This window comes from Symphodus melops, assembly GCF_947650265.1.
Source record: "Symphodus melops genome assembly, chromosome: 1".
Lineage (NCBI taxonomy): Eukaryota > Metazoa > Chordata > Actinopteri > Labriformes > Labridae > Symphodus > Symphodus melops.
The window spans coordinates 33,113,023-33,378,963 of record NC_136691.1 but is presented as its reverse complement, the minus strand read 5'-3'; the positions used below and the strand labels follow the sequence as shown (position 1 = coordinate 33,378,963).

At 41.6% G+C, this 265,941-nt stretch overlaps 7 protein-coding genes and 1 long non-coding RNA gene across 12 annotated transcripts in view; 3 read left to right on the top strand and 5 right to left on the bottom strand.

The window, feature by feature from the left end:
• Positions 1–9,713, top strand: part of stxbp1b (syntaxin binding protein 1b) — a 23,335-nt gene extending 13,622 nt beyond the window's left edge. The window contains exons 9-20 of the mRNA XM_079352216.1: positions 1–114; positions 391–498; positions 648–708; positions 1,851–1,916; positions 2,302–2,382; positions 2,910–3,048; positions 3,280–3,389; positions 4,325–4,426; positions 5,218–5,303; positions 5,430–5,587; positions 6,544–6,668; positions 8,866–9,713. The exon at positions 1–114 is cut by the window's left edge and continues 17 nt beyond it. Of these exons, the coding sequence (XP_079208342.1) occupies positions 1–114; positions 391–498; positions 648–708; positions 1,851–1,916; positions 2,302–2,382; positions 2,910–3,048; positions 3,280–3,389; positions 4,325–4,426; positions 5,218–5,303; positions 5,430–5,587; positions 6,544–6,653 (1,135 nt within the window). The 3' untranslated portion in view covers positions 6,654–6,668; positions 8,866–9,713. The remainder of the gene's footprint in view (positions 115–390; positions 499–647; positions 709–1,850; positions 1,917–2,301; positions 2,383–2,909; positions 3,049–3,279; positions 3,390–4,324; positions 4,427–5,217; positions 5,304–5,429; positions 5,588–6,543; positions 6,669–8,865) is intronic.
• Positions 9,714–22,355: 12,642 nt separating this feature from the next.
• Positions 22,356–113,873, bottom strand: whrnb (whirlin b). Of its 2 annotated transcripts, none has more exons than XM_079367996.1 (12): positions 112,695–113,873; positions 71,429–71,605; positions 65,831–65,956; positions 52,080–52,348; positions 49,033–49,069; positions 43,276–43,461; positions 41,714–41,905; positions 37,345–37,419; positions 33,080–33,773; positions 31,832–32,007; positions 29,118–29,240; positions 22,356–24,309 (listed from the first exon to the last, which is right to left on the bottom strand). In XM_079367996.1, exons 1-12 carry the CDS (start codon positions 113,406–113,408, stop codon positions 24,133–24,135), a joined length of 2,946 nt encoding a protein of 981 aa, XP_079224122.1. In that variant the 5' UTR covers positions 113,409–113,873; the 3' UTR covers positions 22,356–24,132. The 2 variants fall into 2 exon arrangements, with proteins under 2 accessions (XP_079224122.1, XP_079224123.1); XM_079367997.1 differs by having other exon boundaries at positions 29,118–29,237.
• Positions 113,874–126,825: 12,952 nt separating this feature from the next.
• On the bottom strand, positions 126,826–146,565 carry noxa1 (NADPH oxidase activator 1). Its single transcript, XM_079341839.1, has 16 exons — positions 146,411–146,565; positions 145,034–145,208; positions 144,268–144,350; positions 142,282–142,390; positions 140,159–140,293; positions 138,790–138,897; positions 137,576–137,635; positions 137,444–137,481; positions 137,225–137,363; positions 136,709–136,777; positions 136,276–136,369; positions 133,358–133,449; positions 129,304–129,464; positions 128,736–128,844; positions 127,473–127,596; positions 126,826–127,319 (listed from the first exon to the last, which is right to left on the bottom strand). Exons 2-16 carry the CDS (start codon positions 145,205–145,207, stop codon positions 127,210–127,212), a joined length of 1,605 nt encoding a protein of 534 aa, XP_079197965.1. The 5' UTR covers position 145,208; positions 146,411–146,565; the 3' UTR covers positions 126,826–127,209.
• Positions 146,566–148,089: 1,524 nt separating this feature from the next.
• Positions 148,090–156,426, top strand: dpp7 (dipeptidyl-peptidase 7). Its single transcript, XM_079368050.1, has 13 exons — positions 148,090–148,273; positions 148,471–148,597; positions 148,687–148,826; positions 149,502–149,665; positions 151,579–151,714; positions 152,055–152,136; positions 152,330–152,496; positions 153,203–153,263; positions 154,325–154,443; positions 154,688–154,844; positions 155,457–155,521; positions 155,607–155,677; positions 155,760–156,426. The coding sequence occupies exons 1-13, from the start codon at positions 148,121–148,123 to the stop codon at positions 155,869–155,871; spliced, it is 1,554 nt and encodes a 517-aa protein (XP_079224176.1). The 5' UTR covers positions 148,090–148,120; the 3' UTR covers positions 155,872–156,426.
• A 1,380-nt stretch (positions 156,427–157,806) lies between these two features.
• man1b1b (mannosidase, alpha, class 1B, member 1b) lies at positions 157,807–175,210 on the bottom strand. 2 transcript variants are annotated; one of them, XM_079368030.1, is made up of 14 exons: positions 175,052–175,210; positions 173,066–173,185; positions 171,712–171,820; positions 171,499–171,617; positions 169,088–169,212; positions 168,904–169,010; positions 168,565–168,744; positions 167,835–167,983; positions 167,016–167,204; positions 165,946–166,136; positions 164,085–164,205; positions 162,349–162,543; positions 161,992–162,123; positions 157,807–160,791 (listed from the first exon to the last, which is right to left on the bottom strand). In XM_079368030.1, exons 2-14 carry the CDS (start codon positions 173,168–173,170, stop codon positions 160,585–160,587), a joined length of 1,929 nt encoding a protein of 642 aa, XP_079224156.1. In that variant the 5' UTR covers positions 173,171–173,185; positions 175,052–175,210; the 3' UTR covers positions 157,807–160,584. The 2 variants fall into 2 exon arrangements, with proteins under 2 accessions (XP_079224156.1, XP_079224157.1); XM_079368031.1 differs by having other exon boundaries at positions 169,088–169,209.
• Positions 167,144–167,918, top strand: LOC306839400. The gene is made up of 3 exons (XR_013781187.1): positions 167,144–167,230; positions 167,641–167,696; positions 167,828–167,918. It is a non-coding gene; the product is annotated as an uncharacterized lncRNA (long non-coding RNA).
• Positions 175,211–178,898: 3,688 nt separating the features above from the next.
• Positions 178,899–244,417, bottom strand: LOC306822637 (uncharacterized protein). 3 transcript variants are annotated; one of them, XM_079341766.1, is made up of 67 exons: positions 244,138–244,417; positions 230,882–231,029; positions 228,253–228,411; positions 227,972–228,164; positions 226,047–226,154; positions 212,586–213,053; positions 210,253–210,297; positions 208,834–208,953; positions 205,875–205,913; positions 205,741–205,794; positions 205,555–205,608; positions 205,359–205,466; positions 205,220–205,273; positions 203,750–203,803; positions 203,372–203,416; positions 203,048–203,101; positions 202,910–202,954; positions 202,756–202,809; positions 202,628–202,672; positions 202,499–202,552; positions 201,396–201,440; positions 201,271–201,324; positions 199,846–199,890; positions 198,592–198,645; positions 198,210–198,317; positions 197,354–197,407; positions 197,144–197,197; positions 196,998–197,042; positions 196,850–196,903; positions 196,673–196,717; positions 195,040–195,093; positions 194,902–194,955; positions 194,605–194,658; positions 193,943–193,996; positions 193,303–193,356; positions 193,149–193,193; positions 193,015–193,059; positions 192,140–192,247; positions 191,947–192,000; positions 191,763–191,816; positions 191,114–191,167; positions 189,996–190,103; positions 189,639–189,692; positions 189,306–189,413; positions 188,755–188,808; positions 188,150–188,203; positions 187,411–187,464; positions 187,279–187,332; positions 186,206–186,313; positions 185,990–186,043; positions 185,700–185,753; positions 185,563–185,616; positions 184,775–184,828; positions 184,637–184,690; positions 184,386–184,439; positions 183,605–183,658; positions 183,386–183,439; positions 183,245–183,298; positions 183,007–183,060; positions 182,886–182,903; positions 182,748–182,801; positions 182,209–182,271; positions 181,695–181,860; positions 181,391–181,497; positions 180,432–180,512; positions 180,147–180,332; positions 178,899–179,601 (listed from the first exon to the last, which is right to left on the bottom strand). In XM_079341766.1, the coding sequence occupies exons 1-67, from the start codon at positions 244,241–244,243 to the stop codon at positions 179,443–179,445; spliced, it is 5,163 nt and encodes a 1,720-aa protein (XP_079197892.1). In that variant the 5' UTR covers positions 244,244–244,417; the 3' UTR covers positions 178,899–179,442. The 3 variants fall into 3 exon arrangements, with proteins under 3 accessions (XP_079197892.1, XP_079197893.1, XP_079197894.1); XM_079341767.1 differs by having other exon boundaries at positions 178,899–179,598; XM_079341768.1 differs by lacking the exon at positions 178,899–179,601 and adding an exon at positions 179,625–179,748.
• A 3,092-nt stretch (positions 244,418–247,509) lies between these two features.
• The window catches only part of cacna1ba (calcium channel, voltage-dependent, N type, alpha 1B subunit, a), a 139,856-nt gene continuing 121,424 nt past the window's right edge, over positions 247,510–265,941 (bottom strand). The window contains exons 40-49 of the mRNA XM_079368069.1: positions 263,316–263,421; positions 261,925–262,032; positions 261,170–261,285; positions 259,759–259,940; positions 257,408–257,519; positions 256,770–256,889; positions 254,878–254,916; positions 254,332–254,572; positions 252,399–252,616; positions 247,510–251,065 (exon numbers count right to left, since the gene is read on the bottom strand). Of these exons, the coding sequence (XP_079224195.1) occupies positions 250,508–251,065; positions 252,399–252,616; positions 254,332–254,572; positions 254,878–254,916; positions 256,770–256,889; positions 257,408–257,519; positions 259,759–259,940; positions 261,170–261,285; positions 261,925–262,032; positions 263,316–263,421 (1,800 nt within the window). The 3' untranslated portion in view covers positions 247,510–250,507. The remainder of the gene's footprint in view (positions 251,066–252,398; positions 252,617–254,331; positions 254,573–254,877; positions 254,917–256,769; positions 256,890–257,407; positions 257,520–259,758; positions 259,941–261,169; positions 261,286–261,924; positions 262,033–263,315; positions 263,422–265,941) is intronic.

Genomic DNA, 265,941 nt, shown 5'->3' with positions numbered 1-265,941 from the left:
TACTCAGCTGCTCATTCTGGATCGAGGCTTCGATTGTGTCTCCCCGGTCCTGCACGAGCTCACGCTGCAGGCGATGGCCTATGACCTACTGGGCGTCGAGAACGATGTCTACAGGTAAAGATGCTCCTGAAGCAGCTCGGACAGCTGTGGCTTCAACAAATCCTCACCTTCTCTGCTACAATCCAAAAGTCGTCTCATTAAAATGTTTTATTAAGACTTTAAACCATCTGGTTGTCAGGAAAAATGGAAAATCAAAGATGTGGATTTCCTCTTTTGTTTTCTCTCTCTCTCTCTCTCTTTCTTTCTCTCTCCCTCTCTCGCCCTCTCTCTCTCGCTCTCTCTCTCTTTGATACACACGTAGTCTTTGAATGTCTATCTTCCTCTCTGCAGTTTTGAGACCAGCGGGATGGGAGAGGTGAGGACAAAGGAGGTGGTGCTGGACGAGGATGATGACCTGTGGCTGACCCTGAGACACAAACACATCGCTGAGGTGTCAACGTGAGTGCCTTTGACTTTCCACACACACACACACACACACACACACACACACACACACACACACACGCACACACACACACAGCATAGAGAATGTCCCAGGTTCCTCTTTTTTATTTTGTTTCTTTCTAACCCTGTCTCGTTCCACACAGGGCTGTCACTCGCTCTCTGAAAGATTTCTCTGCCAGCAAAAAGATGAACACAGGAGAAAAGGTAGAGGACAAACTGTCACTGTTTCTGCTTTAGTCCTCACATCTGTTACTGTGTTTCTGCCCCAGGCTGCTCTTCACACACAAGTCCTGAACTTTTTACTGAATCTCCTGACTTTGAACATGTGCAACAATTAATCTAAGTGAGGACTACTTTAATTAAAAACACATTTTAAGGACTTATTAGATAATATTAGATGGACTTAAGGTCTTATTTTGTGGCTCTTCATGTCTTTATTTAGAGATAGGACTGATCTGAGTCAGAGGGGGAGGTCGGAGTGCTTAGACTAAAGCTACACAGTAACGTAGATACAGATATCTCAGCACCATGTCTCATATTCAAAGTTGAGGAGGACAAAACATCAACATTTCACGACTTCATTTGGCTCACATCGAGATCAATAAAATCCCGATCAAGTCGAACATCAATACATTGAAAGACCTGAAATGTTGTCCGCTCTGTCAGTCGTTAAAGACATCTGACATGAAGGGAGCAGAGTGAGGTGTTCTTGATGCTTTCTGAGCCTCCTTACGTCGCGTACCTGAGGAATAAACTCTCTACTTCATGTCCTGTCGTCGTGTCTGAACTTTGAGTACTGTGACGTGTTTTGTTTTGTTTTGGGTTTTTTTGTATTATTTCATCTGATTGTTATTTCTTCTCTTTCCCTTCCTGTCTGTGTCCTGCTTTTGCCATGTTGTCACATTTACTGTTTTCAAACGGAATGTTTCTCAAAATCGATCGCAATCATAAATATATCCAAACATCTACAGCCGCCTCCAAGTCATTTAACGTCCTCTGAAATCGTCCAATGAGAGCAGCTCGTTTAGTTCCAAGTGTTTCTGTGATTTTAAGTAACGGGAGAAGTGAATTTTAATACCTTTTCCCTAAATTCTGTTTTGATCTTTGGAAAAACTTGTGGATAAATAAACGTCTTAGGACTGATGATTGTAATTTGCTGTAGTCTTTTTTAGTAAAAAAAAGGATCGATAAAGGATCATGTTTTAAAGGATCGAGAGGAAACATTTCTAGATTAAACACATACTTTTATCTGCTTATACAAAAATACGATTACAACTCAAGATTGGAAATTGAAGCAAATAGGAATAACTCTGTTCATCAGTAAACTCTCACTGTGTGTATCTCAGACCACCATGAAGGAGCTGTCTCAGATGCTGAAGAAGATGCCTCAGTACCAGAAAGAGCTCAGCAAGGTACCGGCTGAATCTCACTGTTCTCTGGATGTTAACAGGATGAAATGGTCCTGTGTTCAATAAATAAAAGAATTGAATATTTGTCCAAAGCACCACAAGGCTCTGCCTCACTTCAACGGGATGCAGATGTATTTCTTCTATCTGTCATTAAGTTAGAAGAGTCCTGTGAAACTCAGTATTGTTTTCTTGCAAAGTGTTTTTATTTATTCATTCATGAGTCAAGTTATCTTTTGCATAAAAAGACAATCCCACTGTACAAAAATACTACACAGAAATACTCTTGATACTGTTTATTTCCCATGAAAGATCAAACATTATTTGTAAAATATCCCAAAGTTTGCAGCTGATTGTTCTCTGTGACATCATCTCTCGTCTCTGCCTTCAGTATTCAACCCACCTCCACCTGGCTGAGGACTGTATGAACCGCTACCAGGGCACTGTGGACAAACTGTGTCGTGTAGAACAGGTGAATATCACACACACACACACACACACACACACACACACGTCTCCAGGCTGAGTGTTCTTCTCTCTTTTCATCCAAACACTCGTGTGATTGATATTTCTCCGCAGCACATGGAAGAAGGTTTCTTTCATCTGATGTATTACGACCTCGAGGCCATCAATGATGGATAAGCTGACAACCTGACATTCCTGTGTTTGTTCTAAAATGGCATAAGATAATTCTTTATTCATCCCATGTGGGGAAATTGAAGTTTGTCTGCAGAGGGTGAAAAGCCTACTGACTAACATACAGTAAAAAACACAGACAGAGGTTTGGTTGTGTGTCCCTCCTGTAAATCAATGTGGACGGCAGGAAGTCTCGTTTTTCAATTCAGGCCTTTAAAATGCTGTTATTTTGCTCTCTTATTTTTAGATTCACAACGACAGTGAAGGATTTTTCTCTCGACTTCGATCAGATGTTTGAATAAAATGACATTTGTGAAGAACTTGTCCTAAACGTTGTCCTCTCCTGTCCTCCGTTGTTTTCAGGATCTGGCGATGGGCATGGATGCAGAGGGAGAGAAGATCAAAGATCCCATGAGGCTCATTGTTCCCATCCTGCTGGACGCCAACGTCAACGTGTCTGACAAGATCCGAATCATCCTGCTCTACATCTTCCTGAAGAACGGTCAGATATTCACTCTCTTCTGTCTGATATCACAAGACCAGCCTGTCTGCATTCATATTTCTTTATTGCTTTTAGTGTGTTTTAGTTTGTATTGTGTCAGCATGCATCATCACCGCTGTTAACGCGCACGCTCTTATGCATGTGTGTAAATCTACGCTGCATGTGTTTGTGTCTGTCTGTGTGTGTGTGTGTGTGTGTGTGTGTGTGTGTGTGTGTGTGTGTGTGTGTCAGGTGTGACTGAGGAAAACCTGTGTAAGCTCCTTCAGCATGCAAACATCCCACCAGAGGACAGTGACATCATTTCCAACATGGCTCACCTGGGCGTCCCCGTTATCTCCGAGGTGAGCTGTCCTGAGCCGGGCCCTCAGTGTTTCCCTAAGTACAGAGCAGGCCGTCCTGTAGGACATGAACATGTCTGAGCATGAGAAGCAGCATGGAACTTCATGTTGCTTTTTAAAATGGAAATCTTTGGAAAAGATTCCAGTCTCCAGTTTTCTTAAATGAAACCCCCGACTGACAGACAGACCGGCTGCTGCAGTCCTGCTGCACTGCGTGATGTTGAAGACTTTCAGAGTCCTGAAGATAAAGAACACAAATGTAACTGATAGAACAAAATCATATTAGTCTGAGTGAAAGGTAGAGTTACACTTCATAAAGAAGTGTCATTGGTTTCTTTAAATCGCTGCTCAGGGTGATTATTAGCACTCTCCAATCAGGAGAAGTTGATGCATTTATTGAAGACTATTTGAAGCAGCGGATTGGTCCTCAGTGGGGCCTGAATTGAGCATTTAGGACAGTAGAAAAGTAGGCAGACCAAATAAACTCATACAGGGCCTTAATCTATAAAGATATCGAACTTCAGATTAAGAGTTTCTCATTTTCTCTTTTCTTCCAACCTCCAGAGCTGCTTACTCAAGTCACTTTAGATTCTATCTGAGTTTCACCTGCTGACTGTATGACAAGCTGCAGTGAGATTTCTGAGGGCAGAAACAGTCATTGACAACCTGGACAAAATGGTGGGAACAGTTAGTCAGTATATGTGTGAAATGCATGTGGAGATTTGTTCAGAAAAAAAAATGAAAAAACCAAACTAACCAAGCACTAAAATTGTGCTTGAGATAACCATGTGGAAACCTGAAGGCAGTGGATTCATTTAAGATGATATCTGCCTATATCTCAATATATCTCTCCATCAGTTTGGATGCCTAATCGACAAAATGACACGAGCGTTGAGTGAACTGATTGAATTTATGAAATCAGTTTCTTGTCTTCACAGGGAACCGTCAAGAAAGCCAAGAAGCCCGATCGTAAGGAGCGAATCAGCGAGCAGACCTACCAGCTGTCCAGGTGGACTCCTCTCGTTAAGGATCTCATCGAGGTACTTCTCATGTCCACAGAAATACAAACATAAGCCAGAAGAATATTACTAAAGGATAGTTGACTGAACCCAGCCAGGGGCAGACGCCTGTCTCAGTAGCAACTAAAGCCGTACCTGTCCTCTAGTGATGGACAGATTCATACAACGTCTTATTACTATAGAAACTTCTTTTGTCTTTGATCATGGATTCTCATATAAATAGTCAACACCTGAGTTCTGTTGTATTGAACCATGTTTCATGAAGGAGCTAGGGGGCGCCCCGTGTATGGAGGCTCCCTCTCTCCTGATTCACTGTTCTGTCTCTCAAATGAAGGCAAACTAAAAAAAAACCTTCGAGCTGACATCACATTAAAGGGAATGTAATTGCTTCTCTGCTGTTGTTGTCATCATGTGAGCAATCAAACAGACTACTCTATTGTGACTGTCTACTTTGTTGTATTTGCTTACTGTATGGCACATGCATGGCTTGTGCATTTAACTTGTGAAATAATAATCACTGCATTAAAATAATGATTAAAAAAGTTATTATTATTTAAGTTATCTATATCATGCAGTTCTGGCCCTGTAACTACATTCATGAGTTCACCTGCTGTATTTTCTGAACTGACGATTATTTGTTTAGAAAGAAGTTAAAAGTCCCACTACAGAAATGTAATGTGAAGACATCAGGAGAGTAGGGCCTTTCTGTTTCCTGTTTCCTGTTTCCTGTTTACAGAGTATTGTGTGTTAAAGTTGTGATTTTACTGGTTCTGTTTCTGCTGCATTGCCTAACATGAAGTGTGTTCCCTCAGGACTCCATCGAGGACAAACTTGACCCCAAACTGTACCCGTACATTTCACAGCGACAAGTTTCTGCAAAAGCCAGCGCTCCATCAAGGTGTGTGGTCTTCTATTACACGTGTGTTAATGTCATGAATGTTAAATGTAAAAAACACATTTTATCAATCGTTAAGATGGTTATCCTTATTTACAACGATTACCTGTCGATATTTGTTGTTTTTAGCAGTGCACGTTACGGTAACTGGCACAAGAACCGGGGCCCCACAGAGATCAAGACGGGGCCCCGGATCATCGTCTTCATCATCGGAGGGATGACCTACAGCGAGATGCGTTGCGTGTACGAGGTCACACAGGCCAACGGGAAGTGGGAGGCCCTGATTGGTGAGTTCCCGATCACTAAAGGGACAATACCAAAGTGTTTGATCCTCTTTGTATCACATCATGCATGTCGCTGCTTAAAACACTGTCTTGTAGCTGAAGTGCATTTTCAGTTTGAATTGTAAAGAAGAGTTTCACAAAAAGAGATTTTGACGTTAGTGCTGAACAGTTGATTGCTGTGACCGTGATATGAGATATTAGAGACAAGCATTTGCAATAAACACATCGCAAAAGTCTGAATGTGTTGTGATAAATAGACAGAACTTTTTTTCAGTAAACAAGAAATGCTTTCTCACTCAGCATGTTTACATTTGATCTGCTGGATGAGTCAGATGAAGCCTGTCCACGACCCTCAGATTGATTGAAGCTTATTAAACAGAGAATAATAAAGGCAGGTTGAACAATGTATTTTGTGAACACAAAGAATTGCAGATAGATATAAAAAAAAAAACCTGTGAGCTGAAGCTGAATCCATGCTTTCATTTTTTTGTTTATCAAAATAATAGAGTTAATGCAATGTTGAACGTTGTTTGTCTCACATCTCATCTCACCTATTCAACATGTAGTTTCTGTTTTGAGCCTAATCTCTGCATTGGGTTGAACAGGTGAATCTGTGATCAGGTTATTTTTTTAATCAGAGGGGTTGACGTTAATGTTTGACCGCGCATGACTGTACTGATGTCAGTACCTGAAAGCTTGATAAACAGTCCTGAGTGTTTGTAACCTGCTGATGGGATCTGATCAGCACAGTCTGCAGACAGCTGATTTTTTTTTTTTGAAGGATTTTAGAGAATGGATGAACAAGGAGAAGAGAAGAAATGTAAAATATGAATATCACGAATATCATCTGTTAAACTGACCGCTCAGATTTTTTTACAGCTGTTTTGAAGCATTTCCTTTGTTAACGTTTATCCAGGTTGCAGTTTGTTGGTGATCTTAAAGCTTTTTGTCCCCTGCAGGTTCCACCCACATTCTCACCCCCCCTAAATACCTAAAAGAACTCCAGCACCCAGAATTCCTGGATCCCAACGCCCTACCAGAGGGTACCGAGGAGCCGCCTGCAGAGTGAAAAACATGTCTGGAGGTAAAAAGACAAGTCGTGTTATGAATCTGCTCAGTGTGCTTCTGTGATACCTGCAATATTTTAAATCACGATCAAATGCTGCCTCACTGTTGTTAGGACACCCACGCTGTTCCTCATTTTTCAAACCTATCATCTGAAAGAAGTTTATGAAAACCTGGGAGCGAGTGTGCAATTGATTCATACATGCTTTTAATAAATCTACGGTTCGACTGTTTATTTTAAATACTCAGAATGTTATGTGAAGATATTAACCTACAGATCAGAATGCAAAAAGTCACATGCGGCAATGGTTCCACTAAAGACGGTTTTGTGTGTTAAATCTTTGTATTAGATTTTTATGAAAAAAATGATTTAAAAAAAAAATCCTTCTACGAGGTCACTTTGTAGTACAGGCATCTTCTTTGTTGACTTTATAGTCCCTTACCTTTTATAGTGGTGAGTTTGGTGTCTCCTTGTCTCCAAACCAATAAATGTGTCTTTGTTGTATATGTATATATATATATATATATATATATATATATATATATATATATATATACACACACACCTACACACACACACACACACACACACACACACACACACACACACACACATTTTGAGCAAGTTAAAAGAGTTCACATTTACTACACAGACAACACTAAGACACAAAGTGTAGGGCAGCTTAGCTTAACATCAGCGTAACTGGTCACTGACCCCACGGTGACCTTCAGAAGGGACAACATGTGACTGTCTCTGGTTTTATTGGATGTCAGCTTTAAACAAGAAAGCAAACCCTTTTTAAGTGTGAGATCTCTGCACATTTTTCCCACGAAGGATGTGAAGATGTTGTCGTGTTGTTTCTCTCTCTCTTCTGTTATTACCTCCAGGGCATCTCTGTGATTTCTCTCCCCCTCACCGTCGCTGTTCTTTGTCTTTCTTTTTGGAACCATTGTAGCAGATCTTGTTCAACACAAATCCTTTAGGCATTTTCCTTCACACAGTCACATCTGTACAGAGGGAAATGTCACTTGAGTTTACCTTCTAATTGTCACGTAAGGTGAGGGAAATGTTTGTTGTGAAAGGGCTAAATGTGTCACCGAGATTTTCAGTAACTATATGAAATAAAGCAAAATGTTTGTACTCTCACTGTTTAAGCAGGTAAGGGAAGCCAAAAGGGTCAATTTCTGGTTTTACATGCAAACATTTACATGTAAAACAACAAGTTTCAGATTACATAATTTACATATTAAACAATACTACAGTTCTGTTAGGCAGTTTGCCCATCAGAGAATAAACCTTCATAGAGCTAAATAAGGTGGTGAACAAACACACCTGCTTACTCATATCCCTGATCACATGATAAATGATGTAAGTTCATGCAGGAGGACCCTTTTCATTCTCTCACACATTCATGATTTTGACTTCATTCAATTCCTCCCTCCGTCTCTCTGCTCTGGTGATCAGTTGGTTATGGGCGTTCACTCTTTAAGTCATGAACCGGCCAGCTTGTACCTCAACCGATCATCCTGCAGCTGTTCAATTTTAAAATCCTCTCTCTCTCTTCCTCAGGCAGTCCATCATTTCAGAGTGATCGTTGTAACTGCATATTATTTGTTCAGTTGCTTTGACGTTGTTGTTTTTTTAAACAGAAACCAAGACAACTTTTGAAATGTGTAAAAATCCTCACCATTGTTTCTTATTACGGGCTTAGTTTCTATCTGATTCTCAGCAATGGGAGGAGAGAGCAAATATTAAGTCTGTCTCTGCTGCTATAGGGAGCGATGGGTAAAGAGATGTAGCTGTAACTCGTGAAACAGGGTCCGCCATCTTTGTTTTGCTGAGTCGTAACCTTGGGCAGGTAGTTGACAGTGGCTGGGGTGAGGTGTGTACATGCCACTGTGTCCCATTTTCTTTGGGACTTTTCTAGGGCTCAAAATTGGTTTTCTCAAAAAATCTGGATAAGAGCTCGTCCTTCATTCTTAAATCAGGATATGATGTTTACATGCACAATCACAAAAACTGTATATATAAAAAAACCTGAGAGTCTTTAGTCCACATGAACTATTTTAATGATCTAGAAATTAGAATCTGTAAAAAAAGATTTGGCCGTCAGAAATCTGAGTAGAGGGAAGGTTTTTGTTTCCAAAATAAAAGCATGGTAAAACACACTGATTATTTTTGATATTAAAATTGACATCTTCTTTCTGTCTTTTAGTATCAGCGGATGTCTTCGCCCCCCTCTCGCCTTCAAACAGCCCTCCTGGAGAAAGAAGATCAGACGTACCCTCACCTTATCCCACTTACCTCCTCCAGCATCACACCTCAAATATACACTCTATGTTTTATATGATTCAGTCATTTTGAACTTGTAAACCAGAATTTAAATATCAACATTGTGACATTTATCAGAGATCACTGGAAGAGAGTGGGTGTGTTAAATATTGTTTACTGTATATTGTGAGATGTTTATCGGGGAGAAATCAAGTGTGTGGATTAGTTTAGACGACTGGATGAGATTCAGAGAGTTTTGGGGATCAATGAAGCCGATGAAAGAGTTTCTTGGGACAAATATTCCACCGTGGTTCACAGTTCTCTCAGAACAAAATGATGATTTTCATTGATAACTCATGGATTTCACTTTATCTTTGCAGTGACTCCTGTAATTGTCTTCTAACCAGTACACAATGTCCTCTTCCTTTATGTTATCTTGCAGGCTAGTTTTAATGTAGCGCTTTCCATTCAGTAGCAATGATGCCATACCGTACAAATCTCTAGATTTACAGTGATGTGTCTGACCCTGGACATACATGCCAACATAAAGCCACTCTGAGTTCATTTGTAGCTGTAGATCAAACATCTGAGCAGAACATGATACGGTTTAGTGGGATCGTCTCTCGTGCATCGTCCTATTTGTTTTTGACATTTCTTTCCTCCTCTAGAGATTCAGTTTACCCCTGTTTGACCATGATATCGTCATTTCTTTTGGTTGTTTTGTGATTCTGTATAACTAGTTGTCTTCTGTGTATGAAGAAATATCCGTATAAAGACAAGTCTGTGCTTTTATGTCCACATGAACATTACTCGCTGCAGGATGTTAAGTTAATAAAGTGGCTTCATTTCAAACAGTCGAGCGTTTTTTGTTAGACAGTGAAAATATTTGGCTGGTTTTAAGGACAAGATCAGAGCAAACAGAATACTGCTGAGATGAACGTTTAGAGGTTTGAATGTGCAACATTTTACTCATACATTCAGCATAAATGCAGCACATGGTGGAGTCGCGCTGGCTGTGATGTTGTCAGGCTCATCCTCTTTCTTATATAAGCTGTTTACAGTAGGTGAGGGACAATGGAAAGACCAGTAACATTCTGTACTCATAGTTTATTTTGATGTCCCGTAAGCGTCTTAAGATCATGGTCATGATATGTGAACTAAAATGCCATGTGAAGCTACAAGCAAACTGAAGAGCGCTAACATTAGCCTGCTAACACAAAAACACAGCTGGAGAAAAGGACTAACGGATAACGTCTATGTGTAGATGATAAGGGAGAGGGGTTGGAGGTGTGTTGCTGTATGAAAGCTGAGAATTCAGTGTGGTGGAGCAGCTCAATTAAAGACAACTTTTGAGTTTTATTTTAGTATATTTAAAATGTTTTATTTCAAAGATGAAACAGATTTAAACCAATAAAGAATATAAACTATGAATAGACAGCAGGGAAAAAGGAAAACATGGAGAAGAAGAATTATCTTTATTCTTCAGTCTGGCAGCAGCAACAAAAAGAAGCTGCGATTCTCCGAAAGAATCTACCAATGCTCTTCAGCACTTTTCTGCTGCGTCCTGACGAGGGTGAGGCTGTGCTATCACCTGCTCGAAGAGATCCAGGAAGTGGGGCTTCTTCAAAGGAGCCTCTGACACAATCAGAAGACAAAGACGCAGAATCAGCATCATCTGAGGAGCCTGAAGACCGGGTACTGGACTGAGAGCACAGTCCTTCATCAGGAGGCTGGGTACTGGACTGAGAGCACAGTCCTTCATCAGGAGACTGGGTACTGGACTGAGAGCTCAGTCCTCCATCAGGAGACCGGGTACTGGACTGAGAGCACAGTCCTTCATCAGGAGACTGGGTACTGGACTGAGGGCACAGTCCTTCATCAGGAGACCGGGTACTGGACTGAGAGCACAGTCCTTCATCAGGAGACTGGGTACTGGACTGAGAGCACAGTCCTTCATCAGGAGACTGGGTACTGGACTGAGAGCACAGTCCTTCATCAGGAGACTGGGTACTGGACTGAGAGCACAGTCCTTCATCAGGAGACCGGGTACTGGACTGAGAGCACAGTCCTTCATCAGGAGACTGGGTACTGGACTGAGAGCTCAGTCCTTCATCAGGAGACTAGGTACTGGACTGAGAGCACAGTCCTCCATCAGGAGACCGGGTACTGGACTGAGGGCACAGTCCTCCATCAGGAGACCGGGTACTGGACTGAGGGCACAGTCCTCCATCAGGAGACCGGGTACTGGACTGAGAGCTCAGTCCTTCATCAGGAGACTGGGTACTGGACTGAGAGCTCAGTCCTTCATCAGGAGGCTGGGTACTGGACTGAGAGCACAGTCCTTCATCAGGAGACCGGGTACTGGACTGAGGGCACAGTCCTCCATCAGGAGACCAGGTACTGGACTGAGGGCACAGTCCTCCATCAGGAGACCGGGTACTGGACTGAGAGCTCAGTCCTTCATCAGGAGACTGGGTACTGGACTGAGAGCTCAGTCCTTCATCAGGAGGCTGGGTACTGGACTGAGAGCACAGTCCTCCATCAGGAGACTGGGTACTGGACTGAGAGCTCAGTCCTCCATCAGGAGACCAGGTACTGGACTGAGAGCTCAGTCCTTCATCAGGAGACTGGGTACTGGACTGAGAGCACAGTCCTCCATCAGGAGACTGGGTATTGGACTGAGAGCACAGTCCTTCATCAGGAGACTGGGTACTGGACTGAGAGCACAGTCCTCCATCAGGAGACTGGGTACTGGACTGAGAGCTCAGTCCTTCATCAGGAGACCGGGTACTGGACTGAGAGCATCTTCTGATTCTGTTCTCTCCATGTGAATCAAAAAAGAAATCATGAAGTTATCATTTCAAAGATTCATTTAAATTCTCATCTCAGATCACTTTGTGTCTGATATGATGATAGCCAATTAATTCCCAGGATGCTGTAATCCTTCAGAAAAAAAGATAAACATGAAATCAAAAAAAATATTCATCATCACTTTTTCTTTGCAGTTTTTCCACAGATCTAAGTGTCAACATCGAGGCCAAAAAGTAACATTGATTTCATTATTTAAGGACATTTCTTTAAATAATCTCACTTCACTTCTAACACCAGGATGTCACACTGATTCAGGAAAAATGTACAGTTTGCATCAGACCGGTCTACCTTGCGTACTGTTTCCCACACTGCAAAGTGCCAGATCAGAGATCGAAATGCCAAAGTGCAAATATTTGAAATCTGCTTTTTTTAGGCTACTTCTGCATTCCAGGACTGGTAACCAGTTTAACCGGGAGAAGCATACTGCAAAATAACCAATGAATGGAAGTCACACAACATACGACTGCTGAACGCTGCATACAACTGATTTCAATAGTAATATGAAGTACGTGGTTTTAAAAACAGTGGGTGCATCCAAATTGAAAAGTGCCAACACAGTCTGTCAGTAGACAGTATGCAGTAGAGAGTACCTACCATCCATGCTGTACTTCTACTGTTCAGTAGAGATGCACAGCAGGCAGACTTGTGTTCCTACTTAGTTTGATTCATTCAGTTTGGTGGCATTATTTGCGTTACCCGAACTGGCCACCTCCATCCTGGGTTTTTGTTTAGTTTTATTTAAGAAGATTATTGCACATATAGGCTACAGTCAGGTAAACAAAAACAAAATCACAATGTAAATGAAGTAAAAAAAACAAAACAAAAACGAATAAATAATGCAATTATATACAGTAGCCTACATACAGGAATTAAAGGACAGTAATATAGGCCTATAGAATATAAATTCCAATAAACCAAGAAAGACAAATACATAAGGAAATGAGCCTATTTAAATTTGTTGCATTTTTGTTGTTATTAAAAGGAGGGATTTCAGATAGGACTTTAATTCAAGGTTAAAAATTGAGACAATGAATCCATGCTCATTTGTTTTAAAGTTGGAGGCACATGTGAAGTGATGTTTTATCATTAATTAAAATTAAAATAAACTTGCCTTAATTTCGCACAGCATTCAGCATTGCTAAAACACAAACAATAATAATATATTTGTATAAAATTAAACTGTCATTAATGACTTAAAGACTCAATTTCAATGTTCTGTTATTCATTTTAAGAGATGAACAATTTATAAAGAAATGCAACATTTCTGCTCTTTCCATTAAATAGTCTTCATCCCACGAGAGCCACAAACATCAGTCTTTATTTTGACCTGTGAACTCTTCAGCTTTGTCTAATTTACAACCTTTGTGTGTTTGATAGTTTTTCTGTGTGTTTACAGCTGGAGCTCTGAGGTTGAAATGACGAATAGGCCAATAAGAATTTAGCCCTGAGCAACAACAGACATCACTAGTAACTTGTTCAAACAGGTGGAGTGAAAGTGAACGTAATATCAGATTGTTTTTCAGCCCATGACAGAACATTGAGAGACACACAGGATTTTATTTATTGATCATGGTAGTGCTAAACCTTCAGTTTATCAGATTATTTTGTTGGCTAATGTGAAGTTTTAAGAGCAGATGTAGACACTGTAGAGTTCAAAGCTCACATACAGGTATAATCTGTAAGGATGTAGTAGAGTCTTATTGTGCTTTTGTTCTGTATGGCTGCTCTTGTATTTAAAATAAAAATGTTGTTAGACCCAGTTTTATCAGACAGGTTAAATGATCCTGAACTATAGTTTGGATCTTTGCACTCTCAAAACTAAACAGAAATGTGACACCTTTGTTGATGCTGTGTTTCGATTTGCTCTGCTTTGAGTGTTGAGTGAACTGTGCTTCAGTCCTCACTAAGGGTTTGGGAAGATCTTTATCACTAGCTTTATAAGAGTTTTGTTATTGAAATACAACTTTTACCTTTTTTAAAACATTTTCACAAAGAAGAGTAAGTAAATCAGGCTGGCTCAAGTTGTTCCTTTAGGAACCCCAATCTTACCTCCCAGCATATCTGAGGGTAACTTTTCAGCACAGGTGAGATCACTTTTGTTACGCTAGTAAACTATGCTCAGACCTTCCTTGGATTTCAACACAGAGCAGTCGTTCCTCGTGGAGCCACTGGAGGGAGCCTTTGCCAAACAAAGATGAGGGCAGTTGAAAGCGTGGGACAAACGAAACGAGGCTCTGTCAGCATAAGAGCTCAGAAGCATTTGAACACAGCTGAGCTCGAGAGACTATTTTTAGAATGACTTCCTACGAAAGCTGCATATTTTTTTGATCAGCAGGATTTTTCAGGTTAATGAATAAGTACGTTTTATAGAAAGAAGCAAAGAGTCTGTGAGCATGCTGCATGTGAAGTAGAACAGTGGAGAGGAGAAGTCAACGTCAAATCTGACCTTTACATTACACCTGCAGGGGAACACTTGTGCTTCAAGATGGAGCAGCAGAATCATTGCATATCCTTGCAGAGGTCTTGTGGGAATATGTTTCTGCTGTAAAAGCTCTCTTTAGGCAAAACTACCATCCGTTCAAGGCTGCAGGCAGAACGGTGCATAACAATGTGAGTCATATCAAAGCTATGGAAACTAGTATTTTCTGAAGACAAAAGCTCAGAACAGTCAAACACATGTTTGATCACAAAGTGTGGGATAACATACACTTATATAACAGGAACATTTTTTCAGCTATATAGACTGTATATAGACAGTATCCCCCCTCCTCCCCTCTGAGGTGTGCGCTCTCTGGTGCATTAACAAATGAGTCTATTCAAGTGAGTGCTGTTAAGATACTGAGCTTTCACAGTCTGCTGCTTTTCCACTCTGGGATTTCAAAAGAGTGTTCAGTTCATGTAGGGTTGCAGCAGGCCTTAAAAAGCGAGTGAGATATGATTGTTTTCTGTCGTATTCAAGACGATAAAATGTTGAGAATTAACTCTAAATGTCAATAATAAAGTCTAACTTTGTGTATGAGAAAAAAAACAAAGCAAATATTGATTTTCATCTTTTTCATTTTGTTTAAAATGTCATAAATAAACTCATGTCAAAAAGGCAGAATGTCAGCGATAAGGTCAAAAAGTTGAAATATTGAGCTTAAACCTAAAAGAAAAGCATTGAAATGTCAAATAAAGATGAGGTCCAATTCCCCAGAATAAACATAAACAGCATTATGGTGGAATTCAGTTTGGTCCAAAGGCTTGTTTGTACTACTGCACTGTTGTTGAACACAAATTGTGCGTCTTGCAGAAAACTCCTGATATTTGTGTCAGTGCCAACAGCAGAATATTTCACTCGGACTTCAGTTTTCAATATCATCAATCATTCAAACATTATTTGTATAGCGCCAATTCATAATATGCAGGAAGGATTTCTGCTTTTTATTCCTTGTGTTCCTTTCCCCCACACTTCCTTGCTGCGTAGGTCGAGGTTGGAGCAGGCCGTGCATTAACCCCCATCCTCCTCTGTCTCTTTGCCTCAGACTTCGTATTAAACAGCACAGAGATGGGCTCACTAGCTGCTTGGTGCCATAAAGCCACTCGTGAGAGAACCTCGGCCTGCAGCTTAAATTAATTTATGGGCTGAAGCAGGCAACCAGGGAGCTCTATAAAATGGGTTTGACACTGTTCCCTGTTGAAAGTTATTGTACTTTAGGATTGACTTTGAAACTACTGTTTTGAAGTGTAAAATGCTACATATTGTTGCTTTAACTGTTGAATAAATTAAAATACAGTGAAGATTTAAAGTAGAACCAGTTACAGACCAAAAGTTCAGTTATACAATTAGTGGTCTAGTTAAGACGTTCCCCATGTACAGAGGCTGCAGTCCTTGTCACAGCAGCTGTGGGTTTGAATCAGACCTCTGACCCTCGCTGCACGTCTGTAAACGCTCTCTTCCCAATATTTGTATGTGTGTACTCCTAAAGCTTGCAGGAGTTAGTGAAGGACAGATGGTGGGGTTCAGGGCTGGGGAGTTGGGCAGTGATCTATTGGGGAGGCAGCTATCTGGCAAGACTTTGTATGTGGTGCGAGGTGAGCAGGAAGATTGAAGTTGGCACAACAATCTGGCAGGGACTGAATATTGCAGGGTTCTTCAAGGAACAGATGATTGCTTGATGCCTGGCAGGTGTGTTGATTGTAGATTCAGCCAGTTGAGAAGAATGAAGGCGGGGGGGAACACCAGCACTATACACTCACACTAAGGCCCTGTTCACACGGAGATGCTGTGGGAGAAACGCATCGAAATGACTCCACTCCAGATTCGAAGTACAGACCGTCTACACGGCAGGTCTTGCCTGAGTGAAAACGATGTAGTTCTCACGGCCGGCCAGTAGTGGGCAGTGGAACTTTACAATGTGACGCACGCGACACTCACCAGTGCAACCACGTCCTACACAACGTCCTCCTCAGCGGCTAGTTCTCCCAAGTCTGACCTAAATGCTGCGTATGGTCGCCCTGTGCTTGGGTAAAGGTTGAACTTGTGCCGGAAGTGTTACTATATAACGCGAATAGCTGCTGAAGCACATAGCACAAACGAATCCGCCGCCATTGTTGTTTATGTTTGTTCTCGACTACTGCGCATGTCCAAATGTATGGGGGGAGGTGTGGTGAGGTCATCGCAGCCAGAGAGTTCGCTCCGTTTCGTTCACATGGCTGCGATACTCCCCCCGCATCAGTTTCACTCCACCCTGGAGGTCGAATTGGAAAGCTTGCGTTTTCACCCCCGTGAAACACTGACGCCGTGTGAACGAAAGGCCAATCTGATACTCAACTGTTTCGTTTTACTGTCACAGCTTCTCCGTGTAAACGGGGCCTAAGAGTTCATTCACACCTCAGCTCTTTGGTTCGTTTGAAACTGACTCAATGTGTTAATTAGTTTGTTTGGTCTGAATGCTCAAACTAATTCTGGCGGGCCCCAAAGAACCGAACTCTGGAAAATAAAAACGTGGGTCCTTGTTCGCTTCCAAATGCATCAGAGTTCATTCAGCTAGCTGTAGGTGAGCATGCAATCTGAACCATACAGGAAAGGTGAACTTAAAAGCAGTTTAAAGTGGGTGGATTTTGAACACCTGTAAATTATTACTCTCCTGTTGTTTACTTTCGGGTCATAGTGCAGCATTCGGCTGAAGCTACAGCCCCATCTAGTGTATGATGGTGACGTTTGAAAGGCTGCGGTGCACTTCAGAGAGTGCAGTGTAAAAACAAACTGAACCAAATGAATAATGCAACAATGTTGTAACTTCCACTTCATCTGAGCTCAACCTAAAACTCTTGAGAGCCTGCAAGATCTGCAAAATCTTAAAATCTGAACAACACAAACTTGTCTTAAGAAATGGTTTGCAACACTGTAGCATTCTAAAGTCTTACAGGCTCATTTTGAAGTCTTTCGTTATAATAAAGATCAAACATATGAGAACAGAGTCATAAATCGAACCCTTTTTGCTTCAGGAATAAGGACGTAGAGCTGATTCAACAGAGTCTGATACAGAGCAGCATACAGCTGCAGTCGTCTCTTCCAGATTCAGTCCTTTGGGTTCTGCAGCATTTGGTGAACTCAGCAAGCTGCTAATGGAAGAAGGGAGGTTAGCCAAATCAATATAAATTAGACTGTAGTGCTTCTTTAAAACTGTGTATGTGCAGCATTTTAAAGCAGTGATGGAGCAGGAACACCACTGATACTCCTCACTGCTGTACAGAGAAATGCATGTTTCCCATTAGTTTCACAGGCAAATACACTTGTTTAAAAAAGAAAATGTGTACTACTGGAATAAGTAACCTTTTCACTTTATTTACAACAGAAAGTGAGGTCACAGTTTTGAAGTCCAGAACCAAGGCATCCTAGTCGGGTATGACACAAGGTGTTGCTGAAGTTGCTTTCCTCCTTATAAATATCTTATTAGTAGTATAACGCAGTCATAAGCACAGCTGTATTACATGTTTAGGACTCCTGGAATAAAAAAAAAAGTTTTATAAAGTGACAAATCGAAATTTGATTTCTATTTTGACGAGAGATTAAAGGAAGAGTTCGTAATTTCTCCAGACAAACACTTTTCCAGATTTTGTATGAAATTGTGTTCAGATCCTGGCAGACATTAAATACGCATGTTCTCTGAAAAAGGAACAAAGAAAATCTGTCATCTGTAGCAGTTGTAAGCCTGTAAAAACTTTGACCAATGTCTGCCATGAGGTGCCAATCTGATGGACCAATCACAAGCCTGCCTGTCTCTCTCTGCTCTCTGCATGCACGAGGCCACACTCAAAGCATGAGCTGAAATCAGCTTCATGTTTTTTTTTAAACTTTAGAATAGAGCATCTTTTATTGATTTACAGTCATATTTTTTAATACTTCAATACTTTTTAATCCTTCAATACTTTTTCTCTGTGCGCTCTTTGTCTACTCATGGATTTATTCTGTGCTCTTGGCAATTTGATGAATCAACTAATAGAAAACTGTTACATAGAACAAAAGTGATAGGCCAAGTGTAGGCCAACCCGGAAGTAGCGTCGCGATGGATTCGAACGAGATTTCACCCATTGGATTTTTGCATTGGATTTTGAATCATTGCATAAAATAAGCTTTGTGACAAATGCATTTCTGATGCGTAGGCGTTTTGTTCAGCATGATAATCTTTACAAATAAACAATGCTTATATGAAGTTTGAAGAGTTAAGGTAGCCAAGAGAAGTCAAAAGCTAACGTTATGCTGCAAGCGAACTAAACTGTGGACTCAATCTAACAATCTGTCAACGGACAGGTTACTAGGAGGAGCTGAGGCAGGATATGCCCCTCGACAAACCGTTACTTCACTCCTGCATATCAATTAGTTTACACTCGAGCCTTATTGAGAATAACACTTATCCTTAATGAAATTAAAATGCATGAGTTATAAAGAAAAACTCACCCTCGTACAGAGTGTGCTGATACAGTAAGAGTTCTTTTTTGTGTTTCAAGCTGTAAAGATTTTTAATTCCTGCTGGGTGTGTAAACCTGAAGAACTGCACTTTTTTTGTACCTCTGCATTTGCTTCATTTTTCTACACCAGAGGTTGCTGCTTGGGCATTGCTCGTGGATTATTTGGTCCTGCTCAGTGTAAATAGATTTCTCTTTAGATTATTTTCCAGGTTTCTATGATTTCTATGAAAAGCAACATATACAGATCCTAAACATCTAAAAAGTATTCCAGGACATGAGAATAAAAAAAAAACACTTGTCAGCTCATTTCTGACCCCAAGATGTGCAGCATGAAAGGTACATTATACTTTTGTTTTATCAGACTTTTTTTTATTTGCATCTTCGGGAAATCTGCTTTGGGGATATGTTGAAGTACCTCAGTCTTTTGGCCAGTTAAAAAACAAATAGATTGCAAGAACCAATGAGAGCAAAGTGACTGGTTCTGAAGGGTGTTCTGTGGTGCGACAGCTGTGAGACGACACGAGCGAAGAGAAACACACGAGAGATGTTAGCAGTTACATCAGCCACAAAGGGGTTACATAATTGTATTGAACAAAATCCTCTAACATCTTACCATTTAATATATATATATATATATACATCTCTATAAATCTAAGTGCCTTTGCTGTACAAGATATATAATATTTGCACAGTTTTCCTCCATAAGAAAACAAAAATCATCTCATGTATATACATCGTTTAAACAGCACAGTATTCGCTTCACGCTTTAATCCACTCTTCAGTGTTTCATTACTCACACATCTTATCACCAAACTCCTACATTTCTCTCGTAATCATTATTACATCACTGCAGTACCATTATATCATTGTATTAAAAAAATAGAATATAACCAATAGAAATAGAAATCAGTCTAAAATACACTTTTTGAATTTCTTAATTCAGATTACTTGGCTCTACGGTGTAACTTTGGATCATGTTACAGAATAAATATTAAAATATGTATCAGCTCTATATGGGACAGAAGAAATATATTAAAGGGAGAACCAAATAAAATCAACACAAACCTTACTGTTTGGCTCTTTTCTCTCGAGCAGAGGTTAAATAATAAAGCACCCCCTGCACTTCCTGTCAGTCCAATCAGAGCTGTTTTTGGCACTTTCGTGTTTTCCCTCCAGTCTTAATCCTCGCCTTTGATGTACATTTGGTTAAAAAAAAAAGTGTCAGTTAAATTAAATGATTACGTTTTATCCCCCTGCTGTATTTAATACTTGACTCTGATTGACAAATTACCATAGCAACAGTTTCTCTCTCAAGTTATCCCTCTGTATGCCAGAGTTATGAAGGAAAACAAACCACTTAGGCAGAAGGCCTAACACGCTCCATGTACAGAGGTTCGAGTCCTTCAAGAGGGGGGACGGGGTTCAGGTCTGGGGAATCTTTCCAGGATTTCTTTCCCCACTCTCTCTCTCTCTCCTGGATGTTCTTCACTGTCCTATCTAGTAAAGGCAAAAGCCCCAAAATACAAATGGAATAAAAGGAAAAAGAACAAATCATTACAAAGAAAAGCATGTAGTTGCTAATGATGTGGCTCTTATCACAGATTCTGGAGGACTAACTGTAACTATATCAATCTCTGAAATAATCCGGTTGGGGGAAAAGGAGAAGGAGAGGATGACTGGGTGAAAAACTTGTTGAAGATTGATAAAAGTCGTACAAAACGTAAACTATGACAGAGAACAATACATGACTAAAGATGGCCCACGATGTCAACACCTAACGAACGAGTTATAAGACATGATGGTGTTTAAAGGTGATTAGGCGGGGCACTGATTTATGAGGATGTGTTCCCCTTGTTTCACGCAGTCTCACTTAATCGTCAGTGGAAATGTTCAGTTCAATGTGAGTCATCACAGCTCGGTCCGCTCATTTTATGAGCCATACAGAGTCAACTGTGGACTCAGCTCTGACTCTAGATTCCCATGGATGCTGAGCGGAATAATTAGTTTTTGTAATTCAAGAATAATTTGGTTTGAAATGATTGGTTTTCTAACGAAGTCGATGTGAGAAAACCTGGTTACCAAGGCTACCATTAAAAGAGGTGCACAGATCCAGCTGTATTGGAGAAGAAAATCCACATGTAGAAAGTGTTTTTTAAACTGACCATTAAAAAAATCATTTTAACTGATTCTCTTGTGAGTAGAACTTAATTTTAATTTCGCCTCAACTTGTCTGACGTTATTTTTTCCACTACACTCTTGGTTTTACCTCAGTATTTGATCATCCACCTGTGTTTATTTTGTCATGTTTGTAAAGCAACACATGTTGGAAAAACCACCTCTCTCACGAGTCAAACTATTGAAACATGTTCCTGTCAAATGGTCTATTAAAGCCTGCAGATAAACAGTAAACTTGTTTCAAGCTTTGGATGTGTAGCCATGATTACATTATGATTACTTTACCAAACGGTCACAGTTTGATTTAGGCACAACGTGTACTCAGGTTTAGGAGAAAGCTGAAGTCCAGGTTATGAGTTTAGAGGTTCCTGAATCCCTGTCGGCCGAGCCTCTTTGAGTGTGGAGTTGACGTTATCTCTCTCCCACAGTCCAACATGCTCATTATGATGATTGGTGAGTCTAAATTACCCGTAGGTGTGAATATGAATATGATTGGCCGTCTATATATGTCAGCTCTGTGATTGATTGGCGACCAGTCCAAGTTATGACCCCGCCTTTCGCCCAATGACAGCTGGGATCAGCTCCAGCCCCCCTAGTAACCCTGAACCCTGAATATCAGGAGGCAAAACACATGTATAGATAATGGATAGATGGGATGGATGAGTTCAAACAATAACTTATGCACAGTATGTATTATATAGACAATTAACATACATTTGTAAACCTTAATACCTTTTTACTGTAGACATTTATTTTATGCCTTCATTTTGACAGGACAGCAGGTAGAGTAGGGAATATAGGAAATCTAGAGACCGAGTGGGGCATGACACAAGCTGAGAGTTTAAGTCAAACCTGGGCCGCTCGCTCAAAGGACTATAGCCTCTATACATGGTTCATGTAAACTAACTGCTGAAAACAAGCAGCGGCATGAACCAGCATTCGCTTCAAAATAACATTTCTGAATAGACGTCAACTCTGTTTGTTAAACCTTTTGTCTGTGTCAGACAGCCAACCCAAGAATTTTACATGTCAACTGACTTTAACAGCGCATGAGTATGACAGCGTGCCACTATTCATTTATTTGGCCCATAAAAACAAATGTGAAGTAGCAATGTTGTCTTGGACCCTGATTCGAATTGAAGATTTCAACATTCAATTAAATTCAAATTTACTTTATGTGTAAGGGATCATGTGCAATTGAAATTGGAAACGTTTGATGCATTGCACCAGAATTAGCCTTAGGCTAATTTATGTCTGCAGTCCCTTAGCAGGTAAGATAAGCATTGGGTATTGCCTTTTCACAGGTGTACAAACAGCAGCTTAATTTAGCTGATGTGTGCTACTGTATGTGAATAAATGCAAGCGATGTGATAGAAGTAGCTTTTGGCCATTTTAATTTTTTTTCAAAGTAGCTCTAATGAAGAAAGGTTGGACCACAGTTAGACAGCGTTCTTGGTCTGAGTCAGTATGGCTTTCCTTTTTAATACAAACCTGAATAACCTCCTGACTTTCTATCTCTGCCTCTCACAGTTTGTGAACGCCTCAGTAAGCAGTCGGATGACTGTTTGTGTGCAGTGCATTAACAGCTCTCTGATCCATCACTGAGCCCAGACCATGCAGGACATGGTGCTATAACTCATAAGAGACCCTCATTGATGTGTAGAGCTACGCACATGCTGCACTTAAAGTTATTGGGAAGAGACCAGATCAAATATGTTTGATGTGCAGTATTATATTCTAAAAAATATTATATGTTCCTCTAAAGTATTTCATATTATAAAAAGTTATAATCATTTCATGTTGTGTCTATCAGTATTCTACAATATATACATACTGTTAATGTGTGTGGGATAGTGTTTTATTACATGTAGCAATCCTCTTTAAATACTGAAGAGACTTTGCAAAATGCACATATAGAAAATGACTGTGATGAAACATATATGCTCTGAGAATAAAGCATCCTTTGGTTAAAATGAAGGAGCTGTTAATGTATAAACCTCGCTAAGGAATTCAAAGTTGAATCATTTTAATGTCCATTAGTGATTGACGATATGTTTGAAGTTGATTAAAAAAAAGTCAAAGTTAAATTCTCCAGATCTTTTATCAATAAACTTTAAATCACAGGACACTTGGTCATCTGTTTAGACGTGATGTGATGCATCAACACAAATGGAAGATCTTCACGATGGCAAACACGGTTAAATTGCTTTTTTGTTTGTCATAGGCGCTCTGTGACTCATTATGTCACTCAGGTGTCATGATGTAACGCTTCAGTTTTTACTGTACACTGTCATCATCTGAACAGAAGTTACCTTATTTAGACGAAAGGTTGCGAATGCAAAATTTATGCTAGAAATAGTTAATAGATGGGATGCACTGATTCACTTTTCCACAGGGACACAACCCCTCGGTCGGACTAAACATCCAACATAGCTGCCTTCAGAAGGGAGGAGAACAAAAACAGAGTCAAACAGACAAATACTTGCTTCAATAAGGAGAAGTTGGACTCGACGGAGATCCCCAAAGACGCAGAGGTCCATGGACATGATCATGAGGCCAGAAATCAGACATTGAAATACAGCCTCAAAGCCGGGGAAGTACACAAAGAAAAACCTTTCTCGTAGTTTAGACGTTTTTTTGTGGAGCATTCAGACTGAATGTTGATGCTACCCCTCATCATGTGTTTTCTGTCACTCAGTGGATGTAGCCGCCATCATGGCGTCACATGCATGGCCTCTGTTATGCACCATGCATCAGTCATTTCTTGCGATTTGGAAATCTGTGTCTGCCTCCAGAGCAGCTCTATCTCTGTCCTTTGATTTTGTGAGATAAAAAAACTACAATACAAGTGGCTGTTTTCATATTATTTGGTGTGGGAAGCAGACTATCGTTACTCTTTGTGAAACATGCAAAATATTCTGGGTGTGAAATCCTAAGAGCTTTACTGATTAGTCAAAAGAGATGCAAGTAACATTAGACGCAGGTATGATCTTCATGGCAAATCATAGTAACCAACACATTTGTTTCAAGGTTAAAATTGTGCAAATCTTTGTGGAGTGCAATCAGCAAAAGCTTGTGTCCATTTTCCACTAATTTCTTAGCCTGCGATCAGAGGAACAGCCATGATTATGACACATCATCATGTGGAGTTCAAACACAGTTTCCTTAGAGCAGTTAGACACTGAGCTGCATAAAGTGCAAAGTCTTTCTACTAGAGTCCCGGTTCAACCACCAGGAAGTCAATGTGATCCTTCTCTTTGGTCTTGAAGGCCTCGGCGATGATCCGGGCGGCTTCTTTATGCTCTCGACCTCTCAGGGATATGCCGTTGACCTCCAGGATGACCTGACCGACCTTCATCTGGCCACAGTTGTGAGCCGAGCCTCCTTTCTGTCAAGACAAGGAAGGGAGATAGAAAAATGTGGGACAAATATGTACAAGTTAATAATACTCAAAATACACTGCTAAAAAAATGTAAGGGAACACCTAAATCAGTTATTCACCAACCATTTACTGCTGTACATTGTATAATTTGTTGACAACAAAATGTTGAAACGGTCAATGGACAACAAAATCTTCAACCCAATGAGGCCTGGATTTGATAGCTCAGAGTAAATCAACATAAACACATAAGGAAACACTGTATCAACATTGTCTGGTTATGCCGTCTGCTGACTGATGACTCAGCGGATTATATCCTGGAGGCTCTCCTCCCAGACCTTGATCAGGGCATCATTGAGCTCCTGGACCGTCTGAGATGGTATTTGGCAGTGTTGGATGCACCCATACATGATGTCCCATACAGTATAGGTGCTCAATTGAAATTTCGGGAGGACGAGAGGACCAGGGACTGGTCATCACCCGGGGACTGCCTACACACTCTGGCCACGAGACGATTATAAAGTGGATAAGTGGTTTTAGGCTGTAACAGTGTTTTCATACACAAGCATCACAGAGGTTTGTATAGTTTCCAATGTTAACACATATGCTTACATAGTGGAACCGCTGTGTTCCTACACGTGTTTCAAGATCATTTGCGGTCGACTTTTGTTGAGAATTTACAGGAAATGTGGATAGTTATTTTTTTTTGCAAACAAATTCAAACAGAAACTTTACAGGTGGGTTCTGTGTTTCAGGCAGGTGTCACTGTTTCTAAATGGCCAAGAGGTTTGCTTTAAATCCTCTACTTTAACCTGGCCAGTCAGCTGAAGCAGTGAGCTTTGATTTAGTCTGCCATTAAAGAAAAGTGACCGATCTGATAATCACACAACAGAGATATAAAACAACTCCAAACCATAAAAAAACCCTGATCACTGCCTTAGCACCATTTCAGAAAAGTGTAAACGAGGCATGCTGGTAAAAACAAAGAGAACGAGCACAGGATGTCTGCATGAATCTTTTAAGACTCACATCCCCAACAACTGAAAAGCCTTCTCCCCTCAAACCACATTAATGATAGAGACCTCTGCAAAACTGTTAACAAAATAAACTGTAAGAACCAACAAAGCCAATTATACCTCGTTGTGTTCATCAATGTTTCATCCATGTACATCATATATTTAAAACATTTTCCTCAGGCCAACAGAAGCAGTTTACACATCACTGGGCGTCACGATGTGTGCTTAGAAAACACAGCTTACACTGCTCACATGGTGACGAGAACACGGATTTAAAATGTCCTTTTTTAGTTAGAGAAAACTTTTCATTGAACTGTATCAAAAATGTATAACAGGAAGAGTATAAATAGAGTTATGTGGTAATTTAAGGTTCACTGGCAAACGTTTGGCTGTAAGGGGAAAATCCTCTGTTTTCACTGCAGAGTATTTGGTTGTGATACCTTGATTAGCTCCTGAGAAAACTCAGAGGTGCAGTCTTTGTTTCACAGAATTGTTTCAGCGAGTCTGACTTTTAATAACTTTGTGTAACTTGATCTAAGTCTTCGTTGCAGTTTGAGTCATTACTGCTCGATCTAAGGTGTTTTTTTATTGCCCTGCATAGTTCATTTAACTCCTTAATATTCAAGTTATATAAACCTTCTAATAATTTGTTATTATTTAGCTTATCTATTCTGTTTTGTTTTTGATTTTGTTCCTGCTACATGTTGCTAGTCTTTGTGCTGCTGTAACGCCCAAACTTCCCCTCTGGAAATCAATAACATCTTATCTTGTCATCAGTACAAATCCTTAAACCACCGCTGCACATAATAATCTCTGTGGTTATTCTCATTTAGGCCAGCAGGATACATCTTCCCAGTGTATCGTATTCATCATTTTTTGATGTTTTGGTGTCAGCATGGCTCCATTTTAGGTCCTTGCGTCATGTCGGTTGAGTTATTTGTGTTGTTCAGTCGTCTCTTGTGTTATCTGTTCAAAATTCAACAAAACACAAACAAAACCAACAATGGAAGACATCCAGCAGTTCATCCACTCTGTCACTGTCATGTGACTCTTTGTTATAAAAACTCAATCAAGCTTTGTTTCAGAGAAGGCCGTGAGCGGCGAGGAGAAATACAGACATAAACAATCACCTGTGTGTTACAGTCAGTGGTTTAAACAGGGCGGAGTTTTGTTTGCCGGAAATAACGATCCCAAAAAACGGTCCCAAAAAATGGTACGGTACGGATCGGTTATTTGGGAATCATTCCCGGGATTAGTCGATGGAAACGCCGCAAAATGCACGCCGTACCAGGACAAACCGATCCGAACCGCTCGGTGTAAACGGGGCTTATCTTCACTTGCCCTCTCCATGCACGTTCAATAAGCCCATCTGGTTATAAAGGGAATTACAATATATGTTTTCTCATCGTTTTAAATCGTTCCTGATTTGTATCGCCAATCATAAAGGATCGTAAAGGATCACGTGACAGAGACAAATCAGGGACTAATATGACTCAGCTAAGTAAAACGGATGTCTATTTCTTCTTTTCCAAATGCTTGTCTAAAGAAGTGAAACGAAACCACACAGATAAGAACTCAAACAGGTCGAGCAGCTTTGTTGCTTTACTGCACTCTAAGACACCTGAGCACCTTTTAACACTTGGAAATGTTACAAAACAAAAAACGTATTAGTGTGAACTTCAGCTGATAACTGAGATGAGTCATTTGTCATTAGAGTCTGTGGTTTCCTGTGAGTTGGTTTGTTTGTGTGTTTGTGTGTGTCTGCGTGTGTGTGTGTGTGTGTGTGTGTGTGTGTGTGTCTGCGTGTGTGTGTGCTTGCGCAGTGTAACATGACCTTTTCTCATCTTCTCCTGGGCAGTCTAACAGAGCCACGGGGTTAATCCATCCATCCATCCATCCATCCATTCATTGATTCCTCCATCACTCAGGACAAACAGGACAAATTGCCTGATTCAATTTAATCCTGAGAGCTAAACATGTTTATTAGCTGTGACATTCAATTACAGCGCGGCAGCTGAAAACATCACTGCAGGCCGTACAGGCCAAATTTAATGAATTCTCTTATTCTGCAGACTGGCCAACAGACTCTGAGCAGGGTAATGAATCAGACACTCTCTCCGTTGCTTCCACAGCCATTACTAATGTGCCCATGAGCAGGGCATCAACCCCAGCATGACCACCATAGCTGCTTCCACAGCCAGAGGACTCGGCTGAGCTTATTATTAGCAGATCGCTCTTCAAATCTGAAATGCATCAAAGTGTTTCAAGCATCCCACAAGCAACTTGAGAGTCCCCTGTTCAATAATGCAAGCGCTTGACATTATGACATTTTCAAGAGGAATGAAATAAAAAAGAAAGGTTTATCAGCTGTTTTTGAGAGTGACGGATCTGAGATATGGATGACAAGCACCATGTGTCAGAATAATCTGTACTGCACGGTTTTTGTCAGGCAAGACTTTATGCCAAACAAATATCATTACCACACACAGCCATTTGTCTCTGCTGGCACGATGCGCTGACAGTTTTTGGTCAAACATCCAAACACCTGTTGATCTCAGGGATGTTTTTTCAAGATGAATAAGAGAGCTTATTTTCTCCTCTGTATTTGTCTTTCTTAATGTTTATCAAACAAAACAGACAGAATAAGTTGAGTCTTTTTACACATAAGCCCTGCTTTATATACCGCATCCAACCTGCACATGTCACATTAGGAGCAGAGCACCCCTAAAGGTCTGATAACCATCAACACCAAACACTGATTCCACTGTCCGTGTTCAACAATTCAGAACTGAGCAACTTCAGCATCATTTGATTAACCCCTTGACGCCTGAATTTGTTTCGAAGTATTAAAACGTTTTTGTGTTTCTGCTTTCACGTAGCTGCTAAATTAAGTTGAGAACGTTTATTTGAAAACAGCACATAAATAGATATTACATAAAGATAGCACATTAATAGCACATCAAACGGAGGTTGTTCTGTCTCCGACTGGTCCTATGACAAACTAATGCTTGCAAAAGGTTCCTAGGTTTGTATTGAAAGTGCATCAACCAGCAGTGGAGGAATACAGAGGCTGTTTTGGCTGCATTTGGAGCGGAAGCGGTTTGATGCAAATTTGTGACAATAGGTGTTAAGGGGTTAAAACCCTTTGACATGATAGGAACATAAATAGACAAATGTGCATGTTTTCATATTGCATTGGCCTCCTGGTTGTAGGGGACGCTGTGTTTGTGAGCGACCTAATGACTGTGATGGTCATCAGCATACAGACTGACATTCACTGTCACCCAGCGTCCTGAGACTCACAGAGACAGGAGAGAGGAGTCATTGTTATGGAAATCACTGCACAGTCACAAAAAAGCCTCCAAGCATGCCCTTGTGTGTGTGTGTGTGTGTGTGTGTGTGTGTGTGTGTGTGTGTGTGTGTGTGTGTGTGTGTCATGTCAGACTCCTGAGGCGTCCGAGGCTTTAACTCAGTCAGTGATTAGCTGATGTTAATGCCTCCAGCCCTCCGCTTGAATGTAACACTTATAGAAATGTACTGCTCTGCTTCCTTGTGCCTCGTTGGACCTAATGGATTGTGAAAGACGTTGGAGACAAATATCAAACACAGGACTTGCGGTTGTCTGACTGATTGCTTCAGAGAGCTGTCCGTGCAAAACAAATGGTAGCTGATAATCAGATGCTGAAAGATGGAAAAGGCACAGAAGTGAATTTTCAATGTGCATACTTTTCAATTTAAGATTGTGGGATCTTCTGAGTGCAGGAACTTCTGAAGGAAAAACCATAAGACCTGCCGTCTTACCTGAATGGTGACGATGCGTGGAAGAGGTTGACGTGTGTTGGCTCCGCCCTCTATAGCGATGCCAAGCGTGCTGGCGTTCTTCATCACTCGTACCAGGGTCGCTGGGATCGGCGAGGCAGTCTGCTGCAACACAAAGAGAAGAGGAGTCAGGAGACAGAGCACTGATGAGCAAGATTTCAACGACATTTATTCCACATTATGACACTGTGTAGATTCAGATCAGACCTGCACATATGTCCCCTTTTAGACTTGTTTTACCATCATTAAATTGTATTTCATTGAGACAAGCAGGGCTGTGTATTTTATGACAAGGAAAGCTTTTTAAAGTGCATACAGGCAGTCAAACTAATTTCCTGTTTTATTTTGTAGTTTTTGACTCATCCTCATGATCCTGCCCTGATTACCCCCGTGTCTCGTTGTCCCCTGATTGTCTGTGTATATAATCCCAGTATGTGCTCCATGATGCCAGTTCATAGTGTTTCCCTAGTGTACCTCATCGATATTAGCCTTACAGCGTCTATGATCTTTTTGACTCATAGCCTTTTATGCCCTGATGTGAACTGAACCGTGGACCGTGGATTTTGAACGCTCCCTCTGAGTCTGAATCCATAGTGTTCTTATCTTTGTGTTCCTGCTCAGCCGTTTCACTCTGACAGGAATGACTGTATGAAAACAGTTTTGAGGTTTTTCAGTTTCAGGTTTGAATGTTTTGCTAAATAAATACCTCCCTGTGTTGTCGTCTGTGCCTTTAAATGTTTCCTGTTTGTCGGAGCTCCACGCATCGTTTTTATAATCTGCTTGAATGATTTTGAGTTTGTACCAATTTCTCCTCTTAATTTCTCATTGTCCTGTGCTCCAATTAGAAGATTAACCCAAATAACTCATGGACACTGATCTGTATTATCTTGTATTTTGTTTAATAGTCTTACTTATTGCTATAATGTTTGTGATGTTTCTGCCACAAAAACGGTTTGTTGACTAAAAAGACAATCACTTTCAAAAGAACACACCCTTATCTTTAAATGAGATATTTTAGCAAAACAAATTGAATGTGTGGTCTTCATATTTTATTCTTTGTTGGTGATTAATTATGCACAACACTCTTTTCTCTTCTAATACAAATGAGACAGATCATACTTCATTTCTGTATTATAATTATTTGTTTTAATCTGTGCGTTTGATTGGACTGCAGTCATACAGAGGCGTGCTTATAGCCCTCAGCATTGTGAGGCCGAACCTAATCTGATGTCGTATAATTAATCCCATTGTCACATGAGCAGTGCTTTTGTGTGTCACTAATGAACTGTGGTGTGAGTTATGCTGGCTGATTTAATTCCATAAAGTTAATAAGAAACTGAAAAAGATGAGACGATTCAACAAACTGATTCTCTGCTGTGTCTGGGGTCTAGCGATCATTAAACTCGGACCAAAGCTGTTTCTTTAGAACATTCTGATGATATTCGGGGCGATCACATTTAGACCGATCTTCATCAATTCATTCAATAGAGGCTGAGGCGACTGCCGCTCTCACAGTCGAGGACAAGAGTCACTCCATTCCAGCTATATGGGGGTGTTTAATGTCTAGTGGGACATAGATTTGTTTGTTTTCTCTGAATAATTCATGACTCAAAGCTTATCTGTAAATATCACCTTATTTATATACGTTTAACCCCTCTTTCTTTATACCAGTTTCCTTAGTGTGCGCATAAAGAAATCACTCCAAAGTATTGACGGAAGCAGCATAGCCATGTTTAGAGAATTTCATTGGCGACAAGAAACATCAGTCATTGATAAAGGCGTGTAATTGGCTGACAGAACAGGGACAGGCACGTCCCTCAAAAAGGCTCTCATTGGCTGTTATACGCGTTATGAGGTGTCATTTAAAGCGATATAGCATTTGATCTTTCTGGATCTAGTGTGTTTGTATTGAATCCTTTACTGGATTTAAAATGTGGGGACTCATTTCTGGTGAATTATTTAGTCAGGAGAGTACAGTAAATCTTCAAACGGTAAGTTAAAAGACATTCGTTAGCCGGTGGTCTGACAGATGCGTAGATTGTGTTTGCTGCGATGGTTGAATCCCTTGAATGTCTGCTTTAGTTGAAATGTGCAATAAGGTTATAAGATCACCTTGATGCAGACTTGATGTAACTAAAGCTATTCAAAGTTGAGAAGACAAATAGTTTAATGAGGTGGTTAATCGCTTATGTTGCAAATAAGTGGATTAAAAACCTAACAAAGACACGTGTTACTATCGCTCGATGATGGGCAAATGTGAAAAATCAGGTTTTATATAAATCTGTAGTTTGGAAAAGGCTTTGAATGTGTTTAATAATGGCAGGAATTATAATGATGACGTGGTGTTAGCTTGGCTGTAGCTAGTAAACGTGAAATGTTTAAGCTGGGAAAAAATGCAGCATGGAACTTGCTACGGGGACTATTTGCAGACACACACACGCACACACACACGCACAAATTAGCAACTGATTTTAGTTACTTGTAAATGTTTATCGGACTATGATTGGAAACCAGTCTTGACAAGGATGATGTTTTTTCTGTAAATCATGACCCTCTGTGATATTTTAGACAGTGACTTAGTTGTATCACACTTTTAAGTGTTTAAGTCCAAAGTAGTGAAGTAAGAATGGGTGACCTTCGGGCAAACTGTGTTGGACTTGAAGTGATTTTGTCGTTATAAGATATAAGGTCCTTACCTGTCTGCATGCTCCTGCGGGAGGTGCGTGGGCCCCTGGCTGCTCCTGGTGGCCCTGCTGGTTCTTACTGGGCCGGGGGCTGCCGTCCTTACTGAGGCCCCCTGCCTCGGCTATATCCACCCCACTGTCCTCACTCAGAGTCTGCCCGCTGTCTGACAGCTGGGACAGGGTGGCTCCTGGATGGATTAACATGATGTTAATGTACAGACACAAGTTGCGAAATATACACGAAGGAGTGGTGCTGTGTGTGTGTGTGTGTGTGTGTGTGTGTATGCTTGTTTATTTAAACTGCACGGACAACTGTTCTTTTAGACTGGCTACACATTGAACCCACTTTAAATCTGGTCTCGTTATAATTCTATACAAAAAACACCAAAACAAATGACAAGTGAGTTTGTTGCAAATAGAGCATGATGAAGGTGATTTTTCCTCGGGTTTTGTTCTTGACTTTTATCTATGATGACATTGATGCAGTGTAAGCACTGGGCAGTGACCTTTTACACACGCTCTGTACAAAGGTCATGAATGTGGCGGTGACTGCCTGACCAGTTCATCGCTGGGGGTACATTAGCTTCATCGCTGACCTTTATCAAACCTCTTTAGAAAACACACTTTTTAACATGATTTTCACCTAATTGTGTCATGTGTATGTTCTAATTATCCCTGGAGATCATACAATTATAATCATGATTATAATCTCATTACATACCCTGTTGAGGTCTTAGGAAATAAATGTCATCACCCTCTCATCGCTCGCAGTAAATATTTCCTGCTTTGTTTTAAAAGCAGCTCAATCCTGACTTCAGTAAACTGACATGAGGGCTAGAAGGAAAAGTTCCATCTAAAGTCAGGGTGAAAAATGGGACTTTTTGCGTTCACACGTGCGTTTCATCCCAAACATTTAGGGGAATTTCCAGGAGTTTTTGGCATACGTGTAAAATGACCAATATTTACTAATGCAGTTGCACCTCAAGCTTGTAAAAATGTAGACAACCACTAATTTATCTACATGTTTGCTTCCAAACATGAGGAAGACTTTAGTCTGTTCAGTATTAGTGATCAATCAGTGATGATAAAATGTCAAATGTGTCCCACCTGCAGCTGGTTTAAAAGTTTTCTGGAAAGTTTAAATTTAAAAAAATCAACAGGAAATGTCGAAATAATGAAAAAAAAGTTTTTTTGCCAAAGGTGGTGAATTACGTTCATCGAGAAACTCTTTCACAAACACCTAAAGAAAGACTTGTGTACCTCTCTGTTGGGGTCTGGAGTCTGCAGACAGTCGATTCATGTCCGTTATGATGATTTTTTGGGTCAGAGCAGGTGAGCAGGGCCGGTCTGGACTACAGGGCGGGGCAGCAGATGTGATGAGGGAGGGGCAGGGGGAGGGACAAGGTGAGGGACGGGGAGATGGATGAGGGGACCCCATGGGAGAGGCTGCTTTGGAAGAGGACGCAGACTTTGATAAGACTCCAGACTTCTCATACGAGCTGGATCTGGAGGCCAGCCTGACGGACAACTCTGGTTTAGCAGAGTCCCGATGGTGCAGGAAGCCCGGGCAGGTGTGGTGTCCTGAGCTGGGCCGGCTGAGGGGGGTGGCATGTTGGTGGAAGTGATGGGAGAAGTGGGAGTGGTTGAGTTGTTCAGAGTCGGAAAGCTGCTGACAGGTGTGGTGTAGATGATTGGGAAGAGAAGTGTGGTGGCAGGCACCAACACAGGTGTGGTGGGCGGGGGCTGGGGAGGGCTGGTTGAGGGATTTAAGCGACTTGTGGAGGCACTCCTGGAGGAGTCGTGTGGGGCCGCTGAAGAGCAGGTTAGATCCTGGCTGAACCAGCCGGGCTGAAGGCTTCCCTCTAAGCTCCCTCTCCCTGGATGGGCGGCTCTGAGCCTGTAGGGGGGCTGCTCTGAAGGGGGGAGGAGACTCACCTGAAACCTGCCTGTCATCCTGTCAAGGAAAAGAAAACAGTGAATGTTCACTGTACTTTTTTTAAGAAATAACTGAGATTTAAAGCTCACATATTATCCTCCTTTTTAAAGGTTTAAATAAGTCTCAAATCTCCCAAAAACACGTCTGTGAAGTGTCTTGTTGTAAATCGACTCTGATCCTGTTTGTGATGCTGTCTATAAACCCCTCTATATCAGCCCTGCTCAGAACAGGCAGTTTCTGTATCTGTAGCTTTAAATGCAAATGAACTGTGTCTGACCGCGCCCCTCTTTGGAAGGTCTTGTGACTCTGGCTTTCTCACTCTATGCCTTATGAAGGGAGAAGAAGGGAGACTCAGGGCACAGATAGAAAACCCTAATTATGGCAGTTTCACCCACCATGGTAACTGGACAAACAAATTTCTTTCCACAAGGGTCTCTGTACATTTGTCTTAAAAGCAAAAGCAGTGTTGATTTAGGCTAGCTTAGCATTAAGGCTGGAAGTAAAGAGAAACAGCTAGACTGTTGAATAATCAACCTGCCCAGAAATCTGAGGTAAAATTCACACAACTGAACAGACCCAAAACATTTTCAACAGGAAACAGGATCCGGAGCTTATCAAAAAGTCTCAGTTTTAGGGGCACTAAAAGGCAGGAGCTTGGCCTAAAACAATAAAAGTTAATGTTACATTGGCACCTTTCCTCGGAGCACAGATGAGTTCTCATGCTGACAGAGCAGTTTTTTCTACATAAAGATGATGAGGTAGGAAGGGACAGGAAATGTTCATGGTTTATTTTGATGGCTGATAGTACGAATTTCTGTGAATACGTTCAGTTTGGTTACACTTTGTAGAGGTGACTTTGCTGGGAGCAGACTACGATCTATTTGGGGAAGCTATGACCATATTTGAAGAGAAGAATGTCTTTCAAGGTTTTCTAAAAGTATAAATGTATGGCCTCAGTTGACAATGGAATGAGGAATTGTTCTTCTAATAGAGGTTTGACATTGTAAGGGTAAAGGTGATGTGATTCTCCTGACCATGTACAGAAGTATCTAAAGTGGGAAGGAATTTGTGACATCTGTTGAACAGTATATAAGGGCTCTGCAACGACTAATAAAGTGTCTATTTCTCAGCCTACACAGCGTCTCAGTGTATCTGTCAGAATAGAACCACGGCCGTGACATGCTGCATGAGTACAATCCAGTCTGTTGATAGATTCAGCTTTAGGGACAATTATATTATTCAACCCATCAATGGCAAACTTCAAAAACGTAAAATGAGCTTGACTTTTAGAACAAGGCCTTCTCTCTGCATGGATCAAGCATGAGCAACTCGGAAAAAAAGAACAAGCTAAAAACTAAACGGCATTCTTGTACGTAACTGTTCCAAACCTCTCCACAGATGTGGATAAGTCACTGACAGCCCGGACTAATTCAATCCCTGGTTTTAAAATTAAAATTGATGTGTTATCAACAAACCTAACATCATCATACAGAGGTGGAATTGTTTTCCTGACCGCTGGAAGTTTGCATGTGGCATAGAATAACAATTACAATACTACATTAAATTGAGCAAGAAGAAAGAGAGAGTGAGAGAGACATTGTGCCTTATTAATGGCGATCAATGGCGCTCAAAAGCACCACTGTAACGTTGTTCTTTGGGAATTAGATGCAGCAAGGCTTATCTGCACAGGAAGGGGGCGATTTGTGCCAGGTTTTCTGATATTCTCAAACCTACACCATGCAAAATGTTTTCCTGTCATTTGCATTTAAGGTGCAGCAAAATCAATACAATAGTTTTTGTATCAAGTCTTTTCCAATTGCTTTTATTTTGTGTGTTAAGAAAACCTGATACTGTACAGAGTTGTAAGTAGTGAGAGTTGTGAAAGGAGGCGATTTTCTACTTTACACAGAACAAGACCACCTCTTAACCCTGCCTTCATGTCCTGAATACTGATTAAACCCTTTATATGAGGTAAAGACTTCCACTTGAACTCTTGATCTATTGTTGAGCTAATGAGTCAGAGGTTAATGTAAGATGTGCACCAATTCTTACTCTGCTTCCAGCTTTAAAGGTAGGACATTTCTGCCTGCCAGGACATTTCTGCCTGCCTGCCTGCCTGCCTGCCTGTCTGCCTGCCTGCCTGCCTGCCTGCCTGCCTGCCTGCCTGCCTGCCTGCCTGCCTGTCTGTCTGTCTGTCTGTCTGTCTGTCTGTCTGCCTGCCTGCCTGCCTGTCTGCCTGCCTGCCTGCCTGCCTGCCTGCCTGCCTGCCTGCCTGTCTGTCTGTCTGTCTGTCTGTCTGTCTGTCTGTCTGTCTGTCTGTCTGTCTGCCTGTCTTTCCCATTCATATCTCAAGAACCTCTCATCCAATTGACTTTGCACTTGCTGGGTGTATTGATAAGGATCATACGGGAATTGAGGTTGCAGAAATTGGCAGTTCTTGAGAATGCTGTAAGCAGCCATACTGCATACTACTGGCATCAAGAAATTGTCCACTCAGAGAGGGTCCTCAGCAACTGTATATATTATATATATATATATATATATATATAATATTTACAACTCACTGCAGGCAGCAAAACTGGGAGTCAAGCAATCTGCACATCCTCTGAACAACCGGGTCACAAACAGGAACTGCAATTCTGACAGCATTTCACACCTATCCATTCACCCACTGATGGCAGCAGTCAGACCTATGTAGTAAGACCATCAGAAGAAGCTAATCCCATTCATACGCAGCTGACGAAGCAGTTCAGCAATTGCAGAGAGGGTGGCAGTAGCTCAGTCCGTAGGGTCTTGGGTTGGGAAGCGAAGGGTCGTCGGTTCAAAATATGTCTGGTCTGGTAGCTGGAGAAGTGCCAGACCAGTTCTCGGGCACTGCTGAGGTGCCCTTGAGCAAGCCAGCTCAGGGGATGCTTCCCGTGGGGGCTGTTGACATTAATGCATGCCCACAGGTCCTGCTTGTGCATGTGTTTTAGAAGCATGTCTTTAAAATAACAGAGTGTGAATGAAGTATATAAAAAAATACAAGCAATTCCAGGTTAAGTGACTTGCCCAAGGACACATTGGACATATTGCTGCAGCAGCTGGGAATTGAACCCCCAACCTTCTAGCTGACAGACAACAGGTCTACCACTGAGCCACAGCCACGCCAACATATCACTCCAAAAAAGGAATTCACTAACAACGCTAACGAGGCTCTCTTGACTGTAACAACCTTTTCATCTCGGTGCCTTTAAAATTTGCATCCTCACAGTAAGAATGTGCAGATTTACAGAATAAAACAAATGTACTGTATGCTCTCTTTGGACACGCCTCATTCGCCCCTCAGCTCCTGCTTCCTGATTTCCCTCCCTTCCTGTTTCACTAGCAGGTGTCTGTCAGATGGAGAGCGGCAGACATGCTCCTACACGCTCTTGTTGTGTGATATGATGAACATCAGAGCTTTACTGGAAGTCACTGAAGCTCAAATTTGTTGTGATAAGCCGATTGGCCAACTCATAATAATGTGAAAGTACTGTGTGTGCACAACATCTCCACTTCTAAACCAGCCCATTGACAAACTGAGACGTTACAAACAACACAGACGTACCAGTACAATGTTCTGTAAGGCATTCATGTTCTCCTCCTCGCCTTTCTCCGTCCAGCTGCCAGCAGAGCCGTCACTCTGAAAGACAGTGTGAGGCGTTTTTTTTTTTTTTTTTTTTTATCACCGCAGGGCTCAATCTGTAACAAAAACTGAGCATGGCTTACTTCAGCATACTCAATGCAGATAACAGATGGATGGCATTTGTCCCAAAGGACAACATAATGAGTGCAGGAAAGTTAGGACAGTCAGAACAGTGGTTGAGAGACAACATTTTATGCAACAGCGGAAACATTTGAGCGCTCTTGTTTCATCTGGCAGAGGTTTCAGAGCGGCCTTTGGGAAGAGCTTAAAAGAGTCTAGGTCTTCTTAGAGCAAGAAGAGCCACTCCAAACACTTAAACCGGGTAAAGAGAGTGCACCAAACAATCTTCAGTTGCTAAGAAACCTGTGGTGTTTTTCAATCTTTGGGCTTGAATTCACCTCTGAATGCTGTGACTGTCTGTTGGGAGCCTTGAGCAGTGATTTCTTTGAGCCCTTTTCTGAACTTGTGGTTTGCACTGGACGCAGAGCATTGTCTTTGGCTCACATTCCTCTTGGCAGTTTTTGGATGTGCGAGCAAAACTGTAACCTTTCAGTTTTCTGTGAATCCAGTCTTTGTCTTAACCCCCAAATCCCAGCGAGTGGAGAGTTTAGCCTGAATGTAGCTCCACACTGAGATGAGTTTGTGTTTGTTAGTGACCATCTATTTATACAGATGCTCTCACATTTGTAATCCTTGTAACTTTTCTGCAGGTACTGCAGCCAAAAGATTAGACCTTCATGCAGATTTTCACAATACTTTTCACCAAATCATTGTCCCTGAACTATCAGAACATTATAATTGAACATATTTGCAAATCAAATGTCCGATGTACAGTGTGATTTGGATGGCATTAACCATAAAAAGAAGAACACACTCATATTATTATGTCATTATTATCGGGAAGGTGGTTTTAATCACGTAAGCTCACATACTTAGTCAAATCGCAAAAAGTTTAATGATCACAATGTTTTGACCAAATGGACTTCGTCAGGTGATAGTGTTGCTGTCCCTGAGAGGTTGTATCTTAATGCCTGTGAAGCTAGAGAGGGGACTGGCCTTCCTTGTCCCACAGCCAGTGGCTGATGAGAACAGGAGGCTGTCACCTCTAAAGGCAGACGGTTAGCAGAAGAACAGCAGTGCTGTGAGCTGCCTTGCGAGGAATTGTTTTGGAGTTCACTCAAGAACAGTGACGTGTCGGTCATGTACGACTAACAGGCAGGCAAGACTTCCTACTGCTGCACATTACAGACACGTTTTTCGTCTTACTTGTCACCTTGGTCTTTGAACCAGTTTTATATTTTAAACAACAGACAGTTGTCTTGTTTTTGGTTTTCATATTGCCCTCTGACAAATTAGTATGCAAACAATAGCCTGGCTGTATGCCCATCTCCAAACACTCCCACCCTCTCTTGGCACACTCCTACATTTTATGTTAATTACAGCTATTGGCCGCTCTCGACGACTGTCTTGCAGCCAACCTGCATGGGAAAAATCCATCTAACGAGACAACAACGTGTCACAACATGGCTATGCGAAAATAAATCTCACTGTCTCTCGCTGAGTAACTAACTGCCTGTAAATTAAACTCAATTAGCTGTTTCATTCAGGGGTTGTAATTTCACCAGCACGGTAATGAGTGTGTCAGCGTGGGCAATTACAGAGACACATGGTGAGATGCTGCAAACAGCAAGATTTTAATGACAACGCCAAACAGCCGACCACGCTGAGACAGATGCACCAAAAAGAAGTGAAGTCAGACAGACGGCCAGATTGTGACAAACTTACTGCAAACAATGCTCTTTAGGGTTTATTTTTCTTTATCGATCTTTTTATCATTTAACCATCACATATCTTTTTTTTATTCTTTTGCTTAGACTGATGATTTTATTGTGATTCTTAAAGTCTGTTTGCTAATCATGATCCGTATTCATTTCAGATCCTGCTTCAAATTATTAGCTGACATTTATTTGTTGTTGTTGTGTGAACGTCACTGTGTTCAACTTGTGTCTTCATGTACGAGCTGCTGCAAATCAATTGCCCCTGGAGGGATTCGTAAAGCTGTTTGAACGGACTCGTTGGAAGAATCCTGCAGGGGGACATATTCTTTGCTTTGACTGAAGTCCCAGACTTTTGCAGGATAAAGTTGCTCTGGAGGAAGTGGATCATAGGCAGCCTGTGACCTGGCAGAATGAGGCCTCAGTGGATGGATGTGAGCCTCAGAGAAACATCGATACTACAGAAACTCTGACCTGCCACAAAGACGAGCTGCTCCGTGTCAAAGATGGATGCAAGTGTCTGACACTGAGGGAGGGGCTGACATGCACACACACACACACACACACACACACACACACACGCACGCACACACACACACGCACGCACGCACGCACGCACGTACGCACGCACGCACGCACACACACAAACTCCAAGTGATGTATTTGGATCCTGAATAATAAGAGAGAACTGACAAGAGTCTCTCTGTCCTCTTAAGTGAACTTTATTAACAACTTGTGGCCCTCTAGATAGATAGATAGATAGATAGATACTTTATTGATCCCGAGGGAAATTCAAGTTTATTGGCTGTTTGGACTGAAGTAGTCAACATTTTAGATACCGTCATACATTTTGTCACCACACTTTTTAAAGCGACACAACATGGATAATTATCAAAGCTTTAAAAAGAAAAAACATCAGACCTTCATATTTCTAGCTGAAAGCTACCGCAAGAAAAGAGAGAGTATGCAGTTAAAAAAAAAAGTTTAAAAAAAATCATTAAATATTCTGTGACTGGACCATGCTGGTCTTGAAAAATGAAGCCAATGCAGAATTGCAAAATCCTGTCTGCTTGAGTATCCGTTTGAGTACAGCTCCAGGAACACCTGAAGTCACACACACACACACACACACACACACACACACACACACACACACACACACACACACACACACACACACACACACACACACACACACACACACACAACGGCCAAAAAAGCTGTTTTTACAGCATAAACAAACATGTTTACAGCCTGGTCCATTAAACTAAATAGGTCTGATTAGTTATCGGCACACACTAGCCTCCATTAGTGTAGAGTCAATTTTTTTTTTAATATCTTAATCTTTGATTTTGAATGATAAGTGTTATCAATAGTTAGATGCGTAACTGATCTGGGGGACAGGTGGGCGATGTAATGGTTCCCCAAGAGACTTAAAACCCACCTCAGCCTTAAGTTAGGTTGACTGAAAGTTAGGCTGACTCAGCATTTCCAGCATGTCGATGGGCTCCCAGAGTCGCCTGTTGTAACAGATGGATGAAGAGACTGCTTTAATATTTCTAGCCTCGGCCTTATATTTTAGTTGCCATGGTATCAAAACAGGTATTAGGTTAATTTCATTTTTTTTAAAAATAGTGTCAAAGTCTGAACATCTAGTGTTGTAAAATCACTAGTTGGCACCCCTCATGTGTGTTTTCTGAAACATTTCTTTGTGTGTAAGATTCATGGGTTCTGTTGATGTGCTGCAATATAGAGGGGCAACAGTCAACATAACATGGGAAAGGCTTCACAGCAGGATTTTTTCTTGAACAGTGCTTTTCTATTATTGTTAACATGCATTGCTTTCTTAACTGTTGAGCAGTGGATGATTGCACCTGATGCATTTTTGATTCTTGACCAAGCTGTATTTGATGACTCATTTAGTAGCCATTTGAGGCTTCACCTACAGGCCGTTAAATTAAGTGCAGGTTTAGGGACATGTACAGTCGTTCACTTATTTAAACCCACAGACAACATCCATCCATCCATTTTTTAGTCTTTGCCTTAAAGTAAGAAGTCAGCTCCCAAAACGTCTCCGTTAAAATGCGTGGGTGATTTGGACTAAATGTGACATTTGAATTCAACAGCCTTGACTGGTTTGGTTTACAAAAACAAAGACGGACAATTAAGAGCTGCTGTCTATTTTAGTGAAATGTTAAATGAACAAGAAGCACATTGTTAGCGGAGTTAGCTCGTAGCTAATCATTTTAAAATAACCATATTTAGTTGAATGATTAGTTTAGCAACCACGTAAAAAGATGCCGTGACATGGAGGACATTAGTGCAAAATAACCTTGAAAAGTTTAAGACCCAAGCTTGAGTTTTGTCCCTGTCAGGGCTTATCTTACCTCCATTATGACTTCATTATTTGATACACATCTTTGAATGAGGTCACATTAAAGTGGAACCAGTTCAGAACAATTACACCCCACTACACTAGCTGAGACATTTTTAGTTGGAGTAGATAAGGGATCTACCGTAGCAGGGGCGGTGTGTCCTGCATCATGGACCGCAGGGGCGGAGTGGGTGCAGTGAGCCTGCGGTTGCATGACTCCGATCCCTCCGTGCCAGGCCTGGTGGGTCTCCCTCTCACGGTGCAGCACCATCCGGTCATACAGCTCCAGATCCTGGGGGGCTACCATGCTCCTCACCTCGGACAACATAGACAGCTGCAGAGAGGGAGGACAGAAAACATGACTCAGTGATATGCACACTTGAATTATGCTGGAGCATGATTAGAATCTGGACTCAAGTTGAAAAAAAACAATGATTATTTTACAAGAAAAATAAAAAAAATAATCTGTCACACACTGAAAACACTTTACAATAATTTTACAGTGAGCTGACAAAACGTCTTGTTGACTAAAAATGCACCTAGCACTTTAAGCTTACCTATATTTGATGTTGTTTAGCAGTCTGGCACTAGAATTTACTTTGGGATTGTGGTTCCATTCAACCATTTTTTGTGTTTAAAAATAAAAGTTAAGATAGATTCATACAAATGATGTCACTGCATATTATTCATCTTTAAGAGTGAGGAGGAAACCAAATCCCTGATCCACACAAAGAGACACGGTTTCTCTATTTTAATGGCTAACAATTGAAGAATTAATTCAACCTTGAATTTACTCAACAGAGCTTCGATCTTAAGTTTCAGATTCTTTACTGGAATAAATTTGTCAGTTAAGTTTTGTGCACCTTGACAATAAAAGTTGACTTGAGCTTTGCATAGCACTTTCTTCTGACTACTCAAAGCTCGCCCCATTCACACACTGATGGCAGAGGCTGCTGAGCAAGTGTCCGTCAGTATTAATTAATCCCATTCATACACATTTTCACACCGCAATTGTAGCCGCGGGAGCGAGCTGAGATTCTGTGCCTTGCTCAACAACACTTAAACATGTGAATGCAGAATCAGGGGATCAAACCCTCGACCTTCTAGTTGAGAGACTTAACCACTAAGCCAACGTCGCTCCACATACTGTATTAAACATAGTTAATCATTTTTATAAAAGTTACATTTGTACCACGACTGAAGTGAAGGTCACAATTTAACCCCTCGATGCCTATTGTCACGAATTTGCATCAAACCACTTCCGCTTCAAATGCAGCCAAAACAGCGTCTGTATTCTTCTACTGCCGGTTGATGCACTTTCAATACAAACTTAGGAACTGTTTGCATGCATTAGTTTATCATAGGACCAGTCAAAGACAGAACTTAATTTAGCATGTACTTAAAAAGCAGAAACACATGTTTTAATACTTGGAAACAAATTCAGGCGTCAAAGGATTATAGAGCTGTGATTTTAATGTTTACTATATCAGGTCAATCTATCCTACACTAAAAAACGTATCGATTAATGAATTGGAAGTTTAGCCTTACAGGGGTCAAGACTACGCTGTACATAGAGATTAGGTGGATTTAGCATTCTAAGATTTCTGCTGTCAAACAAAGCTTTCACCAGCCAGGTCGCCCTAATATGGAAAGCCAAAACTTACTGAAAATTAAAGAAGGTGTACTGACCCCCCCTGCAGCTACCTTTGCGTGTGTGTTGAAGAGCTCAAACAGAGCCATGGTCAGCGGCTCCACTCCGATGTGTCCCTCCTGGTACTCTTGCAGGTAGTAAGCCATGGTCTGCCTCTCCGGCTCCGTCAGCAGCATGTACGCCTGCTGCTCCAGGGACACCTGAGCACCTGGGGGGCCCACACCTCTGTACCCGGCTGGCTGTAGGACGGAGAGGAGAAATACATACAGCTTAAGAAGATTTATTTTACGTTAGATGAAGAAGAGCATGCAGATTGGAAGTCTTCTGATGTATGCAGACTTTTACCCCCTCCCACCCAGTCATGTATACACATAACAGAAGCTGAGCTTATCTCTCTCAGGAAAAAGCCAGCACTTCAAAGCTGTGGGGCGATTCTCTGTCAGAACTTATTTGCCTTTAAGGCTCCATCATTGTTATCTTCCCGAGCAGCTCTCCTTCTGGAAACAGCTCCTCACTGTTTGGAGGCTGACTGAGTTTCAGCGAGGTCCTGTGGCTTTATTCCCACTGCTAAAACCTTTGTATTAAATAAGGAGAGTAAATGAGACCCTGCAAGCTGCTGGAAGTAGTTTTCCCTGCCACAATGATTTGCTCATGTAGGAGCAAAACAAATAAATTGTTCATATTAACATGTTGACAATGGAAATTGAGGAGCCTCTGCATGAACGCGCTTCAGATGACAACACACAACTCGAACATGACACAATAAATGAGAATGCAAAAACCATTAATGAGACGCTTTTTCTCTGTTTTAAAATACAGAACTGAAGGCTTTGAAGCAGTACAAAGACAATACAGTGATGAGGTGGAGTTCATGCTGTAATGTGTTGAATTGGTCAATCAATAGTTAAATATTGAATCTGAGCTTGAGTCTCCTTCTGTCATGTTAAAGGATTGACTGTTCATTGACATAATAAAAAAGGAACCTTTAAAGCTCAGGGTCAAAGTGAATAAACACTTAAATCTCTCCAACAGAAATCCACTCCGAGCTCTGATTGTTTTGGCTGTGAGAAGCCTGTAACTGCAGCCAAATGAAATATAGCTAGGTCTATTGTGTGGAGTGATGTCTTAAAAAAAAGAAAGAAAGAAAAGAAACATCTGTGCATATCAGGGAGAAAATAAATCATTTAATGGACTTTGGGTAACATCTGGTGAACAATATAAAAAACATTTCTAGTATCAATTATTTGAAAATGTTAAAGTGCACTGCCTCCAACCAGTGTGACCAGTACACCAGTATAACGTGCTGGGACACGCTACTCGATAAAGTGCCAACAGCAGCCAACGTCATGACACGATTGAAAATTCCACCAGCTCTTCGTGTATTTGAAGCAGCTGCTTTGCTGTGCAAAGTGTGATGGGTTATTACCTACAAGCTACACGGACCAGTTTGGCTGTTCCACTTTTTTAACCACTTCAGGTGATAGTAATACATTAAAAGAAAATGGTGTTGTACTGTTCAGTATATCAACCCTGAGGTGTGCTGGTTTGATTAAAAACACTCCTCAATTAAAGAGCAGCTCGAGCTGAAATCGAAGGCTGAGAGCTTAGCTACTATTCCAGTAGCTAGCATGGTTGTAAACTCCATCTGGGGAAAACAAAGAAGAGCAAGAAAGAGCCAAACAGCTACACAGAAACTTCCCTTTGTGGACCGAATGCAATGAGAGACTCCCAAAAAACAGACTGCACACTTTTTACCAGGAAGCTGTTACGAAGGTTACTGTACTACAAAAGATCACATTTATGTGCTGCTTGCTGATGCAATGAACCGTAGCCATAACAACGTTTTATAATTGAGAACCTAAAACATTGCAAAATAGGTCAAGCTAAAGATAACAGAGGTGTACGCTGTGCAGTGTAGTTAAGATAAATCCCCCATCAAGCTAATTCTGTAAGTGCTCCTTGAGAGCCTTTAACGGGCTCCTGAGGGCTTTATGGGAATTTGCAGTTGACATGTGTCATACATAAACAACCCACAAAACATAGGTCGGTCAATAGGTGCCAATAAAACAGCTTAATTTGTCCTTTAGGACATTTTCCCAATTATCCCATCCATGGTTGTGATCCTTGTTTTGTGTTTTCAAAACGGCTGGTTAGTATTTTCATAGTGCAGAGTGAATGAATGGTACATGTATTTGGAAAAGGAGGATGTTTTTTGTTTAAGAGTCAGAAAGAAAGAGAAATGTCAGATGACCTGAATGTTGTCCTGTCAGCAATTGTGTACAAACCAATCACGTCACTGAAGCTGCAGCTTTGATTCAAACCCAGCATTCTGCCTGCACTAACCAGCTGCTGCATGACAAGCCCTTTTTTGAAGTCACTATAAAACAAGCGCCGGATACCACACCTGTCCCCCAGAACCCATTCAGCTTTCAGAGCAGTCTCCTTACTGTCTTCTATATTCATTAATGGTTACCCAGCGGCTGCTCCAATGCTTGTTGGACATGCATTTATTCTACATGGCCACCCATTCGATCTGAAATTACAGAACTCATTAGGCCTGAGCTGCCTGGGGAACAGAAGCATTTCTCAGGAGTAGCTGGCTCATCATAGCAGAGCCTTTGATGCTCAGCTGTTTACAGTGTCAGTGGGGGCCGATTAACAAAAGGGACAACAGGAGAGAGGAAGGTACAGGAGTAACAAGATATAATAGAGAGTGTGAATATTACCATAACAGTTACATCAGAGTGTTTAAAATTCAGAGCCAAGCGTCACTGTCACAAGATTGTGTCTATCCACTTTTATCTCTGATATAATAATGCAGCTTTTTGTAGCTCTGCAATTATCCCACAAGAACCTCATCTATATTGTTTTCTCAGTGGAATCCGTAGTGCACAGATGAACAGCCAATGAGATGAAGATTGAAGGTACTGCAGCCAAACATTCAGTTCCTCTAGGGTCCACTTGAGGCCGTCTCCAAAAATGAGTCAATCATCATAGAGCCCCATGTTAAAATATACAACATACTTTACAGCAGAAGAAAAACAGTGTTGGCCTCTAAACCAGTGCTTCTCAGCTGGTCTAGTCTGAAGACTCATCACCTACTCCTTCGTGAAAATTGTGACCCGAATTTCTGATATTTTATCATTTGAATGTTTGGACCTCAGGTGGTATGACAAGTGAGCAAAATAATTGATGAGAAATATGTCAATCAATCTGTAACTGCAACTGTTCCTACTCCTGCCTCCCAAACTCCTAATGGGAGCCTGGTCTGCAGACACCAATTTAATTAGTTTAGTTAATTTAGTTAGTCTCAGAGAGCAAACAAATGGGATGTGAGGATACGTTTATGATGCATTAATTGTATATGAAGCTGCAAAATGCCTGCATGTTGACTCCTGCATATAACAATGCTGACACTTAGCACACTTATGTTGTAAGAGGCGATTTGCATAGTGTTTTTATGTGTGCTATGTTGGAACAGAGGGCCAGCATAATTGCTTTTTCATCTACAGCGACACGTGTTTGACCTGATTCTGTCTCTTTAGTTCATCAACTCATATCAACTGCACCGAGGATGGATTTTTTATGAAGCACATCTACTCCTTTAATATGTATAGCTTTAAAGGCAGGTTAGGTAATTTCCTCTAAATACACTTTCAAGATTTTTGGTAGAAATCGTCTTTTGGTCCTGTAATTAATCATTTATGTGTTCTGAAAAAGAAATGAAAAAAAACAACAACCCAATGTCGTCAGCCGTTTCGAGTTTTATAAACCTATCATGCCTCTCTACCCCATGCATGAGTCCACACTCAAAGCATGACCTGAAACCCGCAATCAGATTGGAAATCTCGTAAAACCTCTCGAGATCAAACGTGATTCCAGAGTCAACAAACGAGAAACAAAAAACAAAAGAGGATGCAATAGGGATCGTTTGTGCTTGGAGCATGAACTGTACTTGCTACATGTTGATATGGAGGTGAGTCGTTGTTGTTTTGCAGTGTTTTCGCTACTACGTCACCTCGCTTTCTGATTGGCCAAAACAATCCAACATGTTGAATATCCCCGATTTGAGATCGGAGCGGTCCCGACATTCTTCCGACCAGACGAGAGCAGTCTGAACACACCACACACGGCAGGATGATCTTATAAGATTATCTTATGATGATCTTATAATGATTATCGGAAGGGGAGAATCGGGGCCAAAATCGGCCTAATTATCCTGCCGTGTGAACCAGGATGACACATCAGCTTATTCAGTCTCTGAATTGAACCTGTTTGTGTTGTCCGTGCTTTTACATTTCTGTCCAACAGTTCTCTGATTAAATCCAGACACACAGAGAGGTTCACCGTTTTGTGACACTACTTTAATGGGAGAAAAGATTAAATGCTGTCTGCTTTAGTTTGTTCATTTTTATATCACAAGCCATCAAAACATCATTGATCTACATCAGCGTTTTAATGATGCAAAGCCAAATATATATAAAGTGACTGGCGTAATGTGGATGGGAACCGTTTGGTTTCAATAAACCGGTCTGTTTGTTTACTGTAAACAGAATAGAAATTAATTTTAAAAGAACTCGGCTTGCAATCCCAAAAGCCCACATGCAAATATTATCTCGCTGGAAAGTTTGGAGTGCACAAACAGATTTATGTCCGGCTCCAAACAATACAAAAGCATAAACCCAACAACAAACAACCAGAGCAGAATAAGCTCAGACAACAATGTGAGATAAATTCACAGCAAAAATGTAAATTTCTGCACATGGCAAATATCTGACTGACAACATCATATTTACAAAACAAGCATCAACCACACACAGGGAAGTTATATTCAACCATACATTGATCTTCTGTGCAGAGGTGATGCAATTCAGGTGTCAGAGTGCTTAAACACGCATTATGTCTGTGTGCAAAGTATGTAAGTCGTAAACCAGTCAGAGCTCAGTTTGTCACTGAATGCTGGGTAAACAGCAAACTGCACCTTCTCAAACATGTAGTCAGACCCTTTATTTAAAGCAGCCATATGTACCTAGCTTCTTAAACGACTACTGCGGTCCAAATCCAAAACATTAGCGATCGCTGTCCCCCCGCCCCCTCCTCCCTAGAATCGATGTGCATGAGGGTGCTATGTAGCAGACACCGAAGCTTCAGTGTTTAGCTAGCTCTGCATCGGCCTTGAAATCATTTTGCAATCTAACAAATCGCCATTTAAAAAATAAATCTCAAATATTTATACGAGTTTGACCACGCTTCTGCTCGTGAAGCTTATTAGAAAGATGCAGAAGTTTTTAGGTCGAGTAGAATCAGTTACACATGAACCAGTTCACTTGCATCCATCGCTGCAACACCTGTTCATGGGGCGTGGGGGTGCCTTAAAACCATCTACCGTCTCTGGTCCAAACAAATACAGACCATTTAGCACCAAATTCTGAACTTAGAAGGAGGACATACTGGCTGCTGTGTTGTTGTCAAAGAAGCCAGTACATCAACATGTTTCCAAACAATAACTGACGATAAAGTAACGTAATTTATGATTGAAATAAGTAGATATCTACATGTTACTGCTTTAAATAACAATCATGTTATAGCTTGCAGATTCACTTATTACACAAAGTGAAGACGCTTTGGTAGTGATCACCTGAGGTTTTAAAATCATGTCCCTGAGCTGAGGGATAAAAAAAAGAGAGAGAGAGAGAGGTTTTCAGAATGACATGTTTTTAACACACATTTTTGACCTGCTGGTGTTGACATATGTTGTTATTGGTGAGCAGAGTGGGAGTCTGTTTGGTGTATTTGCAGAGAGCTCTTACCTTTCCTAAAACAGGTGTAGCTCTGGCTGACGAGGGTCTGCAACAAAAAATAAAAGGAGGCCTGTCATATTAAAGAGACAACTGAGAGCAACACTGACAATTAAACACCATAAATACATGTTCGCTTCACCGGCTTTGAAGTTACCAGCAGTTAAAAACCCAAACACATTTAAGGCTGGCCCACTCTGAGGCAGGATGCAGGAAACCCAAGTTTAATGAATTATCTATCTATCTATCTATCTATCTATCTATCTATCTATCTATCTATCTATCTATCTGGAAGAGAGTACATGTCAGGTACCTCCTGCATAGACCAACCCTCATTAATGGGGCTTCATTGTGAGATTTTGATCACAATACGACCATATGGCAACAGCTCTGCTATTACTGATTCAGTTTTAAATAAACAGAATTAGTGAAGTGACCCGCTGTGTTCCTCTTGCTTTAAACATTGAATCATCTGTTTTTCTTGGTGTTGTTTTTCTGCCATGGGTCTCACTGACAAACCATAATAACCATGATGAAGACACTGGGGCTGCCCGCTAACATTTAAGAGTCAAAACATCAAATTACATTCTGTAAGTCCAGTGTTTTAAGCTGTCATTGTTAACAGAGCTGCAAGAGAAACAACACTTTAAAACTCAACTTTAAGCTAGTACATTTAAACTTGAAGAAATGGGAATCCAAATGACCTTTAAGTCCTCACGAGAGAGCTGTCACATCCCCGGGTTAACGGTTTAGTTTATTTCTGTTTTCCTCTCGTATCACGTCTTGTGTTTGTGTTTTACTTGTTCTTGTCCACGGTTTCTGGTCTTGTGCTCTTTGTTCCTTGTTTCCCTCCTGTCTGATTACCTGATGAGTCTCACCTGTGTCTTGTTAACTCCACCCCCTGTTCAGTATATAATGTCTGCCCCCCCCTCATTCTGGGCCAGTTCGTCTTGTATTTTTGTCTCTATGTCTCTTGTCTCTTCGTAGTGTTACCAGTATTCAACTGTCTTGTTTCGGATCCGACCCACTTGTTCTTTTTTTACTTTTGATTCCTGCCTGCCGTTTTTGTACCTCTGCCTGGATTGACTGACTTCCGTGTACCGAACCCTGCTTGCAATAAATGGATTTTTGAAACTGCATTTTGCCCTAGGAGTCGTACGTTTGGGTCTCTTCCTCTGTCCGTGACAAGAGCGGCACAAACAAACACAGAGTGAACTGACTAAACATGGATAAAGCTAGAGTGACATCACTGCTTTAGCTTTTTTTGTCAGACGCTTCCTAAAGCTTCTGTCTCTCTTGTTCACGGTTACTCATATCCAGAGTACCTGGGCCTGTGGCTCTCAGGGCCTTAAAGCCTAACCCTCGTCTGGCTTTTGGCTCCTAACCCTAACCACACTTCCTTTCACCACACATCCACATTCAAACTACCAACTTTACTGACAGACACACTCCATGTCTCTGAATTTAATAAATGATTGTCATCTGCAGTCAACTATGATGTCCTTACCATATTTGTGCTGTCTCAACCTAACTTTAAGTCAAAGAACACCAGGGTTAGAGCTACACCAGGCCTGCACATCAGACAGGTCAGCCACACGCCTTATCAATAACCCTTTTCAATAACCCTTATGGAATCTAAACCTGTGAGTTATAATATCAGTCACCCCCTTACAGTGTGCGTCGATAAAGACATGAGCTATCATGCCTCTCTACCCCATGCTAAAAGACATGAGAAAGGCTGCTTCAGTACCAGATTTAAACATGTTACAAACTACAGCTTGGGTCCAAATCACACACAAAGGAGGTGACGCCTCCTTTCCTTTCATCACCTGACAACACCTCATACTAATTGTTGGTCTATTTAAGCTGCTTCTGGTCTCTCCATCTGCTCTTTCATTGCCAGCTCCAACCTGCACCAGTACTGCTCTCTTGCTAAGCTCCACCACAGCATCCACCTGAAGGCTCCGACTTGGGTTTTACAATATCATCCCATCACTCCTCAAATTTCTGCATGCAAAATAAAAGTGTAAGGAGTGATGAGGTCGGGGCCTATAGACGCCAAACAGATATTTCAACAAAGGCAAACACGAGTTTTCTGACTGAACTCACTTTGTCATCCACTATAGGGCTTACACCTTTAAATAGTACTGTCCAAATTATGAGTAAGGGTCCTTGTACCATATAAAGTGGACCCATTTTTGGTGTACAACCAATGGTCACTAACCCAGCAATAGAGTATATACCATCGTGCATGGTGGTGCAAAGCTTTACAATGAGCAATGACTTTTGAAAGCTCTTGATCATGGCCGACGGACGAGACAGTGAATAAAGCATGAATACAGAAAGACAAGTAAAGGAACTACAATGGAGTAACATGAGTTTAATTAGAGAAACGTTCAATGTTTCTTCGGCAGAAAAAAATTCTGGAAAGCAATCAGTTGGTAGATCCAGCACTGGGTTGCACCCACTATGAATATTAAAGGTGTTACACCAGCTGAGATAGTTCCAACATAAATCTGACAACAAACTGCTAGTAAGTGTAAAGTCCTATACAAAATATTGTTGTCATGGTGATTGTTGTGGAAGGTAGGTTCTTGGATGGTTTTTGGGGAGGAGAGGGTTTCACTGTCGTGATGGCTTACGTTCCTTAAAAAATGATTTAAGGCTTTTGTTTTCCATGAGCACAGATGCAAAGGATCCTTGACCAGTTGGCAGCAGATTTACAACAACAAAACGTCACCTTTATTCATTCACTATTGTCTGGTTTCAACATATTTTGCAAATCTAACAAAAAAGGAAAGAAAGTTGAAGCTTTTCATTGAACAGCTAAACGTTCTTGTTAGATACATTCAAAAATGTTATTTTACTAAATTAACCTAGCGAACTTTAAAACTCAATTGTGTTTGGGTTTTTTTTTTCACAAGCACAATCACACAAAAATCTCAACATTATGCAACAAAAAAACCAAACAGGAGCAATAAATAACAATAACATGTTAAGGCAGGAAAACACGATCATGTCAGTGCTGCGTAAACAAAGTTCTCCTCAGGTCCACTCACCTTGAACTGCAGGTACTGACGCTGGTCTGGACTCCAGCGTTGACACTGGGGTTGGTGACAGAGCCCTGGTTGACTGTTGCGTTGGTCTCTGCGATGACCTGACTGCAGATCCACTTTGTCTCATCAACTACTGTGCGAGCGTGCGGCAGACGCCCCACATCCCTAACCTTCACCAACAGGTTACGTCCTGTCTTCAGGATGTGGACCGCCTCATCATGGGAAATGGTGACAAAGCTCTGACTGTTTACTTCCAGTATCTGGTCGCCCACCTGTACATGAACAATGAATACAAAAAACATATTAAAAAAGCAGCTCTACATGTTCATGTTCCTCTCTGTAGTCACACAGGAAATGTAACTTATTTTAAAAGAGTACTGGAGGACAACTTGAAGCACAAAGCATAAACAACCATCGTCCATCCATCATAACACATGTAGCCGTTTGGGTCTTACAAGCTCCAGTATGAATGCAGTATGGCCAACTGTTTTAGCATTCACTCTTTATCCTTTAAAGGCGTTCTGTGCATGCTCCAAAGTTCCCACGTCGGGCTTTGACCTGGAAAACGAATTGTATAAATGTGTCGAAGAAAGCAAGCAAAAAAACAAAACGATGGTGTCAACATTGCAAGTGTGAGAGCATAAAACAAACTATAGTGGACAGATGAGTAAACACAATAAACGTGTCAGCTGAAGGAATACAATTGTTGAGTAACGATTGTTTCGATGTAAGTTAACACGTCAACTGGAAGAAGGTCCATTAGCTTAAACAGGGCATAACACAACCTATAGCAAGTCCACATATTTCCATGCACCGATTGCTTCTCCCTGAGTGCATGGACACTGGAACCAGGACAATAGTCCAGTTACAAAGAATCCCCTTTTTTGGCGTAGATGGCCTGGGCTGTATCAGACCGTCCATGCTGGCTGCCCGGGTTCATGTCCAACCTGTGGCACCTGTCAGTCCCAACTCTGCCTCATGATTTCTTATTCTATCCACTGTCCTGTCCAAATAAAGGCAAAGGCCCAAAAATAAATAAATAATTTCATAACACTTTTTGGAAACTAAATAAGACTGAATCTGGATAAATATGTTGCTGTTATTTTTTGCTTTGTGCTACTTTACAATTGGTGCCCTGTGTGTTATGAAGCTTGGCTCTTGCTTAAACCACAAATCAGTCCTTAAATCAGTATTACTCTACAGACTCCACTCTCAGGAGGTTATAACAGACTGCTGGTAGCAGGTTTACCTTCAGAAAACAAATAGATCCCTAAATTAAATCTGTGAAGCTGAAGGTAATAAATAACTGCAGCGTGGTTTCTTTTGTTGTCAAGTCAAAGAAGTTTATCGAGATTCACCACTATCGCAGCCGAACAGAGAAGATCACATATACTCACTGAATATTTGTTTTCTCCCTGAGGATTTGAATGCACCACCATGCGTGCCTTGATTCCCAATCTAAGACTTGGCCATGTGTTTTGTTTTTTCTCACAGCCTCAGGACACAGATGTATAACCAAACAAAGAGTGTGAAACCCAAGGTCATTCTAACTTTCCCCAACGTGTTGAGGTGGGAGCAGGGTGCCACACACATCCACAAACACACACACACACACACACACACACAGAGACGCACGCACACACACACACACACACACACACACACACACACACACACACACACACACAGAGACGCACGCACACACACACACACACACACACACACATACACACACACACACACACACACACACACACACACACAGAGACGCACACACACACACACACAGAGACGCACACACACACACAGTACTCAAACTCAAATAAATTGATGCTGAGCTGAAACTAATTATCCTCCTTTGGACAGCAACACAATAGGTGACATTTTGGCTTTTCTCAACAGTGTTCCAGAGATGAGAAAATGAGATCACAGACTGATAAGCAAACGAATCAGTGGTCACTTACTTGACAAAACATTCTCAACTTTTTCATTATAAAGGTCCCTCTGTTATTTATGCCACCGATCTTTATAAAAACTAGCATTAGTCTACAGGCCTATAAAGACTGTTGAGGACTGCCACAAACCAAGTCTCAAGTTGAGCTATTCCACTGATCCAGAGGCTTCATATTTGGACAAGAGGCTGGATATGTTCTAAGGTGACTCATGTGTACAGAATCACAGGTACACAGGTCTTTAAAAACACAAATTGCTCATTTATTTTGACTCAAAAAGGGATCAGAATTTATGAAGTAAGCACCATACTGTGTTGAAGATGACTGAACCCAAAAAACTCATCTGTCATCAAGTAGCATCTGTTTCTCATAGGCTTTTATAAAACAGGGAGGGGTAACCTGAAACTGATGTTTTTGGTCATTACAAAGACTTTGGTGAAGCTCATGGCGCTATTTGCATTCAATGTTAACAACGTATCTTATGTAATTTTGTCTTCGTTCACCTTAATTATCTTTTTGAAAACATTAAAGGATAATTACATAGTGTTAATACAGATCTCACAAAAGAGAGATGTGCACTCATGATACCTCGCAGCAGAAAAACATTGAGTGGCTCATTATGGACAAGAGTGATCACATGATTTACAATTTTATTTGATCGTTCGTCTACAAGTCCTGTGGCTCATCAGTGAAATGTGCTGCAGACTCGAGTCTCTTTCCAATAAAAAAATAAAACAGACAGGATCAGCAAACTTAACACACAGATTTGTCTGTCACATCACGGTGCTGTCAAAAACTGGTGGCTTACGTGGAGTCATCCACAGCATGAGGAGACATATGGCTCATGCATTATAATGGCTCAGTCTGACTTCAAATCGTTCCCTTTAGAAGAGTGAATTCAATAAATGTTAAAATTAGGCCTATTTGTAAAGACTGACGTGGACAAGGATGCAGATAGATGCGGGAAAACACAAGGGAGTGCTGAAAGCAGCAGAAAAACAGCTCCCACTATATCACAGCAGGAGGAGTCGAGGCAGAAATTAGTTATTGACTTCTCTACTTCTCACCTCCCTGCACTCCCATGATTATGTAAAGCAGATGCAGCATGAGCCCGCTGAGGATAAGAGAAACCGTGATTTACATATCCTTCAAATAAAAACTGCCTATCAGGGCTCGAAACATTTACCCTCTGTGGCTAAAATAACCCTCCGTGCAAACACAATTATTAGAAACTATTACAATTGAAATAAAATAAGATACATGCTGTGGTTGCTGCTCAGCTTTAGAGGTTGGTCGTCTTTCAACTGGAAGGTCGGGGGTTTGATGTATCCTCGGCCAAGACACTTAACCCCAAGTTGCCACAACTGCTTTGTCAGCGATTTATGAATGTCTGTGAGTGGGATTAGTTACTTCTGATGGTCACTTTACATATCTGCCTCTCCAAACAGTGTGTGAATTGTTTGTGAATGTGTCGGTGTGAAAACAAGAAATCAGGATACTCGTCCAGGTCCATTTAACATATGCCAAGAAACCTCTCTTTTAACACCTTGCCACTTTCATTTGACATCTGTGACCCGGTCAGTACAACACCGCCTCCAAGAACTGCAGGTTTTCTCCTCTAACTTATCACTACAACTATTTAAAGTTTGAGTTGTATCGATCATTCATAATGAAGTGTGAAATTAAATGTGTTTGCGCAGTGTGCTGGAGACACATGGTATTTGTCCTCTTCACAAAAAGAGGACAAACTGCTTATTTCAGCAACAGGAACCGTTTGTAAGACTGCAGACGGTTACAGAGAGAGGAGAGTGGTTCTTAATGACACAGAGATAGTCCACGATGAGGTGTTAAAGAAATATCCCATGGTCAGAGCTCAATTTTCTCACTATTTCACACATACTCTACCTGACTTTTCTAATTCTAACCAGTGATTTTTGGACTTCAAAGCATCTCCAAATGCTTTCTTCCCATGCAGGGAAAAACATCAGCGCTTGTTGTTTGTTCCAACATTTTCTGAAAAGAGACCTCTTGTGATTGTGCAATTATGACTGTCCTCTCAAACACCTACACAGGAGGTGTAGTGAGTAGCATGTAAGAGCAGCAGCAGCTTCACTCCTCCTTTGTGTCTATACAATATGAATCCAGTCCATGAGCTATAACAGAAGTGGACACACACATCAGTATAAATAAAAGACTGTTTTGCCATGTGTCTACTGGATGTGCAAAAGAATATCTTCATAAAAGGTAGGAGATGATTAAAGGTATAAATACTTTATTGCAGTTCTTCAGGTATCAGTACTGCAGCATTTTTTTTTACAGCTTATAAAAGGAATCTGACAGCTGACTTATGGGCACTGCTATAACTGAGGAGGCAAATCCACACCTGCTGCTGCCTGTGACAGCAGCATAGTTAGTTGGTTAAAAACGAAAAAGGCCACCAATCCTTGGGAAACCATAAAATAATTTATTTATTTTCTTAAACCAGCTATGTGGTATATTTACGGTTGTAATTTACTATATATATTAGGGTGCATCAAAAAACACAATTCTTGAATCTTGATATGGCTGGGTGCTAAAAGTGTTCCAATATATGTAGAAACAACACATGCAAAATATTTTTCCAGTACATGATGATTTAGGGGTGCCACCGCACATCTGTTTTTGTTGGATAAAGTGGTTAACAGTGCTCAATGGTCGCCATGGAGATCTGAGGTAAACAGTACTACAGCTCAAGAAAACTGAGGAGATCTTTCTGTTTCAAGTGATCTTTCTGTGCTGGGTATGTATTATTACACATTAATATCATATCTGTAGTGGTGTGTTTGTATACTTATTTATCATAAGTCATATTAATAGGCATTTGGTGCTCATTACATCTAGCTAACGTTAGTTAGCAACAGTTTGCTAACCTCAGTTAGCTATCTATGTTTGCTAAGCTATTAAGCTTAATATCAATGTCATATTCAGAGTATATATGTCTCATGTTTATTGAGAGTAGCATTGTAGTTGGTACAGTAAATGAACATTTTAAATACAAGTATATTTGCAAGCACAGCTAGCTACTCTGGTAGTGATGTAACGACAAGTTATGATGAAGTTAGACTATGTACAGCTAAAAGTTGAGGCTTATGCAAGAATGGTTTATCAATTTAAGTGTTGTTAAATATGGTAAGATATGATAGTTATAACATTTGACTCTATTTATATGAGCGTGACTCTATTTAACTGTTCTGCCGCCTGTTTTGGCCAGGACTCTTGTAAAAAAGATTTTTAATCTCAATTAGACTTCTCCTGGTTAAACAAAGGTTAAATAAAATAAAACATAAAGGTAACACATTACAATAACGGTACATTAATTTACTGCTAGTTAATGGCTTAATAAGCATTACCTAACTGTTAATAAACAGTTAGTAAATGCTTAATAAACATAAACTAAGCATTAACTAACTGTCATGCTTAGTTTGTGCTTAACTAAGCATTAACTAACCGTAAATAATTAAGCATTAACACTTACTTAATGCTAAATAGGCATTTACTATGCATTAACTATCCATTAATAGCATTATCTTAGCATTAACTCAGTTAATTGATGTACCATTATTTTAAAGTGCTACCAAAATAAAATTATTTTAAACACTGTCCTTGAGCTTGTATCCTTTTCATTCTCAGGCACTGCACAACACAACCCACCCCAGGATCCAGCTCTCCTAAGATGCTGCCTTCACCGACTGTTCCCTGCCAGACTAGCAGTCGCAGGCTGGTCTTTGGTCTGGGCCCCAGCATCACCAGTGAGGATGGCATCATCACCGGTGCCAAACTTCCAACTGGTCGTCAGATCTTACGCTGCATGCTTTCCAAGAAACCTGGTGCAAATGGAGCGTTATCGCAGTTTGAGGCAGCCAGGGTTGTCCTGGAGCAGGTGCGGCCATTTTACAAAAAAGCCAACATCCCAATGCTGAGCGACAAGCGTGCGTGCCACAAAATGGTAGACTTAGTCAACGCTAACAACAAGCTGCGGAAGATCTCCCAGGCCAAGCGCTCCAGTGAGACTACATCAGAACAATTGGAGAAAATGGAGTCCAGACTTGATGCCACATTTCCGCTGTGGCCCCCAAATGTTGAAAAGCTGATTGATAACCCAGAAGACCTGGCTTTCTTGGCCAGCATGAAGACCGACAGAGTGGCCATATTTTGACTTTGTCGCAGTGGCAAGGAAGGAGCAGCACCTGCAGAATGTGCTGCAGGCAGTTGAACATGACCGCAACCAACAGCCAAACCTTCGGCGCTGCAAACGCAAGCTAATCCCTGAATAGTACGGTTACTCTTTGGTGGCTGGTGGGGGGTCATATCTGGGGGAAGACGCAATGGCTAGGTTCAGAGTTCAGGTTCCATTTCCTCTCTCCTTCTCCCTGGTGATGTTGCTCCATGGAGCAGACCCTGGCACAGACTGACAATAACTAAACTTCAAACTTAATTGCTCAGTCTTACCATTAGGCCCTGTTAGTTGCCAGTGAGTTAGCCACTATATAAGGTTTGTTATTTTAAGTGTGTCAGTATCTCCCCTTGTGTCTAACATTAAAGTCAATTAAACTGTGTATGTGTGTCCGAAATCCATCACTGCTGTACAAAATTCAGGGTAAGGTGACATAAACATGTCCCATTGACCTCCATTCATTTTATCCATAGGAAAAATGAAGGAGAATCTTGAAAGTTGAATTCTGAGAAATGCCCAAGTTGCCCAAAGGGCAAACAAACAACTTTGATGTTGATAACCCTATAGAACATGTTACTGTATAAAAGTTCACTGTCCTCAACATTTCCAGGTCAACCATTTGGCAATTAGACTAAAAATTGCAAATTTTTCGAAAATTCACCAAAGTTCATGTGTGAGGTGGCACCCCTAAAGCTCAATGGAATTCCTCAAAACAAAGGTCAAATGCAAAGGTCATTTTTATGTTAATTGGAACAACATGCAATGCCAGCCAAATTGATATTTTGAAATTAAAATTTAACATTGAAATTTGATGCACCCTAATATATATATATATATATATATATAGAGAGAGAGAGAGAGAGAGAGAGCGAGAGAGAGAGAGAGAGAGAGAGCAAGGGAAGACAAAAGATGACAAAACGAGACAAAAGATGATGACCTTCTCGAGGTCTAAGAGAACGGTTACAGATGATTTCTTTTAAACTGAAGATTTTCGTATAGGCAACTTAATCAGTAAATTATGTTGATGATGTTCTTTTTATGCATACCACCTCATTATCACTAAAAATGTTGGACTTCATGCTGCACTGTGATTTCTCTGTGGTATGGCTTCATTGTGTCTTGTATGAGAGAGTAAAGGTAGGTTCAACATGTCTTATGGGTTCTAGATGAAAGGGGCAGAAGCCAAATGTAATTGAAAGGAAGTTGATTAAATCTAGTATCAATGAGTTGTAGCACAAGCTTGTATCTATTAGTGTTAATAATATGCTAACAGTGAACAGGCTAGCCTTATAACTGTAATCACCAACACTTATCCTTTTGTGCATAAAGGCATAGGTGATAATGAATACAATCAGCGACACAGGAGACCCTGGCATGTAGAACGATACAGATGAATCCCGAATTTCCTCATTGGGGATCAATAAAGTTATATCCTATCCTATGAAACAGTTTGACCTGATAACGTTTGTTCTGATGCTACAGGCTAATAATAAAGTGCCTTTATTCCGTAATAACTGTTCAACAACCATATTTGGGAAATGCATAAAATCAATATTTCTATATCCCACTCAATCAAAGGCTTTCTCTGCACCCAGTGAGTCAGAGAAACGCCTGCCCTTGACACATCATGCAATAACCTTCAAATTTTATGTGAGGCTACTGTACAAAGCCAGAGTGATTAGCATGAATAAAGGACTCTATTACCTTTTTCTACTGCCTGGCATGAAACTGCTCAACCTGGCAATTGACTTGTAATCGCTGTTTATGTTGTTCAAAGGCTTAAATTTGCATCTGGTCCTTCCCTGGTTTTGCATTAGGTGAGTTTGACACTCGCTGCATGGTTCGAGGCATTTATTGATTAGTTACTATATTCATTAAAAAAGCAGTTTAAACGGTAGAAGAGTGTCTTGGAAACATTTGAATAATTCACTCATTGTCACCTGCTGATCTCCAACATAGGAGAGTACAGCATTTCCCTCTCTCCTTCAAATAATGTTGGGAGGTTTATGTCTTTGAAGAATATTTACATTTCATCTTACATACAAAATTCTGATTTGTGTGCTATAGAAGTTAGTTAGCACATGACTGATTACATCTTGGTAAAATCACTTTCAAATCCCATGATAGCGACTTGAAATGTGTAATACTGTAATATCGTATTTGTTTTGTTTCGAGATGTCCTTCACTTTCCATTTGGACCAATTTGTTTCATTGTGCAACTGTATGGCTTCCTCCCTGGACACATCGGCAAAACCACAAATAAAGAAACAAGAAAGACAAAAACGAGCATGTTCAAAACCCCATCGTACGCCACAAAGGATTGATCATTTCTGGTGTTTCAGGTAGTCAGAGAATCTAAACGCTGATTGATTGGCTCTCAACAGGTTGTCAAGCTAATTTATAGCTTGAAGTGCGGAAGTTTGATCTGGGATGTGAGAGGACATTCAAACAGGCTTTCTCTTTGTGAATCGACTGATTGCAAGACGCTATAATTTTCTAGTCTCAGTCAAAAATCGACAAAACAATACCGTGGCTACAATCATGAATGTGCTCCTGTCAGAGTCTGATGTTCTAACTGGCTGTAAGCCAGGGATGAAGACAGGCCCAATATTGACTAAAATCTGTCTAATCTCACTCCAGTCTTTTCCATTCCTGCTGCTCTGATGATCTCTTTATGGAGCGAGAAGCTCACTGCTCTGTACGCTGTACACACAGTTCCAGAGCATCTGACTGGACACACAAAACGGTCTCCACCTCGGGCAAGAGAGAGGCTGACACTAATGAAAGATCAAGACCTGGCATGACAGACGCAATGAATTACACACGTGTAAAAACACACAACTATACTGCAAACACACAGACTTAAAAACGGTAGAGCAATGATTAGAGGACATCCATCCCGAGAGGTGGATTTGAAAAATGTAACAATACACTACTCCAGCATATTAAAGTATTATTAAAATAAAATAGCATTTCTGTCAAAAAGAAAATAAAAATGTTTGCCTTCATACATCTGATGCAGTGTGCCTCTCCAAGGTTAGAAAGCAGCCTCTAATTGAATGGATCTGGAGCAGATTTATATAACTTTCTAATGGCTATGGCTGAGCGTTTCACTCTCTTTAAGTAATGAATGGGCAGCAGCACGTGTCACCGTGTTGAACAAATACAAATGAGAAATATGACTTTCAAGCGGGCCTGTTCACATAGTGCAGATGATGGATATAGTACTTTACCAGTGATGCTGAGTTCAGGGAAATTTTAAATTACAGTTTCAAACTATGTAAGAAGCTCCTGCTGCTTTAAGCTTTATAACAGCTGAACTATAAATCATACCGTACACTCATGTTACCTGGAAGTCTGCTCAACATGGAAGAAAGTGGAAAAATATCTCCAAGAAGGCAGGATGCTACATTGCACTCAAAACACAAATTTAATTGTTCCACTGTTGTGTTCTATGAACAAGTCTATGTGTAGTCTTTTTTGTATGTCTCTGCCTATAAGTGATGTTTCAATTGTTAAGAAACACATGAATCCAAGTACTTTAAAACAGGATTGAGTAGTCATTGAATTTCAAGCAGTATGCAGGACTTCAAAAAAGACATGTTTCTTTAGGAACTATATTTTTATAGTTTCAAATTAACTGCATAATAATAACAAACAAACAACAATCCAGTGTAAAGTTATTAAAATGAGCAGAATGATGACCTGTTGTCATTGTGTGTGATCAGATAGCCGTGGCTATGAAGACTTTCAATTATTTGTGAATCATTTTGGACCATGATAAAAAATGACAATGAATAACTCATTAGCATTGTAGGCTCTCGCCGTGCTCACCTTGTGCTTGTGTTTCTCAAGGTCAATGTCAAAGGAAGCATCATGGGAAACATGGAGGGATAAACATCAGCCATGACAACACAGACGAGCCAGATCCACTCTGCTAAACCTCATCTTACAAAAAGTTAAACATGGTGCAATCACGTTAAAATAGATGTACCATTATTGATGCCTAGTACCATTTCAGGAGTCAAATGTGTGAGAAAGGTCCTCTTTGCTTGACATATAGGAGCTTCAATATTCTTTGTTTCTCAAAACTTGAGTGTTCAGGAGTTCCTTTACACCAAATGATTTTTTTTTCTGTGCAAAAACACTGACAGAGCAGATGAAAAACAGACAACAGTCCTTGGCTCACAGACATTGTCCTGATGCTGCTTTCAGTCTGGAGTTTAGGGCCCTGAAAGCCCACTTCAAGATTCAAGCAGCCAAAATAAGTTTCTCTTCTTAGGTTGATGGGCTCAGATTACCTGCAGAGTCCACAACATTCAATGTGTGAAATATTCTGTCTCTGCCTTGGTCGGTGCTGAACTCACTGGGTTTATTTTTGAAGCACAAGGCAGCAGATCACAGCCATGAGTTGCTGGTCACAGAATAACATGTGAAAAAGAAAACAACAGGTTACTTTGCCTTTCTGAGACGGATTTGTTGTTAATTTGGTGCCTATTTTGAAGTGATGGGATATATATAGTCTGTACATTTAGCTTTAAATTAACCAGGTGCTCTTAGCATTCCCTTATCTGACTTCCTGTGAGGGCCAATTTGCACTATTCAGCTTGATGCATGCTAGCAGCGCGGTCCATCAAAAGTACACTTGGCCCAAGAAGAGCTGAGTGGACGTGCGTTTCTGGTGCCCACTGGTTGCAGTGGAAACAGGAGCATTGAAAAGAGAAGGCTTGATCAGCTCAGGAGTGCGCGGCGCAGGCAGAACGTGAGGCACAAGGATAAAGCGGAATCTGCATGTGAGTTTACGTCAACTCAGACATACAGAGCTCAAATCATTTGAGTCAAAAAGAGCACGCTTCGACAGATCAGGCAACTGCTTCAGTTGACTTTAGTTCCAGGCATGTCCAAGGGACCCCTGGGTATGTCCAAAATTGATAAAAGAGTCATTATTCATTTTGATCTTGATGGGTACTTGGGATCCCTGAGGAGGGGCTGAAACATGCTGCTGGTCCGAGGCCACGTCCATATAAGGATATTTCTAAAAACCTGTTTTTTCCCAGGTTTTTTTTCTTCAGTCGCAAAAAAAATCCTGTCTACTCCAACCGTTTAAAAAAAACTCTCAGTCACATTGCAACGCAAAAACGAGGGAGCGTGGATAGCTGTGTCATTAACATCAAACACCATAAAAGAACACTGCGAGCATGCCAATGAGCGTCGTTTTTACAGAGGCAATCTGGAAAAATGGCGAAACAAGTAAACAAGCACAAATCTGATTTGTTTGTTTGGACGGACGAGGAAGTGGAGTTTCTGCTTAAGGTTACACTTGAATATAAAGTTAAAATGTGCCAGGAGAATTGTGACTGGGAGTCATGACAGTATCACGTCATTTTAGCTGCATAAAATACCGGTAGCCCGCCATCTTGGTTATAGCGCATGACCCATGCTAAGAAAGAAAGTCGATGTAATTAGGTCCCTATTACAAAAAGCTTTGTTTTAGTGTTTTAACACGAATACAAGTAAACATTTTTAAAATCTCCATGTTGGAATGCGTTTTTCAAAGACTTTGTTTACAGTGACCAAAACTCAGTTTTCCACTGTTTTCATGTGGATGGGAGGCCAAAAGGAAGAGAAAACACAATGTTTTCAAAACAATCCATATACATGTGGATGGGACCTTACTGTATATACCCTGCTCAGCATAGTACCACCACAACCAAAGCCCAGACAAGAGGAAGATAATAGATCAATTTGATCTCTATGCATGTTTTCATGAGTGTTTTCATACGTCAGCTGAAGCTCTCGACCTTCACTTTGACCACATAAAACCTTTAGGGAATGGATTGATATAACTTTAAATAGTGGGCTGACATATTTGACTGAAAAATACCTTACATGTGCTTTGTGACATCACCAGTGTCTAGCCAATCCTCAATCTTACTTAAGGCCATGACACAGGCAGACAAGGAGGGAGGAAGGGGAGTAAACAGGAGAAGAGGGATGGTCTTCCTGGAAACTATAAACAGCTTCTCTCCCCCCCCCCCCCCCCCCCCCCCCCCCTTCTCTGATGACAAGATCACTCAATCTAATGCATCCAGGCTATAACACACATGCACACACCCACCCTGTAAAGGTGGACAGCAGCTCTGGTCTGCAGTTATAAATGGAAGCACATGTTTTTTTTTTCCATCACCTCGTCTGCTCTCTCACCTTATTTCCTTGCTTAAACATTTTCTGTCGCAGCATGTCCTCTTCAGTTTTGCAGCATGAAAGGCCGATTCTCCATGTAAAAAAATGAAACCTCTTCATCTGTCTAAGAAAACGAATAAATGAGTATTGCGTCTTCTTTTAAAGGAGAACATTTACATTTTAAGGATTTCAAGCTCTCTCTGCTCTTAATCTCCTTCACCTCAGTGTAAGGCGAGTTTCTGATGTACCCAGTATGGGTCCTGATTGTTAAGAAATTAAACTATAATAAACTAATTAAATGAGTGTTTTATTTTTATCCCCAAGTAGGACACAGTGTGATATCATTAAAACCAGATTGAGATATGAGCCACATTGTTTACAGGTAGGAAACACTGGCTTGTGTTCTTCTTGCCTCAGGCAGGTTGAAAAATAGCACAGTGAGAGTGGCCTGCTTGTTGATGCAGAAAGCTGACCTGAAAGCACACAGCACAGATTTAGAGGACTAATAAAGCATCTTTGCAGGCCTGTCACTGCAGTGAAGTCGGCTGGCTGACTGAGGCTGTTAGGCAGGTAGCAGATGTTAGCAACGCTAACAGGTTTAGCAGTCTAATCGGGAGCAGGTGGCAGGAATGCTAACAGGTTCATCAGAATCAGGTAGCAGATGTTGATGATGACAGCTGGCACAGAGCCTGACAATCTTTGCATCAACAACTAATTTAATCCATGAATAAGACTTTAAACACCACCGTGGAGTTTTTTAGTGTTTCAAGGTGTTTCAGCAAAAATTAAATGTAGCTTGTAGACGTTTTTATTTTTACATACATACATACATACATACATACATACATACATACATACATAAAGATGTAATAAGGTAAATAAATCAATAGAATAATAAAACAAAATTAGCTTCAATGCCGTTTTTGGAAATGCAGTGTTTTGAAAAGAGTCTTCAGTGTTTAGCCTCGTGGTTAGAGCGTGTGTCCCATGTACAGGAGCTGTATAGTCCTCCAAGCGGGCGGCTCAGATTCAAATTTAACATGTGGCTCCCTTCCTGTACAGCACTTCACTCCCCACTCTTTTTTGAAGTCCCTGATTTGTGACTCTGTCCGCTGTCCTATCTCTAAAATAGAGGCATGAAAAGCCTACAAATATTTTTTGGAAAACATATGAAAAAAATAAAATTCATTGGAGGGTAACATAGTATTTACACAGTTTTGGGAGAAACTAAAGGCCTGATTCCGTAAGAATAAAATACGACCACTAAATGCCATTCTGCATAATTTGCTTCCTCTACTTTCTCTATCTCAATGTCATGTTCACAAATGATATAGCACTCATCATATTCAGGCCCAAACACACCCCAAAAAAGTCTTATTGTCACAGTGATATCATCACAGGTTTACCTTTAGTGCTCCAGCATCTGCAGCAGATCCAGGGTCCACTCCAGTGATGTAGATCCCCAGTCCATACTCAGCACCACCCCGGATCATCAGGCCCAGAGAGCGACCATCGTCCATATTCAGGTTCACCTACAGGGAGGCAGGAAATACAGATATAAACCCAGATAAACAGAGATTACAAGTATGTAAAGATTACTTTTAACATTGTAATGAATCAATAAATGAAGGTGTTAATATTCACATCGGTACTTGTAAAAATGAATCTCAATAACATGGTGAGCGTCAGCAGCTGCAGAGAAAGATTTTGAGATTGAGGATGCACCACTGTCTTTTAAATTGGAGATGTGGAAGCATTTTGGCTTCCCTGAGACAGAAAATTAAAAAGGTGAGAAGAAAACAGATGTGACTAAAACTGAGTGTAAATATTTCAAGAAGACGGGAAACGACACAAACAGCCCGACCAACATGATGCAGCATTTAATCGACACCTCGACCAGAAGCTCCTATCACCTCCCCTTGATGAGAGAAAATCAAAAGGCTAAACCCCACTGACAAGCGAGTTAGCAGCCCCTAAAGGAATCTGTTTCACTCATAATTTGATCATGGTTATTGCTTTTTTACAACTAGCTAATAGAATTTGTATTAAGTACCTACCTAGGAATTCCCTACTAAATATACTCAACAAAAATATAAACGCAACACTTTTGTTTTTGCTCCCATTTGTCATGAGATGGACTCAAAGATCTAAAATTCATTCCAGATACACAATATTACCATTTCTCTCAAACATTGTTCATAAATCTGTCTAAATGTGTGATAGTGAGCACTTTTGCTTTGCTGAGACAATCCATCCCACCTCACAGGTGTGCCACATCAAGATGCTCATCAGACACCATGATTAGTGCATAGGTGTACCTTAGACTGTCCACAATAAAAGGCCACTCTGAAATGTGCAGTTTTGTCTCACAGCAAAATGCCACAGATGGCGCAAGCATTGAGGGAGCGTGCAATTGGCATGCTGACAGCAGGAATGTCAACCAGATCTGTTGCTCGGGCATTGAATGTTCATTTCTCCACCATAAGCCGTCTCCAAAGGCGTTTCAGAGAATATGGCAGTACATCCAACCGGCCTCACAACCGCAGACCACGTGTAACCACACCAGCCCAGGACCTCCACATCCAGCAGGTTCACCTCCAAGATCGTCTGAGACCAGCTACTCAGACAGCTGCTGAAACAATTGGTTTGCATAACCAAAGAATTTCTGCACAAACTGTCAGAAACCGTCTCAGGGAAGCTCAACTGCATGCTCGTCGTCCTCATCGGGGTCTTAACCTGACTCCAGATCGTCGCCGTAACAGACTTGAGTGGGCAAATGCTCACATTCGATGGCGTCTGGCACGTTGGAGAGGTGTTCTCTTCACGGATGAATCTCAGTTTACATTGTTCAGGGCAGATGGCAGACAGCGTGTGTGGCGTCGTGTGGGTGAGCGCTTTGCTGATGTCAATGTTGTGGATCGAGTGGCCCATGGTGGTGGTGGGGTTATGGTATGGGCAGGCATCTGTTATGGACGAAGAACACAGGTGCATTTTATTGATGGCATTTTGAATGCACAGAGATACCGTGATGAGATCCTGAGGCCCATTGTTGTGCCATACATCCATGAACATCACCTCATGTTTCAGCAAGATAATGCACGGCCCCATGTTGCAAGGATCTGTACACAATTCTTGGAAGCTGAAAATGTCCCAGTTCTTGCATGGCCAGCATACTCACCGGACATGTCACCCATTGAGCATGTTTGGGATGTGCTTGACCGGCGTATACGACAGCGCGTACCAGTTCCCACTAATATCCAGCAACTTCGCACAGCCATTGAAGAGGAGTGGACCAACATTCCACAGGCCACAATTGACAATCTGATAAACTCTATGCGAAGAAGATGTGTTGCACTGCATGAGGCAAATGGTGGTCACACCAGATACTGACTGGTTCTGAGTCCCCAGACCCTCAATAAAGCAAAAACTGCACATTTCAGGGTGGCCTTTTATTGTGGACAGTCTAAGGTACACCTATGCACTAATCATGGTGTCTGATGAGCATCTTGATGTGGCACACCTGTGAGGTGGGATGGATTGTCTCAGCAAAGCAAAAGTGCTCACTATCACACATTTAGACAGATTTATGAACAATGTTTGAGAGAAATGGTAATATTGTGTATCTGGAATGAATTTTAGATCTTTGAGTCCATCTCATGACAAATGGGAGCAAAAACAAAAGTGTTGCGTTTATATTTTTGTTGAGTGTACATAAGACTGAAAGAGCAGTCTATATCTTTTAACACATTTCCCTAATCAGTGAATGTGCAGACGTATTGCCACACATCCTCCAACCACGACTAAGCTCAGGTCTGTTTGTCTGGGACCCATTGATCTTTGGAGCGCATAAACCAAATATAAGGATATTTTTTCCATGCAAACTCTCTCTACAGACCCGAGCTTCCCTTTCCCATCTTGTCTTAACATATGTTGTGGAGTGACCGCTCCACAACACGTGATGTGTACATTTTGGAGATCAAGGATTACCTTTATGTGCTTCCATAAATATTTAAATCACATTTAATCCTCTCTCTGTTGTCCACTCATAGTAATGTCTAAATTGGCAGTATCTGAAGAACTCTTTTCTCTCTAGGTTAAAGGTGTTTCTAAGTTGTTCAAAGGTTATTAATCCTTTATTTGTTATGATTGAGAATGAAGTAATTCCTGAGTTTCTTCAATCTTCTGTCTAGTTCAGCAGGTATGAATTCAGAGTCATGTACTATCCAGCGTTTTGTTCAACTTCTCTGTCCTTGAGCGTTTTCGTCCAGATGATCAGTGGAACTGTTACCCAGGAAGGTACCGTAAATTCCGGACTATAAGCCGCTACTTTTTTCTCACACTTCGAGCACTGCGGCTTCTACTCCGGTGCGGCTAATGCATGGATTTTTTATGGGGGACAATGAGCTTCTGCCGCAAAAACATTTGACTTCGTCACGTCGGATCTTAATATCAGTCATTTTGCGCTTCATGCACGCACCCTCATGATGGAAAACACACGGAGAAATACATATGATGCAGCTTTCAAGTTAAAGGTGATCGACCTGGCTGTCAAAGAAGCTAACAGAGCTGCTGCACGTTAAGATGACACTGACAGCGACAACAGAGACTGAGGAAGTGAGTAATGAAGTCATTCTGAGGCAGTGAATGGATGGACTTTTTCTTGTGAAATATATTACGGTCATCTTTTTCATCAGCCGTGTTACAGACACCGTCGGCTAGGCTTCGTATTGTAACGGTTCATGTTGTAAAGTCAGTAGTTGATAATGTGTTCATAATTCCGATTATGTGGAGAGTCAGTGAATGCACCAGCGAGAACGTGTTGAGTGGCTGTATGAGAGAACGCTGGGGGAGAGAGTTGGATTGTTACGGCAAGTTATGTGTTGCTCTCTGCTGTAAACGGCGTGGTCACGGCCGACAGTGATCGGGTTATTAAAAGTTATTATTTGAACGCTCTCGTCGTCCTTTAACGTCCGTACGGACGCTACAGTTTTTGCGGATGTTACCGGTAGCCTACGTCTGTGTAAATAGCTCTTGTTATAGCGTGGACACCTGCGGCTTATAATCAAGTGCGGCTTATATATGTACAAATACATTTATTTACTTATTTTTAGCCGGTGCGGCTTATATCCAGGTGCGCTCAATAGTACGGAATTTACGGTAGTTTGTTCAGATAATTATTTAGAAGGTTTACTTCTCCAATTAATGAAGGGAGGGCTGTTTTTATTAGGTTCTGTTGTGTGGTCTTTCATTTGGCATCATAGGAGGGCTCACACCAACAGATTAAGTAACACATTTGCACTGCTCTATAATAATCCTCCAGACACGACAGACCCATCCCACCTCTGTCTTTCAGGAGTTGTAAGGAGTGAAATGTTATCCTTGGTTTATTTCTTCCCCAAATAAAGGATGAGATCATTCTATTCCATTGGATTTTGTTCAGAGTTTGTTGTTGTTTGTTTCTGCTGGAAATTAAAGCAGACACAACAAAAGTCCGGGCAGACACATCCTTACAAGCAGGCCTCAACATTCTTAAAACTAAAGTCCTCAAGGCCAAAACCACCACTGAAGGCCCAGTGAGCGTGGAGGGCACAGCAGTCTTTTAGATAGATAGATTAGATAGATTTTTTTTTTTTTTAACAATTGAGAAAATGTGAGCAACACCTCACATTACAACAATCATTATTGATTCACATTTCTCACATTATATTTAAGGATTCAACAATGGAGAGGACCCAGGTGCAGACTAACTACTTCAACAAAAGATAACAAAAAACAAAACAAAGCAAATACTGCATATGAAAAAAAAGTTTAAATCAAAAGTCTCACCAAAAGGGTGAAAACACACATAATGTTAAAAATCAAAAATGAAACATGGTCAGGTGACGAACAGACACAGAAGGGAAGAACACATAGTAATTACACACTGGGCTGATCAAACACACTGAACAGGATCGTACGCTGTATCAGATGATGCCAGCTGATGGGTTGTGAGAATTATGCCAAATCAATACTCATTTTCTTCTCTCTCAGAACGCTCAATTTTGGTGTGTGTGTGTGTGTGTGTGTGTGGACCCCCCTGATTTTTCCCAGCAGGCATCACTCCTTTGCTCGCGAGAATAAAAATGATGGGCCTGCACTAAAGTTTCGCTGTAGTCTGGTTATGGAGTCGTGGGTGGAGATACCTGGGGAGGTGTTTTTTTTTTTTTACCAGAATCCCACTGTGATGTCATGAGGAGAACTAATTAGAAACAGAGCATTTTTCTGTGTGTTGTAAGACTTCTGCAGACCACAAACAAAGAACTGGATGGGTTTATTTCAGATTGTGTGGGTCGGTAAACATGAAACCCAAATATGTGTTCAAAAAAGTGGATTTTTCTTTAAGGGATCTAATTTAAAGATATTATATGTATTCACAAACAGAATCACAAAAAGAATCACACCTGATTGAATCAGTCACAGTTTAAATATCATCTGGAGGACATTGGACTTCTGACTCAAGCACATGCATCACTTTGTTTTGGATGCTTATTCAGTGTTTGTTTTCTATTTCTTTTTTAAGACGCTTCTTTATTTGCGAGCTCGCCAACAGGTGTTTTTGTTCTTCCAGATGACGCAGGTTGAGTAACTCTTCCGTTGTAGCACAAATATAGTCACAGGCCTTCGGGGGGGGGAAGGGGGCTTTGTTGTAGGATGAGTCTGTCTGCCAAAATGTCACAGCACAAAAGGTCATGATGACTGTCCTCAGATGGCCATTTTACTCCTGACCTTACTGCTGATGGAAACGAGCAGGAGGATGATTACAGAAATCTCAGTCGTCAACGTCTCAAAACCTGCAGAAGCATCTTTTCCTTAAGTAAAAAGCACTCACTTTAGGTCAGCTGAAAGCTGCACTTGAGTGTCTTTTTTTATTTTATTTTACAATGCTTCATTCATAATTTATTATGCTCTTACCAGCGCACACACACACACTAAGAAACCAACATGAACACACAAATTGTTCTTACCGTCCTCTCCTCCATGCCAGGCCCCTGCGTCTGGTTCACTTCATGGTTGTCAGGCGGGGGGGAGACACTGCGGCCCTGAGGGTCCACCCAGCTGTACACGTGGTTGGTGATGTATCCTCCGGGGATCCGACCCATTGAACACACAGACATGGCCAGCTTTTTGCACCCCTTCAGCACCTGCAGGAGGAGAGGAGGTGGAGATGGTGAAGGAGCTACAGACCTGGACCCCACACATCATCGCTCTCACTTTCATGTGAAGACTGAAAATATCCGACAAAAGCAACAAATGCAGTGTTTAAAAGTGGTGATGTCATTTCTTGTGCTGTGGATCGCCTGGCGTGCAGACGAAATGTTATCTATTTAACCTGGGTGAAGGCTCATAGCAAACAGTTAAGTGTCCAGAATTTTAAAGAAGTATTGCCTCTGACTTTTTCATGCAGAAGAGTTTTTCAGACACCTTGACACAGTTTTTATGAAGCACAATCTTCTGGGAATTTAAGGCACAACACTGAAAAGCTTTTTGGTTTCGACTCAAAACGCTACTATTGCTTGTACTCTGAGTAAACAATTAAAATTTGAGGCCTTCAGGGCCACTGCAAGAGAGAATCACAGTTAAAAATTTATCAGAACCCCCAGACATTTTCATGGACAATAGCTTACATTGTGTCTGTGCCAAGTGTGAAACGCAACTAAGCTGTTTCACAAAGTCAAATTCAAGAATTTCCAAAGGGCTACCCCTGAAGTCCTCTCGATCTTGTTGTTCACAGATGTTAAAGTTAATCTAAAATAAAGAAAAGGACCCACACGCAGATAAGAAAATATATTTTTATTAACAAGAAGTCCAAAACCAATCGTCAGCACCAATCTAAACAAACATAACGCAAGAAAACAGAAATTCTATCAGCAGCAAACACGTGAACATGAACTGAGACTAAGGGTGCATTTGGATTGTCCCTCCTATCTACTTTCACAATGTACTTTACCTTAACCCTGTGACGTCACAAGGCTAAGGAAAGGTGTTGGGAGAATTCATAAAGGACTTAGTGAGAGGCGTTGTTTTGACAATCCGACCGCATTTCCACTCGGCAACGTAATAATGATGCAACAGCGGTGGAGGTTGGTGATGTGAGTTTGCCGTAGTGAAACTACAATAATGTTCAGAAAATAGACCACAAAAAGTTCATCTAAAAATCGTTCTCCTGTGCCTCCTTACCGGTGAAATAATCCTAAAAACCACGAGGTGTAAATGAAAATATAAAGTAGGCTATATAAGATACCAGGATGCTTCACTTTGACGGTTTTATAACATCAGCATCACGTTCAGAGCTCTGGGTTTAATGTTTGATACAAGAATGTATAAAAGTAAAGTTCACCTTCACACAAATACAAGTCAAATCAATATAGAAACCAAAGGCAGACTGTCTCCACATTTCTCCTCCAACAGATCGTTAATTTTCTTGATATGCGAGTCGCTGGAAAAGTTGTGGCCGCAAGGAATTGCGGGACAGTACTTTGTCATCTCCTTTCATAAATGATGGTGCAGTGTTTCCTGTGCTAAAGAAGGAAGCATTGACTCACCTAAGCTTCATTTTTAGAGAATGTGAACCTCTCTTATCATGTATCACTTAACTGCTTCCAGGGTTCACATAAAAAGAACAGTGAAAGGAGATAGGAGGGACAATCCGAACGCACCCTACACACACACAGGTGAGACTAACCACACAGGTGAAGACAATGAGGGAAATCAAAATAAAGGGAGGAAGTAAGACAAGACAAGAAACACTGGGGACAAGAACTACAAAATAAAACGTGGAAACACCAAAGATTAAACTAGTAATAATAATAATAATAATAATAAAAATGAAAACACATCAGGTAAACAATCAACAGTAGGATAGAAAATGACCAAATAACCAAAATGAAAACAAAACAACAACAAACAAAAGAGTAAAGCATGACAACATGAAGCTCACAGAGGGAAACTGTCCCTGAGTACAGAGGGACTTCTGAGGTCAGACTTTAAAGAAAATAATGTGAAAGTGGAGGATGAAACAAGAGTCCACTATAAGACGCTGTGATGTGAATAATTTACCTTTATTTCAATGTTATATGTAGTTTGACAGAACAGGAAGAATAACCCTTCACATTGTTAGAGATCAAATTTCCATGATTATGCCCTACTGCAGTTCACTTACACTTTCTGCAGAAAAAAATACTTGGTGGCTGGCAGCAAAAACTCCTGCAACTATCTGCCGTTTTTCAGGAGACTGCAGGTGTAAAAGTAATTGCTCACAAAATGTAGAAAGCCTCAGTTAGGGGAAAAGGACATGCTCTCTGTTTACTTTGTATTTTGTAAAGTTTCCTCCTCTGAACTTTTACTTGCAGCTATCAACAGCAAAAAAAACAACAACAAAAAAAACATAGCAAACCCAAACATCTTGGCCAGACTGCAGGACGATTTGAAGAAGCAGTCGATATAAAGTCAAAACAAGAGGATGACAAAAGAAAGACACACGGAGCGGAGACGGGGAAAGAAAGAGACATAACAAAAGACAATGAATGGCTCATTCATGGCATCAGTATTTATCCACTATTAGAGCCAGGTCAAGATGAGATTTAAAACTGCAAGTAGTAAAAACAAACAAGAGCAAATAAAGAGAAGCAGAGAAAAAGAAAGTAGCTGAGCTGCTGCATTCTGACCTAGTTTGAGACATGAGAGTATGTTTCTGTTTACTGCAGAAAGTAGGGAGTTTGAGACTTTAGGAGATGATTTATTAAAAGGCTTTATAAAAGCCAATGCATAAGAGATACTTGGTTTTATTCTGGGGATGTTTTTCATTGATTTCAAGAAGCCTTAAAGTGACCCTCAATCTCCACATACCCCGCCGAACGCCCCGCTGGATTCGTTTCTGGAACGGAAGTGCAGCGGAGCGGAGCAATGAGCAGCTGTGCTCACATCACGGGAGATCTACAAGATCACGCGGGAATAAAGAGAAGAAGGTGCAAACAATGTTTTCATTTGTCTTTTTGGGGATGATTTGTCATTCTTTGTTTTGATGTAATGTTCATAAAGAACAATCACGAGTCCGTATTGTTTGTGTGTTGAAACACAATAACTGACTAAAGTGGAAGCAAACTACTGACGAACTGTGGCGTGCACAGAGTATTTGAAAATTTGGGTTGCGAGTCAAACAGTGTTTTTTCTGTGCTTTTTTGCAGTTGACTTCATGTTAGTAAAAAGTGGACCAAAGCTGTTGAGTTAGCCGAATTCAGTTATTGAACACTTCTATTTCTAATATTAATTACTTAAATGGCAAATGTGACATCCAACGGTTGACATCACTGATTCATATATAAGATGTGAGGCAAAACTTGAATGAATGAAAAGAGACAATATGTTGGCTTTTGTGGTTGAGCAGAAGCATTTAGTAAAAAGAACCGGGACCAGAAAATGAACCTTGTAGGACACCACATCCAGTTCACTTTAATTACCTGAGAACCCAGACATTAAGTTTTTATGAACGTTCAAACTAAAGATTATAGACGAAATCCAGTCAGGAAGACGCGTGATCTCAGAGGGAAGAATATATAAACTGTTGGATCCTGACCAACTGTAGAGAGCAACTTTTACCACATACATGATAGTGCTGAAATCGAATGTTTTAAACTAGCTAGCTACCTTTGCTGCATGTGGGCCTACTTCTTGGTTGAAGTTCTCAGGTAACCACAACCACGACCTCTGTGTTTAAAACAATAATAATTTTGATTTGTGTTTAATAAGTTTGCATAACTTTTAGTTGGTGATTTATTTCTCATCTATGTATGAACGTATGAAGAACCACATGCTTCTATGTTAGTGAGACCGAGAAGCTCTTCTGCTTCTGGATTATCTTGAGGACATTTTGAGCTCACTGGACGTAATTCTACATTTCTGTTTCAGAGAGAATAACCCAGAATTCACCACATAGTGACGTTGAACATAGGGAAACTCAGGAGATCCAGACATGTAAAAATAAATAAAGGCAGGCTAAAACTGCCGCCTTGCGTGTTTATGCAAAACAGTCCAGTGTCAGTTTACATCCGTCAGTGTTTCTCACAGCAGCACAGTGTGAGTGTGGCTGGGGCGGAGGATATATTTGTGAAACTTGAAAGAACACAAAGACAACAGCATATATAATAAGTAGGCCAACAATAAAAAGGAGAGATACACAATTCAAAATAACCACATGCGATAAAAACAAATAGGTGTTTTATAGAGACTGAGCATGAAAGTTATATTAGGTCTTTGACTTCGACCTTTGGTCATGATTTAGTCATAAAATCCTTCACTCCCTGTTGATTGTACAAACTTTGGAGACATTTTCTCCAAGCCTTTTTGAGCATTCAATGAGTCATGTGACTCATGCATGTAAAGATAATGCATCAGACCATGACTGATGCTGGTGCAACAGCATCAGGATATAATTTGCAGTGGCTGCCACTGACTATCGGCATCGGACAACAAGAGTGAACCACAGCATTATCCAGTGATAAAGGGATACTTCACCCATTTGCATGAAGCTGTGTATCATTAGAAACATGGTAGTAGTGTTGAATGGTCATGAATCCAGCCCTCATTTTGCCCTGAGACAAGAGAAATGTATGTTTAATGTAAATGTTTAATAAAAGAGCACAAGCTAGTCCAGACAAACACACACACTATTTCTGCACCCACAGTCATCTGCCACCAGCAGTTTCTCCTGCAGGTCTGACTTTGATTTATTCTCATTTGACCTAGGGGTGACACACCAAACACTGACTGTGAGTAACAATGCCCTCTTGTCTTTAAGCGCAGAAATATTGTGTTGAATCACAGTAGCCTTTCATCATTTCTCCTTCAGTGACTGAATTCTCCTTTCAGCTCTGCTATTTAAACCTCTGAAGCTCCTAGCCTTGCACATCTGCTGTCACATCCTTTAATTGTTTGATGAGAGAGGGACAGAATTAGACGAGGCTTTCAGGCCACAGCGTTGACTATCGGTGCGACTCACACAGACACCAGGGGTCAGGGTCAGGTCGTACAAGTGGGGATTCCTCTACACTATTATTTTCTTTCCCTTTTTTTTTTTTTTTTTTTTTCAAGATGTATTTTTGGCCTTTTTGCTTTTATTAGAGAGAGAGAGAGAGAGAGAGAGAGACAGTGTATAGAGTCTGAAATCAGGGGGAGAGAGAGAGAGAGAGAGAGAGACAGGTGATCGACATGCGGGAAAAAGGCCTCAGGATGGGGTCAAACCCGGGCCGCCCGCGTGAGGACTGTCGCCTCCATACATGGGGACGCGTGCGCGGCCACTGCGCTTCCAGCACCTCCTTTTCCCTATTTTTTTTTAAAAAGGTGAATGTTTTTTTCTGCCTTTAATTGAGAGGACAGCTATAGCTATATAAAAGATATAACATTTAAACTTAGTTTCAACATTTGATTTGTATTTATATTTATTTATATTTGTGCTGTATTTTCAATTAATCATGGACTTTCACTGATTTGAAAATCATCATCTTAACTTTTATGGAAACAAGGTTGTCATATGACCAACAATTAGACACTTAAATTTACTCTAAAACTCCACACCATATAAGTATTTATTTCAGTGAACATTAAACGTGTTAAAGTCAGGTGCATGGTTCCCCTCTGACCGCTGTGTTATACAGATGTGGAATAGATACAGATAATGCTCAGTGTTTATTTTAGAGGCTTTTTGTTTTCCGTGATGAATCTGTCTGATTCAATATCAACACATCACACATCTCCTTTGTCTCCCACACGTTTCCAAACACAACGTCTCACAAACAAAGGATGTGGAGGAAGAATCTTTGCACTATTTTTAGTCAGCGTGATGTTTATCTGACAACAAGGGCGGAAATTTCTCCAACAGCGTGAACACATTTGGCAGTTTGTGAGGAATGAAAGCTGCTTTGATTTTGTCGCCTTATCGGCCCCTGTTTTTCTTTTTTCTTTTTTTTTTGGGGGGGGGGGGGTCAGAACTTTTTCTTCTGTCCGTTCCTGTTCTGAGGCTCTTTTCTGACACAGGAAACAACACTGAGTTATCATGTCAGGTAGCAGATTCCTAAGGGGCGCTTCAGCATGACACATGGCCGATCTGGCTGCTGTGACGGGGGTCAGGGTTCTGATAGTTCTGCTGCAGGACGTCCCTTCAGACATTAGGATGGCACGCTACCCTGCTTTTAGATTCTCTTTCTTATTCTCTGTCTGCCGGTGGGGTTTTAGATGTCCCAGAAACCAAGAAAATAATCAGAGGCCAGGCCAGATTTAAAAAGCGTCTGGAGTCTGCAGCTGTCATTTAGTGTTTTAAGTGATTTATGAAGTGTCTATAATCACTTTTTTTCTCTCTGCCAGGATGATCACTAATCCTTCAACCACAGACGAGACTTCAGACCACAGCATTCACACTGAACATAAAGCTTCTACAACAGAGGAAGGGACACTTCAACCTAAACCTTGAGAACATGAAATACTGAAAGAAAAAGCACACACTATACCGATTACTGCAAAGTGGTTTATAAATTTGAAACAATAAGGGAGTCGATAATAACAGCAGACGTCGTAAGTTATCAATTAAGACACTCAGAAGGCTATGAACACTCAGCATTCACAAGAATTCAGTCAGACAGTGAGAGAACTGGAATCATCAATGGTGGACAGTCCATTGTCTTTATTACATTGTTATTTTGCATGCTAATGGTGGTCAGGATTACATTTCAGCAACAAACGTTACAGTGTGCATACAGGACACCTTTATCTTCTCAGTGTCTACGTGCTGATAGTGTGAATCTCTCTGTATTCACTCAGTTTGGGTACACTCTGTAGACATGATCTTGATGTCAGCAGACTACAATCTATTCTGAGGAGCTCTGACCATACTTGAAGAAACGTAAATCACAGGCAATGTCTCTGAAGCTAAAGGTACTGACTCAGTTAGCGGAGTAATGAGAGATTGTTCTAAATAGATGTGTTGTGCTCCAGAAAATCTTTAGAACCAAGCGCGCGACTCAGAGACAGTTTAACGTCTACAAATAATTTATTAGAAATTTAATTTAATTTATTTAGTGACTCGGGGTGAAATAATTGTGCAACACGATAATAAATGTGACTCTAGTGAACCCTAAAAACCCTAAATCCAAACACGTGTGACGAGGAGCCAGATCGGACACACGAGACGACACGGGGGAGACGGAGACGCAGGAAGGACGGGAACGGGAACTACAGGGAGAAAACACGAGAGGTTAACAAGCACGAATAAACACAAGTATCCAAGATAACTAGAAGCGCGAGAGCTGACACTGAGGTACAAACCCATGGGGACGAAACAATAATCTGGCGCTGGCTTCCTGGAAGGAGCCAGTTTAAATAGCCAGTAGATCAGAGTGGAAACACCTGTGACCGCAGCTGAACCTAATGAGATGATTAGTGAGGGAAGGGAGACACGAGGGAACTGACAGACAGGGAAACAAACACAACAAAACTGCACGTGGAAACCCCAAACATGACAAGATGCCTGACATTCAAAGAGTAAAGGTGATATGATTCTCCACACCATGTACAGAGGAATCTAAAGCTGGAAGGAATTTATGATGCATGTTGTGAGCTGTATTTAACAGATGCACAGAGATCATGAAAATCGTCTGTTCTATAGTTCACACTAAGTCTCAGTGTTCTCTGTCGGACCCCCAATTGGGTTATGCCGTCTTCTATCATCCAGTCTGTTTTATAGATTCAGCATCAGGGACCTTTAGTTAAACCCGTTACACGCGCATATATGCAATCACAATGACAGAGCGAGTAATTGAAAAAGAGGAGGCAGCATAAAACAGCAACAATCTGATAAACCACAATTAGCTAAACCCCTGGCCTTCAAAACAACAGCTGACCATTGGGAGCAATGTGCATTAGTATTATTAATTTCTCCACAGGACTGTGAAGTAAAAGGCAGCACTGAGATTCAGTCGAGCCTCAGCAGCCGTATGACGCCTGGAGATGCTGTATTTTGCGGACTCTGTTCACGTTTGATCATTCCTTCAAAAGTATTTGCGTCATGATGTTGGTGAGTGGTCACAGCCAAAGGCCACAATTTATGGACAGAATGTATGAACGGAAATGATAAATTATTGAGCACATTATCTGCCATTGTCAAGGTTTAGTTTTCAAAGAAAAAAAAACATATCACAAAAAATAAAGGATTCAGTTTGGACAGGATACTGAACACTGATAACTGAACTTCCTAACATAAACTAAAGAAACGTTGTGGAAGCTATCTTATCTTAACCTGCTTTTCCATCCACACTCAAAAAGACGTTATCTCTCTGGAACATGATTGAATTTATCTTAATAGTCAGATGTTAGGCCAATCGTCAACTGGCTCTTTTCATGGCTCTGGGTATTTTCTCATGTCTACGAAAAAAGTCTGACTTCTGATATGCAGCTTTGTCTCTTCTGCCGCTGCTCCTCAGACACTTTCAGGGCCTGATTCACAAAACGATTGTGCAGCTTATGCTTCTTGCCAGACCTGAGCAAATGTGTCAAAAGTCACTATATCACTCACAGAGCACATGCAAAGGGTTCAATGCACCACTGACTTTGCTGCAGATGCCATTATGCAGTCTTTTCTTCAAAACTTCTGTGCAAATGGGCCTCAAAACAAAAAAACTTTAACTTTACTAACACCTTCGCTTACAGCCACCCTTGAGTGGAGTCATTTATCTCTGCTGATGGCAACTGTGCTGCAGTGATTATTCAAAAGCAGTCAGGCACAAACTTTTCAGTGATCAGGAAAACAGTCTGTCGCTGCGTGACTTAAAAACACATTATCTGAAAATAAACTCTTTGACATTTTGTATTGTTAATAAAACGAGGGTTTCAATCAGTCAGGTGCTGTCAGCCTCTCAACACTTAATCTGAATGTGGAGCTGTTACGCATGCAAGACTGTTGGTGTTTGTTCAAATCGTCTTTTTACGCTGCATTCACACTTGTTTTGAAAGGGTGAACATTTGAGGCTTGCCAAAGAAAGAAATCATCCTCTCTTTTCCTGGCTTATCATCATTATGTGGACAAAATTCAGCTCTGTCAGCAGGAGAGCTTAGCTCCTTGCAGAGAGGTGCAAACTTGCGATTCAGACCTTGAAACGGAGCATATAGCGGGAGCAATAGTTGCAAAACTTTTGTCGATATCAGCAGCTGCATCTTTTCTCCTGCTCCTGCTCACAGTCACGGGAAAGATAGAACTGATCTGAATTGATTATTCCTGAACAGCTCAAAACAATTTGTCTAACTTGGTGCACCCAGTACACACTTACCCAGAGCCAGAAAACCCCATTTCTAAAAGCACTTCTTATTTTACATTTGATTTCAGCATCTTTGAAATTACATTTCCGCTTTTTGTTTTTGTTGTATTTATGGTGTAATAAATTACTTTGACATCCTCTGCGGGGGAAAAGTAGGGGAAACTTGAATGTTTTTATTTAAAGCACAGTCAAACTGAAGAGATCGATTTGTGTGTAGGTGTGTATGCACTTTACTTTTATCCATGTTAGACACAGACATGCACTTTAGAGCATTCTGTTTTTAATGTTATATTCTTTATTTATTAACAAATACTATACATTAGGGTCAGTTTGTCAGTTTGTTCTAAACCTACATACAAATATTGCACACATAATTATTTAACAAATATCAGAAGGTACTGTGATGAATAATCTGGTTAATTCTGTCATCTCCGCATATGATTGAATCAATATCGGAACAAATTGAATTGAAAAGATGTTGAATCATGGCCCATAGAATGGAAATGCAGTTAAGTCCTTGACATTGGCAGGTGAGTGGTAAAGCATTACCTCGAATGATCTGGAACAGGAAATGTATTTCTGTGTAGTCTCGTGACCTTGAGGAGAGAGTGAAGTAACAGCTATGTCTTGTTTAAAAAATAAAAAATAAAAAGACTATTACTGGAACAGAAAAGGTCTATCTCTGCAGGGATCCTTTCCGCAGTAATGTCAGACGCTCAAAAAAACAATCTGTCTGTCAGCTTTTAGTGAGGACACTTCATCAAGTGGGTTTGTCTCGCAGCTGTTAGAGCCTGTTTCACAGACTGAAGCAATCTAGGAGAAATTCTGAAACATATTAAACCAATAAAGTATTAATTCATGTGTTTCCTTGAACCAGTGTTGTCCCTCAATTGGGGATCATCTGTCCTGCTCAAGAGTCTTTGAAAACAAAATAAGCCGACCCCGGACTCAAGTGCTGCTGTTCTGATCCTGACGATCTGGTAAATTGATAGTAAAGACAATTTCCCTCTGGAATCAATAAAGAATAACAAGACCTTCACCTAATTTATCCAATTACTGGTGCAGAGTGTTTTTTGTGGTTTCATCCTGCTCTCCACCCTCCCAAAGCTGAATAGATGAGGCTTATGGATGTCTGTCCCTTTAGCGTTGATGGATGATCAGTGTGTGTCTCAGCGCTGAACGTGTCATTCCGACTGTGCCGTGCTCATAAATCAGCACCAACCGAGCTTCTCCATCACCGCCGAAAGTAGCAGAAACACCCAAGGACTGTGATCGAGGGTCGACAGGTCAAACTGCTCCACCACACACGTGTGCCAGCTTACTAACACAGTCACATCCAGATGCAGACAGTCGTCCCCCCCCCCCCCCCCCAAAACACTGTGCACTGCAGAGCACAGCACGTAGCTGAGCAGCATCAGAGACCTGAGAGGTGTGCAGATGATGAATGAGGTGTGATTTAGACTTTAACTCAGTTAATCAACTCCGCCTCTTGTCCCTGATAAACAGTCACGGAGCAGTTTGAAGGCGGACTGGAGGCCTTCGCTCTGAGCTATTTTTAGCTAAATCAGCTCATCATCCTCCTGGTTATATCCTGTATTCGTTTATACTTCTCTGCAAAGCCACCTTTATCATCACAAACCTTTGTTTTTGGTTTTCATGGACCCTATTAACATCATGTCTACAAACCCTTCTCTCACCCAACGTCTCTCCCTTTCAAACTATGCGCCATCGACTGTATAAACACACCATCTGTGAACTCATTTACTGTGTCCTGATTCAACACATTTAATCTAATCAGGGCGTGCAACACAAAAGCCTTCAAGGAGTCAGGAGTTGTAGTTTAAAAAGAGACAAAGAACACAGAGTCCATGGTGGTGGACGATGAATGAGTTCAACAAACACACGGCTTTAACGAACCCATTTCTTAGAGTCTGGATTGAGAGATATTTAGAGATGCATCCATCCACTTTTTTCCTTTCTGATCCGATTCCCATACACATGTACTGAAACTGATTCCTATATATGTACATCATAACTAATAGTTGTATTGTTGTTATTGGTAGTATGTGTAAAGCTACACAAAGCTGTAGTAAACCCAGCATTGCACATTGCATTGTGCTGGCTTCATATACGGATGAAAAGGAAGGAAGCAGCAATTTGTCAGGTTTCATATTTCAGACATATAAGAATCGTACTTTAGATTGTAATGAAGGACGTCTGAACGTCGTCATGGAGACAATTCGTGGGCAGTTCATACACTTCAGTCTGAACGTCTTTAAAGTGAGACTGTGCGAGCTTGATTCGTGACGTGGATCGGCGCCGTCAGTCCGATATCGGAAACGTAGATTACGTCAATATAAGACCTGATACTGACATTAGATCTGATCAGGATCGAGGATAGAGTCAGAAATCAGGGAGAGAGTGTGTGGGGAATTACATGCCGTTACATTACAGGTGCCACAGGTCGGATTAACACCTGGGCCCCCGGTTGGAGAACTAGAACCACTGTACATGGGACGCACACTGTACACTACAGGCGCCCCCTGACAACTCAACTTTTTTTTTTTTTTTAAAGGTTTATTTTTGGCCTTTTAAGCTTTATTGTAGGACAGTGGATAGAGCAGAAAGTGTGTAAAGACATGTGGTACAGTTGCCACAGGCCGGACTTGGGTCGCCTGCACAAGGACTGTAGCCTCGATTCATGGGGGAGCGTGCAGTGCCACTACGCCACCGGCGCCCTCACCCTGACCACTCAACTTTTAACCCTGACATTTAAACACAGGTAAGTTTCTTCTTCTAACATTTTAAAACTTTTATGTAACTAGCTTTTATGCATTTGTCAATTATAGATTCTGTCTATGTTGCTTCATTGTGGGCCACATTGCAAACATTAAAAGCAATTTCAGTCGAAATAGATTTCCCAGTAAAGATGATTCACCGGTGCATCAGAGGACCAATCAAGATGAATCAGACCAGAGAGCGTTTTCAATAAAAGATACCAAGAGAGAGAGAGTGGGATGAAAAGAAGGAGAGATATTACTTATTGATAATTCCTGTGTTAGGTTCAAATACCTGAATAGCTGCCATTTGTATGACGGTGTAGGAGAGCCATTCTAAAAAAAAAAAGAAAAAGAAAGAAAAAGTATCTATAAATTTCAGAGGAAAAAAAAAATGCTTTCTGAGATTATAAAGCCGACAACTTTAAGAGAAACAAAATTTCAATATTCTCTGAGAATATAAAGTCACAGATAAAATATGACCTGAAAGAAAGGCGGACCAGATGATGCTGTTTGCCTTCTTGTATGCCCACCATTGGCACACAGTATCATACTGTAGCTTCTGGACTTTGAAGAGACTTAAATTAGGACTATTCAGTAGAAACCATAGAACCATAGTAATAAATATGAACAGACAAGGCCTGCGTTACGTCAATCATCTGCTCTGACAAGGGGCTCTGGAGGCTCATCAGCAGCAGAAATCCTGTCTCAGCCGAACTTTCAGTCGACCTGTCAGGCTGAGAGCTGAGGCGGCTTTTAAGCCTCTTTAGTGCAGGAGCTTGCACTTCCGCTTTGGCTTCTTTTTTCAAGACCAGAGGTTTCCGCTTGAACCAACTCACTGATCGTCATGATTTAATGTTGTGTTTTTTAACGGTATTATGTCCTAGTGTAGCTATTTATGTTTCATGTTTTGAAGAGAGTTACTTTGAACTTGTGTCCCTTGTGAATCACATGTTTCCCTCCCTCTTTGATTATCCTCATCAATTTGACTTACTGTATCTCTTGTCCATCACAGCTGGAGGATGACATGAAGAGACAGTAAAGAGATAAACTTTGTTCTTGATGACTGCACATGCTCTTAGAAATGTCAACATTTGTATATCGTAATTAACTCAAAATTGGAGAAAATCAAATCAAATAAAGAACTAAAAATCATGTATTTAATAAATGGAAGTAATCCAAATATAAAAAACACATCTTCAGTAGAGGCCTTTTTTATTTGTGCATTTAAAAAAAACAAAAAACATGTGGTGCTTTTGCTTTTACAGTGAGAATTAGGCTCTGCATTAACACCAAAAAGGCCTTAATGCATCCACAGCATGTTGATAAGACTAAAGATGCATAAAGAAGGCTGAAGTGTTTCTAACGTGATAATATGTCAGCAGCTGATAAAGAGTAGCACATGTTCAGACACCTCAACACAGCGATTGATCCAGCACTCTTTAAAAAGCTCCATCATTTTTGTCTCCATCAGGAGTGAAGCAGTGCACTCTTCATTAACCACGCTGCAGCCACGATAACCTGCCACATAACGCTGTCCCCTTAACACACATGATGAATTGTCTTGTTACTTTGTTGGCTGAGCTCAAGGCTGAAGTTTCAGCAAGCTTTGACAGGGAATAATTCACCCTGCCAACCTTTTCAATGTCACAAGCTGTATATCAAGGCACTCTCCCTGAAAACAGGTTTCCCTTCGGTTTTTCTGAGCACGCAGGGCCGAGTCTGTAAACCAGCACTAAAAGAGACGTCGTCTCATAAACTGAAAGGATTTACTCGAAATTGAAGCACTCATCCCCTTCCATGAACATCACAAAAACCAAAGACATGGTTATTGACTTCAGGCACAGGAAGTCCCCACTATAAGGGGTCACACTGTGGAGTGTGTACAAACCTACAAATAGTTTTAATGACAGTAAACTGAACTTTGAGGCAAACTGTGACGTTGGGTGTTAAGAGGGAAAACTGTCTTCTGCATCAATAGAACCTTAATGATCTTATGTGATCATGCTGTTATTGAACATGTTTTTTTTTTCTTTTTGCCTGGTGTGACGGTTCAGGAACCTGTCTCAAAAAAAAAGAAGGAAAAATGATCTAAATCAAATTGTGATGGGGTCCAGAAGGCTGATTGGAGAGTCCCATCTTCAGCCAGAATCTCATTCCAGGTTAGCTGGCTCCATTTTAAAATATGACCAAAGGTGAATTTGAATATTGAAAACAGCCTCAAGCGGACAGTCGAGATGGTAAATGGACTTGAGCTTATTTGGTCCTCTTTTCTAGTCTTCTGATTACTCAAAGCTCTTTTACACTTCATGTCACACAGTAATAACTTATCCCATTCACACACATTCATACGCCGCAGACGAAGCAGCAATATGGAGCAGGGCTAAGTGTCTTGCCCAGGATACAGCTGAGATAACAGGAGCTGGGGATCGAATTCTCAAACTTCCTCTTGAGAGACGACAGCGCTACCAACTCTGGAGGCCTGCAAAGGCTCACAGTCCCTTGCAGGGTTTTTTTTTTTTCTTCTGGTCAGCTTCCAAGGGAGAGTTAATGGGGTGAAGAAATACATTCAGAATTGAGCACTATTTCCTCTAATTAAAAAGCACTGCAGAAAGGAGATTCTTCCTGTTACCCTGTTGGAGGGTGACAACAATTCATACTTGCTTTTTACGTCCTCTCATCATAAATGCTAAACTTTATTTACTCCCCTTAACCATCTAGCAGTGGCTTTGACCCAGCAAGTTCCAGTCCTGCATCAAAATTCAAAAGAAAGAAGAACTTTGACTACCTCCTGCTGGTTACACTGCGTGGTCATGATTTCATAATAACCTGAGTGGCCTGTCAAGAACTTCGTCTGTTCTACAAACTTTGTCCAAAAAAAAGTTCTGATGGTTTGTTCAGCAGCTTTAAAAAGACAATCATTTATCTTGCCCTTTTGAAATGACTTTCTATAAATTAAACATGGCAGGAGGAGAGGCGAGTGAATGAATCTCGCTGTGTCTTTGACCTCAAAAGTTACCTGACTCAGCTGAAGAGCTGCTGGCACCGACTCTGCCAGGCCTCTTACTGCAATCCCTGCGCTCAGCCCTCAGCCTGAACCATCCAAGGGGAGAAACAATGCAGTCCCAGCAGACGGTTCCAGTACACTAAGTAGACTGCTGGCACGCTTAGCGCCTCAAGCCCAATGGCAGTTTAAACACTATTTAAACGCAGAGTCAAGGGGACAAAGGAATGACACCTTTCTTTATACAAAGTATATCCAAGGATATCTGATCATATTCGACCAAAGAGAATGATGGAAGGCCGAAAAAAGTGATGGATGGGTGGATGTGATTCATTTAGTGAGCCAGTTTAAGGACTGTGAGTGCTCCACCACCGACGTACACTCAGCGGAAAGAAGCCATGTTTTATTATGTATGCTCAGTGTTGGGTTTAACACCACTACTGTTTGTGGTAAACAGTAAGTCTAGTTTTGTTCCAGATTCAATAATGCTGTTACTTTAAACTATGTCAAACAGCCGACAACAACACAAGATTAAGGTGTATTGACATCGATTTGGTGGGCCAGGTAACGCTAGCTACAGCATCGTAGCAACCCTGGGAGAAAGAACGTTGCATGCAGTAAACACACACACAGGCAGGTGACCGTTTAGCCTTGAGCTATCTGTCTCAGAAACACTGACATTATTTTCCCAGTTTTTTTTTTTTTTTTTTCCAGTTAAACAAAAAAAATATAACGGAATAAAACACTTCTCACACAAGAAAGAAGCACTGAGCTAAACAGCAACATGCTAGCTGTCAGAGAGCTGAACAACAGAAAAGTCCAGTGAAGTTTGGTTTTAAATATAAAGAAAAGTTCCAACATTTTACACAATAGAATATCCTGTGTAATTGTCTCTATGAGTCTTGACTGTCTTGAGACCCGTCAGCTGAATTTGTCTGAGCTATGTTTAGCTACATCACGTTTACATGGACAGGGCTTGTTTATAAAGCTGTTTTAGTCAAGGACAAGAAAAAAGACGAATAACATACTTGCTGCTTATTTGGATGTCACCTGAGGGTGTTTATATCTCGGGCATTCTGTGACAATTTATGTGCAATACAAAGTTAAGAGTTAACCAAAGTATGCTAACATTAGCCTGCTAACACAACAGTGCAATTTACAGGCAATAGACTGGAATAGTGATGACGTATTTTTGTAGGCCAACCTGGAAGTAACTAAGTAAATTCTCCTTCGTAGGAACGAGTTTTGCAGCCGAGAGAAGTAAAAAGCTAACGTTTACTACGAGCGAACTACACCGTGGTCGGGTGATTTTGCCGTCACGACCGTTATGCTTCATCGAACTAATCAGTGGTTTTGACAAGCTAGTGAAACTGTATATCTTAATAAGTTGTTTATTAACCTAATATTTGTAAAACCATTAAAAACATCAGTGAGAGAGGTTCCCGGCATGATGACTTTGATGACCACTGTAGTCTCAGTTAGCCAGTCCCTCCAGGATTTCACCGACTTTTTGGGGGATTGTTGCGACCTAAAATGCTTGAATTCGTGGCAGCTTTTCCAAAAAATTGCAATGCATGTTGTGATGTTTTTAGCTATTTTTTGCAATTAAATTGTGGCAGGAAGCCAAAACATTTTTTCATTTCAATTATTTTCTTGCACACACTTTGATGTGATTGAGTGATATTTTAACCTGAGCAGAGCGATCTTCTTTGTGAAGCATATTTCTCTGCCTTACTCAGTGACGTCTCCCTCTCACATACGCGCGCACACACACACACACACACACACACACTGTAATTTTTGTGTGGCCACGCCGAGTTCTTTTGTCTTTTCAGAAAGGCGCTTTTCAAAATGTCTGATATTCCCTGTATTTTATATCTTCCTACAGATTGTATCTTGTACCCAGATCGTCTATCCCAGTCTGCTGGGTTAAAAACGATCTCAAATATTAAACGTGCAGTAAAAAGTGACGGAGCAGTGTCAGCGGCTCTTTGTCAACAAACTGTTGTCATGGAGACAGGAGCGACCTGCAGCGCTCTTCTCTTTAGAACACAAATGCTTCATGTTCATTCTCCTGAGTGCATATAAACAGGGAAGTGAGTTTGGTCCGTGTTCACTAAACTTTGGCGACGTAGCCCATAGCTCTCTGTTTTCGCGGGGGGCTACTCTGATTCGTGAAAGTTGGGGGGGAAATTATTTTGATTGTTCAAATTTGCAGAAAAGTTGCGGTGATTGGACAAAATTGCAAGATCGCTCAGAATTGGTTGAATTTGCGTGAATTGTTGCGATCGCAACATCTGATCAGCAACTTGCTCCAAAACACATAACCAGCCTCAGTGAACATGCAGAGATGTTAACTGAATACTTTCTTCATACATGTGGAATATTTGGGTGCTGCTTGAAGGGATGTTTTATAGCACCTCTCTATTGGAAACTGGGTCTGATCTTCTCCTCTGAGCTTACGTGTGATTAATGATTGTCATCCTTCAGTTCTTCCCCTCCCAGATATGTCACCATTACTGCGGCACAACAGCCCTTTGATGGGACATGAAAAGTTCTCCAATTTGTCTGACAGCTCAGTCGGTTCTGCTTGCAGAGGTTTGAGGAAGGGTGATGGAGAGTTGCTGTGACAGGTGATCAGTCTCTAAGAGGAAGTAATTATAGATAGTTTAACTGTTGGCTTTATCGTCACAGAGCAGGATGTGAATTATAGAAGAATCTGCGGGAGTCACATTCAGTACACCTCTCTGACGGCTCACAGGTCTGTCTGAGCAGCCGAACATGAGACTTTTAAAGAATATAAATGTGCTCGGTGCAAGAAAAGGTAAGTGGGGCGTTGTGGAGAAGGTTCAGGTTTGATTACTGCAGAAACAGAAGAGAAAACCTAAAGTTTATGTAACTCGGTCTGTCGGGACTTGAGCTGGAAACCTATGGTGGCTGGGAAGGGCAATTCCAATTTAAGACAAATTTACATTACCATCAGCCATAACAACAATAATAACCCCAAACTCAATCACTTGCAGGTCCCTTCTGACATTTGGTACATTCCCTTTCCGTCTGTAGTTTGTAAATTTGTTTGAAGACGGGAAAAAAAGTTTCACATCTTGTAAATGTGTTTTGTTCTCTAAAATGTAAAAAAAAACAATTCAAAATAAATTTGTCTCAAATTTTGTGAAAGGGTTTCACACTTTTTTTTAAAAAAATATTTATTTTTGGCCTTTATTATAGAGGGAGGAAAGTGGACAGAGTCAGAAATCAGGGAGAGAGAGTGGGGAGAGACATGCGAGAGATGGGCCACAGGTCGGACGCGAACCCGGGCCGCCCGTGCGAGGACTGAGCCTTGATACATGGGATCGCACGCACTGCCGCTGCACCACCGGCAACCCCAAGGGTTTCACACTTTTTTTTTTTTTTTTTAAAGATTTGTTTTTGGCTTTTATGCCTTTATTATAGAGGGAGGACAGTGGATAGAGTCGGAAATCAGGGAGAGAGAGTGGGGAGAGACATGCGGGAAATGGGCCACAGGCCGGACGCGAACCCGGGCTGCCCGCGCGTGAGGACTGAGCCTCAATACATGGGGTCGCGCGCACTGCCGCTGCGCCACCGGCGACCCCCACACTTTTTAATTTAGCTTAACACTTCACAGCCACAGTAGGAACCAGAGGGTTGCCAGTTCAAATCCCGGTGCAAAATATTGAAGTTGGTCTGGTAGCTGGAGAGATGCCAGGTCACTTGCTGCACTCCAGAGGTTCCCTTGAGCCAGGCACAGAAACCCACAAAAGCTCAGACCCACTCTGACAATCTCTCCATTAATGCATGTCCATGGGTCCAACACGTGCATGTGTGTGATTCAGGCTGGTGTGTGAGAAGGATGTCTCAATAAGTGTAAGGCCAGGAATTAATATAAATATTATTTTGTTTCATTTCTGACAATAAAATTGCAAAATTGTATTTTTTCTTCATAAATTACTTTTGTGATTGTATTTCTACTTTTCAAACTTAAACTAGTGGTAATATGTTACTGCTCATTCCAAAGCCATTCATCCTACCAGTTGGATCTTTATATTCCCATCACTGACTTCTAAAGAAAACATTATTTCAAAATGTCTCCTCTGCCAAATTACAGCCCTAATAACATTTTTAAGAATCGTGCTACTCAACAGACTGCCAAAAAGAGCGACCCAGATAACCTCGAGGGTGCAATGATTGTCTGCAACTGGAGCTTCACTAACAACTGCCAGAAAATGGTGCACGACAAAGAGACTCTCCGCAGGCAGGTCCATTCACTTTATTCAGTTGTATCACAACAGTCAATTAGAGGCGAGGCAAAAGTGGCTGCTTTCTATTTTGGGCCCAACGTTTGTGCAGGCTCCGAACCATCCAGAGCCAGAGAGAGGCAAAGATCAGCAGCGTAACCAGCAGAGACGAGTGACACTCCAAGTGTGATTTGAGCTATATATGCATCCCCTCGGTGCTCGAGCCGGGATGGAGTGGGTGGAAGAGGAGCCCTCAGCGGGGCCTGCGTGGGGCAGGGATGGGTGGGTGGACAAAGAGAGGGAGGAAGGAGAAGTGTTGCTGTGATAAAGATGGTGGATGGGTTTATTTTTAAGCTGGAGGAGAGTTGATGTGCAGCACAAGAGGCCAGTGCAGACGTCAGCGCTGGTTACGCAGTACACAGAGGCCTCTGTGAGAGTCCTTTTCTCTCACTGAATCGTTACTTCCGCCTCTAACCTTTACTTATGCTGAAGTCCCTTCCTGCGTTTTCGCTCTGCTCTGTCTGGAGATGAAGGTTTGGCTCAAAACACAAAAGTCATCTGGAGTGTCCCATATTTCTGCAGGTCACAGTGATGTACTTTTCCTAACAATAACTCAGAAAAATAAAAGCAATCCAGTTGAAACCAGCTTCTCTGACTCATGCTGCCTTCATGTAACATCAGTCGTGGTAGTGGAAAGTTTTTTTCTTTCAAAATAAGACCCCAACGATTTATTCAGTTTGGAGAAAAGGCTGTCGTGTGTTCACATGCCGTCTTGTTCGTGTGTCGTAAAGATGCATGAACGACGTCAGAAGAATATTGTGAATAATGACAGGTATTGCAGGTTTTTATGACATGCAGCAAAGAGCTGAGGTCTGATTCGAACAAGGACAGCAGCCTCTCTGTACATACAGGAAGGAACACAACGCCATGGCGCCGATCCAGTGCCCCTATCAACATTTACAATACAAATATTTCTATCATGTATTTCATGATCTTTTTTTCATCTAGTTTAAAGTATCATCTACATTATTTTGAAAGGATGACAACAAGATTTCACCAGCAAACGTTGTTGTTATGAAATCTGATTCACCACTTTAACAGACGTTTTTTCATATTGAAGCTTTTCAAAAATGCCATGAAGGTTCACTGTCCATTTACCATTACTGTAGTGAGAAGATCAGTGTTTATTGCAGACTCCATCTGAATCTGAATGTCATCCACTGGTCCTTCAAAGTAAAGCTTCTCAACCAGTGGGTCAGGACCTTGAGACGTTTTCAGTGATTCTTAAATATGTCACTAGAAAAAAAGATTGTCTCTGAAACTCAATGAAGTGTTTTTTTTTGTATATTTTGTTTTTTTCTGCTTCTTTGTCCTGTCACATTTGTTCCAAACTGCAACATTTGTTATTAATAAATCTGATCGGTTTTAAAAGGTCAGAAATTTGGAGCCCGATTTTTAACGAAGGAGGTGGTGGCACCTGAGGCTTGACCAGATGAGAATCACTGCTTTGAAGTGTTGGTCCCTAACCCTGAGTCAGAGCCCCCCTAAGAGGATCACCAAAGATCTCAGGGGGGTTGTGAGGCTTTGTCTGATGTGAGGCTGTCAAAATTCAATGTGTACATATAAACTAAAATCATACACATTAAACGGACAGGTCTGAAGTATATGTATTTCTTTGACCTCTGCTTTAACGCAATCGTTAATGTAATGAATGCAAACATATTTACACTATTCTAATATACAGTAAGTGCAAGCTGCTCCACATCAGACATGCAGAGGGCTGTGTTTGTGCACTGTTCTCTCTCTTTAAGTGATCATGAAAGTCAGTGTGACTCATGCAGGGATGTGTGTGTGTGTGTGTGTGTGTGTGTGTGTGTGTGTGTGTGTGTGTTGTCCAGAGCTCTCAGAGAACAGAACGGAGTGAAGAGTAACAGAAGCTCGGACACCTGAGAGCTCCTACTGTCTGACTGTAAACACACACTATAGACTTTCAGTTATTGACAGATATTCTTTGGTTATTTAACCAGATGTATTTGTTTATTATTTTGTCCATTTAGTGTGTGTTAATGTGCACCAAAAGTAATATCCAAGTAGTATAATCCTTCAAGTGAGATCTAAGACTGTGTGTGTGTGTTTGTTTGGTGTGGAGAAGGTATAGTGACTTAAATTGACTGTCACCTCCCATCTCCTGTGTGAGCAGCTTTTATTTTCATCTTCATCCATCACAGTTACTGAAACCTCATTCCTCCATAACTGTCTCGCTGCACACACATACACACACATGCACGCGCACGCACGCACACACACACACACACACACACACACACACACACACACACACACACAGCATATGCACACACAGAAGCAATGAGTAATTCTGGTTTAAAGTTTAATTTATTATTTGACCTTGATCTTGGCATTCTTGAACTTCATGGTGTAATTCAGCTTTATAACCTTGCTTACTGTCATTTTTTTAGATTAATTCAAAAGGTGTCACGTGCACTACCATCATGCACTAATTTAATTAATGGCCCCGTTCAAAGACACAAGTAATAATATACTGCCAAAAAAAGATGTATAAAATAAAATAGAAAAGAATGAGGCTGACGGTTTGGGTTTAATAAACTTCATATTTACTATGAAACAGCTGTTCAGCTCAGGAGGTTTGAGACTCATCAGGTTAAACTGAGAAATACAACTGGATGTCATCAGCAAACAAATGATATCAGGTGTTGAACTAGTGATAATTTGATCTCTTGGAAGAGAATGCATAAAGAAACTGCTTCGTCATGCATTTTATTAGTGTTAGAGCCAACCCTTTAAAACATCCAGAGTCTCTAAACAATACTCACTCACTGTCGTGGCTCTGAAGAGAGCAGCTGTTTCCTATAAAAAATCAATCATCTTCTTCTTCAGGAGAAAGGTCCTTTCTGTAATGTTGTCAGACACATGCAGCCGTTACAGTCTTTAGGCAATCAATAAAAGCACTGACAGACTTTTTTACTATCAGTCAATTAGATCCACATATTTGGTTTCCCCAAATGTTCCTTGTTTTGGAATAAGGCAGATTTAGTTCTAATGAGATGAAATGTGTGTTGACTAATGTCAGTGTAACAAAGGGTGCTTGATGCGTGTGCCGGTTCTGACAGCTCAGTTTTCATTTAGGCGTGCATATTAAAGTCAGGGCTTACACGCCGCTGGCATGATCAGCACATCTCAAGTGTTGAAAATCAAAAGAATGGAAGGATCGGCCAAAATAGACAGTAAAAGGATTTGTGCATAAGGAGCTATATTAAGCTCGTATCAATCTTCATCTATATAATATGTGACAGGCATGAAAATAAGTTATAATATATAATATAATATATATATCACACACATTAGAAACTCTGCTCTTTTGTACAGAATGCTTTTATTCTGGAGTTTTTCCAGGAAGGCTGTTTGTTAATTTATGTAACTCAAGGCAATTTACTGGTTTCCCCGAAAAACTATTATTTGTTATAGAACAAGGTCATAAAGTATTTAGGCTTTAAAGAGCAACTTGCAGGCTGGAGACCCTCGTGAATCAAACTGTCGGAAAATAACTTAGAAGGAATATTTTTAATGAAATGAGTGATGAGAGAAGGAGTCATTTCTGTGTGTGTTTGGATCCATTAAAAACACACCACCTGATCTTACGTGACCTGAGAAGTCCCGCTAATTAAGGTCACATCAGAGTGAATTTACAGATTTGACCAACATTGAAAATCGAGTCCTCCCCCACCAGCCTGACCCCACCCACTAATCCAAAGAAGAGAGTCCATTTACAGTGAGGCACTGAACAGGTGACACAAATAATCACACAAAATAGCTCCTCCATCTTCCACACACCCATATATCTAAGATTACTTATGCACATAGTCTCTGCACAGTCTCAAATGATGCTATGCATTGATTCCCACATAGGTTGTCTACTATCAATCAAACACACTCACACACACTCATAGACACACACACGCGCGCGCACACACACACACACCGTGTGACAGCTGTTCAGCTTTCTGAAGTACAGTAGCTACAGTACGTTTCAGGCTGCTCCTCCACATCAGGGAACTGATTCCCATCGGCCTCTCCCACACACTGATGCCCGCTTTCTAGAATATGCGTTCAGACAAATGCAGAGCTGCGTTCAAGGACACTTGACAACAGCAGCAGTGTGCAGCAGCTGAGTTTTGATAGGGAAAGCAGCAGAGGGAGACGAGCAGTCAGAAAGGTTTGTTCTATTAACAGGCGGTCACGTCGTGTTGGCCTTATCAAATTGACAACAAAGGATAAATTCTCCTGCTGAAACGCTTCCTCCTCCTCCATCCGGCACAGAGCAATCTGACTTAGAGCTGCTGTTTTTGGAGCTTGTTGAGGGCCTGATGTGTGAGCGGAGTCATTTGGTTGTGGTTACGTAATGTTATTTCTCCACACACAAGTACAATGAGGCAGTCATTGTTTCAAAATAAAATCAAACAGTGGCCAGAGTTAGACCCACTACACGCTGCTGTGAAATATTATATTCATACGTGCTTTATCTACAAGCTTAAAATACACATATGGGATAAAGGCACACACTATATATTAAAAGACTGTCTGGCTAAAGTGTGATGCATGTTTTTTTATATTTATACAGTGATAAATAAAAAAAGTCCCATCAGGTTTGGAAACGTCTTTCATTTTTATTTGTTTTGCTTTCAACTATTGAACATTATGACTAAACAGAAAAAAAAGGACCTGAAATAAAAACTTCGAGCCTGTCGGTAGAATGAAGATTACGAATATTTTATTGTAAATGATACCTGTGTCCCTGTTTTGTTATATATGTTAACCGTTTTCCCCAGCCTTTTCTGTTCTTCCTTAATGTTCAACTTGTAGGTTATCTTATCCACCACAAGGATATTGTCTATTATTGAGAGCCACTGCCTGTGGTTTGGAAACATCTTTCAGCTTTCATCAAAGTGGAGAAATGACATTTCAGTCATTCAAACTAAACTGCATTGACTAATGAGCATCATAAACAGCATGGACTCTATACTGTGACAAAGCTTTCTTTATTGATAACTGGAAATGGAACCTCTTGGTGTTTATAGCTTTTTTATACACACTGTCTTAAAGCAAGGAAAATCATGGATACACAATTGGTATTTGATCAAACCTGCAATTTTTAAAGCGTTTCAGCTGTCATGATGAGCATCTTTATAATGTAAAGTCATTGGATTTTGTGTATTTTGAGAGAAATGCCAAAGATATGAGTGAAACATTGAAGAAAAGAGGATACCCAAAGAGTATTGATTGTATTGAATGTATGTAAACTGTATCAATAAGACTATTGATACAGTTTACAGAAAGCTACATGTCTTCCAGAGAACAGCAGCTAGTCCAGAGGCTTCAACAGCCTTCGAATCAAGTGTACTTTGTGACACAGTACAGCTGCAGAGCAAACCAAATCAAACATATAATTTAAAGAACTTGGGACATATTACAAAGTGTTATTTTTCCTATCATCAGCTTCAGAAGAGCTCCAACCCTGAATCACAAACTGGTAGAAAGATATCTCCCTCCTGTAACACAAATAACTTGGATGCCATTAGAACTGACAATCCACAATATCCAATGGCTTTACAATTTAAAGATGCTCCTTCATGGAAGCTTTAACTCTCACTAATATTTATTAGGAGTGATGTTTCTGGGCACCTGGCATATATAAGTCCACTATGTACTTTCACTTTTACTTCTTTTTTTGGTCTCCACCAACTCCTGAAATGCTGTAAGAAATTTAAGGGCGTAGAAGTCACAGAATAGAGAGTTTAACAATAAACTGGACTTCACTATGACGCTCCCTGACCCCTTTAACGTTTACTTACTGTCACATTGATATGTAAGAATATTGATTATAGCTTGTAATATAATTTCAGGCAGGTTGCCCTTGACTTTGTCTACAGCTGTGCTCATGCAGAGAGGGACCTTCATTGTAATTCATGTTGATGTCACTGACTGCACGATATCTACGATTGCATTAAAAGCTGTAATTCCCCTGTTCGCCCTCCCTGCAGTATGTCTAACAAAATGTCTTCACGTCTCTACATCTCAAGGACAGGAACCTGGAGACGCCTGCCTACTCCTCAAAGCTGTGGGGAGATAATTAATGCGAATAAAATCACAGAAATATCTATACCACTGCATACCTGAGGATTACAACAGGATTAGCATGACACAACAACCACTCATCCGTTTAGCAGCACTGTCATGTATACCTGCTCTGACAGACCTCCATTCAAATCAAACACAACAGATCCCACAAGGCTGTGCATGTGATGTTGCAATGCAGTGATGCAGCCAGCGGAGCAGTGGCAGAAAGATTCCCTCCAGGCTGCATAATTAAAGTAATGTATGTTTTCATGCCAAGCACGACTAAAGAGCAGTGAATGCAGGCAGGTTAGCATAATGCATTGCTGACCTTGTGTTATACTGATCATTAACTACAACATGTCACTTTGTTTCTTAACATGAAGCTGATTAAATAAACTGTTGTGCCCTAGATTCAGGGTTATTTACATGGTTTACAATTATGTACCTTTTTTAAGTTTTTAAGTTTAAGTTATTTGAACCAAAAACCATGAGTTTCTCCTGAAGACTAACTAAGTACTTTTGGAGGCCAGATTTAACAAACTGCTTATTAGCTAAATGAGTCCTTTGTTCATAGCGATTTTACGTACAAAATTCATAAAATAATAAATATTTGTCAAAATGGTTTTTTTAAAAAAATGTGATGTCATCGTGGCCAACGTTTCTTTTTTTAACCTGGCAATTTTGGCAAATTGGCTTTGGGAGCGTGGTGATGCGATGTATTTCAGTGTAAAGTATAATTCTTGCAAAAGCAAGGCGTTTTTGTTTCTGTCAGCATGACCAAATTACATGTAAGGTGGCTTTCTGCTGGAAAGTTTTAACTTCACCAGGCAGAAACCTCCAGTGATGAAAATGAAGCCATTGCAGGGGAGCAAAGAAATCTGCAGTTTGAGTGTCCACTTCAACTCACGAGTACAAAAGCACCCAAAGTTATACTTTATTAAACACTGCCATTTAATAAAGCCATTTTTTACAGCAGAGATAAACATGTCTACATCCTGTTTCAAAAATGTGTTTAATCATAATAAGGTGCGTGATGGCTAAACTGAGTGACGGGTGTGAGCTGTGTTTGTCAGGAGAACAAAGCTGCGCGTCTTTGCCCAGGTTGACTGAAAGTTAGTTTGAGACAGTTTTTCAATATGTCAACCTCCGCTGATGGGTTTCAACACTCTCCTTTGGAAACAAATGGATGACATCACTCAGTCCATGTTTTACAGTATACAGTGTACGATCTTTAACCAGCAGATGATGATCATGTGTGGAACTAGAAATCCATGGTGAAGTACTGTTTTAACCAAAACCATGATATTTTTCTTACTTACTAAGTTTTTAACCGTTTGGTTAAGTTGAGACACAAACACTTGGTGAGAGTAAGAAAATCTTTTGATTTTGTATTTCAAAGCAACTCCATAAAAAGAAACTCAGGAAGTTAAGTCCTTGTTTGAAGGTGTTGAACAATATGTCATGTAAACATCTCTGTAATGCTATTAGCCTCGTCTGTCGTCACTGTTGCTTCATGGCTTTGTTGGCAGTGATTAACTTTTGTGAAGACTATGAACATGTTTTAAATGTGACTGTACAATCAAAGCTCTACAATAATAGAAATCGTGTGAATTAGACTGCTTCTGTTGAAAATCAAATTTTTTTTTTCCTTTTGGTCTTTGTTTGAACTGTGTGTGTGTGTGTGTGTGTGTGTGTGTGTGTGTGTGACTACATAAAGGTTTGATACATCTTCTTTCACTTTGACTACTTGTTATTTACACCTTGGCTTTAGCTGAACAGCCAGCAGAGTCTCAGCTCCCAGAATCCTAATCTCACAGAAACAAACAGAAGCAGATCGAAGTTCTCTCAGCAGAACAAACATTGAAACCCCGACAATTTCATCTCTGCCCATTTTAAGTTTCTGGTGGCGAGGCAGATTTGGTTGATTCACATTTCTCTGCAGACAAACTCCAGTTTTAATATTCTGTCAGAGTTTCTAAACAGGAAATGCAATTCTCCCCTGGGAGGGAGAGGAGACAGGACGAGAGACATGACGTAGAAACAGAGAGAGAGAGAGAGAGAGAGAGATGGACGGGGGAGTGAGAGGTCTGAGAGGTGAACAAGACAAGTGTACAGAAGTGTGACACATCGCGGTGACAGCTCAGACAAGGTGAAACAGAGCAAACAGAAACAGTGACAGACTGGTGATGAGGACTCAGATCTTGGACCAGGTTATGTTCAGAGTCCCAGCTTTTAATCATCTGTGAAGTGTCATCATTTCGTTGACCTCCAGTGGGCAGAATAAATTCTCAGCTGAAGTAACGTGTGTAATGAAACTTTTAGAATCGTAGCATGTATTCTTCATACTCTTTACGCCACCCATTGCTTGTCTGTAGGATATTGGTTTCTTTAGTTTGGTTTGTGGTAATGTGATGTCAATATAGACACAGGAGCCATTACTGAACTCTACTTCTTTGGCAACATCCCTCTGTGTTGTACTTTTATTTGATTTAAAGGAATGTTGAACATTTCCAGACCTTGGTGTCCTGAAAATGCTGAAAATCGTCTGGAGTTCATTCGTAAAAGGGGCTAATAAGTGAAGGAGTGCTAATTAGTTCAGGGCAGCATATTGGAAATAATAACATTGGTTGCTATTTTTTGTCATCTATCATTCTTGTTCAGTTTTGTTTCAATTTATGTCATTGTTTTGTAATTATTTCTGGTTTTATTTTGTACCACACTTCCTTCTTGCTTTGCTGCATGTCGTTCCTCTGAGTGCTTTTCCACCTTGGATTATTGTTTTTTCTCTGGAGCCTTATGTTTAATCTCTTTATCAATTCAATCTATAGCCTGCATCTGGGTTCTTTCCCTTTGTCTCACAACCCTCACATGACAGCTCGTCTGCAAGTGAAGACATCCAACATGTTATTAAGTTGTTCTCTTGACATGGCGTTCTCATCCAATGTCAGCAAATACCCACATTTCTTGTCAAGTCTTCAGCGTCTCAGAGGCGTAACAATGTGCTGCTGTGTTTTATTCAGACAGGCTGTTTTCTGCCAGTGAAATACATCGGGAACATCTGAATGGTTACATGAAGGCACAAATCTGCATAGTTACAGTAAAGCCTGGCCTACACTAAAAGGTTTACAGGTTTTGAAAAGGTGAGAGATCCCAAACATGGTGGCAAATAATCATGATGGATTTAACCGTGTGTTTGTTCCTTTAGTGCGTGTTGTGCTCTTTTGGTCACACCGCTGCTCTCCACACACCTCAACATTCACCATCAACCTGAGTCCTGACTCTCAAAGTGGGAATCTCAGAATTTCTCACGGTCACTTGCAACTGCGTTTAGTAAGGGCAGGACGAAATTGTGATAGGTTTTAAACTGAAATATCACAAAGATAGAAGATAGATGTTGAACTATGAATAAAGACGTTCATGTGGCGTAAACATGGGCCGTGCATGTTAGAGAGCAAGCACTGTGATGGTTGTGCTTCCTTTACCAGAAAGCTCGCTTCCCATTGGCTACCAAGTGGTTCACGAGTCAATTCACAGTGTGAACGCTCAGCTGTCTTGGGGTTCTCCCCACACAACAGGAGACCAGATCGCACAAATGCAATCTGAAATTTGTTACGCCACATCGTCCGAGCAGATCGGATCACTCTTTAAGGAAGAATGTGCTTCTTTTTGACCCTGTAGATGTCGCCCTTGAGCACCAGCATGAAACCAAAACTCCTGTTTGATGACACCTCTGCTGTTCTGAAGCCGCCACTGTCCTCCAACGAGACAACTCCAACCCCCTTCCCCTTCCCTTGCTTTCACGTGTAGGAGCTATCCAATAGAACGCACCATAATTAAGCCCAATTCAGTCCAAGTGGTGGAAGATATAGATTTTTGCTCGAGCTGCAATTTCCTGTGTCTTGCATTGTTGTGTTAGCAGGCTAATGTTACCGCTCTTCAGTATGCTTGTAGCTTTACATTGCATGTTCATTTGCACGGAATGGCTGTGAGGCTTTGTAATTCTTCTTACAAAAGGGGACGAGTCAGCCATCCTGTCCATGTGAAAAGGACTTGTGCTTTTCAGTCATTGTAGACAGTCAAGATTCAGAGACATTGACATCACTTGAAAATCTGACAAGATCATCCTCAGAACCATCAAAAAATCAGCCAGTTTTCTTCAAGTGGAAACTCACCTTAGACAAAACCTCATCAGGCAGGTTTTTATCGCTCACAGGGACTGGAGCCCAGATCTACAGGGTGCTCCTAGGGGTTCCCCCCACAGGAAAAGAGTATCAGATCATAAATATTAAACATAACATAATAAGGATCACTTATTAATATTTATGATCAGAAACTTTAATACTTTTAGCCATACTTTTGTCCAGATCCCAAACCGTCCTCATTATCTTGTAGTGTGTACCTAGCTTCAAAATTGAATTACACATGTTTACATGAACTGTATCACAATACTTTTACACAAAACCACCAAAAATGCTTTCATGATTATGAAACTCGATTTATTTCATTTATTTTCTCTCTGGTCTTGTTTTTTTTAACATACCAGTTGGAGTAAAAAGACTTTTTGTGAGTAGTATGAAATATAAATTCAAAGTGCTACAGTCCCTTTGATGCTGCAAAGCCGAAGTCGCACAGAAATAATCATAGCCGATGGTATAAATTTATACGTAAAGAAAATCCTCCAAAAAGCACCTCGCAGTCATGGCAGCAGGAGTGTCTTCCTGTGTGCAGCGAGGTTTGTGCATATTGAGTGCAGGTAGCAGAAATGGAAAATGAAATGAGAAATGAAATGGGAAATGAAATCTGCGTCCTGTATTCGATCTTGTATTCATGTTGGGACATGTTTAACCCATCACAGTAATAAAACAAAGGAGCCTCTCCCTTGAATTTAAGAGCCTTCTTTCTTACGTTACTTCACCGCTGTGTTTGCTTTCAGGGATTTAGAGGCTTCTCGATAAAGGTCTCTGCCCTAATGCCTGATGGTGTAAAAATAGCATCAGGTTTGGAGGTCTGTTTGCTGCTGAGCTACGAGTGAGCTGCTGGCTGCTCTGCTTCCTCCTGAATGAATAAACTGACGAGGAGGAGGAGGAGGAGGAAGAAAAGTGAGTTTCTCACTAGAGAGTCTCCCACATAAGAAACGCTACCTTGCATAACAGTGACTTCTACATGTCTATGTGTGTAGAATTTAGGATTAAGAGGAAGCACAGGAACAGCCGAGCTTAATTTCTAGTCATCTTGTAAAGGGAAGCTTACAACAGCATTAGACTGACAGAATACCCCGAGACCACACAGGCACTGAGTCACCTCAGATAAACTGAAAAGGAAGTGATGTGACATTTTCAACATGTTGATGGTCGCAGTAATCCCAGTATCCGCTGCTATATGTAATATTGTCACAATCAGCATTGGTAATATCAGTTTTTAAAAGGTTTCTACCGGAGGCTGTCAAGTCTAAGAATGATGCCATAGTGATGTCATCAGGGTTAGCCGAGCTCGGGCTGGAGACAATAGGTCTGCAGCTGTTTGGTCATGAATATATTCAAATGGTAATGTTGTGATAGGATTAAACCAAAGGATGAAGTTATTATGATGCATCCTGTGGGAGACATGAATAGCAATGTGTTTCATAATTTCAGAGATGTTCAGTCTGGATTGAGCAAATGACAAGGCCGTCGAAGAGCCACGTTGCTGTAATAGAAAAGAAACGCTGCTGTCATGAAGAGAGTTGAATGAGATCATTGAAAAATCGACGGTGAAAAACATTAATATTAGACCGATGCATTCATAAACTTCAAGCTGAGAAAATTTAAGGGATATGAAGTATCGTGATTTACTGCATGAAGTGTCACCAAAATAATAATCATGACGTTTCTTTATTGCAACTTCTAAAAACATCTGCTCCTAAAAAACTGTCTTTAAACCAGTATGTCTATGTAGTAAAGAGAAGAACAATCTTTGAAATTGGTGCTTCATAACCAGAGACATTTCAGAAAGGAGCTGTGTCATTCCCTTCTGCTCAAATGGTTCAAATACTTCATCACCCAGAATGCATTAGGGCTTGTTGCCTTCAAATGCCAGTCTCAGGCCTTATGCTATAGGTTTCAACAGTGTGGTTCTGGAAGTAAAAAATCCCATTCATTTTCTCCATAGCGGATTTGACTATAAGCCATAATGTTAACCGTATGATGGCTCACCACGAGCTACTCAATTGTTAAACAAATTTAAATGCTCCTGTAGGAGACACACCTTCATATGATTTACTATAATCACAGGTATTTAGGTAGCAGGTTGTCTAGGTGGTTCTTGGCACCAAGCAGATAAGAAGTTTGTTAAAAAAAAAAAAAAAAATGAAGAGAAAATTTGATTGGGGAAATTTACTTCCGCAATCAGAGCCACCGAAGAAGTGATTGGTCACTGTTCAGCTGTATTGGACAGGCTTGTCAAGAGCATCTGGTCGGTGATTAAAAGTAAATACAAGGTTTTAATGTGACCTGTCAAAGAATGAAAAAGTGCTTTGACAAGAAATTTGTTGAAAGTCCACTGCAGCATCACTCCAAATTCAGTTTTCATCACAATACTGCAGCAGCAGCAACAGCAGCTGTCTCCGGTCTTAAGAGTGATCGTGTTAGCAAGTTGCAAACAAACACGTCGGTGGTTGCCATGGTTCCTCAGGATGAGTATTTTTGACATGATGATAAAAAAACGAAATAAAGAAGCATTGGTTGGAATCCATTCTGCCTTCAACATAGGTTGTAACCACGATAACCAACACACACATTTTGCTGCAAGTCACCAGTTAACATGGTCATTCGTCTAACTGTAACACTGCATATGTGGCTTCGCCCTCTGCTGCAGCTGCCGGTCACTCCTCTGCACTTTGTACTTCCTCCTCACTGTGTTCTGGCTCGTATAAGTATGTCTGACTCCAGCATTACAGCATTAAATCGTTTTACACATCCCCAGTAACACTGCTTTCTGCCATCTCACCAGCTGATCTTAGACGTGATGTTTAGATTCTGGCTCCAGCTGTATTTCAGAAGGCATCTGAAAACTCTGCTTTGGTGGTACATTAGCAGGGAGCTTTCTTTAGTTCGTTCATTTAGATGAAATATCAAAATGATGGTAAAACACAGCTGATTTTCCCTTTAACTTCTGAAGAGCTTTAAAATATATATCTTCATGTTTGATGCTGTAGAACATTTACAAGACACTTGTTTTTTATGTCGGGGTAAGTTTGTACAGAATATAAGGATGTGAAGCAGCCAAGTTTGAGCTCTTTTCGACATGGACGTAAACAGGAAAAGTCTTCCCACCTTGTTGTTTGATACTGACGTCAGTAAATGGAGGTCAAATCAGTGTCCCATTTGATGTGGAAAAGAAATCTTTCCTCAGACAAGAAGACTTTAATCCTTTAAGGCTCATAATAAGTTGAAGGTTTTCTTAAAGGTTACTTTCATTAAGAGCCTAACTCCTGTTCAGGGTGAGTCCACTCATTAACTTCCCCAGTCTTACTCCACATCACTGCTCTGACAGAATAGCTGGACTTAATCTAGATTAAAAACACTTATATTCACAAATGAGCTCCTCTGTGTATGCAGCTGCCTAAAAGTCCTGCCGGTAAACATCTTTGAAGTCACGCTTCAGACGCGGGGAAGGCCTCAGTGCAGCAGGACTTAAATGTTCGCAGCTTCATTAAGAGCTGTAATGAACGAGTCAGCTCTCTGTGAGAACAGGGAGGTGGGACCTGGACAAAGAGAGCACCGGGCCTTCAACAGGAGCTGGGAATATAAATCTGCTTTCACATGCCTCTGAATATTAATGCGGTCTAATAATGAAACGGCATGCAGGTCTCAGAGGAGCTGTAATTATGGATGCACAGGAAGCATAACGGGTTTGAGTCGAGAACAAGGCTACGCAATGAAAGAGAGTTTTATTGAACATATTTATCGAATAAATCTTTACTGCTGTCATGAATCATCTTGAACATTTATCCTCTTCCCATTGTAAGGATGAGAAAACAATTATCAGCTATCTGGGCTGGATTCATAGTAGCATGTGTTTATCTGTGTGATCCAAGCTTCAGGAAAACAAGGTCTAATTTTGTCCAACCTACAGTCCTCCAGATAGTGTTGCTAAATGGAGGTAGCACTTTGTTAAGGACCACCAAGCTCAATGATTTCTTCTGCTTTGAGAGTCCTTAAGGAAAATTGCTACCACTTGTCTCCATGTGGCTATTTCAGTTGAAGCGAATACACACTTAATCATGTGGAACAAAGAAACGGCTCCACATTTTCTCAACATCGCTATCTTGGGTTGAATCATCTCAGATGACTCACCGAGGACCTGAGTCCTGGGCGATCAGATCACAGGTAGAAAGACTTCAGCTTTCAACGCGCTGAAGACGCTGTTTACAACTTGCAAATGCGTCCCTCCGGGGTGATTGGAATCACAAGTGCACATTGCATTTGACTTTTGACAGATTTGAGGAAAAATGATGAGAAAGTGGAGACATGTAAAAGAGTTGTGACCCCCATCAGGCAGTTCATCATCGTCTGAATGGTCTGTACCTCTCCAGAGTTTCACAGGCCTTTTCTGTTATTATTGCAGCTGTGGCACACGCGTGTCTTCTGACATCACTTCCTGTCCATTTGAGTGTCTGCACGCCAAAATAAACGGACTAATACAAAAGCACAATGTTATTAAATACCATCTTTTTAACTATGCATGCGTAATGTATATATGTATGAGCACATCAATTATTACTTTAATACTCTTCTTCTTGTTATTTCTGGTGCGAGTCTGTATAAATGAATTGATAAGCAGGAGGGATTATTATCTCAGGGTACAAAGACTGAACAGTTCAACACTGATCAGTAACAGAGCAACAATCTCAGATTGGTGGAGACAAAACAAAACACCAGGAAGTGTCTAAATGTCAATGTTATAAATGATCTCAAGAAGACATGGAGGATTGGAGTATAATTGTTATTGTCAATATTATTTCAGGCTGAAGAAATGATCACACCTGTACTGTGATGTCATGTGGTTCATGGAAAAAAAAAAATCTTTGTCTTGCAGCATTAAAGACACAGTAATTGGGACTCTGATGTACATACAACATGGCAGAGCTAAAGGGGTCCATATTTTGAACATCAAATAAGGGAAGGTGGAGACATGCATGATAAAGTGCACTGGGGTAAATTGCTTCCTTGGTTAAGCTGTAGCGGTGAAACAAAATTGCAAGGTTGCAAAGAATGTTTGATTAAATTTGGTTAAATATGAGAAACGCAGCACTGTGAAGATACCAATGATTCCTAACCAGGGTCTATGTGTCCATCTTTACGTGTTACAATAAAAGTCTGCCGTGGACTAAAGAGAAACATCAAGTGCAGGACCAAGGAAGTTTTAAGATCACATCAACAGTTCTGTGGAGAAACACACTCCCCTTCTCTCTCTCATCCACGTCTCCCTTCATCTCTGTCTGATAAAGTTGATTAAAGCTATGTGTCTCTGTCTCGCACGAGGAGCAGGAGAGTGAGCTCTGAACACAAGTGGTCGTAGAGGTCACCTGAATGCATGATAAAACACCAGGTGTTCCTTTCTTTCTCCTTCCCTCTTTTAAAGACAGCCCACTCAAACCAGATAAAACGGACAATCATCGATTTCCTCACATTCATTTTACCACCATCGTCATCGAACCTTTAAAATCACACTGTTCTCGTCTGATCCTTTTTGTTCTTTTCAATACTGTCAGAAAACAAAAGTGCATCTTATTCTCATTACATAAACACCTGTTTGTCTGTAAATGTTAATGGATGAACCTGGAGTGACATCAATCATGTGTTCCTGTAGGGGGCTTTAGAGGCTCATCAGCAGCAGCCTCCATGTTGGAAATGCTGTCTCTGCCTAACTTTCAGACAACTTAACGACTGTAGGCTGAGAGCTGGAGCTGAGGCGGGATTCAAGCCTCTTGAAGAACTGCTACATCACACCCACCTGCCAATCATGTCAGCTATGCATCTAACTATGGATCACACGTATCCTTTTCAAAAATCAAAACAAAACAATCCCCACCCCCTTGTCTGCCAGTGATGACAATCACTAATCAGACCTATTTAATTTTTGTGCCAGGCTGTAAACATGTTCATTTCTGCTGTAAAAGCATCTTTTTTGCTCTTTGTGTGGATGTGACCTCCAGTGTTTGGAGCCAGCCTCACTTGCACACTGTAGGATTTTGCACCTCCGCATTGGCTTTATTTTTCAAGACCTGAGGTTGCCGCTTGGGTAAAAGCAGCTGTTCTGGTTGTTTTTCCCCTCCTGGTGCATTGATGAAATAAAGTCTGAAATAGGGAGGTATTTGCTCTTCAAATAGACATTGCCCAAGGCCCAAGCCATTCAACTTGCAGGGAAAAAAAGTCCTGTATCTGTTTGGAAATTACTGGAGATTTATTAGAGTGTGTATCAGAGTCTGAATCAGGGAGAAAAGCTTGCAAGGTGAAGTAAAAAAAAAAAAAAAAAAAGTACATTAGAAGGCATTATGTCTACAGAAGAGTCTCGCTTCACTGCTGACCAAGGTGCTAAAAATGTTTAATTATTTTTCAATGTCAGTTTAAATCTCTAAAATATTACATCATGTTCTGTTAGGACATTGTTGTCTCTATTTAAGAACCTTTTACATCTCTAACAACTCAGTATCATGTATTCTCTCCTTGAGACCTTCACTGCATCTACTCCGTTCATTGTGTTTCCTCCCACACACTTTTTCCTCTCTCACTTCACTCTTCTGTTGTTTCCACCAGAAGAGTCTCGATCTTATCGATGTAGACGTTCAAGATTGCAGCGAGACGAGATGATTTCCTCCTGCAAAGGAGTTTGGTTATTTGAAACCTGGGTGCCTGGTTTAAACCTGGGTTATTACCAGTTGTTGGGGTCTAAATGGCCAAGAGGCATGAACAGTTCTAGTATTAATCCAGGAGATTGCTTTGAGTTGTAACACAGGATGTAATGACTGCAACATGATCTTTTGGACATGATTGTTTTTTTTGTTCACTGACTGACTCAGATTGTTTTTCTAAAGGCTTGTCCATGCTTCCTTTATGTATGAAATTAGATGTGTTTTAAACGTTTTAAACAAGCACTGGGCATATAATCCAACATGTCCTTTATGTTGGCATGGGCATAAAAAGTATGCATACAATAGAGGTGCATGGTCTTGAACAGACTTCATATGTCCTTTCACTGCCCTCTGCCCAGCTCTTCTGTTGAAGGTGTGTGTCCCTGTGCCTGGGCTAGCTAACATCATATACTGCATGTTCATAGTACGTAACCAACTTGCAACTGCCTCCTCTCAAAAAGTTTGTAAACTCCGTAAGCTTCCAGAAAACATGCAGAAATACAGACAAAATCATTGCAGAACACACACAGAAGAACGTAGAGAAAAACACCTTGTTTCCACTGATATAGATGGCTGGTGTCTGTAGATCAAGAATGATGCCTCCTAGTGTCCACTGCAGGGAAGTGCATTTCTTTACAGAGGGGTGGAAACCCGACCGACTTCCTGAAGCCTTGGGGGAGAGCTTAAGTATGTTCTGTTTATCACAGTCATGAAAATAGCTTTGTTTCCTAGAACGGACACATGTTTATTCTGCGATTGAATAGTTGCTCTCCTGTTAGCATTGGAAAAGATCATATAGCTGACTTCTTGTGCAATATTATGACTAGTTTGCAATCATGTATATGTCCTAAGTTGAGTTAAAATGTTTTGTTTATGCATTGCTAACTGTGTACAAGGTTTTCCTTTTATTCCAGGATTCAACCTCAACTTCAATTCTCCATCATTGATGAGCGGCAGCCGGGTGGAGCATCGTCCATACAGAGTCTGGAAGATCAGAGGAGTTTTCTCAAGAGGACAGTACTCTGGTTTCAGGCTGCACTGACTTGTGTCAAAACGTCTTATAGACGTAAATACCAGTTGTGTCTTCGCTTCACGTATTTTTGTGCCATTTCAAGTAGAGTTTGTATTTTTACTTCACTAAAGCTGTTTGTGTTGACCATTGTTTGCCCAATAAAAGAGACATCTTTTTCTTACTCACTTATGATTGTATTTAGAAACGGTAATTGATCTGAACTGTTTGTAACATTTAGTAACCTAATTGTGTACATTGCCCACTGATTTTTAGTTCTGTCTTCTTGTACTTACAGTCACATAAAACAAAAACTTTATCCAGGTTTCAAGATTCAAGTGATTAACATTGGACAAAATGATTTCCCTGAGTATTGTCACAGAATATACCAACGGTAATAAGAAAACAGAAGAATATAATATGAAGGAGAAGCAACAGAGATCAAGATAAAACTGTTATTTCAAAGGGAAACACTGATATTCTGTATAAATACAATCAAAAGCACAGCTGTAAATACAGGCAGGCAGGCATGACGTTTCGGAGCAGCTTCTTCCTGTGAAATGTGAGTAAAGTTCAGCTGTGGGTGGAGCCTCGGCATCATCAGCACCCGACTGTCTTTAGGAAGACATGTTCAACTTTGAATTATCTTTTTTCAACACTGGTCGGCGTCCTGTCTCTTTCAAGGCGTTCACACTCGAGGTCTTTGGTTTTATTGCAGGCACTTCAGGACCTTGGACAATAATACCATTTAGCATTAGCGTTGTCTCATAGTTTTCAAAAAGTAGGTATGTATTATTAGATGACCTAACTCCATGAAAACACACCTGTCGCGATCTGACTCTGGACTCTGGCAGGGATGGAGGTTGCATTACGCCATTGCTGGAGATGATGAACTTTAGAAAGCTGGAATAAAGTTTAAAGTCAGTATGTAGGTTAATTCAGCTGTGCCTAGATGTAAATTAATGTTAGTTTCTATAGCAACATGAGGGCAGCACTTCTGACCTTCGAGAAAGTTTGCACTTAATAAGTAGCAACTGGAGCTAACATAACAATATGCTGTTTGCATTATCATGCTACGGGCTAAACTTCTGCTGACATGGTCCGACTTGGGATATGAACAACCGCTAACAGGTCGACAACATTTTCTCGTTGTGCATCAGTCAAAGTCTGCCCAACAACTCTGAAAAAACAACATTTGCATGCTTGTTGCTACACCAGGGGACCCCAGCGCTATTCTGCTATTCTTGTCGTTGTATGAAAGACTGAATGTTTTGGTGAAACGACTCTATAACTGTGATGCAAAAATACATAAGACAAAGTTTGAAACGACTTACTCACTGGTCCGCAGCATCTCAAGCCCAGCTCAGACTTGCAGCCCAATGTTTCTAGAAGCTTTCTCCAACACATAAAAGCCTGTCCAATGGTTCCTCTGGTCCAGCGTCTTGTTCTGCCACGCTCACTTTTTCTGCCACGCTCACTTTTTCTCTTCTTATCTTCATCCGTCAACGTACTTTTAGTCCTAGTCTTAGTCGTCGTATCAAACAGCACACAGTCGGGCTAGCTAACTCGCCGCCTCATAATAAGTGCCGCTGACTGCAGTAGTGCTTTAAAGTGCATACTACACATGAGATGAGCGCGGGACACGGCCATAATGCTACATAGTGTGGGTGAGAATACCGCTATGCAGACCTTATAGAGTGAACATTCTCTCCGCTGAAAGCTGTTGCGCTATTAGACCTATTTTGAAACTACATACTACAGGTGAAAGAGTTACATATTGTTGCTTGTTTTACGCATTTGTTTTCCTGCTTCTTGAACCTTGATCTGCTCCTGCCTGCCCTGTTAGTTTATGTTCTGCGTCTTTTTTTTTCTTAAAAAAAAAAATAATTATATATATATATATATATATATATAATTTGCTTCCAGCTGACCAATTTTCTACATTTGGGTCCTCCTTTCTGTTTCCCTTGCTGCTTGACATTTATAGGCTACAGTCCATGATGCGTTCTCTTCACAGAGTTGGGCCTAAAGGCGTGTTACCCTAATCTACATAATTTCAGAGATTGTTCCCCTTCTCGACTGGCCTGATGTGGTGAGTTGTAGCTTTGAGTGCCTTGAATGTATTCATTTCTTTAAAATTTGCATAAAATCGGCTAAAGAAAATGCAAAGATGTTCATGTTTCTGTCCACTAATGTTATGTGACTGTCAGATATAATAGATAACAAGAGGAAATGCTCTAGAAGAAACTTGAAAATTACGAGAACAAAAATACAAAAAGGACATAAGAGTCTCCTCAGAGCTGCACACAGATCTGATGTGTTGGTCTGCAGAGCAAAAAGCCAATAATTCAGGCTGTAGGACTAACCGTCTACAGTGAAGACCAATTTGATAAGTCAATAAGGATCACCTGATGTGCGATATTGACAAAGAAACAACATCTCGATATTTAGGAGGATTTCACAAAAACGGGAAATGATAATATTTTGCAACCCTTAAAAATGTGAAATAAAAAATCCTTAAACTGTAAAAATCCTCAGTTGCGCTATCACACTGTTTTTAAGAGAAAATCTGATATTTTGAATATCAATTTGGAAACTACTGAAGAAAAACAGATATTATCTGTTAACTTAAAACTGTGTCATTCAAGTAAATATGATATGAATACTCCAGAAAACACCAGAGCGATCAAACAATGCAGATATGACTAAACCATTTCAAAGCGGCCTGCAGGATTTAATTTTTGAATTGAATGTTGAACAAAGGCTAACAAAAACCAACCACATATATATATATATATATATATATATATATATATATATATATATATATATATATATATATACATACACACACACACACACACACACACACACACACACACACACACACACACACACACTTCTGATTTCTAAAAAATGGTTTGCCAAATCACAGGCTCAAAAGTGAATTAACCAGCTTATGTTTGAAACCAAGGTTGTTAATGATTCGTTGGTAGATAACATTATTTGGGTGTCATCACAGAGTCTGTCCAGCAGAGGGCCCTCTGACCCAATGTTTACCAAACCTCTCAGCACTGTCTGCAGCACGCAGCAGAAGCAGATACTTGCTCTACTATGTGTTTGCTTTGTGTAATGATGGAAAATATTCTAAATGAATAAAGTCATTTTGCAAAGCAGCCTCTGACCCTATAGTCCAATCAGTGCAACATCATTAAGTTCTTGTTTGATTTCATATTGTGAATTCAATATATTAGCCCCCATATCTGTGATTCTTCATTAGTGTAAGTATTGAGAATACAATTAAGAATAAGAAACTAATTACTGAAGGTTTACTGTAAAAGTTAAGACTTATTTTAAGACTCCAGCTGCCTGTGACATAAAAGCATATACAACAGTACTTTTAACCTCTTTCTTTGTTTGTTTTTTTCTGTTAAAAAAGCAAGATGACTTCTTTCAGTCTGGTCTGAATATTTGATTTCATGGGACGCTGTGCCAGCGGCACAGAGCATTAAGCCACAGTCAAGTGAAGTAGAAGAATTAATAAAAAGAAAGTAAAGCTGATCTTCTAACAGGACCTGAGGCCCTGAAGAGGGAGCAGCGCTGTCACTAACTATACTGATGTCTTGTGCAGCAGCAGAGCATCTATGTTCTATCTATCTGCGCCTGAAGCATTCAGAGCGGAGATGTGGATCACAGTCTGCAAAAACACAAACAGCCTGCACACATGAGCTGCCTCACACCACTTACTCTTCTTCTCTGTTTGATGTAAACAAGCAGTTGTTTTGGCAGTGTTAAAGAGATGACCGTTCACACTCACGCGCTCACACACGCATAACATCCTACCTTCACGGCGTCTATGTGAGTGACATTGTCAAACAGCAGGTCGTTCACGGTCACTATCTGGTCCCCGACCCTCAGCCCCTCTCTCTCAGCCGACGACCCGGGCTCCACAAGGGACACATAGATCCCCACGCCGTGCTCTGACCCCCCACGGATGCTGAAGCCCAGACCCTCGTGGCTCCTGGAGCGCATAAGAGTGACCTGGCGCAATTCTCCAAAAGGACTTTCGAAGAATTGCGGGGCCATGGATGCCGACGACAGGTCCGCGCCGCCGCTGAAGGCGTCCTGACAGCCCGGGGTGAGCGGCTGCTCATGGACAGAGCTGACATATTCTTGCAGAGTTGGGTCGCCCTCGTCCCCGTACCCCTCCGCGCTGCCGTTACTGGGGACCAGGTCCGTCTTCAGGTAGAGTCCCTCCGAGGTGTACTGATCGAAGAGAAGCTGATCGGACCTCGGGATGACCAGGCGCAGCATTGGTAGTAGCTGGCGTTTACCAGGCGTGTTCAAAATAACTTTGAGAGTTTGGACCAGATCGTAGACGTTGCGCTTGGCGTGGTACACATTGAGGCAGTGGATGAACTGCTCTCTCTCCAGGTCGCTCAGCAGCAGGTTCAGAGCGTTGTGGAGCCGCCGGACGTTCGCCGAGAGCGCACGGCCGCCTGAGCCGGCCGAGGTCACCGATGTGTTGAGCGAAACGCGCTCCAGATCAGAGCTCATCCTACAACATAACGGGGACTCAGAGCCTCAGACAGACCGGAGGACGGTGCGAGCATCTGTTAAAGCGCTGTTCGAGTCGATCCTCCCGTTTAAAACAGACGGTGAAGCAGCTCAGCGCGCATCGGGCAGCTTCAACAGGTGACCGGAGATCGGCGCGCGTAATGGCGAGGAGGTGACAGCCCCAAACACATCATCTCCTCACTTGGTGCTCGCATTCCTCTTTTTCTGTATACAATCAAATCATGTCTGTGAAACTACCTTTTATTCCACACTAAAGCTGCTGCTGCCTTCACTCGGACGTGCCTCTGGGATCCACAGACTATTTGAAAGCCGACACATGAAATCCTTACACAGCTCTTGTCGCTCTCTCCTTCGTTATCAATGAAAATGTAACACCTGACCTTCTCTGTGTTTGTTCTGCCCACAGAACAAACTCCGGAGTCAGTCCGCTGTCAGACGGTGCCTCCTCTGTGCGCAAGTGTCAGCGCTGAATTGGATGCTCTCCGTGTAGGAAATGACGCAGATGTGTGTGTGTGTGTGTGTGTATGTGTGTGTGTGTGTGTGTGTGTGTGTGTGTGTGTGCGCGCGCGCGTGTGAGTGGTGTGTGTGTGTGCGCGCGTGTGAGTGTGTGTTGCTTAGATACTGACAGCACTACTCACCCTTATTTAAATGATTATTTTTGGCAATCCATTAGCTGATGTCATACACTGTTGAGTAAAAGCAGGAATAGCTCCACTTTAAACTACAAATAACTGCACAAAGTGATAAAAATGAAGGCTTTTGTTTCACAATTTTAGCTTCAAAAACAGGTGAAACTCTGCTGAGTGATCTTTAAAACTTCAAAGCTGGAGTGCATTGCTCTGAGTTGATCCTGGCGAGGTGTCGGTCAGTTCACGTGGACACACAGATGACTGTAGGTGTGTGCCCGTCAGCCTTTAAGCTGATCATGCTGCATTAAATGCCTCCCTGACACTCCTTGTCATAACTGGAGCCTGGGGCTATTTTTAAACAGCTATTTCTAGAAGCTCAGAGTTGTCTTCCTCCTCTGACAGTAAAGATCTCCCTCTCTGTGTTTGTCTGTCTGTCTCATTCAACATGAAGAGAGACCGCAGGAAACATTTCTGCCACAGCGGGGTGCAGCTGTGGAGCAGTGGTGGCACAGCTGGGCCTCTGACCTGGGGTGGTGTTCTGACAATGCTGTTTAACACAAAATCACAGAATAGACTTTAAAACCATATATATTAGAATGTTCCCCTTTAAGCTCCTGTAAAATGACCCTGCTCATGTCTTCTGTTAACAACTAGTTTGATGGATTGTGTATAAATGCAAATAAAAAGCACACACCCAAACACACATTTTTGGAGATTACAGTACTGGTAACCTATATATTTTTTAATATACAAAGCTATACTTTGAAAACTTCCAGATTGCCTCAGTGACTTTTTTTATTTCAGCCCTATAGTTACCATTTACAAATTGCCCTTCACAGTACCCTGAGCTGACAGATCTGGGGAAAACTGCCTTTTCTTATAGAGTGCTGTCAGAGTGGAATAATCCTCAAAGAGAGCTCAAGTTGGACAAACTGAGATCAGTGAAATGACATAGAAGAAGAAATCCTAAAGAAGGCAGTGACAGGGGCATGTGGTGGTTTTGTCATGAAAGGCCACTTGCGTACCTGATTTCCTTTTTTAAATTGTTTTGATGGTCCCATGTTGTGTCGTGTGGGATTTTGCCATGTTTTATTACAACCTGTGATTTCAATTCTTCCTGAGGATGGAGCAGGAATGTGTTCACATAATTTAATAGTAATAAATTCAAAGGTTTACCAAAGGGTTACTGCCCTTTGTGATGTTGTGAAGGGAAAATCTCCAAACAGCCTGTTTGAGGACACCGTTTTTGAAAAGTGGAGCAGGTAAATGGCGGAGAGGATGGACTTATCTTATCATTAGGGGTTGTAGGCAGACTAGAGACACATATTCATGTTAAAAAAAACATGGTGAAGTGTATTTTGTATAATATGTGACCTTTAAAACAACACGTTTACATGCTATTGTGCTGTAAGCTATAATAAGAAATGATCAACAAATCTCTCAGATCTTTAAATGGTTTCATAGGACTGAATTTCAACCTGTCCTGTATTTGTTGAGATACATCTCACTCTGGAACAAAATATTAAATGTTGCTGACAAATCCTGATTTACAAAAGTAAAAATTGCAGTGTGACTTTGTAGACAGGAAAATGAAAACTAACTTACAGGATGAAAATGCAAAGAATGCAAGCGTCTAACTCAAACAAGTGTGCTTGTCCTATTTTTGAATATTTAAGTCGTTGTGGGAGTGTTATTAGTGTTTGAGGCATTGCATTATAAATGTACGTGTTGTCAGTGGTGGAGGGGGGCACATTAATGCCTGTCAGATAACTGAGGGTGGTTGCAATCTTAAAGAGAACATACTGAATATAAGCTCTTTTCTGCTCACAGCTTCTTTTTTTTCCACGCCTACACTTTGTAAAAGGATTTTAAGGCCGATCACTGGACGTCCCGTTTCTTTTCGTTCACAGTTTTTATAGAAGCACAAGGTGTATAAAAAAAACAACAAGATAAAACATTAACATTTTAAGAAAAATTGTCAGGCACAATCAGACCGAAAAGAAAAGACGACAAGACTTTTTCTGCAGGGACCCTGTGGCAGGGACCCTGTGGTAGGGACCCTGTGGCAGGGACCCTGTGGTAGGGGCCCTGTGGCGGGGCCCTGTGGCAGGGGCCCTGTGGCAGGGGCCCTGTGGCAGGGACCCTGTGGCAGGGACCCTGTGGCAGGGGCGTGCCCAGAGGGGAGGCCAGGGGGGACATGTCTCCCCCAGCCCCCGTCTTCTTAATCTTATTGGTCACCACATTGGCCACCCAATAATACAAATCTATAATTGGCTATTTGCTTCATCAGAGGTGGGATTTATGTACATATCAACTGTTCTGGCTGCTGCCAACATTCTTTGAAATGTCATTTCAACTACATTGCTGCCCGTATATAAAAACTTCAAAGCAGAAACTAACGCACTCTCTCTAACTAACAATCTACTACAATTGCTTATTGATGTCATTTTGTAGGTTAGACAGGGTACAAGAGTTTTCCATTGTCTAAGCCCTTAAAATTTTGACTGCACATTCATCTTTGATTATGAGTCTCTGAAGAATCAAGCTAAGAACATTTCAATCAGGAGAGACAAGTGATCTTAAGAAAATTATTTATTACAATGATCATATGAAAAATGTGACTTGACAGAAAGTCTTTGGCGCTTGGACTCTTTGGGGTGGATGATGAGTTTGGAGAATGAAACTCTCTGTGTCATTAAGATAAATCCCCCCCATGGTGTCCGGACCCTGGTGGTGGTGAAGCTGGGGACTTGATGAGACCGAGTGGGATGAAGAATTGATGGAAGAGGCTGCTGAAGATGGCGGTGATGGAGAGGTGGAGGGGCACACGAACGAAGGTATTTGCATTTTCTTGCCATGTGTTGTCAAGGTTCTAGAGATCTTTGAGTTTTAAAGATAGCAGTTGTTTCTGGACGCACATGAGTATCCATGTTAATGGTCTGCAGGAGCCAGTTGTGCGAGGTACTGTATATCTGGAAATGGTCTGGTTGGAGTGAACAGATGTTTAAATCTACTAAAAAAGAAACCTACATAAGATCGGCAACAATAAAATGATACACGAAATGCATTGCTGACAAAAGAAGGGGTACATGAACCGGAGACAACACACAAATAACACAGACTCCATAGAATTACTCCAAGTATTTACATAAGGAATGTTGTATTTACAAAATAGGTTGCGATGAGATGCATTGGCAGCATTGATTTAGAACCAGCTGAGCTTTGTTAGCATGCGTTGAGATGCGTTCAGAAACAGCTGTGCTCCGTCTGCTTGCGTTGAGATGTATTGCAGGCTGTGAGTCAGAACCGGCTAGCTCCGTTTGCATGCGTTTAGATGCGTTGCCAGTAGGGATGTAGAGATGAATTGTTAATATTGTGAGTGTCAGCAGCTGTAGAGCAGAGGTGTTTTTTTCCCCCAAAACTGAAAATGAAGAGGTGAGAAAACATGCAAGAAAACTTTGAGCAAATATTGCAACAACACAGGGAACTACATGAATAGCCCAACATGATGCAGCATTTATTCAACACATCAATAAGAAGCTCACATCACCTTCTGCTTCTCTTGAATAATCGTGAGAATCATATCATGCATCATATCTTGAGTTAAGTAAGTCATTACAGCCCTTGTTTTCAGCATTGATTTCCTTGATTAATTGTTTAATTTATTTGTAGACTTGTTGCAACTCGATGGCAACATGGTGGGCAGAATTGCGAACCCCAGTTTTAGTTGCAATACACTGCAAAAACAGTACAAGAAAATATGAAATACTCTGTAACAGAAAGAGGGTATACGAAAAAGTATTAAGAGATCAGACAGTACTCACGAGGTGGGTATGATAAACTTCAAAGATTGGCCTGGAATTAACAATGAGCATGTTACAGCCTTACCTGAATAAATTCTAAATGAAATTAATCAGAGATTGAATGGATTTCCTCAACTGGCCCGATATGGCATTAAGTAGTAATGAAGTAGAGTATTGGATGAAGTGAGGAGTAGAGATGCCACCAACCAGAACTGAACGTTTCTCAGTAGGTAAAACATTATCACTTGATCTGGTTGATGATCAAGCTGAATGACATAGTGCTCAATATTGGTGTGTAGTCTGGTAAATAAGACATGAAAAATAAAATGAGAGCTGTCTACATACGGAAACTTTTAAGGTTACTTTGTCAAGGATTATTTTTTAAACTTTCTTTGAAGTTCGGATTGTTGCAGTGCTCTTAATTTGAAAATTACATGAACTATAGTCATGGAAATTTATTTCCGCTTTTATTTTGAAAGGAAAACTGTGTATTTGCACTAGTTGTTAAGCATCGAGAGTTGTAATTAGAAGTAAGTAGCCATGCTGGTTGACTTTAGTACTTTTAAATAGTTATGCGTGTTTACTTTGATTTGAGTTGGTGGATGTTTTGTATTTCTGGACTTGGAATCACAAGAGCTGCATCCCACCTGATGAATAACCTGCAGGGTGAAGAGGTTTTTCTACCGGCTGCTGCGTTGTTGTTTTCCCGCCGACTGACCGCTTGAATGGATAGATTGCATTGAAATATCTCCAGAGTATGAGGTGGATCGGTGATGAGACTGCAGCTGAGGTCCCCAGGATTCAAAAGGTAAGTTAACTCGCTGCAGATGGGATGAAGTTGCTCGTAATAATGGTATGAAACATGAGCTCCCAGCATGAGGGAACTACGGTCGAGAAAGAATCATATTTAAAAGGGGAGCAGAACAATGATAGGCTGAAAACGAGGGAGGAACGCCGTGCCATTGGTCAGATGAGGTCCGCTGACAAGACAGCTAATTAACCCAAAGACAGCCCAGATTGACAGCTGGAGAATGACAGTGAATGAGAAAGACCTGATTTGTGGATCACTTATAGTCTTCCTTATTGAACCTACGCTAGAGCTTCATTTACATCAGACTCAGAATCGGGTTTCATTGCCAAGCACATTTACCTTTTCACCACATTTCACATTTGATCTGCAACAGCAGGAAAACCTCTCTGTCACACTGTTAGGATGTGTTGCTCTTTTCATTAACCATTATGCACAGATGAAGCTGAGGGAGAGAGTCTTGGTGTAGCTACATAGTTAGCTTCACATCTGGAAGTCCAAAATGTGAGAGCGTTAGGATGGAGAGGAGCCTACAGGAGCTGTGAGGCATCAGGCCAAGCTGCTGTATTTGACGAGTCGGGATGGAGAAAGAGACTGTGGACCAATTTATACAACGTGCTACTGAAGGGATCAAGGCATTTCTGAACATATACAGTATTTAATATGTTCATTACAGGATATGCATTGGGACATTTAGATGTCTTGCCCTGGAGTGATGGTGCTCACGTTGATGGAATGATGAATAACAATAATCCTATTATGTAAGGCAAGGCAAGTTTATTTGTATAGCGCTGTTCAGACACAAGGCAATTCACAGTGCTTTACAGACATAAAAACAGAAATACATTCAAACAATTATATAACTAAAAGCTTTCAATAGGGTTAATAAAATACAGCAACGTTTGCAGTCAGAGGCGATCCTAGAGTCTGTTGGGTCCCAAGGAAAAAATGAATTGGGGGCCCTCCAACCAGTGTTCATCGGGGTGACAGGAGTAAGTGATATCAGATGGAGACTCCTTAGTGAGGTTTCCAACCTTCTTAACAAAATTGTCACAGTTTTAGTAAGTAAGACAGTTACATGAGTTCAGTTGATATATTAACCTAATTCCATTACAATATCCAGTGTTTAATATTGTAGAATAAATTAATACTTGCCATGATTGAAGATTTTACCCATAATGCTCATAAGGCTGCCAAAAAGCAACATTTCTTTTTCGTGATTAATTAAAATGGCCTACTGGAATAAGGCAGAACAAGGGCAGAGAGCCTAATGAGCATTCACTTCCCACTTAATTCACTTGGCTCTCTCTCTTAGCTTCCTCTGGGCTGTATAGATTCATCCACCGCCTTGAACTCTTTATAACCCTGTGAATAAATGTCCCCCTCTCTAAACAGACCTCCCACAGAAAGTGGAAGCTCTCACTCTTGAAGACAGAGTTGGATCAAACAGAACATAGTTTAAGTACGCGATTTTGTTTGGACTTTCTGTAAGTGGGGTGGGGGAGGTTTAATCTTGAGGGAACTTTAATCCACTCCCTCTCTGTGTTTAAACATCAGCAGTAAATCCACCTGATGGTCTTCTTATACAACAGTTCACATGACTCAATCAGAGAGATTAAGGAAACAAACTTTAGGAAACACGGAGGAGGATCTGAAAAAAAAAATGCATTGCACAAGTGAATAACATGGAAAAGTGTGAAGTTAGAAATGTTCAAATTATGCATTGGTAATCACATTAATCACCAATTTTTTTAAGTAAATCTGTGATGGGAAAAATCATCAAAAAATGCTTGAACTAAAGTCTATCTAAAAAGAAAAAAGCATTGAAAGTTTATTTATTGTCTCATCTTGTAAACGGGCCTGACAAATGCAATTCTGCAATTGACAGAATGCTCAGAAATAACAGTGAGATGAATTCAGCTGGACTGTAACTCTAAAAGAGGAGCTACAGATAATGAAGACGGTGCTTACAGACAATAATCCACTGCAGAGGGTTAAAGAAGTAAGCTGCAGTAAGTTTGAATGCTCTAGTTCAGAGAAAATACATTGGGGCAATCCTGTGTTTTTTAACCTGTAATGAAACTTTGCACAGGTTCAGCCAAACAGGTGCTCTGCACTTGAAATATATTGTTGGTAGACATCCTGAGCTAAAACTGTCTAACAGGTCATGACCTTAACAAAGATCAGCCTCAAGAAACTTAAAGCGGCATTCAAATGAAGTGAAAGTTTTTGGAGAGAACAAAGTGAGGCAGGAACTGTTAAACTTGAGCAGTACAGGCTCCAGGACCAGCGTCCCACTCAGTGTGCCTGCTTCAAAGCTTTAGAGACAGAGACGTCCAACTGTCCATCACATTTTTGGAACAGAACAGACACACCATTTAATTCAGGGCTTCTTATAGACTGGAATAGTGATCGTGTATATTTGTAGGCCAACCCGGAAGTAACTGAGTCAGTGGTTCCTACGAGAATTCGCCTGTGGGATTTTTGCATTGGATTTTGGATCATTGCAGAAAATAAGCTCTGTGGAACACGTTTCTGATGATTAAACATTTTGTTCACCTCGATAATATTCACAGATGAACACCACTTATATGAAGTTTGAAGAGTTAATGCAGCCCAGAGAAGTAAAAAGCTAACGTTATGCTACAAGCTAACTACACAGCGGACGGTTGATTATGACGTCACAAACGTTATGCTTCAGTCTAATGCACGGTTTTGACGAGCTAGTGAAACCGTTGCTTAATAAGTTGTTTATTAACCTATTATTTACAAGAACACTGAAAAACATGACTAGAGGCTGTAAGGAGGATTAGTGAGAGAGTTCCCATCGTGATCATGTGTATTGTCTGCGACAACAACTGTAGTCTTAATTAGCCACTCGTTAGCAACCGCCGTTTAAAGTTTGCGTTAAAACTTTAAAATTCACAAGTGGGAGTCTTAGCTAACGTAGTTTATCTCGTCTAACAAAACATCAACATCTCTTAAGCTTGTGTTAACCACAGACCTTATTTCAGGCGTCTAAACACAAACCCATTCAAAATCCCCATTGACTTTTAGAGTTAGACCCCATGGAGCTAAAATGCTAACGCACTTCCGGGTTTTAGGACTCGTTCTGTGCCAGTCTATTCATGAGGAAATTAACTAAACCAGTTCTTGAGATTCTTTGTATTCACTCATACATACTGGAGTAAGACCAAGAAAAAAACATGCAAAACATGCAAACCTAAGAACATCCCACTGCTTCAGTTACATGATGTATTTCTGACAAAAAATGGAAAATATGTGCATGCTGATGCACTACACTGAGATTTGTTGTTGGTGGAACATAATGCCACTATAATTGCGGCTTTGGACTTTCTCTGTTTTAGAATAAACCAAAGTATTTTTACAAACCTGCTTTAAGAAGTTCTGTGTTAACATATTCAATTTTAGGTTTGTACATCATTTTTGCTTTTGAATAGACATTCGATTGATGAAAATAATAGAAGTATTTCAGCCTCACAAACAAAAGAGAAAGCACTGCAGGCTGGTTCCTCTGTGCACAGAGAACAGTGGATTGTTGACTGACTGTTTTCTCTGTATGTAAAGTTAATAACTCCCACTGTATTCATTCTCGCTGTGAGCGGCTCGGGCAGGGGCAGGTGGGTGTTGATTCTGTGCGCTCAGAGAGCAGAGCGGTAATTAGAGGCCTCAGTTTCATAAGCCATTTGAATGGAGCTTTCAGCGCCTCCGGTGCCTCCACCTTACTGTTTTTTTTTTTTACATCCATCATTTGTGACGACAGCTAAAAGCACCTGACATTTTCCTCCCCGGCAATTAATGCCCAAGCTGGTGAACTTCCCACAGTTCTGAGGGAGTCAAGGTCTTCCGTCCAACTCTGCTTAACATACAGACACAAGGACTGCTATCTTTAGCCCACCACCCAGACACAGAGAGAAGGATGTGAAAGGGGCCTGAATGCATGATGTATTAGCAACATTCAGACTGCTGCAGGAAGTGGCAATCAGAATCTTTGGTATGTAGTATAATAAAGAGGGGCAACTAATAATTATCATGCCAGATATCTATAGATGAAAAATGATTTGTTTACAAAGATTAGTTGGATCACAAAGCAGAAAACATGACACATCAAGGACTCTGACGACTTTGGTCTATGCCCACCCTGTAACTTCGTCTGGTATTGATGTATTGCATTAAAACAGGAAATCTTGCTGTTAGATGATATGAAATGCTCTCCTGATAGCAGCGGCTCGATGGATTCCAAACACATGGACACTACTGTATATGTCAGTAAGCAGAGACAAAGCCATTGTAACTGCAGGTTTTTTAAATCAGCAGCTTGATCCATCTTTATCAAGGCCACCTGAAGCATGCAGGAAGCACAGAGCCAGTTTGGTTTCCAGCACTGGGTTTTTCCAGCTTCAAGTTCAATCATAGCTTCAATTCTCCTTAAAAAAGGGAGTTTGCACTCTGCTAACATTTAAGGTGTTGCACCAGCTGAGATAGTTCTGATGTAGTCTCACCTGACATGTCGTTCTACATAATTTGGCCATTACTCGAGAACATGTAATCACTGTGTTACAGACGAACCCTGACAGCTTCATTAGAACCTTAAACTTGATTCAATGTACGGCTGAGTGTGAACTTTGCACGATAACTTAGAACTCATTCAGAAGTGCTGCAACAGGCTAGTTTTTCTCTGCTTTATATGCAACCTTCTTGACCTGTGTAAAAAAATATGAGTGAAAAAGTAAACATTGATCATGACATCCTACACATGAAACCACCACCTGTCTACCTGTACATGACCTTCTTTAGAGCAGAGAAAATCCAAAAGTGCTCTGATCGATTCTCATGAGACCATGAAGCCTTCCTGCACTCAGATATCTCTGAGTCTCCAAGACCCTGATGAGTGTCTTTGAATAACTGTCTCTCATGAAGCTGTGAAGTTTGGTAGTTCGTGTCCGTCTGCTCCTCTGTGCCCAGTTTGTCCCAGCTCGGTCTCTTCAGACTGTGACTTCAAAGCTGCTATGGTCTCTGTGGCCGTCTTTGCCGCTGCACTCCTCATCAGGATGAACAGCTGTGTAGAGTCCTCTGTAGGCTTGTATGAATGTATAAACCTTCAGTTCCTTCCAATTTCCCTATTTCATTTCATTTGAAATCCATTTGATATGTGCTTCACTCTTAAAAACACTCATCACCGCAGGGTTTTTCACCACATTTACACATATTGATTATTGTATATTTGTTGGCACTTTTCAGATAAGGGTCCTGGGTACTCGGCTTTGGTGTTCTTATCTTCTCTGCATAATGTGTATATGGAACATTTAAATTTTGGCTCATATGAAATAGGGCGTTTGTATAGATCATGTCTGTTGAAATGCTGATTATTCTCTGTTCCAGCCGATAATAGAAGTTGATATAAATTTGATCTCAGGTATGCACCGATATTACTAGATTTAATCACCAGTCAAAGAGCATTTGAGTTTCATTGAATTATACGAGCGGTTCTCTTTCTGGCTGCCACCAGCAGAGGGCGCTATATGGATTACAACACTCTCTGTTGCGCTGTGATGCACATACATGCAAAACTACTTTCCAGTTCCAGAAAGACCATCTGTGTTTTAGAGATTAACGCAATAAATGTGTATCTTCATTTATCTCCACAGATGAAACGTTGATCTAAAAAAGTTAGCGGCCAATATATCAGTATCATGTTGAAATGAAACCGATCGTGTTGTACTTTATCTCACTGTCTCGTATCATACAGTATAGTATCATATTCAATCATAGGGCTGTGTATTGTATGGCATCATATTCAAGTGCTCCATTTCATATATTGAAGTATATCATCATATCGTTTCTTAATGTGCATTGCACTGAATAACGTATCTTATCTGTTTTCACATGTACTCTGGATAATATCGAGTTAAAAGGTCTCAAACAGCCATTTCAGCCACCAACCTCCAACCTGCGGCGCACGTTAAAAATATCACGTAATTCGGCCCACAAAAAAAGCTTTTAATTGAATATTTTCTCTTCTTCTTCAGACCAATTAAGAAATACCATTTCTTATTAAATTCAAATAAAAATGTTATTCCATATTTTGACAAGGTTGTAAGTCAAAGACCGAAGGTGCCAGACAGGTTGGCGGAGTGTGTGAGAGCGAGTGGCACAAAGCTGTTGTGTTGTAGTTTGGCTGCTTACGGCCAATATGTTGCTTTCTCGGTTGAAAAGATACAGTAAGTGGATAATGAACACAGAAAGTTTCAAGAACGCTGGAGTTTCGTGGACATGCTACTTGCCTGATTTGCTCACAAAGAATTACGATCTCAAGCCTCAACACTGAGAGCAATGTGAAAAGTGCCACAGAGAGGAGAGAAAACAGTGTGGCACGCAGCTACACAAATCTAAGAAGGACGCTGAAGCTGCTGTGGAAGCAAGTTATGTAGTGAGTGAAAGTGAATTGATGGAATTCATGGAAGGACAGTTTCTGAAGGAGTGCTTGTTATGCAAGTTGCTGACATTCTGTGTCCAGAATAGAAGACAATATTTCTCTGCAAATATCTGCAAACTCTGTGGCTGAGTAGATCAAGTGACATTCATGACCAGTTAGGTGACGGTGTGTTTCACTACATACTCTGTGGCGTTTGATGAAAGCAAAGAAAAAAGATGTCCATATTTCTCAGGGGTATTAATGACCAACGTAAAGCTCTTGGATGCGACATGGAATAGACTGATCGGCATCGCCAGTGACGTCGACTCGTCCATGACGGGAAGAAAAAACAGATAAGTAGACAGCTAGTCCAGCGTACGATATAGAGTAAATGTAGCTCAGCTGTGTGATCAGCTGCCAGGTGTCATCTGGTAAGAGTCAGAATACATTTATTAAAGTACATGTACTGAGTAAATGCATATTTGGTTCAGTGCAAGTTTTTATTAATTATTTGATTAAGTTATTGTAGCTTTTTAAGCTATAAAGAAAACAGACATGCACAAGTAAATACAAACATGTTTTGAAAAATGTATATGAACTTCTGTTTGTATTTTTTGGTGATGTTCGATGTGAATCTTGTAAAAACAAAAAGTACATTTGGAGAAATATTTCCATTTTTCATGGCACTTTGTAGTGGCCTTTCTATAAGGCAACCATGCCTCCAGTGGCCCCATGCGAGTTCAAGACCACTGATCATTTCAAGAAGACTCCCCACAGCTGGAGACAATCCTTGTCAGAAGATTGGGGGGGGGGGGGGGGGGGGGCAAGGAGCAGTGTTGCAATCTTGGCGACTTTCTCGTTAAATCTTCCTACTTTTCATATCCTCTTGGTGACTTTTTTGTCAAAAGTTACTAGCGACAAATCGAGTGATTTTTTTTTATTTTGAGAAGTAATGGCCTATTTAATCGGCAAATAAATAAAAAACAAGAATCAACGGAATAGAGGTCATTTGTATTTCTGAACATTTTGAGGGGTTTTTTTACTCACTTTTTGTCTCTCCCACAACTTAATTTCTGTCCTACAGCATCCATTACACTTTGCATGCTTATTTCAAATTAGGTGATGAAGTCATTGAGCGACTTCTTGCAACTTTTAGGACCGCCAATAGCTACTTTCCTCACAAAGGAGTCTGCTACACAATGCTATAATGACAGGATGTGACTTTATATCAATGCTATGTGTAGTCCAATGAGAAGACAACATCCACTAAAGAGAGGAGAACAAACTGGCAAACAGAAAACATCATTCCGCTGTTTAATTACATGCAGAGATTGCAGCAGTCCCAGTATAGAAACGTCACTGCGCTCCTATTAGCTCGAGCTGTATTTTCCTGAGAATTTCCTGCGACGTTCTCACGTAAGCTTACTCGGACTTGCTGCGGAGTAAATACTCGGGGTCTGGCAGGAGAAACTGCGGGTGAAGTGTGAGTTTAAAATGTGGCCGTTTGCGTTCACATAAACGTAGTTTTCCAGGAGATATCAGGAGAGGTGTGAAAACAAAAATAGTGAAGCCTGGTGTGATGTTGCATCTTCCCGTATGTTCTTGGAGAAAGCTTTAAATCCGTTGTTGTTACACCATCACAGTTCACAAACAGTTTTTATCAACTAGTGCATACACAAGATCCCTACTGTACCAAAAAGTAAACACTACTTCACTTAAATTGTTGTTACATTTTTTTAAGGACACAGAAGTTGAAGAACAGATTTCAGCATCAGGATACGGTACACAATCGATCCCTGTGACACGACAGGGCATCTTTAACAATCATTGTAAAACCTGAACAGAAGATCATATAGTTGATACCTTTGGATAAAAAACATCATGACGTTTTTAATGTCAGTATAAATTCTTGTTTGTCTACGAGGAGACAGGAATATAACTAAGAGAAAATGAAGCACAGCAGATTTAATATAAACAGTACCACTGATATTCTCTGAGTTGCTGCTGCAGCAGCATCACAGATAGAGTGAAGCCTGACTTCACTGTTTGTCCCTGGAGGTGTTACTTGGTTGTAAACAGGCACCTTCACAGGTTAACAGGTTTATCAGAGATGGCTGCTCTCCAGGATCTCGCCGACGTTCTCCCTGTAGGCGAAGCAGCTGGGGAAGATGCCGATGTTTCCTGCACAGTGTCCCTCTAACCACTCCTCATTAACTGCCGGAGAGAGAGAGAGAGAGAGAGAGAGAGAGAGAGAGAGAGCCGTAAAGAGAGAGGGGGAGTGAGACTCACACACTGAGGACACAGTGAAAATAAAAAGAGACGAGAACACTCTTTATGTTGTCTCTGAGGTCGACTTGCAAGCCTCACCTTCACCCAGGATGTCGATGGTGTCTCCCTCGCTGAACTCCAGGTCCTCCGGGCCCTGGGCAGCATAGTCATACAGCGCCACCATCTGGTAGAGGATGGAACGGTTGGCCAGGGGGTCTTCTGTCTGAAGTAGTACAACAAAAGTTTATTGGGATAGAATAAGATTTGCTGGGCTGCATAAAATCATATTTTTTACCCTCCACTTAAAACAAACAATGAATCAACCCAGCGTGTACAAAAAACAATAATCATGCATCTGAACAGTTTATTCTATCAGGACCAAATAAGTGAGTTCAAGACACCAAACAAGTACTGGAACATTTTCTTGCCCCATTGGCAGATCATTTTGGTTGTTACAAGCAATTCATGTCTGGTTTGAACCTTTGTACTTCCTTATGAGCTTACACCTTTAGATATCATCGTCCCTCATCCATGCATGGCCTGCTCCGACCCCCACCTCAGCGACAAGCAAGTTTGGAATACAAAGAAGAAGTCCTTCCTGCATATTATCCTATATGATCTTGTTAAGTGTACTGTCTCAGTCGTTTTTGTTTTGTTTTTTTGGTTGTTTTCTTTGAGTATCTAGAAAAGCGCTACTGTATATAAGACCAATTTATCATTATTATTATTATTATTATTATGTATTATTATATTATTATTTGAGATAACGCTTGTTTTGAACTGATAAAATAATAATAAAATGAATAATAAAATAATGATTGGTTGACTGACTTTGTGAAACATGTAATAATTATATGACTTTTACTTAAGATTGTTATGACATTAATTATGAACACATTGCTCTAGTGTGTAAAGGTGGAAATGTATTGTTTTATTTTGGGGCTTTTTGTGCCTTTAAAGATAGGACAGTGGATAGAGTTAGAAATTGGGGAGAGAGAGGGCGGGGAATGAGAAGCACAGGACGGATCAGAGCCCAGGACACCCGCTTATGGGACCACAGCCTCCGTACACAGGATGCTGCATTAACCACTACACTACTGGCACCCTGGAAATGAGTATTTTTAACATAAAGAAAGAATATTCTGAAGATAAACATAATTTGAATGATTATAGTTTGGACATATATTTGCTTGTGCCTTCTAACAGAAATAATATAGCCCATTCAGCGTGTCGCCCTCGTCATCCGGGGTAAAAGTGCTTTCATTTCATTCTCACATGCAGTCAAAAACAACCCCCACCCTACACATCCTTGCACCTAATGTGTGATCTCATGCCCCGACATTTATGACGAGTTGACCTCACCTGGCACCACAGGGTGGCCCTGCCGGCCTCAGCCACCTCCTGCATGGTGCGGCCCGGCTCCTCCTCCCCGCCCAGAGGTATGAGTGCCCGGGAGCCGTGCACTTTATGCCTGACGTGAGTAAAAGACAGAGGTTACGAGGAGAGGGGGAATGGATCAGAAATTGAGGGCAACTCTGTGGCCAAAATTGGACGGCAGAGAACTGAAGAAACGGATGATTACAAGCATTAAAAAAAGGATGTGATGCATGTTTTTTGTCGTTATCAGCTCCTATTTTTATTCTGACATCCTGACAAATCAACTACTCTGCTGTTGTTAATCCTTAGATGTGTCTTTCAATAAATCTTTGGTGTGTATCTCATCGTAAAGCCTTTGCGGTCTTAATCTGTTGTTTATTTGCTGCACTCATGGACTCGTCTCGTGTGCAGCTGCAGCCCTAGTCTTCTTTTTTCTCACATCAGATATTAAGCCCACAGGGTGGAGTGGACAAAGAAAAGCATATTTTTAGAAATGCAGCATCACTTGTTGAAAATCAGGGAGACAGAAGTGGGTTGGCAGGCCTGCGGTTACCTGAGGCGCAGCTGAGAAGCTGGCTGTCCCAATTTCTGCGCAATTCTCTCCTTCAGTTCGCTGTACGGCGTGTCCAGAGGGACAGACAGAGCCACAGTGTACGTGTAATGGACTTTCACCACCACAGATCCCCCCTCTGCGTCCTGAGCAGAGTCTGCATGCTGGGCACAAAAAGCACAAGAACAAGCACATTTAAAAAGTATTCATACATCATTTTTGTCTGTTACAGTCAGTTAATTAAACTTAGTAGGCCCAGATACATGCAGGGGACAGATAATCCACCCGGGGACAGAGAGCTTGAAACACAGGACTTTTACATCCATCACATCAAAAATGATCAAATGGCACAAATTACTTTTTTTTTTTTTGATACTTTTTTTTTGTGCCAAAACTGAAAAAAAGAATAGTAATAATATTTACTGGATAACAAACTTACATTTTTAGATTATTTGTCAGTATAATTATGTTTGTGTATCGAATCTGATCCAGCAGGTATTTTAAAGTCATTTTGTCCATTTTTATTTTGTGTACTTCTAAAAGTGAAAGTAAACTAATTAATGACTTGCACGTCACAATTTGAAACCTTCAGGGAGAAAACTCAGATATTTGTGGTGTTTGTTGTATACAGTCCGTTAACAGCATTATAAATGAGTTGATGAGACAAAGCTCACAGTTAAGTGTCAGATAAATATCTATTATATGACAGGTGTGGACTGTCCAGCAGGCAATTTCTTAATTAAGTCAGTGTCCAAATTGGGGCCGTTAGCAAAATAAAAGCCTCACAAGGGCAGTGCAGCAGTTTTGTATTTATGAAATTACATGAACATGCTTATGTGACCTGAAAAGGAGGGCGAGCAAAAGTTTTATTAAAAAAAAAAAAAAAAAAGCTTGTTCTGTCACACCTGCAGGTGTTACTTCTCAACACATTCATTTCCTCCTGAAATGAAATTCTCTGCGTCTGTCTCTGGTTCTCTGTGTACCCTGACTCTTCTTCATGCTGCCTCTGATTTCTGTGTTGTAAAAAACATTCAGTTCCATGTGCCGCAGTGCCATGTTAGAGAAATATGTGTTCACCTTCAGTTTGATGTGACACAGAGGCCATTGTCAAGCTGAGGAAACCGAGAATTCATCCTCTGCAGGAAATAAATCCCTTTCTCTCACTCCTGTCATCCTTTGTCATTTTTATCAGTTTGTCTTTTATTGAGTCTCCCGAGTTTGTCTTTTATCTGCTGTTTTCACAGCCGCTCCGCAAATACTCAGAAAAGCTTTACTGAGTCTTTCTTCCCCTCTGCAGTAAGACTTGTGAATCCTCTGCAGGTTGTCTTTCCTGAGTGATCACTGTGTGTTGTACATTTATTTCTACTTGTATTTACGATTATATATTGACTTTTGTTTCTGAGTTTCTTGTTCAAGCTGCTCCTAATCAAAGTGAGATTCAGAGTGTTGTTTGGTGGATTGATTTTTTTCCCGTTCTGCACAAACTGATTGCAGAATGTTTTGAATTCACCATTTTCACGTTGACAATGGGAGACTGGGAATTAGATGTTACCTTTGTCTTTCAATCATAACAGTACAGTTATTTACCAGTGCTCGAAGTCTTAAGAAAAGTTTTGCGTGATCCCAACCCTGACAGTCAATCATAAATCTTTGCATGTTGAGTCTTCCCAGTGAGTGTTTCTGTTTACATTTGTTCCTGCCCGACGATCCTGAGTTAAGTCTTGAACATCTACAACTTAACATTGTTTAAATTTAGAGGACTAAAAGCCACTTTGTACGAAGCACGTCTAAATGCTTTGGAGCTCCCAAATCTTTGTACTCGGGTTATTTTCTTTGAACCTGAAGGGAGATTGGTTTTGCACTGGCATCTTTTATGTCACAAATCGGTTGCAAATTTTTTTTAAAACTTACTAAACATTATTAAAAAAAAGAAAAAACACATGAAAACAGAAAAAGTGCTCAAGGTTCCACCGATCAGGGTGTAAAAGAAATATAAAACAATAAAATAAAGATCCTCCTGAATTAATCTTGAGTAATAATAAGTTTTGGACTTAGATGATCAGATTCATAAATATTTATGTGCAAGTATCGCAACAGCTTGTTCAGTTCAACCAGGCAGCAGGAACAAAATATATTTATGTACCACTTTGTTCTGCACCTTGGGACTGAAAACCCTCCTCCCTTCAAAGGGAAGAGGCTGATAATCTAAAGGGTGGGAATCATTGTTCGTTACATGATCTACAGTAACATGTTAAGATTTTATTTTTGGTTACAAGTTTAAAAAAAAAAGAGCACATTTTCAGATCCTCCAAGAAATCACAACGACTTAATGTAAGAATGGATTCCACCGAAGTGTTTGGAGTTTGTCACATACTGTTGTGGACAGAATCACTGTGAGTTAAAAAAACAAGCTCCATGAGATCCAAGTACCTTGACAGTTGTTGCCTCGAGGTTTCAATAAGAGCACAACAGCAGACATGTTGTGTGAGAGCAAATATACAAGAGTTAAATTCAGACTTGAGCTCTACAGATTGAATGACAACAACGTAATAGCTCGCATGTTTTACATTTCGATGTCAATCAATTGGGGAAATTCAATTACAGAAAAAAGTTAGTCAAGTTCTTTAAATGAAAAGCAGCAAGTCTCATTTTTAATACCAATTGAAACTGAAATGTAGCCAGCAATTACGCACACTTTAATAAACAGCTGATCAGTCATCAACTTCTCAAAACTTAAAATCAAGTTTGGAAATTGTGACACTTATCCTGCTCCTTACTTCATGTTTAAAAGTATTATTAATGGTCTTCTGAATTGGAAGATAAGATATTGCTGAGCTTGCCTGTCTTTACTCATGCTATGCTAATAAACTCTCAACAGCTTGTTGAGGTTTTAGCTTGTGGAAATAAAAGGGCCTATATGGATGAAGTGATAAGACTTTACCATGTTGTAACTGCATTAGAGCATTTTATGTTAAGGTCTGTTTCTGCTGCTGCTTGTTTTAGCATCTAAACTAATCTTGTTTCCTGCTTGGTCCCCAGGTGAGATTTGTCTGGCTGCTTTAGTACTTTCACTTTTTCTACAGAGGACATACATTTAGAAAGTTTTCTTTCAGTCACAATTCAAAAACTTCACATGATTTGATTTCTGAGGTCCAGAATTGAAAATCACTTTGGAGATTGTTTTCTGTGTAAAACAACTAGCTAACTAGCGAGGCTACCTACTGCTAATTTCATTCTCACAAAAAGGTAAAAGGTCATCGTAAGAGCCTTTCATGGTTAAAGACCCCAAGCACAATATGCAGAACAAGAAGCAAAGCCTAAGGAAACCAGTTTATAATGTAAAAATCTTGTTACACTTCAAATCCAGGCCTCACAGGAACACTTGGATCTTTAACATTAAGGTTAGGGATGTAACGATTCACTCAACTCACAGCATCTTTTTTCTTTTTGGTATAAAATAATCATATTGTCAGTTTTTGTCTATTTTGTTTGTTTGTTTTAAGTGCATGAAATAAAAAAAACTCACAATACAATTCACGATAATGGGTTCACAATCCCATACTCTCAATTTCTTTAAAAAATCAGACTGATGAGATTTGATGAGACTAACAGAAAAATAAAATAAGTTTGAAACATGCCTGTGGTCAAATGGAAATAATTCTACACACTGCATCAATAAACTGGAAAATCTTATATTATGCAAACTGATTCTCTCTGGGGATGTGCATTCATAATGAAAAGTGCTATTGCATTAGAAACAAGTCTTATTGCTGGATTTAACTGACTGAAAATAAGTGAGTCACAGGATGTGTAAAATTAATTGTGGCTCTAAAATAATATTTATTTCCTGAGACAGACTCCCTCCGCCTCCTCGGAGCGTTATCGTGACTTAATCGGGACACATCAGCGTTCCCCGGCTAACTTCAACCTCACAGAGCAGTTTCTTCACATGTCCGCACATCCCTCTATATTTAGATCAGGTGAGAAGAGAACGAGTGTGTGTGTAGTGTGTGAAGGAGAAAAACATTGATGTGATTTCAGATGAATCAGGCTGTACCTGGTTGCTGGCTGCGTTGGCTGTGTACCTGGGAGGCTCGGAGGCTTGTAGCGGTGCGTGGGTGGCGTTGATGTAGGATGGAGGTGGACTGTCTGTGGAAATAAAGCGTACAGCAGGGAAAACAAAGAACAGGTACAGTCTGAGAACACGCAATACAAATGGAAGCAGAGATGAGAAGTTCTCTTCTATTCCATCATGAAGCTGCAGATTTGATTTCACCCCTGCAGCGATAATGGCAGCAGTGCATTCAAAAAATACTCACATGCCTGTTTATAGGCTACATTGAAACAACTTCTACTTGCTGGAAATATTCCTCCTGTTCCGACTTACTGACACACTCTTACGTGGCAAAAAGCTGCAAGAATATTAAAAAAGTTATCCTTGCTTCTCTGACTTAAAGGAAGACAACTTTTTTTCATCCAGTAGGTGTCTCCCTCGAGCACCAGAACAAAACCAAAACAAACTGCTGTTTGGCAACACCTGAAGCCTCCGCTCTCCTCCAACCCCTCTCCACTCGCACTTTCACGAAGAAGTTATGAATGAGACCGCACTTTAAACGCAAGTTGGCAGACAGAACTGTCCTTTACTTGAGCTGCAACTGCATGTGGCCGGCATTATTGTGTTAGCATGCTAATGTTAGCACACCCTGATCTAAAGACGCTAATATGACATTCAAATAAGCAGTGAGTATGTTCTCCTTTTCTCTAGTCCCTGAACTGGCCTTGTATACACGGCTCAGACAGCAGTACAGCCGGCAGGACTCAAGCTTCACTCATTGTGGACAGTCAGGACACAGAGAGACAATAATAGAAGATGTACTTCTTTCTGTTGTATTTATGTGTAAAATGTTGCACATTCTTCCTTTAAACGCTGAATGTGCGACATTTTAGACCTAAATGAAGCAGAAATCCAGTTTATCATGTCATGGCTGTCTACAATGAGTGCGAGTCCCACTGTCACTGTCTGTGATCTTATTTTATCAGTGAGTCGTATCTCACTGTGTTCACACAGGACAGTGTAAAAAATTTAATTTAATTGAGGGATAATATAAAAGAAGAATAACACAGTGTAATCTCTGCTTGTTTGAATGTCACGTCAGCGTTTTATATCATGGTCATTGCATGTAAATTTACATGTAATGTGAAGCAACGAGCAAACTAAAGAACGCTAACATTAGCCTGCAGCTCGAGTTATTTTGTTTTCATGCCGGTGCTCAAGGGCGACATCTACTGGATCAAAAAGTCGCACATATTCTTCCTTTGAGGTCAAATATAACGTTACATTTAAACATTGCATTGTGGGGTTGAAAACAGAAAGGTGTGTGCATGTGAGCTTTCTTGGGGTTTATATAAAACTTCTAAAAAAACCTCGGGAAAACTTTTCAAAGAGCACAAATACATAATGTGATAGTTGAGAGTCTCAAAAATATCACATGATTCAACTCCCCTGACTACACAAAACACCCGCATCCAAAGAAATGAATCATTTATGAGAGGAACTAAACTCCTGCACAGCTTCAAAAAAGACAAACAATCAAAACTCAACAGCCTCAGCCCTCTATATTTATCCCTCCATGAGCAGGTGTAAATACTGGCTGACGAGTGGCTATTCTTAATATACAGTAAGTCTGAGTAAATGATTGCCTGAATATTGTCATATACGTATCTAAGCATACCACAGTCCACCACATAGTTTTCTGTCCTGAGTGTTTTTCTTCATTCTGCAACCACAGCTCATTTTTCCCACCAGCAGCAGATAGATCACTGAGCATAAACACGGAAAAGTTCAACCCCATTATCAAGTAACTGGAGCATGATCCAAACCATGACCTGGATGACTGAGGACCTACACAGGCAATAAGTACTTGTTGAGAACTTCAACGACAACACATAGTTCAAATTCAATCTTAATAAAACCTTTTTACTACAAAGTAGTGAAACTGTTGAGGATCTGGGTTTTAGACAGTTTTAAAAATATGTTTTCTATATTGACTTTACCTATAAAAGTCAGGAAAAAAATAATGTCCAAAGGGTAAAATTCGAGATGGACGATTTATTACTAAAAATATTTAAAAAAAAAATATTTTCCTTTAATTGAACTATTTGAAACTGCAACAGCTGTTTGTGAGCGCAGCGTCCTTTGTCTACTACTTTCTATATTTCATTTTCAATCAATTAAACATCTTTGTTGCCAGAATAAGTTATTATAAGCCATTATGAGGAAACAAGGGACCCATAACAATAAACTCTTTCAAAGAAAAATGTCAACAGCCTGTCTGCTTGCAAAATGTTCTCTTTGTGTCCTGCCGTACAAAATAAAGACATTAAGCATCTACAAATACCAGCAATGGACTTATTTAAACTTTTCTCTCTTTAAATAAATTTAATGCGTTTACAATTTGAATGCCAGGTACAGCTAAGTGAAAATCAACCTTCTAGCTGCCACACTCAGCTCCTTTAAATCAGGCCTTAAAACTTTATTATTCACTCAGGCTTTCAATTAGAAATATACTTTCTGCCTCACACCAACAAATTAATAGTTTTTTAAAGGTGTTACCTTATCGAGTACTTTACTTCTGTCTTTTAATGATGTCTTCCTTTTGCACTGTTTTCTTATTTTCTGTTGCACTCTTTCCCAAAGCTTTGTTTTAATGTATTTCTGTTTTTATGTCTGTATAGCACTGTGAATTGCCTTGTGTCTGAACAGCGCTATATAAATAAACTTGCCTTGCCTAGTTCAGATATATAGTCAGCACCAGACAGACAGTACACATCAGAGATATTACTATGACCCTGAAATGATCCGATATGAAAGAGACATGCTCACAGGGGCAGATCAGAGCGAAGAGGGTAAAGCAATAAGATTTCAGAGAAAGTAGTAAACAGAGAGGATCAGGAGGATTGAGATGCTTTTCTTACTCCGAGGAGGAACTGCAGGGCTGTTACGGGTATTTGGGCGAGTGGGTGGTTTCAGTCCAGGTGGGAGAGGGATCCCACTGGGAACTTTCTGTAACTGAAGATACAACACGAAGGTCAGACAGCAATTTATTTCAATGACGAAAAATCATTGCAGTTTCATCCCAGCAAGAAACGTACAGTATGTAGCTGAAAGGAGCACAGTGACCCTTTTTTTAGAAAATTTCTATGTATTCCCCCTGACACTGCAGCTTTTCCTGCAGGTCCTCAGGAGTAAAGCAGAGATAAAGCTCTGCTCAGCATCTGAACAACCTTTAATGTGCTGCTGCTACTACACCTCCCAACTAAAGTCCTGCCTGTGTTTTCTCTTGAGAGGAGCCCAAAAAGTTGGTCAAAGCGTCATAAAGTGAAACAGAACATGAGAAAAATACACTACCTTTTCTTTTTTGCCTTTAGATGACTTAACATCTGCAGGGTCGAGCAGGGAGACTGGCAGAAGTCCTCTCTGAAAAAAACCCCAAAAAGATCAGATACCGAACGATGACAAACATTGATTTAAGATAATAACTTAGTTACAAGCCAACAGGGTTGTACAAGAAGATGCATTAGCAATGACAAATATCTGTGTATTAAATATGTGAGTGATCAGTATGTAATAGACTAATATAATATAATTGTAATATCAAGCTATTTGAAAGTGGCTGAGAAAAAGATTCTCATTGCAACATAAAAACAGAAACCAGAACAATAAGTCCAAACATAAGCAAGAAAAACATTTAGGTCCAGATTACATAGATCAAGAAGACAAAAGAGGCTGAATGACAGGAAATAGTGAAATAAATGAAATCAAAACAATATGAGAATGTTAATATAGATGAACAGGAATAACAAACACACACTCTGTCGATACTGCATGTTCGGCTCATTACAGATTCTGCCTCTCTCTCCTCACCTGTCCGTCATAAATAACGGTCGCCATCCCGTCCCTGTCCTCCTCTGCAAATAAAAACACTGTGGCCCCTCCTGGCACAGTCAGCTGTCCGGGGCCCCGAGCCATGTAGGGAGTCCGCAAACGCATGTATCGAGAATCCCTGAAATGAAGAGTTTGACGGTGTTATCTCCTCGATACAGCTCAGAATAACACGTTTACTGTGTGACAGCTGAGACTCACTGAGATCCGTCCACTTTGGGTTCATAGAAACCAGGTTTCTGAAGGAGAAGAAAAACACGGTGACAGTTACTGAAGGGACTTAGTGATTATTATTATAAATATTATTCATGCTGACACTGTGGTCATTTTTACCTGAACCCTTAAAGGTTCAAAGCCTCCGAAGTCATCATTGGGAATCATGGAGGAAATCACCTGAAAGCAGAACATTTTAGGTAAGTAAATGTAAACTTTAGATCCTATTTCACTTCTATGTCAGAACATGTCTCACTTCAATGTTGCATATATTAATGGTGGAATCAAACAATTTGTGCGTGAAGCAGAAAGCAGTTCATCAGTGTTCTTGGGCAGTAATATTCCCCCCAAGTTAGCACAATAATGAAGTCAGTTCTTGTGTTCGCTCAGAGTGACAGCGTTGACACAAAATCCTCTCTGGGTTTTCTTGCTCGAATGGGATTCTGTACAGGTACAACCCTGCCTTGTGTCCTCCTCAGTTTATGTATCTAACAGGACAACAACAACAACAACAACAAGATGCCGGTATCCTGTAGTTTTGTGCTTGCCCCGATGTTCAGGCAGGCAGCCAGGGTTCGAATCTAACTGGGGGCTGCTTTCCCACGTCATTCCCCACTGTTTCTGATTTCTCTAATGAAACAAAGCCCAAAAAACAATTATAGTGCACACTAGAGCAGTCGAAGGTGGGCATTGACATCATGTGAAAACTATGAATATCCTGCATTACACAGGAGATCTCTGAGGGACTATGGTTCATATGAATTAAAAGTTTGGACTGCTACATAGTCACAACTAAAACCCAAATCACCTTCAGGTTGAAGCCTATAGCAGTCTACAGGTCCTTCACACATTGTGTTGCTCTGATTGTTTGTAGCCTCCGGAGACATTTTGGCTTGTTGATACGTCCATATATAATTTATTCTGAATGATTGGGCTCGATGCAGCTAGCAGAACATCACAAATACTTAACCATTTTTAAATCTTTTCTCTTACTTAATACATTTGCACATTTCCTTGAGATTCCCCAGAAAGCAGGAGTAATCTGAAGGGGGTCTCTGAGCAAGACCACAAATGTTGTGTGCCTATTGACACGTCATCCTGCACCGAGAAAAGAGCTTCCTCTAAGAGAGTAAATATGGGCATGAAACAGAATCAAGTATTTAAGTTTGGACACCTGACAGCTCAGAGCACAAAGAGATAATGTGACTTCGTATATTGCTCTTACATTACTTTGGTGGATTCTTTCTCCCATTGTGACAAAAGCATCTTACCATACACCGACTGTATACAGTAACAAGCATTGATGATGATGATGATGATGATGATCACTCTACCTTTGCTTTGCCCAGGAAGTCTCTTTGCTGCAGCTGCTCCACCTCCTGTTTCCTGGGACGAAAGACCACTCCCTCCGGCACCAGGAGAGGAGCCAGGACCTCCTCCCTCTGAGAAGGAAAACAGAGAACAAACGTATAGACATGGAATTACTTTTTTCCCTTCAAAATAACTGATGTAAGTCAGAAAGCCATCAATAAACCCTCAGTATCAGAACTTCTCCATACATGTTCCTCCTGTCATCAGCTGTTCTCATCAGCTGGCCACATCTATCCTAAAGCTCTGCTCCACTCCCGTAGCCTGTCATATTGCTGGTGTGTTTAAAAAAAGAATTTCTCTTCCTCAGGGAAATGTAATCCATCTGTTACCTGTGCCCCTCCAACTCTCCATACATACCCAGTCTTTGCAGTTTATCAAGCTTCATCCTACTCGACAACTCTCCGACAAGACTGACAAACTCTGTAAATGTGAGTCGTTTCAAAGCAGTGCCTTCCCTGAGGCTTTTCTGCAGTTTGGATATGCTCTTGAGCTCATGGTTGATTTGTTTTTTAAAGGTTGTGTCAAATGTTGTCTGTCCTGTTTATTATGAGCTCATACTTTCTCTAATGACATTTGGCAGTGTAAGCTTGTTTATGAATGAGTTGGGAATAACTATGACCTGGTCCCTCATCACTCCTGAGATCAACACTCCTGCTGGATAGGACGTTTGATCATACGCAGCAGACATTCCTGCTACAGCATAAACTACATCATCTGCACTTTAAATGACACAGCATTTTGCAGAATACACTTTACCATGTTTTTCTCAAACTAACATGTGTCCCTTCCCTGTCTATAAACCCCACAATTATAAGAAAAGTCCATCTTCTCCTTCTTTTGCCTGCCCCACTTTTCAGAAAATGTTTGCTTGAACAGGTTGTTTGGAAATGTTCACTTTGTGACATCACAAAGGGCAGTAACCCCTCCCCCAGGTGGGCGACACTCCCACAGCTAGGCGTCTGTTCTGACCTCTGAGTCTTCCTCAAATATTTGGGCATAGAGCAAAAAAGTTGAAAAAAAAAAAGGCAAAGCCAGCTAAATCCTTCCAGAGAGGGGGCGTGGTCAGACACAGCTCATTTACATTTAAAGCTACAGACACAGAAACAGCCTGTTCTGAGCAGGGCGGTAATAGAAAGTTTTATAGACATGATGGAACTTTTAAATATGTTCATCATCCTTAATTATGACTGATAAATGGCACACAGCTGAGGTTCACTATTTCCAAGACTCAAGTTTCCATTTGATTGCATCTTAAAGGAAGTCAAGATGGCGAACAGCTACAAACAGTTCAAGAGAAGTTGACTTTGGAAATTTGTTACCACGGTCACTCACCATGACGCTGTCCAGAGCGCCCTCTATGTTCCCCCCTCGACCTCCCCCTCTCTCCTGGGATGCCGACAGCAGCACCTCCCTCGCCTGCTCCCACTGGCCCATCCGGCAGTAGACAGCTGCAGCATTATACAACACCTAGGGGATGCATCACATTTAGAAATTTCAGTAGTAGCCCATTAATATTCATCCACTTTTACTGCATGTGTCAACACTCACTCCAATTTACCACAGTAAAATGTTTGTTCAGGTACAAGTACCACGGATTGAATCATCATTTATCCAAAGATTTTGTATTCGCAAACTCTCTTTTTGGTTTTGGAACAAAAACTCCCCATTCACTGAGTTTTGAAGACACTGGAGGATGAAGCTATCAGTTAACACTTGTCAGCTCCAAAAGGTAGAAATCAGAAGGGCAAGATGCCTGTGACTAAGATGCCTCTCTTCAAGCTGTGATTTAAACAGCCAGAGACCTATGCCAGTTTCACTAGTTTGAAGAAAAACAACCTCAGAAATGTTTTGCAGAATTAATTACTTTCAAGATTCATGGAAACATTTGAGTGCTTCATTTGTCAAATGCACACGTACAATGTATTCTCTAAGAAACAAGGTTTTCAAATGATTTGTCCCTGAAGAGCATTGTTCTACCCACAGCTATGTGTTTGCCTGAGAGGAAGTCTTTGTTGAACTGAGGTGTCAGACTAAAGGCAGCAGCAAGGATACAGTGTAGAAATCTCGCAGCATTACGGGGTTATTGAAGGTGAAACTGTTATTAAAAGACACGTTTTAGACGAGAGCATCCGAGACGGGTTCAAGATGATACATTTGAAATGGAAAAGATTTCTAGACTTTTTCATATATTTACTCCAGAAAGTTCTCCCTCACAACAGGAGTCAGACGAGTGAGGGGTCTCATGAGACGTGACGTACAAAGATTCATGCAGAAATGGCCGACAGACCAACAGAGTTTGATGCCCTGAATAAAAAGTCTCCTAACATCAATGCTATATGTTTTATTCAAAACACCCACTAGATTAACAAAAGAGTGAAGAAGAACATACTGGTGCTTCCTTTGCAGGATATTCAACATCATCACCCTCTCTGTCTCCTTGAGTTGAATTTATATGAGGACATTTTACTGGGAAGCTGTCAGGAGGAAATTCATGGGGAAAAATTGGGCCCTTTGCGTTCACACACGCAGCCTGAATTGCAAGGATGCAAACAACTTTCCAGTGATGGTTTAAAAGCGATGAAACACTCAAACCAGGGCTTAGTTTGCCATTACTAAAACATATTTCTGAGAGCGATCTTCTACAAGCGCGTAAGAGAACAGTTATCAGCAGAGTTTATGGATGTAAAAACAATCAGCTTCAGCGCAGACAACAGGAGCTTTGACATGACTGCAGAGCTACAGGCTACATTTGACTTGTTTCGTTGTGTCTAAAATAACACAAAGACAATCACAAGTATTTCTCAATTTAGCGGCCATTGTTTTATCCCTTCACTATCATCATCATCCTCATCAGTACTATCTTCATGCTTGCTTGAGTACAGCTCATGGAATTCAGTCCACCATGAGATTTCCTCATGAAATCATTACCAACAGCAAAAATCAAATCTGCATCATAGAGGGCCTGGCTTCTTTTTTAGTAATGTTAAGAGTTCATCAAAGGAAGAGCTCACTGATGGTCATGTTACCATTGAAACCCTGGCTCGTGAATGACACTCTGTACACCTCAGCGTCGCTCTTTCTGTCTGCAGGTGCATCGTGTCTCGGAGGCCGCACTGGGTCTTATCTGTGTGTCAGAAATATGTGCAGTTGTGTAACCTCTTCTCAGCCAGCATCAATAGGGCTTTGTATGCTAGCAGGTGTGTGTGACATTACAACCACACAGTGGAGATGATGATGATGATGATGATGATGATGATGATGATTCAGCTCGGTACGCTCTGTTTTCATTCCACATCACGGAAAGAGCTCACTGGTTCTGATTTCCTTTTCATTTTGTCAGAAGAAGCAGGCTGAAGGCTGCCGTTTACCTTCCTCCATGCAGGTGTGTGAAGCACCCTGTGTGTGTGCGTGTGTGTGTGTGTGTGTGTGTGTGTGTGTTAGGCTGTATGTCAGACCTGCCAGCTGAACAGTTTGAATCGTAGTCCCAGCTGTCTGTAGTCGATGACCATGTTTCCTCTCATGTGTTTCTGTGCCCAGATACAATCCGACAGAGCCTCTTCCAACCTGCACACAAACAGAGACACACCGTCAGTTATAGACGGCAAAAGAATTCTGCACCTGAATCTCTGTACAAACAGGACATTGTGATTTTTCAGGCCCAGAAACTTCCTGGAGTTTCGAATGATTACTTGCATACCACACAGTGATCAATAGTCTCCAGGAAGTGAAGGTCAACTCCAGAGACGGTTCTCACACAACGTCCTGCTTTGGTTTTTGGATGGATATATATTTATACTCAGGGGCCGGGGGGGGGGGGATCTTTCCTTTACAATACTATCTGATCTGAAACTAGATTCATGGGCTACGATTATATTCACTGACAATCCTTTTAAATAAAGATGATTAAATCCCATTCATCCAAAGCAAACTGATGATGGAATCACAAGAATTGTTTTCACCTTATGAGACTGACAAAAAAATGCATCATTTCAAAATAACAGCGTCTAGCTTCAAATATTCTAGCAATGAGTTGTAGCTTTAGAAACATCTAGGAGCCACTCTGAGCGAGGAAGGGACATAAACTTTTATTTTAATGAGGAGCTATGCTCAGCGGGGATGACAAATTTTTTCAGAAGCTGTGATTGGTTGATCCAAACAATGGAGAACAAGAAAAAGACCTAAAGAGAGTGTGAACCACTTTTTAACATCATAATCATCCAAACGCAGACACCAGGTGACTTGGCAACACACCTGTAGTTTTATAGTAATGATTTTACAGACACGAGATCTCAAAGAAACTTGTGTGATCAAATGTGACTTTAGAAGAAGAACAATCGATGTCATCAGCTGGCTGACCTTTATGCGTTGTTTAATAGCCAAAAACAGAAAACGAAGAAAACAAAACAAACGGCGTTTAATCCTGGCTGAGGAGACATTTGAGGCGTGGCTTTCTAACGTCATGTTTTGCAACATCCAGTACAGACTGTATTTACGATTCAAGAGGAGCAGTGAAAAATTGGATTGACAACACAGTGGAGAATCATTTGGACAAATAATTGCTCGAGACGAGGAGAAGGACAATCCATCGAGCCCAATCATAGACTCCAGTGAAGGATTGTGTGATTATAAACACTATGAAATGCACATCTCTGCTGAATAAATTGTAGGCCGTCGTGTGAAAGTATAGCCTTCAAAATGAAACGTTTGAAAGCACATGTCCAACCTGTGAAGCAGCCTGATGGACAGTTCTGAACTCTTCAGCCTCTTTAAAGTCCCCCTCACTACTCCCAACACTTTTAAGCTTTCACCTCTTAAAAAACATGATCGCAGGACTTGTGAATGCTCCGACAAGTTTCATATTTGGTTATAGGTGATTGGATGCATGAATGCAGAGCCAAGAAACGTTTGTTTATAAAAAGTAGGCGTTGGGCTGTGGATCAGTTATGATGTGTTTGACGTATTAGGTTTGCAGCTGAATCGAAGGCTGTAACAGGTGCAGCTTTGTGTTGGAGTGAAACTTCAGTAACTCATCAGACTTCCTGCCTTGCATTTTTTTTCTTCACAGTGGTTGGTGCACTGACACACACCAGTGAACACCACGACAATCTGCTTGCATTTCTTTTCTTTTTTTTTTTTAATCTTACACCTTAGAAAACAGAGAAGTGTAAATGGAAAAACTTTAAAGTCACACTTTAAAATATAGATTTTCTTATTTCCATCTCTCCCTTGTCCAGTGTTGGATATATTTCTAGGATTACAGCCCCTCTCTACATACTGCACAAGAATCCTGCCTGTTTCCCATGTACTGACACTATGCTCTGTTTACTGAACATTATATTCAACTAATATTACACAGGACAGTAGCACACTGGTTAGCTATGGTCAGCTGTGTTAATGTCACAGCTTTCTGCGATGTGTATATGGTGTATCTGTCCTCTTACCTGTCAGTCTGCATCATCACGGCTGCTCTCTGGAAGAAACCGACAGCCAGACGTTGATCCTTGGCAATGGCGAGGTCTAAAGCCTGGACATCACAGAGACGAGGGGACGAGGAGACAGGGTCAACACAAACAGATGAAAGACTTTCAATGTGTTTCTTTCAGTCATTATAACTGTAAATTCTTGTGCTTGACCAGCTGACCTCTAGTAATTTAAATTTCTGCATGTTAAGAGGAAGTTTTTTTTATTGCCCACCATACCGTTGCTAAATGCTCATGGTGAATTAATGTTGGGTCTTTATTAACAATAAAACAAAGAGGACTTGCTCTCGAGTCTCTTAAGATTTTTAATATCTCTGAGAAGAACTCCTGATAGCCCCCACCTGCACTAATAGCAAAGAAATCATTCATTGACTGAAGTGACCACATTGGCTTTTAATTCATCGTTTCATAGAGTGGAGGTCAAAGACCACTGTCACTGAGGGGGTACTGAGTTGTTTTATCAGAGGGACACGTTCAACCCAGGACAAATAGACAGAAAAAACGTTTGTTATTATTATACCAAATAATCGCGCACAGTATTAACTACCACAACCTGAAATACTGCTATATCTATGGTGAAAGTCAAACCACAATATAAGGCACAGGGGGGACCAAGCTCAGTGTTACAGAGGTACTGGGCCCTGTTGGCCCCTGCATAGAACCGCCCATAGTATCATAGTCCCCCCCCTCCCCCCCTCACACACACACACACACTCGTCTCACAGACCTGCATGGCCAGTTCCAGCTGTCCCAGAGCCAGGTGAGCTGATGCAGCATTAAACAGGGTTCGAGATGAGGGTTCACTGATCTGATCCAGTTTAGCCAGAGATCCTTCCCAGTCCTTGGCGTCCACCGCCTGCACCGCCTCGTCCCACAGCTTCAGTAACTCTGTGTACAGCATCCTGCAGAGAGACACAGGAGGACAGTATGGATATAAAGGCTACACTGGGGGTGTGCAGGATTACTGGGCCACAGCCTCAGCCAACCCTGTAATATTTCTATACCTTCACCTCCATCACATAAATATGACATTTAAATCAAGGATAAAATCCCTTCTCTATGAACAGGCACCAAAAAAGGTGATGACAATGAGTTTATAAAACTGCAGGCAAACACGTGCACACTGTCTCAGCTATATACATGCTGGCAACGTTTAGGTAACCAAATATCAGGTGCCTTAGACTTTTTCTCTTTTGTGGTGTATAAAACAGGTATTGACATATTTATATTTTTATTAGTTTCAAAAGAAGCTTAAAAAGTTTTTGATGGATTTAAAAAAAAACTTTTGTTTTACCCTGAAAAACTCTCTTATAGTTTAAATCAAACAATGAATTAAACTTATATGAAGTTATATGAATCCCTTTTTGACATTTGATTCTTTTTAAACACCTAAAAGGCTTTTACACTTGATTTTCATTTAGCTAGTTTTACCTTGACTATGAGAGTTATGAGAAGCAAATCCAAACAAATATAATTAAAACACATATTAAACTAAATCTACAAATCCAAACAAATGTAAATAAAACAAATATAAACTAAATCTACAAATCTAATTGCATCCAACAAAGTGCTCTGTGGATGGAACGTTTTGCAGCAACTGGAGTTACGAAAGCATAAAATCAACTAAAGAGACAGCAGGTCCTGAATCAACAAGGCAACATTTTTTGTTTATTTCAAATTAAAACAATAGTTATACACAACAAGCATTCCCCTGGCCTATTTCGACAAATAATATAAGGTTTGCTGGTGGACTAGTAGTTAGTTGTTGCATCACATGCACAGAGGATGTAGTCCTTAAAGTGGACCGTCCAGGTTGAAACCTGACCTGTGGCTCCTGTGCAGCATGTCACTCCCCACTGTCCTGTGTCTCTAATAAAGGCATACTAAGCCCCAAAATAAAATAAAGAATATGTCTAAAGTTAAGGAAGAGGGAAACCTTTAAAGAGCTCGGATGTTAAACCAGGAGCAATCTGTGTATTTTTCCTGGAATACTTCCTTGTATTGGGACCGGCCCTTCACTGCACATGCCACTCAGTTCACTTCATTGAAAATGTAATAATTATCAGAGAACCATTATAAAAACTTCTACTGTCAGACTTCTTACCTGTTGCTCCTGTATGGCAGTCAGGTGAGATATCAGTGTGTCTGCTCTGCCTCCGTGCCGCCTGTCCTGTGCTCTGAGACGTCAGGGAAGTGAGGCTGAAACCGGCCTCCTCCTGAGTCTCCACCCTGCTGCCACAAGGAAGTCCTCCATCCACATTCCCCAGAAACCACCCATACCTGTCAGCAAGAATGATTACAACACACACACACACACACACACACACACACACACACACACACACACACACACACACACACACACACACACACACACACACACACACACACACACACACACACACACAGGGTTTATTCAAACCTGTTTGACCTGATAACCCCACCAAGATAGATACTACAGTATGTCCTGGTTAGAATAGATTTCAACATGAGCAGAGGTTGTGTGTGGGATTTTTCTTCATTCAGTCACATCATCAATGTGTCACATCAACTATGAATAGGAACAAACAGATGAATTGTGCAGGTGGGAGGTGAAGAACTGTCCAGGTAACTGCTACTGTAAACACAATCCACTATATGACTCTTGTTGTTATAAAAGGTTTCTATTGTAAGTCTCATAATAATGAGTCACTCTGTGTGAAGCTGGATCACTTAGCTTTACATAACAAGATATCTGATAGATCAGAATCTTTTTAAAGTGACCTTTGACCTCACTTGACAAGGAACATGTCAGAGAAGGAAGTCCAGAGAAAAACATTGGGTTTCCAGTAGAAGAACATGAAGTCATATGGTTGGTTTGGCATATAAATAATAAAGTTAAGAAACAAGGAAATCCTCTAGCTAAAGCTGTGATTTCGTTGTTGGAATGCACAGTGTGACTCCACTTATCATAAAAAACAATGCATGATATCAAAATGTAGCACAGTCCAAATATTTTTATTTTATTACTTAGTTATTTCATTTTATTTTATTCTATGTTCCTTGAATAATGACTCAATGTTAGTTGTCTTCCCAAGCACTTGTCTTCTTTTTCTCATTATCTGCAGATAACCACACTTGTTTCCTGGTGATAACTTTTTGACTTTAAAGTCAAAATCATATGAAACACACTTTATATTTCTTACTCTGCAATTTTTCATTGCTACACCCTGGCTTCAGTACTAAGTAGTTGTAAGTAGCCTACTATTTATAGAATCAGAAATACTTTATTAATCCCAGAGGGATTTTAGTTCATTAACGTTGCTTTAAACACAACATAGCAGTTTATATATATATATATATATATATATATATATATATATATATATACATAGCTATAAATCAAATCAATTTTGTTTGTATGTATTCTGTGTTGACCTGCTCGGGGACTGCAGATGGAAACTCGCAAACTGCTATAATCTGGTACGAAGCATCTTTTCTCTGTGAGATTAAAGGTGTTTACATTATTGCCAAGATTGTGTACATGGTCCATGACAACTAAACTCATAATCTAAACAAAATAGAAAGAAAATAGAAATTTAAGTAAGATATCAAGCAATAAATTCTAGAAATATTTAAACGAATTAAGGTAGATTTAGTGATCTCACTATGTTTATTTTTATTAATCAAAACATAACATTTAGCCGTGCTCGTTTTTATTTTGTTTTTCGTTTTTACTACTCCAGGCTGATCTTGAAAGTAAAAAAAAAATACGAGTCGCACTTAAACGCAACACAGATGAAAACAGAAGTCATGTGTCACGTGCGATTGACGCATGCGCAGAGGAGTAAGCCACAGTCAAACTGTGTTGCAGATTTTGCAACTCGATCTTGAAAACATGAGAGAGATATTAATTGTTTTCAAGGTGTTTGTAACCCTGCTGTTTGTTGTGGATGTGCTACACGGGCTTCCGTACAGTCATTTCCAGGTGACGCTCTTTATTTGTTATTCTTTGATTCTGTGATTTTAAATCTGAGACCTTGTCGGATCAAACTTCTCTCACATGTCTCGTGCTGTTCTTCTCGTGATTGACACACCTGACAGCAGGTGACTTAGATATTGTAACACCTTGTCCTTGGCAGAATAATCTGGTGAAATGTTGATCATGGTGTTTATTCCTCGCAGTCAAAGAAGCAGCATGGAGAGAAGAGAGAGCCGCACATCACCGAGCTGTTCTTCACGCAGACTCTGGATCACTTCAACTTCAACAGCATGGGCAACGGGACCTTCAACCAGCGATACCTCCTCATAGGTCCAACCACATGTTCAGAGCCTTAAAACACTTTGACAATAAAGGAGCAGATGCCTCATCTTTCTCTCTTTGCCCTCCTTTTCATTTAGATAATTTCTGGAAGAAAGGCTATGGTCCTATTTTCTTCTACACCGGCAATGAAGGAGACATCTGGGAGTTTGCTCTTAACTCTGGATTCATCACAGAGCTGGCTGCTCAGCAGAGAGCTCTGGTTATATTTGCTGAACATGTAAGAGGACACCACTATCAATGAGGAGCACAACACATGTTTGACCGGTCGTTTTGCTTATCAGACAGTTTTGAATAAAGTTTGCAGATCTTGTGACTAAAAGGGAAGTAGAGGGTTCTAGTTTGACTCAGATTGTCAGCTGATTGTTGTTCTCCACATGTTCACTCCTCCTTTGACAGGGCACAGCCAGTTTTAGCAGCAGTCACTTGAACCAAACAAAACAACATGTTCTCAGCTGTGAAGTAATCAATGTCGCTTTTCAAAGAAAATGTAAACATATCAATACTGTATATGTTATTGATTTCTCCCTCAGTCAGAATGGTGAGAAAAGTTCATCAGGATTTCCAAATGTCAGAAGATAATTGCTGCTTTTTTTTTTTTTTACACCAACATTAAAAATGTGATCGTATTCATTATAAGGCAACAAATCCAAACGTAAGAAGCTGAACCCAGCAGATGTTTGACATCCGGGCTTTTTTTTTAATGATCAATCTATTTAGCAGGGTCAGTTAGAAATGTTTAGTCAGAAATACAAAAACCTTGAATGCTGATTTTATAATTATATATTTTTTTTATGAGCTATTTTTAGATAACAAAGTCCCATAATACAGACGACCACTTCCTGTGTAAAACGTTTTTTTTTTTTGGCTTTTGTCTGCCTCTCTCTTCTCCCAGAGGTTTTACGGCAGATCTCAGCCGTTCGGCAAAGACTCCTTCCTCATCCCTCAGATCGGCCTGCTGACGGTGGAGCAGGCGCTCGCCGACTACGCCGTCATGATCACCGAGCTGAGACAGCAGCTGGGAGCCACTCAGTGTCCCGTGATCGTGTTCGGGGGCAGGTACAGTCCAAGAGTTCTAAATGTGGTCTACTCAAGTCGCTGATTGAGTTGCTCTAAATTTTCTTCTTTTTTATACATGCTTGAAAAATGAGGACAGGAACATGCACTAAAACACAAAGCATTAAATAAATGGATGACTACATCTGTAATAAACACCCAAATACTGGAAAAACAAAGATAAATATTGCAGATTTACAGACAGAGAGGGATTTAATTGTCCACCCTCAGACAACAAGAAAAAAAAAATCCCAAATAAAATGCAAAATATGTGGATAGATTAGAAATAGAAGCTCAATTAAAAGCTTGGCTGAAAGTCATATAATATAAGACTGACTTCTTCCATCAAACACATTGTGTATTAACTCTCTTTCATTGGAAGACTTCCTCTCTGTGTTTTTAGTTATTCAGATTTCCTCTCTCCTTTACCCGCGGAGACTTTCTAACGTGAAAACACGGTCCCACAGAAGACTGTTACTGTCCATCATTTGATGCTCACACGTACTTACACATATTGATTGTGTTTCTGTTCCAACACTTTAAAGAAATGACTTCTGCTCTTCTATAAACGTCTCATGACTGCAGTCATGCACACCATTAATCTGCCTTTGTTTCATGAAGTCCTGCCGTTCTTTTAATCTCCAACGAGGAATTCACTGACTGTAGAAGAGATTATATTAATAATATCCAAAAATACCAAATACACTTGGTCTACATGTCCCTGTTTACATTTATATAAGTCATTTATTTACAACATGCTGTTTATAGAGTGGCACAGGAATAAGTCCTAAAACCAGGAAGTGAGTTAGCATTTTAGCGCCGTGGTTCTAATCTCTAAAAGTCAATGGGGATTTTGAATGGGTTTGTGTTTAGACGCCTGAAATAAGGTCTGTGGTTAACACAAGCTGAAGAGATGTTGACGTTTTGTTAGACGAGATAAACTACGTTAGCTAAGACTCCCACTTGTGAATTTTAAAGTTTTTATGCAAAATTAATACGGCGGTTGCTAACGAGTAGCTAACTGAAACTACAGTGGTTGTTGCAGACAATACACATGATCACGCTGGGAACTCTCTCCCTAATCCTCTTTACAGTTTCTAGTCATGTTTTTCAGTGTTCTTGTAAATATTAGGTTAATAAACAACTTATTAAGCTAACGTTTAGCTATCTTGTCAAATCCGCTGATTAGATCGATGACGGTTGTGACGTCATAATCAACCGACCACAGTGTAGTTAACTTGTAGTAACGTTAGCTTTTTACTTCTCTCAACTTCATTAAGGCTTCAAACTTCATATAAATGATGTTCATCTCTAAAGATTATCCCGCTGAACAAAACAGCGACGCATCAGAAACGTGTGTTTACCACAGAGCTTATTTTTTGCAATGATCCAAAATCCAATGCAAAAATCCCAGAGGCGAGTTCTCGTACGAACCATCGGCTTAGTTACTTCCAGGTTGGCCTACAAAAATACGTCATCACTATTTCTGTCTATGTTGGTTTATGACTAAATGCAACGATCAGTCAACAGACTTTTCACTTTCACACCACATGTCACATCCAGCCGTTCACACACTGATGGTAAAGGATGATATGTAAAGTGGCCATCAATATTAAAGGAGCAGTATGTAACTCTGACACCTAGTGTTTGAAATGAGTACTGCAGCCCACATTTAAAACATTAGAGCGAGCTGTTTCCCCCACCCACTCCTCCACCCACATGAAACAGTGCAGAATGATAAAATCTCCTATCACAAGCTTCTCTGATCGCCTGCAGATGTTTTGAGTATTTTGCTGACACGTTTCTTTGGTTCAGATTATGGACTGTCGTTTGGCAGAGTGAGCCAGCTGTGGATCAAACATACAGTGTATTCATCCTTAGTCAAACGTTGTATTTGGTGTTATTTCTCCCTGCAGTTATGGTGGGATGCTGTCGGTCTACATGAGGCTCAAGTATCCAAACATCGTGACTGGAGCTCTGGCTGCCAGCGCCCCCATCCTGTCCACTGCAGGGATGGGAGACCCCGCACAGTTCTTCACAGATGTTACAACTGTGAGTCATTCAGACTGAAGAGTGAACTGTTGTCTTGTTATTTGACCTCCGCGTTGGTTGGAGTGGAGACGTACGGTCTTTGACATCCAGTGTTTCCATGGCGATGATTAACATTCGTGTTTGTCAGAGAGGGGTCGTCACAACAACGTCTTCTTAACCCATTTTTTTTTTCCTCTTTAAAGAACTGTTGAAACATTTTTAAATTGTATTCTCATTTTTCAGGTTTCGACAAATGTCTAACCTTTTGTTACGTTTTCTCTGGGCGGCTTGGTGAAAAGATTTTTGATTTGTAAAACGTTTCATGAATAAAATAACTTTAAATGTTTTTCTCTTTTCAAAGGATTTCGAGAAAGTTGCACCTGAATGCACAAACGCCGTGAGGAATGCTTTCCATGAGCTCAAAGAATTAGCTGATAACAGAGGTGAAGCTGTGGGAAGATATTGTTTGATTGAAATAATTCAGAGGATCAGAATGAATGTTTTAAACCATGATTGGATTATTTGAACTTTAAAGACCTGAAAAACTTTAAACACAACAAAAACATGAAACAGACAATCAGCGTTTAAAACATGATCAGAGAGATGCACCTGAAACCTTCTCCTGTCTGTCCCCAGTTTTCAGTCACATCCAGTCGGAGTTCATGCTCTGTAAGGCTCCGACGTCTGAACAGGACATCCGACAGCTCTACCTGCTGCTGAGGAACGCCTTCACCCTGATGGCCATGCTCGATTACCCCTACAGCACCTACTTCATGGGCAAGATGCCTGCCAACCCCGTCAAGGTGAGTCACCTGTTCTGAAACGAGAGCGCACTTCTACCTTCAAGCCACCGTCTCTACAGCGTGAAATCAAATCTCCCCAGGTCTCAGTCCTTCACCAAAGCAAACGAGAGGTTATGACCTCAGACCCTGCATTGCTTGTAGTAAGGAAAAATGTCTGCCAGTGAGGACACTCATAATAATAATAATCCCATCCACTCACGCTGAGTTCTTAAAAACATCTCTGTCCAGCTGAAAACAGAAATCAGCACAATCTCAAACAGCTGTAAGAGCGGGAGAGTGTCTGTGTATGTATGTGTACGCATGTAAAAAGTCCAGTTAGCGACGTTAACCCCAGCACCAGTTTGTTTTTCGTCTGATCATCTCATGGAGACACAAAGTGACAGCGGAGGAGAAACCTGCACATATCGACATGTTTAAAACTCAAAACTCTGTTTCTCCCATCCACCACGACTTTCTGAAAATCTTCACCCTGAAAGGAGTTTTGGTGTCGTCCGTCTGGCTTCAGTAGATCAAACTCATCAGATCAGATGTTGGTCCCTGCAGCAGCATCACCAGAACTGAACACTTCATGTGATGATGACTGAATTTCCTCTGGGACTAATGAAGTGTTTCTGATTCTGATGCAGCTTTAAAATAGAGGAGCGCAGTGTGTTCAGAGGTGAAATGCATTGATAGAAACCCTTGTTATTCACATGTTGTGTTTCAGGTGGCCTGTGAGACCATGCTGAGAGGACCTGACGTGCTGGCTAACCTGAGGAACACTGCAGGTACACAAACACTCCACGACTCCAGACTAGAACAGTTCTCATCACGCCGCTGAGTTTCTGAAAGGTCGTTTTATTTCTCAGCTTTTTTTTTCATTGATGCGGTTCACGTCAGCAGACACCAGAGGGCAGCAGCCAGCTTTAGCAGTTAGCTCAGTCAAACAAACCTGTGTGTAGACTCTGCATCATCCAGCCGAGAATAAAAATCTGAAGGATTTCCTGTGCTGGTTTGAGCGTGGTGAAGCTGCTGGGCTCTGATTCTGGTTTCTTGATGGAGTGATGAGTGTGTACAGCTAAAAAAGTCAAAGGGAGTCTAACACAAGAAAAAAACAAAGATACATACATGATGCAAGTGAGTGCCTGCCTTTATATCTTTAAACTTGAGACTGTACGGTCGTATCTTCTTTGAAGCTCTATGGATGAAAAATCAGCATCATGAAATTCATTAACTACTGTGAGGTGGAGTTTTAACAATCACTGTCATTAAAAAGCTTTTATAGGTGCTTTAATGTTCTCCTGTCCTGCTGACCCCCGTGTTAAAACTGTCATGAGGTGGCTGCGGCTCCGTTTGGAGAGTCGGTCATCTCTCAAACTGGAAGGTCGGCGGTTCGATCCCCAGCTCCTGCTGCCACATATTCGATGTGTCACTGAGCCGTGATGTCTTCACTTTACAGAGCAGCCTGTACTCGGGGCGTGTAGGTGTGGCCTGCGGGAGAAGACTAGAAAAAGCTCAAACCCATTTAACATTTCGTGTTACATGGCTGGACGCCCAAACGAAACAGGAGCACAGTTTTACAAAACAGACGCCGCTCATCACATCTCAAACTTCAAACTATTGAAGAAGACAGATTTTTTTTCCTTACAGTCATGTTGATGAGAAGCTGGGTCATAATCCAAATGTAAAGCTTGTTTTTATTCATCTAAATAATGACCTATATAGGCTGCCGTACTGATAATCACACACGTACAATGACTCCTCCTTCTAGTGAAAAGCACCAAAGCAGCCAGCTCTAATCCTGATCCCCTGATACAGTAATGAATTTATCAATAATCCTGTCCTTCAGGCATCGTGTACAACACCACCGGGACGCTGACCTGTCTCGACCTCTACGGGCTCTTTATGGAGTGTGCCGATCCCACCGGCTGTGGTCTGGGCTACGACAGCCTGGCATGGGACTACCAGGTACTCCAGCAGCACAGAATAGAGAACATGTATGACACTGGACTGTAATGTGATCAGTACAGGCTAAGTGACCCTTACCTGGGCCCTTTATCACTGGCAGGAACAAATAGTTCAGTTTATTTTAAGATTCAAAACTTCCCTCAGCTGATGATCGGAGATTCACCCAAACAACGTTCGTCTGTGTCGTCTGATTTAGAAAGTGAAACGATGTGTCTGGATGTTTTTGCTGTGTCGTGTATTGCAGGCGTGCACGGAGATCAGCATGTGCTACGAGAGCAACAACGTGACCGACATGTTTCCCCCTCTGAGCTTCAGCGAGAGTGACCGCGAGCGCTACTGCTTCAGACGCTGGGGCGTGCTCCCCCGACCCAACTGGCTCAAGACCCAATTCTTTGGCGACGGTGAGCGCTGACACGTCTCAGCCACTTGTACCAGTCAAGTCATCCAAAAAGTGAAGTGAAAGCTACAGACGGGAGAGTTTAAAAAAAAAGTGAAGCCAAAACCAAAGTGCTGTTCACTGCATTATTAGAATGACCAGCAGGGGGCCACCTCACTCAGAAAGTAGTGCAAAAGAAAATGAGTTTACTTCTCACTTCATTCACTCCCTCAGTAAATGTTCCCCTGATGAGTTCATGCTCTCAGTCTGTCGTTTCAAGTCCTCTTCAGTACAGTACGCAGCCTCTGTGTATTACCCTTGAACCCTGTGTGTTGCTCTTGTGTTTGTAAAAGTGGCTGAAGACACCACAGTGTTAACCATCCGTTGAGGGTAGGAAAGTGTAGGTTTTACCTTCACCGGTGGTCATAAGCTGTGTAAGGACTGAAGGAATGAGATCTCTGATACGAGAGGCCGAAATGAGTTTCCTCTGTGTGGGCTCAGGTGAAGAGACAGTAGAGTCACTGCTCCTTCACAGTAAAAGGAGCCAGTCGAGGTTTCGGAGGAGACGGGTTATTCTGGGTTGTCTGAACTGTCATAGTGATCGGAGTATTGACATTTAGTTTTTTCATGACTTCAGAACTCTCCTCAACCAGCAACATCATTTTCTCCAATGGAAATCTGGACCCGTGGGCCAACGGAGGGGTAAGCGACCACACGGAGTAAGCGCTCAGTAGACTGTGACGTGTCGGGTTTTTCAGTGTGACTCATGCAACTCTCTGGTGCTCAGGTGCGTCAGTCTCTCAGCCCCTCACTCGTAGCTCTCAACATCTCTGGAGGAGCTCATCACCTGGATCTCAGGTACGGCACGGCTCACCTTCATGCTTGGTTTTTCCAACACATTCAGAAGAATTCCTAACATTTCTCTCGTCATGCTTCCCAGAGGGTCGAACGATGCGGACCCGGTGTCAGTCATCATCGCTCGCAGGACTGAAGCCAACCTGATCGCACAGTGGGTGGACAACGAGAGGGTCCGATTAAGAAAATCACCATGAAGCATGTTTAGAGTCAGGACTTCGATAGGAAACAAAAAGTTTTTTTTTTTTTTTTTTGATCTCGTCAAATCAAGTCAACTGTCAGATTATTATGGAAGATTGATTTTACAGAGCGATCATCCTGGAGACAGAGAAGGTAGAGAACCTTATTTCACTCACAGTGAAGCAGAAGGAGCCGCTCACTGCTGAGGGGGAAATCAGCGCCATCATTTCAAACGTAATCCTTTTAACATGGCAGGTTTTTCACATCGCAGTCCCAGAACACAAAGAGCGTCAGAATGGATTCAGATCTGTCGCGCTCTTGATTGGTCAATGATCATTCTGAGGTGGTGATAATTGTTGCTGCTTAATTTTCTTGGACTTTTCGTAGCGACAGCAGAGCGTTTTTGTTTTATTGCTCAATAATCACACATTTTTTTCTCCCTGTTTGATAAAATCTCTTTTTATTTTTTTTTACAAAATAAAGCCAATCCAGCATTTATTATACACCATGTGACGTAAACAATTCATTGTATGTTTTGAAAAGATTGAAATAAAAAAAAAAAAAACAGAAAACGTACTGCACCGATGTGATGTGTATATTTCTAAACATTTACTACAACCCCCATAATGCTCAGAGAGAGAGAGCTGCAAACTTTATTTACAGGAAATCTGAAGCATCATTTGAACACTTGAGTCCTTAAGAAACTGCAGCACAATCTCAAACGCTTTCATGTTGTGTGAGAGATCACCTTTGACCCAAAACATGATAAATGGCAGTGTGTGTTTGAGAACCATCATCTCTGTAAACAGATGAAACCTTTCACACTTCAATCCAGATGTGAAACCGTGAATAACAGCTGCTGGAGAGCATTTAGACGACGCCCCCTGATGATGACAGATGGTCATTTTCTCCAGATACACTTTTTAAGATTTTGGTTGAAGTGATGTTAAAGTCCTGACAGACATTAATAACTGATGTGCTTTACAAAAGGACTGAAGTAAATCGGTCATCTGTGGCAGCTGTGAGCGTGTCAAAACTTTGACCAATGTCTGCCACGAGGTGCCAATCTGATGAACCAATCACGCGTCTCCCTGCTCGTTCTCTACCTCTGCTCGCCCACGCTCGAAGCGCGTCATCATTTACAACGCTGAGTTTAAACTGTCGCTGTGAGCAGTGAAATCCTTTTGTGTGTGTTTGTTTTACATGTGTTATGATCAAGTTAAGTGTTTCCACACAGCTGAATCGGAGTAGTGAGCGATGAGCCGAGGTCCACTTCTGGACCAAGGGGCCCTTGTGCATGTAAGTGAGGGGCGTGGCTTTAGAGGGAGCACAGAGGGGAGGGGCTAAATGCACGTCTTATTGAGCCCTCATTAAGAACATAGTGAAATACATGTCTGTGTGCAGCCTCCGACTCTGTACTCAATGACTTTAATCCCTAAAAGAGAAGCACACTTTAAAAACAAAAAAAAGCCACAAAACTGAAACGGTTTCAGTGACTCCGCTGACATATTTCCTTTTGATTGAGTTTTTTGGCTTTGGAAAAATGGCTTTTAAACAAATTAAATCCCAAACAAAATCAAAGAGCGGGTCGGTTGGATTCTCAGAGTCTTTGGCTCAGGAAGATGCTAAAATACATCCATGAAGGGATCCCACAGAGCCCTTGAACGCAGGATTTTAAACACACACACACACACTGGTAGAGATCGGTGTTACGTAAAGCTCAGGCTTGCTTTGAAGGACTGCGATAAATGTGTCGATCACGTTTCCATCTTTTACTGTAAAAATAGTGTTGTGAGGGATCCCGCTGGCCTTGTGCTGTATCAGTGTGTGCACGTGTCACAACAGCTGGAGTGGAGGGAGAGGGGACAGCTGACAGTTGTCTTTTTGAAAGTTGTCTGAAGCAACAGTAAAGGCACGAGTGAGACAACACCAAGGAATTCAATATTAACACGTTTGGTCTCATTAAGTTCATAAAGGTCCATTCAAGTCCTATTTACAGGAATGAGTGCAGCCGCTCGGAAGCTGCTGCTACTACAGGAACTACGCTGAGTGCATAAGGAGAGCTTTAAGATAGCTGCAATGATACCTTTAAAATATACACTAAAAACCAATATATTAGGCTAAATCAATATTCTTATTCATTTCTCTCACTTAGAAGAAACACTAACGTACGCTACACCTCACCGAGGAGAACCACAGAAGAAGAAGAAGAAGGAAGCTGAACATTCAGAGGAACGAGAGCCGACGCTCCGCAGGATCAGCTACAAAGCTTCACAGTTTCGAGGAAAAATCTGCTGCCTAGCAACCAACGAGACGCTTGAGCCCCAGGGATGCTGCGTTCAGGTCACATGGGAATAGACAGCTTTCAAAGTCCAATGTAAGTCTTTTAAAGTTTGAGAGAGATACTTAAACCCCCCCAGCTTACATCTCCACCGTTTAAAGGAACATTCACTTCTTCTTTTTTTTTTTTTTTTTTTAAACGTGACGCATTCACCTTTGAACACGTAAACATCTGAAGTTGACGAATGCCGCTCAACACGACGCTCCTGGCACTGAGCACCGCCAATAAAGTGTCAGAAATACATTTCCCATGTTTGACCGAGTCAATGTGTCCATTTTATCTGAACGTGCCTGTAGGCCAGTCTTATGTGTTCGACGCAGAGCAGTGGAGATGTGAAGCTTGATGCAGGTATTTGGAAAAGAATAAGCTCCGACACATCCATGTAGAAATGAATATTATACAAAGAGTTTTTTTAAAAATGGCAGCCAAACAATAAACTTCAAAGAGCTCAACTTCAGCAGCTTATCAATCGAACACGACGTCATGAAGTCAAACGATGGTTTTGTTTACGAGGATTTTAAAGTTCATTGAGAAAACTTTCTCTCATTCAGGAAAGGATGTGGGCGAGTGACTTCCTGCTGCACGCACAGCGAGTAGGACATTTATTCACTGAAGACACAGGAGACTATCAGAGTCGGGTATGAAGAAACACGAGGAGCAGCTTTCTGGGAATTGTGCACAAAGAAATGGTCCTATTGTGTAAAAAAAAGAAGAGGAGAATAAGGCTGATGAGTTGTCAAATAACATGGAGTCCAAGCGAAGACAAGGAAGGTAAAGAGAAATGGGCAGCAGGAAGTAGAAGTGACGGTCAAGAATCAAAATGTAATGTAAAGAAAAGACGAGGTTTAAGTTTAAGCAAAGAGATTAAAGCGTGTTCCCCTCTATCAGACTCTGTTTGTCAAAGAGCTGAAGGTTGAATCGACTGCAGTACTCACATTTCCTGTAAGACATGAACGCAGCGTGAGGGAACATCAAACTGTTTGGACTGACGGCGTGCTCACAGCGCGTGCAGAAGCCGAATACAGACACTGATGTACAGCACCTAAAGACTGAGAGACACACAGTGTGGCGCCCCCTGCAGGAGCACAGCAGCACACCGGAGATGGTAGTTCACACAGCTGCTCGCTGCTCGAACGTATGCTACAAAAGGTTTCCAAGCTGGCGCTCAGAGCAGCAGCACACAGCCAGAGACGGACCAAAGGAATCCAAAAGAGCTTCAGATCACACGCTCCACTCTTCAGTCAGACGGATCAACCGCTCTGTGCAAAGGAACAAACGGCCAAAAACCAGTAAATCCACTGAAGCTCTGAGGAAGGTTCAATACGTGGATTCTTTCTGCAAAGCGTCAGTCTAATCTGGCGTCTGTTACTCAATGATCAAGGAATAATAAAGTAGAGACAGGTTGAGAAATCAACACACTCATTTTTTGCCTGCAACCTTTGATCGTTGATTACAGGAAAACGAGCCCATACTGGGTTCCGAGGACTTTGATTATTGTTTCCGTGGTAACAGTATTGCTTCATTTTTACTCGTTTGATGTAAAAAAAGCGTCTGGTATCTTGACTCGAGCTCTAGGTCAGAAAAAAAACAAAAAAACAAACAACCCAGAAGGCAGCTCTCCGAGTGATTAGCACTCTCAAGTTTATCTGAAGAATACGACGAAGAAGCTTCTGGATGCTACGAGGCAGCTGCACGTCTGCTCCTTCTCACCGACTGCTCATAACTACAGCTCGGCTCGCGTCGCGCTTTTTCACTATAAATTATTTTCTTTTCATCACAAAACTTTAGAAAAAATGTCCCAACAATCAGAAGCAGTAATTCTCTTTTTTTGTACCCCCCCCCCCCCCCACTGTAATAACGAGAATAAAAGGCAGGAGTTAAAACTTCTGAACACGAGATGGAAGGTGGTTTCTTTTTTTTTGGGGGGGGGGACATAGAAATAGTCACACCTGTAAGAAACACAACGGTAACTGAAGTGAAGCTTAATAAGAAGATTCAAAGTGAAATGTGAGGGTCCAAGCCGACACTCCTCCTCCTCCTCGTCATCACGTGGTTAAGACATCTTCGATTAAAGTCACAATCAGGTTTTAGTTGAATGCTGATTAGCTGTCATGACGACCAAAAGAGAACTCACTACGAGGTCTGTAAGGAAACACGGCTCAGCCCGACTCTAGCAGGCTTTAGTGGCTCAGGTGGAAAACATTAAGAGTGATCAGTAAGAAGGAGACTTCCTCCTGCTGTCCTCCACTGAGACACAACGTAGGAATCATCTTGTTATCAGACCGTCCCTGAGATGTCTGTGGTGTGTGTGTGCGTGTGTGTGTGTGTGTGTGTGTGTGTGTGTGTGTGTGTGTGTGTGTGTGTGTGTGTGTGTGTGTGTGTGTGTGTGTCACGCAGTGGAAGGCCAGATTGGCAGCGGATGAGCTTCCGTGTTGAAGACGTACTGGTCCAGGCTGATGAGGTCTGGATCATCAGACAGAAGCAGGTACAGGTACTTCAGCGTCTCTCCCAGGAAGAAGCTCTCCATCTTGTCTCGAGGACTCGTGTAGTCCGGGTCTCGCACGTTATTGATGGAGGTGTAGCCGCCAGAAGAAACCTGTGAGGAAAAAATACACACATTCACAGAGACCCTTTTTTTTTTTTTTTTTTTTTAACTCATTTTCATATAAATACTGAAAATTAGTAAATTATTTGACCCTGACTCGAAAAAGAAGTTCTTTTTTTTTTAACACTGGTTTGGAGCTGCAAACAAACATTCACTGGTACGAGCGTTTTTCCTTCTTTATTTCAGACCCATCATGTGGATCTGTGATGACCCACATCATACCGATCTGTTGAATGAGCAACATTTCTCAAGAACACAGTTGTTGTGATCATTACTGGTCGTCTGTCTGATTGAATGCCGACCAATCCAGGGTGTAACCGGCCTCTCGGCCCTTGACTCCCAACAGTAAAAGCAGCATGGATATTGGCTGGGTGGATGTAAGTAATGCCATGTTTAATAAGTACCGTAACTTCCGGACTATAAGCTGCTACTTTTTTGTCATGTTTTCAACACTGCTGCTTTTACAAGGATGCGGCTTATTTATGGGTTTTGTTGTTGGGGGACAATGAGCTTCTGCCGCAAAAAACATTTGACCTCGTCACGTCGGATCTTAATATCAGTCATTTTGCGCTTCATGCACGCACCCTCATCATGGAAAACACACGGAGAAATACATATGATGCAGCTTTCAAGTTAAAGGTGATCGACCTGGCTGTCAAAGAAGCTAACAGAGCTGCTGCACGTAAAGTTGACTATGACAGCAACAATGAAAAAGAGACTGAGGAAGTGAGTAATGAAGTCATTCTGAGGCAGTGAATGGATGGACATTTTTTGTGAATTTTATGTATTACGGTCATCTTTTTCATCAGCCGTGTTACAGACACTGTTCGATAAAGGATTTCCAGTTAGTAGGCTTCGTATTTGCGGATGTTACCGGTAGCCTACGTATTTAATTAAAAGTTAAAACATTGTTTTTGTGTGTAAATAGCTCTGTTACAACGAGGACACCTGCGGCTTATAATCAAGTGTGGCTTATATATGTACAAATACATTTATTTACTTATTTCTAGCCAGTGCGGCTCATATCCAGGTGCGCTCACTGGTCCGGAATTTACTGTAATGAAGTCACATGTCGGCAGTGAAGCAGAAACTTTGATGTTAAAGTTGGAAAGTTAAGAAGAAAGTTAAGAAGAAAGTGTGACAAATGTCAGGAATGACATGGAAAGGTTTGACTGTGTTGGTTGCACTGACCTTGGTGTACTTGTTAAAGTTTTGGAGGATCTCCCAGCCCCAGTCTCTGTACTTGTGATCCCCGGTGAACCTGTACAGGTAGAAGAGACTCTCCACCGTCTCTGGTCGCAGGAGGTTGTGTCTGTCTGCAAGCTGTGACAGAAAAGGAGGAGGCCCGAACAACACTTTAAGTTCCACTACACAAATCTATCCCAGAAAATCAGAGACAACAACAAGTCTGGGTGATGTTTCTCTTTCCTTCCCCAGGATCCAGGATCCAGGATCCAGGACCCAGCCTGTAAATGATGCTAAATGTGTTTGTAAGAACGACGTCCGATGAGAAGTATGAATCATGAAAGCACAGCAGCGCTGAAGTACCTTGACGTCGATATCTCTGTCGCTTCCTTCGTGCATGTTGAAGTGGACGATCTCCGGACTGAGGCCCGTCTCCATCTGGACGTACATCTGGTTGCACGCCTCCATCATCTCTTTGGCCAGATCCATGTGGTCAGCAGGCAGGCCGTGATGAGCGCCGAGGGCCAGCGTGCCCGGCAGGAAGCACACCAGGTGGTCCTGCCACAAATACAGCTGCGTTAACGCATACACTCGATATCCACTTGATAAGAAACATGACTAGTTTATAGACTGGAATAGTGATGACGTATTTTTGTAGGCCAACCTGGAAGTAACTACGCAGGTGGTACCAACGAGAATTCTCCTGTGGGATTTTTTACATCGGATTTGAGATCATTGCAGAAAATAAGCTCTGTGTCAAACACACGTTTCTGATGCTTAGATGTTTAGTTCAGCGGGATAATCTTTATAGATAAACACCACATATATGAAGCTTGAAGAGTTAATGCAGCCGAGAAAAGTAAAAAGCTAGCGTTATGCTACAAGCTAACTACACCGCGGTCAGTTTATTATGACGTCACAACCGTTATGCTTCATCGATCTAATCAGCGGTTTTAACTGTAGCTTAATAAGTAATTTATAAACCTAATATTTACAAAAACATGACTAGAGGCTGTAAGGAGGATTAGTGAGAGAGTTCCCGGTGACGTGTAAAGTCTGCAACAACCACTGTGGTCTAAGTTAGCTACTCGTTAGCAACCGCCGTTTAAAGTTTGCGTAAAAACTTTAAAATTCACAAGTGGGGGTCTTAGCTAACGTAGTTTATCTCGTCTAACAAAACGTCAACATCTCTTCAGCTTGTGTTAACCACAGACCTTATTTCAAGCGTCTAACCACAAACCCATTCAAAATCTACTAATGTTTGTGTGTGTATGATGTGTGTGTGTATGTGTGTGTGTGTGTGTGATGTGTGTATGTGATGTGTGTATGTGTGTGTGTGTGTATGTGTGTGTGTGTGTGATGTGTGTGTGTGTGTGATGTGTGTTTGTGTATGTGATGTGTGTATGTGTGTGATGTGTATATGATGTGTGTGTGTGTGATGTGTGTATGTGATGTGTGTATGTGTGTGTGTGTATGTGTATGTGTGTGATGTGTGTGTGATGTGTGTATGTGTTTGTGTGTGTGTCTGTGTGAGATGTGTGTGTGTGTGTGATGTGTGTTTGTGTGTGTATGTGATGTGTGTATGTGTATGTGTGTGTGTGTGTGTGATGTGTGTGTGTGTGATGTGTGTGTGTGTCTGTGTGACGTGTGTGTGTATGTGATGTGTGTATGTGTATGTGTGTGATGTGTGTGTGTGATGTGTGTGTGTGTGAGATGTGTGTGTGTGTGTGATGTGTGTGTGTGTGTGATGTGTGTGTGTGTGTGTGTGTGTGTGTGTGTGATGTGTGTGTGTGTGTGTGTGATGTGTGTGTGTGTGTGTGTGTGTGTGTGTGATGTGTGTGTGTGTGTGATGTGTGTGTGTGTGTGTGTGTGTGTGTGTGTGTGTGTGTGTGTGTGTGATCAGTACACGGGTTAACATTTTCTGTTATCACTGCTCGTACTTACAGTAGACGTTTAACAGACCAACGGGCCTGGAAAAGAACGGACTCAGAACCACTTGGTTCCTTTCAAATAATGTGCACGTGAGGGTGAAAAAACAGCGCCCAGGAGAACTCGTACTGAATCAGCTGCGTAGAGGGTTTTTTTTTTTTATTACTGACCATTTTGGGACTGAACTGTCCATGTGAGAGCTCTCCAACGAAGCTGAGACCATTCGGAGAAGACTTCTGCAACAGGTTCTTCTTCACTCCTTCGATAGCCTGCAGATAGTCCTCCAAGAACCTACAAAACACACACACACACACACACACACACACACACACAGAATGTGACACACGGTTGTTGCAATGATTTTATTTTCTGTCAACTTCATCTTCAACATGGAAAGTTGCTTCATTATTCTGTGAGGACACATTCAGTCTCCTCTGGCCTGGTTATGAAAACACACTGGTTAATATTCAGTTATGGACTGATTTGATTTGATGAAAGTGGACACTGACACGCAAAGATGAACTTAAAGTGTATTTGTGTCTTCAGGAGAAAGAAGAAAAAGACTAAACAGATGCAGTGTGTGGACGCCGGGTCACCGCTAAACACACACACAGTGTGTAGAGTGTGTATGTGTTTTATAAACACACAGTGTGTAGTGTGTATGTGTTTTATAAACACACAGTGTGTAGTGTGTATGTGTTTTATGAACAGTGTGTAGAGTGTGTGTGTGTTCTCAGAGCAGACACACACAGTGTGTAGAATGTGTGTTCTCAGAGCACACACACACACACACACACACACACACACACACACACACACACACACACACACACACACACACACACACACACACACACACACACACACACACACACACACACACACACACACACACACACACACACACACACACACACACACACACACTCAGGAAGAGATCTCTGTAAATCTTTAAGTAGGCCAAAACCCAGAAGGGCAACAACACTCTTTACCAAATCACTGAGACACTGAAAGCTGCTTAATGTAAGCCTGTGTCCTCCACTGTGTGTTGTTCCACTTTATTAATCTGTCACAGCCAGAGACACCCGCTGCTGTCACATGACCACTGACACGAGTGTGACAGTCAGAGTGACTCGTATCTGAAACGTGTGCTGCAGAAACACCTGGAGCTACATCGCTGACTTCATCAGACTATTCAAAGAACTCAAATCAACTTCAGAAGAAATCATAAACTGGACTCATTTGGAGCTCAGTGCAGGTGGAATAATCATGAATCGTTTTCACCATCTTTTATATGGCGTGTAACATAACCAGCGTGGCCTCTGTATGCAGAACACACGGCGTGTGTAGGGCTTCATCATCAGTGAGGCACTTCCTGATTGGCAGACTGGTAAAGTAACCACTGTCCACTGGTTCCCACACAGTCCCACCTCAGTAGCCCCCACTGATGGTCACTTTAGGGGCAGGACGCGGTGCGAGATGGATTCATTAGTGCGAGACTGTCCGTGTGCTCTGCTCCACCTCACTGGGACTTCAGCGCTTTGAGGACGTCTCCTGGTAAATGTGAACTAATGCTGAAGTTGAAGGAGTGTCAGTGTTTGTATACGATGTAATTCAGCTGATGTAAAAACAGATCTGAGACATAACAGCGTGTGCAGACACACAGGGGGCGACTTAAGGCAGACAGAGGAAGGACACACTGCTGTGTGTATGAAGAGAGGAGAGGGAGGGCTGTGTGAAATACTGAATAACAGGTTTTCACTTGTTATTTGTCACATTTTTTATGAACACATTTTATTTATTTTGCCTGTTGCAACAAGAAACATATGATCATCCTGATTCAGGATGTATTTGTTCATCTGAAGTCAAAGTAGCTTTCAAAGACATGAAGCTCTGGAGAAGTTAAATCTACTGATGAAAGGTTTGTATGAACGTGACCTTAACATGTCAGCCTGATGAAGTGAAGAAGGAAGCCGCTGTATGAGTGAAGCTCCGTGTAGAAGCTGCTTTGATGCCGTGTGTCTGACTCACTGCTTCTCCTGCTTGCCCCCCTGGATCCACTGTTTCAGCAGGTATTCATAGTAGCTGTCAGCTCGCGCTCCCAGTGTGTAGATGCCTTGATGGGTGAACTGCCCGCTGTTGGTGTTGATGAACATGGGCACCAGACCGTCCAGCTTTCCGTCCAGTTTGTGGACCTGGTTACTGACTTCAGCCACGGCAGCCTGGAAAACCAAAGACAGAGGTCAGAGTGAAGCTGAGTGACTTTAAGAGTAACTGCAAAGTAAAAACAATCCTCAAGTCTTACGAGTTATTTTCGATGTTGAAGCAGGAAATGATCGATAATCAAAAAGATTTTAAAGTTCCTTTGCAAACCATCTGACCTTTCACATAAGTCCTTTTCTGTGAAACAGATGTTACCACTCTGAACCATCACCTGTATTATATATATATAATTATATATCACCAACTGTCGCCATATGTCTCTCTCGGACATTTGATGAATACATGAAAAATGAAGTTAGAGCAGGTCAGACTTGGGTGGTCTCGTCTGTGTGGGAAACACTGAATGTTGAAAAGGGTTGACAGCTCACAGGTCTCTGCCTGCATTTATCAAACTCAACATTTTATACAAACACTTCAGAGGAAGGTCACTCGATTTAATGCATGCAGAAAAAACAAAAACATAAATATATTATTTTTTAATGCTGATGCATATTCATCTAGGCTGCAGTGTTTACGTGTAATGTCCCTTTAATCAAACTTAGTTTCACGACACATGGAGGGTTCTGGACTGGGACCTCGAGGCTACGTGTGCACACAATATGTAACAGAAAATGCTATGTTTCAAATGTGACCCATCACTCAAACTTGTCAGCATGTCTGCTGCTAGGCAACAAACCCATGGGCTAATATCAAACCCTGCCTCCCCTCAGTGCAGAGCAGCACCCTGAAGCCACACTGGACGCTGATGATGACATCAAACTGCACAGGAAGGTGTGTGATCAGTGCTTTCACAGGTGGCCTGAGTCTGGTTCTGTGTGTGTGTGTGTGTGTGTGTGTGTGTGTGTGTGTGTGTGTGTGTGTGTGTGTGTGTGTGTGACCTGGTACTGTGGCTCCTGCGTGAGGCGGCTGAGCTCTCTGAACTCCAGCTGGATGCTGGTGACCTCGGCCACCGTGCTGTCCGAGGTCCAGCGAGGGGGGTGGGCTGTGCCTTTCCCAATGTTCACATCAGAGTAGGGGATCTTGGACGGGGTGTTGAAGGCCGGCATCAGTCTGGAGCCGATATCTTTCTGCAGATGAAGAGCCGAGGTTACAGGTGTGAAAACCTCCATTTGAATTTCCACAAGCACTGAGACACTTTGAGTCTGCAGCACGTACAGTTTTTTTTAATATATAAGTTAGTGACGCACCAGGATGTAGAGGAAGTTTGTACAGAAGATTGAACACAGCACTTTGAATCATTACTGGACTTGTGCTGAGCTCATGAAGTGACAACTGTTAACCTGCTGGCAGATTCCAAGATGAAGTGTTTCCGTGCATGACATTCAATCATGATTTAATGGACAAATATGACTACTTTAACCAACCCTATAGTCTAAAAGGTCCTTCAACATGACACATGCTCAAGTGTAATTTGATCTGTAAGCCTGTAGAAATAGATTTAAAATTCAACCTGATACAGTAAATGTTCTTCTAAAGTAAATTGTTCTCATCTGTTATTTAAAGGTGGAGTTTCTGCTCAGGCCTTTACTACGTCCTCCTGGAGACAGTATCTGGATTCTGTATGCTGCTTCCTCGTTTGTTTTTGTTGCATGTCTTCAGGTCGTGTTGTGCTTGGTGTGTTTTTGTCCTCTACTGTAAACCTGATGTCCGGTCTGAAGTGAGCTGACTGTGCTCTCACGCTTCCGTTCAGGACTCACAGCTTTGTCCAGGAACACGGCGTCTCCGGTCAGGTGGTAGGTGCTCAGCAGGCCTCCCAGGATGCGGATGGTGCTTTCAAACAGGTTGACGTCGACGTTCTTGTTGAACGTGAGCTCTGTGGACACCCAAGTCTTTGCTTCTTCAAATTCTGGAAAAACAGCAGGAAGAAATGTTGTTGAGCGGAAAACAGACTCATTGATAAAAAAGTGTTTCATTGACTCAAAGTGCTTTGAGAGAAAACTGTGTTTCATGTTAAGATCATCATCATTCAGTACACTTCTTACACTGGAACCAGGAGGTTAATCATTCTTTTAAACTAACAGTCTGATCTGCACTGGAATAAAATGTAAGATATCTGATCTACCACTGAAATCCTGCTGCTCACATTCTCTGAATTAAAAGGCCTGCAGTACACTTTCCAGTCTTTATTTTGACATTACATTCTTTTCTTTTTTTTTTACAGAATGGACGTTATCAAAACTGAAACATTTAACACTGTAGAGTTCGGTGGTTGGTGTATGTGCTCCGTGTACGGAGGTTATCGTCCTCCAAGCACGTGGACCAGCTTGAATCTGTGGCTCCTGTCAATCCCCCGCTCTCTCTCAAATCAGCTCCTGACTCTACCCACGCTGCTTTTCTCTTAAATAAAAGCCACAAAATCAACGTCGAAAAACCCAACTGAAATCACAGGTGTGATGAACAGACGCCAGGCCCCAAGCTCTCTCTGACCTTCTTTCAGTCCCATGATCCACATGGTGTCCAGCGAGTCGATGAGCGTCAGGCCCAGGCCGAACCACTCGCTGTAGGACTTGGAGAGAGGCCGGAGCTCATCGTGGCCCCAAGCAAAGTCTTTATAACCCTTCCATGCATGTCTGAAAGCGTCCCGCACCGCCTCCAGTCTGCTGGCATCTGGCACACACAGAACACACACACGATGTCACAAGTCTACTGAATGATTCAAGATCTGAATTCAACCTCAGTTCGGAGGTGAAAACCCAAACAAGGCCTCCTCCCTTAGGATCTCTGAGCTCCTCTATTATTAATGTATGACAGAGACACTACAGATACCCGTCTCGTTTGTTGATTCGGCATTCTTGTTGGCCGGGGACGCCTCCTTGTTTCCGTCTTTCGCTCCCTCTGTGCCCTGCTCAGTGTCGATCACGGCCCCGTGCCAGCTACAGGAAGAGCACATGTGAATACTGATGGATACAGCAGGGATGAGATCATGTTGATGTCACACTCCGAGTCTCACCTGATGACTCCCTCCTCCTCCTCCTCCCCCCCTGCCTTCCTCTTGAGCACCATGTCCGAGGAGTTCTCTTTCCTCTGGAGACGATTGTGAAGAACAGGCGGTCCTCTCTTATTGGGTGATTTCTTCTGGAGCAAACGATGAAACAAAACAAACAAACAAACATGCAGCTCTTTAGTTCCTGTGTGTGCGTGACGAGCAGAGAACCAGAGGCCTATACTACGAAGCGAGTTCAACATGTCCAGGGTCTCTTTGGGTTATCTGGCTTGACAAACCCTGACATACGAGGTCGTGATTATCAGTCCTACGATGCCGGTTATCAACCTGATCCGTCAACCCAGGGTTGCCAAGAGCGCGTTCACGTAAAAGGGGCGGAGTTAGCGTCATTTAACCTATCACAATCTTCACTGCGTCTGCTGTCAGCAGATCGTCATATCTACAAACATTAACAAAAACTAAAAACTGTATTAACAATGTAAATACGTTCAGACAAACAGGCTGCAAAGAGACACAGCTGCAGGAACAAATGCAGGAAGGACGAAAAAAAAGAAAAATCTGCGAGTAAAAACTGCAGCTTATATTTGTCCCATGGTTAGTTCACCTTTGAACTGACTATAATAACTGGTTTCTTCTCTGAACTGAATGTGTTGCTCTGACTCTTTAAAGCGGAGAGAAGAACAGTTTGAGAAGTTACATGTAAACTGCAGCTCTGACCATCACAAACAGAGCAGCATGGAGAAATTAAACATGAGTGAAAATACAATTCAAAGCCACAAGAAAATATTCGTAATTGTACATCTTCAACTAAAATGTTCCGGTGCTTTCTTCAGTCTCTGTTGAAGGATATCAGTGAAACATAATCATTAACTAAACAGACTATAGTCTAATGTTTCAACGATCTAAAGATCTGATTGGTCAGTGGGCGGAGCTTTTCCCAGGTTGATCTCTTATCTCCATCATAACCTGCTCCGGAGCAGGTCAGGTGTTCAGCATAAGTTACCGTGGTGATATACCCAGATAAAAAGTAATCGACCCTCGTAGGACTGAAAACCCAGAGTTAACCCTGAAGTTACCTCGCTAAGCTCATATCCTGCTTCGTAGTATAGGCCTCTGGAGTCACTGCTGTCGTTGATTACAGGCACAAACACGTTCTTCATGTGATGACTCATTTTAGTTATCCGTCTTTTTCAGCGCTCCCCCCCCCCCCCCCCCCCCCCCCCCCCCCCCCCCGAGGGTTTCATGGTGAGACAAAGCGTGAAACAAATGAAACCAGGAAAAAGCATCTGGGCTGAAAGTTGATTTCATAATAAAGTAGAGACAGATTCAGCTCGAGCTCCCCTCGACTTCCTACCAGCACCTGCTAACCTGAGAAGAGCAGAGTTGGTTAAAGCTCAATACTCCACAGATAAGCACCGATGGATGGGACAGTACAGAGTGCGTTCCACACGGACAGTTTAGCTGCCCACTGGAACACATGGAGTGCATACAGAAACTAAAACACCATCTGCTCCTCAGAATCTGTAACTAGAGATCATACAGAAGCTTCTGGAAACACTTCGGACCCCCTTTTTTATTTTAAAACTCAGAGTTTAAGATGTATAGCAGCTGGACCAACGGCTCCAGGAAGCGATGACCCAGGCAGCCACAGACTCAGTCTCATCAGTCATCAGGTCGTTCTCACAGCTGCTCTATGTGACCCACTTCCTGAAGAAGAAAAACCCTGCAGCCTCGTCCTTGGCGAGCAGACGTTAACTTAACATGAACGTCTATTCACAGACTCGACCGCCTCGCGTGGTCCGCTTCATTCAGCATTTTCAAATGCTAATCCTGCCTCCATGCGTGTGGAGTTTCATGATAATAACTTTATTTATAAAGCGCTTTCAGACAAAGTGCCGTGAAAGGAGATTTTTCCTCCTTTTGAAGAATCTTTGTTCATGAAAACATTGGGGGTTGAAGAGGCTTTGACTCCAGCTCTGACCGATACAAACAGCTCTCTCACTCCTTTCTCACAGGACGGAGATTATCACGATCCATAGATATAAATCAACTTTGAAACTCGAGACCAAACTCAGGGCCGATGTTTGAAATAACAACATGGTTTGATTCATGACTTCTGTTGGCGTGCGACTCGCACGACGCCACATTTTCTCTCGTGTTTGACGATAAAAATAAACGAGAGTTTGTCCAACAGGTTACTTCACCTTCTCTAATTCAGGAGTTAGCTGAACTGGATTACAGCATTACATTTAATTGGCACAACAAATAAACCGATACCCACGTTGAACGGACGCATCCCAGATTTAAACTGAATGAAAAACGGGCTTTAAAGGTAAAGCAACATTTTCCGCCCCTTCCTAAAGGAATTAAAGGCTTCAGAAAGTCTGTCCTGAGAGGAGAAGTGGACACACAGAAACCTGAGAGGCTTGTTGTGGCAGTGGCGGTCGTGGCGGTTCGACAGGTTCAGGCAGCAGGTGAGGGAGGACGGGCCTCAGGACGCTGTTCCTGTCTGTGTGCTGCTCTGCATCTGTAAGGCCTAAACACACACACACACACACGCGCGCGCGCGCTTAGCACTGAACGCTCTGACATCACGCCTGTGACTGACGCACACAGAACAGGAGACTTACTTCTCAGGTGTTCAGTGAAAGTAGGGTAGGAAAAAATGCCACAAATAAAGAGGAGGACGAGGAGGAAGAGGATGAGGCTCCGCTGCAGCCTGGACAGCTGCTTCCATTTCTGCAGACACACAAGAAGAAGAAGAAGAAGAAGAGGAGGGCCATAAATATCCAAACAGAGCAACACCACAGCTCAAACTAACATATAACTAACATTTCTACTCAAAAACAAAAAAAAATCACCATACATATCAGAGGTAACTGAACACCTCCTCCTTACTGACACAAACAAAGTGTGGTCAGAACTTATTCACTAATATCCTCTTAACAGTTTCTTGTATTTGTTCCAAAGAAAAAAAACCTGCATTAAAAGTTAGGATGTTTTTAACCCCTTGATGCCTGAATTTGTTTCCAAGTATTAAAACATTTTTTTACATGTGTTTCTGCTTTCAAGTAGATGCTAAATTAAGTTGAGAAAGTTTATTTGAAAACAGCACATAAATAGATATTACATATAAATAGCACATACATAGCACATCAAACGGAGGTTGTTCTGTCTCCGACTGGTCCTATGATAAACTAATGCTTGCAAAAGTTTCCTAGGTTTGTATTGAAAGTGCATCAACCAGCAGTGGAGGAATACAGACGCTTTTGGCTGCATTTGGAGCGGAAGCAGTTTGATGCAATTTCGTGACAATAGGCATCGAGGGATTAAAGAGCGGAGATGTTCTTAAAAAGATGAACGTCACGTCCTCATAAACTACAAACTTTGCATGCTTGTTCTAACTAGCATAAATGAAGGCCGTTTCATGCCCATATAAGGGCACGAGACTGTCACACCTCGAGCTGGATAGAAAGAAGATTTCGAGAGAAGTCGGCAATGGCCCGAGTTCAAATCTTTAAATTAGACGTAAAGAAGGACGGAAGTGCTCGAAATGAAAGTCAAACAGGCTGGTTCAATTCCCGGATATTTAACAGAAGAAAACACAAACTCTGAACAAATGAATCAGGTACTGAATCACTACTTCAGACAGCGCTGAAATCAGAAAAAGACGCACTCCAGATGAAGTGAAAATAATTCAATGTGAAGAAAGACACCAGCAGAGCAAGTATTATATCTAAACCTGTGACACACTGTCATCATGTGTACATCGTAGGAACAGCTACAGTCCAGAAGAACCATGACTACTTTGATGTTTTTGGATGAAGCTTTGAACCGGTGTGGAGTTTTACTACAGAATAAAAGAGGAGAGGACAATGTGTTTGTAAAGACAGCATCCTTATCATGGATTATCAGGCAGGAAATGAACAAAAGAAAAGAAAGGGAAACGTCTGTGTGGGCACATGGTGGATGTCACTGACTCACCCTCCAGCAGGACTGCCTCCTCCAGTTCTTACTGTTATTGTAACCTCCACTTCCTTTTTCAGCAAAGCTTACAGAAACATAGTCCTGTCGAGATGGTGGGTGCATGTCTGTAGATCAGCCCTTAAAGGAAGACACATGTGAGACAGCTGAGTGAGAGATGAGCTGGGTGGAGAGATCAGGCCTCTCGCTCCTTGACTGTGCGGCGCCTGAAACTGGCGTACGCCACCCTGCAAAGTTTGTGATCTTTATAAAGAAAAATTGATGATGAAATATCAATGTCAGGATGGGCAGACCAGGCGCATGTCCAGTTTGGAGGCGAGGTTCATCAGAGGCACAGACGGGGAGGTGGTGAACTGATGATCATCTACACCATCAAACGTTACTGACAGATAGACGACGTTTCCATCATTTACTCTCAATATGACAGATGTAGAAGTCCGAACCAGCACAAACGCCATGTCGTTTTTCTTTCCAAAAAAACAACAACAACTAAAGAGTAAGATTAAAGTAAACACTCTTCTGATGGGCAGGATACAGTCACGCCTCCGAGCAGACGAGAGGCGGCGAGCGTGTGAGCCCCGCTGGCAAACAGAAGTGTGGTCGTGACACTGTGACAACAACACAAACGTGTCCGATGTGAAAGAGGAAGAGGGTTTGTTTTTCTCCTCTCAGCCTGGCAGCTTCAAGTGAAGCTTCATTTTGCTCGCCTGCCTTTGTGGCGTTCAAGTGAACGTGTTTATACAGGCTGGTTGGTGTTACTGTCTGCCAACTCTGAGATCAATATACTGTGTGTGTGTTAACACCATATGACTGTAAATATTAACACTGAGTCACAGATACAAATCCAATGTATGACCTTAACGCCTCTTTACACGTCATTAAAATAAGAATTACACGCAGTGTAATGAACAGCACTGTAATGGTGAACACGTCAGTATGTAGAAGCTCTTTAACACAAATCATATTTTTGTTATTATCATTATCATATTATTATTATCATAGTTGTCACGTTTTCCATAAATACATATAAAAACAGTAAAGCAGATCATTATTTCTTGGATAAGATGTTCGATGACAGTTGTTGTGTTTTAGTGCTTCATTCATGAAGCTCAGTGAGCCGGATCACATTTGGCTCTTAAAAGAAGAATTCAGTTTAAACTGTGTTTTTTACAAAAACAACACAATGACTCCTCCAAGCATGCGTCAAGCTGTGCACAGACTAGTGGACCAAGAAAAAGTACACACAGAGGACTGGACCTGATATACAGACCAAGTCCAAGTCCTGATTTGAATCCTACTGAAGAAATTTGGGATTTAGTAAATTTAAAGATTCATCACACAGTAGTGTCATCCAAAGCAAGCCTGAGGAATCAGCTAGAAACTAACTTAATAACAAAAGACAAAAACAAAATCAGCAAGAACACAAGCTGAAATCAAGGCCAAAGAAGACTTGACACAAACATCAAGTTTTGTGGTTATTATGCGTGAAAAACGAACATTTAGTTGTTTCAGTTTGTTACTTGTCAACTAATGAACAACAACATTTTTCTTTTGTTTTCAACAAGTGTTTGAAAGATTTCTAAAACATTGATGTTTTAGTGACAGGTGGTCTAATATGTGTGTTCATCTCTGTATGTTGGTGGTCTGAAGTCCAGGATCCAGATGCTGAGTTAATACCCTGGATCCGTTTTAGCTCACAAACATGTCCACATAAAGGGTCAGGATTCTTTCTTTTCCTACTGTAACTTCAGATTCACAGCACACCTAATATCAGAGTAACATCAGTGACAAGACGGTTAGCACAGTTAGCTGAGTCTCCGTCACCACATCTGCAAACATCAGTAATAATCAACAGGCTGATTTATAGTCAATGATGTTAGCCTCACTGTAACTTAATGTTTATATATAACGCTCATAAAGATATTATACGTCTAATGTTATATAAAACACATAAATGACACGGACAGCGTGTTGACGATACCTTACCTTAACACAAGAGGTAACCTCTGGAGTAGTCCCGCTCTAGCGACTACTTCACTTCGCCTCCCCGGCTCGAGGTGACGTTTCGGCGGATTTACAGGACCACTGTGGACCGAGGCATGGCTTGAGGCCTAAACACATCTGATAAGGCGAGTGTTAAATGTTGCATTATTTAAATAAACCGACAGCAAGGACAGTTTTATAAACAAAACACGACTATTGTTTAACTGTAGTTTAAAAAATATATATATATATAAATACGATAAAACCAGAAATGTTTAATTATGTTACCTGGTATCTGCTGTTCACGTCAGATGTGTAACCAGTTCACCACAACAGCCGTCCGTTATCTCAGCGTAAAAGAACCAGCCTCGGGGGTCTCTTCATGCTTAAAACATCAACACAGTGACCGAGGACCATGCAGTCGGTGCTGTTCGTTTATTGAGTGCTTTGTAGAAAATATAAATGTGCTCAATTTAATCCACTTGTAGCTTAAAGCGGGCTGTGATGATGCTCAATGACAACAACGTACAGGTTTCAGATGGACCTATGCTGCCTTCACGGACTTCATAGAAATACCGTAAATAGCAGAACTACTCCTGCTTGTCCGTCCCAAGTAATTTGTACAACATGCTTCGTTTTCTGCAAGGTGTTAGCTACAGGACTGTCTTTATCCAAAGGTTTCTCGACTAGAAACAATATTTCTAGAGGACATCTCTTCAAACTTGTTATGAACAGGAAGAAGATGATTTATTGGGGAGACATAGATGTACATTTCTTTTTAAAATACTGCTTCGTTTTGACTTTTCCGATGTGGTGACATGATATGTGTTTAGGGTAATGAGTGAATGAAACATATGAATGCTTTCTAAAATATTACACAAATAATGAATGTGACTCAATATTACATTTGTATCTACTTATGAAACATTGGCTTGAATTTAAAGGAGATAAAGACATTATAAGCACAATAAACATTTTTGTGGGTAATTAAATAAACCTGCTAACAATGATGGTTTAATATTACAGAGGACAGAGTAAATGTTCCCTTTGTGAATGAATATCAAACATAGTCTATTTCATTCATGAATATGACATTTATTAACGGAAACATACAGTTTAAGCATGGGTAGCTCATTGTATCTCTGCAGCATACCTTTAGGGTCTTGCAGGATTATGTACAACTATTACATGAGAATCTCTTCATGTGGTTAAAGCTGCACTGTGATAGGCTAAACATAATTACATGTCAGATAATTATTAGTGATATGTGGTCCCACTCAGTTCTACAGAACTCTTTCAGAGCACTGTTTTTAGTTTTCTGGCTTGCAACTCTTTCCTCCAATTTTCACGCAGCTGTTTGAAAATCTCACCACATGCTGCCTGCCTTATTGTATGTGAAACAGCAGACAGACACAGCTAGAGACCAGCTGGAAATCATAGTAAAGCAACAACCTGAATGCATCCATCTTCAGGCGAACACACGTCAATGTTGCAAAAGGTAGATCGATTCATCCCCACAACATACTATGGAGCTTCCTGGTGGCCTACAAACCAAAACAACTATTGCACCTTTACTTTCTGTGCAGCATTAGTGAAATGAGAAATGTTGAGAGTTAAACAAGAAACCTGAAATCAGAACAAATCAACTGCTTATGCTTATAAAATAGGAAGTCAACAGAAAACGGCGTAGGATCAAAGATGGATGAACCTGGAAATGATTGGGTCAATGTGTAGAAAAGCCACCTGATTAATTTATAATGACATAAATTATATTTAACAGCTCAGACGTAAAGACCATTTGTAAAAAATCCTGATCACAAACCATAAAATCTTTAACCACAATCGGTCAACGATCTGGACTCTTATTACTCTCATGACATGTATTAATCTGACTGAATGATGACAAACAGGTCACTGATGAAGTGAGCTAGCGTAACGAACATCGTTCACAATTCTTCAAAAAGAATTGGACAGAATAGAAACATGAATGAACCTTTATGGTTCTTTCCAGTCTTCAGGATCATGTCGAATATGGAGTCGTGTAAGGCATGTTAAGACGGTTCATTTCAGATTATACAATAATGAACTGCAAAATGTTCACAGAAATAAAATACATGTACATGCTGCACTCATATTGCTGATGGACCCAAAATTCCCTGTAGTTGTACGTGTTTGAGATGAGGCAGAGCGAGCACTGTAAACATTCAACTTCATCTTGTTTTCATATTTTGAAATATTTATTCCCTTAGTTTTTGTAGTTAGTTAGTTTTTTTGTTTTTTATCATTTTGTCATTACCATGAGGTAGGTGTTGAGGAGACCTTCTTGATATTTAACATGATGGAAGAACTTTGTAAACTAGAGCTCCTCTGGTAGAGGATTGTAAAAACCCTCATCAGTTTTAGATACTTCATTGGCTGGTGCAGCAGACACATTTCAAAGCTGGACTGAAATGAGACCTTTTCTGTGTGGATTGTACAGCACAAGAGATATGACTCTGCAAAAGTTACACTGAAATCTGCTCCGTGAAGAAATTATGTAATCTCAATATTAGAATCATTCTGCTGCTCAGTCGTATCTGCTGCAGATGCTGCTGAGAACAAATTACAAAGTGCTTTCTCGTTCCACTGGAGAGTAAACATGATGACACCATTCCTCAATGACATAATGCGTTACATGTTCTGTTAGAGAAGTTTTGAATGCTGGGTGTTCTATGATGAAAAATATCTGCAGGCGGACACACACACCCGTCCTGTCTTCTTCCCTTGATTCATGGTTTGGTTTTGTGTCTTTTCAAAACTAAAATGCTCCGATCAAATTGTCAAATGGGGCGAGGACGTTTACGTGTGAGTGTCAACAACATAACCTGTCAGATCTTTATCCCTCACAGCTGCAGCGTGAGCAGAGCTCCGTTCTCATCCTTTACATTTTGAGCTTCAGTTTCTTCTCTCGGGCTGTCAGTAAACGCCAAAGAGACACCTTCGTACCTGCAGCCATGTTTTACAAAGCTGACACAAAATGATGCACTTTAACTACAAAATATCACCTCAGCCTTTGAGTGAATGTCTTTATAAGCACTTTGTGATAACGTGATTTAATCAATGATGTTTGTTTTCTTGTATCTTGTCTGGACTTTCTTTGAACAGTGAGTTGTGTTTTGCTGTAATCTGCTGTTTTTATCTTTGGAATGCTAAATCTCCGGTCTGCACAACAAATACAGCGTCTTAGGTTGAACCTTGAAATATCAGAGATTTAAAGATCTACCAACAATGCATTGGCTGCTCTTCTATTTTTTAACATTTTGAAGATGATCCTTTATCTCAGTTATTAAAAGAGTTCTTCCTGAGAGATACATTCTGCGGTTTATAAACAAAGTTTTGGGGTGCCGATGGCGATTAGCTCGCGCCCCATGTAGGAAGGCTTTGGTCCTTTATGGTTCCCCAGGCCCGGGGTTGAGTCTGACCTGCGACTCCTTTCCCGTGTGTCATGCCCTCCCTCTTCCTAATGTCTTACTCTCTGCACTAACCTTTCCAAATAGAAACAGAAGCCAAAACACATCTCTAAAAAAGCCAAGCTGAGCTGTGAGTGCTCTCTGGGTGAGGACATGACATCATAGTTTCAGCATTTTCTCAATGACCCAAACCTTTCTGTTACCAAACAGCCACCATCATCTCAAATACTAACAGCTAACCTATGTCAGGTTTTCTCACTCCAACACAGATTGAAAACAGATTTGGTTGTTTTGGATGGAGTTAGCATTTGTGTGAATAAAAGCAACGTTCAGAGCACTCAGCGTATGTTTACTAAGCGATGTCAGCCGAGTTCTTTCCAAGAAATAGTCTTCGGACAGCCTGGAGTTCAGACCTCAGTTAAACCTGTGTTTACCTGCACGCACAAGCAGGGCATTTGCAAAATCAATACATCTTCAACGTCATGTGGTACAGATTAGATTGAGCTCGTAGCACCATGTGTTTTCACTAGGACAAAGACAAAAATGCATCTGAATTAGATTTTAAAAAGACAATGCATGTTGAGCATTTATATAAATAAGCAGGGTGTTAGAACACAAAAACAAAATATACAAAATATGTCAAATGTCAAGAGCTTCAGATTTTAAATATCCCTGGTCTCAAAAGTGGGCAAGCCAACACTCAGTCTGTGCAGACAAAAGAAGTTCAGGAGGGGAAAGTTTTTCTCCCAGAGGATCTTCAGCTCACCATGTGTCTTTCTGAAGCATGAATTTGCACTAAGAGCCCCAGAATAGCTCAAGTCCAGCTGGTCAGCATACTCGCGAAACACTTGGCACCTTAAAAAAAATGATGCCATTCTATATAGGACAGTACAAAAGTGCCAGAAATAGATGTGTGTCGCTGCAGACGAGCACACAGAGGCAGTCCTAGCTGAAGCATGCTGGTCCTACAGTGAAGCCAAACTCCTGAGTGATGTCTTTGTTTCCAAACACCGCCAGGTCCCTGAGAGGCAGCAGGTGGAGATCTTCACTTTCAAATAGAAAAACTGTTTCCTGGGCTCCCGAGTCCTGCGGCTGCTCTGACTGCTGAGGAAAAGAAAGTGGTGAGAATCATCAGGGGAAAAAAAAAAGGACTTTTGTCTTTTCTTTCTTCTCGGGATTATTTGAGGTTTCACTTCGTTTTGCCTCCTACATGTCGTGTCTTGCACCCACATCCTCTTTGCTCATAGCCTTCTGGGGCAAAAAAGGTTTTAAACATAAAACATACAGAAAAACACAGCGGAGCAGTGTCAGTCAGGACAGCGGTTGTTGTCAACACGCTGTTGCCATAGAGACAGGAAAGCTGGCTGCGCTTTTATTCTCAGCATACTAATGCTTCATGCAAACACTCCCAAGTGCACTTAAAAAGGGTACTGCAGTCCAAATACCAAACATTAGACAGAGCTGTCTCCCTGAGCCCCCCCTTCCTAGAGTCAGTGTGCACACAGGCTTTCATGTTATGGACACTGAAGCTTCAGCGTTTAGCCGGCTCTGCATCGGTCTGTAAACCTTTCTGTGTTCTAATCTCTCTCTCTCTATCGTAGTCTCAACGCGTATTATTGGTGTTCATTTAATCAATCACTTGAACTTACGACACAGTCTTGCAGCGCCCCCAGGTAACTCTGCCTCCGCGTGTCGGCCAGGTACTTGACCTCCCTCTCTCCGCCGCTCTGTCTACTTCCTGGCTGACAGGAGTAAGTGATGGTCTGAGAGGAGAATCGGCTGTTCAGACGCAGAAATCTCATCTGCACCACGTCTGCTCCTCCTGGATACTCGAACTGGAAAGAGGGAGTGTGAGCCTCAGACGTCGTTCGAGAGAAAGAGAGGAGTGAATCGTTCTCAAACAAACAAAGGATGTATATGGATCAGAAAGTCACCTGGAAGCCGTCCTCTGCTCTGCTCAGCCAGCGAAATGACATATTGGTGCCAGAGTCCTTCAGCCATGCTTTGATTGGAACCTGTGGTCAGTGACATGTGGAAGTATGACTCCTGTCCAAAATAGAGAAAACTACGCTGCCAGAATACAACATGGAGTGCAGAGGATTTGTTGCATATTGAGGGGAAAGCATGGACATGATGAAGTGGATGTATCCAAAGTGATGTCACCCATTGTTTTTGATCCACTGCTGTAAAGCCATATACTGTACTGTATTTGACATGTACCTACCTTCTGTTCTGGCACACATTCATATCACACATTCAAATCCAGTCTTACAGTGGGGTGGAGCTGTCTACCTACAGTCACAGTGATATAAAAATAGACTGAATCCTCTGCTCTCCTCACATTCACACACAGGAGTCATTAATTTGGAACGTCATCGTTAATCATTAATCATTAAGCACTAAGCGAGAGAGGCCGACTGTCCTCTTCTCGAGCTGCATTGTTGTGTTAGCAGGCTAATGGTAGCATCTTTCTGTGTGTGCCTTTAAGAACAGATAACAAGCTGCCCCGTTTAACGTCTTACCTAAAGTATATATATGTATATGTGTGTGTGTGTGTGTGTGTGTGTGTGTGTGTGTGTGTGTATATATATATTCATTAAGACAGCCTTACTTTAGGCAGGACGTTAAACAGCGTCTGTTTCTCTGCAGGAGACGAGGGGGCAGCTTGTTATCTGTTCTTAAAGGCCCTGACACACCAAGCAGACACACTAGTTTCCATGAAGGCCGTCTGTGGTGTCGCCTCACGACTTGAACACAAGACGTAAACACACCGCAAAGACTACAGTCGACAGCCAACCATCGCACGCGTCAGACAGGGCCGACGGTGTCCTTGGTGCGTCAGGTCCTTGAGGGAGCATTATAATACACTGAAGGACAGTGATGCAGTGTTCACCTGAGGCTGGAGAGGAGACAGGCAGGTCTTTGGCTCTGCTGCGAAGTCGCAGAAAACCTGGAAAGCATCGCCTGGACTTCCCAGGTTAGGATCAATGTAATACATCCCTGAAAGGAGATATGAAAACATGCTTCAGCACAAACAGCAAACATCGTGTTACTTTGTATGACCTGTTGTAATCTGACCTACATGTTCAGATAAAAACATGAAGGATTATTTAAAAGACTAGTTCATTCTTGTTTTACCATAAAGAATATCCTTCTAAATATACAGTGCAAAGCATCAGACCCCACATCCGACTCACCGTTAGTGGAGTTGGGGTGGGCGAGCCACAGCTCCAGACAGGTAGCCGCTGGGTGTTCTTTGCTGCCATCTGGAGGGTCTATGAACCAGCGCAGGTCTCTCTGTAGGGAGTCCAATAAAGTCTGCACCAGGAGGTAGTTGGGCTTGTCAGACATGAACATCAGCTCCTGAAATATGAAAAGAGTGGAAGTTCAATACGCGTAGGGTGATGTATTGGTGTTTCAAAGCTCATGATGGGTTAACTTGTTTTTAAGAAAACGATTGGAAAGCAGTTTTGTCACATCTCACTCGTCCTGGATCTGTGTGTTAAAAGAAAAATAATCAACATCATTTTTGTATACCAGTACTCATCTCCACTGTCTCGCAGCTTGTTCTCCACACTACACCTCTGTCACTACCTCCAATGGCGGATCAGGAGAGGAAGAACTTTGTCCTCCCTTCGTATTATTCACATTAAAGGTGAGCTGCAACAGGGGCCTACGTAACATGTCTTTAAAAGGCAGTCTCACACTCACCTTCATCTGAGCCAGAGTGAGGTTCAGGGAGGTTCCTGGTGGTCCAGGTCGGCCTGGTGGACCCTGAAAAACAGAATTGTCAGTGATGAAAATCTGCCGTTTGACACTTTTCTGTTAGTCAGATCAACAAAAACTTCAAAAAAAACTGTGACAAATAATGACATTCCATAATTTGAACTTGAATTGCATGCCACATCTGGCCCGCCCGCCTCCCAGTATTTTGAAACGCCTCGTGTTGCATATTCATTAAGGCAAACGTACTAAATGAACAATACGAGACGCGATCCTCTCTGCACGCTGTGAGTTGATCAGATAACACACATAAGGCACACAAACCTTTAGTGAATCAGGCCCACCTGACACAACAGCAAACATGGAAATGACATTTTATTGTAGTAGTTTTGTTGAAAAGAACATTTTGTTGTGAATATTTCAGTGTCCTGACCAACCTCAATAAATGGCCCTTTGTGTCATTGAAAAAAAACGTTGTGATGTGGCCCTTTAAGATTTGTGTTTGAGTACCCCTGCCCTTTACTCACAGGTACCCCTCTCACTCCAGCAGGGCCCGCTTGTCCTGTAAATCCCTTCAGACCCTGGTGATCACAAAAAGACTTCATTCAGAGAGACTTAGACCTTTGAGGGTAGAACCTCAAACACTGGACTCTGGAGGTGCTCACCTTCTGTCCAAACAATCCCTACAAAGAGAAAAGCAGAGGAGCAGACATTAAGACGGATTCCTTCAAACTTTAGAGCTACGATTATTGTTGTCCAAAATGTCACAGACTACAGTTGACTTACAGGCAGTCCAGGAAGGCCCGGAGCGCCTCTTCTACCCGGTGGACCGATATCTCCCTAAGAGACGGTTAAAACCAGGATGTTATTATTGAGGTATAAAACAGGGAACATCAAATCATGACAGGATTACACAGGGAATATCAGATTGGAAAAAGTAGAACTTCTTTGTTTGGAGTTTATATTTTTGTGTGAAGAGAATGAGCTGAATTATTTCATCGGCTTCTGTTTTGAGTTCCTTCACCTGCTCTCCTTTTTGAGCCGCTCCTCCTGGAAGTCCAACAGCACCGTGCAAGCCCTGAAACAACATGATGACCAGCATCAAGTGGCTGTCTCTGCTGTCAAGGAAGCTAACATACAGATACATACAGATACATGAGCTCACCTTTAAGCCTTCTCCACCAAAAGGTCCAGGTGGTCCCATTGCGCCCGGTTCTCCCTGCATGGTGTCAAACACAGAGTCAAGTACAGACTACTTTAAAAAATGTTGTGTGTTATTGATCTTTGTTGTGTCGGCCTGCAGCTGTACGCTGAAGATACCGTTATGTATGTCCATATTTGCAAGAAAAACAGAAAAAGAAATGATTGAATTCTGTGGCCTCACCTTAAAGCCCGGTCGACCCATGTCACCTTTTATCCCTCGTAAACCAGCTTCACCCTTTCGTAAAAAGATTGTTCGAAAAAAAAAAAAAAAAAAAGATTTAAAAAGTCATTTGGACAAAGTTTCCTTTTATTAAAATGAAGTCACATCAAATGTATACAAAGCTCATTTAAAACTCTTTATCCCTTCAAGCACGCAAATGATATTGTTTCACACACAGAATACATCCATCAGCTGCTTAGCAAAGAGACACCACGTGAATACAAACACGTTAGTTTGACAAGCAGGGGATAAACAAGTATCCAATGAATACCTGATAAACAATCAATTACATTGGAAATTCAATCCTTAAACATACAAGAAGCAGGTGAAGAGATGCTTAAATATTCTTAATGTTGTCATGCCTCCTTTTTTTCAACATGCAAAGAATCACAGTAATCCAGCCGAGACGTGATAAAGGCATCACAGAGAAGTTCACGTACAGATATAGGGTGTTATTAAAGGGAGAGTCTGAGCTGGAAAACTCCACTACTGAGGTGATCTGCTCGTCAGATTTAAATTGTTTCTGGATGTGCATTATTAGTGGAAGGATAAAGAGCAAAAAGCAGCTGCACAGTCAGCATGGCTCAGCTGTACAAAATTGACAACCTGCGTTACATTTCCATTTAGATTCCAGAAATGAAAGAAGAATAAAGAATGAAAGAAGAAGAATGACTCGAACACAACAAAAGAATGACCGACGCACGGCTGTTTAAAACATGTGATGATGTTAAAAGGAACATACGTATGTGCCGTGTCTCCCCGGAGGACCAAACGCACCCACATCTCCCATCTTCCCCTGCAGAGAGAGAGAGAGAGAGAGAGAGAGAGAGAGAGACAGACAGACAGACAGACAGACAGACAGACAGGCATTAGTTACAATACGCAACAATTAAACTGTGCAATTAAAAACCGACTCATACTGTTATCAAGAAATGGACATAACACATTGTTTTCATGCAATACTTTCCTTTTAAGATTTCAGTTCAAACTGACCTTTTCTCCTTGTCTTCCTCTGATGCCTCTATTTCCAGCTTTACCTCTTTTTCCCTTTTAGAAAACAAACAATGAAGTTAGGTTGTAGAAAGAGAAAGTATTTGACATGGTCAGATATCGAGTGTGTCCTCCTCCTACCTTCTTCCCAGAGCGTCCATCCTTCCCTGGACGTCCGCTTTTCCCCTCTCCTCCCTGAAATGTTATTATTCAGATGTGTTGGTTTTCAACACATTTCATGTCACAGTGTCATTATTAACACCAGATTTGAAGGCGAATCCTCGTTTCCCTGAAACCTCCTGTTGGTAAATTGGAAGCTTGATCCAAAAGTCAGTGGACTGGTTGAAGATCTTGAAGACGTTTCATCTCTCCTCCGAAAGGCTTCTTTGCTTCTAAACTCGGCTTAAATCCAGCAGACAGTTTAGAACTGAAGACGTCTTTCTGAGGAGAGATCTTCAACCAGTCCACTGACTTTTCAGTGATCAATCTTTGAATTTCCCATGACCCAGACGATTGAGAACCTAAACAGAACATAAGGTTTATATGTACACTAGTAAACCACTCGCAGATTCATCTAAACTCCTTATCACCGGCCTTTCAACAAACGAACAGATGAACGTGTGCAAAGGTGCATTTAGGGCCATGTGAACGTGGGTATCAAATGCATCTTTTCACCTTTATCTTCATGATTCATTTATTTGTATCTTGCAACAAGATTGTAATCTTGTTGTTTCGAGCTCCTTCCCAAAATAGATAAGTTCTTTGAAAATGATGTGGAAAACACAAGATTTCATTAATTCAAAAAAAACAAACTCTCCTATTTCAGATTACAGCCTCGAAAAGGAGTTTTAAAGAAACATGACTCAGACTGCAGGAAACTGCTGGACAAAAGCAAACATTGTGATGTTGAAAAGTCTTTCCATACACACCTTTTGACCTTTTTCTCTATTTCGTCCCTCTGACCCAGCTCTACCTTTGGGGCCCTGAAGGCAGAGAGGTGCAGAGAGAGGCTCAATGTAGAACTGTTAATGAAATGTTAATGATCTTTGACAGAGGCAGTACGAACCTGAGCTCCTAGAAGTCCAATAGGACCCTGAAGTCCAATGTCACCCACAACGCCCTGAAGAGGGGAAACACAACTGGTACTCTGGGTATTGTATGTTAATGTCAGTGTACTGTGACCAGAGACCAACATCTCTATGGACTCTTTTGCTTTCTAAAACTGAATGAGTCTGTTAGTGGCAGCCAATAAATGGTTGAGGGCTTTCATAGCACATTTATTTCCTTCATTTTTTTCTTGAAGCTGGCATCAGTCAGCCTTCATTGTTTGAATTTTCCAAAAGTTCCTGATCTTACCTCTGGTCCTGGTAATCCTGGGGGTCCTTTAATTCCTGGTAGACCATCAGGACCCTGAACACACACATGAACCACAACCATCAGCCATCCCTTTTTAATTATTAGTAGTATTAGCAGATTTTATCAAACCAACACTCAGTTAAAGTGCTTCTTTGCACAGAGGTTATATCTCAGATTCTTTTTTGATGAAGAATGGACAAACAGTAAAAGTCTTACCGCCTCTCCTGGTTCCCCTTCCTGCCCAGATTCTCCTCTCTGCCCCTCAGGTCCAGGAAAGCCCTTTGGACCAGGATCTCCTGCTTTTCCTCTGGTCCCTGCAGAGCCCTGAAGAATTCAATATACGAATACACGCAGTTATGTTGAGTCACTCTTCTCTAAAATGAGTGCAAATCATTTCAGTACAACGGATGAGGTTAACTAAGGTGGTCATTTAGTCCTATTGGAGGAACCTGTATTCATTTTCAGGGCATACAACTGGTGACAAGGGGAAAAAAATGTCAACATGGCAAAAACCAGAGAGAAAACTGTTGTTGACAAGCCACCATTACTGCAACATCTTCGAGTTTCAATGAGAGCTGTCATGAGAAGTGAACAATTTTTGACTTTTAACATTCATCTCTGTGTGATTGTTTTTTTAGAAAGGTGCAGGTTTTGTAATCAGTTTATGGTTGTAAACAACGTTAAATCTAAAAAAGGTTATGATCGCCTGAGTTAGGGTTCTTCATCAGCAGCTGTATGACTTCAAACTCTCTGTGCTGCAGTCACAGTGAGATGCTACCTCAGTTATGGTGAACACTGACAGATGGCGGCGCCCATAAATCAGTCAGCCTATCATCCACATCATTTCTACCTTTGGTTCAAAATCGTTTCTTTTTTAGTTTCCATTTCTTTGCTTAAAGTTTGAATAAGTCCCACTGAACTAATAGAAGACTTCTACTGAACATTTGATGTTACATGTGTGACTTTGACATCCATTGGTGTTGCCACAGAATCACAATGTAACTGTTGCCCTTCGCTGCATGTCGTCCCACTCTCTCCTCCAAACATTTCCTCTCTTTTCAGCTGTCCTATCCAACAAAGGCAAAAAGGCCCAAAGTACCTTTAACTAATACGGACAAATAAGTCATTAAGTTTTCTCCAGGTGTTTCCTGTATAACTTGACAACAAGGGTCGTCAAGACAGGATGACTGACAAATTATAACAGCCAGCGCTGACACAAAAACAGTCAATGTAAATCACTGATATGAAACATTGTGCTGGTTTGTGATTCTGTATTGATCTCCACTTACCACAGGTCCAGGCTTTCCTGTGTCACCTTTCTCACCACGGCTTCCTTCCACCCCCTGCAATTAGACAGAGCACTTAGAACAGTTTAACATTGGCTGCTCCGTCACCTCTAAGGGGCTCACACTGTACTCTACCTTAGGACCTGAAGTTCCCGACTCCCCATTCAAACCAGAAGGACCTTTGTCTCCCTGTAGAGACAACATGGCCATTTTATATAAAAGTTACCATACATGTTTATATATATTTTCTTAAAGGTCAAATACTGTACAAAATACATTTCACCATGTTTTACACTGATACGTGTCTCTAGCTGGTCTAAAAAAAAAAACAACAACACAAAAGTCTCTCCGTCTTCTGCCTGCTCCACTTTTAAGAAAATGTGTACTCAAACAGGCTGTTTGGAGATTTCCCTTTATGACATCACAAAGGGCAGTAACCCTTCCCCCAAGTGGGTGAAACTCCCCCAGCTTTTCTTCCCTCTGAGTCTGCTGTCTCACCTTAAACAAGCATGGTACTGAAAAGCCAGAGCCATCCAAGCCCTTCCAAAAAGGGGGCGTGGTCAGACACAGCTCATTTACATATTTAAAGCTACAGACACAATAACAGCCTGTTCTGATCAGGGCTGAAATAGAGGGATTTATACACAAGATCAAATACAGGATCAGAGTGGATTTAGAACAAGAAACTTCACAGACATGTTTTGGGGACTTACTTAAACGTGTTTAAAAGGTGACTTCTAAGAGTTGAGAGTTTTTTTCCACAAGTTAACTCTATAAGATTCTTGACCCAATTCCAAACTTTAAAAAAGCAAAATCTATCGTTTAAAATCACCACAATAGTCTTGAGCAGCTGAATATCTGTAAGATTCCCTACCTTCTGTCCCAGTGGCCCATCAGGTCCTGGAATCCCCAAACTCCCTGGAAAACCCTGAAAAATAAATTATATGAATAAATAATAGACAGTAAGAAGACAGCATTGGGTTCAACAGAAACCACCTTTAGTCCTCCATTTATTCATTAAAAATGAACACCAGCTGGGATTTTAAATGCATCGTTGATAGTTTATTATTATTAACAGGAAGAAATGTTGAAGTTTGTGTTGGATTGACAGCAGCTGACAGGCTGAGCTGCAGCAGGGGGGGGCATGAGAATAAGAAAATAAACGCACAGTAGCCATGACTTGATCGGCGGTTGTTAGCGTTAAAAAGCAAAGACCAGGCAGGACGTTTAACGGGCTTCAGCTTCACAGCAAATTAGAATTAAAGACTAAAAACCTGAAGAAAAAAAAGGTTTGTTCACTAACTGGCTTAACAGGACAAGCCAAAACACGTTTCATGTTTCCACATGATATGATGAGATTTGTGGTGCCTAAACTAAATAATATTCAAAAAAAGCTACAATTTTATTTTCAGAGCAGACATTTACAGATTTAGTGTAAAGCAGTATAACGTCATGACATTTCTTTAGAGGATAACTTACCGGTAGTCCTAACAAGCCTGATGGTCCAACGTTCCCCCTCAGACCTGCTGGACCCTGAAAATAAAAATACAAGGTGATAATCATTGAATAAACAACACCCTTTGTCACCCTTCATTCTGCCACACAGCTTATCAAACACTCTGAATGTGTCTGAATTAACTGCATTTAGAAATTCCGATATTTCAAAAAATCCAACATTTTAAAGAGAATCTGGATCGGATCAACCTGATCCAGATCCTGAAGAGCACTTCATATGACACACTTAATCCACATGGGTGCTACAATCCAAGCAAACTGAACGTCATCGCAGTAACTTCAGATTAATATTCTGTAACTGATTTTGATTTTATGTGGTCGAATATTTTTGATAATAAAATAAAATAAATAAATAAGGTCTACCTAATTTATTTATTATATTATGAGTGTAGTAATTCAACTTCATCTGAACATTGTTGTTCTAATACAGTCTTAATCCAGCCCTCAGGATAATTCTGATTATTTTTAAAGGTTTATTTTGGGGGGTTTTTTGGAACAGTTTAAGGCTAACTTACCATGAAACCTGTGTATCCCTTTTGTCCATGTGACCCTCTTGGTCCTTGTTTTCCTGGAACTCCTGGGGGTCCTTCTGATCCAGACGGGCCTAGATTTCCTAAATCTCCCTGTGAGAAATATGACGACATTTACAGACTTCACTGATAAAATGACTTTCAGATTTACCTATAAACTACAAACAAGTGAAACCAATCGATGAATGGATGACAGATGAAGGATGACAGATAGAGAAATAGGTTGATGGGAAGAGCACCAAACAAAAGTTGGATCAATGGATCTTATTCATAAATTGCACGTAAGTTCACAGTAAAGAAATCTAGGTTAAAAAACACCTTTGCTCCTTTAGTGCCTGGTTCCCCAGGAACACCCGGTTCTTCATCGACCCCCTACACAAAGACACAGAATGAAAGACAGAAAGTAACAGTGAAGTTATAGCTGCAAAATTTACATTTTTTACTGACAGCAGACCTATTACCTACTATTTTAAAAACTGATTTATTGTTAAAGTAAAATGACACTGTTGACGTCACACTGAGCTGTAGGATAAGTGAGAGACAATTTTCCCTGTTTACTAAAATGTTGTCGACAACACAAATCAACTAAATGATCAAGTGGATGCATCAAGAACTACATTGTGGTAAACTGCAGCCCTACAAAATATGATGGAGTAGAATAGCGGCATATCTAACCTCTTTGCCCCTCTGCCCAGGCTCACCCTGCAGCCCCTGGGAGCCCGTAGGTCCTGGCTCTCCTTTGGGACCTGATCGTCCTGGTTGTCCTTGTGGGCCTGGAGCTCCCTGTTCCAGAAGAATATGATGTTGGACAGCTAACAGACTTTGGCTGCTAACAGGTGTATATGTGTCGGTGCTGTATGAAGTGGTGCAGAGTCATTCTATTATTAGTTATTAAAATTAAGAGTCCCCCCGGGGGGATTCTGGGGGTCTGCTGGGACCCAACAGAAACATTCTTTGGGGGACCCTCCACCTCGCGTTCATTCTTATATTCCTCTTTCATTATTCCCTCCCAGATGGGAAATTCCTCTTCAATAAACCTTTATGAACACATTTTGGTTTTCACAGCAATAACACTCTATAACACGCAGGGCGCTGAAAGCTGTCAGACGGGGCCTCCTTAGGAAGGTTTCCTACTGTCATTGCAAAATTAGCACATTTTGAGGCAATGCTGTGGTTACAGGTTTTTCAGCTGTTGGAAGGCCCCTTCTGGTCTGGGGCCCCAAGCAGTTGCCGGACTTGCCTGTAAAGCCTCTGCCCATATAAAAAAACAATAATGCGAGCAGTTAGATGAACCTGAGCTCCTTTTTATTTTAGAGTGTTTTTAAAAACCTGATCACAACAGTCTGGTGTTTCAAAAGCAGCATTGTATTTGTTATCTCCATCAACAAACGATGCTCAAACACTCTCTCAGAGATATACTTTCAGATATCTGCTTTATTCATTAAAGAACACGACCAGGCTCTCCATCAGGTGACAGAGTCTCTGTGACTCAGCACATAAATAAGGGATGTGCGTGTGTTCCTCCATCAAGGAGCTCAACTTTACCAACAAAACATTTGAATTTTTCTGCGAATGACTGAAAATAACAACTTTACTATAATATACAAAAATACACTTTTTTTTCTCATAATGAGCTTTCAGAATGTTGACCACATGACCTACACACACCGTTCATATAATAGTGTGGGTGTGCGTGTTTGTCCTGCACCGGCAGCGTGCGGCACAAAACAAAGTCGTAGCACTGTTGGAAACAAAATGACCACACATTGAAATATCAATCAAATGTGACAGACCTGATCGCCTTTTGTTCCTGGAGTCCCTTCCTCGCCCGCTTGACCTGGAGCGCCCTGCCGTGACAAACAGAGTCAAACTTCCCATAGCATGCATTAAGAAGTCGTTTTCCCATTTACACTCCTGAACATAGTCGGAGAATTTCAGAAGCACTGTTGTAAAAACAACAGTGCCTTTATATTAATGATATGTGTAGTTGAACTGAATCACGATGCCAACAAAGAGTGTAGAAGAACATACTCGCAAACAGGAAACCGAAGGCAGCGGTTTAATCACCTTTACAGATATTGTACCAGCTGTGTGCATACAGTTTATAGTCAAGCACTGACGGGTTTACACGTCATCGCCCGATCCTACTCGCTTGAGGTGAATTCTCCTGATAATATCCCGCTGCCTTCTCACTTCAGCTCGCTCGGACATATCAAGGAAAAAACATACTAGAGGGCTGGCTGGAGAAACTCTGGATGAAGTCAGAGTGAAAACTTTGGCTGTTAGATGTCAAACATTGAGCTCTCAGGAGTTTCAGGAACAGGGCGAATGGATTAATACGAAAAGTTCTTCAATAACAAGTCCCAGAAACTGTGTCAATAAAATGCTGATGTTCAGTTTATGATGTCCGATTTGTGTCGTGTGATCAGTGAGTGAACTGACCTGCTGCCCGTCCAGACCTGCAGAACCAACATCACCAGCTGGACCCTTTGCTCCCTGAGAATGAAAACCATGATGTAGTTATGTTGTTTAGGTTGGTGAATGATTCTTTCCAAACGTGGACTCATTTCAGCGTATAAAGGTGAATGCTTGATGGTGCTTTGGACCAATGATAAACTTCAGCTACCTGCACTCCTTTCTCTCCGGTCTGACCCATGGCTCCAGTCATCCCTGCTGGTCCCTGATCACAGAGGACATATTGATCTTGCATCAAACATAGGAAAGTTCACTATATAACACACACGTGGTTTAATAGGAGAAGTATTACAGAGTTTTATATGGACGTGAAACGGAGAGAAAGGTGAGGAGTACCCACTCACTGGAAACCCTCTTGGTGCAGGTGAGCCCGTAGGCCCCGTAGGCCCCTGACTCCCTGGGGGACCAGGACTTCCTGTGCCTCCCACTGGTCCTGGTTTACCTTGAGGGCCCTGAAGCCGTTCAGAATAACAAATTAAAGAACTACACACACTACTTTCAATTACATTTACAGAGACCACAGTTCAATCAGAGTGATTTTTTAACACATTAATAAAGGTTGCACGCTCCTTATGTAACTCTGATCTCAATAACTTCAAACAATGTGTTTATACTAAGGATGGGCCATTTTTATTTACTTTTATAGTTCACTGACAGATTCATGGAGTCACAGCGCAGAGCCGTAAAAAACGTTTCGAAGTCTCATGACCAGATACACATTTTCCTTTCATGCATAAAATTCCCAAAAGGTTCTTTGACTATTTGATGGCCTGTGTGTTCTGCCTGCTTTCCTGCAAACTAAATGTGACTTGTTCAGTTTGCTAAAATGTGACTTGCCAACACTGTAATCACAAACCTACCAACCTCTGCCTGACAGACGTTGCCTTCATGTGCAGGTTACAGTTTATCGTGAAGAAATCCAAAACAAGATCTACACACCGAGAAGATCCCGCTTGAAGGATTTATTAATCAGAGATGTTTTCAAGCCAACATGCTCCACCTTAGACTTGAGTCAAAGCCACAGAAGTGTAAGGAAGAGCATATTGGCTGTGAAACGTCACTGATCAATAAATCCTTAAAGCTGGAGTTTCTTAGTGTGTGCATCTTGTTTTGCTTTTCTTTACCTTTTCAGGTGTTTTTTTTTTTTTACTCATCATTTTTCTTTTTTTATACGGTTTAAAGTGAAACAAAGTCTGAAACAAACTCAAGATCCACCCACTGGCAGTCCCTGAACGCCTTTAGGTCCAAACTGTCCTTGACGGCCCTGAAGTGACGAGGTGAAAAAACAAACGTTATGTGAGGTCTGTACTGCTGTGATATTTCAAAGTAGGTACTGTATCGTCTGTGTCGAACCTGTGGTCCTGGAGGCCCTCTTTCACCAGGAGGACCCTGAAGACCCTGTAAAGATAGTGTCCCAATACAGTCAGCAAACAGGATGAATGAACATATAAACACTGTGCATCAACCGAATGCTAATAAATACACACGTTTCAACAAATGTACTCACCGGAGGTCCACGCTTCCCTGGGACACCGGGACGGCCTCTGACACCAGCAGCTCCCTGCAGGGTCAACAAAACACACTGCTTTCACAGTCCATAATAAACAGAGCGATGACTAAGGACCTAGCTGCACCTTTATCATTCCTGTCAAGCTGCAGATGTTTGACAGTGATCCAAAAAGATAGATAGATAGATAGATAGATAGATAGATAGATAGATAGATAGATAGATAGATAGATAGATAGATACTTTATTGATCCCGAGGGAAATTCAGGAAATCAAAGATGGAAATCAAAGGTTAAGTTTGGGTTTTCTGCAGGATGAAGTCGAATGTTTAAATTGTCATTATATGCTGATGATACAGTAGTATATGCACATGGCAAAACAAGCCATGTTCTGTTTCACATTCATTCATCTCAGTTCTGTTCAGTTTATTGCCATTTGCAGTATAGATTGGAAAGCAAGTGCAAGAGGTAAACGGAACAACTGGACAAAGACACAAAAAGCAGACGCTATAAATATAGATCAGAAAAACAACAGAGTTTGTTGAAGGTAAATTCTTTTAATTTCCTGAAGAACGCTTCTGCTGTTTGTTTGGATTTGAATGTATTTATATATTTACTCGTCACTCTTAATCAAGACTTACCCTTTGTCCCATGTGGCCTGGTCTCCCGGTCAGACCCACGGCTCCTGGGTAACCCTGTGAAGGCCCACAGATTTTGAATGTGATTCTAGGTCACATTTTAAGATAAAAACAGGATTACAACTATGATCATTAAAGCTTGAACCAATCGGTTTTGTTTCGATACCATACAATAGGAGGGAGATGGTTTTCATCATCTTAAACTTTACTACTCGGGGGGGGGGGGGGGAATAGACTGATCGGCTCTATGATAGCAGGTGTAACAGCAGAAATCAAGGACATCCTCTGTGTCTCTTCACAGTAAAGAAATCTAGGTTCAAAAACTGAGTGTCTCTGAGTCCTGACTGTCTCTGAGTGAGAAATGTGAGTCTCCCCAGCTGTGTTGTTGTCAGAGCTGTGTTTACATCATGTTTACATGGACGGGACGGCCTTGTGTCTTAAGCTGTTTGAGTCGAGGACCAGAGAGAAGAAGAAGAACACACTCACTGATTATTTGGATGTCACATAAATGTCTTTGAGTTTACTTAACACAGACAGCATGCAGACTCAATGTGTTAATGCACACCACTTACCACAGTTCAATGCACAGAGGACAGAAAGGAGCTGCTCAGACTAGGAAACAAAGTGAAACAGCTCCACTGGAAGAGTTCATACTGTTCACTTACATACATGCCCACAGGTCCCTGGGGGCCCAACAACCCTGGTTTCCCTGTGAAGCCCTGAAGAGTGACAAGAAAATACTTCATCTATACAATCATCATGAAACCTGAACACCACTCATGACCACCTGAAAAACTTTGCTGCATATGCATATTTTTACAAGGTTGTAGGAGTGAAACCAGTCTATACCTAAGTAAAAAGAAGGAGGCGATATCCCCTACAATTAAACAACAACACTAACATGTCATCATGCGGGGACTGAAAATGATCCTTTCTTTAAGAACAAAATGCGCTCTACTAACTTTCTCTCCAGCTGGTCCAGGGATCCCGTCCTGACGTGGCTTTCCTCGAGGACCCTGTGAAAGTCCAAGAATAACCTGAGCAGGTTTCAAAGGCTCTGATTTGTTCAGGAACACAGTGAAAGAGAGGCGGACACTGACCGGAGCTCCTGGGGAACCTGCCTGCCCTGCAGCACCAGCCACGCCTACAACGCCCTGCAGAGACCACAGAGGTGCAGTGAGCATCTCTGTCCAATCACAGGTGACACTAAACAAGACACCGTGCGCAGGTCGCCTTGTGTCACATGTAGAGACACACAAAGAAGTGGTTTAAGATCAATATGGCCGACATTTACCAAAAAGCGTTTTATTTTGTTTTTTCTTGGAATGAGGTCAACAACATGGTACGAAAGACCTAACTTCAGTGTTGGCACCCACGCTGGTCTCTTCTTCCTCATACTTCCTCTTACCTCATACAACCCCACCTCAGAAACACAGAACCAGTGACGTTCTGTAACACTACAGTTTTGCAAAGAAAATGATGAAAGAAATGTTTTGAAATGTGCTGATGCACAAAGATGAAAGAGACTTATCCAAACAAAGCTCAGAGCTCTGACTGCAGAAGCAGTTATGATGCACGCCTCATGTATGCAGGCTGTAGTCCTCGTTGCAGCCGCTGTGGGTTCAAATCTAACCTCTGCCCTCTGCTGCACATCATCCCCCCCCGACTCTCTCCTCCCAACACTTCCTGTCTCTCTTCAGCTGGTAAAGGTAAAAATCACCCAAAAATAAATACATTTACACTTTGACAAGCGGTGCCTCTAAAAGGTACTGACCGGAAAGGGAAAATATTAAAAAGTTAAACGAGTTGAAATTATTTTTTAATTAGAAATGATTGTTTTGTAAATAACAGGAAACAAAAGCACATCCATTTTTTTACATTTTTTAAAATCTAAAAGTTTTTAGGGGTTAATTCTTTATAGGCACTACGACCAACATCAACACATCTCAGGCTCTAACAAGGTATCAGTGGTGAATGAATAAAGCACAGACAAGGACACAAAGAGACAAACGAACAGTCTTAATCTCTCTGTCTGTCATGTTGTTTTTAAAGGTACCGGTCGCTTCTCTTACTGTCCGCCACACGCTTGTTACTGTGTCAGTTTAGATTTACTGAATCTAATAAACATGAAACTGCCCTGTAAAGACTTTACGGGGATGTCAGATCACATCTCATTCAGGAGCCTGTAAACAAGTTAAAGAACAGTCTGAAGTCTGCCCACAGGCTGAATGTGACAAAGACATCATGTTGTAACCAGTTCACCTAGCTCACACACACACACACACAGTTTGACCACCATACATTCTTTATAACTCCTTCCTGTGTCCTCAGCAGCAGGTTGAAATAGTGTTGTAGTACTCCAGATGGGTCCTGGTCCTTTTTAAAGGTCTCCGTCTGTCTCCTTATTGAAAGCATTTTTACTCGGTCTTGTCTCGGTCTCAGACTAGACGGACCCCGATTTTAAAACAAAGACCAGTCGAGACCATCACTGACTTCCTCTCTTTTTTCTTTATTACTTTGATTATAAGGCACGCCCCCTTTCTAAAGAACCAATAACTTCACTTCATTCATAATTTGATTATTATGCACTGGTTACAGCCCCAACCTTCCCAGTATTACGGTCTGAGTGAGGGACGTCTGGACTCTGTCTCCATCCCTAAAATGTCTCGCTCTCTGAGCACTCTGGTCTCGGTTAGTCTGGTCTTGACTACAACCCCAGGTTTTAATACTCACTCTGTCTCCTTCAGGTCCAGGAGAGCCAACAGAACCAGGGTCACCCTGCACATAAAGACACGTGATCTTACAAACACATCCCTTTGTTAAAGGCTCAGCGGTGAAATGGAGCTGGTTGAATGTAAAGAATGCAAAAAAGAAGCATTCAAAGGAAATGAAAATGTATAAATTGGGAACCTGTGTACCAGGCTTTCCTTCAGCTCCCTCAATCCCAACTCTGCCTCTAAAGCCCTGAAATTATACAAACACACACACACACATATGGTTAACAGCTTAAAGGTTCATATGAGACACTTGAATGTTTGTTTGTTTAGAGGGGTCTTACTGGCAGGCCAGGGGGACCAAACGGGCCGAGGACTCCAGTCTGACCCTGTCAATGTACATGGAAAGATGATAAATAAATCCTGCTCTTCATGCAGTCACAGATCTGATTCTGATCTGTCATTGCATATTCATCAGAGGGAAAGTTACCCTCCGTCCTTTGAGTCCTGAGTCCCCGTTGGGTCCTTGCATCCCTCTGTCGCCCTGAAAGGTAAACAATAACACACTTTGCTTTAGAGTCTATGGCATAAAAGTACTAGGCTCAGTTCTTGAAACAACCATGACATCATCCTGTTTTACTAACAGGAGTAGTAGTACAGATTACAGCTCTGTTTATCAGCTTGACTTCAAGCCTCTGACCTTTGAGCCCTGTTTCCCCACACCTCCCTGAAGACCAGCCTCCCCGTCTTCACCCTGAGGACACACGACAGAGACACTCATCAGAGACAAGGCACCTTATAATAATAATCACACATTTTAATTGTTATGCACTTCATATTTTGGAAATCATCTCAACGTGCTCCAGAAATTGAAAATAAAATAACGAATCATGAGAATGGTTGGGCTCCAGGTGGGTTTTAAGAGTCTGTCCTAAAGGCTTATAATCTGTCCTTACAGGCTCTCACTCACACACACACACACACACACACACACGCACACGCACACACACACGCACACACTCTAAGGCGTGAACAGACAAAATGTGATCATGTATATTCTGAAGATTTCTTACAATCCAATTTGAGGTTTAGTTAAGTGTTGTGTTATTATGTATATATTTTTCACAGTATATTTTATATTTGTTTTGAACTATTATCACACATAGCTTGCTGGATCTGTTTGGACCAGAGAAGGTAGGCGGTTTTAGACACCCCCACACGGATGTTGTGGACGCCGCTCGGTGTTGCAGGGATCGAAGCTGGCAAACAAAGTGGTTCAGATAGAAGTGATTGTACCCGACATCAGAAGCCTCTGCATGCTTCTAATAAGTATCGAAAGGTAAGTCTAGGATAGATTTCGGAGAGTTGAGTTCAAAACATGAAGAGAGGTTCGAACGCAGAAAGGTTAAAGGTTAAAGTACAGAAACTTCTTATTGATTTCCTCTTCATTTATTTTATGATAGTTTTATGTTTTTCTACCAAATAAACAATGATGATGAAGGTGTGGAGGTTATTTCAACCCAAAGCACCGAGGACGTCGTGATAGTGATCTGTACCTCTTTTCCTTTGGGCCCAGCTTGACCTCTCACCCCGGGGAGACCTGTGCTGCCACGTTCTCCTCGCTCCCCCTGATGACCTGCGATCCCTGCAGCTCCTGGAGGGCCCTGAGGGAAAGACAAGGGGGCTAGTTAAGGGGGGCAAACGGGAGTCTGACATACAGTAAGGAGGGAATAACAATAACCCTGATAAAGAACGGACAGATAAAGTCTCTTTGTTTACTGTCATTACATCAAGAAAACACGACTGTTGCAAAAAGCTTAACATGCATTTTCTAACGTTCACTGAAATTACTGAAATTACAAAAGAAGTCAAAGGGAATTATTTGTAGCTTGACCTCAAACTGATGAAGCTTGGACTTCATTCACATCTTTCTCTTACTTTGTCTCCTTTGGGTCCCGCCTCTCCTTTGTCACCATCCAGTCCTCTGAAGCCCTGAAGATCCACAATCAGATCACATATTTACTTTGGTTTTGTTTTCGAGGACGCTGATGCTGTTTAGACTCCCTTTGTTCAAAGTGTCAAAGTTTAAAGGAAACCTTTGTTAACCTTCAAACTGAACATAAAGGGGCTTAATGTGTTCAGAGCGTGAAGGACATGAGGACAACATTTATCAAAACTATAGCTTCATTCACTCTGCAGCTGAAACATGACGCCATATTGATTTCATTTCCACAGCTGTGACTCAGATCTGATTTTTTTCAACGAATGTTGGAACAGCACAGTTCACATAAAATCGGATATTTTCAGAACAGATTTGGGCCTCTTTCATACGTGATCTTAAATCAGATACAGCTTGCATCTTTTGCAGTGCGACCTTGGTTTGAACAGGCAGGCCGGCGTGCTCAAGACTTCAATCTTCACAGCTCTGTGCTGACAGGGTGGACTGGGGCGGGAGTCTCTCATACTTCATGACAATGAAGGAGGTACTCAGTGGAGGGACAGGCAGGTGTTAGACCTTCACAGGTTCTTAGGTGACACTTTTTATAAGAAACATTTGAGAGGGCGATCTGTGTTTGAAAGCGTTTCCAAAGTGACGCCTAAACGTGTCGACAGAAGAACACGAATGCAGTGTCAATGAAAAGAGCAGCGCTTTATAACCCGTTTAAAAGACTCGGACCAATGTAGTGGTGGTAATCAGATCAGCAGCCTGTTTTACAATGAAGTTGACGTACTCCGGGTGATGAACCCAGCCATCGGAGGGACTTGAAAGCTTTGTCAGAGGAGGCGAATATGAGACTGAAAGTCCAGAGAGTGGGCCCAGTTCTGTTGGCAGCCTTCAATATTGACTTTAACACAGGTTGGTTGACAAGCTGCCTCTCAGCTGATTATAGAGACCATGACTTTTCCTTCACTCTAATGTCAGTCAGACAAGACTTCCTAAACCATTGTTGTTGTCGATCTTTTGCTGATGTTGGTCAGGTCACAGAGGAAGGATTAAGAGGCCACAGCTGAAGAGTAACTAAGTAAAACAAATGGATCCAAGCACTAAATCTGCAGTGTGAACATGGTCTTTGTGTTTTTTGTGGGGGCGTTCTGTCTTTTGTGTTTATCAATAGAACTTCTACAATCACAGGGGTTCATCCTCATCCTCAATGTTAATGTTGACATGTAACAGAAACAGACGATGCTTACAGTTCCTCCAGGAATTCCTTTAGGACCAGGACTCCCAATTGGACCCTAAAAGAGCAAACGGGACAAAGACAAATTCTTAAATGTGAGCCGGCATGGATCAGGACCATAACAGACTGTCTGACAACAAACGATCTATATTCACTGCTGTAAATATTCAAATTCCAGTGACTGTCAAGAGCTATTTCTATTTTAAGTAGTGAACATCGATGTCTTAGAAGTCTACGTCAGGTCATGACTCTATCAAGTTGTTTCCTGTCAATCAATACTTGTCAGTGTCGAGTCTCAGATATATGGGTAAAAACATAAGGAGCGAATCTCTAGTGCTGAGTTGCCGTAGAGAGACTAGATCTAAGGTTGTCCAAATATTTGATACTTTGATTCTTGTGAAACAAAGAGAGCATCAAAGGTCGGTAAATACCGACATTCCTTTCTTAAGTCCTTTTGCCGTCCAATAAAGAAGAAAAAAGTTACACTGATGTCTCTCACAAACACACAGAGGAGCGTACATTTTCTGATTGAACCAGTATGAATTTACCTAATTAATATTGTGATAATTATAAAAGATATTAAGATAATGATTATTATCATCATAATAATTATGATGACTGTTGCTGTTGTATAGAAACAGGTGCATTATTGTTTGATTTTATTGGTATCTAATCCAGGTTTGAAACATGTACTCATCGTAGTGATATCATAATTAAATATTCATGAGGAGATGCAAGTTCCACTGTCCTTTATCTTCTTCCTGGATTAGTTCATGTTAAAACTTGAGATCTGAAGGCTTTTCTTTCTAAAGGTCACGTATTATGCAAAAAACATGTTTTCCTAATACTTATATTTGTCCTAAATAAACAATTATGAGAAAAGTCCATCCTCTAGGTCTTCCACCTGCAACACTTTTCAGAAAATGTGTGCTCCAACAGGCCGTTTAAAGATTTTCCCTTAGTGACATCACAAAGGGCAGTAACCCCTCCCCCAGGTGGGTGACACTTCCACAGCGAGGTGTTGGTTCTGCCCTCTGAGTCTGCCTTTGATCGGACATAGAGTGAGAAGACGAGATCCACATTCCTCTCTAGAGGAGCGTGGTCAAACACAGCTCATTTACATATTTAAAGCTACAGACACAGAAACAGGCTGTTCTGATCAGGGTTGAAATAGAGGGATTCATAGACATGATCAAATACAGGATCAGAGTGGATTTACAACAAGAAACTTTACACATGTTTTGGGGAGCTCTGAGAATTTAAATTTAAAAAAGTTTAAAATGTGACCTTTAAATTAAAATCGTAGCTTTAACTGAGTGAAGATTGATGTCAGTTAATTTTCTTAGTCAAAGAAATCTTGCTAAGAAACTGAAAATGATAACACAAGACATTAGACATAATATTAAAGATAATATATTAAACCCATATCATATTTTACCGTGGTCCCTTCCCTGCCAGGATTTCCTTTTACTCCCATCGGTCCAGTTTCCCCCTGACAGGGAGAAAAAAACACATCAGTATCTGTAAAAACAGTTTTTATGAGCAAAGATGTTTCACACTCACCATGTCCCCTTTCTGACCAGGCGGGGAGTCATTGCCTGGTGGACCCTAAAGAAAATAAGAAACAATCAATAATATATAAGCACATTTCATAATAATATGACGTAAGCTAAGGCCAGGTTGCATTTTCTCCAAAACAACAGAAACACTATGCCAAACTACAATCAATATAAATACTGAATACAACTGAGAGTCACTGGTACCTTATTATTACATTTAGCCACAGCATACTGATATTTAGTAAGAGAATGTTTTCCAAAGGAAATGGTTGCTTTATCACAAACTTGTGTCCTTCAACATTTTGATACATCTCCTGGTACTTCTCTTAACTTTCATGTCTCTGCAGTTCAAACATAAAAGAGTTCATCTTCTGTATGTAGTAAAAGTTATTTTTAAGTTTTGGGGTCACAGAAGAGAGTGTCAGATACTTCATATTTGAGATGAACAACATGAACATCTTCAATATGCAAACACTCTCAAAAGATGAAGACTGCATGTCCGCAGAGAGCCGGCTGAGCTCTCACTGTGGTCGACACATTAAACAGAGAGACTCCCAGATAACCAGAATCAGACCTCCCTGTTTCATTATTATAACTGACAATCGTGATAATATTAGACTGATCAGTTTGTTACCATCCTCATCATTGTTCTGTCTCTTTCTATCAACATCTCCCTCTCTCCTCTTTCAACCCCAACACACAGTGTAAGCAGATGGCTGTTCATCATGAGTCTGGTCTTGCTTGAGCAATCTGCCTCTCAAAGGAGGGTTTTTCTGCTGTCACTGTAACTTTGCTAAAAGTTGCTTGTTGCAGTGTTCATGATAGATTCATGTTGAGTCTTTATAAGTTCGATAAAAAAGCATCTTGAGACAACGTTTGTTAAGAATTGGCGCCGTACAAATAAAGACTGATTTATTGATTGACTGACCTAACCTCCATATCATCGGACCGTTGGAGAAAAAAACCCCAAAAATAATTATTATAAATGCATTATTAATGGGTGTGTTTTTTTCTCCTTATTGATTACACTGCATGTTTATTTTAAAGTATCTCTGTGACTTCCCCTTTTAGGTGTAGTCTAACAATCGGTCCTCTTTGTTTATTTACCTGACTTCCCAGAGGTCCAGGTAAGCCCATCCCTCCTCTTAGTCCTGACGGTCCCTGTGAGAGATGCATTAGAGTTTACATCTTTAATATACAGGAAGTGAAGTCCAGCTGCTGATCTTAGAGACATACCTGAGGGCCTCTGCGACCTCTTGGACCAGTCGGCCCTTGATCTCCCTGTGAACGACAGAGAGACTACACTGTAGACAATCTTCCTTAAAGGACAGGTTTCACTCACTTCTAAGTGTTCATGACTTCACCTCAGACCCGTTCAGTCCCGAGGGTCCTATCCCTCCTGTGGCCCCCGGTGCACCCTACAACATTCAGACTAAAAATGAGTGTTGATGTTGTCATCTTAAAGTCATCAAAACTATCCATTTTTCTGAGGTAAAAAGAAACACTACTGATGCTCACCTCGAGTCCTGGAGGACCTCTCATACCATCATCTCCAGCATCTCCCTGATTATTATAAAGGTCACATGAAATCAGTGAGATATTTAAGTGATAGAACAGAAACAGAATCTGAGCGGTGCAGTGAAAGAGGTGTTATACCTTTGGCCCTGGAAGTCCAGGAAGCCCCTTTAAGCCTCTTTTACCCACAGGACCCTGAACACAACAAAGGATACTCAACTCATATATTACATTTGATCCATTTCTGAAAAAAACAAATAATGCAAAATGCACAATACTTATTTTCACAACAGCAAACTGAGTGAGTCCGTGAGCACGTTCTCACGTGTGTGTTTACATATACGGTCTTTATAACTTCTGAGCTGAAGTTTGTGGACTGTTAAACTTTTGGAAAGTTCATTGATCTGCATGTTTAAAATCGATGCAGTCTTCCTTTAAATAGTCTTGACTGGTTGTCACACTTACAGGAGGCCCAACAGGTCCATCTTCTCCTGGTTCTCCTTTACACCCCTGAATGGCACACAAACAAAACGCGGAGACAATCCAATTATTTCATTCTTACTTTTTGATCTGTTAGAGATTGAAATGTCAAAATGTGCAAACAAATAAAGAACCCTGGTTTAAAAACCAGAAGTATCATTTTATAGTCATGAACTAATACTGTGTCTACAAAAGCTGAAGATGTGTTAATAGGTACAACAAACTTTCAAAGTTTTGCTCACTTGAGACTATTTTTGACCACTAGAGGGGGGTATAGCACTCTGCTTTTTGCATCTGCAGCTCACATAAAGAAAAAGAGGATCATAGCAGAAGACAGTCACAAAACTACTTTTCTATACTGACCTTTTCCCCTGCTCCCCCTCCGTCTCCCTCTGGTCCAGGCTCACCTGTGAAGCCCTGCATGTCAGGACACAGAGAAAGTCAGACTTTACAGCAACATCCTCCTTTGCTCTTTTCCTGTACATCAGTATATTCACAGAGCGAGCCAGCGCAGCCTGGTGGCCAATGAGCAGGGATCTGATAGCAACATTTTCTGCTAACTGAGTGGTTAAACTCCAGGTCTACTGCACACTCTGAAGTACTCCAGGTAGAAAGTAAAGAGGACAGCAAATGTCTTCATCCAGCAGAACGAGCTCCACAGGAGATGCAGTGACCTATCAACCAAATACGAATGCAGTAAAACTAATACACTGCACTTTATCTGAAGTGGTTTATTGTCTTATAGTTCACTTTTATTCATTACATTGTTTTGTGTTAATAATTATGTTGTTGACTCTTGACTACAGCTTGTGTAACACTTTTCTATTCTTCTGACTGCTCAAAGCACTTTTACACTACTTTATTATTCCCAGTCTGTCACATCAAAATGTTACTTGTTTATTAACACATTAGTAAAACATTAACAGCTGAAAATGTTTTAAATAATTATTTGATTTTTATATTTCAAAGGTCACATGATTAGAGTCCTTGTTAACTAGTTTGAATGATTCACAGAGTGTCACCCACCTCAGAGAGGGGTTACTGCCCTTTGTGATGTCATAGAGGGAAAATCTCCAAATGGCCTGTTTGAGCACATATTTTCTGAAAAGTGGAGCAGGCAAAAGATGGATGGGATGGACTTATCTTATAATTAGGGGGTTTGTATAAACTGAGGACTGAGTCCATTATACTGTATGTGTTCTGGAAAAAAAGGTAGTTAGCATCATGTGTGACCTTTAAAGCTAAGTTTGCCTTTACTCAACAGAAGTGTGGCTTAAAAAGAGGGAGTTACATGCATCAGAGCGCAGAGGGCTCATGGACTCGGCCCTTTAAATGAAGCAAACAGGATGAGCTGTTGCAATAATCTAAATGTTGTTTATCATCTGTGGTGAAAAAGTACAACTGTCACTCATTTTCCCCATTTTCTGTGTCGTCGTAATACCACGATTACAACACTACTTCAGATGAAATCTGTCGTGTTTTTTTGCCAGGTGGGTTGTGTTGTACAGTTGTGTTAGATAACTGTCTGACAGATAAGACATCTGCCTGTTTGAAATCATCTCAGAGATAGAAAATAGATGAACACGTCTTATTCTAATCCCATGACTCTTCATGCTTCGAACAATAAACTCACTCACCTGCTCAGAAAGGTGATCTCTGAAGGACTAGCTCAAACTTTTAAATTGTTTTATCTTTGTTGCAGTGTTTTTTGGGAGAAGAAATAAAAGATGTCTTATTTTATTCAAGAATTCGATGTCGATAGAAATACCTGTGAGTGTGTGGACTACGTGTTTGTCTCGGTGCTCATCGGTTACTTGATTCACCTGAACTCACCTCATCACCTTTCTCTCCCGGTGGAGCCGCCTCACCTTTAAAGCCTCTGGGACCCTGAGAGGAGAAACAAGTTCAAACACACAACACAGGCTAAACAACATCAGAGTCCTGAGTCCAGAACTCTGGCTGGTGTCTTCACCTTCAGTCCAGGTAAACCTGCTGGCCCTGGACGACCGTCCAATCCTTGAATTCCATTCCTGCCCGAGCGCCCAGGGTTCCCAGGGAGGCCCAATGGTCCAGGATAGCCCTTCGACACAGACACACACACACACAATCACATACTCTGAGGTCAGCATGTATAATGCAGCTTCAGAAAAGATGGGTTCAAAGTGTACCATGACTCCGGTCTCCCCTGGTGTCCCTCTGCTCCCTGCATCTCCAGGAACACCCTGAAACACAAATACATTTTAGTCAAACAAACTCAATTCAAAACTATGACAATATGAAGTAGGATCAAACATGAGAAAGTCAAAAAGACGAAAAAAGAGAGTCTAATGTAGGTAAGATAAAGTGAAACTCACGGGATGTCCAGGTTTGCCCATTTCACCCAGAAATCCCGGAGGGCCGGGCGTCACCTTCAGAGCGGAGGAAACATGGATGATTAACGCACACTGATGGAGCGTCAGAGTTCAGAACCAAGTGTTGAGATACTCACCGGCCAGCCGGCTCGGAGCATCTGATACACGGAGGATCTCTGAAAGAAAAACAAACCAAAAAAAGCAATCACAGTCAGAGCTGAATATGATTCATGTGAAAGGTAAAGCTCCAATCAAACAATGAATATGATGAATGAAACTATTTTCACATCTTCATGTCAAATAAAACATGTAGACTGCTTGAGTGAAATAAAGTGCAGCTCAGTTCATTTACCAACTTCTGAACTTCATCTTCAATCAAAATGAAGACCTAACCATATGGAATCAAAGACATATGTAATGGTAATACCAGTCTGTCACACAGTAAAACACAGAAGAGATGTTCATTTTAAAAAAAGGATAATTCAATTAAATGAAAGAAAAGCAGACAGCTCATGATGCCAAAATATAACAAGAGGTCAAAATGCTCCAGCAACACTCATAGCATGAAGATCAACTTCAGACTGACGTGTTTGGGGGTTGTGGCCTTCATCGGGGTCATTGAGAAATAAGGTAGGTACAAAAATGAGAAAAAGGTACAAAAATGTCCAACATTTAAAAAAAGGTAAAGACCACCAATCAAACACATCCACATTCAATAAGGCACATGGAAAGGTTGGGCTGGTGAGTGTTGTTGTACACACTGCATGTGGATGTATCTGATTGGTTGTCTGAATTGAGCTAGCAGCATCTTGTTGTGGTGATGGTGTGGAGCTAACATAGTTCATTCATTGCTCTAACCTGGGTCCATTCAAGATCTGAAACATGGCACCATGCCTGCTGAGTTCACATAAAGAGCTGGCACTATAGAGCGCTCCACAGCAGGACATGTGACCGTGAGTGAGTGTACTGCTACATGAACACAGACGGTGGGTTTCTCTCTCACTCTCTATGTCTTGTTCCTTGTTACACTTGAGGTTATATATGGAGCCAGAAGACGTCAGAGTGTGTGACGAAGTGTTAAAACGCTCCACTCAGAGCATCTCATAGCGCTCTGATGGCTGTCGAGTGATGCAGCACAAAGCTCTCTGTCACTGGCATCTTTACACCACCCAGCTCTGCTGCTCCCGCACATATTTGTCTTGGCAGTGGAGCAGCGGCGGGGGGTACGAGTGGAGGCCTGCCAATCCTGTCAGGGTGAAGCTCAGGCTTGGCAGGGAGGCCTGGACCTCCCTAAAGTCTGTGTGTGTGTGTCTCTGTGGACGAGCAGTCAGAGCCTGCAGTGTGCTCTGACACAGCACACACACTGAGGCCTTTCACAGCCAGCCTGACCCGCCGGGAGAGACGGTCAGCTCAGAGCACAGGGCCTGACCCAGGACTGAGGTCTGGATGAGCTCCAGTTACAATGCCTGCTGATCCTTCAGCCCTCATTACTGTCTGACAGAGCACAGAGAGAGAGCTGTGGGCGTTTAAATACACTGTGGACACACGGGGGAGAGGATTACTCAGCCCTGCCTGAAATAGAAGCCGACTTCTCCCTATGTGATCGCCGTCTTTATAAACTCACTATACGAACGAGGACTTTGATCTTCAGCTCTTTATTTCATCACTTGAGGATGAGTAACATCTTGGATCTGTCCCTTCTTCAGGTCATGCAGCTCAGTTTATTGTTTGAATGTTGACCAGCTGCACTCACCCTAGTTGTGCACGCATGTTTTCGTCTGTTACAAATGATGGCTGATATTTGAAGTGCATTGATTCACTTACAATGACTCTGCTTTACGTCACTGTGATGACTGAATGTGCCACCAGTCGTGTGTTATGCTCATTCATGTGCATGAGGTGGAGTGTCCCAAGGACACATGGGACATACAGAAGAAGAAGACTTTACTGGTGGCTGTGGCTCAGTGGGTAGAGTTGTCGTGTCTCAATCGAGGGTTTGATCCCGAGCTCCTGCGAGCAAAATGTCCGGTGTGTCCTTGGGCAAGACATTTAACCCCCCCAACCAACCAGCTCAGGAGTGCCTGCTGAGGGCAGCTCCCTCACCCCCCCCCCCCCCCCCTTCTTCTTCTTCCTCCACACACACACACATACACACACACACACACACACACACACACACACACACACACACACACACAGGCTGGTGCAGTACACAGGCACAAACAGGATCCTGTGGACATGCACTGATGGAGAGATGTCAGAGTAAGGGAGCAGCCCCGGCAGTCACAGCTGAGGTTGGGGGGGGGGGGGGGGGTCAGTGCCTTGCTCAAGGACACCTCGGCAGTGCCCAGGAAGTGTTCTGGCACCTTTCAAGCTGGGGACAGAACCCTCAACCTCGCGGTTGAGAAACAACCGACTGGACCAACGACAGCCACACTGACAGTTCTCCCCTTCAGAGAGCTGGATGGTGGAAGCTGACGGCAGATGGTTTTCTGTCTGAGGAATCAAATCTGTTTCATTTACACGACAGTCCTGAGGCAGCTGGAAAGTGTTCCTGAACACGAGGTCAAACAGCAGCTGAGTCTCCATGAAAAAGGTTTTATATGAGTAGAACTATTCCTGATAAACGAAAACGAAATAACTCACAGTGAACAGCCGCTCAGCCTCAGTCTTTAAGAGAACGATAGTGGTAGCTTTGCACGACACTTGTGACAGCCACATAAATAACCCTGGGAGAACATGGAGGCTGGTCAGTATATTTTAATCTATGTATTATTAAACACCCGTTTAAAGGCATGACTCATGATTCACAATGATTGTTTAGAGAGTAAAGATGAAGCTCCAAAGCCAGAATGAAATAAAAATAAAAAGATGCTGCTGCTCAGTCGGTGTTCTGGTTACGTGCGTCTCCACCAGCTCACACAGAAACCTTACGAAGTGAACATGGGGGGTTGTGGTATTAAGACAGGGTGACATTAGCAGTTGTAGGAATAGACAGAGTGGTGAGGACATTCAGGACGCTGGTCTGAGAAGAGTCCAAATCCTGCACGCTTCACAGCGGCTGGCTCTCGTGTGGGTGTCTGCATTTAACTTTACCCTGAAAGCGCTCCAGTCCTCCTCGGTGTTTCTCCACAGATAGAGGGTGGGGAGTCCTGGAGGTCCTGGGGGCCCTGGATCCCCTCTCCTCCCGTCCACACCCGGGAGACCTTGCACGCCCTGGAAGAGACAACACAACAGGACGATCAGGAATGAAAACAACACATGGCTGAAAAGAGAGAGAGAGCTCTCCAAGTAAATATGAATCAAACCACAGATGTGATCTCCTATCTTATCTGTTATTACTCTTAGAAAACAGTCCTTCACAGCGGACGAAGACCTGGACTGAGACCTCTTGAAAAGGTGAGTCTGGTTCTAACACAGTCAGAGGGCTCATCACAGCGGAGCAAAAAGGCTTATAAAATCAATGTCCTTGAAAATGTCAGAAAAGCTATTGTGTGGACAGATTCAGGTTGATAAGGATACAGCTCAGAGAGATCTGAACGCTGCCTCGGTGTGAGCTGCCCTGGCACAGAGCCGCTGACGGCGTGCGTCCTACCTCACTGGTACTGCTTGTGAAGCGTAGAGCAGAGGAACACAGCCTCGAGCAGCTGGATTTATAAGATCACATGGGAATAAAGGAAGAACATACACTGATACTGCTCAAGGTCACTGGGACTTCACGAGGTGGATTCGATGTTCACCTTGGTGGAGCCTTGTGTTTTGTGTTTTGATAGAGTGAACAACAGGAAGTACGTGCATGGCGTTAGTTTCGATGATCAGATGTTTGATGTCTGACTTCCTGTTCTGCTCCATGCGTGATGGAAGCAGCTCCGTGAGGCAGCAGCTGATTTTATATGGACTCGGGGTGGGAGACCAAATCTGGAAATGAGGTCATAGTAGGTAGGTACGAAGCTGAAGAGGTACGAGTTCACCTTCTCAGCACTGTCGAAAGTCCCTTGAGCAAGGCATCGAAGACCTAGCCGCTCCGGTTCTTTTTTCAGATGTCCCTCATGCTGACATCGTCCCATTAGTGCAAGAACAAAAGGGTCCTGTTCGTGCACGTGTGTATCCCCGGTGTGTGTTTCTAGAGGAGCAGAGCATCATGGGACACCTCTGAGACGGGTGCTGAGGAAACGCGGGGACTGACTCGAGCGGGCGCAATCACCTCCAGAGGGCGCACGCAGACGGAAAGTGAACCCAGTGGAATGGAGGCGATACGCAGAGGAGGCAGTTTTAAAGGCGATGTGATGGTGTTGCTGGTGCAGCAGCAGATCGTTTGGATGGAAGTGAAATAAATAATACGAGCTTAAAAAAATGAAACTAACACAGTATACTGAGTAACATCAAACTGGGGATCTGCTCTCACAATAATATAGTCCAAACCTGTTGAAAGATTTAGCCTTTTGTGATCTGATCATGTTTATATTGAGGTTATGGTAAAAATACAGAGTACACACTTTGACATGCTCTTCTTACCTTGTCGCCTTTGAATCCCATGAAGCCTTCCCTCCCAGCACACCCCTGTAAGACATGGCATTGAGATGTTTGAGCCTCATGAACACAAGCTGTGGTCCGCACCCTGCCATTACCTGCGGTGTGATCGTCTGAAAAAGAAAAGGCCACTGTTGTCTCTCCAGGACATTATTAATGCTACGTGTTTCAAGCTATCTGTCAACCCTGCAATTTTCAAAACCAGCATGAGTCAACGTCTCTTCGGTTGATTTAACCACACTGTTTGTAGAGAACAACCAAAAACCTCTACTTACCGATATAATGCAGGCTTTTTATAAAGCGGCCATTGACGACTTACATAAGTTAGTGGAGGGAAACTCTCTGTGTTTAGAGAAGATATTTTAGTATCACCAGAAACAAGAGCTCTGTTTGTCCGATGTGTTTCCTCAAGTGAACTTGAACTTGTTTCCCTTCGAGGAAATGAAAGGAAATGAATTTTTTTCTTTTTTTTTTGATTATGGTCTAAATGACGATGAGGAAAGTAAAGTTGATTCCTGCAGAGCATTGATCAAGTCGGCCACGTGACATGGAGAGAGAGAGAGACACTGTGTCTTTGTGAGCTGACAGGATCAGATCGCTGTTGTAAGTGGCTGAAATACAAAAAAGGACCCCTTGGTAAAAACACACCTTCTGTTGAGGTAAGAACGTTAAACCAGAAACTGCTCACACGTCCATCTTTTTAAAGCCACCAGACTCCGTTCACACAAATGTTCTGTTACCTCTCAGAAACCAGGAGCCGCTGATCTGCAGAGGATCAGTTTCATTTTGTCCCTGTGTGCTTCATTTCAGAATCGAACACAAAATCAAACTAATGATCAGGTCTGATGACCAGTCGACTCAGCGAGATATTATCCATCTGATCATTCTGGCTGTCAGGAGCTGCCCTGATGGTGTTACTGTGTTCATGTCTGTTATGGTTGTAATTGATGCGTTACACTGACTGCTGTCCTGTTTATGAGTGTTATGTTATTTATACTGTATGCTGCAGCTGATGATGTGCACATTTAGCATGTTATCGTTTTGGATGTACAGTTTGTATGTTTGTTGCATGTGGACTTCAGGAAGAGTAGCTGCTGCCTTCAGATTAAAGAGCTAGCCTCCAGTGGACAGTCGAGGAACTGCAGCGTTTGACACTGGCGCTTTGATTTCATGCATGTGGGATCTGAATGAAAGGAATAAAGACACTTGTGTTCGGAGAGGAAACATGACTATTTTGTCAGGTGTCTCTGAAGTGACCTTCTAAAAGTTTTTTTTCTGTTTTTTTTTAAAGAAAGAGTTGTAGCTCTTTATTTCTATTTTTCTGTGTCAATGTCCTGCTGCATAAATGACTCCTAAGAGCCTTTCAACTTTCTTCATCTTCCCCTGAAAAGAAACCCCAACAAACGCTGAACTCTTCACCTCTCTGACTGAGGCCTGCTAAAAGAACAAATCAGTATCCAGCTCTTTCAGGAAATGACCTTTTCAAAGTTTAAGTTTGGGGCTGTGGAGACGTAAACATTCTCCTCCTGTCAGATTATTACGAAGGGAATATTGCAAAAATCTGGGAATAAATTCCTTACCAATAGATTTCTTCACAAACCTGTTCATAAAGGTGTCTTATAACCAACCACCTATATACCAAAAGCAAACCTTCACATTTTTACTTTTTGAAGTATAAAGTACAGTAAGGTACTATTCCAGGTATCCAGGTATTCCAGGTATCCGCTCTCACAGGTTTTCCTACAGGAGTTGGAGTTAAAGGTTTTTATATAAGACACCTTTATGAACACGTTTGTGAAGAAATCTATTGGTAAGGAATTTATTTCCAGAATAGCCAAATATCTGATCAAATTTCCTTAGAATACAGCTTTGTGCATTTTCAGGGGTAGAACCTTTCAGGGGGCACGTTCAAAGACCAATCACGTCGCAGCTAACCTCTCATGTGTGAATTCGTTCTCTGGCCAATGAGGGATCAATCCTGTTTATCCCTCCTGACCCACCACGGCGATCTAAACTAAGTAAGTGATTGGTTTGAACTGAATCGAATATCTGCCGATAATAATGTAAAAAAATTAATTAAATTCTTTCTGGAATAAAAGGTTACGTGACGTTTGCTAGGTTAGCTAGAGCTGCTGCAGCTGTTATGGATGCCAGGCAACAAGGTTTTTCTTTTTTTCAAGAAACAAAAGGTTAAAAGCAGACACTGCTGGTGACACAGACGGGGAATCCTCGCTGCTTTCTGAACGGGGACATGGACATGATTTGTGATGTTTATTCCAGAACACTTTGTGTCTTCATGTTTAGAAAGACATTCTTACTCTTCTTCCCTTTGCTCCCCGTGGACCAGGAAGACCTTTGTGGATTCTGTAGATCTTCTGGTCCAGTCCGTAGACGATGTTTCCTGTCCCTGCTTCAGATGACTCTCTGTGCTGCAGACTGACATCCTGACCTTCCACCTTGTTGTGTAAAAGTGTGTTTGTGCCAACATCGTGACCACGTTCCATCAAGCTTATCATGTCCTCCTTTGTCAGGGAAGTAACATTGTTCAGTGTCTCTGACTCCGGTGAGGTGAAGTCCACCACAGTGTATAAAGCTGTGTCTGCAGCCTTTCTCTGCAGGGTATTCTCTTCCAGTGTTTTGATGTTCGTAGACGAGTCGACATCGTGAAATCTTCTGTCTTCGCTCTTAATGGCCGACAGCGTGTGAGGTTCCTCGACAAGTGTAAAACCACGCTCAGCAGCATGTCGGTGGGTGGAGTCCTGAGGGTTTCGCTCCGACAGGTGAGCCTGAGAGGAGAGACAAAAGAAAAAACGTAACAAACAAAAGATGCATCTCAAACGGCATCACATCTTCAATTCTGCACATAAAACAACAGAAAGGATCATGGTGAGGACGAGAGAGAACAGCTCTCACATCGAATCAAGTGTGATGAGTTAGCCTGTTAAATGTGCTGTTGAGTAAACAGTCACCACAGGGTGAATACACTGTGTGTTATAAGGGGCTGTGTGGTGGTGGAGGGTTCGATGTTCGAGTGGCTTGGTCGAGCTGTGAAGAGTTGGCACAGGTGAGATCTGATTGAACTCATTCTTCTCTCTCTGCAGCAGAGACACACACACACACACACACACACACACACACACACACACACACACACACACACACACACAGAGGCTGTACTCCTCACTGGAGGAGCATCTTCAGTCGGGACTTTTGATAAAAGAGAACTGAATAAGATCGTGAAAACAACAGACCAATAATGTGAGGACATCTTTATGTTGCTCCATAGTCTGTGTGTGTGTGTGTGTGTGTGTGTGTGTGTGTGTGTGCAAAATCAAAGAGTGTAAATACCGAGTCCATGTAGCCCTGTGCGTCTGTCTGTTTTGTTAAGTTAGTGGATTTAGTTGTATTTATTTAGTTTGATTGCAGCTTTAGTTAGTGGCCCTCTGCTGGACATTATGAACTTGTAGCAGCGTTTGATGAATAGGAAGCAGTGTTGTCAGGTCAAAACGTTTTCACATCGATATTAAAGAAATGTCGAGTATTTGGTGAAATTTGTTATTAAACTGTAAAATCTTTAAAAAGGCTGGATCTATTTGAAGATGCCCAAAGTTTGGGTGGAGAAATGTGAATATAATGTTTAAAACTGGACTAAACTGTCCTCAGAGGAACATTAGGTCCCTGTAACACTGTTGGAAACTGTAACTCTACTTGTCCCTTTCTAGCTCCAAATATGGCTCCAGGTTCCCATGTTTACTAGTTTGTGTTTTCAGTTCATAAAATGTGCATAGAACTGTTTCACTCCTCCAACTTTCACATTTTAACACCAAAACTCCATCGTGCACCTTTAAATATATACACATACTGATTAATATGCATTCATATGAATAACTGCATTTTTAACCATTGCAACAGACAAATAATCATGGTGTCGATTTTTGATGGTATTTTCTTGCGACTCCAAACGGAGCTCATCTTATCGGCCGGCTCAGTTAGTGTTTGTTTTGCCACTAGATGGCAGTGATGTAATGTCCGACATAAACACACAGGAATCATTGAGCACATGTTGCACACCAAAGGACTAGAAACGCTGATCTCAGTCCAGAGTCACAGAGTCCAAAATGAATGAATGAATGGTTTTCTACTGACTATAAGTACATGTCAGTGAAGTCGTTTTATCGAGATCTTTTGAAATAAACTCAGAATGATCTCGAGAAAACGACTTTCAATCATGGGAGTAATATAAAAAGTATGGCTGTTTGTTGAAGACTTCTGTAAATGTAAGCAAAAGATGGACTTAGATAAGCCCTTGGAGGCTGCACAGAGGATTAACCCTTTGGACGCTGTAAAGAAAGTGACAAACCGTTGATGCCTATCTTCAAAAGCCTCGAGCATTAGGTCCCAGAAAAATAAAAGCAGCATGCACATGTGCTGTTATAAGTCAATAATCTGGCAGCTGCATGGCTTTTGAAGTAGGTCACTGATACATGTCTGGAGCTGATAGACTTCAAAGGCTGAGAAAGACAGCGGTGCTCAGCTGAGAGGCATGAAGAGAAGGCTGAATACAGACACTGTACGGGCACAAATTCACACAAAGCTCCTTTATCCTGCACAAGCTGCCATTATTACTGCAGCGCTCCCAGCCTGCAGACACTTGATCGCACCTGAGCCTGTTTGTGCAGCTAATCTTCCCAACACGGCCCATCACTCTGACAGACTGGGACCACTGTGCTGAGAATCAAAAGCACTGCAAAGCTCAAACACAGACCCTACACAGTGCTTTTACAGAGATTACATACAGCGACATGTGATCACACCTGCTTTATACTTTATATATGTTCATTAGACTCGAGAAAAAGCAGCAACGGGGGGAAACATTTAAATCAAAGCTTAACTCCACTGTCCACTTGAGTTAAGCTCTAAAAGTGAGTTAATCAACATTTTGCCCATCGTTGACATGACCATCCTTACAGCAGAAATGAATATTTACAGCCTGGTAGCAGAAACTGATGTGGTTTCCATAGGTCATAATTACATGTTTGTTCTCTTTGAGAGACAGATGGGTGCTGCTGCTAGAAGTCACTGAACAGAATATTTTTGCCTTGTTTGTAATGATGGTGAATTTTGCCAATATCAGACAAATATGGCTTGCTGTGTCTTCAATTCAAACACCAGTTTTCTTCTTGTGTCTGGTCAACTCCAACTCAAACATCTCAATTTATAGAAAATGTCATCAGCGTGTCATCCAGCTAATTAAAACAATTCCTTGGGAATTTGACTCTCTAAATGTTTCCAATCCTTGACAGCTGTGTAATGTGGTCAGGTCAGGCACAAAACACCCACTTTGCTTTGAAGCACACATGTCCAATGGCTTTGAAATACATTGCCTGGTGTCATTGTTTCAAGATCCAATGATATGCAGGATAGGGACTAGGAATCAGCAGAATGAAAAGTCTGTGAAAGATGTTGGACCTTCATGCCGGTCAAATGTTGTGCTCAAACTGTAACGCAGCCATCCAACACTAGTTGGGGCTTTAGCCAGCCACAGACTGGGAGCACAGTAAACTGATAACATTTCACTGAGCGGTGGGGGTTTGGCATCACTTTGATGTAGGAAGTGGAGATAAAGTTGTACTGTAGACTATGTCAGGTTAGACCAAAGGTTCTCAATTATTTTCTGTCATACTTAAGCCCCGTTTCCACACAGCAGTCCGGTACGGATCGGTACAGTTTGGTTCGATTAAGCCCGATCCCGTTTGTGTTTCCACAGCCACCCGTGCCCTATTTGGTCGGCAGCGTGTAAGCCGGATTACGATAGCCGCTATGTAAATAGCATCACATGATAGCAGCTAACAGCTAACCACTATCAGCTAACTGCTAACTAATAAATTCAACAAAGGAGAAAAACGCTACACAAACAAAACCACCAATGGAAGACATCCAGCAGTTCATCCACTCTGTCACTGACATGTGACTCTCTATTACAAGAACTCAACCAAGCTTTGTTTCAGAGAAGGCCGTGAGCGGCGAGGAGAAATACAGACGTAAACAATCAGCTGTGTTACAGTCAGTGGTTTAAACACGGCACAGTTTTGTTTACCGACATAACATGGGAAGTGACGATTCTTTCACCCAATCTTCTCTTCATTATTTTACTTTCTTTCACAACAGTGGGAAGCAGACAGTTGCTCTGAATAACTGCACTAAAGGATTTTTAGCACTCCCAATCATTTTTAGTACATATTGGTCAGGCAATAATGAAGATATTGAAGAAATGATTGTAAACTATTGAGTCGGAGTGCCCTCTGCTGGACATCATTTGATAACACACTGTGGTCATCACTCTTCGTGTTGTTTTACACATTCAATTTAAAGTTTCAAATACTTGTGCGTTATGGAAAACAAACACTGCACTATTGTTGTATCTGTGACAGGAACTTATTGGCTTCATAATATTAGCAGACCAATACATGGGTTAAAATCTCATTTCTATTACAAAGAGCAATTATCCTTTATCTGAAAGTCCAATGTTTACTTATGGTGATGACAATCACCAACAGAATATACCACGTGTGTCAAAAAAAAAAAGTTTTATTGAAGAAAACTTAGATGAGGTTTGAGTAATGGTATATTAAGGCTGGGTTAGGAAGTAGCTGCTGGATAAACATACACGCTCATCTGGCTCTATACATGAAGGATGCTTTTGTGGAGACACCATGTGGAGGGTTTTTCTGGAGGAGGGGTTTTCACAGCGCTGCGTGTACACAGCTCAGAGGGAGGTCAGCTGGAAGGTCAAGATAGGTATTAACATCTGAAGTGTACGAGTTACCCTCACATTGTTATTTTGCCTGAACGGAGAATTTCCGGCTCCAAAGTTTTCCCTTCAGCTTACATGCTCTCGCTCTCGCTCTGGACGCTCTGTGCGTGCAGTTTAAGATCATCAGAGAACATCTGATCAGAGCACAAAAAGAAAAAAAAAAAAGCACATTTCATTGAACATATGTGCTGGCAGAAAGCAATGTGCTCCATATGAATTGATTTAATCAGGCTTCAACGAATACAGGTTCACAGTAGGCCAGAGACTCTAAATTAACCCCTACATCACAGAAAGATCAAGAGAGCAGCTTTCGATACACGATGGAGGAGAAAGTTCACAACATAACCCCAGCACACTGTCTTTTTTAAACTCATCAAATACCTCTCCCACCTCCCCTCTGTCTGCCCCCTCCACACTGTACATACCTGATCTGTCTGCTGCCCATCCACACTCAGTCCCACGTTGAGAGGCTCCTGCAGCCAAAGGCAGCCCAGCACGCAGGTTAACATAATCCACATGTCTACAGCATGTCCTCACTGCAGCTGCGCTCGTGTCAAACCCAGTCCACGGCCCATATGCAGCCCTCGGGCTCCTGTGAGAGCAGGAGCTGCAGGCTTTCCCCTCCTCCAGCTGGACCTCACAGAGCCACACCCAGGACTCTGAAGACATACACGCCACACAGCGCGCTACCACACCCCAAACATCCCAGTGAGCCTGGAGGAGGACGGATGCTTATCTCCTGTGTGCAGAGGAAGTCTCCTCTCACATCAAAGCATGCTCAAGTGTTATCTCCATAGAAGGATGTTAAAACCCTGCTGGCGCTTTCCCTTTAAATCAATCAAATAATCCATGGCTGACAGCGGGATCAAAAGATCGACTGGGCCTGGCAAATTAGACAGAACTCAACAGAATGGCATCATAACGTCTCATACTGTGCCACAAAGTAACTCATGTGAGACCTCTCTGTACGTCTGCTTCTCTTAGTTACATGTTTCCTGACATTTATAACCAGCTTTCACTCCCCCCACGCTCTGTGAATGACTGGAGGGGACTCACCATGTCATCCTTGTTGCACGGTGATGATCATATCCAGAACAGCGATTCTCAGATACTTGATGAATGCATACAAGACAACCAAGTCGCCATGCACCACAGTGAAGGATCGACTGAAGAATGCCAAATACCACCTTAAGAAGGAAATGTGCAGATGAACGTTTTCTCCTCTCATCATGCGTCTCTCTTTTCTTCACCGTCTGACACTACGCAGCCGTACGCCCTCGCTTATGTCACAACGCCACCGCGAGGAGTCAAGGACAAGTGAGGTCTTTTTTTTAGAGCGCCATGATTCTTGAGGTTTATTTTGGGGGGCTTTTTTATGCCTTTACTATTTAGAGAGATGACAGCTGATGAGAGAGAGAGAGAGAGTGGGCAGGAAAGGAGCCACAGGTCGGATCTCGACCCAGAGACCACAGACTCCATACATGGAGTGCACACACCAACCACTCGTCTACTGGAGCCCTGCTATAAACATTTCCAAACGTTTTTATTGATTTTGTTCCCAGTGAGGCGATAATGCTACCTCACCTGATCTGAAGTTTGAAACTGAAGTTCACAACATTTGATTTACCAAGAAAGGACTACAGCGGAAACATGTGAGACTGCTTTACGCCTGCATGTCTCTTTCATAGAGCCTGAGAGATAAATCTGCAACACAGATAAGAAAAATGATCAGAATAGAATTCTCAGAGAACACTGTTTTGGTTTGTCTTGAGTCTGTCTCACAGACATGGAGGATATCAGTCTGCATGGTTTACATTTCTCAGTTCTGTCTGCAGCTCAGGGAGCAGATTGTTGCTCCATCTATAAGTGCTGAACTTTTGGTTAATGCTACATTACTTATGAAATAAGAATTATCATAAAAGCTGAAGATCTGAAGCTAGCACCATTTAGCTGTGAATGTTGCCCCTCTAGAATCAGTCGGAGCATGAAACCCGATTAATATCACCAGGGAGCATTCGTCCATACTCTTTTATATATAACTGTTATCAAGCAGCTGGGATATCTGAACAGTTTCCTTTCAGGAGATTTCCACATGCTAGCTTGTGTCAGAAGGAATCAGATCATTTCCCATAGCAATTTATTGTCAGGGTGATTACAAGTGGTCTCATAAAACCACATCAAACTCTGATGATCTCAGTGTGGTGAGCTTGATTTATGCTGAGGCACTGCAGAGGAGACCTACAGCAGCCTCAATCAAACACAGTGAGTGGAGGGATAGTCGGAGGGGTTTCAACGGTGGCCACAACATCCGCTTTACAGTTGGAGCGAGGGGACCACATTAAGACTGAATGAGGTCTTTCATAACTCGGCTATATATTGTGTTAAAGAGTGAAATCCCTCAGCAAATAAACAGCTTCCAGTCCCATCACAAAATAAACACGGTGGAAGTACGAAGGAGCCAACAGATCCACAGGATAACTCCGTCGAACCCGCCATGCTAAGTCCTCTGTACATACATACGACACATGTGGTTTGGATTAGAACACAGGATCAGGATTGGTTTTCTCAGGGACGGAGTACGCTCTGTGTGAACAGGCCGACTGTGACTGCTTACATCAGACTGTATGTGTTGCTAACATGGCTGTTCTTGTTTGTTGTCTCGTGTTCTGTATTCAGCTGAAGTTGGTTTCACTAAATTACAGGCCACAGGGTTAATCTGAGGTCTGAGATGATACGGCATGCGCTGCCAGCTGAACAGAGCGCATACATCGTGGATAAAACATCAACTCCGGGCCGAACCTGAACTTTGAAGTTGATGACCTCAAGCGGCTGGCTCAGAGTCACCGTCAAAAAAAGCACGCTCACGTTCTCACAGATCTGCAGTGTGGAGGTTTTTTTTTTTTTTTTTTTTTTTTTTCAATCTTCCTGCTCTGCGTTTATTTGGCTGCCGTCACATTGGAGGCCTGCAGGGTTCATTCTGAAGGTGAACCGTAAGCAGTGCAGAGAAATCACTGAACCATATAAAAGCAGTAATTAGTTACGAGTTTGTCGTTCAGAAATATGGACGGTATGAACGTTGTGATCATCATTTTCATGAGAACGTCTCTGATTTCTAAAGAGAGGAGGATTTAGATTTTTGAGGATGAAGATGAGAGATGGACTTGAGCTTCGAGACGACTCAAAGCGCTTTTACACTGCAGGTCACACATTCAGGTTGCCATTCAAGTAACCATCAGAAGTAACTAATCCCATGTGTACACATTCAAATGTCGCTGACAAAGCAGGAGGGACAATTCTGGGTTAAGTGTCTCTCTCCTGAGGACACGTATTCCCTGCAGAGGGAAGAATCCCCTTCATCAGTTGTTGCAGGATTTAGGGATCGCACTCCCGAACATCCGATTGAGAGGCAACAGCTCTAAAACTGAGCCGCCCAGATAGACCTGCACCATACCAACAGGACCTGGGATGAATTCTGTCATAAAGATTAACAGGGCAGCCTTAAAAGAAGAGTGAAGTGAGTCCAGGTGGATCGACCTTCTTGTTAAAAACTGGACTGGCGCTTCTCGTCTGTGTAAACTGCGTAAAAAAAAAAAGAAGAGAGTTGAGGTGTTTCCAACCTCTCTGACAGACCCTGTCTAATGTCTGCACATCTCTGCTGCGATGGCAGAACATTCACTGACAGAGAGCTGCAGATGACAGCAAACCATTAACCCCTTAACGCCTATTGTCGCAAATTAGCAACAAACTGCTTCCGCTCCAAATGCAGCCAAAAGAGCCTCTGTATTCCTCCACTGCTGGTTGATGCACTTTCAATACAAACCTAGGAACCTTTTGTAAGCATTAGTTTGTCATAGGACCAGTCGGAGACAGAACAACCTCCGTTTGACGTGCTATTAATGTGCTATTTTATGTGCTGTTTTCAAATAAACATTCTCAACTTAATTTAGCAGCTACTTGAAAGCAGAAACACATGTAAAAAAATGTTTTAATACATGGACACAAATTCAGGCGTCAATCTGTTGCATGTTTCAAACAGACAGTAGTCAAACAAAGCTGAGCAATAACGTGATTAAACCCAGCATGTAGACCCAGTGCAGGAAACATCATAACCTTCCCTAACCTTTCCCTGAATTTCCCTCGGGATCAATAAAGTATCTATCTATCTATCTATCTATCTATCTATCTATCTATCTAACCTGCAGCTCTGCTGACGTCACACTGAGCCTCAACCTCTAAAAACCACGGTGGACGTGCCAAATCCTGCAGTTCATCAAGTGTTCACACCGGAAGACACATACATTCAAACAATCCAGTTTTCTCAACAGAAATAAACAAGTTTAAAAGCCCAAAAAAGGTCCAAAAAATTAAAAACAGGCCTGATGAGCTTTAGTCACAGTTAAACAGAAGGAATCAGGATAATTCTGTTTTTAGTCTCAGGTAGAGTTTGTTTGTCTGCAGCACACACTGGAGAGTCAAAGAGCATAAGCTATTTATACAAAGACCAAAGTGAGACTGGTAATAATGTCAACAATAATATTTAATAACCTTCAGCCAGTGTACAAACAATCCTTTATGCAGGTTGGTCGACATCATTGATGGATAACTTTGGTCACATGGGGATCAACATTCAGTCTCACGTGGAGGACAGAGAGACGAGTCCTGCCAGTATATGTCATATGTGACTCAACATCCACCAACATTATTAAGGACATCTTTCTGTTTTTTTATGATTTCATGGCAGATTTTGTCACGTTTTCTTCACGTTTGCATTTAAATCATTTTGCTTGGTAATAATTGAAGTAATTCATTGGCTCAACGTGTAGGACTGTTCTAAACACTGACAAACACTGCTTCCTCTGAAGAGCTGTCTCAGGACTCACTCAGCTGTGCTTCTTATGCAGCAGCCAGACTATGAGCTCATGATTGACAGCTAAAAGTCTGCGTATTTTATTTTTTTTACATATATTTTAAACCAACAAACTCATCCTGGATTGTTCATGTGGCTGCACAAAGCGACACCTCCTCAGTTGTATCTTTTGTTCATGTCGTGTTTTTATTTTCACCTGACACTGCTTTTATATGTTACATTTTTAACATCCGTTGAAAAGCCTTTGACATCTTTCTTCTCCTGTCGTGTTCCTTACTTCACTGACTGTGTCGACATACTGATCAATAACTCCTGATTCGTTCCTACCTCTGAGCCAAACACAAACCGAAATCCATCATATAAAAAAAGCCCTTAAAAAGGAGGCTTGTGAAAAAGCTGGTGATCAGATGTAGCTTGAGATGCCCGTGCTAATCATATAACCTATTCAAACTGAACACACACATGATCGGCCTTGACTCAACATGAATGACTTATAAATTGGGTTTTCAGCAGCTTAAGTATGCTATGACTGGATTTCTGCATTCTCAGTATATGACTGGTTAAGTGACATCAAGAAACAGACTGCAGAACTCACCAACTCTTCTCTGATTGGCTGGAGTGAGTAATCTGTAACATGTGATGCTGTCTCCTGGTTGGTCTGGATGTGAAATAGCTCAGTGTTGTAAAAATGCTACATCTGGAAGGCTGATGTCTGACACAGATTAGTGTCCACGCTTTCTCTTTATGACACCTTCACCCATCTGATGAAGTTCAGTGCAGGTTCAAGCAGGAAGACTGTTTCACATCCATCCATTCATCAAAGGCCGAGTCAGCAGCTGTTTCCTAAAAAATCAAAAATAGACTTACACTGAAGTAATGCAGCTCAACTGTCCCTTCTGGGCCTCCATACATGTGTGCTGGTGACTGTCTCCAGACACTCTGTCCTCGGCCTGGATTCTGATGTTTGAGGTTGTTTGTGGTCGGGGGAGCTGGTTTGTTTCCCTTAGCTGAGACCGACACAGGTGAGTTTAGGAGTGGATACAATTCAGGGATTGGACGAGATTCAAACCGATGAACATGACGTAGTCAGACGCAGTGTCAAAGACGAATAAATATAACCATAGTGAGGTGAAGCTCATGAAGCTTGTTCTATAATGCCTCTGTGGACAAAGAGTTACTTCTGATTCATTTAGACATTTTGTTCTTTAATGATTAGGAAAGGTTTTGTTTTGTCTTTTGACGAAAAATTACATCCTGCAGTCTTTAAACTGTGAATCCATCAATCAATCAACCCATCAATCAATCAATCATCTCTGCTCATCTTTGCTGTGGAAATCGTTTTGTCTCTGAAGCCTGCTGTTAATCTCCTGGCCTGCTGCCGACCCTGCAGCAGCATTTACAGATATTCAAAATTAGGATGCTGAAAGAATCAATGTGGTCACTGATGACCTTGTTTGCTTTTTTTTAGCTCATAGAGAAGTAATCAATATTAACATAAATCTGTCCAAAGTTCCACTGATCAATCACCATGCAGCTGTGAATTTAAAATCTGTCGTTCATTACATGAAGACGACATGAAGTACTGTTTCAGTTCACTGTTCACTCATCATGAAGTCTCTCTTTATTGTAATGTCACTCTGCTGTACTCATCAGTTACTAAATCTATCACACAGTCACTTCTCATCTCTGGGCCTGACCGATAAATCAGCCAGCCGATAACATCAGTGTGACGCATGTTCCTCTCCAGCTGACTGACTGTGTTGTCTACGTTAAGGCCGGTTCACTCGGCAGGATCATTAGGCCGATTTTGGCTCCAATTCTCTCCTTCATAAAATAATCCTGTCTGTGTTCAGACTGCTCTCGTCTGATCGGAAGGACGCCGGGCGGGACCGCTCCCTGTATCCCTCACCTGACAACTCAGCTGTCACACTGAGCGGCCTCTGAAGAGGGGGAGCTTCATCAAACTACAAATCAACACCACGGACACGGGTACAAAGAGGTCAACAGAGGTCATGACCCCTGACCCTGAGGACGCTGCGTCAGAGAGAAGTCGCTCCAAATCAGGAATGATGAAGCTGTGATTTGTGTCGTGTCACTTATCACTTATCTCTTCTGTGTGTCAAGGTATCAAAAATTTCTGTCGACTTGTCGGGATTATTGTGATTGTTTTGATTGAGAGGAATTGACATACTGTGTGTTAAAGAGTCACGTCATCATGTAAAGTTGACTGATGTTCATAAAGAAACAGACTGTCACATACATGTGATTTAAAAGTTGGGACACTGTCTGTTTGGAGGAAAACAAACAAACATAATAACATCGTGCACGTTTGAAAACATGAGACTCGACGCCTTCAGATGAAACAGTCGAGTGTTCAACTGAGCACATTCATCATCCGCGCTCTCCTGGAGGAGTTTACCGACCCACACAGCCATCTGAACCACGAAGCTTCAGGCTCCCACCACCCTGAAAGCAACGTCCTCCGAAGAGTACGGAAAGTTGGCGAGCGTCGTACGAAGGCGTATAGTGGCTGCACTGAGGACGCGGCTCGAAGGAATGGTAATGAATGAACACAGGGCAAAACCACGATCCTCCCTGAGGGGGCGTTCATCAGAGCGAAGCCATCCCTCAGCCTGTGCACGTGCACAAATCATGGAGTGAGTGCTGATAGGAGACTTGTTTTCACAGTGCTAATGCTAAACAGAGCTCCCATACACGCAACTATGGAGACAGAGTGTTAAGAGGACTACAAATCAGGAAACTGTGTTTTCCTTCTGTTATATTTAACTGACATGAACACATCCTTCACTGCTCCCTCCTCACTTCTTCACCCTCACTGTGTTAGAGCCATTCTGCAGAAACGTGTAGTAACATGACGTGTGCAAACAGCACCTTCACATGAGCCGCCCTGAGAGAGGATAACTCAAACTCAAATATGTACCAGCAGCGCCCGAGCCTCTGACCGCTGACTCCCCTGACGAGCCGGCTCCTCATGTGTGGATCCTTCTGCGCGCTCTGAATGAGCAGAGAGAGAGAAGGAGGATGGAACCGAGCACAGCTGATGTGTGATAAATAAAAGGAAGCTCGGAGCAGGTTGTCTCCGCGGGACACGAAGATAAAGACAGTGTGTACAGACTAGAGGATATTCACTCACACACACACACACACACACACACACACACACACACACACACATAGGCTGAGTGAGGGGGGTGCCAACAGCAATGCGCTCCAGAGCTGGTGTGGGTTTGGTCCCTTTGCTCAAGGGCACCTCAGCAGTGCACAGCCACCTCAACAGCTACTGTCTCAGACCGATATCCAGATTTGAGACTTGAACCAGCAACCCTGCAGTTCCCAACCCGAGTCCCCACAGACTGAGCTGCTACTAATGAGGCTCTAAAGAAGTACGAGTTCTTTCAACAAATGATGAATATCTTTATATTTTGGCCTTCAGGTCTGAGACGCTGCTCCACGCTAAGGGTCCCCACATGGGCCTAGTCTGATCTGATTAGTCGGCCGTTCTGCTCTGCTCTAATTGGTCCGTTGCTTGGCAGGGATGTCACATGGGCGTGCAGCACGAGCCAATGGGATCAGTGATGTCACACTGGCAAATTTCATTCGGGTGGGGGTGAGGGACCGAGCGTCACATGCAGCTACAGCTACTGCTAACAGGAGGACGTAGGAGAAGACACGTCTCTGATCATGCAGACCACACTAAAGAACATCTAAAACCAGAAAAAGCTGAATATGGGACCTTCACAACTGTGTCATTAATAAAAAACTTTATTAATGAAATGAAATGATGTCAACTCAACACAGATACTTGTCCAAAACAATTCTTCATGGAGGATGTTTACAACATGTTTGTTTTGTTTTTTTGAATATGCTCATTTGATATGTGCACATGCTGATGACATGAAGGAGAAAAAAAAAGCATTTTTAAAGGAGAGGGCAAAGGTTTGTTTGACAAACAGCAACACAGTTCAGATAGATGAACACACTCAGGGTTGTGTTGTGCTCCAGTTATGATGTTTCATCCTTTGAGGTCAGTTTAAAACACAAATCAAAATAGTTGCATTCATCAAAAGACTCTCCTACCCAGAGTGCATCAGGGGTTGTCTGGTTGCAGGCAGGCTGGTGGAGAGTACAGTGGTCTCTGGCAGCGTCTGGATCCCCCATCACGACGGTCATTTGTCTCAGCGTTCCCTGAGGACACCGACAGGAAGGAGAGATGGGAGGTTATCTCCAGGTAACTCCAGCCCACCCTATCCTCACCACAGCTAGCACAACATATAGAGCCGTTCCTCCACTTCATACTTGAGCGAAGGTCAAGAGAGCCAGGAGAGGACATCCATCACGATCAGTGCCCGTCTACGAGCCTGACGTCAGCATGTTTGGACTTGAACTTCACAGACGTGATATATGAGTCCAGCGAGACTCATCGTCACGACTGTTCTGGATTCAATTAAGGTGAAGACAAGGTCTGAGTCACAGCTCCTCGGGTCACATTACTGAAAAGAGGAATTCATCAAGTATTTTGGGTCTGAACGACTAAAAGGTCAGAACGTTGTTGTAACGCTCCAGTTGAGCTGGATGGACTGGCTTCATCAATATCCTGTTGGGCGAGTTGACCGGAATCAAAGTAGTAGCTTTTTTTCAGGGTCAGGTCGTTTCAAAGTAGCTTGTTCTGAAACAGACTCAACTTGATACTGCTGCTTCTATACGAGCAACAAAACGCTAGCAAGACCATCAGAAACGAGAGAGATTGAACTGGTAATCACGAGCGCCAGGTCAACGCCCTGCAGAAAGAGCCTTTCAACGACAAAGACTCTGAGTGAGTGAGATATCTGGCTGCTACACACCAGCATGAAGAAGCAGAAGTCATGTTGTTGGATGTCACCATAAGCTAGTTATGAGCATGTGTGACATGTACAGAGATGTGAGGGAGTCCATGGAGTCACAATGGATCCACCTTCGCCAGTTGCTAACTTGTTAGTCAGGTCAACGGAGAGAAGGTCTAACAGTTCAAAACTTGACTCCTACTGCAGCGGAGCCAGATGATTATTTTTGGTTAAGAAATGGGTCCTCCGTCTGTGACATCACGTCACTGTAACGTGGGAAGTTTTCTCTTAAAACTGACAGTTATAACGATCTCAAAACAACGACCTCATGTTGTTGGAAAGTTTGATTTGAATTTTTTGTATTACAATCATGTCAAAACAAACGTGACAAAGCAACAAAGATGATACTGAAAAACAGAGAGCTGAGCTTGAAAGACCCATTGGACTCATGGACTCATGGACTCATGGACTCATGGATGTAGAAGAGGAATCAGAGGAGGAGGAGGAGAGGCAGAGAAGGAATCATTTATATCTGAATGACGAATATCTCCCCACAATGTTCAATACACACACAAATATTTATCACTGGACATAAATGATAAAACACATACACATCATTTATATGTGTAATAGAACTCCACAAATATATGATATATACTGTATGTTTAGATATGTTTAAAAGTACTTTTATCATAAACATACAAACTTTTCAATCTGCAATTATAAATTGTTGTGTCGTGGTTTGATTCACTATTTTTTTTTTTTTTAAGCAGGGACGTCGCCCTCTTATTCACCCAATCACAGGAGAGTATGATGTAACGTGATCACTAAGTGTTACACCTGCACAGTCAGCGATGAGCCTAACTGTCTCTTTCAAGTCATGTTTTTGGGGCGGCAGAAGCTCAGTCCGTAGGGACTTGGGTTGCCGGTCCCGGTGCGGATCAAATATGGACATGTGTCTAGTAGCTGGAGAGGTGCCAGACCTTGAGCAAGGCACCGAATCCCCCACCACAACTACCAGCTGCGTCGCTCTGACGTCTCTCTGTCAGTGCATGAATATGTGTGTTGCATGGTTACCAGGTTACCAGAACACTAAAATAAAAAAACATTTATGCTGTACTAAGAAAACCTGAGAAGTAACCCCTGGATTCTGTACCATGAATGAGAACAATGTTTGCTTACTTCAAAGGGCGTCTCAAAGGGCTCCAGGCTGCCTCCCAACATCAGCAGGCCGTCACTGGAGACGTCCTGCCACGGATAGGCCCAGTTCACCCTCTCCACCAGAGAGCAGTCCACGTACACCTCCAGCCACAGCGGGGAGACCCCCAGTGAGACCCGGTGCCACTGGCCGTCAAACACAGAGCCCACTGGGAACCTGGGTTTGGATCAGGGAGGGGAGACGAACAGAGGAAGATGAGTGCAGATCAGAGCAGTGGCGTGCTTAATGTGAGGATCACACGTACTCGTATTCTCTGTGCTGAGTGGAGATGAAGGTGAGGGAGCGCGGGCTGAGGCGGAGCTGCAGGTGGACGTGATGCTGGGAGTTTAGCACAGTCAGCACGTTGCTCTCCTCTTTCTGAGAGCTACGAAACTCCACCAGCAGGCTGAACTCTCCTGAGAACCTGAAGACAACAAAAACCATGAGGACAAAAAGACAAACATGCAACACGTCGTGTCGAGGTAGAGTGTGTGATCCGTGTGACTCCATCACAAGAGAAAGTCCAACATTTTCAAAAACAAGAGTCTTCTCTGTTAAATGGAATTTAACTAGAGCTGCAGATATTGAACATATTCGTATTCTATCGAATATCCCGATCGATTAATTGAATAAATCAAACTTTTGCTTAATTAAGGTTTAACTTGTTTCACGTCCTCCCTGCAAACCTGCTTGTAGTCTTTGCAGCTGCCATGGTAACGCTCTGCTCTACAGCTGCTGATGTTCACCATATTACTGACAGGGTCCCAAATAAACGTTGTGATTCACTGGTCAAGGTGGCAGGTCGATGAAACATACAGGCCAAACATGTTTTAACAGCTGAAATAACAAATAGTGTTGTTGTGTCGCCTACACATCTGTTACAGTACTAATCGAGAAAGCATTACTGTATGTTCTGTTGAATCAATCACAGATTCAATCATTTTAACAGATCAGGAAATTGAGAAACTTTAAATACATATGTGCTTGGCTTTATTTAGGTAGTTCCTAGAGCTCTGAAGTGTCAGACTCAGCGTGCAGCAGGGAGAGGAGCAGGTAGCTGCAGCTACATTAAACGTGTTTAATACTCATAGCATAGTTTTGAAAACAAAAAAACTAAACTAAATGAGGCCTCGAGGCAGCAGAAATTCCGCAATGAATTTTTGTAATCGAATTATTCGAGTTATTCGAGGAATCATTTCAGCTCTAAATTGAACCTTTCCCAAGTTTCTGTTGTGAGCACAATCTGAAATCATCAGCTGAGTGAATCATGAAGGTTTGTTTATATAGCACCAGGCAAGTCAGAGTGCTTTACACAGGCACAACAAGCATCTCCACATTCCCCGACATAATAATAAAAACAATAGACACATTTCAAGAGGATACAAGTTGAGATAAAAACTGTTCAAAATAAAATCTAGATACATATGAGTTTAATAAAAAGTGATCAAGACAAAACATGAAAAATGAAGACAGGGACAGACCAGAAGACAACAACAGCTGCTCACACATCAGAGGAATCACTCTGCTCCCCTCGCTCTGTCTAAAGATTAAAAAAAACACAAACCAGCAGCTTTTAGAAGGCAGCGAGTCAATCTCTTCTTATATCGACAACTCGTTCCTTTTCATAAACTGTATTCATTAATTGGCTTGACTGCACATTGTCGTGGTCTGATCACATCAACAAAGTTGTTGACAAAATGGGTAGAGCTGTTGCTGTAACACGTAAATGTGCACCGTTTCTCAACTCACAGTTGCTTAGTCGTGTTGTTCGTACTTTGGTTTTATGTCATTTAGATTACTGTTCAGTTGTATGGGCAGCTGCATCGAACTCTCTTCTATATAAATTGCAAGTTGCTCAAAACAAGGCTGCAAGACTGGTTCTTGGTTGTTCTGCAAGAACTAATACTGTAGAAATGCATGAACGTCTTGCTTGGCTGATGGTCAAGCATAGACTATCTGCTAATTTATTAATATACCTTCACAGAATTATCAATACTCAAACTCCTACATTTCTTTATGATAATATATTTTACTGCTCAGATACACATTCACATTACACAAGAGGGGCAAATAGTCGACAGATCACTTTACCTCTACCTAAGTCTAATGCTATGAAGAGGACTGTATCCTACAGGTCAACTGGGCTTTGGAACAATCTTCCAGTTGAGATTCGTAATATCAAGGGAAAAACTGGTTTTAAAAAGAGACTAAGATTGTATTTGTTCTTAAAGCCATAATACCATCTTGATTATTGATTGAGAAAGGTTGTGTTATGTCACAAGGAAAATGTATGTTGCTTTTCTATATCTCATTGTTTTTATCTTTATTTTTAATAGCCTAAGTGTTGTTGTTGTTGATGTTTTTTGTATGTCAAGGCTGGACCCCAGGAAGACTAGCTGTCGTCTTGGCGTCAGCTAATGGGGATCCTTTTAAATAAACAAATAAACAAAAATAAAAAATTGATTGTTCTGCCCTGAACCTGAAAATCTTGACATTGCCTCTAAACCATCAGTTCAAAGATATTCTTCTTAGCCAGCAAAAAGTAAAGGAAGGAAAAATAATGTGTGGAAAAAAATAGGAAAAGAAAAAAGACAACGTGAGGCAGTGAGAGGTGTACGCGAGCTAAGCTAGCTTCATGCTAAGCATCAGGTAAACGTTAAGATTATGGATGTGACATCACACTCTCAGACAGTAAGTTGTGTTTCAAACTCTCAGTGTTCAGTGTATCTGTCATAACTCCTCATGACAAGAAGAGAGAGAGAGAGAGAGAGAGAGAGAGAGAAAGAGAGAGAGAGAGAGAGAGAGAGAGACAGAGAGAGAGAGAGAGAGAGAGAGAGAGAGAGAGAGAGAGAGAGAGAGAGACAGAGAGAGAGAGAGAGAGAGAGAGAGAGTACCTGGGTCCAAACGCCTGCCGGGTGGCCATGATGAGACTGTCATAGAGGCTGATGTGGAGAGAGGGACACGTCTCACTGTCAGCTGAGAGGGAGACGTTTTTGTCCTCGACCAACATCGAGGAGAACTGCTGAACCAAATCCACTTTCTCTGTTCAGGAACCAGAACGACACAGTGAATAAGCAAGTGATGAGTTCACTTCAGCTGACTGGAACCAACAAACACGTTTATGTGACCAGAAGTTTCAAATAACAAAGACAGACATTTTACAAGTGGTTAGAAACTGTATTTTGGTCCTTTAGTCCCAAATAAGTCAATATAGCTGACCGACCTGTTTGAAGGAAGAGATGTGTATGTCGAAGCAGGGAAAGCACAGATGTAAATACAGATATGAATGATGTTTAAATTCATATTAGCTTCTTTAGTTTCGGGATCCAAATATAGTCAGTCTGGCTCACAACGTCGGCCCACCTTTGTTTTTTGTATTCTTAATTTGCGTGACGGATGTTTTGGAAATTTCCACAGAAAAGTCACACGATAATTCCAAAACAGTTTCAGATATATTTGGACAAAAAAACGTTCTTATGTATACAGAATTTTTTTTTTTTATCAGAACATAAAGGATTTAGTTGCCTTCAGTTATCTCAACAAACACTTATTAGTTAGCTCAAACTTAAATAAAAAAAAAAAAAAAAAAAACATGTGCATAAAGTTGCCTTGAAATGTTGAGTTTTGCTAGCTTGTTTATTTTAACCGTTAACTACGTGACAAACGCTCTTGTGATGTAAGGGAAACATTGACTGGACACCAACTTTGTTACACTGAAGAACAATAAGATGGAGGTGAGCCTTGGACTGTTTCTGTTTGGATGTGTACAGTCAAGCAGTGGTTCACCACTTGACCTCTGAACTTTAGTTTTAAGCCTCTGCAGACCTGATGCGTGTAGCAGTGAAATCTAACTCCCACAGTGGGGGGGGGGGGGGGGGGGGGGGGGGGGGGGGGGCGATGTAGTCTTCACTTCTCCATTCACGTCTCACAGAATGAGCTGCAGCTCCGCAGTCATGTAAGAGCCATGGAGAAAGGAAACACATGCATGCACAAAGCTCGCCCTTAACCTGTGCAGGCTTTTGTTTCATTATGGTCAGTGAAGATCCATCAGACGTGTCAGGGCCTCTGTATGCTGGCACGCCTGCTCCAAGGATCTGGACACAGACACACGTTGGTGCGCCCAACAACGAAGCACTGTGGGAGATTCCTGAGACAGAACATGGAGAACTTTCCCCAAGTGATGAGGACACTTTCTTAGTTTCACAGCGTATCGTGGTATGAAGGAAAACACGAGCAGAGTTATGAATTACTCTTAGCTTCATAAGCTCTTCTTTGAACAAACACTGCACCAAACAGCCGGACCGAGACCCAGCCGAAGAAGTGGTCTCGGTTCACTTCCAAACGAACCCTGGTACGGTTCGTTTGAGGTGTGAAAGCAACCAGACCTCAGTCCGACCCAGCTCTAAAAATCGTACGGCTTTTTGGACATAACAGGCTCCCGTAGCCTCGCGCATTAAGGGAAATAATTGTTTGGTTAGCAGCACAGTGTTCTTGTTTGTTTCTATCGCCTACTTCTTTGATATAAGACGAGGAGGTAATCTTTAGTCTATCATTCAGACACTTTCACTGGTGTTTCATCTCTCTCTTCTTTTATAATCCAAAACATTTAAATCACACAGACTATGAACAGAACAGCTGCAGTCTGATCTTCCTCCTCTCCCCTGCGCCACATACTTCATTTATAACCTCGGCCACATTCATCATAACACCGGTTGATTGCCCACACATAGATCTACATTTTTTACACAATTAAATATTTTCAAACCTGTACTAAATGGATGAAATTGTTGCTAAAATGTTGAATACCAGGACAGCGAGTGCAGCACACATGTTCTCCATGATTGTTTCATTTCATTTTATGATCACGGCTTTACCCCGCCCTAAACCTTCTTATCCAATGATTGAACGATCTTTGCTCACGTGGTTTTGTTTATGAATTCTGGTCCTCTTGTGAAAGGTGCAATGTGAAAACAAACCGCACCAAACCAAAGAATTAACATTGTATTTGGTCCGAACCAATGAAAGCGGACTACAGGACTTTCCCGGTGTGAATACACCCTCAGTAACAGACTCAAATTGGGCAGAGAATATCAGGATTCTCGTCGGGCCTTTACACTTACAGAAAACTTGTTAAAGATGTTTTCCAGAGGAGCTGTGTGTGTGAACACAAACAGACTAGTTTTTTTCTTTTTTTCCCCTGCAAGTCCGAGTGGGCCGACGTGAGAAAGCAGCAGGATTTTCTCCTGAGAATTCAGCTCGAGCCGATAGGAGGGGGAGAGACGTTTATGTCCTGTGACTGCTGCATCGACTGTATGAACGCCACCACTAGGTACAGGTATCTCAGCTGCATCACGTTTTCTCTTCTAATTCTGTCTAACTACACCTAACATTAAAATAAAGGCAAACACTCTCATTATAGCGTGGTATAGACCACTGTGTTGCTTCGTCCACTATCTTACCTCAGCAGAGCCCCGGCCCCCCTCAGCTGACAGGGATAGCCTCCCATTGTGAGGAGCGTCTGTGTCAGGAGAATCATTCCTCTTGGAATGATGGAGATATTTTCAGGAGGAAACATATTTTCACATATTTCATTTTCAGCTTCTAGTCCAAGCAGTCAGAGGTTTAGAAATGTAAAGGAAGACTTTTAAAATAAGAACACTGTTGTCTGGACTGACAGTGTCTTCTTCTTCTTCTCTCTGTTTGGATGTTAAAAGACCTGCTCACTCAGTGTGTTCGGCCTTCTCATCCTTCCTGCACCGTGGCGGCAGCGGCGGCGGCTACCACACATGACTGAGCTCTGATAACGTGATGAAAGGTCCGCTGTAAACCCCGAGCTGCATTCCTGAGTCATAAAAATATTCGGGAAGGCCAATTACTGCTCAGTGAGAGAAGAGGAGGCAGCAGCGCCGACGGAGAGGTGTTATTTTTCAAAGCAGACGCAGCGAGTGGATGGTGTGCAGGTGGCATCTTGACTCCATGTGTGGAGAGAAGACGCGAGGTAAATCTGGACTTAACTCCGTCCCAGGAGGGCAGCCAGTCACTGACAGTTTCATGGCTGCAGTGTGAAGTCTTGAGCTGCAGATTGATGGAATAGAAAACCCCCTCGCTCCTCCATGCTGCTCTGCAGGCTCGCTGTGATTAATCCTGGGCAGCTTGTTGAGGATTCATCAAGAGACTCTGCTTCATATTTAGGATGCCGGCGGGGGGTGACATATTCACAGATATTCACCTCATTTAGTCCTTCTACTTCACCTCAGGGACCATCAGTGTTTCCCACAGAATGAACAGGAGAGGATGCACAGTCACTGACAGGAGGACATAAGAACAGAGTCTGTGTCTCTGCAGAGCATACTGTCTGCAGGTCCTTTACCTCACAACACAGGAAACAGGAACAAGAGGAAAAGCACTTTCTCCATATTTGTGCACCTGTCAGGAGTCGTCTAGTCAGCTTCACAGTACAGTTTATAAAAAGTAACCTACTACAAAATGTCATCTTCAATAAAGGTCTATGAAATAAAAAGGGTTGGGTTCAAGTACTAGACTTTATTATTACAGAGCGGTAAACTGTGTCGCTTCTTTTAACAAACACACAGTAAACGAGATCGCTGTCACAACAACGGCTTCACGGAGCCCACGTGTTACACCGAGAGGCGAGCGCACCAAAAGAAAACAACAGAAGAAGATATGAGATGTTAAACGTGCATCGTCGTAGAAATGGTCGGAGGTGGAGGCGCTGGTAGCGCAGTGGCAGCACACGCGTCACCACACACTGAGGCTACAGACATGCGCGGGTGGGCGGCCTGGGCTCGACCCTGGCCTGTGGCCTCCCTCCCCCCTCTCTCTCCCTGATCAACTCTATCCACCTTCGCTCCAATAAAAGGCAAAAAAGCCCAAAAATAGATCTTTCAAAGAAACGGTTCGGAGGTTTCACCACATTAGACACAGAAGGAGAAGAGAACAGGCAGAGAACATGATGAGCCTGCTAACAGGCATCATAAACTGAGCCTGTTAGCAGATGAGACCAACCTTTCTTTTTTTATGATAAAAAAAACAACAACCCAGAGTATTTAGATGACATGCTCAGTTATTTAGTTCAACACAACATACTTAAGTGAATATATTAACTTTCCACCTGTGTTTGTGCTAATTGATATAAGACATCAACGCGGCGGGCTGAAACTCTGACAGACACACATTCTTGTTTCCTTCTTGAAGAAGTCAAAGCGAAGCATCACAATGTGCTCCTGTTCCAGCCATCACCAGTGTATTAGCCCTTATTAATAACCTTTACTCTAATGGCCCACATACAGGTACACCTCCACATTCTCCACATTCTCCACATTCACTGAGATTGACCCTTAAATATTTGCTCGCACCCCCTCCCAGAAGAAAAACAGCGAGACATGAAGAGGTGGCGCAGTGGAACCCGGCACGCACAGATTAAAACAAGGAATCAATCAAGCTAACTATTATCCATAAACATCCTGTATGTAAATGCCTGACTTTGAACATTCACACTTACATACTTTGGTTGATTTTAGGCTGATGATGTTCAGCCTCACGAGTCTTTGGGATGTTTTAACATCAACCCACGTGCATTTGTTTTGGTGCCTGGTTCAAAATCAGAGAATGACATCTAAACATAATATGAGCGTTAGCGTTACATAGCTAACGATCGCTATCCCAACAGTAAAATACACAACGATAAAATCCTGTTTAAACAAAAGATTTTTGATATTCAGAAGCTCCAGGGGGCGTGGCTTCAGGGCACCAGGTGATAATGGTGCAAAGATAATGTATCCCTTCATATATGTAGTTTGCATGTTAATGACCAGTCCCTCAGGAGTTAATCTCAGACTGTTGGATCATGAAGCTGCTGTGAGGAAAGTGAATTTTTTTCCCATATTTCTATTCAAGCGAATTCAAAGGTTTTTTTTAACAAGATGAAAATATGTAGGCCAGGCATACGATCCAGCTGAAGAGGAAGAGACAGAAGTGAGCTTCTCAGGGTTGTACAGTGAAATGTTTGGCGTCAGACTGACTGATGGGATCACAGGTTATCTACGGTAGGAAGAAGAATTTCTGTCTACAAGAAACACAAGACGCTCCGTGTACATAAACTTGAGTGGCATCAGATCTCCCTGACACTCCACAAATCAAAGAGGGCTGTGTGCAGCATTTTCACTGCAGCTCCTGGTCGCTCCGTCACGATGGGGCAATCATGTTTGTTAGCAAATATCTTCTGCCCTAATGAGAAACAGGTTCTGAAGACAAACAGGTAATATCACTAAAGAACAAAGTTGTTGTTGTCTATAAAAGAATCTATCATCCATCATAATGACGTGCCTGTACAAGTTGGTTAACACCTCACATCTCTATAATTTGCTAATAAGACCAAAAGGGGCGCAGGTGATGCCACATTTCTTTTGTTTTTCTTCCTCAAATCCGCTCTGTCATCATCCAGCTCCAGGGAGACGGCAACAACTCATCATGAGGAGTACTACCTCAAGTATCACCGACACTGTAAAGGTTTGACCCCATCACATGACCCAGCACATGGTGAACTGTACATACGAACAAAAAGACCTGTGCAGCTGTGAGATGTAGTTTTCCCTCAGAATAAAAAAGAGAAATCCACACAGATTCATAAAGTAAAACTTCGACATGTTTATAGAAAATGGTGAATAAATACAGGGAAGATAGATACATAGATGATGATAGATGGATAGAGAGATACTTTATTGATCCCGAGGGAGATTCAAGGCATCCAGTAGCAGGACACAAGACATTAGTTACAATACACACCACTGTCCCCCTCCCCTCTGTATACAATAATCCCCAAACAAGATTTGGAAGCCCTCCTATGTGACTAAGAGTAAACACAGCCCCAGTCTTTTCCTTCGCATGCAAACTTTTTGGATAACAGGGCAGTGCACTTACCAAAGTAATTCAACAACTGGAAGAACCCAGAAACTCGAGCACTCGAAGACACCCATGAACTGTAAAACATCTTCAAAACTTCAAAATCCATTGAGCAGATGAAGCAGCATTTTGAGCTACAGCAGAGTAATTCACAGAGTGATAGCAATAATACAGTATGTCACCGATCGGTGAGAGGAAGCAGGCTCCCGATTGTTTTACATGACCCACATACTGTAAAGGTAACTTCTTATTACAGCTATAACTGATGGCCCAATTTGACCCAGATAGATAGATAGATAGATAGATAGATAGATAGATAGATAGATAGATAGATAGATAGATAGATAGATAGATAGATAGATAGATAGATAGATAGATAGATAGATAGATAGATAGATAGATAGATAGATAGATAGATAGATAGATAGATACTTTATTGATCCCGAGGGAAATTCATGACCCAGTCATGAATTACCATTTAAAGGGGATTCAATAATCAGCAGCCAAATTTAAAATGAATGATTATTATTAGGGGTAGGACTTTAAAATTAAAATTATTTTAAATTATTAAAAAATTCTAACTAATTAACTCAGGGCTTTCTAATTAATTAATCGAAAGTAATCACATTAATTGCATCACAATATTTGACCTAAAAAGCAACACTTTTCAATCTAAATGGATTTTAGTGGACGAATGAATACAATGCATGCAATGTTATTTGCTTCTCAGTTTCATAAAGCTGTTGGATCTTGTTTGAAATAGTTTTTCTGCACAGCAGCTGGAAAGTTGGATCACACGTTGTCTGTAGCACATTTTTCTAACCCCTTATCTTCTACCACTAATAGTGGTCTACAGTCCCGATCAATCAATTTAGCGAGTGAATTTGTACGTTTATCAGACATTGAATTACTAATTTTGGTCCTGAAGACATTCATTTGGTCGAGTTTAGGCTGCAAACGCTTCTTGTTTTTACTTGTGGCGTAGCTAGTGCAAAGCTAGCGGTAAGCTAGCACAAAACTAGTGCGTAGCAATGAGAAACAGTCCCGCTGTTTATGAGGCAAACTGTGATTAAACGTGTTAAAAAAAAAAGAACGTGTTAGTTTCATGTAATTAATTAATCGTAATTAACACGTTAAAGTCCCACCCCTAATCATTATCTTATTGGAGAAAAATACTTTTCCATCATAAAGGACTGTACAGCTGTATCAGCCACACGTTGACTGTGGTGTACTGTGAGCTATCAGTTGGTGCATCCATCTCTGAACATTTCGGTCTGGAGGAAAAGGTCTGTGTGACACATCTGGAGAAGATGAAAAACTTGAAGACTGCGGACTGCAGAGGACAATCCCGTGATACTGGGAGCAACATGACAGGACACAGAGAAGCATGAATATTCAAACTGAATGAGAAAGCGTTGTGCGTCCCGTGCAGCGGTCGAACTCTTATTCTGGTTTTAGCAGTTGTAGCCAAACCTTCAGTGCTCTCCATTTCCTTCTTTAGTTCTCCAGAGGTTGTACAATGTTTTTCGTTGTAATTAATAATTCATGTGCTCTGCACTCGATCATGTTTTATAAACCAATCAAGCCTCTCTACCTCACGAATGCATGAGTCCACACTCAAAGCATGAGCTGAAATCCACTCTTGGACCAATGGTGATAGAGAATGTAAGTGAGGGGCGGGGCTTTAGAGGGAGCCCAGAGAGGAGGGGCTGAGTGTAGACGGAGAACGGAGAGGATGCTACTTTCAAAATCATGCTAGTTTTCAAAAATTACCGACCGTAATTAACGTTAGCAATGCCAGACACAAACCATCATACCAACTGTCATAAACAACTAAACGGAGGACCCTGGTGCAGAACAAACAAAAAAAAGTATTAAACAAAAAGTCAAACAACTAAAAGTACTACAAAGAAATTCCAAACATCCAACTGAAGAATTCGACAAAGATGAAAACCAAAGGGAGCACGAGGACGACTGACATGAGGCAGCTAACGTACGACATGAACTGACAAGACCAGGGAAGGAACACTGAGACTAAACAGACAGGTAATCAAACACAGGTGAGGACAATCAGAGCAATCAAGACAGGAGGGAAACACGGGGAGCATTCAGATTGTCCCTCCTATCTCCTTTCACTATCCACTTTACCTAAACCCTGTGGAAACGTCACATTTCTCCTCCAACACATCGTTAGTTTTCGTGAACGGTCGGATGCGCGAGTCAGGGAATTGTGATGTGAAGGAGGAAGGAGATGTGAAAGGGCGGCACTTTCACATCTCCTTTGGTAAAGAATATATTCACTTTATTCTCATCTCTGCACACCCCTCATATAATCTAGTCTTCTTAACATCAGATTGTAAAGAGCTCAAACATCACGCTCTGAGAATGCAGGCCTTTACCTTTCAAACACCTGTTTGTTCGTAACAAGGCAATAAAGGGGCATCTTAGGCTCTGTTTTCTGCTTCTCCAGACATGCGGGTATATCTCCCATTGTAAACACTTTCCTAAACAAAGCAGCAAGAATAAGGACCATCACTTCATCCACCTCAACTGAGCAGCACAAACTGCTCCATCTGATAAGGATGCGAGTGTTTCTCAAAGAGCAGCGAGTGCCAAGGTCTTCTTATATATAGTCAAATGAATCTCAGTTCATTCAGCTCCTCGCTTCAAGCCTGCTGTTGTTCTTGGACGTCACCAGACCTCAAACTTTGGGCCTGACGGGAAAGATACAAGAGCTTTAAGTCAAACCTTTCCCATCGTGTGTTTGAGAAGTCGACTCAGTGACGGCAGGATGGAAACCAAAAAAAAACAACAGCAAAAAAAACCCCACACAATGACAGTGGCTGAGTTCAAGCGAAGGAAGGTTTCAACTGGGACGAGCGCAAACAAAGAACTTCTCACATAGGACACCTTTCAGAGTCAGAATCTACGTATCCATTTCCCCCAGCTTTTCACTGAATTCATGTATTGCACTAGATGTGTTCATTATCTGTAACGGGTTTAACTAAAGGTCCCTGATGCTTAATCTATAAAACAGACTGGATGATAGAAGACGGCATAACCCAATTGGGGGTCTGACAGAGAACACTGAGACTTAGTGTGAACTATAGAACAGACGATTTTCATGATCTCTGTGCATCTGTTAAATACAGCTCACAACATGCATCATAAATTCCTTCCAGCTTTAGTTTCCTCTGTACATGGTGTGGAGAATCATATCACCTTTACCCTTTGAATGTCAGGCATCTATTTAGAACAATCTCTCATTACTCCGCTAACTGAGTCAGTACGTTTTGCTTCAGAGACATTACCTGTGACATATGTTTCTGGGTTCACAGTTTTCTCAGCAACAGACCACAATCCACCAGAGTGGGGAGCGTGACATCATCATACGCCATCACCAACACCGGTTCCCCCCAGTGATGTGTGCTGAGCCCGTTCCTGTTTACCCTCTACACCAACGACGGCATCAGCCCCTCACCCACAAACACTTCCCTCAAAATACTCCGATGACACTGTCGTAGTTGGGCTGTTAGATCCTTCACTGACCGAATACCACAACTCCATTTCCCACCTCACACAGTGGTGCTCTGACAACCACCTGCACCTCAACGTGGCGAAAACCAAAGAGTTGGTTATCACCCCCCCAGCACAAGCTAGTCAATCCCCTTCCCCACCCACAACCCCATCAGTATCAACGGAGAAGCCGTGGAGGTGGTGGACACGTTTAGATACCTGGGACTCACAATAGACAATAAAGTCACCTTTGAATCACACATCCATGACATCCATAAACGCAGCCAGCAAAGAGCCCTCTCAGTTGCCCCCCACCTCCTACTGTCACTATACAAGAGCATACTTCAACTCATCCTCCTCTACTGCTTTTTCAACATGCTGCCATCCCCCAGCACAAAAAGACTGACTTTAAATCACACATAGAGCTGCCAAAATCATCGGCCTCCCCACCCCCATCCTCTCTGACCTTAACACCACAGCCACAACACGCAGGGCAGTCTCCATCACCCGGGACCCCAGACACCCCCTACACTCATACTTCGTGCTACTTCCATCTGGCCGTCGGTACAGGTCCCTGACCTGGAAGAGGGTCAAGTTCAGCAGGACCTTCGTCCCCTCTGTCGTAACAGAACTCAATAGACTGCGTCGTTAAACATGTTTTCTGTGTTAGATGTGCATGGTGGAGGATGTAATGTATGTCTTTATGTATCTTGAGGTCTGTCTGTCTACGTGTCCCTCGTATGAGGGTGAAAGCAAATTTCCTGCAAAGGACAATAAATCTGAATCTTCAAGTATGGTCAGAGCTCCTCAGAATAGATTGTAGTCTGCTGACATCAAGATCATTTCTACAGTGTACCCAAACTGAGTGAATACAGAGAGATTCCTCCTATCATTATCTTTGTCTTACAGCTCTCTGGAGTGGACAGCAGTATGAAGCCCGTCTTACTGCCAGGTAAACTGTTTCATATATAACAGCTTGAATTTGAATGAGGACACTTTATATGAGAACACACAAACACAGACAAAGGTTAGAAGTGTGTGATGTGCTGTGAAAACTATGACTCAGTGGTTATCATTTGAAGACACACAGAGCTGCTCAGGCTGCTGATGGCTCAGCTATGAAAGGTGAGTGACATTAAAATATTGGTCGTCTGCTCTTCAACACTCAGACTGCAGTCTTGGAGCGATGCCCGGCCGGCTGTCAGCGAGCGCCGCTGAGGGCACTTTGATGTGAGCCGAGAGCAGAACAGAGATCAGCTTTCTCCCAGTGTGCTCTTCAAACATTACATCAGATCCAACAGAGCTGATAACAGCACGCTGTCTGCATGCCACGCACCCACAGAGCAAGGAATCCCTCGAGAGACACACCACTATGCATTTCTTCTATATGCACATGAGAGGGCTACTGTACTCACATCAGTGAGACCCTGTGCTGAATACACTCTGCACTGAGAAGACAGCACTACAACTAATGTGTGTGTTTAGTTCAGTTATGTCTGTGGGGTAGAATCTGTTCTTAAACCTTGATGCTCAGATCTTAAGGCTCCTGAAGTGTCCTTCAGACAGTAGCAGAGAAGAGGAGGTGAGTTACATCCTTCTCAGTGCAGCCGGGTCTGCAGAGACTTCATGATGTGAAGGTGAGAGCAGGGGGAGTCTGATCATATTTTAGTGCTGTGCCCACTCCCAGTCAAAGATAACCCCTTCAAAAGTGCTTGGATTTGCTGCTGATAGGGTTACACTCAACCCGGTCTCATCAATCTGCGTACAAATAACACAACATTGCAATTGTAGAATAGTTGTCTATGGGAAACCCCTTACAATTGCAATTATGCGTGCATATGATACGCCTTGCAACACATACTGACTGGTTAAAGTTAGCCTAGCAACACATACCGACTGGTTAAAGTTAGCCTTGCAACACATACCGACTGGTTAAAGTTAGCCTAGCAACACATACCGACTTGTTAAGGTTAGGAAGGGATTGGGAGAGGTTAGAATAGTTGTCTATGGGTAACCCCTTGACTCCTCCTGAAGAAAGTTAGGGATTGGCTTATCATATGCATGCAAAATTGCAATTTGGCGTATGCATGCACGACATTAGAATGTTGTGTTATTTGTACGCAAACTGGGAGACTAGGTTCATTACACTATTTACAAGAACGGTAAAAAAAAATAAAAAATAAAAAATATATATATATATATATATATTTCCGAGCAGTTACATTGCTCTATTAAAAAGCAGATTTTTCCTTTAAGAACAGAGTGGTATCTGGTGCTCTCCTTTCATGACCTGTATGTTTCTCTATATGAGGGCCTGTGTCCACAGCTGGGTGGCAAATGTTAACTTCCACTTCCCTCTGTAATGTCTGTGTGTTTCAGACAGCTGTGTGCTTATCATTTGTCGTAATTAAAGAAAACATGACGACAATGTAAAGACGTCCTGTTCTGACATCAGCAGCAGATCCACACCTGGAAATGATACCCCTCAAAAAGACGAGTCAGACTAGCGTCTCCTCCGCCACTGTTGTTGACAAAAATAACGTTTTTAAGTCCCCCCCCCCCCAAAAAAAATGGCACTTAATGCTTCTGCAGAGTGACCGCTTGAGAAGATAATTAATATGAAGATGATCCACAGCAGAACCGAGTGCTGCTTCAGTTCAAAGCAGTTCCACTTTTTTTTCGTCTTCCCTGCTGAGGGATCGTTGATGTTCAATAACTTATTTTAATGTGTGCTTTGATTAGCTGAGAGGGGGCGTGGTCAGCATTTGTACCTGGGAGCTGTTTTGGCTTTGCTTTTGTCCAAGAAAGCAGAGGGAGACATTCTGTCCATATGAACATACAGTCAATAGTTCTGATGAAGCTCGAGCTGCATGTGCCACAGTGTCCTGAGAGCAGGCTTCAAGCAGTAAGTAAATTAACACACAGGTGTGTATGGAGGTCTGCCATGATGGGTTCTACAAACCTACAGTTACAGAAGGCCTCACGCACACACGTAACTTCAGAAAACTGTTACAAAATGGGACTAAGCCCCAAATATTCAGCTACAGGAGTGACGCTCAAGTCACATATTCATGTCCCAATGTTTCGAACTAGTTAAAGTGTCAAGTTCCTAAGACACTGACTTTGCACACTGTGAACTTTTATCACCCAAGAAAATTAAGAGAATACTTTGAACATGTGGACATAAACATGAGCTCTGGACTTCCCAAAGCTCAGACTACATTTGCAGCACATTTACACATTAAGAGCAGAGTCAACTTAAAATGGTGGATAGATAGACATGTTTTTTTTAATGCATTAGGGCACTGGAGCTACACTTTTGTTCTCTATAGAGGTAGAGTGAGCAGGTTGAAGCAGGAAAAGGTTTCAGTGCTGCAACAGCGGCTGTCAGTGGAAGAAGCTGGTACTACAAGTCAGTATCAAAGCAGCATCTGCACTGTGACCTGTATGAGCTATTAATAAATAGTAATAATTCACACACATGATACGTGATGTGGATTATTAACTTGATTAAGCCAATAAGACATTTCCTTTTAAGACAATTTTATTAAATCTACGTGAATTTTAGAAACTTATGTTTGTACTGACGACTTACAACAGTTTCAATGACAGCCAGCCCTCGTGTAATATATATATATATATATATATTTGAAGTTAATCTTTTAAGTTTTCTCCACAAATTATAATAGCATTAATTAAAGGTGTATCTTACCTGTTGTATGGAAACTCCGCGTTTCCTTTGAAGGCATCACGTCCGCAGCATATCCAATAATGCAAAAATTAACCAACAAAAACTGGACTTTGCTTATTAAAAACATACTTCCGTTTTATTGTCTCCAAAAAACACAAATATCTGAAAGCGAGAGAATTTAAAACTATCCAGGTTCAAATATTTTCTCCAATATGTTTCTTTTATCTTGCGTTTCAATGAGTCCACTGCTACCTTTCCATCATGAAGCTTAAACAGCCCAAAGCAACTTTTTACTGGCCAAGCTGTTAAGATTCCGTATATTGTAACTTCCTGCCAAGAGTTTCAAAATAAAACTCTTCAATGAATTCAATATTAAATTGGGAGTCCTATATCATTTTATACTAACAGGAACACGTTTAAATGTCTATACAAATAAATAGGCTACTTACTTCACAACAATTCATAAGAATTGTATGTGCTTTCACCCCCCCCCCCCCCCCCCCCCCCCCCCCAAACACACACACACACACACACACACAAGATTGATTGGAAGAAGTGTTCTGTCATGGCTGAACATCCCACATATAACTTTAACCAAGGTATAATTTAACGATGGACAGTTTTCCAAAATGTCCCGTGTTTTATCATTCAACACTTAACTAGCTGTTCATGCTAAAACCAAATAGAAAGTTCCAATTGAAGTTTTGTGAAGAAGCATTGGTATCTCTTGACATGTCGAAGTGTATCTCGACTTTTTAGCCAAAGCGTCATTCCACAGTACCAGACAAACAGAAGACAGCAAGCAGGCTGACACAGATAACGAAGAACCTCAACAGACTTACTAAGAGGGAAGCATAGCACCTGCAGTTGGCAGATGTTTCACTGAATTCTGTGTAGAAAGTGTTATATTTTTAGCATGTGGTATGCATTTGTGACTGTGTGCAAACATCTGTCTCAGGGTGCCTCGATGGAGTTTATCAGGAGCCTTGTAGAGAGTGCAGCCTGTGCAATAACTTTGTCTCACCGGACTTTTTTTTAAAGGTCCAGATTTGAACCTGAGCTGTCCACTTGGAGGACTATGGCCTTCGGACACAATCAAGCGGCTACCACACCAGACATTTTGACCAGTTAGCTTGTTCCACTTACCTGATGAATATGTTTTAACAAAGACACAACTGACCAAGAACAAAGACATCGAACAAGAACACATCAGTGAAATAAAAATTGTAATCACACAATAATCTAGTGGATTATTGTATAAAACAGCTGCACAGTGACACACAAATCATTCAGCAAGTCAAAGAAGGCTTCATTTCAGTCTTTTTTTTATTTCAATGAGCTTCGCTTCATACAAAATGTTTAATGTAGAAACAACTGCAGAGTTCAAAGTCTGGCCAAGAAACATAACGTCAGGCAAACAAACATTTCACTGAATCCCAAATAAAGGAATGTTCCAGCTTTGCTGCACAGGGGGAACCATCACCACGTTCAACACAGTTTATTTATTTTGATAGAAATCTGTCTTTACGGCAAACCCCACAGTTTATATCAAATATTAAAAATCAACAACAAATTAACACATGGTATCTAAAAGTACTAAGTTTTCTACATGCACATACATTGTTAGAACATGCAAACATTTTCATTTTCTCAAGTAAAAGCCACATCTACACTGCCGATGGTATGCAGATAAAGAGACCGGATCACTTGTAATGTTTGGTGGCAGATAGGTCCAGACTAGGGCACAGGTACGTTTCCTTTGTTGCAATACAGAGGACGCATAGTTGAAAAGGTAAAGGTATTTCGTTGTTTTTTTTTTGTTTTTTTTTTTGCTGCCACTATGGGAAAAAAAATCAAATAAGTAATGCATCTGCAGAAAAATGTGTTCCTGTCTTAAAAAAAAGTACTCCTTGTATACATACATATAAGGCGCCCCCTCCCCCCACCCCTCCCCATTTTGATCTGTTTGAAATTGCCGTTCCAGGTAAGTATTCTGCATGCACATATATGTATAAAGTTTCTGTAATCCTAAATAATCTGTTTCTTGTCTACACTTTGTGCCTTTATGCATTGTTTAATGTTTTTTTTTTCTTAGCATTTTCTATAAAACATTTGGTCACAATCATGCTGAAGCCTGAATCTGAAGAGACCAGCATGTAAAGCTACAGAATGGATGGAGAAATGTCTTGTTGCATAGCCCTACTCTCATGTCTTTCAGACTTTCTGGCCCCAGCAGTGTGTGTGTGTGTGTGTGTGTGTGTGCGCGCGCGCGCGTGTGTGTGTGTGTGTGTGTGTGTGTCACGGCAAAGGCTACTGTTGATCCCACACAACCTGCTGAGGGTTCACAAATACCTTCCAGCCATCCCGCACATGTGTTTAAAAAATCTCCACCTGATGTTGCAGACTTCTGCGATGTGTAAACAACATTGGATGAACATTAAATTAAAGACGCTTAACGGTGAAAAATATCATGTTTAAATCAGCCTACATTTACAAAGTTGACTAGAAGTAAAAGTCAGTGAGACAGCCATTCATTTCATTGATCTGTGACCTGCAGGAATGCTTTAGTAATTCATCTTATGAAATCCATTATGCATGACCTAGTCTTACAGTGCCTTTAAGAACTGCTTCAAGAAATAGAGTTGGTATCAGAGGCTCATGTATTTATTGGTACACACTGAGTGAGGAGTGGATTTTCTGCAAAATGTTTTGATTACATTAAGACTAAGAGTTACGCAAAATTAGAGGCGTTGCTGAGTTGTTGTCATGAAACCTCAGCTCCACCTCTAAGTTGGCTGATAGTTTAAGATTTGCCCACTGCCTTTGTTGAGCTCAAAACTCAAGAAACCACTGACACTACTTCCATGTTTCAGAGTCTATATTTTTTATATTTTAAACCTCAAAACAAGGTAATATCTTAGTCTGGATTTTCAAATGTTACTGATGAATCCAAATGTTATCCAGTAGGAACAAACTGGCTGCCATTTGAATTACGTCAACCTCCACTGCCTGCATCGAGAGTATTTAAGTTTCAAAATGACTTTGACTTTCAAGATGTGAATGAGCCCTTATCAGCTGTGTCCCGAGTCTTACTATAATACTGATAGTTACGATGTCCTAGAGATATGATGTTTGATATATTAGGTTATTGGTACCACTTTCAGTACAGACAAATATCAGTGCAGAAATGCCAAAGACTCACACACTCACTCCGAAGCAGTGTCAACATTACGTAAGTTGTACCCCAGAAAGGAAATTGATATTTACATCGTAAAATGGCATGGTCAGTACATAAGCTGCTGGTCATAATTCAAAAATGACTACATTTAAACATTCTAAAAAAAAAAAAAACGTGTATCTGCCAAAACAGCAATATCTGGGTTTTTTTACGCAAAATATATATCATTGTAAAAGTTTCACCATTAAGAATCCAGCAGTATGATACTTTGCAGATAGATTTCAAAGTGATATCTTATACAAAACGTCTAACAAACTATGAATTTAGACTGACACTGCTAATTGAATTAACAAAGAAAATTCAAAATGTGCTAGTTTTAAACTTCACTTCTCATCCTTGCTTTTTATTTTCCCAGTGATTCTTTTGAAACGTCTTTAAATTTCACCTGTTAAAATCATATATCTGTCTGTGAAGGACTTTTACACCGAAGTGTTTGCATGTGACAAAAGTAAAGTTCATCAAAAAACTGTTCACTGATTTGAGAGTCCTTGACAAAAAAACCAAAAAAAAACCACACACTGGTTATTCAGTGTGTTTAAACTGAGAGAGCGTCTTCAAACATACTCTGAAGCGCTCTCTAAATGGTTTCACTTGTACATTGAAGTTACAGCACAAGAAAAACACAGGCAGATTTAGGATGTCTGACATCATTGAACATCATGTCTCACTTGTTCGTCCAGTGCAAACAAGCTACATTTACCTGCATAGAGCGAGTATGTGGTACTGAACTGAGATACAGCTAAAAATGCCACCATGTTGAAGTATGACATCCATAAAAACTAAATATTCTCCTGCTGCAGACATCACGCCCCGGGCCACACAGACTCCTGTATGCCTGATGTGCTTTCTCTTTAGCTCCCATTGGGTTGACTTGTTTGGATATGCTGACAAAAGAAAACCTAAAAACTTCCAGTTTGTATCAGAATATGAATGTTGTGGATCAATATATAATAATTATTCTTGTTTTTAATCTTCACCAAATACACTTTAATTAAGTGTTTATCCTAAAGTTAAGACCTTGATATTTTTTTCTGAAACTGTGAAACAGAAAGAGCATCGTTACACCTTACTGTGCGTTAATGCATTGAAATGTTTTTTGTTTTGTTTCTCAGCTGAAACTACCTGGAGATGACTCCACCAGTTATCAATGAGAGAATAAAAAACAACCAAGAAAACAACAAACTAAACACAGATATGCAAATGAACGTCTTCAACAGCGTGATGCACACACCAGTGTTAGTTTGAATCCACACACACACACACACACTCACACACTCACAGGGCCTGTTGTGACCTATATATGCATAAAGACTCCGACTGGATCCCTCTTTGCTACTCTGGGTTTGAAATCAGGAAGGGCTCGCTCTCTCCTCCTCCTCCCTTGCTTGTGCTTGCAAGGCTCAGATTCTTACCATCCTTATGAAATACAAAAACAATAAACTCTACTGGGTGGTCACGGCAGATGGCCGACCATCAAAACATGCAGAATGTGTTACTTGCATTAATGTTACTGGATCTATGGTATATATTTATGCAGTTTTAAATGCTTGCATGGCGGTTCTGTAAAGTTGATTCTTGCTCCCCGACCCTTGCTTGATTTTATGGTTGATTAAAAAAAAAACCAAAGATAATATGATCGACTGCCATGAGGTCATTTTCCATCTCAAGTGTCGTGTAAATATCATTCCTCTGCTTGCAGATAAGGCTTCCTGTACAACATGTTTTGCTGCAGAGCTACAAACAGAATGAATCAAACTACACCGAAGTGGATGCATTAGAAAACAGTTGACGTTGCATCTTTTTTTTTTCTTCTTCTACAGTATATCTAAAAGGAGAGGCACTTTGTTTTCAAACATCGCAAAGAAGTCTGTAAGAAACATTAGACCTGAAACGATGGCAAACCGTAAGCAGTTCACACAACACACACCCTTGTTTTGTTTGTTTTTTGTTTTTTCACGTCATACAAAAAATGCACACAATGAAAAGACAACATCTACAAGGAACACTGATAGAAAACAAATCAGTCAGTCGGATACATTTTTCACTCACATGCATCGCTTTTCTCTTCAAATCTGGAAGAAACTAAACATGGCGTTCTGTCCGTGTGACAGCACGTCATCTGTTCAGCCGACACAGAGGGAATGTAGTAAAGGATTAGGCATCATCATGGAATGGTAAAGTCCTAAACTAAAGAACACACAGCTGTTTGTACAGTGGCATAATGTCTCGTTTGTCTAACCTACTTCTTGTCCTGTGTTCATCACTTTCTGTGGACCAATAGAGACTCCCAAACGCTCTGCAGCGACTGTCAGCTTATAATAACAGGCCTGATAGGCAGCAGCTTGAGCTGTGTTCTGTTAAAATGCGTAACAACAATTTCAATTATAATGTTGTTATGTTGTCTGGAGCCTGATTCCTTTAAAGCCTGCTTTCCAAGGGTACTTGGAACTCGGCAGGTTTTTGTCGCCAATAAAGCGTCCGATCTTCTTCAGCTCACTGTTAGCAAACAGCATGTAGCATGGCGTTAGCTGTTTGCTAACATGTCTGCTGTAAACCTTTGTAAGAGGAGATCATATTTAGGTCGTGCAGACAGCTTGTTGCTCTGCCTTCAACAAGCACGAAAAAGAAAACAACAACACCTGAAGCTTTTGGAATTTCTCGATTTTAGCAAAACTCATCAAAAAGTTAGCTCAGAATGCAACCTTACTCAAACAATGCCGTTTGGGACAAAGCAGCTTCAACAACTCGGTTCATTTAGTGTGGTTTAATTACATCCAAAGATTTCTTTGGATCTTGTATTTTAGGTTACTCTGATGTTAATGTCTAGTCGCGTTCTTTGATGTCGAGCTGTTTGAGAGTCAATACGGTGTTGTCAACAAAAGCAAACCAAACACCTGTAACGTCTGATGTAGAACAAGGTGTATGCTCCTGTGTTATGATGCTACGTGCCCTTTGATAAAGACAAACCTTTTTGTTCACATTCAAATGTTTCCCACTGCTCCCTGTTGAGATCTTCTCCCTAACATCTCCCCTCCACGTTGGGATTACGGTAACAACACACAGTGACGACGTAAACTAAAGCCTTCAAAGAAGATGATAAAACTCATCACAATTCCTCAAAAATGCATTACAAAAAGTTGGTTTAAAGCCATGCTAGCACCATTCGTCCTCCTCTGCCTCCTGGTAATACCTGGGTGACCTGCTGCCAGAACCCGGACTGCTGCTGCTGCCCCCGAAGCTGAAGTGATACCCATTAGGCACCCCGAGGTTCTGCTGCGGAGCAGAGAGCAGGGCTCCCATCGTGCGAGGCAGTGCGGTCCGAGAGGAGCGTCTGGAGTGGGGGCTGGGGGACAGCGACCCAGAATCCTTGAAGATGTCCAGCTGGTCCCGGAGGCTGCCGTAGAGGCTGTCCAGGGCCTCGCCTTGGCCCTGGCCGAGAAAGGGCTCAGAGCTGATACGGGTGACGGGGCAGGGGAAGTGACGGGAGCCGCTGTGACGGAGGGCGTTGTGCTCCGACAGGCCACGACTTAGCCGGCCCGGACTCAGAGAGGCCTGGCTGGACACAAAGTGCACGGGGGAAGAATTGGCAGTCTTGTAGGCCACCCCGGGCCGCGGGGTGAGGGGGGTCTGGGGGAGCTGCCGACGTCCGCGGCTTGGCGTGCTAGAACTGGAGCTCAGAGCCACTGGGCTGCCTTTAACCCAACCACTGCCCTGGATGAAAATTGAACAAGCAATTTGAAACGATAGAAGAACGATGAAAGTATGTGACAGAGGAAGGAGGTAAAAAGGGAAAGGAAACAAGGCCACAGAGGAAGGACAGGAAGGCACAAACATTGGACAGGAGATGATCGAAAGATAACAGAGAACAAAAGGAAAAACGACAGAGAAGACAGAGTGGCACGGAGATGTCAGACGGATGAAATGGATGAAAAATGATGAAGAGAGAAAAGTGGGAAAAGAAGTGAAAGGCCATGAGAGGCTGCACTGAAGCAGAGAGAGAAGACAGAGGCAGTAAGAACATGCAGAGAGATCTAAACTGACCCTCCTACAACATCCACTGCTGCCTCCCAATGTTTAATGGGAAGGTATGTAGTGCTGTAGTGAACACACTCAGGTGAACCTCGAGGCCTCTAAGTTTCACAGAGGATAACTGTAAACCAATATGACAAAAGATTACATCCCTCTGTGCAGAAGGTGTGTCCATTTATAAGTGTCTGAGCCACACTGTTGATCCCTCACAATCTACAGCCAACTAAAAAATCACTTCACTATATTATTTAGAACAAGCCCATACATCCTGTATTGGGCCTATAATGGTTAAAACTGGGTTGATTGAGACATCTCCTTGGGGCCCAGTCACTTTTGTCGTGGGTTTCTGTGGAGGCCCCACATGGGTTAGCTCAGATCCAGTACAGGCCCCTACTTTAACTTAACAAGTGTCAACCCATTTTGGGGATCTGTTTCCACTTAGACATTTGTTTTACGTTCCAGTATGAGCCAGCAGGGCCGTACTCGAGGAACCTATTTGTTTTACTCTGTTGCCTTTTATAACTTTGTAACCTGATGAAGGAGATAGATGAAGTGAATATTATTACTATTATTATTATTATTATTATTATTATTATTATTACTATTATCTGTGTGACTAAAACAAAAATGGAGCACCTCGAGTTGACACCAGTGTTTTCTTAAGTAGTAGGTGTACAGAGGAGCTCCTCCTTCTTTCCCTCTTAGATTCTGATTGAGTGATTTTTATGAATGTGGAAACCTCTCAGCGGAGGGCACACACTCATATCATGTGGTCACGTAAGCACAGGTATCAAACATTACATCGAGGGTCTTTCAGTCACCCTTCTGCTCTGCCATCAAACTAAAGGCCTCCAAAGTCTTTAGTCCTCTGGTTGTAATTTTGAAAAGAAAGGAAATGTGATATTTGGATAGAAAGCCCTGAGGTAAACTTTGTACTCATTAAACAGTTCAGATATCTTCTTCACCTGGTCTACAGCCTGCTCTGGTCCTATGCTACCTGTCCGTGCTCTCCCACCTGCTTGTTGCTGGTTTCCTGCCCCTCGCTGGGGGAGACGGCACAGCTGGTGGTGGCTGATTTGGTGTGGCAGTGTTCCCGGCTGCAGTAGCGGTCACAGGAGTAGTAGCGTTGCTTATCCGCAGAGGAGGGGTGGTGTTTCCTCTCGTGGGAGCGTCCCCGGTCATGTGCACGCTCTCTGGAGGCAGCCGGCTCCGACGCCTGCTCTCCTGCAGCTCCTGTAGAGGAGGAAAACGCAGGGTGAAAGCTGACGTCTCTGATGTCTGTACAAGAAGTCCTGCATATTTGTTAATGTTGTTTTAACAAAATATGAATCCAGGAATATTGAATATAGGTCTGTAACAAGGATCCTGTGCGTATCTCATGTGTGTGTTCATGTTCATTAGACAGAGTGTAAACTGAATTTCCCTTCGTGGGATTAATAAATTATAAAACATTAAAAAAAAAAAATAATAAAAGAAAATAAAAAATGAAAATGTAAAATCCATGATCTTGTATCATATTATCTTGCACACAAACGTTATAACCTTGTACTAAAAAAACAACAACAACAATATAAAACAAAAGTAACTTTTTGGGGATCCAGGGGCTCCAAAGGATTCGGATGCCTGAAGAACATCATTTAAGCTTTAACAATGATGTTTTTTTTAACCTGTGGCCACCAAGACTGTTACAGTTTGGGTTGGTTTAGCAAACAACACAATGTAAACACTCTGAAATGAAAGGTCACATATCATGCAGGATACTCTTCACCATGTGTTTCTAACACTAATATGAGTCTACAAACCCTCCAGCTATAAGAGAAATCAATCTCTCCCACAGCTAGGCGTTTGCTCTGCCTTTTTGAGTCCGCCTTCTCACTGTAAACAAGAGGTCATTGTGCAAGAAAGCCCAAGGGCGGGTTCCAACACAACTCATTTACATATTTAAAGCTACAGGCGCAGAAACAGCCTGTTCTGATCAGGGCTGAAATAGAGGGGTTTATAGATATGATCAAATACAGGATCAGAGAGGATTTGTTGGCAAGGAACTCCATAGACGCTCTTGACACTTATTTACACTGGTTGATAAGGAGAATAATATGTGACCTTTAAACCCTTGAAACACAATTATATACAGCTCAGAAGCTAATTTTATAAATGAACGGTGTCAGCAACTAAAACAAAGAGCTGAATGGATATTTGGAGATTTCAAGCCAGACAAAACTGCTCGACCAACAGAACAAAATGTCCATCCATACAGTCACAACAACTAAATGACTAAAGAGGATACATGGCAAATCTCAGATTCTGGTTTGGGTTAAATGTACAGCTTTGCTATCCATTCATTTCTAAATGGATTTCACTGGTTATCTAAGCCTAACTCAAACAAAATACCTTGTAAACGCTCACTTTCACACTCTCACACACACACTGTCAATCATATTCACGAAGAGGACTCAGTGCAGAAGATTCCAGACTGACTGTAACACCAAAGAGTTTTATCTCCTCTGCTGACATTTTTCTGTCTCCACAGCCTCACTCTGCGGAGACGCTGCCAATAAATAACAGAGTTATAGACTGTTCATGACTGTCAGTGTCTTATATCAGAGTAATAAATGGCATGTGTGGAGCTGCAGCCTCCCAGCCAGACTCAGAGTGAGCACGACTGATCTCTAACACAGCTGAGAGCCTGCAGGGAGCGCCACTCGCTCTGAGTGTTGTGGGTGAGATGTGAGCATTCTTCAGCGTTATACTTCACTGATGGCTGTGAATCACAGCAGGGTCAAACACCCAACCAAACATCTTCGATAGCGTTTGTTTGCTGCTCTGACCTTTTCTGTGCTGTCCCTATAAAAAATGTTTAAAATGTATTGCCTTATACTAATCACTCACGCTGTAACAGTGTTTGTCTCGCCTGCACACACACCGTGTGAGTGGATGAGAAGACCTACCAGCAGTGCCGGGTGCTTGGCCACTAGGTGGCGTATCCAGAGACCTCTGCCTCTTCTGTCTGTCTCGTTCTCTGTCTCTGTCTTTGTCTCTGCGGTGGTGGCAGCGGTGGTGGTGGTGATGGTGGTGGGGTCGGTCCTGGCTGGGTTTTTCCAGGGTGTAGTCCCTCAGGTTGACCTCTTGGGGACGCTGTGGGGCTACGGTGGAGGCTGAGCGCTTCATGGCACTGGCATCAGGGACCGACTGAGGGTTGGGGGAAGTTTCGAGTTTAGTGTCTGACAGACATTAACACACAGCTCTGGATAACTCCACGTCTACATGTGACTTTCTTCATGTTAAAGGGTGTTTCCATTGTTTTTCAATCTTCAAGTATTAGCTGTAAAAAAAAGGCTGTAACTTATCATTGAGAGGGTTTTTTAGTTTTTGCACTGATGTGTCTTACTTTGGGGAGATGGATTTCTAAAGCGACTGAACTACTGACTCATGAACTCAACTTTCAGAATGAAACCCCATAAAATTACAAGTGTAGTGTGAGAGTTTGTACATACAGCTAGATTGGTCCCTGGAGAGTGACGTGAGTGGCTCCGCTGTTTTGAAAGTAGAGGAAAAACAATCAGACAAACTACATATATATATATATATATATATATATATATATATATAAAACGTTATTATTTTGAAGTCAGATAAGTGACAGATAATGAGTGCATGGGCAGACTTTAATAGAGTATAGATTGACCTACCTCTTGTATTTTTGCAGCATCGTTTGCTGACACTTATATTCCTCAACACTATACTGTGGTCCGTTACTTAAAGCTGCTATAATAAGTATTTAGCGTGGAGCGCTGGTGGCTGGAGTGATTAGGCTGCACGCCCCATGTACAGAGGCGGCAGCCCGGGTTCAAATCCGACCTGCGTCTCCTTTCCTACATCTCATTCCCCGACTCTCTCTGGCCCTGATATCCGACTTCATCAAACTCTCCCTTCCTCCAAAATGAAGGCAAAACAAGCCCAGTAATAGATCTTAAAATGAAAAGTGTAGCTGCCTGTGAAACGGACAGAAAGTAATGCTGGTGCCTCTTTATGACCTACAAGAGCAGATGAGACCATCAACAACAGAAGTGAATATTTCCATCCAGTAATTCACGCCTGTGATCACTGAGCGTCGAAGTACACAGAACAGAGCACGGCTGAAACGCCTTCTTGTCTCTCTGCTTCTATTGTCTGTTATAAAGCACTTTGTTACTTGTATAGAAAAGTGCTATACACATAAAGTGTTCTTATTATTACTGCTTTGTACACACAAAAATCAAATGACTCTTATGTAGTACACATACTTAAATTTTAATGATGTTCTTGTTTTCATTCTGTGATTAACATTGCAGTAAAAGAAACAACACACAGTAGGGACATTATCCTATGTCTCACACTGAAACCATCTGCTTCTCTCCACACATCCCAGAGGCTCACACTTATCTCTAAGAAAGTATCTGCCTTAATTCTCTCTGTTGGAGCCTGCCATGCTTCTTATCTGGAGAAGGTCTGACGAGAACACGCCCTGCAAATTAAAATAGGCTTCAGCAATACTGACATAAAAGGTGATGAAACTGCAATATCCAGATCTAGTGCCCCACATCAGCTCGGTAAGAGGAACTGAGTGTGCGCTTTTGTCTTCTTCTTGACTCCACAAAGTCACCACGGCACAAAGAAGCATCTTAATGAGGAGAGCAGGTCTGTCCACACGTCGCCTCCCGATCGCCGCATGTTGAGAGTGAAGCTGGAGCTGCGTGAACTCAGAACACCCCGTACACTTCCCATCATCCTCAGCTGCAGCGGGTCGTTTTCAAAAGGCCAGCATTAATTGAATTGGCTAAAGGGTTTCCTGCCCGCTTTTCCAAAAAGGTGAGAAAAATAAGACAGCGAGTCAACAAGGCAACGTCCCTCCCTCGCTCCTCACATCCTTTCATTAATCCCCCTCTCCAGATTCTCTCTCCTCTACTGTAACCCAATTACCATTTCCCTCTCGCCCTGATTCTTGGGCCCAAAGCCATTTGAAGCGACTATCATCTTTTCGGCTGGCAGAGGGAGAAAAACGATACAGGACAAAAAGCTGGCCGCCTGCCAGCGTCTAATCTGATTAACGTGGTCTTCTCCTCTGCACAGCGGGTAGGATCAACAACAGCTTCAATGTGGCTGTGAAAGGAATGCACTTAAAATGCACGAATCGATCAACATCAACATCACTCAGGAAATGAGAAGCTTATCATATTTCGTAGGATCCAGTGAAAGTTTCATTTAGAGCCTTAACAGGATGAATGGTGAGTCAGAGCTTTTCAGACAACACGCTCTTTTTTGTTTCACTTCTTGACCGATGACAGAGACTAAATCTAAATTCTGAGTTTTCAGCGTGAACACGATGAGGATGAGGATGAGGAGTTACCTGCAGCTCAGCATTGAGTCGAGGCATTGAAGCAGCTCTGCCCTGGTTCTCCAGACCTGAAACAGGGACTGGGATAGTACTGCTGGCACTGGTCTCCATCTTCCTCATCTCTACCGACTCCTGGACATGCACAGACACAGAGGCTATTTAAATAGTGTCTTCAGTTCTGTTCGAAGACGTGGTCAAACCTTCTCTTTTTATTTTTCCAGTAACGTGTAAGACTGTGATCGTAACGATCACACACACACACACACACACACACACACACACACACACACACACACACACACACACACACACACACACAATACACACACACACACACACCATCCTCCCTCCATCTTACCATGGTTCTTAACCTCTAAATCCAATGAATGACATTAAAGTGTCTCTTAAAGTGTTACTGAAGTTACTGCATTACTCATTGACAGAACCCTTCACAATGGTATAAAGTTTACACAAAGGGTATAAACCAAATCTAAACAGGCTGAGGCCTGAAGTCAAATAAAACATGTGTCCCCTGCTTAATGCAAACGCAGTTATCACTTTATGTGTGTGTGTGTGTGTGTGTGTGTGTGTGTGTGTGTGTGTGTGTGTGTGTGTGTGTGTGTGTGTGTGTGTGTGTGTGTCTGCTTTACCTTATTGGCATCATTGTCTGGCGTGTCCTCTGAGGGGCCTCTGGATGTGATTTTCTTAGTTTTACATTTTGGAGCTTCCTTGGGTTTGTCCTTGACGTGATCGTGAGCCGGCCTGAGTGTCAGAGCAGTCACAGGTCAGCCTCATTATAATACTACAGTGTCCATCTTACAGGTCAGAGGTCAACATCTTTACTCAAATACCACTTCTATTTAGAACATTTGATCATTTAATTTCCATTGTTTTAGTAATACTTAAGACTTTTATTTTTATTTTTTTGCACTTGTTTAACACTCGTTCTTCTTAATGCTTCCCTTCTCGCTTCCTCCCTTCCTAATTCTTCTGCTCGCTCGTCCTGTTCTTTCACACTCATGCTCTGCCTTGCCTCTGTATTCATGGTTATGTTTTCTTGACGCTGTTGCACTTTGAGATTTTGGAACCATTTGAACAGAAAAGGGAGTTTCAAATAAAAGGATTTTTATTGGTTTGTGTGAAAACTTGATTTTATGTTCAATGCTCAATGATGAATGTTTCTGTGTAAGTTGTTATTTTGATAAATGAAATGCTTACAATAAGAACATTTCGAACATTTCTCAGGGTCTGATGTTTCTATAGCCACACTGATAAAAGCAGATTGACCTCCACAATTTATCAATGATTAAACCTAAATGATTAAAATCAGGACTCTCAATGTACAAAGCAGATTAGAACCTAACAATAATTTAATGTTAATATTTACATACCATGCAAAATACACATACCATATGTTTCAACACTACAGACCCTGACACATCGAAGAGATCGTCGGCCGTTGGTGGGCTGACGTCGCCCTAGTTTTTGTTGTGTATCCGATTCCGTCGCTACCAGTCGGCTCCTTTTTCAGCGAGAGTAATCTCTCTGATTGGCTAATCGTTCTGAAGTATAATTTATCTGCAGCTCTCAACACAGGTTCGGGAAAGTACCTTGAGCCTGCCTCTGTTGTATCCATACTTTCACTTATTAGTGCGGCTCCTCCTTATTGTCGCCACCGCCTCTTCTTTTTTTTTTCACTAAATGACCAAGGGCTGACAACACCAGGGCCATTTTAAACTTTTTATTAGTCATTATCGTCGACTAGTAGACTACCTATAGTATTTATGGTGCACGACAGCGCTGTGAAAATGTTCTTCTCGTATCATAACAACAGACGACCGCTGCCTCACGTATGCACAGAATGTACGTGGTGGTTGGCCACTGACTGCAGTCTTGGCGGCGTGTTTTCTTGTGCAACTTTTTAGCCAAGACAGAAGACGACATTCGGCAACGCCACAGGCGGCCGTCAACGCCACAAGTTCTTTACTTGGTGAGTCAGGGCCTTAATATGTGTCCCTAATCTGTCTAAAAACGTCTTAATCTTGAAAAAAGTCTGTCTTCTCTGTCTCTTGCCTGCTCCATTTTTTGTGCTCAAACAAGCCGTTCGGAGATTTCCCTTTGTGACATCACAAAGGGCAGTAACCCCTCCTCTAGGTGGGTGACACTCCCACAGCGAGGTGTTTGTTCTGCCCTCTGAGACTGCCTCTCCACCATTAACAAGTGTGCATGGTGCAGGGAAACAAGCCACATTTAGAGGGGCGTGGTCAGACACAGATAATTTACATATTTAAAGCTACAGACACAGAAACAGCCTGTTCCGATCAGTGCTGAAATAGAGGGGACACACATAAAGGCCAAAGGACTGTGACTCATCACCAGTGTGTAGGAACTAAAGAAGCTTCTTGGAAAAAAAAAAAGATATTGAAGATCGTGAGTTAAAATTGTATGAGCAATACTTTGAGCAGTTTTGAGTGAGTATGTTATAATGTTATGTTTTTAATCAGTATCACTGTGCTGAACTGATAAAGCCCTTGTACAGTCAGGATGAGTCTGGAGGCTGATTAGGGTCACTCCAGGGAATTAATTTAAACTGAGCTGCTGCTCTCTTTGACTAGCCTCAGCCTACGGGAGGTTTAAAAGTATTAAATTTAATTAATTAATTCTTGATTAAAATTCTGCTTAAAAAGGCTGTTCACAGACATTGTGCTCTGTAATCAAACACACAATATCTGTTAACATTATGTTGTTGAGATCATATGATTTCAGGTGATCACACAAAGAAGACAACCCAAACTCAGGTTACATCTGAAGGAGAATATCTGTCAAGCATGTTGAAACCTTTTGTTGACTGTGCTTTATAAGTGCTTAAGTGCTTTATAAACCAAGTTATCATTATTGGTATGACCTTCTGCAGCCTTGATGAGAAGTGTTGATTTCACAACAGTGCACTTGGTTTCGTTTTGAGTCTTGATACGGTTAGTCCCTGGAGCAGTGAACTTACAGCGTGCCTCCGTTGTTGAGGGAGTTGGAGCTAGGTCTGGTCTGTGGCTGGGACTTGGCATGGGATTTGGACTGGGGCTGAAGCATGCTGGGAGGCTCCACACTGTTTATCATCATAGGCAGATCTTTCTCCTGCATGTGAGTCAGAGGCAGCAATGGCTTAAACAGAGCCCCGACCTTGCACTGTGGAGGAGAGACGGATGGCACCATGCTGAAGACATTCAGAGGCAGCAGGCAGAATATTGTTGGACCCAGGTCTGACAGCAGGGGGCTCAGACCACCCACATGTGATGTCTTGGGCCAGAATATTCATTTCGCGCAGTCATGCTTCAGTGTAGACAAACTGTGTGTAACTGTGCGAGTGTTTGAGCGTGTGACCTTAGAGTGTGTGTAAGAAGTTGACATAGCCTTTTTATTTCATAGGTGAAGCCAAAGCAGACTTGCATTCTTTCTAACGACCAGCAGGGGGCGACTCCACTGGTGGTAAACTAAAGACCAATTATACAGAACTCTTCGGGGAAATGAGGCCACTTGCTAACAAATGTATGATCTCAATCTGTAGTTTGAAATCTTCCTCAACACAGCATAGTGTTCGTTTTGAACATTATAAGACTTTTTAAAATGAACAAAATGTGTTTTGGCTCTCTGGGATCAATAAGTTGCTGCAGCAGTTAACTGGTTAATTTCTGATCAAATGTTCTTTTGAGCCGAAAGACACTCTGAGGAAAGAGCTGTTCGTTTAGTAAGCTCAACTTTTTATTATCATTTGAAAAGTTTTTTGTCATTATTTTTTTTTCAATAATGAGCCTCCTAATTACTATAACACTTCATGTGAATTACACAAATATTTCCTACCAAGCTAGCCCTCATGTAAGAAAACTTATCAAGCTTCACCTTGTGTCCAACTCGGGTCAGTTGTGGCTCCAAAAAGTCCAAACTTAAGGCTTTCAAATAATATTTCACTGTAATCACTTCTTACACACAGTCTATGGAGGAAACCAGCATGCACCTGTGCAGGTCATGATAAATGTTGCAAATAACCACCAGCACGCCGCCAAACGCAGGCTCATCTTTGGCTGGAGGTGGCTCATGTGTTTTTGAATTTGAGCTACTTTCATAGCCAACCAATCATTGTGTGGTCTTACACTGTGGTCGATAGATTTTGTCATCCACCAGTGAACATCTGGAGGATTCAAAAGTTCCATCTCTTAATGTGTGTATGCATGCAGGCAGACAGTCAATGTGCAGAATAGATGTATGCGCATGCGTAAAGTATAGGTTTGCACAACTGCATCCAATGTGTGTATGTGTGTGTGTGTATGTGTGTGTGCTTCAGATGCAAAAGTGTGTGTATCTGTGTGTGTGTGTGTTTTCTATGTTGTGCAGGCATGTGTGTGCTGTGGATGTTGTACCTGGGAGCCTGACGTGCCCTGTTGCTGCTGTAGCTGCAGCCTCCTTGCTCGGTTCTGCTTGTAGTAATCAAAGATCATGAGAGCTGCATAAACCTTCCCCACTGTCAGCTCATTGGCTGAAAGTGAAGGGAGAGGAAAGGATGTGAGGAAGGAGGAAACAAGAGGGGAAAAAAAGGAAGGAGAAGACAGATAAGGGAGAAAGGAAATGCTGCTGACTCATTCCCTCTTTCCACATTCATCCTTGTGTATCCATTGATCTGAATGTTTTCATTTAAAGACAGAGACTGATTTGATTTCTTTAGATTCTTTTCAGCCTAACGTACTGCATTTAAGACAATCTTTGAGGTAAGCAATATTTTTTTTAGAATAATAATATGAAGAAAATTATAATATTCAATTCAATTCTAAATGTACAGTATGGAAAGCTCTCTGTTTATGTCATAGCAAAACTGAGTGGAGTTTTTCAGATACCTTTTAAATTACTTTTACTCTACTTCAGCTTTTTTTAATTCCTGCCAGCTGAGAGTCACCTCTACCTGGGGGTGCTGTTCGTGCTGTTCACGACCATAATCAAAACATCAGCATGCATGTTGGAGGGAAATCCAGGCTGTATTACTCTTACTCTCTTTCTTCAGACTGGCATTCCTTTGGTAATGAGGCAGCATTTACACATGATTCTCACATTCTTTATTCAACCTAAAAACGATGTCCCACAGCTCAGGCTCAGGGAGAAAGGTCACCAGTGAGCTGCGTACGTTTATGTGGCGTCACCAGCAGGTCCATGGTCTTCTGAGAGAGGCTGGGCCACACTATGGACAGCTCCTTCTTTAACTCCTCGTCAGACAACCGCTGAGCAAGCATGCCTGCAAACGCAGAGTCAGAAAATAAAACTTCAATTTAACATGGAGCCCAACAGAGCCCAACACACTTTTACATGAAAAAAACAAACAAAGTTTAAAGTGACAGAAACATCTTCTGATGAGCTCATTTAACCGGAAAGTATTCAAATGAACGAGTTCTTCTTGTTCTTATCTGAACGGGAGCCACTCATTGTCAAAGAAGAATAAATGACAGCTGGCTCTTAAACACATCTGTGACTCTTGTTTAAGACCAGCTGTTAACCTGTCGACCTGCGATCATTTGCTTATATTGCAGCAGGTTATATTTCAAATTAACAGTAAAAAATAAATGTAATTGATGAGGCTGCATTTACTTTTTACAAATATGTCGCCTTGTTCAGTCATCCATGGGGACGTCACACATACAGACACAACATACAGTAGATGATACAGAGCAACAAGACATTGTATTATTGTAAGAGTTCAAATACATCTTAAGAACAAAATCTCAAAATGAAGAGATGGATGAGGTCAATGTAACTTAACAATCTCAGAGTTTCTTTTTGAAAAGAAAACGTTTGATGCCAATAAAGGAAATCTTAAGACTTAGCAGTAATCAAATACTGTTTTTTTAATCAATCAAATGAGCTTCACGAGCAACAGATCTGGTTCTTCGGTTCTCTCTCCTGGGTTCTGTAACAGTTGTCTTCCCACAAAACTATTTTGGATCACTTCGCTGGATTACATCCTTTTATGATTTAAACAATAAGCATGAACAACAGAACCGTATTTTGCGTTGTCTGAAGCGCGTGGTGTGAAGGGATTTGGGACGTGTCTGGTTTTATTTTGTTAGTTACGCAGCCCACAATCTGAGGTGCAGGGTGCAGAATGGTTGGGTGTCAGTCTTTATTCTTAAATAAACCAAACTCTCCTTTCATCATGCTCCTGAAAACATACAACACAAACAGGACACTGTATATAATATGGTGATGGTGGACAGAAGTTATATTTCTCTGAATTATTCAGAAACATTTAGACGCTGCAATCAAAACAGAGGCAAAACAGATGGTGGTTTTCAATTCCAGTTTTGCCAGAAAGTTCCATAAAAAACTTAATTTGAAGGTAGACAGAAACACACTGATACTAAACTGTGGAGAAGTTGCGCTGTTGTGCATTTTGTGTGTGTTGAACAAGATTAGTAGAAATGTTTTGTGAACTATCCAAAGTGTGCACATCTTTCTGAGGCAGTCTCAGAATATCAGCAACATACTGCAGCACAGATTTGTTGTTTGTTGTGTTTCTCTTACCTGAAGCCAGTTTGATCTCCAGGGCAGTACGGATCAGGGCCATCAGGGTGGACGTGAAGTGGACCGTGTTGTCCTCAGCGATCGGCATGTTCATTTTGACCAGGCGCTGAGGAGAGGAGATGAGCGGTGACAAAGACACGTTAAAGAGCGAATGAGTGAGAGAAAACAGCCTGATCAGAACAGTCAGACAGAGAAATCAATCTGTGTGCTGGGGTGATTCAGTACCCTCCACTAATCAACGCTCCAAACATGAAACACCTTTAATCTGCTTCAATCATTTTATTGAGTATGTATTGGTGAAATGACTCAGTTCAGCACACAAAAAGCATTCTCTTCAAGTACGAACAGAGGAGACAAACTAGACATTCACATTCACTGCTAAAGGCTACAGTATGCACTACGCTGCAAGTCAAAGTGCACTGGTGCAAGACTGACATTGACCGAAAGAAAGGTGACAGAAGGTATGTAACGCATAACCATGGAGGTGCCTTGACAGTGGCAGGAGCTCGACTCTGTAGTTGCTGTCCTAACAATCATCAACGGGGAGTTGAGAAGGTTGTGTTTGCTCTTCATGTGCAGTGGAAACTAGCAATAAAGAGTGTCCATTCTATCAAGCTTGAGCAGCCTGAGCAGGAAGACTTGGTTCATATAAAGGACTTATAGCATCACTGGATGCATACAGAATGCTGTGGGATTATTGCTGTAAGAGTTGAGCTCCCCTGAACACAAAAAGCATTCGCCTACATGTGCTACCAGTGGCAAGAAGGCAAAAAGTAAGAAAGACCAGAGGGAAGAATGAGACGGGAGGGGGGTGGAGAGCAGAGGGGAAAACACACAGAAACACACTTATGTAAAGCTCACACACAAAGGCTTATGCACACAATAACAGGCTGCATAATCAATTAGACAGACCAAATATTGACAGAGAAATTCAAAAGTAGAGCACAGCAGCTGTCGATAGGTGAAACTCGTCTACAAAATCTGGGTGAAATAGATAGAAAAATAGAAATAGAATAGAATAGAAAAAAACTATTTGTAAAATATAAACAGCCTTAAAGAAGAACTGTTCCCACATGAACACCATGTACACCTGTATTAGCATGCTGTCTGCAGCTCCATATTACCTTCCCTTTTACATGTTATCTTACCTCTAAAAGCTCACTGATGTATCCATGGGTTAATATTGCCCTCTTATATTGCCTTATTTAGCATTATTGTGATTAACTTTGTTTACATCTTTTATGATCTTAATGTGCTTTGCTTAGTTTTGCAATTACAGGATACACGTTAGCTAAGCATGTTAAGATTATAATTCATGTTCAATAACTTTCTAACTCATGATTAATGAGCAGTAAATAAGAGGAACTGAGGGGAAACTCTTAGTTAATAACCCATTAACTATAGACTCCAGTCATGTAGAAACAGGTACTAATAATAAGCACTTAATAATGACTAATAAACTACTAGTATGCTAATAATTAGCATGCTAATTAGCAAAGTTAATGGTGAACCTTGTGACCTCAATTTGTAGTTTAACCTTTTTATTCAATGCACCAATATTATGAATATTTATTTTTAGGATAATATCAAAACCAATCAGCTATCTAAATGCTTCTTGCTGGAGTGATAGCCTTTTTTTGTGAAGTTTCTGTTAAAGCGAGCAGCTTTTCAGATTACATATTTTGACTTTGGACCCATGACTTCTCTCCTCAATGTGCAGCTCATTGTTACATCCCGACTGGGAACTTGAGATGGAGAGATGGATAGGAGATGAGAAAGCAATGCATGTCATGTCGACAACTTCCTGTACTTTTTAAACAGATTCTGTATTTTGAAATGCAGAATCATTTTAGGCATATGTTTAGGAAATGGTGTCATCATTAGATCATTGAATAGATTGCAAAGTATGCACAGACTCCGTAGCTACCGATACTCTTCATGCTGTCTGATGCAGACCGTGTTACCTGCTGGAAATAGTTGACAATAAATAAATATATGAACTTTATAAACTCTTTAAGGTTTTTTTTTGTGTTTTTTTTTGGGAAGCTGTCCTCCGAGACACTTTGTAGAGTGACATCATTCCAGATCTACGTACGATTATGAAGAGAAATTCAGATTTTTTTTAAGCAGTCTCATAATTCCCTCATCAGACAAGCTAAAAAAAAAAGAGCAAGGTTTTCAGGTAAAGATAGCAAGGTAATATCAGGTGAAAATGGGTTCTATTTCTTATCTATTTAATTAAATATCTATAAATGGACTAAAAAAGGCACTGACATATTTTTTAATCTTTGCTGAGCAGCACAAACGTTCTGACACTCAGACATAAACTCAAGCACACCAACATATTCCTAACAGTGGAGAGACTGAGGTGAGATGAGAGAGAGAGTATGTCAGTGAATGAGCAGCAAAGACAGAACAGCAAAGTTAAATGCACACATAGATTGTATTGCTATAACTGAAAAGCTACAGAAGCTACACACACACACACACACACACACACACACACACACACACACACACACACACACACACACAACACTGCTCCACAAAATAAGACCCCAACTGCTGCATACAATTGAAAGAAATGAGTGATATCAGATAGCAAAGTTTCTCCATGAACATGATA

Excerpts from the sequence above, each read along its gene's own strand:
- noxa1 (XM_079341839.1), bottom strand. The coding sequence starts at position 145,207 with ATGCTGTACACAGAGTTACTGAAGCTGTGGGACGAGGCGGTGCAGGCG. Across the intron at positions 137,636-138,789 it reads ACTTCCTGGGCAAAGCAAAG|GTGATTTCCTCCATGATTCC; the intron begins GTAGAGTGATCA and ends TTCTGCTTTCAG. Across the intron at positions 133,450-136,275 it reads CCCTGCAGTTCCTCCTCGGA|ACAGTCCACCTCCATCCTAC; the intron begins GTAAGAAAAGCA and ends TTATTTCCACAG.
- dpp7 (XM_079368050.1), top strand. The coding sequence starts at position 148,121 with ATGCGCAGAGGAGTAAGCCACAGTCAAACTGTGTTGCAGATTTTGCAA. Across the intron at positions 152,137-152,329 it reads AGAATTAGCTGATAACAGAG|TTTTCAGTCACATCCAGTCG; the intron begins GTGAAGCTGTGG and ends GTCTGTCCCCAG. Across the intron at positions 155,678-155,759 it reads GCTCATCACCTGGATCTCAG|AGGGTCGAACGATGCGGACC; the intron begins GTACGGCACGGC and ends CATGCTTCCCAG.
- LOC306822637 (XM_079341766.1), bottom strand. The coding sequence starts at position 244,243 with ATGTTTTTAATAAGCAAAGTCCAGTTTTTGTTGGTTAATTTTTGCATT. Across the intron at positions 205,609-205,740 it reads TGGGCAAACCTGGACATCCC|GGTGTTCCTGGAGATGCAGG; the intron begins GTGAGTTTCACT and ends TTTGTGTTTCAG. Across the intron at positions 181,861-182,208 it reads TCACTCTGGCTCAGATGAAG|GAGCTGATGTTCATGTCTGA; the intron begins GTGAGTGTGAGA and ends TTCATATTTCAG.
- man1b1b (XM_079368030.1), bottom strand. The coding sequence starts at position 173,170 with ATGCACCCACCATCTCGACAGGACTATGTTTCTGTAAGCTTTGCTGAA. Across the intron at positions 162,544-164,084 it reads GACAGTTCAGTCCCAAAATG|GACCACCTGGTGTGCTTCCT; the intron begins GTCAGTAATAAA and ends TATTTGTGGCAG. Across the intron at positions 160,792-161,991 it reads ACTTTAACAAGTACACCAAG|GTTTCTTCTGGCGGCTACAC; the intron begins GTCAGTGCAACC and ends TTTTCCTCACAG.
- whrnb (XM_079367996.1), bottom strand. The coding sequence starts at position 113,408 with ATGAGCTCTGATCTGGAGCGCGTTTCGCTCAACACATCGGTGACCTCG. Across the intron at positions 49,070-52,079 it reads GTCAGTACCTGCAGTTCAAG|ACCCTCGTCAGCCAGAGCTA; the intron begins GTGAGTGGACCT and ends TTTTTGTTGCAG. Across the intron at positions 37,420-41,713 it reads GACACACCGCCCCTGCTACG|AGTGACGGCTCTGCTGGCAG; the intron begins GTAGATCCCTTA and ends ACTGTCTTTCAG.